This window comes from Syzygium oleosum, unplaced genomic scaffold (genome assembly GCF_021117445.2).
Source record: "Syzygium oleosum isolate NSW1041296 unplaced genomic scaffold, Sole_v2.1 Sole_v2.14, whole genome shotgun sequence".
Taxonomy (NCBI): domain Eukaryota; kingdom Viridiplantae; phylum Streptophyta; class Magnoliopsida; order Myrtales; family Myrtaceae; genus Syzygium; species Syzygium oleosum.
This window is the reverse complement of record NW_026607498.1, coordinates 4,510,173-4,789,327: the sequence shown is the minus strand read 5'-3', so window position 1 is coordinate 4,789,327 and position 279,155 is coordinate 4,510,173. Positions and strand designations below refer to the sequence as shown.

The 279,155-nt window shown below is 40.9% G+C and overlaps 27 protein-coding genes and 2 non-coding genes across 46 annotated transcripts in view; 15 read left to right on the top strand and 14 right to left on the bottom strand.

Moving 5' to 3' along the window:
• The window catches only part of LOC115689184 (proteasome subunit beta type-1), a 4,363-nt gene extending 3,207 nt beyond the window's left edge, over positions 1–1,156 (top strand). The window contains exons 5-7 of the mRNA XM_030615175.2: positions 1–109; positions 187–273; positions 795–1,156. The exon at positions 1–109 is cut by the window's left edge and continues 34 nt beyond it. Of these exons, the coding sequence (XP_030471035.1) occupies positions 1–109; positions 187–273; positions 795–869 (271 nt within the window). The 3' untranslated portion in view covers positions 870–1,156. The remainder of the gene's footprint in view (positions 110–186; positions 274–794) is intronic.
• Positions 1,157–2,028: 872 nt separating this feature from the next.
• Positions 2,029–4,634, bottom strand: LOC115689153 (uncharacterized). The gene is made up of 7 exons (XM_030615141.2): positions 4,399–4,634; positions 4,242–4,298; positions 3,716–3,841; positions 2,836–2,914; positions 2,629–2,721; positions 2,429–2,542; positions 2,029–2,337 (listed from the first exon to the last, which is right to left on the bottom strand). Exons 1-7 carry the CDS (start codon positions 4,575–4,577, stop codon positions 2,284–2,286), a joined length of 702 nt encoding a protein of 233 aa, XP_030471001.2. The 5' UTR covers positions 4,578–4,634; the 3' UTR covers positions 2,029–2,283.
• Positions 4,635–6,368: 1,734 nt separating this feature from the next.
• LOC115689170 (ATP-dependent DNA helicase 2 subunit KU80) lies at positions 6,369–14,024 on the top strand. Of its 2 annotated transcripts, none has more exons than XM_030615165.2 (12): positions 6,369–6,505; positions 8,579–8,671; positions 8,949–9,000; positions 9,266–9,397; positions 9,818–10,221; positions 10,644–10,930; positions 11,037–11,232; positions 11,334–11,540; positions 12,373–12,540; positions 12,625–12,942; positions 13,506–13,636; positions 13,735–14,024. In XM_030615165.2, the coding sequence occupies exons 1-12, from the start codon at positions 6,491–6,493 to the stop codon at positions 13,793–13,795; spliced, it is 2,064 nt and encodes a 687-aa protein (XP_030471025.2). In that variant the 5' UTR covers positions 6,369–6,490; the 3' UTR covers positions 13,796–14,024. The 2 variants fall into 2 exon arrangements, with proteins under 2 accessions (XP_030471025.2, XP_056174032.1); XM_056318057.1 differs by having other exon boundaries at positions 6,466–6,505; positions 8,583–8,671.
• A 683-nt stretch (positions 14,025–14,707) lies between these two features.
• Positions 14,708–18,552, top strand: LOC115689193 (tyrosine--tRNA ligase 1, cytoplasmic). Its single transcript, XM_030615185.2, has 10 exons — positions 14,708–14,941; positions 15,071–15,218; positions 16,106–16,395; positions 16,477–16,573; positions 17,045–17,150; positions 17,239–17,321; positions 17,420–17,565; positions 17,684–17,789; positions 18,065–18,124; positions 18,265–18,552. Exons 1-10 carry the CDS (start codon positions 14,835–14,837, stop codon positions 18,283–18,285), a joined length of 1,164 nt encoding a protein of 387 aa, XP_030471045.1. The 5' UTR covers positions 14,708–14,834; the 3' UTR covers positions 18,286–18,552.
• Positions 18,553–19,949: 1,397 nt separating this feature from the next.
• On the top strand, positions 19,950–22,616 carry LOC115689204 (GTP-binding protein At2g22870). Its single transcript, XM_030615197.2, has 4 exons — positions 19,950–20,514; positions 20,837–20,906; positions 21,807–21,969; positions 22,081–22,616. Exons 1-4 carry the CDS (start codon positions 20,004–20,006, stop codon positions 22,297–22,299), a joined length of 963 nt encoding a protein of 320 aa, XP_030471057.1. The 5' UTR covers positions 19,950–20,003; the 3' UTR covers positions 22,300–22,616.
• A 1,154-nt stretch (positions 22,617–23,770) lies between these two features.
• Positions 23,771–29,405, bottom strand: LOC115689146 (peptidyl-prolyl cis-trans isomerase FKBP43-like). Of its 2 annotated transcripts, none has more exons than XM_030615134.2 (12): positions 29,284–29,405; positions 28,910–28,986; positions 28,446–28,678; positions 28,050–28,189; positions 26,283–26,541; positions 25,888–26,034; positions 25,579–25,737; positions 24,816–25,095; positions 24,612–24,699; positions 24,432–24,473; positions 24,285–24,333; positions 23,771–24,203 (listed from the first exon to the last, which is right to left on the bottom strand). In XM_030615134.2, the coding sequence occupies exons 1-12, from the start codon at positions 29,294–29,296 to the stop codon at positions 24,122–24,124; spliced, it is 1,569 nt and encodes a 522-aa protein (XP_030470994.1). In that variant the 5' UTR covers positions 29,297–29,405; the 3' UTR covers positions 23,771–24,121. The 2 variants fall into 2 exon arrangements, with proteins under 2 accessions (XP_030470994.1, XP_030470995.1); XM_030615135.2 differs by having other exon boundaries at positions 25,579–25,734.
• Positions 29,406–30,744: 1,339 nt separating this feature from the next.
• LOC115689192 (protein transport Sec1a-like) lies at positions 30,745–42,173 on the bottom strand. Of its 4 annotated transcripts, none has more exons than XM_056317603.1 (23): positions 42,076–42,173; positions 41,888–42,033; positions 41,629–41,687; positions 41,019–41,100; positions 40,633–40,711; positions 39,545–39,595; positions 39,319–39,415; positions 39,202–39,234; positions 38,504–38,632; positions 37,409–37,588; positions 37,253–37,336; positions 37,068–37,166; positions 36,899–36,975; positions 36,230–36,326; positions 35,839–35,964; positions 35,633–35,728; positions 33,963–34,079; positions 33,772–33,849; positions 32,451–32,674; positions 32,046–32,136; positions 31,838–31,927; positions 31,319–31,417; positions 30,745–31,219 (listed from the first exon to the last, which is right to left on the bottom strand). In XM_056317603.1, the coding sequence occupies exons 2-22, from the start codon at positions 41,958–41,960 to the stop codon at positions 31,361–31,363; spliced, it is 2,019 nt and encodes a 672-aa protein (XP_056173578.1). In that variant the 5' UTR covers positions 41,961–42,033; positions 42,076–42,173; the 3' UTR covers positions 30,745–31,219; positions 31,319–31,360. The 4 variants fall into 4 exon arrangements, with proteins under 4 accessions (XP_056173578.1, XP_056173581.1, XP_056173580.1 ...); XM_056317606.1 differs by lacking the exon at positions 42,076–42,173 and adding an exon at positions 41,317–41,485 and having other exon boundaries at positions 41,888–41,968; XM_056317605.1 differs by lacking the exon at positions 42,076–42,173 and adding an exon at positions 41,317–41,527 and having other exon boundaries at positions 41,619–41,687; positions 41,888–41,960.
• Positions 42,174–47,490: 5,317 nt separating this feature from the next.
• On the bottom strand, positions 47,491–59,996 carry LOC115689188 (vestitone reductase-like). 3 transcript variants are annotated; one of them, XM_056318003.1, is made up of 4 exons: positions 59,578–59,980; positions 48,420–48,905; positions 47,852–48,047; positions 47,491–47,762 (listed from the first exon to the last, which is right to left on the bottom strand). In XM_056318003.1, the coding sequence occupies exons 1-4, from the start codon at positions 59,696–59,698 to the stop codon at positions 47,621–47,623; spliced, it is 945 nt and encodes a 314-aa protein (XP_056173978.1). In that variant the 5' UTR covers positions 59,699–59,980; the 3' UTR covers positions 47,491–47,620. The 3 variants fall into 3 exon arrangements, with proteins under 3 accessions (XP_056173978.1, XP_030471040.1, XP_030471042.2); XM_030615180.2 differs by lacking the exon at positions 59,578–59,980 and adding an exon at positions 50,283–50,420 and having other exon boundaries at positions 48,420–48,944; XM_030615182.2 differs by lacking the exons at positions 47,491–47,762; positions 47,852–48,047; positions 48,420–48,905 and adding exons at positions 57,528–57,843; positions 57,932–58,127; positions 58,479–59,000 and having other exon boundaries at positions 59,578–59,996.
• Positions 59,997–83,566: 23,570 nt separating this feature from the next.
• Positions 83,567–101,132, bottom strand: LOC115689187 (vestitone reductase-like). 4 transcript variants are annotated; one of them, XM_056317692.1, is made up of 4 exons: positions 100,833–101,132; positions 84,702–85,226; positions 84,144–84,339; positions 83,567–84,055 (listed from the first exon to the last, which is right to left on the bottom strand). In XM_056317692.1, exons 1-4 carry the CDS (start codon positions 100,951–100,953, stop codon positions 83,914–83,916), a joined length of 984 nt encoding a protein of 327 aa, XP_056173667.1. In that variant the 5' UTR covers positions 100,954–101,132; the 3' UTR covers positions 83,567–83,913. The 4 variants fall into 4 exon arrangements, with proteins under 4 accessions (XP_056173667.1, XP_030471039.1, XP_056173668.1 ...); XM_030615179.2 differs by lacking the exon at positions 100,833–101,132 and adding an exon at positions 85,900–86,162; XM_056317693.1 differs by lacking the exons at positions 83,567–84,055; positions 84,144–84,339; positions 84,702–85,226 and adding exons at positions 98,001–98,551; positions 98,640–98,835; positions 99,682–100,167 and having other exon boundaries at positions 100,833–101,079.
• On the bottom strand, positions 92,001–93,951 carry LOC115689186 (vestitone reductase-like). Its single transcript, XM_030615178.2, has 4 exons — positions 93,713–93,951; positions 93,093–93,617; positions 92,554–92,755; positions 92,001–92,306 (listed from the first exon to the last, which is right to left on the bottom strand). The coding sequence occupies exons 1-4, from the start codon at positions 93,831–93,833 to the stop codon at positions 92,165–92,167; spliced, it is 990 nt and encodes a 329-aa protein (XP_030471038.2). The 5' UTR covers positions 93,834–93,951; the 3' UTR covers positions 92,001–92,164.
• Positions 101,133–112,507: 11,375 nt separating the features above from the next.
• LOC115689189 (probable protein S-acyltransferase 14) lies at positions 112,508–118,008 on the top strand. Its single transcript, XM_030615181.2, has 7 exons — positions 112,508–113,271; positions 113,905–114,124; positions 114,209–114,300; positions 115,401–115,524; positions 115,628–115,713; positions 116,553–116,618; positions 117,500–118,008. The coding sequence occupies exons 1-7, from the start codon at positions 113,062–113,064 to the stop codon at positions 117,623–117,625; spliced, it is 924 nt and encodes a 307-aa protein (XP_030471041.2). The 5' UTR covers positions 112,508–113,061; the 3' UTR covers positions 117,626–118,008.
• A 629-nt stretch (positions 118,009–118,637) lies between these two features.
• LOC115689197 (uncharacterized) lies at positions 118,638–123,091 on the top strand. Of its 3 annotated transcripts, none has more exons than XM_056318030.1 (7): positions 118,638–118,741; positions 120,065–120,450; positions 120,556–120,719; positions 120,806–120,886; positions 121,477–121,552; positions 121,659–121,751; positions 122,749–123,091. In XM_056318030.1, exons 2-7 carry the CDS (start codon positions 120,084–120,086, stop codon positions 122,913–122,915), a joined length of 948 nt encoding a protein of 315 aa, XP_056174005.1. In that variant the 5' UTR covers positions 118,638–118,741; positions 120,065–120,083; the 3' UTR covers positions 122,916–123,091. The 3 variants fall into 3 exon arrangements, with proteins under 3 accessions (XP_056174005.1, XP_056174006.1, XP_030471051.2); XM_056318031.1 differs by having other exon boundaries at positions 118,737–118,862; XM_030615191.2 differs by lacking the exon at positions 118,638–118,741 and having other exon boundaries at positions 119,910–120,450; positions 120,559–120,719.
• Positions 122,468–122,552, top strand: LOC115689208 (small nucleolar RNA U31b). Its single transcript, XR_004006663.2, has one exon. It is a non-coding gene; the product is annotated as a small nucleolar RNA U31b (small nucleolar RNA).
• A 1,436-nt stretch (positions 123,092–124,527) lies between the features above and the next one.
• LOC115689202 (uncharacterized) lies at positions 124,528–129,917 on the bottom strand. The gene is made up of 5 exons (XM_056318107.1): positions 129,539–129,917; positions 128,526–128,637; positions 127,567–127,659; positions 126,205–126,405; positions 124,528–124,851 (listed from the first exon to the last, which is right to left on the bottom strand). The coding sequence occupies exons 1-5, from the start codon at positions 129,874–129,876 to the stop codon at positions 124,618–124,620; spliced, it is 978 nt and encodes a 325-aa protein (XP_056174082.1). The 5' UTR covers positions 129,877–129,917; the 3' UTR covers positions 124,528–124,617.
• A 4,779-nt stretch (positions 129,918–134,696) lies between these two features.
• On the top strand, positions 134,697–135,706 carry LOC115689169 (uncharacterized). Its single transcript, XM_030615163.2, has 2 exons — positions 134,697–134,817; positions 134,947–135,706. Exons 1-2 carry the CDS (start codon positions 134,761–134,763, stop codon positions 135,556–135,558), a joined length of 669 nt encoding a protein of 222 aa, XP_030471023.2. The 5' UTR covers positions 134,697–134,760; the 3' UTR covers positions 135,559–135,706.
• A 410-nt stretch (positions 135,707–136,116) lies between these two features.
• LOC115689168 (probable LRR receptor-like serine/threonine-protein kinase At4g36180) lies at positions 136,117–138,843 on the bottom strand. Its single transcript, XM_030615162.2, has 4 exons — positions 138,263–138,843; positions 137,744–138,004; positions 136,773–137,636; positions 136,117–136,687 (listed from the first exon to the last, which is right to left on the bottom strand). Exons 1-4 carry the CDS (start codon positions 138,696–138,698, stop codon positions 136,206–136,208), a joined length of 2,043 nt encoding a protein of 680 aa, XP_030471022.1. The 5' UTR covers positions 138,699–138,843; the 3' UTR covers positions 136,117–136,205.
• Positions 138,844–149,982: 11,139 nt separating this feature from the next.
• LOC115689196 (uncharacterized) lies at positions 149,983–156,008 on the bottom strand. Of its 2 annotated transcripts, none has more exons than XM_030615188.2 (7): positions 155,697–156,008; positions 155,457–155,579; positions 154,179–154,393; positions 152,053–152,196; positions 151,545–151,756; positions 150,740–150,998; positions 149,983–150,585 (listed from the first exon to the last, which is right to left on the bottom strand). In XM_030615188.2, exons 1-7 carry the CDS (start codon positions 155,785–155,787, stop codon positions 150,457–150,459), a joined length of 1,173 nt encoding a protein of 390 aa, XP_030471048.1. In that variant the 5' UTR covers positions 155,788–156,008; the 3' UTR covers positions 149,983–150,456. The 2 variants fall into 2 exon arrangements, with proteins under 2 accessions (XP_030471048.1, XP_056174088.1); XM_056318113.1 differs by lacking the exon at positions 155,697–156,008 and adding an exon at positions 155,243–155,362 and having other exon boundaries at positions 155,457–155,580.
• A 503-nt stretch (positions 156,009–156,511) lies between these two features.
• On the top strand, positions 156,512–161,542 carry LOC115689194 (uncharacterized protein ycf20). 2 transcript variants are annotated; one of them, XM_030615186.2, is made up of 3 exons: positions 156,512–156,663; positions 159,257–159,464; positions 160,511–161,542. In XM_030615186.2, exons 2-3 carry the CDS (start codon positions 159,268–159,270, stop codon positions 160,914–160,916), a joined length of 603 nt encoding a protein of 200 aa, XP_030471046.1. In that variant the 5' UTR covers positions 156,512–156,663; positions 159,257–159,267; the 3' UTR covers positions 160,917–161,542. The 2 variants fall into 2 exon arrangements, with proteins under 2 accessions (XP_030471046.1, XP_056174089.1); XM_056318114.1 differs by lacking the exon at positions 156,512–156,663 and having other exon boundaries at positions 159,226–159,464.
• A 2,643-nt stretch (positions 161,543–164,185) lies between these two features.
• LOC115689167 (arginase 1, mitochondrial) lies at positions 164,186–169,940 on the top strand. 2 transcript variants are annotated; one of them, XM_030615161.2, is made up of 7 exons: positions 164,186–164,344; positions 165,101–165,243; positions 165,471–165,630; positions 166,040–166,173; positions 167,476–167,685; positions 168,789–168,899; positions 169,493–169,940. In XM_030615161.2, exons 2-7 carry the CDS (start codon positions 165,103–165,105, stop codon positions 169,751–169,753), a joined length of 1,017 nt encoding a protein of 338 aa, XP_030471021.1. In that variant the 5' UTR covers positions 164,186–164,344; positions 165,101–165,102; the 3' UTR covers positions 169,754–169,940. The 2 variants fall into 2 exon arrangements, with proteins under 2 accessions (XP_030471021.1, XP_030471020.1); XM_030615160.2 differs by having other exon boundaries at positions 164,198–164,344; positions 165,086–165,243.
• Positions 169,941–171,062: 1,122 nt separating this feature from the next.
• LOC115689183 (probable tRNA N6-adenosine threonylcarbamoyltransferase, mitochondrial) lies at positions 171,063–180,304 on the top strand. Of its 2 annotated transcripts, XM_030615173.2 has the most exons (13): positions 171,063–171,414; positions 171,516–171,560; positions 172,526–172,600; positions 172,820–172,916; positions 173,548–173,638; positions 173,904–173,953; positions 175,326–175,516; positions 175,648–175,733; positions 176,553–176,628; positions 176,727–176,810; positions 176,916–177,030; positions 177,433–177,521; positions 179,864–180,304. In XM_030615173.2, exons 1-13 carry the CDS (start codon positions 171,094–171,096, stop codon positions 179,996–179,998), a joined length of 1,455 nt encoding a protein of 484 aa, XP_030471033.2. In that variant the 5' UTR covers positions 171,063–171,093; the 3' UTR covers positions 179,999–180,304. The 2 variants fall into 2 exon arrangements, with proteins under 2 accessions (XP_030471033.2, XP_030471034.2); XM_030615174.2 differs by lacking the exon at positions 177,433–177,521 and having other exon boundaries at positions 179,864–180,003.
• A 273-nt stretch (positions 180,305–180,577) lies between these two features.
• Positions 180,578–180,650, top strand: TRNAE-CUC (transfer RNA glutamic acid (anticodon CUC)). Its single transcript has one exon. It is a non-coding gene; the product is annotated as a tRNA-Glu (tRNA).
• Positions 180,651–180,741: 91 nt separating this feature from the next.
• Positions 180,742–193,417, top strand: LOC115689148 (tubulin-folding cofactor D). The gene is made up of 17 exons (XM_030615137.2): positions 180,742–181,067; positions 182,134–182,678; positions 183,006–183,108; positions 183,424–183,600; positions 184,819–184,995; positions 186,900–187,016; positions 187,209–187,313; positions 188,174–188,344; positions 188,454–188,669; positions 189,582–189,780; positions 190,187–190,392; positions 190,491–190,706; positions 190,807–191,370; positions 191,458–191,727; positions 191,845–191,889; positions 192,519–192,704; positions 192,857–193,417. The coding sequence occupies exons 1-17, from the start codon at positions 180,849–180,851 to the stop codon at positions 193,145–193,147; spliced, it is 3,807 nt and encodes a 1,268-aa protein (XP_030470997.1). The 5' UTR covers positions 180,742–180,848; the 3' UTR covers positions 193,148–193,417.
• Positions 193,418–194,033: 616 nt separating this feature from the next.
• Positions 194,034–204,256, bottom strand: LOC115689149 (methionine aminopeptidase 1A). 2 transcript variants are annotated; one of them, XM_030615138.2, is made up of 17 exons: positions 204,091–204,256; positions 203,874–203,978; positions 202,385–202,435; positions 200,754–200,918; positions 199,702–199,777; positions 199,337–199,384; positions 199,148–199,192; positions 198,667–198,766; positions 197,787–197,838; positions 197,663–197,704; positions 196,084–196,145; positions 195,907–196,005; positions 195,658–195,731; positions 195,479–195,548; positions 195,270–195,335; positions 195,080–195,168; positions 194,034–194,447 (listed from the first exon to the last, which is right to left on the bottom strand). In XM_030615138.2, exons 2-17 carry the CDS (start codon positions 203,942–203,944, stop codon positions 194,370–194,372), a joined length of 1,188 nt encoding a protein of 395 aa, XP_030470998.1. In that variant the 5' UTR covers positions 203,945–203,978; positions 204,091–204,256; the 3' UTR covers positions 194,034–194,369. The 2 variants fall into 2 exon arrangements, with proteins under 2 accessions (XP_030470998.1, XP_056174083.1); XM_056318108.1 differs by lacking the exon at positions 199,337–199,384.
• Positions 204,257–219,633: 15,377 nt separating this feature from the next.
• LOC115667701 (probable pectinesterase/pectinesterase inhibitor 36) lies at positions 219,634–222,990 on the bottom strand. Its single transcript, XM_056317962.1, is given in 7 exon segments — positions 219,634–220,019; positions 220,022–220,072; positions 220,075–220,323; positions 220,410–220,507; positions 221,742–221,973; positions 222,539–222,600; positions 222,602–222,990. Coding segments are annotated over 7 exon segments (1,467 nt in total).
• Positions 222,991–238,413: 15,423 nt separating this feature from the next.
• LOC115689206 (pectinesterase 2-like) lies at positions 238,414–240,855 on the bottom strand. Its single transcript, XM_030615199.2, has 2 exons — positions 239,898–240,855; positions 238,414–239,305 (listed from the first exon to the last, which is right to left on the bottom strand). The coding sequence occupies exons 1-2, from the start codon at positions 240,754–240,756 to the stop codon at positions 238,617–238,619; spliced, it is 1,548 nt and encodes a 515-aa protein (XP_030471059.2). The 5' UTR covers positions 240,757–240,855; the 3' UTR covers positions 238,414–238,616.
• Positions 240,856–244,860: 4,005 nt separating this feature from the next.
• Positions 244,861–246,326, bottom strand: LOC130139947 (pectinesterase 2-like). Its single transcript, XM_056317961.1, has 2 exons — positions 246,323–246,326; positions 244,861–245,549 (listed from the first exon to the last, which is right to left on the bottom strand). The coding sequence occupies exons 1-2, from the start codon at positions 246,324–246,326 to the stop codon at positions 244,861–244,863; spliced, it is 693 nt and encodes a 230-aa protein (XP_056173936.1).
• A 266-nt stretch (positions 246,327–246,592) lies between these two features.
• Positions 246,593–248,803, bottom strand: LOC115689205 (pectinesterase 2-like). The gene is made up of 2 exons (XM_030615198.2): positions 247,866–248,803; positions 246,593–247,555 (listed from the first exon to the last, which is right to left on the bottom strand). The coding sequence occupies exons 1-2, from the start codon at positions 248,722–248,724 to the stop codon at positions 246,867–246,869; spliced, it is 1,548 nt and encodes a 515-aa protein (XP_030471058.2). The 5' UTR covers positions 248,725–248,803; the 3' UTR covers positions 246,593–246,866.
• An 8,381-nt stretch (positions 248,804–257,184) lies between these two features.
• On the top strand, positions 257,185–261,193 carry LOC115689160 (pectinesterase 2-like). Its single transcript, XM_030615148.2, has 2 exons — positions 257,185–258,292; positions 260,210–261,193. The coding sequence occupies exons 1-2, from the start codon at positions 257,314–257,316 to the stop codon at positions 260,896–260,898; spliced, it is 1,668 nt and encodes a 555-aa protein (XP_030471008.2). The 5' UTR covers positions 257,185–257,313; the 3' UTR covers positions 260,899–261,193.
• Positions 261,194–263,654: 2,461 nt separating this feature from the next.
• On the top strand, positions 263,655–264,284 carry LOC115689179 (putative invertase inhibitor). The gene has a single exon (XM_030615172.2). The coding sequence runs from the start codon at positions 263,688–263,690 to the stop codon at positions 264,231–264,233; it is 546 nt and encodes a 181-aa protein (XP_030471032.2). The 5' UTR covers positions 263,655–263,687; the 3' UTR covers positions 264,234–264,284.
• The last annotated feature ends 14,871 nt before the right edge of the window (positions 264,285–279,155 follow it).

Genomic DNA, 279,155 nt, shown 5'->3' with positions numbered 1-279,155 from the left:
TTCCTATGAGAGGGTCGGCTACGGTGCACAGGGATCTGGTTCAACTCTAATAATGCCTTTTCTAGATAACCAACTGAAGTCTCCTAGCCCGCTCTTATTGCCTGCACAGGCAAGAACTATTTACTTAATCTTCTGAAGTTTGGCTTTTCTCTGCATTTTATCTTACTCATTATCTTATTCTTACAGGATGCCGTTACTCCACTTTCAGAATTAGAAGCTGTTGAGTTGGTCAGGACTGTTTTTGTGTCTGCAACTGAAAGGGATATATATACTGTAAGTCTCCTGTTTTCTTTGAATCTTCAACTCCCTATGTTTGGTTTATTGTAGAATCCGAAGATTGTTCTCATATGTAGAGTATGAAATTTGTCTCATAACAAGTGAGTTGAAATTGGTGCCCAATCTCATAAAAAAAAAATCCAGGATAGCTTACCACTAATGTTGAGAGACAGAGAGAGATGTGTACTTGTTGGTGGACTTTTAATTACTTAGCTGCACCCTTCTTTTCGCCCGGGCAAACCTCGGCAAAAGCCAAAAGTAATCGAAAAATACTTTTGGGCCTGACATGAAAAAGCATATGTCAGATTGTTGAATATTCCTAGTTACCGCAATAGAATTACTTGTAGGCCACCCACAGTGTAGTTTAGCTGGTTTTCCTTGGAGTTGGTTTGCTGGTGGGGGAAGTGGAAAGGTATAGCGGGTTAAACAGGTGTTAAGATATTGCCCAAACAGAAGTTTGCTGGTGTATAGCTTTAGCTGGTTCATATATTTTTGCTTATCTTTATGATGTTCTGCAGGGAGACAAGGTGGAAATTGTCATCTTGAATGCCGAGGGTCTCCGTCGGGAATTTATGGATCTGAGGAAGGATTGAAACTGTGGTCCTTGTAACTGGTTTGCTGAAGATAGAAGGCTTCCGATGCAAGCATTGGTCATTACCGTCCTTGGTGATTGTCGTAGGCTTCTTTTGGCATGCACCCTGGAGTTAATCTGGTCTTCCGGTGGCTTTAATTGATGTTTTAGCCTCTTTATGGACATTATTGCGATTGTGATGCCTGTGCGAGAGATGAATATCATTGTCAGACGGTGCTTTATTTGCGGTAAACAAACTTCATGGTAGTCTTATGGAAAGGATACGAAGTTTCATTCTGTGTTTGAACATCCTATGGTGGTTTTCTTTCGTTTGGCAACGATGCGCCCGTCAATGATTTCTCTAGTTTGTCGTTGACAGTCTTACTAAATGAGCTAGCGATTGGTACCCTTTAAATCAACCACCTTGTTCACAAATGACCTCTTGAATACTCGACCGAGCATGCCACTTGTCGATAATAAAGGTCGTTCGACTTTTGGTGTAAACACATGCTTTGCTAATCCATTGTATAATGTCAATGAGAGCGCGGCCTCTATATGGTTCAAGAGGAGCCTTGGAATCAGCCGAGTAGACTCGTTGCGTTGCGTTTATTTGAAGCTCGAATCATAGCTGTCGCTAGGCGTAAGAAATAGAGATTGCTGATGATGGGAGGGTGCGGAGTGTGACCGAGAATTCGGCGGTCACGTTGTTGGCCTCAACCTTCATAATATATCACGGATAATAGCGGGGACTTGCAATTTAGTAAATACACAATATGGACATTAAATAGATCATAAATAGGTCTGCAACTTATTTACACCCAATCCACGATTCTCTTTTCATTTTCTCTCGCCCTCGCACGATCTTACGTTCACTAACCTCAATTTAGGTATGAATTTTCCTATATTGGATTAAATATAAAAGTGTTGGGTTTATTAGGAATGGCTTGGGTATGGATCACTAAATTTACATTGCATGAAAACGAGTTAAAACAAGTTAACTGGGTCAATTTAGATTGAACTATTTTCGACTCGATTCACCCGTTTGATGGATCTAGCAGTCAGCAAACTTCATGGTAGTTTTATGGAAAGAAACAAATTTAGTTGAAACAAACTTAGATGTCTTGAGAAACTTGTACTGCAGGTGAAGTTCATTAGCACATAAGAGAGACTAGAGACTAAAATTAGTAGGAAATATATCATTATTTACTTATACATGCTGATATTCAAAAGCTGAAAGGATTCGCAGATACAATGTGGTTTTGAAGCCGAAGCAAGAGATTAGGCTACAGGGTTGGTAATCTTGGAAACCCCTCGAAGAATAAGAGATAGTCATTCGAATTAGCTTCCAATTCCCGCTCGAAGTTGTGACCGAGAATGGCGGCCGACTTTTCCTGGGTATGTTAGTCGAAAGCCAATGCAAGAAACGAATGTCCTCTTCAGAAGCTGTCTTGCGATGCCCATCCCTTCTTCTCCAGCTCTAAACGTAAAGCCTGTGATACAAGCGACCCGACCGTCAAACAGGTGTTTTCGCGCTAGTTAAAGAAGGATTAGCCCAGGTAGCGACGAATAAAAAGTACTCACCTTAATTCTCTTTCTATTGATATCAAAGTCAAAGTTTCCCCGTCTTGATGCCGATCGGTACTCTACAATTGAGTTCTTTCCCGGTGGGAACCAAAACTCGACGTCATCTACAAACTGTTAAACAACCAAATGTCAGCTCTTTTCAATCAATTGATGGAGAGAACTTGATCTCCAGAATGCTTCAAGTTTGAGAGACGTACCCCGAGTATTGGGCTTTCATATTCCACTCGAAGGTAGTCGTCCTTGTTTTCGACTATCCGCGGCGTAAACTTATCCGGCTTTAATGATTTTATCTGCGTGGCATGTGAGGAATTCGTGATTCAGCCAAATGAGTAAGAAAACTATGCAAATGGTGCATGGAAATGGTTTACGGAAATTGTATAATTCGAGTCTGTCCAAGTTTTTACCACTTCTATAAGTTCCTCTTTGGCCACTTCTCTACTCACAGGGTTTTTCCGGCCGCGACCTCCTTCGGGGTTGTAGTTCCTGCCATGGTAAGGGAGAAACTAGCAAAGATTAGTGGACATGGTAGTGGGCACCTTAAAACTGAATGCACGTTTTGCATGTCGTGTCTGCCACAGAGTGTGATATGTCAGTACCAGAGTGATGTTACAGTGTCAAGCATTCAAAACCACTAAAGGTTCCTACTTGTCTTCTGTGATGTCAAAGTCTAGGAATGTGATAGCTGTTCACAAAGAGTTGAAATCATATTGGGACTTGAATGTTAGGTCCCTTTCCTCCTTCCGAAATAAGAGCCACAGAACATGACTGTACAATACCAGCAATCATGCGTTTCGCTTTCAAATTGCTTTTGTGAAGTTGGTTTTGCTTTCGAAGATACGACCTATGGGGTCGAAGCTTACGCACTCCACCCTATCATGCAGATTCGCCATGTAAAACAAGGAATCAATTTAACTTTTCCGTAACTTCAATGGCGATATCATTATGGTGGAATTAAGTCACGATCTTCCGATCTCCCAACATTGGGATTCTTCCTTCATTTGCAGCTCAAATTTTCCAATTTCTAACTCACATGTCCAGAACAGAAAGAGGAGGAACCCAAAGAAGATCACTTTCTTTCCCCATTTCAATCTTCCTCTGTTTTTTACCTTACACCCAAACAAGGAAGTGCCCTTTCGAACTAATCAATCACAAGCTACTTGGCCGCATCTCTAGATAACCTTACTAGTCATCACGAAGCTACACCATTATGCACACACTAGTTTCGCATCTGGTTCTCCACCGAGTAAACATTAAGAAGAATACAAGAAGATGTCAGAAGCTTACCAAGGCGGGGCGTAGTGGTTGAGATCGGCGATGTTCTCGGAAGTGGAAAGGCAGTTCTTGGTGGCCGGACACAGAGCCAGACCCGGCATGCTCTTCTGCACTCCCAGATACTCCGGCTTCTTCCCACTACATTGAATTGAGCAACCACATTCATCCCAAAATTTCAACATAATCAATCTCCAAACATCATCATCAGTTCATACAATGCCAATTCTACCCACTAGAGCATCCGAATCACCGTGAAAAATGTTTGCTTGATGAGGAATCAAGCTTCAGAAGCCACGGGAAATGGGTGGAAATTCAAACACGTTCAACAAAACTCATCGGGTCGAATTGCGTTGCTAGGAGACGTGCGATGCTCAAACAAGCAACGATCTTGATGCCGCTCTCAGCAGGCGAAAACCCAGCACGCAACTAAAACTTTATTTTGTCCCTCTTCGATTCGACCCGCGATTCAGACGCTCGTCCTGAAACCTCGCAATTCAAACGATACGATCGACGAGAAGGAGGATGATGAGGGAGGCACCTGAACTGGAACACGGCTCCGACCACCGCCAATTCGCTGCTCCTCAGTATGATTTCCCTGGCCAAAAAAACAAACCGAAAAAAAAAAGAGGCAAAAAATCACCTCACGCTTTCCACAATCCGGAGCAATTGCGAGCGCACAGAGAGAGAGAGAGAACCTGCGAGGGAGGGGCGGGGGCGGCGGCGTCGCTGGTTCGTCGTCCTGGCCGTGAGAGAGAGCGATGCGGGGGAAGGACGCCCTGCTGCTGCTGCGGCGGCGGAGGTCGGTTCCGGCGAGGCGGCTCGGGTGCCGGTAGCGGCAGGAGGTGGTGGTCGGCGGCGCCATTGAAGCGGCCATTGTTGAACTCCAAAGCTCTCGCGCTCTCTCTCTCTCTCTCGCTGGCTCTTAATGGGGGGATTCCGATGAGGGAGGGTCTACCGTTCGAGCACCATCGAACCATCAAGATCAAGGAAGATGAAAAGAGCGTGCTCCGCGGGTCAACGCGCCTCCTCAATCCCAACACGCAAAAAACAGAAAAAAAACATCATCGGCGTGGAACACGTGCGCTTGCATTCGGCAACCGTGTAGTCGAGTCGAGTCGAGTTGAGTTCGAAACTAGAGGTGAGCAAAAGGAGTCGCTTGGACTACAATAGACTGGTCGGTCAAGATGGTTCCGAGGGGCATTCGTCAAATTTCCAATTTCATAAAATTAGAACGAGTGAATTTCGGTTTGATTCCTGATGTCAGATGTGGATTCGCCTACCTATCGGACCGATTTTTTTTTATAATTATTTCTTTAAAATTTGTAAAAAAAAATCATAATTTATATCCCATTTCACAAATGATGGCTTTTCAAGGTTGGAGCGACTACGTTTAGATGACAAGAACAAATCAAAACACAATAGTAATTGTTTATTCCAACCAAATTTTGCCACGAATTAGAAAAATCTCTTTTAAACCTAAAATGTTACGCATAACTCACTGACTGTAGAAACGCCTCAATTATTAAGACTATCTTCAATTCCATCTTGAACATTAATGATAAATAAAAAAAAATGGAATATGCAATTGGTTCTATTAGCTCACTCAAGGACTGGACTGGACCGGTTCCCGACTCATGGGCGGGAATCGGACCGCCCATGAACCGATCACCCCAATTCAAGACCCACATTTCTCTCGGTCTTCATATAAGGCTTTAGTCATGCGACCACTCGATTTCTTCTTTAGTCGGAACTCAATCCCACAGTAGGTTGAATGAGCTCAAAACTCAACTCGGTCGGTGCAATTTCTAGAAATCGGAGTGATTGAAATTCGATGGTGTACGAGGTTGCAATGGATTTAGCTCCCTCGAGTTCGTGTCAATCAATTATAATGGGATCGTTTCTTGATACGTGATGGTTGGTATTCTCATGAACTGGACTAATCTAAAAAAAAGTTATATGGTATGCAGTATGTGTATTTTTTTTTTCGTAATTCACTTTCATCGCCATTAATTAGACAGTTATAATTTGAAAAATCAATCAATACCATAGTACACGGTCGCTAAATACTTAAAATTTTTCCTTTAAAAAAATGAGCTTTGAGCTTTCATCTTTCTGAAAATTTCCCACCTTCACTGCTCAACCAAGATCAATTCGATGAGGTTTTTTAATGTGGAAGGCGGATTAACAAAATGAATTATTGATGACTATCTTAGTATGTGTTTAGACCCGTTTGCTTTGAATAGTTTACTTTCCATTTCTTTGTTAATCTAAGCTAGAATTATCTTATCATCATATATAATGTAACAAGCCATCAGCCAGCCCAAAAACGGCCGGTTTTGGAACTCGGCCCGCTAGTCTTGATCGGACCTTCCGGAAGACTAGAAGATCTATTCTCGGTCATCAGTTAGGTTCGACAATTCTTGACACGATCCATTCGCGTGACACAGAACAAAATGAAAATCGACGGGTCTAGATATAGTATACACATCCCGTTTATAACCCGGCAAAATTTGTGTCTTAGCAAATCGAACCGCCTTAGCCCATCCACGATTCGACATAACTAGTTTCAGAAGACTCTTTTACCCTCAAAATTTGTCAACTAAAAAATCATAATGACGTGTTAATTTTCACTTAAAATTTTCTTTTTGAACAAAACAAAGAAGCGCTAAAATTGACAACACGTCTCTCCGCTCGGCCTTCCTTCTTCTTCTTCTTCTCGTCCAAAGAGGCTCGAGCTTCCCTGACAAGCTGATACATTTCTTCTCTCTCTCTCTCTCTCTTCTTCCAATGGCTCGGAACAAGGTACTTTCGCGTCTCTTGCTCAACTTCCATCAATCTCGGACCGTGTTCGTTCTTGCTTGCTCGCGCTCTGTCTCTCTCTCCTTTGTTCTTTCTTGTTCCTGTTGTGTGAATGTCGCTTCTCTGGTCGTTTCGGTTCGGTTGCTTCCGCTTGTTTTATGTTTAAGGTTCGAATTCGGTGATGCCCACATCGTGTGCCGGTGAAAGGCGACGGCTTTTTGTCGCGACTGTTGTGTTTCCGAGGTTTATGGTTTTGGGTTTTTTTTACGGCGATCAGATGTCTATTGTGTTTAAAGCAAAAGAGAAAAGATTGCTGTTAATTGAACAAGAACGGCTTCTTTGATGCTTGGTGAGGATATTGTTACTTTTTATATGATCATCCTCGCGCGAAGACGCCGAATGGGTTCTATCTGCAAGTAGTGAATTGACCGATTTCGGTGTTTCGTTGTAGTGGTGTTTTGGTCGTCGGATCATAAAAGACTACTGCAATTCGATTGGAATGTGATTGACAAAGAGGACATAATTCGGCCCCGCCAAGTATATCGGCATGCAATCGGTGTTGCATAAGTATCTGGTTTCGACATTCCAGCTTATTAGTTAAATGCCGAGAACTTGATACTTTTGCCCACCAATTGCTTGCCCAAAGTACTCAGTTGTTTTCCGTTACTTATCCAGCCAACATTTGCATTTGGATTTTGAAACTCTCCCTTCTGATTAGCCGGTTTCTTCATGTGTCATCGCCACATGGCATGAGTGTCGCACAATATACTTTCACGGCTAGCTGAGATGCTTCCTCTTGTTTCTTGATGTCGTGATCCTACTGTGAGACTTTCTTAATCGGTTTAATGGGACAAGCTGCTTCTTCTGAAAGGCCCTTAAATGTGCTCGGTACTGAACGGTTGTTCGTCTGATAGAGTGCAATCTGTTGATAAATCACTTGCCTTTATCACATTCCGGTTATGAAAGGGCATTCTTTACAAGTGGCACACACCCTGCAGTCAGCTACTTCTAGGCTCGCGAGTTATCTTTTGTTAAAATGAAAAAGCTCTCCATAGATAATAAATCGTGCAATTCCTTAAATCCTGATATTCGGACAGGTGGGTTATGCATTCTACTCTAACAAGAGGAGTAAAGTAGGTGCTACGAAACAAAAGTACATGCAGTGAATGGTGTTCAACTTGGGCGAAATCATAGTTGGTTTAATCACCTTAACTTGTTCTACACGAAGTTAATTATGAGATATACCTTAGATGGTATGGTCCATGGACTCAATGGAGACTAAAATTTTAGCAGGAAATCAAAGTTCTTATCAATTGTATGCTATGCAGGGGGAAAACCCTGCGTAGTTTTTCCAGGTTCATTGTTAATCATTCAAGTTTTACTTGGACTCACCGTATGTTTAACTTTGGTTTTATCAAAGGAAATGGTAAATGTTGGACGGCTTATTTTCTGTATGATCTTTCTTGTCTTATCATGTGGCCACAAAGAATACTTTCATTTGCATATTTATTACTATAATGATCATGTTTTGTGTTGTTGTTTTTATAATATTTGGTTCCTATAAGAGTTCCAATGGTGTAAAAGGAAGTCTTTTGTTCGCATAAAGAAACTATTTCAGTGATCCATGTATGTAATCTCAAGCAACGTCATCCTTTTGTGACTCAAAAGTTAGCCCCTACAACTACGAACCTGTTTGGTACACCTTTTCCCCCAGCACTTATGGCAATGAAAAGGGCGTTGTAGCTTTTATAAGGTGTTTGGAGAACTCCTAATAACTACAGAACCCTCACAGTTGTAGTAGCTTGTAGCATCTTCTTTAAAGCTGCCTCATCCAACTTTGGAGAGCTTCAACTTTAAAAACTATGTCATCAAAAACACATGTTACAAGATTTCACAGCACAGCTACAGTATAACACAACCAACTTTAGCGCGGCTATAGCTATGCCAATCATACACTAAGCCATACCCTTGTTAATTTGCATATCCATGTTCATTCAGCCAGTCAATTTTCTTCTACCTTGGCATTTCTAGTTGTCCCTGCACGCATGTATGATGATATTGAATCTTTGGTGTCAGGAAGCTTTGGTGTTGTTGCTTGATGTAGGACCATCAATGCACCATCTTCTCCCTGAGGTTGAAAAAATCTGCTCAATGATAGTACAGAAGAAGGTACGGGCACATCAGTTTTTAAACTTCAGTCTGTATGCTTGTCTGTCTATCCCTTCTGTAAAGGCAGAGAATGTTCTTGCTCCTCGGCAGAGGAGGAAGGAAGCCAATGAAAGTCTGAAATTTTGTGACTCCTTTCATTACTAAATACTAATAAACTGTTCTTCCTCCTGTATTGTGTCCAGTCAATCCGACTTTCTCCAATGTTAGGATAATAAAAGAACACGGTGATTTGTTTTTCTCTCCGAAGGAGCTAATATTCCTTCAAATAACTGTGCAGTTAGTTTACAGCAAGTATGATGAAGTTGGAGTTGTCCTGTTTGGAACTGAAGGTATTATACCTATTTCTGTGCTGTCTGATTCATTCTTTAATTCGTAGACAGAAAGAGATGAAATAGTTTCAAATCATATCTTTTATAGTGCGTTTCTTGACTATTTCCACCCTTGGTTACTGCTTAGTGCATATTTCACTCTGGAAAAGTTCATATCATTTTATGCTTGAAGAGATATATGAACTGAATTTCTTAATACTTTCAAAATGGAGGTTCTCTAATTGTAAGATTGAGAATTACTAACGTTGAACTCTATTTTTCTTAGAGACTGAAAATGAGTTGACAATGGAAGTGGGTGGCTATGAACATGTCGTTGTTCTACAAAATATTAAAGTTGTCGATGGAGATCTTGTTGAAGCTTTGAGGCAAATTCCTCGAGGGACTGTTCCTGGTGATTGTATCCAAACTTTTATAAGTATTTGTTCTTGTAGAACGCTATTTTAGTTTTGCTGTTTACTTTGAGAATTTACTATCCTTAGTTCTTTGGTTCAATGACAAATATTCTGGATTATTACCTGTCACAGCTTTCACAGACGTGCTTTCTTCATTTCTAGAAGACACAATGTTCAAAAAAAATTATGGCCAGACTATTTTGCTATAAATTATCTGTAACATCAAAAGAATCTTAGCTCTGAACGGATCAATATTTTTCTCAGGATACATATCCTGTAACAGTGATATGTCTTTTACAGCAATTGAAAGAACCTCCTAGTATCATTTGCAGGACGAAATACACCAGGACTTGTATAATGTCTTTATTAGCTGTGTTTGATGTTGTTGGTTACCCTCCATTGTTGGTGCCTTGACTGCTCTGTAGTTCTTGATGCAATTGTGGTTGGGATGGATATGCTGATAAAGAAATATAGTTCGACAAACAAGGGGAAGAAACGAATGTGTATAATAACTAACGGTTTATCTCCAATCAAGGATCCATATGAGGGAAGTAAAGAAGACCAGGTCAATGCCATTGCCGAGCAAATGACTTCACATGGCATGAAATTGGAATGCGTAGTTGTGAGGGAAAGTGTAGTCCTTGGTGAAAATGTATCTGTGATGGAGGAAAATGATCGGCTATTGAATCTGTTTCCAAAGAAAACCCGTGCAAAGACAGTCTTCGTTGAGAGCTCTACCTCTTTACTGGGTGCACTTAAAACTCGAAGTATATCCCCTGTTACAATATTTAGAGGGGATCTTGAAATCAGCCCCAAACTCAAGATAAAGGTGAGCATTTTCTGATCTTAATGGAAAAAGTACTATTATATAACAGGTGAAATTTTATGTACATTTTCTACTTATGGAAGCTGCACAACTGCTGGCTGCTTATTTCCAGTTGTAAGATCACAAGTTTATGACATTTGAGAAGGCACAATGAGGATGATTTGTCCTCAATGTTCCTACTTAGGCCTATTTCCAAGATGACAGCTAAAATTTTGACAATGTGACTTAGATTTTTTAATTTTCTGATTGCTGCTATGTAATTGCTATTTTTCGTTGTTGAAGGGGCAATTTGTGTCACAGCTTGTTGACACCACTGGTGTAATGATTCATCGTCTGCATTTGGTTTTGTTAAGCTTTTACATTTGCGCTACTCCCTAGGAAATAAGAGAATTTATGATGGGGTTTTGAACTTGAAATGTAATCAGGTATGGGTTTACAAGAAAACATCAGAGGAGAAGTTTCCAACTTTGAAGAAATATTCAGATAAAGCACCTTCAACTGATAAATTTGCCTCTCATGAAGTCAAGGTAGATTATGAGTACAAGAGTGTTGAAGATGCTAATAAAGTTGTTCCCCCAGAACAAAGGATTAAAGGTTATCGATATGGACCTCAAGTAGTCCCAATATCTGCTGATGAATGGGATGCTGTGAAATTCAAGCCTGACAAGAGTGTGAAGCTTTTGGGATTTACAGATTCTTCAAATATCATGAGGTACAATATAGCTGCCTTTCTTATATGTTTATTTTGGTTTGAAAAGATGATTAGTCACAAGTCTCATATATTCCCTTTTTGATCGATTATTCTGTAAACGTATTAGGCACCATTACATGAAGGATGTGAACATTTTCATCGCTGATCCTGGTGACCAGAATGCGATTGTTGCAGTTTCTGCTTTAGCTAGAGCAATGAAGGAAATGCATAAAGTAGCCATTCTACGATGTGTGTGGAGACAAGGGCAAGGGAATGTTGTCGTGGGGATTTTGACTCCAAATGTTTCTGACAATGATCACATAGTATGTTTCAATATAGAGTTGTTTATTTATAGTTCTTTGATCTTCTCCCCCTTTGTTTGTGTGAGGCTTCATCTAACGTGCGCATACTTTTTTATGTGCAGCCTGATTCATTTTATTTCAATATACTTCCTTTTGCTGAGGATGTTCGGGAATTTCAATTCCCCTCTTTCAGCAATCTTCCAGCCTCATTACTGCCAGATGAAGAGCAACAGGAGGCTGCAGATAACTTCGTGAAAATGCTGGATCTTGCACCTTCTGATAAAGAGGAAATGTTGCAGCCTGATTTTACACCGAATCCTGTTTTGGAGGTGAGGTGATCGCTTGTCTAGTTTTTTCGTACGGTACTTTAAATGGGTATAAGCTTTAGCTAAATTACAGTTTACTTTACCTCCTCCAGATAGGCTCCATTCCATACCATTTATCTTGCTTTCAAATGAATTGATTACCTGCTTGCAATTTACAAACATCAGTTTGACTTACGGTAATTTCGCAGTTGTGGGTTTCCACGAGCCTATCTTAACAATTCCAAATGCTTCCAAATAGCTTAATATGTTTCTAGATTTGGCTTACAAACTTCTGTCTATTAGAAGTATGTGTTAATGTGAACAGTCACTGGTGGTTCTCTATGACATTTGTATTCAAGGGGTATGAAGATTCAACTTTTCCCACTTTTGTGATAAACCTTTCAGTAGCTTATATTAAACCTGATGGACTACTTAAGAATCCACATGGCCTTCGGAGGTGGTTGGACTGGTCAATTTTCCCGAGCAAAAGTAAGAATGCGAAGTCATTTCTTTCTTCAGAATTTGGCTTTCCGAACGAGTGTTTACTTACATCTCTTAAAGACTGGGTCTAAATGTAATATCCGGCAGCAGTGTAGTAGTGTCTTAATGCCTGACCTTGTCTTGTAAAATGGAGGTTAAGTGGTTACAATTCGGATGTATATTTGGTTATATTGCGATGAGTGAATCGTGAATGCAGGAGTGATAATTATTTTCACTATTATCTCAGAGTACCCAATGGGTGCTCTATTTCAATTCACTAGCTGTTGCTAACTTATCTTGAACTGTATGCTTTGTTGGGTTTCTGGGTTATAACTTCTTTCTTTTAAGCTATTTCCCCTTGTCCACATGTTGTCAGCGTTTCTACAATTATCTTGAGTTGAAGTCTAAGCACCCGGATGCAGCTGTTCCGCCACTTGATAAAACTCTCAAGAGAATAACTGAACCTGATCCAGAACTTCTTGCCAAAAAAAAATCTGCCATCGATTCACTTCTTAGGCATTTTGAAGTGAAGGAAAAACCCAAGGTTAGTTTTATTATATCTCCTCTGAAACAGAAATTTCCAATTTTGCCTTATATATATTTTGGTGATATCTTTCCTGGTTTGTAGCTGAAGAAATCGACGAGGCGAATGCGAGAGAAGCTGTCTGGTTCTGACGATGAAGACAACTACAGACGCATTTCCAGCAAAACTGAAGCTGATCTCACTAAAAATGGTGACAAAGTTGAGAAAATCGGAGATTTGACGCCAGTCCAAGATTTTGAATCGATGATGTCACGCAGAGACAACCCTGAATGGGTCAATAGAGCTATAACGGAAATGAAAAACAAAATACATGACCTGATCGAGGACTCCTATGAAGGAGATAATTATCCTAAAGCGCTGGATTTGCTGGTTGCGCTTCGCAAGGGTTGCATCCTTGAGCAAGTACTAACTCTCTCTCTCTCTCTCTCTCTCTTCTGTAGTTGTTTGACATGCGACTATTTTTCATTTTAACTCCCTTTGTTTTGATTTTGAGTAAAATAAGGAAAACTATGTTCTTGGTAATTTGTGCTCCCTTTTCACATATAGAGACCATTTGACCTTTCTTTTTCTCAACGTTATGAGAACAATTGTGCACTTCACTATCTCTAAAATTGCTCGTGGGACCCCAAGAGTTCCATTTTTGCGTCCCTTTCTCTCTTCATAGCTTTAGAATCTGACCATTTTGTCAAATGGTGTGTCAGCTGGCTTTTCCATATATTTTGGGGGAACTTTTCGGTGCTAACTTAAATATGCCTCGTGTCAATCTGGGCTTGTTACATTCGCTCACACTCTCACCCACATGACTCGCCGTGCATGCCATAATACATCGTGGACGATCTTTGTTCGTTTCACCTTTGTTATTATGCATGTATGGTCGGAAGAATTTGAACCATCGGCTATCTGGCTGGTTGTGGCATCAATGGTTGATGATTGCTGCTCTGACTTACGATGCGTCTTCTCTGCAGGAACCGAAACAGTTCAATGATTTCTTGCACCAGCTCTGCAAATTCTGCCTGGAGAACGATCTTCGGAGTTTCTGCGATTTCCTTGCCTCCAAAGGAATCACATTGATCTCCAAAACCGAGGCCATAGACAGGTATCAGATCTTCCCGCCTCATCCTCCTCTCTTTATCCTCCTCCCTCTCGGTTTGGCTGGTACGCAATGCTCATGTATCGTTCTCTTTACGCGAGCAGCGACGTCACGGAGGAAGAGGCCGGAAGCTTTTTGGTGAAAAGGGAACCGCAGCCGGAATGAGAATTTAGCGTCGTCTCTTCGATGGCCATGACCAGTAGTTTCAATCCCGGGATCACGTCGACCATTTTGTACGTCGGGCGATGATACTGTAAATAGACGGCGACGAGATTATATCTAGCTGCATGATGCTCAGCTGTTTGTACAGTTTGTTCTGCTTGTGTTAAATCTCAAGGATGATGGTGGTGTCTGATGTGCTTAAATTGTGTAATCAAGTTGAACGTCTCTTTCAGCTCCCTAAATCTTTTCTGCCCTCCCGTTGCTTGTTGGGTTTTTGGTTTGACTTCTCGTTGCAGTCCTAGCGCATCCGAATCATGTGAATATATACTAGTGTTCGTTCACGCACGCGCTACCCGGCCGCGTTATTATTAATTTACACCCTCCTAAATCAATAAATTCTAAGCAAATTGATAGCGTGGATTCCACGGATTGAGCATGGATAGCGTGGATTCCACGCATAATTAATAATCCGCCATAAATCGTATGGATATATACGATAATGACACGATAATGATCCGTGAATTTTATCTGAATTTTTCATTTGTTCAATGTGATTTTTAAACTTTAGCTCAATGTATAACATTGTTCCTTAACTTTTAATTGCTCAGTTGATCTTTAAATTGTCAGTAAATATTCAATCTAGTCCATAAATTATTATATCCACGGATTCAATCTGGTCTATGGATTATCTAGTTCAGGGATTAAATTGAACACGTACCAAAAGCTCTGAAACTATATTGAATAAATCAAAAGTTCGGGAATCATGTTACATATTTGATTAAAATTCAAAAATTACGTTGAAAAAATTAAAAAGTTCAAGGATCATTTTACTTATTGGAACAAAATTAAGAGACTATTCGAATCATTTTTCCATATGTTATATATAATATATATCAGCCAACCCTAAATTATATGTGTATCGGCCAATCCTAAATCAATCTCTCTCTCTCTCTCTCGCTCGCTCAAACCCTACTACATTACATCGGCCTCACGAAGCCACCGACGCCGTCCCCCCCTCTTTGCCGAAGACTTCATCATCTCAATGGAAAACCAAGCTGATCAGGAACCCTCTCTCGATGAAATGGAATCTCTCTCCATCAATGCTCCGGCGGAAGGGGGCGCCTCCTCGAGTTCCCCTGCGGTCACCCAGTAAGCTCTTCGAATTCCACCTCGTCACGGTTTGGAAATTTGCACGAAAAGGATCATATGTATATGTATGTATTGGTTTTGCGGAATCTGTTGGGAGTTTCGTTGATGGGTCCTGTGTGTTTTGGTCAGGATGAGCCCGGAGGAGAGGTTTCGGATCGTGAGGAGCGTCGGGGAGGAGTGCATCCAGGAAGACGAGCTGCTGAACCTCCTGACCAAGAAGCCCGTACCCATTTGCTATGATGGGTTCGAACCATCCGGCAGGATGCACATTGCTCAGGTCTTGTTTTTCCCTGTGTTGGGTTGACTCACTCAATTTGGCCCATTATGGTTTGATAGTATATTCTTATGTAGTTTGACTTGATTTCTCGTGGCATTGGCGATGATGTTATGCTTTGGCTAGATTGGTTAGTTGATGTAGCATCAACAACTCTTGTTTCTCGCCTGGTACCTGCCTTTTGTTTGGGAATTATGTGCACTTGGAAATTTCTAACGCCCGTCAAGGGCTAAGTGGCCCAGTTTTTGTCACCAAACTGTTTAGCCAGTCGAGTGTGAAAGTTTGAGACAAAACGGTCCTGTTATACAACAATGCTGTTTGTAGTTTTTTGTCCATGGGGTATCATTTAGAAATGTCCAAACACCCTTGATCATTTTATAAAGTTAGTCTCAAAGTAATGACAGATTTGCAATCCTTTTTCTGCGCCATAAAACTCGAAAGATGCTCGGTTTCCTAATCTAGCGAAATAGGAGAGAAAATGCACACGATGCAAGTTGAGGCTGATTTAATGTATTCTGATTTGTGGTTAAATGTAATAAGCTTGCTTATTGCCATTCCATTGATTTGTTTGCCTAGCATTGCCTATTGTGTGCGTCAACACCATCTCTCTCTGCTTTTATTGTAGCTTGTGCCTTACTATTATTCTTTGCCTTTTTTTCCAAGGAGAAAAAATATCTTGGTGTGAAGGACTTATCTGCTAACTCATTCAGAGGACTGATTTTAGTTCCAGAGATATTTTGTTACTTAGTGCACTGTTTTCTGCTGTTTTGCTTGCACTTCTAAAGAAAGCTTGCTTTTCAATTTTAAGCTGGGGATCATTGCCAAAATTTTGTTGGGACTGTATTTTTATTAGTTTTGAAGTTCGTATTTCATTTTCCTTTTGAGCGCAGGGAGTCATGAAGACGATTAATGTGAACAAAATGACTTCTGCCGGATGCAAAGTGAAGATATGGATTGCTGATTGGTTTGCTCAGTTGAACAACAAAATGGGTGGAGACTTGAAGAAAATCCAAACAGTTGGACGCTACTTGATTGAGATATGGAAAGCTGTCGGCATGGATCTCACAGATAATAAAGTGGAATTTCTGTGGTCGTCAGAAGAAATTAACTCCAGGGCACATGAATACTGGCCACTGGTTATGGACATTGCCCGCCGAAACAAGCTCCCTAGGATAATCAGGTATATGACTAAGGCCTGCACTTGTTATGTTGATCATGACTGATATAATAGATCACGGCTCATTGATTTTCTTGTTTCTAGGTGCTCAACGATAATGGGTCGTAGCGAACAGGATGAACTCACCGCGGCCCAAATTCTCTACCCATGCATGCAATGTGCTGACATATTTTTCTTGAAGGTACTTATAGTATTTTGTCATCAGACATTATTGAAATACTTGTTTTCTGTCAATTCTTATGTTAGTTGGTCTATGACTTCCTAGAGAAACAATCTTGGCTTTTATCTTCACTCATGATAATATGCTTAGCAGTTTATTCTATATTTGGATGACAACTTGTAAAAACTGCAAGCGCAATGCTGTATGCATGAGTTCATATATCTTTTTGTTGGATAATGTGGGGTATCCGAACCTTTGGTTCCGCTCTTCCCCACAAATACATGCAAATTATAAGTGCTATTTGTGATCTCCAGTACCATAAATGACTGTTTGCAAAATGTGTGTGCTGAGTTGTACTTGATAGTGCAGTGAATCGTGATTGAGACAACTGGACAGTATTCCGGTAGCCTTGCTTTCTGTGTATACTAAAGTTTGTGCTGTATCTGTTTGTCACTATTAAAATGTCTTTCCAAAATGCTTTTATTTGAACAGGCTGACATTTGTCAACTGGGAATGGATCAACGGAAGGTGAATGTACTTGCTAGAGAGTACTGTGATGACATAAAGAGAAAGAATAAGCCTATTATTTTGTCTCATCGTATGGTTCGACTCTCTTTCTTCTCATAGATTCAGTCGTGTTTCTAAGTTTGAAATGGCTATTTGGTCTTGATTGTTTTGGGATACAGATATGCTTCCTGGTCTGCAGCAAGGCCAAGAAAAAATGTCAAAAAGTGATCCGTCCTCATCTATCTTCATGGAAGATGACGAGGTAAAATTTTTTGACAGAGCTGCATATCCTTGTGTAATAGTGACGAACCGCCTTTTTATTTTGTCTTCTGAATAATAAATTTCTTATGGCATATGTAGGCTGAGGTGAACGTGAAGATAAAAAAAGCATACTGTCCACCTCAGATTGTTGAAGGCAACCCTTGTTTGGAGTACATAAAATATATGATATTGCCGTGGTTTGATGAGTTCAAAGTCGAGCGATCTGCAGATCACGGCGGTGACAAGTGAGCTGTCTATGATGTTGAAATGTTGTTGCTTTTTCACCTACAACTTTCTCGTGCTAATTGAATATTATTGTATTTTGATTACTGTGTTTCTCTTTCTTGCTATCTTGCGGTGTAGGACCTTTAAAAGCTTTGATGAACTTGTTGTCGACTACGAAAGTGGAGATTTGCATCCTGGCGATCTGAAACCAGCCCTTTCAAAGTCTTTGAATAAGATACTTCAGGTAAGCTCTCTGCCGATCCTCATGAGCATCTTTTATGCCGGCACAAACGGTTGAGAACCCCGAACGACCAATTGGTCTCATCAAATATGAGGAGCCAAGCTACATGATATTCTGCTAGTATGAAAGACAGCATGAGAATTTCCACGCACGAATGTTAGGAGTACACACTTATTTTGCAATTATAGCAACAGAAACCCTTGTAGACTTCTCTAGGGGTGACACGGGTCTATCTATAGCTCCTTGGCGAAAGTCATAACTCATTTTTACCTATGCAGCCTGTACGTGATCATTTCATCAAAGATGCCAATGCGAAGGATCTGCTAAAGAGAGTTAAGGTACGCATTTTTCTGTGTCCATCCAAATTACATATTAATTAGGTTCCAGTTTCTAAGGCTCCTTATATGTTATCTGAGATCAACATGCACCCGGTGATCTTTCCCAAATTGAGGTGTGATTTTGTGCTCTGTCAATGTAGGGATACAGGGTCACCCGATAATGTGGCTCATGGTCGCTAAAGGACGTGACAACCGGTTGATTACTATTGCAGTCGTTTTGACGAAAATATACTTTTAGGTTTGGACCTCAGAGAATGTTTTTTGTCCTCGTGTTATGAGCACGCCAAGTACTTAATTTGCAAGCTACTGGTTACTTGCACTAATTTACGTGACATCTTCGTTGAATCAACACAGGATTTTCTTGTAAATTGCAGTGGTGGTTAAGAATTTGGTCAACAGTTTACCTGGTATTGATTTGCATTATTCAACTTAAGAGTTTGCATTTTATCAGTAGAAGGAATTGGCTCTGCATTTTTGCTATTTTCCTTTTGCGTCGGCTTTTCCGAATGTAGCGGCGCAGGCATTTGGGGAGGCATGCTTAACGAAAAAAGTTTTCGAGTTTAAGGGCACTTGTTTCCATCATAAAACCTTGATTATACGCATCACACGGTAGAGCTTGTGACTTTGAAAATTGGATAATTCATGTAATGTTGATGGCTAATTGGTTGATCCAAGATCTAAGCCAAAACAGATAAGGAATAGAAGGTTGACAGGGAGATGTATGCTGACATAAGTTTGTCGAGATTTACAACTAAAAGATGACTTGATTAAAATATTTGTTGCATTGACATTGAATCAAAACTCATACATCATTGACGTCTCTTTTGACAAAGAAAAGATGCATTGCTTCGAGCAAAAGCATTATGTCCCGTTAGGTTTTCTTCCCCCAACTTGATCAGGATTTATCAAATTCGAGCAAATTCGGGGATTCTCGACGCTGGTTGTGATGTGCATGGCGGTGGTGCGGATTGTCATGGGGCTTGAACACTATTTGTTGGGTTTCCATTTCCCGTCTTACATGTCAGCGTTTCTACAATGGTTGGTATCTTTAGCATGTGTCTGCACGATGAATTGAAAAGGTCGCATTCATTGTATTGGATCAAATTTGTACTCATTAAAGTCAGCTTAATGTGGAAATTTGGAAGAGCAAATCTAGCAAATATCGTCATTGTAAAAATAATTTTTCTATGAGCGACATTTATCCGCTCTTGATTTGATGGTTAGTGGGAGATTTGATGGTTAATATCTAAAAACAAGGGTGAATTAGAACAGCCTGCATAAAATTTTCTTTGCATTAATAATTATGGGTGAGCAAAAGGAATTGCCCAACTAAACCAAACCAAATCGATCGTTCGGGCCGTCGGTTCCCAAACATTGGAACCGATGAATATCGATCCGGTTCCAAGTGTGGACCCACCCATTTGGGCCAGACCGATCTTTGTCCTAGACATGTATGTATATTGACCTTCATTTGATGTATATAGTAGAGATAACGACGCAAATGGTCATTTAATTTTGGCCCTTTGAATTTTTAATTTATTGAATGTGGTCCCTGAACTTTGATTCAATATGTAATGTCGTCCTTAAAATTTTAATTTATTCAATGTACTCTCTAAACATTTTATACACGTCCATGAAAATATTCAATATTTTCCTTTTATCAATTTAAGTTCAGAGATGAAAATAATAACATTGAACAAATTAAAAGTTCAGAAACGATATTATACATCGGCTATAAAATTCAGGAATTATATTAAAAAAATTTAAAAATTCAGGGACTAGGTTGGATTAAGGACCATTTATCTCGTTTTGTTCCTTAAGAGGAGAGAGAGTGGAGAGAAGAGAGAGAGAGAGTGAGAGCTGAAGCCTGAGCTCAAGAATGGTGGCGGTGCAGTCTCTTCTTCCCCGGCTCCTCCACCTCCCCATCTTCCTCCCCAAGCCCACCATCCCTCTCTTCTTCCTCAACCCATCAAGCGCTAAGCCCCCCTTCAACCCTTCTTCGTCGCGGCCCTTCGCCGCCCTCCTCCGGTCCGCCCTCGTGGCCCCGCCTCCGTCTCTCGAAGACGCCGGCGACGACCTCCCCCTCGCCGCCGCCGCCCCTCAGATACCCGCCGACCGCCTCTTCGTCCCCCCGGAGACCGACGTACCCTCCGCCGGCGGCGACCTGAGCGCAAGGGTCTTGAAGGGGTCGAACATCGTGCTGAGCAAGTACGCGAGGGACGCGCAGGTGGTGCAGGCCGAGTTCGTCAAGAGCAGCGTGACGACGGAGGACTGCCCGTCCGACGGGCTGCCCGAGTTCGCGCTCGTCGGGCGGTCCAACGTCGGGAAGTCGGCGCTGCTCAACTCGCTCGTCCGGAGGAAGCGGCTGGCGCTCATTTCGAAGAAGCCCGGTGAGTGCGGCTTACGTGTTTGTGTTATTTCCTATGCGAGGGAAGAAGAGAAATGCTGGTACTTTTGCAAGAGATTCGCCTGGTTTGTTGAATTTGTGTGCGAGTTTATCCATTTCTTGAATTGTTTTTTTGGCGGAGCAGGACCTTTTCTTTTGAGAGCGAGAAAATTCTCATGCTTTATCAGTTCTTTTCTTGTATTAAGAAATTTGAGTTACTCAAGATGAGCGAGAAATTGCAGCTGTGTGTACTTTATGTTTTTTGAGGTTCATTTAGAAGATATTGTGTTGATTTTTTTGAGTGTTCTGTTGCTATGTTAATGTAGGGAAGACACAATGCATTAACCATTTCCGGATCAATGATAGCTGGTATTTGGTGGATTTGCCTGGATATGGGTATGGCTCAGAAACTGTTCTCTTCATTACTTTTATTTTCATTAACAGATTGCTATTTTTGATATATAGCTCGCGACAAATCGAGTGCCGTTGGAGTAATTTGCTAATGCTTGTCGTAAATCTGAGGTTTTGGGACCTCAAATTCAGATCTTGTGGTCGTAATTAGGTCTAGATTTCATACTCAGTGTCGCATCCTTGTTTCCTCAATTTCCAATTAGAGATGTTGTCTGTCCAACTAACTTCTCTTTCAGGATGATCTGTTGAAGTTTTTGTTGACTGATTCTACTCCTAGTTTCTAGTATATCCAACCTGAGATGGAATGCTCTGGCAACCTCTTTGCTGCTTTCGATTTTCTTCCTTAACATATTCTCTTGACTGAACTATCTAAATCATCAATGTGTTTGATTGAACTTGCTGGTAATGCTTACTTGATGTGACTGTCCATGCTGTACTTGTTTGCAGTCACCCTCACATTGTTGTGTCTCGTTTCTTCTCTTCAGTGGCTTTCTTCTAAGTAATGTCACATGGACCTTCAACTTAAAATGCAATTTCTTATGCCAAATTAGGTGGCCAAATGTAAAATATATAGTTGGAGATTTATATGCTCAACAATATTCTTCAGAAGCTGTCTGGGTAATCATAATGTTTGCTTTAACTTTGGACACTCCCTTTTAATTTGAAACTTGAGGGCTGAAGCTATAGTTCCAAATGTTCTTTCTTTAGCTAGGTTGTGAACCTTGTGATAATTATGGGAGGTTGTTTTCTTTCATGCTTTGTTTAGCCTGTTGTGAAACTTATGTTACTCTGGTAATGTGTGTACATATGAGTTGTTTGATTTTTTCTCTAATCTATGAAATTTTAGGTTTTATAGTTTCTTGCGTAATTGTGTATTCTAAATAGGTATGCTGCTGCACCTCAAGAACTGAGAACAGATTGGAACAAATTTACCAAAAACTATTTCCTAAATCGCTCCACACTAGTTGGAGTTTTCCTTCTCATAGATGCCAGCATTCCTGCAAAGAAAATTGACCTCGAATATGCAAGCTGGTTGGGTCAAAATCAGGTAAATAATTGTTTCATAGATGGTGGGAGAAGGCGCTTCTTGTAAAAACATGTCAGACAGCTTTATATTGAATGCAGTGTATGTATAAATTTTTATTTGCTTCTTCTTTAGGTACCTATGACATTAGTCTTCACCAAATGCGATAAGAGGAAGAAGAAAAAGAATGGAGGGAAGAGACCTGAAGAAAATGTTCAGGATTTCCAGGAGTTGATACGAGGTTTCTTTGACACAGCTCCTCCGTGGATTATGACCAGCAGCGTTACAAACCTGGGTCGAGATGAGGTATTGCTGCACATGGCACAGCTGCGGAACTATTGGCTAAAGCACTAGTCAAGTAAACGTAGCGCTTTTTCCGCCCATCTCCACCGTGTCCATTATTTACCGATTAAACCAATGATACCCAAGTTAGGAAGTCTCTGCATTGCAGCCTGGTGGAGAGGGGAATCCAGATCCTGAGGTTTAAACGCTGAAAGTTCACTTTGTGTAGAGTAGAGAAGCCTTGTTGGACGCGGATCTCTTTTAACATTTATAAGAATCTGTAAAATGGTCTGATTGTATAACTCTTGTATATAGTTCAAAACTATTGTTTCTGTGTAAACTGCAACATAAGGAAGCAAAGCCAAAGGAGTGATGATCATGTCAGTGTATCATGCTCATGTTCTGCCTATGCTGGACTTAGGCATAAAACATAGAAGAAGCTTTCGATGATCGGAAATATTAATCGTTCGGCACCGAACGATTGTTAAGTTCACCAAGCCAACTAATCTCGGCGTCGGTCCAGTTAAGTTTTGTGGCCATGTTCTGCGACGCTCGGGAGAAAGAGGAGGATAATCACTAAGCTGATGTCGTCTGACATCATCTGATGTTTCCTAGTTTTCCAAACGTATTGGTTCTTTCAAATGGGTATCTTTCTGACTTTGGTAGCCAACGATTCTCTTATATTTCTTGTTGTTTACCTTTCGTAAGAGATAGCAAAACACTTGAAAGATCGAGGAGTACATTCCAATCTGCAGGTCAATTGATAGACCTTCAATTGAAAGGAAACCGGGGGGCCATGTTGGGCCTTGACAGCTCTGGCCTGTTATCCTTCCACTGCCGGGAGCGGGAGGTTGTCGCTGCTCTGTGAAGCCAGCCTGCGCAGTCCCCACCTCTCTAAGGCCCACGAAGCCCAAACCTTCCTCCGGGCCCCATGGGCCAAACTCAACGGACAGGGCCAGTGGATAGCCACATCCGGCCCGGCCCAGATGACCAGGCCAACGTCCCACCACCTTTGGTGCCCCCACTTGGGTCACAAGCCCTCGTGAGGGAGCTCGGCGATGTCTTGGTCGTTTTCTTTCTGAACATTGTACTAGAATGGCAGCAATGTTGGACATTAGTGCGAGGGGGTATTACTGTTGTGGTCGGCGGTCGTTTTCGAGGTACTGTGTCTGGGTTTTTGGACGACGAGGGCACCGATGATGCTCCGGGGTATCATGCTGATCTTTGGTGGGTTAATCTGAATCGTGGGAAGCCGTGTTTTACCAAACTTCCAAGCAACTGCTTAGTGTAGGCATGGCATGGATGAGAATAGCTATAGCGGAAGGCAATCTGTTCCTCGCCTCCATTGTATATCCCTTGCCGGACCAGAAAAGGAACCCAAAGCCGGAGTCACTTTGATGAAGCTGAAAACGATGGTTATATCTTCTTGACTAAAATTTCATGGCCATCAGTTGGCCTCTTGTAACTTCTACTTAAGTTGCTATACTTGGTAGACAATTGACAGAATGCTGCACTCGCCTAGCGTTCCTGACTATCTCGAGAATTAAAAGAGAAACTGAATTCATCGTACAAATCTCATTAGGTACGTTCAAGTCTCGAACATCTAATTTGCATGTAAGAAAATACAGTATTTTCAAACTTTGAATGTGATAGAAGCCGTCGCAGTGTGTACACAAAAATGCACAATGGCATTATAACATCATCCTGTTTTCAACAGTAGTGCTCTATGCCATTGCAAAACGATGCTCTTCCATAGAACTATCAGCAGATGCTTGCCACAAAATTCCCGTGACAATGGGGTATCATACGACCAGCAAGCATCTACTATTCTGGCGCAAAAGAATTAGTGTGTAATTACAGATTGCCAAATATCCAGGACAAAAAGTGGACTCCTCTACCGGACACGAACCACTTCAATGTCATAGACCAACCATGAATCCGAAGGAACTTTATGATTGCTTCCTTTATTCGCATAGCTGCATCAGATCAGACAGTTACATCGAGGCAATTATAACGTTACACTGGAAACATATACCGTTCGAAGATACAATAAGTACCTCAGAGATGGTGGTATAGTAAGCCTTCTTTTGCCACCAATTCGCATGCCTGAGAAACAAAAATCATCCAAGCATATGATACAAACTAGCAATGACTTACATCACCAATGATAAACGAAGAAACAGATTTATGACTAGAAGTGATACCATCAAGGCCTTCATCCCAACCCTTCATAACTTCACCAGAACCTGAATGGAGCAACAAACTTGTAAGACAAGAGGAAGATTTGAAAAGTTGCACTATTACTCTTAAGAGTAAGACCATTCCAGATAATAAATTTAAGGTACATTAATCAAAAAAATATTGCCATCCCATGAAAGACGTACCTAGGCGGAATTTTAAGGGTTTCCCACTGGTATTTGAATCGAATACCAGCCCATTCTCCATAAACTTGCCAACATAGTGAACACTAATCTGAACCCAAGTACAAATTGATCTAAATATCACTGCTTTAACTATTATTGTGCGTAAAACGATTAAAGAAACAAAATTCCTGTCGGATCAACTCCAGTAAATATTTCACAGCTTACCTTTTTACCAGGAGCAACAACTTTACCATCAGGATTTCCTTTGTCAAGCTGCTCAATTGTTAGCCCATTCGGCAGCTTCCTAACTCGGCAGTCATCATCAGCATCCCCCTCTTTCATCTTGGAGTCCAATTTGACCTTTCTGTCTGCCAGTAAAACATTCTCTTCGTTCATTATGTCCACCTCACTATGCTGGTCTCTATGCTTCTTTTTCTTCTTTTTTATGTCTTTCTTCTCAGAATCTTCTCCATCATTAACTTGCTGAGCTTCAGGAGCCAAATTCCTATACATCATGCACATAAACTATTGCTTTATGCATATCAAACAGTTATAAAGCATGACTTTTCGAGGCTACTACAAAAGAACTGTTCAAATAAAAACATTAGAGGTCCTACTAGCGGAAAAATGGGGTTTAAAAAGAATCCCATAGATGGAAATGTTTTGCAGATGGAAAACTGAGATTTACTCTTTTCTTTACAGATTCATCATTAGAGTTTGTAAGTCGTAATTATGTGCCACAATAGTTCTGATTCTAAAAACACATTAGTTCAAATTCCAAAAGCATTTCTAAATCATTATAGTACCTTTGTGCCAAGATAAGTTCAGGCTTCTCTCATAATTTCAAACTCATTTCAAGTCCAATTATCACCTGATGAATATTGCACGTGGCATCACATTTCATGCACCTGGCAAATATTATACTATAGCTGCATGCTCATGAATTCAGCGGGTTTGGCAAAGGCCTAAAGAATGAAGAAGTACTCACTCTGTGACAACTGGGTTTACATTGTTCTCAACGATGTCTTCTTCTTCTTGTTGGGCCTTCTCCCCTTTCCCACGTTTCTTCTTTTTCTTTTTCAAACAATTTTCATTGGCAGCTTCATGAGATGTCGGGAACAAACCATTGACTTGTCCAGCTTCTCTGCTTGATTAATAGATTACCAGGACCAGTTCAACCCCCCAAAACTATGTATTAAGCATCATGCAGGATTCAAAGTGAACATGGCACAGAAAATTCTCGGAGGCTCAGATAATGTACATATATATATTGCACAAAGCATAAAAATAGACGTACTTATCAGCAGCCGCGATGACCTGACCTTGCCGGGCCAGATTCTCATTGAGCTTATCATGGTTATTAGCTTTATCAACTTCAATAGGGCACTCTATAAATTCTTCTTTTCTCTTCCTCTTCAAATTTGTGCCAACTTCAGGGAGTCCACTGGAGAAGGTATCAAGGTGTCAAATGTACAGACATAACGGTACTCATAATACATAGGCATTTTGCATTCCAGAAGGGACTAAAAGAAAGATATCTGTCTTTCTAGGAGACGAGATAGAAAGTCATTATGATACACAGGGACAGCTGAATAATGGACAAAGAACCTCCTACTTCAAAAGACAAATTATAATTTATTCAAGATTTTAAAAATCTAGCATGACACATAATTAATTCTCCACACCAGTCACCTTTGCTGTTTCTCTGGATACATTTCTGGGCCATCTATCTTGGACTCTTTCACTGCAGACTTTTTCTTTAAAAAGGAGGATATAAAGAAGGCCTCTTCAGCTTCACTTTCTGATGCCTGTGCCTTGGTCTTGCCATCAACTATGTTATGTTGTTGAAAACTACCTTCCTTATCAGATTCAACGGTATGGTGCTTCTTTCTAAGTCTTCTTTGCCTGCCTTTCCTCTCCCTAGGTTTTCCACTATCTGAATCATCATGTACTGTAATCACAATATCATAAGACAAACACCTTAGAACAAAAATACCATGAATGGAAGATACTGCTACATCATGCAAATAGTACAAAAGATAGGATGGGACAGCTAAAAAAAAGATAAGGATTAGGTAAACAGCAACCCATTAAACTTTAGCACATGAACAAATAGATCCCCTCATCTTCAAGTATAAGATTCCAAATCCCTCGACTAGTCATTTTATTTTCTCACATCCTCAAAATATTTTCTGTTAATTCACCAATTATACTAGAATGGAGCGAAGGCATCAATAGAAAACCCTCCAACATTCCATCATGCTCCTATTTCTGTTCAGAAGGCCAAAGGAGAACAAACGTCATCGTCATTAGCATCTCAACCTTCCACCGTCATTCTTACCCAAGATGGAAACCCGAGGTTTGAAGAACATGAATAATGCTTCTAAGAGGTTTTGCCTAGTGCAGTAACACCCATTCTCACGGTTAAATAATCTTAACTTACGAGTTCCATTTGTAGCAGCATAGCCAGAATGAAATGAAAATTCATCCCAATTGATGGGGTAATTTCACAATTCAGGATGAAGGGTAAGATTTCTCAACCTTGAAAACCTTGCATGGAACAATATACAGGTTGCAATTTCACACTATTTGCTAAGAATGCATATTTGCGATCTTGTGATCACTAAGTTTGATGTATTTGTAATAACATGGCGAACAAAATCTCAGATCATTATTAAGAGGAAGGCAGGAGAAAATTTTTTGTTTCATCTGCCCTTTCTAAATGTTGTTGCAAAACTCAGTCAACTAAAGTTGACATGCAGAAGCAAAAATCAATTCAAGCTCAGAGTTGGAAACAGCTATTGACATATGGATCTTCCAATTGCCGCAGATTCTTGGCAGCTATTCCAGCTTTTGATCACTCAGTTTTTAAGAATTCGATGACAACATTCCTAACTTCTTTTTTCCTTTTTTTTCCAAATGCTTAAAATTATACTAACGCAACATGCTCTTCTCAATCAACCAAAACTAATAACTGGAAGGTGATTAATTGGCAATATTGTCCAGGTGTTGAAAAATCCCAGTTGAGGGGGGTCTCTGTGTATCTAACCCTGAAAAGGAGTACACATGCAACCAAGCAAAATAGCATCAAGGAGAAGCAAACTGTATTTTATATGTCATATGAAATGCTATAAGCTACAACTATATAATCCTGCATGTGAGATGAAATGGGATAATCCAAGGACACCAATTGATCAGTTAAAAAGTTGCTGGATACAATTTGACACATCTAAGTAGTCTTTTCTCTAACAGTGTCTTGAATTAGTACTAAAATATAGGATCATAATTAAGGAAGATAACTACCAAACCCTTATTAGACGTAGGCCACAAGGTGAAATCAGCGAAAGTTAGAATGTGCTTTGCACTGAAATACATAACGTGTATCATTCTGATTGAGAAACTAATGAGTCCCTCAAAGTTCAGTGTAAATAAAGAAGAAACAGGAAAATGTTGAAGTACCGGCATCATTTAGCGACGGAGAAGGAGAAGGTGAAAATACTTCTGGATCATCATCATCATCAATGAAACTATCCTCATACTCATCTTCATCATTGGATCTCTCTGTATCGGTCCCTGCAATGTCTTCACCGTGCGATTCTCTAACGATCATTGTAAAGGAGGAAGACCTCAGGAGTAATAATAAATGGGATGAAACAACATTCTAATCCATTTCTTCTATGTAATTAAAAAAACACGAAAATATATCCTCTTCATCAACTAAAACAACTCATCTGAACCAAATGAAATTTCTTCCGTGTTCATTTTAGTTATTAAAAAAAAATCTCATTGGAAGATGATTCAAGAAGAATACATTAGGATATGGAATGAAACCTAAAGGGCTTAATAAAAGGATACGACTCATCATCTCCGGCGTAATGTCGACCGCTTCCCAGGTAGAAACCAGAGAGGTGCACGCTCCGAGGGCCCACAACAGAAAAGATGACTTCCTCAGCTTCCTCAAATTCCAAGTTCAGCTGGGATGATTCTGCCCGGTCGGGAAACAAAGAGCACAGGAAAACAGGGCTCTTGTTCCCCACATTACACTGAACTACACTTTTGTTCGTGGCGGAACCGATCCCCAGCGTCGCCTGTCCGAAATGATGTCACTTTACCGACTAAAAACAATCAAAAGGTACAAAAAAATAATCAACTTACGTTCTTCCCTCAGCTGTCGACACCGGGCACACAACTGGGTTCGATAAAGCACGCAGTAAAGCATCAAAAGCGGCGCCGCGAAGTCACTCGACACCCGATTAAACAAAACAAAAAAAAAACAAGAAAACAGAGCAAACGAACAAAGATTCTCAGCAATTCATTACCTGCGAGATATGGAGCCTCGTTCTCGCCCCGTTCGACGACGGATGAACGAAGGGCTTGCCGGGTTTCACTTCGACACCTGAACAGCCAAGGACGTTACGCTCGCTCATCCAGCACGGGCTAATGAACAGCTTCGCTCGCGACATGCGAGCTCAACTACAGACTATCCATTTGAAATTTCCACAGTTCAAATCAAGGGGAAACCCAATTTGGTAAAAGGAAGAGAGCAAAGAAATCCCCCCGTTTCCACTCCCCGCGCTTTCTCTCTCGCGCGCAGGGGAAGCAAATGAAATCAAGAAGAAAGGCGCGGAAAAAGAATAGACAAGGAAGAAAAGAAGAAAGCGAAAGTTGCGGAGAAGAAAAGGAAGCTACGAACCCCAGAAAGCCATTGCCGCGCGAGATGGAAGCGCCGGCGGAGGGCGGCGGCACAACCCTAGAGGAGGAGATGGGCGGAGGCGAAGCTGATCGGCGATTGCGCAGCTGAGGATCCTCTCCTTCTCCTTCGAGAGGGTGGGTGTTGGAAGGAGAAGGGGGTGTGTGTTTTGTTTTTGGCAATTAGGGCTTGAGGTTTGGCGGGACGAGACGATGACGTCATCTGATCAAGGCGCGCAAAAGGGGTCGAATTTTTTTTTTCTTATTTTCCTTTTTTCTTTCTTTTGTTGATCCGAGTTCTCTTTTTTTTTTTATAGAAAATATAGCTATAGACTTTCTTTGATAATGTTATCTAACTGCCTTCAAAACTTTTGCTTATTAATGGTAGGATATTTTCTGATACATGGTGAAACGAGCCTCGAGCCTTGTTAATTTATAAATTAATTAAATGAATTTTTCGGCCAGTTCGATCTCAAACATTCGAAGAAAATTTTGTATCAGACTCGTGGATGCATTTAGAATATCATACGAGCAAATTGAAACTATTGATGGACAAAAATAATAATTTGCGATAATCAAGACGATTATTGTCGGGTGTTCCTTAATTTGCTCAAATTTTAGCTTAATATTTTCATTAATTCTCTTCGAACACGAAGCTTGTGCTCTTTTTACTAGCTCATAGAAATACTAATATCGTGGTATCAATCGTTATGCCTTTTCTTGCGGGATACATGCTATAAAACGTGTACATTCTTTTGAATTTGCTTATTTTAGTTGTAAAGGGCAAGAAATTTAGCGGAAGGAATAGCTTTTACACTTGATTTTTTTTAATTCTTTCTAGACCTTAGCCCATATCAAAACGTAAATTTTCGAACAATATCTTCATGATTTTTTAAATTTGAGTAATATTTAAAATGTTGGTGGGAAAGTAAATAAAAAAAAAAGTCGTTACTTGAACGGGGGGAAGTGATTTCTTGAAATTAATCTCTGATAGAATCATTGTAACTTCCTCTGAATCAAAGCAATGAAGAGCTGCAGACCATGTCACGTGAAGCATGATAGTTGAGACGATGGAAAAAGGCATTGCACCAGGAAACAATTCGCATCCATCTGTCCGATGTCCAGCATTAAGAATCATGCTCGAAGCTTTTGGAGCCGGAGCCGGAGCCGGAGACATGAATATAGCACTGAGGAGAGTGCTATTATAAACACATCCCGTGGTTGAATAGATGGGAATTCGACAGAGATAATCACCCTGCAACTGTACGATTCACGGGAGAGTAAAGCATTGGATTGCGGTATTGCTTTTCCGTCCCTAATAAACATATTCACGACGATAAATTGCTTGAAAATTTGAAGCACGCTTTCAAGCTATCATGTATCAAAGGAGGACCGCTTAGGCATGATCAAGTACTGGCCACTGCCAAAGAACCTGCAATGGCAATTATATCATGCAAAGCCTATGTTAAAAATGGTCAGAATAATGTTATAGGTTTAGTGAATCCGGTATATACATCCTCATACACTTCAGATGAGGGAACAGTTTCGGAGAAATATGGTCGGCTTGCGTGAGACTTCATAAGCAAAATGGTAGAGGCAACATTCCCGACGCTAATGATAAACTTCTGCTGATTGATTTTGGCTTAAACCCTAAGTGAGTTCGGTATGCAGCATCTGATGGACTAAATATAACCCACAACAAGATGCATGACGACCTGATCTTATGTGCTCTTCAATGCGTACGATGAGTCGATCAACTCTCAGTTGGTGAAAACAACTTCACCGGATCCATTGAGGAAAGGGTTATTTTCCAATCAGAAAGGATGGCATGATCGTCATACTTGCATCCAACCATATTCAGTCACATCCCAGATGAAGCCTAGCTGCATCGATCCCCGAGTTTTGATTCCTTGCGAACTGTACCTAATGTCTTTTACAGGCTGGACAGAAAAAAATGGAGCACGTAATTCACGAGACCTCATTTTCGAAACACTAACACATGTCTGAACAAGTGAAGCAAATCATTAAGAATTACCAACCTGCTGGCATGAACAAGAAAGGACTAATGTCAGGATTCAACATTACATGATTCTGACACCTTCTAATGAGAGATCACTTTCAGATAGTAGCTTCAGTTTCTGTAAGACCAAGACATCATGAGAAGCAGCATAGGCTTTTCAGACTGATTAATAACTAAACATTTTTGCTCTTAATATTCATCCGAAACTTCATATCTGGATCTGCTAAAACTACCATCACGCACAAGCCGCTGTCCTCAAAACAATAGTTGTCTTCATCATCCTATATCTTTCAAAGTTCTTATGGTGGATCAATCAAATTATAAGCACTGCTTATCAGATGACAACTTTGAGAGAACTTATGATGAGCTTAAGAAGTTTTCATCTGATTCCACACTAGTCACGAAGAATTAGAACTTCGCATTGCATTTTCAGATTTTTCTGTGGATGTATTCTCTACAAGAAAAGCATGAAGGAAATTGCCATGTCACAAATGTCTGAAAATGGTTCGATAATAAAAAGAGAAGCAGATAATATTACCGTCAGATACTGCGGGGGATCATCAAGACTAGTAGAACCTAAGATGACTTCCCTCCTTAGTTTTGTAGTTAGCTTATGACAAGCTCTTAGCTGAAAATTTGACCATCAAAAGCTCATAAGATAATAAACCACTTACTGGCAGACCATTCCCCCAGCAAAGATTTGCATTGAAACCCCAAATGAAAATCATGTCGGAATGAAAATTTACCTCAGATCGAGTTGCCCCACCTATGATAAACACAAAAATGCGTTGCCCCATCTTCCTGAAATCTGAAGAAGCATGCTTCAAGACTGAGTCACTGCAGAGAAGTAAAAGAGATGGTTACAATACCGATATACATCAAATTCAAAGTCTTTGACCAAACAAAAAAATTTCAAAATCCAAAAAAAGTTGCTTTGTCGTGTAGGATGTTAAATGAACTACGAGGTTTCCTTTGCATTTCAGCATGTCTCGGACAATACCTGGAGACTGGAGTGAAGATATAGCTACAACTGGTTTAACATAATAATATACATCTGCAGCTTATATACTTATCGTCTCGTGCTTGTCAAATGAGTGCTTGACTGAACAGAAGAAAACCCTATCCATATGCAAATAAAGAGGTGAGACAACCTTGAATATCCATCATCAGAATGTTGAGATCGTGCCCATGTGGCAGTGCGTCTGGATCTCATTGACTGAGCAGGAGCCTTCTTTTCTGCCTGCGGAGCAGGAGCTTGACTTTTTCGTACTGATTTAGTGTTACTACTAGGGACCCCTTGATTAGCTTGTGGATCGTTCATACAAGCATACTCACGCTTTGGTAATTCACCTTTGCTTAGGTTCTCGACAAGCTCCTGAAGCATAGATAATATCAGATAAAGCAATTTTTCTTATTCCTTTTCTGGAGAAGCCGTAGCAAATAAACAATTGGGCATAGAATTACAATGAAAGAAATGTATAATCTAAGAATTTGATGTTGGAAAAAGACGCTCTTGCCATTGTCTTTCTTCACATAATGGCCTCTTTTCGCCCCATTCATGTTTGGAAGGAAAAAGTACAGGTGAAACGGGCATTAACAGAAACCAAATGATCTTCAAAGCATCTCACTTTTCCACCCACTCAAATTTTTCTGCAGTCTTATGTGTGAATGGGACTGCACACAGACGCATGTATGTGCACGTGCATGAGAGAGAGAGAGAGAGAGAGAGAGAGAGAGAGAGAGAGAGAGAGAGAGAGAGAGAGAGAGAGAAGAAATGCATGTTTTTTACCTCAATGCTTGTTCTCTTCAAAAGTTTGGTCGATGCTGTCCTTTAGTCATCCATGTTACTATCTCCCATACACACAGATTTTATAGTAGAATTAGCTTGCTGTATGAACACATACATACGTAAATTTCACACAATAGTTTCTCAATTTTCTGATGTTGCAATTATCTGTCTCCCAATTTTATGCTGCCATCTGGCATTTGTCCTCGAGTACTCATGTTATATCGATAGAAACAGCAACCCCTGTCAACGGTACCAAATGTATACCAGATATCTACCCTAAAAGTGCTGATATATAATCTAATGTGGTCTCCATAGCTGTTAGGTTTATCTTGAGATTAAGATAATTAAGGACCGGGATCAAGATCAAGCTTCTAGTCATGTAGATTCACAAGAAGGGTGTTTCTATCCTTCCATAAAAAAGTGCTATGTAATGTTCCAATGCTAGGTATCAAGCTGAATGAATTATACTAAAACCAATCTCAACCAGGTATACTATATCAGCAATTTAATGTGCCTTAGAGAGCTAGCATTGTCAACAATACTCCACCAGAGTTGGGCAGGAAGCACGGTGACTTACTCTAGAAATATTTATAACACAATAGATAATGTCAACAATAATCTGGTACAGTAGAAGATAATCTATGATCCTAACAACCTAAGACTTCTTGATATTCTGGCCATACCTCTATCATGGGGTAAAATCGTGAAAGTTGCCATGTCTCCTCCTCACCAGTTCGGTCCTTTCTTGCTGCATTTTTGGTCTATTTATCAAAAGATGTTCATCAAAACTTGGAACTTGTTTAGTTGCTCTGCTGTGATAAAGTAAAGTTCTAGATAATTTAACCAGAAGTGTCTCAACATTTTAAGTGATTACCTTTTGGCCATCAAATTTGAGTGAAAAACTGCCGCTCGAGCTTTTACTTTCGGAGGATCCAACAAGCAATTTCATGTTACTAATGACCTTCATATCCACAGGCGATAATTTAGCCAACTGATTTCATGAACAAAAGCAATTTTTGATTAGTCACTGCAGAACAGTTTGTTTGAGCCTTTTTGATTTTCTGCAGCTCTTAAAGATAAATAGAGGCGAAGACTACAAAAACACTACAACAATCATTAAAATCAAATAATGGTAAAAATAAAGTTGATGCAGAAGAATAATTAAGAGTATCATCTAAAGCAAGGGAAAACAGAAGATGATGACACTGGAGTATCAGAAATTCTCTTTGAAATAAATAAGTTTTTGAATGCCAAAAATGTTGCATAGAGCTTTCTGTACAAATGATCATTATCACCTAATCAAATAATTCCATGTTTCGACCAAAAAAAAATACTTGTACGGTCTTACTCAGTTAAAGACACAGTGGAAATAATCAATCACAGTTGAGAAACCATGTAGGGTGTGTGCCTTACTGCATAAGATGTAATATAGTCTAGGTATCATTTGTGAAATGTCATTGATCCAGTCAACGACGTTACTAGTAAACTAATACCGTTCAAGTTACTGGGCACCAAACATCTGCATTATTTGTTTTGTCTTATCCTCATCATCTCACATTTCTGATAAGAGAACTTCATGCATCAAGGATGATATTTTTCCCAATAAGGTGAAACTAACAAATCTGACAGAACATTTCCCCTAACCAGCAAAGGAATAAAGAGCACTGACTTATCACCAAAGGATCAAGATCCTAGCTGTAAAAGAAATGTTTATTCCTACGTCCTTCCCATAGATTTGCGTTAAAAAAAAATCTATTTAAATTAGGTAAACTATAGGATTGAAGATGAGTAGGAAAACATGAAACAAAAAAGACAATGGCCAATTGTTTTCAAAATTACCAGAACCAACTGCCAAAAATGAACAATGAGTCAATGATAATATTTTACAATATAGTTGCTGTTTTGAAATTGCGATGTTTTGCACAACCTCAGAAAGTCCTCCATACACGAGAAATTTAGAAACAGAAACACAATCTCAGCAGAAAATAAGCTCTGGGATGACTAAATGAAGCCCATCCTTTCCATAGTAACAAGGTAGATGAAGAATTAAGTAAAGGGATCTGGGATCATACAACCAGTCACAAGTATCTACATGGAAGTTAGCAGCTTGTGAATAACTTCTCTCTCCACAATCAGGATCTATTCAGAAAGACCACTCTTGCAAAATGGGATCATCAAACAACTCCATAAAGCTAAACACCCGTGGCTGAAGAAATCCTTCTCCCATTGGTATTACCGTATCCAAATCTGCGTAATAAATATTCTCTTGTCTATGTGAAGTAATCATCCAAGGTTGGGAAAACAAATCTAGAGGAGGCTACGCATCGAATACATATTGCTAGATTCTCTTTTATACTTCCCTTCTAAGGTAATGCCTTGTTAGAAGCGATGTTGCTATTTGTCTTCATATCTTGTTTCTTGATAGCTTAAGCATTTAAGAAAAGCAGTTGTCAAGCATGGTATTAAATCGAAGGTTTCCCTTCTTTGGATTTCCTGCAAAGGTTGAGATAATAAAAGGTTAATAGAACTTTGGGTTCCAATCACCTGCATAAGCTTTGAAGCTTTATCACCCTCAAACCTCTCAGGATATACAGTTGCAAATATCATCATCAAACGCAATTTATTTTCTGGAGTTGCATCCTGCATATTTAACAAAAGCTTCTCAAAGAAAGAAAATACACAAATGACATGTTACGCATAAGCACTAAGCCACAAAAAAATCCATCTAATTAAGGTTAGCATGAAATAACCTGCTTTGTCCTCAGAAAACTGATAACATCCTTCGCACCAGCATCTCCAAATACAAGATCCTGCTCCAATTGCCCAAGTTCCCTTAAACCTATTTCCCTGATAATTTTGTTGATTTTCCCAGCAATCTATATAATGACAGTTACAAACGTAATCAGCACAAAATCAAAACCAGAAATGATCCGTGCAAAGGCCGCCCCATCAGAAATGCAAGAGCATAGAAGCTATATCAGCAAAATCATGACATAAGAGATCTATTCAGAGAAAAAGGGTAAAAGACTGAGATCTAACGGCTGTATAATTGCAAAAACCAAAAGAAATGGTCAACGCACTCTCCCAAAAAACTACACTACAACGCTTCCATTATTTCTCTAGAAGTGAATATAAACAAACCTCTACATGGAGGGAAAGCTTGTCAACTTGTTCGCCATATTGAGGAAGTGCTTGAACAATTTTCTGCAGATCTCGTGTAGTCAACTCACTCCCATCTCTGCATAAAGATGAGTCTTAGTATAAGAAGTCCATGCAGCTGGAATCCTTTCAGACACCTCTCTTACTTCTATTTCTATCACAGTTTCTAGTGATAAAACAAGTAAAACTTTACAATTTATTTGGCCACATTGAAACTGAATTAAGCCATGGAAATATTGGAATGTACTTTTTTCCCCTCATCAAAGTAGGTTATAACTCAGCAGCAATATCACCGTTAAAAACTAAGAGCAGTAGTATGATATGATATGTAAGCTGCAATCTCGTTACTTCTATGTTTCCAAGACCAAATGCTGATGCTGTGTTAGTGCCACATTGGTGATTATACAATAATATATACCAGGTAACCAGGTAAAAAATAATTTTTGATGATAGAACAGCAATTAAAGACTTTTCCACTGACATAGTTATCATCATCCCTTGGAAAATGTTCCATACAAGCAATAGGAGCAAATCATAATGCTACGCTGTAAAAACCATAAACAATAAATAAAAGAATAAAGGAAAAACTCGATACCTGAGAATGCAATTAAAGGGGGTGTTTGAGCTTAAAAAAAGGATATGGAAACCAACCTTGAGCTCCTTTGGGCTTGTGCAGCTTTATTCTTGTTTACAAAGTTTGTCATCTTCTCATGTAATCTTTCACTAGCCTGATAAGATTCATTATTGGATTTGCATTGGTGATTAGAAATGGATTCGATGAAGCGATGCGTATGCCCAGCAAAGAAATGTATAGGCATACATCTGCTATGTGCGAATGGCGGAGCTCTAGCCAGATTGGATCTTGATTCTCAAGAAGGGCCTCCTTCTTTTCAGGTTGACCTCCACTTTGGCTAGGAACCTGAAGTATATGTTATGTTTTCCAAATGTAAAATTAGTTGGAAGTGACATCAGATAAAACAATTTGTCAAGATGAGCAACAAGTACCTCGTACACATATTTGTTCCCATCCATATCTAGTAAATCGTGGCACATAGCATCATAAGTCCATTCATGTATGACAGGAGCAATCTGAAATTGGCTCATATCTGATTAAAGAAAAAGAAGAAAGAAACAAGTAGCCAACTATTGTAGAGAAAGTACCAGATCAACAGATCTATTCAGGATGAGCAAGTCACATGTTTCCTTCTGTGGAAAATTGGGAATGGATTTGTATTTCATGAGACAGCTTGAAATGGCAGTGGCAAGCTTTGAAGGAACTAAATCACGAGCTTGTGGTGAATCTTTTGCTTTACCAGCATGATACCAAACATTTGGTAGCTCCTGAACAGACAAATGAAACAAAATTTTAAAGAAAATGTGAATTCCTCTCCGAACAATTTATTGTCATGCATCACAAAGGTAGTTCAAAACAAGACTAGCTATTCCTGCTCTTTCAGCATAATGCTCGTTGTGTCTCTTAACAAACAGCTGTCATGAATTATATGACTCTCAAAATTGACATCTCCATCTTTAAGCATAATAGTGACTCCTAACTACTGAGAAGGCAAGCACAACCTATATTAGGCCCAAACAACCAAAGAAAATTCATTTTGATTAAAAGGCAGTTTCTAGCAATATGCAAATTCCTTTTGATACAGACGAGCCCATGATTGATCACGTGAGGATCATTTGGTTCAGGAAAACCAGAAACACCAGAACAAACTTGTGATCTCTTTGAGAAAAATTTAGATTTAAAAGTTTATTTTTTGCTAAAGGACCATGGAGAATTTTCATTGCTCAAACTTCAAAAACCAAAAGCGCAATAATAAGTTGGTAAAATCATTTGGTTCTGGATAACCAGAAACACCAGAACAAACTTGTGATCTCTTTGAGAAAAATGTAGATTTAAAAGTTTATTTTTTGCTAAAGGACCATAGAGAATTTTCGTTGCTCAAACTTCAAAAACCGAAAGCACAATAATAAGTCGGTAAAATCCTGAGCAGAACTTTAGATGCAAAAGTTTATGGGTCTAGAAGCAGAATATTTGGGAATTGCTTAATCTCCGTGACAGGTGGTAATGATAAAATGGAGGCCCTATCTTGATTCTTCTTCTTATTCTCCTTGTGATCTCTGTAATATTATTTTCTTATTAACTGAAAGGCAGAAACCCAAACTGAAGATAGAAGCTAAAATGCGATGATCACGCCACGGTTGCTAGACAATAACTGTCTGGACATAACATAGTTTATATCTTACATTTAAAGAAGCAAAGACTGTAGATATTCGAGTCGCCATTGTGTTTAAACAAGCATCAAATGTCCGTGAATTCTCAACATTGTGCCCAAACAATTCTTCTAGTGCTCTTTCATGATCTGTGACAAAACCCTGCTCATTTCACATAGGAGGAGAAAAACAATGTCAACAGGATCTCCAGTAGCATGGACAAAGGACTGCAATATATGTAGCAGCCTGGGGAATAGTATTATGATGTCGATTTCCGAAAATGATGACGACACTGTGCAAGAGAAAGACTAGACAATTGATAGGGAATATCCATTGTGTCAAGTCAATAAAAAACAATAGAAGAGAGCATCAAAATCTTGCATAATGAAAGAAAAAAAAGACAGAGAGGATAATGCAACCAGTAGTTACTTTACATGTACTTCAAACAAGATCAAAATTCATGGAAATTTTCTTAGCATCATCAATCAACAAAAAAGGACGAGGGAAATAAAAAAAAATCAAGCCAGATCACTGATGACAATTGAAGATGGACTGGCTGTTAAAAAGAAATGTTGATACTCAAAACAAATCCTTGACAATACTTTCTGGTAAAAAGCAAAAATGTATAGGATCGAAGAAAACAAAGCATCCTACATTTGAAAAGTGATCGATATACCTAAGATATCACCAATACGTTTGAAAGGAACCAAAAGATGTAAGACATTAGGTACCTGACTGTCTATGGGAAAGTACTCCAAGTTCACCTGCAGATTCATGACCAAACCAATAAATTATACATAGATGTGTTATACATAGCAAGTGCTCTCTGTAGTGGTAACATAAAATACCTCTCTCAATGCACCTATTCTTGGAAGCACACTAGTATCACACTTTATGTGATTAATCAACTCCTTAGGGACAGGTGAACTGAAAAACAGATATGCCCTGAAAGAAAGGGAAAGGCATTACGGAATAATAAGAATATGGCTAGGCTGAGTTTCCAGCTTTAGGGTTAAAAAGAGGATAATATTTTATTAAGGCAGTATTTAACATGGAAAGGAAATGGTCACGTACTTCTTATAGAGGGGCACCCTTCCAGACATGTCTGACAAGAACATAATTACACTGCAGCTAGCAAAAGATAATGTTAAAAAAGTGGTACTCAACCTGATGAGCAATATAACAAATGACCGGGAAAGGGAAAGATAAGAAAAACAAGGGCTCTACCAGATATAAGGGTAAAGTTACAATTACACGGTTGAAGTCACCATTGATTGAAACACCACAAAAGCTTGAAAGGTCTCAATGACAATGCTAAATTAAAAATTTTATGTTAGATATTTGCTAAAATATCCTACATTGCTTAATTTTTTACAGGGCTTGTCTGGACCGCATATACATGCCGTTCCCATCTACAAATATTCTGGGCTTTTGCCACTTGTCTAGGCTGTAAATATACGTAGTCTCCCTAAACCTTTAAATTGGACTACATTGTAAATAATGGCAAATTGACACTTGATTCCTAATGAATTAGAAATAAACGATATATAGAGAACTATTTTTATTTTCACCATACTGAAGGTACACGTAAGATTTCAAGTTGCATAGGGTGGATAATCTTCTGGCGTTAATGAACATAACTAAAGCTAAAGACTAGTGAATAGTGATCAAATTGTGATTATTTCACTCACCAGTTAGTAAACATCAGTGCACAAACCAAGATCTCATTGTGTCAAAAATATACAAATTGACAGTTGAGACAGTAATTGTTAGAATTTCAGAATATAACTAGGTCAGTCGCGACAAGCTTCAAGATTTCGGATTATGACAGGTTAACAGCCAGATAAGAAGATTCATGTTTTAGCTGAAACAATTTGAACATGTCTCCAGTCCCTTTGAAGGGGCAGATAATTTCCTGGATGTAAAGTGAAATGCTAAGCTCTTTAAAGAGTGGGGCATCAGTTCATCCTAATCTGTCACGTATTTTTCATGAACTTCTCATCAAGTAGAGATCAATAGTAGAATTCACAAAGGCACAATCCTAAGAGAGGATAATCGAAAATGATGTAGATATAACAGCACATTCGTTCGCACTTCAAGCAATGCATCTGCATGTTATGATGGATGGACGGAATTTATAAGCCAAAAAAAGGAGAAATTACTTCTCTTTTGATGGCTGGACGAAGTAAATAGCATCCATGGATGGCAACGGTTGTCTTCTGCGAAAGAGATCTTCCACCACTGGAGGAAGCCGGAATTTGCACACTTTAATAAATTGTGATGGAGGCACTAATAATTGTTGACAGGAGGAAATACATGTACTTTAAACAGCCATTGACTCTGACAAAAAAAAAAAAAAAAACAGCCATTGACTCCATCTTTAGCATTCTGGTCAAAATCAATTACAGTTGTGGAGAAAAGTTGATGTCTTGGACTCTCATTTACCTAATTCAGGCCAATGTGCACCATCCGAAAAAAAAGCAAAAGGTGTAATTGGAGAGTAAAGCACTGAGAAAGTAAAGCAAGCGATATTTCGCTTTGTGCTTACAGGAAACGCCTTGATCTGTGATGTCCGCCATTTTACATGAAGATGACATCACTTTGAGTGTAACTTTGTCCATGATGAGCACCTGTAAAAGGTCGCTCGAAGTTGACAAAAATAATCCACAAAAAGGAAGAACTTCGGAACACCAAGCAGTTTTATAGCGATAAAACAGAAAAGGCGTGAAGCACATTGATCAAGGCCGAGAGACGGGAAGCAAGTAATTAATTTTTAGAGGAATCTAATTGGCAGCGTAACGACCGATCCGAGACAACAATTCATCAGAAAATGGTCAGTAACAAACTTGGCTACTGCGATCTAAATCCCGAAAAAACAATTGCTAATTCTCTACACGCATAAGCATGAATTTTGAGTCTATGAAAGTTGTGGTCTTCACAGCTTTCTCTCTCCCCTTGATTTGGCAGGATCTTTCAATGCTCATGCATTCCAGGCATTTCCTTCCTACTTAAGCGCTAAGGACCATAGTCAAGTCGCCAAATCCATACAAAAAAACACTCGATCAACCAGATTTACATGCTTCGACCAAAAAAAAAAACCTGATTTACATGGAAATGGCTGGCATCGATCTGTATAACAAACTTCTACATTAACGTACCTTCCAAGTCGATTTCGAATCCCCTGTTTTCGCAGTCCCGAGCATTTCATTGAGCAGACCTAAAAACGTACGCAAAAAAAAAAAAAAAAAACCAAACAGCGATGCTTAAAAATTCCAAACGCAAATGAGCCACTGATTCGGAAACATCGGCCAGAATACAGCTCGAACACAAGAGGCGATCGAAAAATCTTCCCGAGTTCTTCCGCTCGATTTCGTCCTATCCTACCGATGAAGAGAGAGAGAGAGAGAGAGAGCTCACGGTCGCGGCTGATCTGGCCGAAGGTCTTGTAATCTCCGCCGTGAGAGGAGAGGTCGGAATCGGAGAAGGACATCGCCGGCGTGCGCCGCGAGCTCGGAGCCCGCACATCCAACGGCGACAACGGATGGAGAGAGAGAGAGAGAGAGAGAGAGAGAGAGAGAGAGAGAGAGAGAGAGAGAGAGAGAGAGCTCTGCAGAGGAGAGCGATGGAGGAGGAGACGGAGGAGGAGGTGTTGGCCGTTATGGCCGAGACGCGCGAGTTTCGCTCGCCTTTTTCGAACGAGGAGGAACATATAGATCGGCGATTCCGCCTTAAAATAAACAAGTTTTTAAATTAAAAATAATAAGAAAGAGTAATAATAAAGAAAGGGAAAATAAAATGGGGCACCTGTCCATGTGATGAGGGAAAATTACCTCAAATTTTCGATTATAAATCTCACAAAATGCCCCATGCTAAAAAAAAATAAATTGCTCAACAAAAGACGAAATAATAATAAATAAAAAAAATGCAAACGAATTATCATGTCGTACCGTAATGTCGATTCTGATTTTAAGTAACGTTTCTTTATCGTGGAAAAATTTAAATCTATTTCCGAAAACAGATCAAATCATGCCCTGCCTTTCCTCCGTTATAAATTATCTTCGTAGTTTCTCGCGGACCTTGATTATAGAGGTGATGTGATAAGGGATTTTAGTTTAACAGTGCGGTGTTCGGCTATGCGGCTATGCCTTCCTTTATGCTAAGCTGGCCAAACTCACGAGAAGAAAATTTCAACCGTTTACTTTCTCCGGCACATAATCTTCCTTTCTACTTGCTTTTCAATCATCACCTCTCACGGCTTGAATGGACCAAACACCTCGCTTTTGTGTGTAAGAAGACAAATCCAGACTTTCCTCAAAACGTCATTAATAAAGCACAATATATACCCGGCACCTCCCTATACGGAACTTGAAAAGGGCTCCCATAAGTCTGAGTGTATGCAGTGTACAATCTCCGAGGCATGTTGGACTGCTCCATTGAACTTTACTATGTGCTGACTACTCTTGTCGCATGTGAACATAAGTTCATCTTCTCAATTCGGTGACCTCTTAGTGGACTCCTCTAACTTAGAATTATCATCTCTCTCACTCATATGTCCGAGTCTCATGTGCCACAACCGTATAATGTCCTCACTTGAGGAGATACAAAGAGCACACCTCGAGATACCTTCAAAACTCCACCTTCAGCGGAGATTTGGTATCCAAACCCGTCAAAGGCACTCAACGAGATAAAGTTCTTTTGCGGCTCAGATACATGGCTTATATTAGTCAATATTAGGGGTGTCAAAACCAAACACAATATCCGAACCGAAATACGAACCGACCCGACCCGAACACGAAATTTTCTTATTGGGTCGGGTTAAGCCTCAACTTGTTTGGGTAACAATAAAAACAATTGGGTATTGTTTGGATTTATTGGGCTTGGGTACCCGAGCCCAACTCAAACAATAAACCCAAACAATGAAACCCTAAGACCTCTTTTCCACTTTTCTCTCTCACTCTCTCGCCTCTTCTGTGTTTTCTGTCCTCCATCCAGTTCGAGTCCGACGGCAACCGCACCAAGGCCGTCGGCATGATCGGCCCCAGCGGCACCGCGGTGCAGGGGAGCGGCCGCACCGGCGGGGGGAACAAGGGCGGGGGTTACGGTGGCAGGGGAAGGGGGCGGGGCTATGGTGGCAGGTCCTCATCGGAGGAGGAGGAGCTGAGGAACGACACCCAGAAGCAGCAGCCCCGCTTGGCGAAGGCAGCGTCCGCGGCATCGGCGCTGGGCTCGCGGTCCCACTAAGGGGAGACCTCGAGGGAATGCTAGGCGGACATGAGATCCCGGGATCGCCGAATATCAGGGGAATGGATCAGGGGCTCCTTGGATGGCGGGATCTGCAGAGCTACGGTGGCGGACGGGAGACAGTTCCGATCTTCTTCCTCCTCCTCCTTCTTCCTCCACCACCATCGCCATTTGAGCCTCTCGCCGTCTCCGAAGAAGGAAAGGACAAAAATGGCAGCTGATTTTAAGATCACATGAGTGAATGGAATGGAATGGAAGGGAATTGAATCGATCATTAAATGCTCATCCCGTTCTCAAATTCGCGATTCGCCACTTCCCTCGCAGGAAACAACGAAGAAGAAGAAGAAACGAGGACGCCCTACTGAAAACAGAAGGTCGGAAGACGAAGCAATGTAACGCAGGAAGGAGGAGGCTCGCGAGGCATGGATTCACTAACACGTCGCCGCCGCCGCCGCCGTCGGGATGGTTGCCTGCGCTGTGATTGGTGGGAGGAGGACTGGGAGGCCGGGCATGGCGGACCGCCTTGAACGACATCGCGAGAGGCGAGGCGCGGAGGGGGGGAGGGAGAGAGATGGTCTTCTGGCGATGGTGGTGGAGGAAGGGGGAGGAAGAGGAGGATGATGGGACTCGGTGATGCAAGAAGACGAGCGCGTGGGAAAAGTTGAAGAGACTTGACTAAAGTAGAATCTATGATTCATTGTTTGAAACACGGCCCGACCCGACCTAGCCCAGCCCGATCGTGCGATGATATCTTGTTCGGGTCTTGTTTCGGGCCGGGTCGAACACACATATTCAATATTTCAGGTCGGGTCGGGTATCATGAAAACCCGACCCGACCCGACCCGACCCATTGACATCCCTAGTCAACATTCTCACCACTCCATTGTACATCTTAAGCAGCTTACCACTCTACAAGCACTGATAGGTAGTAAACAAATCCCTCTAAGAAGTCACATAATAAGAACATCTAGAGTTAAGCACCCAATCATCACTTGATGAACTCATGGTAACCGCTAACACATCATCGGCATCACTGGAACTGTTATCCATTGAGATTACCATCACCTGCAGACTCCACCTTATTTCCTTTACCCTTGCACCTTGGACAATTTCTCATGTAATGTCCTCGCTCATCGCAATGATAGCATTGACAGAACATAGGACCTTGATTTGGAACATCTCTTCAATTTGCTATTTCCAGACACTCTGCAATCGCCTCTTCCTTGGATAATCAAACCGTATACCATTTCTTGTGCTAAGTTATATTCTCATAACTTTTTTTTTCTACTCTTTAGAAAACAATGTGAATTTACTTCTTTCAAGGTAATTGTAGTGCGACTCTGTAGTGGCAAATCGGTAAAGTGCTCAATAGGATCTAGTTGAGATGCTAATAATATCATGCCATGTTTCTCATTAAGTCCATCATGAGTTTATTAAGGGTAGTCATGGCCACGGGTCGGTTTTGGCCCGGAACCGGCCTGGTCAAACCCGGGCCCGGCCCATTGGCCGAGCCCGCGGTTCGGAACCGAAACCGGCCCGGTTCCGGTTCCAACAATTTTGGAACCGGCCCGGAACCGCTGGTTCCGGTTCCAGTTCCAAATTATTTTTTTTAAAAAAATAATAATGAAATTTTAAAAAAAATTCATTATTTAATTTTTTTTATAAAACAATTTGAACTCTGATTGCCATGCATTATAAGTGCATTGATTTCTAATTACAATGCTTGGCTTGGGTGTATTGAATTCTAATTACAAGGCTTGGCTTGGGTTTTATACATAATGATTCTAATACCTCTTCGTTCCCATTCGATGTGGGACTCTCGGCTTGCCTTGAACACCTTCAATGTGAGACTCTTGGCTTGTCTTCATGCAAATGCCAAGAGTCCCACATCGAATGGGAATGAAGAGACCATCAAAGGAGTTGTGTATAAAACCCAAGTCAAGCCATGAGCATGTGAAGTTGTATGCCTTTTGTGGCTACGATCCTTTGCTAGTTAAGAGCAAAGGGTTCCATTGGACCGCCTAGAACCGGACCGGGCCAATGCGGTTCCCGGTTCTATGATTTGTCGGTCCGATTCCTAGTTCTAAAATTAAGGGACCGGTCTTACCGGTCCGGTTACCGGGAACCAATCACCCCTACAATTTACATTTTGATTACAATTTATATTGAATAATTCATTATTTCATAATTTTATAATTTATTATTTTTTTATTTCATAATTTATTTTTAAAATTTTTAAATTACGAATCGGAACCGGCCGGTTCAAAATCGGAACTGGAACCGGCTGGTTCCGGTTCACACATGGCCACGAACCGGAACCGGCCGGTTCCGAACCGTGGCCATGACTAATTAAAGGTGCGTTTGGAAATCATTCTGTTCTCGGAAACAATTTCTAAGCCTTTGAAGGCGTTTAGTAATTGCCCAAAATTTTTATTCCTGGAATAGAAAAAGAACCGAAATGTGTTTGGTAATTGCACAAAATTTCTTTTTATTAATAATATTTTAATATTTCTTTCTTTTTTTCTTCTTCTCCTTCCCTAGCTTGTGGCCGATCACTGGCCATAGGCGAAGGCGAGGGCGAGGGCGAGGGCTGGACCCTCGCGGCCTGGGTGAGGGCCGCCCTCGCCGGATTTGGCGAGGGCTGGACCCTCGTAGCCTGGGTGAGGGTCCGGTGAGGGCGGCTCGTGGCTTGGGCGAGGTTCCGGCGAGGCCAACCCTCACCTAGGCCGCGAGGGTCTAGCCCTCACCTTTATCCGGCGAGGGCGACCCTCGCCCAAGCCGTGAGGGTCTAGCCCTCGCCCTCGCCGGCCTTGGCCTGTGGCCGATCGCCGACCACCGACCACAGGCCAGGAAAGAAGAAGAAGCAAAAAAAAAAATTCTTTTCCATTTCTGATTCTTGTTTCCTTTAATTCTTGATTCTGTTCCAAAACTATCTCTAGGAACAAATTTGTTTCCGAGAACAAAAAATTTTACAAATGAATTTCTGTTCTTTTTTTGTTCCCAGGAATAAAAGAATAGAATCAGGCACTGTTTGGCCGATTACCAAACAGGCCCTAGGCCCATCTAAATGAGCTCTAATAGATGTACCTTAAACCATATGGAATTGAAACATCCTTTTCAACGGTACAAAGATTGTTCAAATCCTTCATTAGATAAAATGACTGAAGTTTTGTCCACATCACGCCACTTCAATCAATACCTCATCCAATAAATTCAATTAGACTATGCTTTTCGCCTTCTCCATCAACTCTATTTTATTGGCCTCTTTCATTATTTCTGGCAATTTATTTTTGCCATCTAGCACGTTCGGTTGTTAAGATGGCACACATCTTAATTCTTCGCAGCCCAAAGTTGTACCTCTCGTTGAATTTCTCAATTTCTGCTTTTACTTCGGATATAATTTACAACAAAAGAATTTCCAAATAGTGACCAGACAAGCAAAAACCTCAAATTAACTCTAGAAACCCTAATTTTAGCTTTGACACCAATTGTTGTGAAAATAACGCCGTCTAGATATATAATGTTCATATCCAAAATAAAGGAAACCTACTCAAACTAGAAAATCTACTCAAACTCAAGACATGATCTCAATAGAACCAAATGTGCACAAACTCTCAGTACTACCATATCAAATAGAAAAGAACAGAAACATATAGTACCAAAATCATTCACACCGTTTCATATCTCGCACAGAGTCCCCCGAAATATCAGCTTTCACGGGCCATGCTAGATTCACCGTATGATTTTTCTCGACATGTTTCTTTATTCTTTCCGCGTTTTGATTAGAGGACTAGATGAACATGACCCCTGCTCAGATCATAACAAAAGTAGGTCACACTACACGGCCTGTTGCCCGTTCTAGTATTTTGAACATTTACTATGTTCGGCCCGCATGGAACGGCGGTTGATCTAGAGATACCCCTTTTCCTTGCAGCTTTGGATGGCTCCGTCGAACATGTCCTCGATCCCGTACTTATACTCGAAACCAGCATCCAACAGCTTCCTCGACGAAAGGCCGCTGAACCTAGGGCCTTTCACTTCCTTTAAGGAACTACAAAGAATTGAAAAACTTTGCTCTCAGTCCAAGAACACCAAATATTAGATCTGTTAGATCATGAAGTGGGATATGACAGGAGTTACTCTGATGAGGGTATCTGAAATTCCGGGTATCTTTCAGAGAGAAACTTAGACATCTCTTCGATGGTCATCGTGGCCGAGGAACATATGTGCCGCCCCTTGGCATCGGGGTGCTCGAAGAGGAAGATGTGTGCTCTCGCCACGTCGTCCACATGCACGAAAGATACATTGAGAAGAACATAGTACTCATTCTCGTTCCCTGTTAATTTCGAACCCGAGTCAAATTAAGATTTTAGATTGTATGTATCATCGAAATGAAGATAAACATATGAATGAATAGATTATAATCTTGTCTTCCTTTGTCATGTACTTGACATTGAACAGAGAAATGTCGTCAAATTATGGTATTTATTTATCATTTTGGTGACCAAAACAGTCAAATTGGTCATGAATTTGACTACAGTATGAAAGGTGTATCACAAAAAGTTCATGCAGGATCTATAGATTATCGGATTACTAACTTATGAACCACTATTTGTCTCTCTGTGATCTTAGGTGATCAACGGTCCAGCTAGACTTAGCTTACATGATTTAGATGGATCATCTAATTTTTTTTTCGTGCATCACATACCTAATACCAAAGCCAGCGAAGTCCGGACGGATGCAGCGAACTTGGGACAAATGAAGGGTCCGTGGACGAATGAGGGAATCACTGTCACCACTTCCAGCCCGTGCCTCTCTCCGAACTCGAGAACTGCCTTCTCAGTCAATGTCTTCGAGATTGCGTACGACGCTCCAAATGTCGTGATTTCTCTGATGGAGCCGACATCGCTCCAGGAGTCCTCATCCAGTATGTGGGTGCTAGAGTTGTTGAGTTGAACAGCGGATGCACTCGAAGTGTATACGACCCGCTTCACGGTCTTGGAGTTCAGGCAGGCCCTCAGGATGCCTAACGCTCCTTCGATGGATCTTTTGGTGACGACTGGCTCTGGCTCTCTGTCCTCAAAGTCCACTGGGGTGGCGACATGAAAGACTCCAACACAGCCTTCGATGGCTGGGCCGAAACTCTGGGGGTCGCGGAGGTCGGCAGTGAAGATTCGGAGCCTTTCTGATGCTCCTGGTAGGTTTGTCAAGAAGCTGCTCTCTCTTCTGCCGTCTGATTGGAACAAATCCGTCAATTGCGTTGTGAATAAAACCTAAAACATTTAATTGGACATGGATGTGTCTGGTTATTGAGAGAAACCAGTCCAGGATAAATCAACTAATACAGCATGTCTCATTAATGAAGTATTCTGAATGACACCATATGCCTTAGCAATATGGACTGCAAGAAAAGCGGTTTCAAGGGAGCCTCCGTTAGTTTTTATGTAGAACAAGAGCAAGAGATTCCATTTTAGCCACCTCGGCATATGGTAAATGTACGGCAAAAGGACACTATAAGTGCCATAACTTGTGTACGGAGATCACTTTGGTGCCATAACTTTTTTTCGGATCACTTTGGTGCCAAGTCGGAGGAAAAACGATCACTTAAGTGTCATAAGTTTTTTTTGGATCACTTCAGTGCTAAAATTTTTTAAAAACGATCATTTAAGTGCTAAATTTTTTGAAAAACGATCACTTAAGTGCCAATCTCAGGCGAGCCACGTCAGCTTCAGAAATTAATAAAAAAAATGCCACGTCGGATTTCCGGCGAAAAATTGTGTGGCGCACCGGAGTTGGCACTTAAGTGATCGTTTTTCAAAAATTTTAGCACTTAAGTGATCGTTTTTCAAAAATTTTAGCACTAAAGTGATCCAAAAAAAACTTATGGCATCAAAGTGAGCGCCGTACACAAGTTATGGCACTTGTAGTGTTCTTTTGCCGTAAATGTACGCATAAATCATATAAGAGAAATAAGATCAATTATTAACCGAGTCTATTGCCATTATTTAGTTCATCTTATGCTTTCTCATGCTTGAAAAGGCAGCAAAAAGGGGTTCCTTTTCTTGTAGTTTATTGTCTAATGATAATCCCGACCCAGAATCGATCCTCAGACGCCCGAATCGGACAAAATATATAAAAATTACTGCATTGGTGAACGCCGCAACTTGCTGTATATATTTCTCCACACACACAGACCATTTGAAACACTTGCGTAGTCAAGTACACTTAAATCTATACAAAATATCACAATCGATCCTCAGACGCCCGAATTGGACAAAATATATAAAAATTTCGGCGTTGGTTAACACCCCAACTTTCTGCATTTGTTACTCCACACAGACAGACCATTGCATAGTCAAATACATTTAATCTATACAAAATATACAGGTATCCTCGATCAAGAACGCTAACCCTAGTATTGCCTATAAATGTGCATGCACAAACAGATCAGAGCATGTTGGACTGTCTTCAACATGCACAGCACAAAACATCAATCTAAGACTACACTTGATCAGAACTCATTGCGAGAATGAGTCTCCATGTTCAAGCAGGAAAAAAAGGAAAGACTTACACAGGTCGGGTATGACAGTGGTCCGGACCGAGTAACCATGTTCAAGGAGCCTCTTGATCATCCATGAAGCTATGAAGCCATCACCACCTGTTACACACACCGTGCCTTTATTGCTTGCCATCAACGTCTCTCTCTCTCTCTCTCTCTCTCTCTCTCTCTCTCTCTCTCTCTCTCTCTCTCCCTGCAGAACTGGTTCGTGATGGAAATGATGCTTCTGTATACTATTAGAGAGAGCTGGCTGTGGAACCTGTATGCATATAATAGTTGTTGCTGATAGCCAGGGAAGGAAGAAAAGCATAGATAAATGGATCGTACATCGTGGGTCTTCTTTTATTGATTTTAGCTTCTTGTTTCACCCGTTACCAATACCTTGGCGTCCACGTGCTGACACATCGTGCCTCGTGTGCTAATCTTACAAATATTGGAAAATAGTTTTTATGATCCTTGCAAGCTGACTTTTTGCACCCTCGTGAATTTGCATCTCCACTTTTAATAACGATTTACGTCATACGTTCTTGCACTAGACTTCGGATTTCATCTGTCATCCATGACTTCTGTTATTTCCTTCCCAAAATGTTACGCAAGATGGCTGAAGCTTGGACAAATGCAAATGAACGAGCGTGCTGTAGGTTTCAAAAGTCAAAGTTCGAGTTTCTATGTGTCTTAAATGCATTTTCTAATTCTTAGGACATTATTGTGTTTTCTAGTCCCAATGTCTTTATTAGTCGGGTAGTTTTCAAGTCTTTAATGCTTAGTTTATTCCCCATGTAATGGTTCTTATGAAAAATAAGGCGAATTCTCAAATATAAGGCGGAGTTGATGAATATTGATTGTTATAGCTAGCAAGTATCACCTAGGGGGGGTGAATAGGTGATTCGAGTGATTTTTATGAATTTAAAGCGGAAACGATTTATAAACAGTAAAGTCTGAACAATGTTTAGATTCTGAATGTGATAGTGTGTAATGTAAACAATATAATGAGAGATTAGGGATAAAGAGAACTGCACACAAGAAGTTATAGTGGTTCGGCTTAGATCAAGCCTACGTCCACTCTCCCACGCTGACAACCTACTGGCTGGATTCCACTATGTGATCAAAAGAATTACAACATGTAACAGCCCGAATTTCGATGTAATTCCGGGATCAATAAAATTGACATTATTTCGCATTTCAATTTTAGTAAGTCTCGCCCAGAGCTGATCACTCTCGGAATACTAACCAATAGGGTATGGCTAATTAGGAAACGGTACGTGGATCAGGGATCCGATCGCGAATCGGATACCGATCACGAGAAATGATGAGAGAATATTATGAACCAATGTGGACCGATCTTAGGAAAGGTAACGGATTTGGTTTGGCCAAGGCCAATGACGTACAATCGGATCGCAGGTGATTCTGCACGACCGAGAGTGCACGTGGCCAACCAGTTCTGAACTTAAACCGAACGATCGTAACCTCTGGGACTAGTGATAATTTCTCATTCTCTCAATGATTGGACCGTTATGACTCGGATAACCCTAGGTCGATACGCGTAACCTTAAACAGCCACTCGTTAGTGAGAGACCCTGAAATTAGAAATCGAGCGAGTTTTGATCACGAAATTGGGCCCGGATTTCGATGTTGATTTTCGATGGCTTAAGAGACTATTTTTGGGAATCTGACGTCAGATTAGTCTGGCCACGCATATTTTGAGTTAGTACGGTTGAAAATTGGAATTTCGGTCCGGAAGTCAAAAATTACGATTTTGCCCCTCGGGACCCCGACGTTGATTCTGAGGCTGTCTGAGGTTATTTTTCGCAGCCGATGTCATTTTAGGGTGGCCACGCGCATTTAGAGTTGTTTCGGTCAAAAATTGAAATTTTGGCTCGGAAGTGAAAAATAATATTATTTTATTCCCAGGACTTTGCAGTCGATTTTCGAGGGCTTAAGAGGCTATTTTCGCGATTCTGACGCCATATTATGTTGGTCACACCCATTTGGGGTTGATATAGCCAAAAATTGGAATTTCGCCCCGGGACCGGAAAAATGACCGTTTTGCTCCTGGGCCGTTTTCGGGTCCGAATTTTTGGGAAATTATTTGGGATAATTATTAAGGGTCTTCAGCTGCATTATTGGCCCTATTTACCTTTTTTCCCCTCAATTATTTGGATAGGATCAACCGAGACCGTTGGATTAAGGGTATTTTGGTCAAAACCGTTGGATCGGCGACACGTGGCGCCCTTGGCCCACCCTATTTGACCAGATTGACTCCCTCTCTCTCTCCTCCTCCCCTCATTCGGCCAGACCCCCCACCGATCAGCCCTCCTCCTCCGTTTTCTCTCTCTCTCTCTCTCTCTCTCTAGGCCATTCTCGCCGGAGCTCGCCGGACCGCCGCCGTGCCGCCGCCATCCGCCGTTGCTGCTGCTCCGCCTGACCTCACCTCGCCACCCTCACCCTCATCCCGCCGTTCTCTCTCTCCCTCGTCCCCGTTTTCTCTCTCTCTCTCTCTTTCCGTCCGGCCAAAGGACCGCCGGAGCAAGCCGTCGCCGCGCCGGAGCTCAATCGGCCGAGCTGCTGCCGCCGTGACCTCCAGCCCGTCCGTACGTCGCTGTCCGTACAGTGTCCGTACGGTGTTCGCCGGGAACGCCGCCGCCGATTTCACTGTTCATCGGTGATCGGCCGCCGTTCCTCGTCGTCGTGGCCTAGAATTTAAGTGAGTGTATTTCCTAAACCCGGATTAGGACTGATAGTGCATTTTCTAGACTGGGTTGAGTATTGTCGGTGTATATTGGGAAAAATTAGAGCACCATTTGATGAGGTATATTACTAGAATAATATTGGTGATTTATTGGACGAACATGGATTAGTTGAGGATTAAGTGACTGGACTGCCGGGTATGCCCGGGCTGACTGACTTGTTGATTGTTGTGCCCATTTATTGGGGAATTGAATAATGCCATGTCGTGTGCTCGTGTGGCCGACTCGTGCGGAGTGTGATCGGCCATTTGATGGCTTGAGTGGGTTATGGAATTACACATTGTGAATTTGGGCCGCACGGTATTAATAGGCCAAGTAAGCACGTGGCTTGTGAATTAGGCACTGTGGAATGACTTTGATTAAACTGTGTGCCTGTGCCTATGTTATGTGGATGCTCATGTTGCATTTCATGGCACGCGTTATGAATGCCGAGAATGAGGCTTGTGATGAAATTGGGTGAGACTGCGTGCCTGTCATGAGCATGTGATCACCTAAAATACCCTAATGCGTGTTACGCGGGGTTCAGATAATAACTGGATGTGTATATGTGTGATCACAATTCGCCCTGATGCGTGCTACGCGGGGTATGCCGTCCTCATGCACTTTGAAGCAGGACGATGCCCGGCTCGTCCGGAAGACGACCATCCTGATGCGTTTTACGCGGGCTCTGGTTCGTGAGGAGAACAGTGTTGCGCCTCATGCATTTTGAAGCAGGCTAGAGACACTGGGCCAGATCGGTGTTGCGCCTCATGCACTTTGAAGCAGGCTAGACACACCGGGCCGGGAATGGTGTTGACTCGAGTCGTAATAAATATTAATAATTGAGACAGTGTGCAGTGTGAATCGAATCGGGAGCATGGCATAACATTGACATCACATGCATAGAATGCGTGCCCCGGCATGCGAGATGAACACTGTGAACATGAACATGTGTGTGGCGCACGTGTGACCATTGTATTCGCGCTCGTATCTTGAAAATTTTAATGAACTGCCTAACCTGCAGGGTAATTCTTATGTTCTATTTGGGCCCGAGGGTCCAGGTTATGGTTTACATATTATGTTGTTTTGCCTGTCAGGAGATTGCATGTTAGCCTAGCCTAGGTTTAAGGGTTATACTCATTGAGATTCGTCTCACGGTTATAATAACCCACCTTTTCAGACCCCCAGCCGTAAGGATGCCGAATCCACCGCTTTTTGGAATACCTATACAGATACATCAGTATACAAGTACATACCCCGTAGGAAATGGGGAATCGTATGTAAGATATCGATCCATGGTGTTTGTAAACGTGGGTGAATATTTTCATCAGACTCAGGAGTATGTGGCTTGGTGCTTGAGGGATGCCGATGGAAACCTAGGGCAACCCCTTAGGACTTTTGATGCGCCAGTTGGTCTGGATGGATGGATGGAACCCATATATGCGGATGGCGAGGTGATCAATCCTCAGGATGTCTACGATGTAGATGGCGTTGATGAGCTTATGGATGGGGAGCCACAGGAGCCACAGGTGATAGCTGAAGACCTAAACCAAGCTGCCGAGGAAGAAGACGAACTGGAGGATATGGATCTAGATTCTGATGAAGACCATGGGGAAGTAGCAGAGGTAGGATCGGATGTAGAGATAGGACCCGATGATGAGTTAGGGCTTTATCTTGACCCAGAGCTTGAACCGGATACTGAAGACGAAGAGGCAGCAGCAACGGATATGGATTCCGAAGAGTCCGAGCCTCAAGAGGAACAAGTAGGGGAGTTCTCAGAATCGTCGGATCCGGATTGGGAGCCCTAGCTTAGGTCCCAATTCGTTTTAGGGAAGCTAGTACCTTTTTGACTGCGATCTTCCCTGTAGTTGACCCCACCTTTCCTCAGCCATAGTACCTTTTTGATCTGGTGGCTGCTAGAAGTTGTTGTTTTCGTTTAAATCTTTTGATCTGTATAAAGTACGTTGTAAAAAGGGGTTTTCAGTGAGTAATGAAATGTACATTCCTGTTTGTATGATGTTTTATCTGTGGTCTCACGTGTTTATCTGTACGGGTGTATATATATATATATATATATATATATATATATATATATATATATATATATATATATATATATTTATATTTATATTTATATACGTGGTTTCCGCTTGTGTCTGTTCTCTGATTGGGTTTTGGTCGACGACGCATCCTGGGAGCGTTGCACCATAACCGGCCAAGGTAGGGATGTTGCGTGCCGTGGGGTTCGGGGCGTGACACAAGATCTGAGTGATATTACTCGGTGAATGATAGAACTCTCTATCTCACACAATCATTTTTACAGAGTATCCCTCAAAATCTCAGTATTTAGCTCAGGAAAGACAATTAATAGAATCGGAATAAGCTCAGACTTTGGACTTGTTGATTCTTGATTTCGTTCTATACCTTTTGCTTCTCATTGGTCTCATTTTATACTCCTCCACTTCCAAACTAGCCGTTGGACAGTCTTCAGAGGATCATCTTCCAATCTTCACCTTGGACAGATTTGTATAAAATGGATTGAGTAGCCGTTGGTTGACAAAATCCGAATCTCACTGAATCTGATCGTCCATACAACCAGAATCTTGATTTTCATAAGTAGAGTTTTATCCGTTGTGATATATATACTTGTCATAATGTTTGATTGTCAATCAATTAGGCTTAGATTGAATCAATCAAAACTTTCCTTTTTGTGAAATCCACGCCAGATCACTAGCTGTTATGTTTCGTTCTGAATAAATTCTGAGTCTGAAGAATTTTTTATTCTTGCTTTATATTCAGAACCTGAGTCAGCGTAGGTCTTCGGTAAAGTCTAAGTTCTTCAAAATAAGAGTCTGAAGGTCTCTGACATTTTAAGAAAAAGACTGAGTGTCTATTTCAGTAGAGTCTGAACTTCTCGTTTCGAACCTTGTAGAGTCTGAAGATTTCCTTCTGAACCTCGTAAAGTCTGAACGTCCAGAAAGTTAAATTCTCTTGAAGTATTAAAGTTGCTACTTCCAGAGTATATATACCTGGATCAAAATACTTCAAAGTACATATCAGATTTATAATATTAACATGGATAGTTTTGTCAACTTCAAAATCTGTTTAGGAAATTTACTCAATATTGAGAATATATATGAAATTTGTCTCTATGTGAGCAAAACCTATCCTTGGTTTCTGTATCATTGGAAAGTGGATTCTTCATTGGTAGTGAGCCAAGAAGCCCTGTATCCTCGGTTGGTGGTATTACTGTAGGCCTTGGTAGTGAGCTTCTTTTATCTCGAAGTCCTGTATCTTGGTAGGTGGTTTTTCTGTAAGTTTTGGTGTTGAATCTCGTCAATTCCGATCTTGACTCGGCTGGTGGCATGTCGTATGTGCTTGATTCTGATCGTATTCTATCCTTCATTTGCATTCATCTATCAGCATTCATTCCCATACATCCTGATATATTCATACTTTCTTTGACATCACTCAAAACACTAATCGTCCGCCCCCACAACTGCATTAAATTGGTATAAGAGCTATCCACATCCATCACACATCATCGATAACCACTCAAAACAACAGTCGCCCATCCCCCACAACGACATCAATAGGGGAGAGATGGACGAGATGTTCGATTATAAGCAAAGATTACAATCGCTTGCAACACACTATTCTCAAGTGCTTTTCAGTATCCAGATAATCTCACTACTACTAATGAAAAAGATGCATAGTGTTTACTTCCTGCAATCTCACTCTTTGACGGTTCTTGAGATCTATATCTCTTGGAATTTGTTCTGATTGATATAAGCAGTCCTTCCCCTTCCATTGACGTACCTATATAAGTACATGCCTATGTATCATAGGACCAAAAAAGCTAATTCAAACAAGTTGGGCACCTTCAGATGTACCCATTTTCTTTGCATCTCCGAATTGAACATGTCCTCAAGTCCATGCTCGAACTTGAAACTAGGGATAGTCGGTTTTCGAGATCAGACCGGACAGGGTCGGTTCCCAATTTGTGGAACTGGGAACCGACCCTGTCCGCTTGGGAGCTGGACTGGACCAGACTGAACTGGTTCTCGGGACGTGGTGTCCCTTTGCGTTCCTCCAGAACTTCAGAGGCAAAAGAAGCGATCACAGACGTGATAACAACAGTGAAAGCGACGGGCACAAAATGGACATAGTTTGGTTTGATTTTAAGAAAGCAGGACATATCAAATTCGAGCATCCTGCTTACGAGAGAAGAAGGTCTAAATCAAAGAATACAAGGCCAATGAAAGCAACTTGGAGTGAGCTCGATATCTCCGGTGAAGAAGAGAGAAACAAGATGCAAACAAGCGAAACAAATGCTATGGAAGAGGTAAATGATTCTCTTGATTGTGATGCTTTTCTATGATGATTCTGATTCTGCGTTTAACGAAATGTATGTGGAAAAGACTTTCGAAGATGAACGTTGTATCGAATAAGGCAAATGGTTCTTTAAAGGAAAAGAATACTGTTTTGAAGAAAGAGTACAACACCAAATACAAAAGAACAGAAGCATACAGTCTCAAGATTATTCATGCGGTTTATTAGAGGACTATAGGACAATGAACCCAGATGAGATCAGAGCAGAATAGGTCACACAATTGTCCGGTGGGATGCCTGTTTCAGCACTTGGAACAGTACTACATTCGGCCTGGGTACCGAATTCTGTTATATGCATGGAGCGGCGATTGATCTAGAGATAACCCTTTTCTTTGCAGCACTGGATGGCTCCGTCAAACATGTCCTTGATGCCGTACTTATACTCGAAACCGGCATCCAACAGCTTACCCGACGAAAGACCGCCTGACCTAGGGCCTTTCACTTTCTCCAGGGACCTACAAATATTTGAAAAACTTTGCTCTCAGTTCAAGAAAAGCAATAGTAGATATGTTAGATTATGAAATGGGATATAACGGGACTTACTCTGGTGAAGGTATCTGAAATTCTGGGTATCTTTCAGAGAGAAACTTGGACATCTCTTCAATTGTCGTCGTGGCCGACGAACATATGTACCGTCCCTTGGCGTTGGGGTGCTCGAAGAGGAAGATGAATGCTCTCGCCACATCGTCCACATGCACGAGACAGATTTTGAGGAGAATAGGGTACTCATTCTCATTCCCTGATAATTTCCAACGGGATTTATAGAAAGGGTGTATCATTGAAAAGAACATGAACATATGCATGGACATCAGATCATAATCTTGTCTGCCTTTGGCTTATATTTGACATTGAACAGAGAAACATTGTCAAATTATGGAATTGATGCATCCGTTTGATGACCAAATCAATCAAATTCGTCATGAATTTGACTATAGTATGGTACGTGTATCACGATAAGCTAATGCAAAGTTTATATATCATGTAAATTAATATTATCTAATTATGAGAGTTCTACCGTGGATCTCACATTATCAATGGTCCAAATAGACTTGGCTTAAGGATGATGTGATATGTTTTGTGCATCACATACCTAATATCAAAGCCAGCGAAATCTGTACGGATCCGGGTAATTTGGGACAAATGAAGGGTCCATGGACAAACGTGGGAACCACCGTCACCACTTCCAGTCCGTGCCTCTCTCCGAACTCAAGAACTGCCTTCTCAGTCGATGTCTTCGAGATTGCGTACGCTCCAAACCTCGGTACTTGTCTGAGGGACTCGACATCGCTCCAGGAGTCCTCATCCAGTATATCAGCGCTGCAGTTGTTATATTGAACCGCGGACGTACTTGAAGTGTACACGACCCGCTTCACGGTCTTGGAGTTCAGGCAGACCCTCAGGATGCCTAACGCTCCATCGATGGATCTTTTGGTGACGACTGGCTCTGGCTCTCTGTCCTCTATGTCTATCGGGCTGGCGACGTGGAACACTCCGACACAGCCTTCGATGGCTGGGCTGAAACTCTGGGGCTCGCTGAGGTCAGCAGTGAAGATTCGGAGCCTTTCTGATGCTCCCGGTAGATTTTTCAAGAAGCTGATATCTCTGCCACCATCTGATCGGAACAAATCCGGCAATCGCGTCACAAATAAAAGCTCAAACATTTAATTGGTCGTCAATGTGTCAGGTTAATGGGAGAAACTGGTACAGGAAAAATCAACTAACACAGCACGACTTATTCAGGAAATACCCTGAATTGCACCATAAAACTTAGGAACATGGACCGCAAGAAAAGCTAAATCAAGAGAGAGTGAGTGAGTTTATCTGTGGAACAAGAGCAAGAGATTCTATCTTAGCCACCTCGGCATATGGTAAGTGTACAACTCAATCATACAAGAGAAACCAGATCATCATTAATCGATTCTATTGCCATTAATTTAACCCATATTTTGTTCATCTTATGCTTTCTCACGTTTGAAAAGGCAGCAGAAAGGGGTTGCTTTTCTTATTGTTCTATGTCTGATGATAACACCCATCAAAGTTGATCCTCAAACTCCCAAAGAGGACAAAATACATGAGCATTGTGCGTTGGTAAACACCCCAACTTTTTCTGCACTTATTTCTCCACATACACAGACCATTTGAACCACACTGATGGTCCCATGTTCAAGCAGGAAAAAGGAGAGACTTACCCGGGTCGGGTCTGACGGTGGTCTGGACCGAGTAACCATACTCAAGGAGCCTCATGATGAGCCATGAACCTATGAAGCCAGTACCACCCGTCACACACACTGTGCCTTTGTTGCCTTCCATAGCTCAGAGAAGGTGAGGAACTGAAGTTTCAGAAAGCAGCAAACTTTTTTCGAGTGCAACCCTGATGGTTTGGCTAGCAGAGCGTGCGAGATTGCGGCCGTGCAGTTATTAAGCTTCCTTCGAACCGTTCGCTCCTCACCACAGTCTCTTACACTCAACCTTCCCCTCCCCCTATCGCTCTTTCGCCTCACCCCAGATCCACAACTAGTTGGCCCTGGAAATGATGCTTTTCGTACTAGTAGTGAGAGGTGTCTATGGAATCTGTATGCATGTAACAGTTGATGTCGATAGCCAGGGAGGCAAGAAGAGAATATATAATAGATAGACAACCCCTACAATACGATCTAACCCTTCCTATTTTCTAGGACTCACTTGGCAGATGCGCACATCACGGGTCTTCTTTTATTGATTTAAGCTTTTGAAGCAGCATCGTATCCGTTACTTCTTGTCGGACCCATTACCAATCTGTTGGCGTGCACATGCCAATACATAGTTACGCGTGCGGTGTTAAAATATTGCGAAAAGTTTCATAATCCCGTGCATCCCGACTTTTTGTCACTCGTGTCAATTTGCATTCTCACTTTTTAACAATAGTGATCTACTTCCGCAGTTCGAGCACTAGACTTCGAATTGCATCTGCCATCCAATACTATTTTTGTCCAATCTATCTACCAAATTATCATTTTCTTTCCAAGATATGACGAAAGACGAGGGAAGCTTGGAGGCACGCAAACAATTGAGCGGGAGATAATCGCGGAAAACGAACCTGATACATATGATTTATGTGAGTCAGCTGGGCATGCCCACTCTACAGGGAGAGATGGACGAGATGTTTGACTATGATCAACAATAGCATATTACAATAACTCGAAACAAGCAAGTTTTCTGACCCTAATTACACGGGTATAGCCCGCAAATTCCAATGAAAGAGATACAAAAGTGCTTACTTTGCGCACTCCCTAAGCTCTCTCTTGAGTTGGGCTTTTCATTCTAAGCAAAATAGCTCGACAACAGGACTTGAACTCAATCCCATGCGTGTTCGGATGTTTCAATGTCCAGAATGTTGGTAACTACTATTATAGTCCTAAATCTATTATATAGATTCCAATTCAGTCTTAAACCTTTAATTCATTCAATGTATTCCTAGAGGGAAAGAAAAGGCTGCATGAGGGTCTTGTTGTTGTGCAATTGGAAAGACAACGAATTTGTATGTCAGTATAGCGGGGCGTCGTGGCCCACTTCAGTTGACCTCATACATATAGAAATCTAGAATTGAGACTTCTGATAAACAAAAATTCACTCAGATCACATGTTTATCTTGCCGTGGAACACTTTCACTGGTCTAATGTAGCAAGTGCGTAATTGTCCGTGAAATTGCAATTAAGTTCTCCCAGCAAAGACTCGAATGGAATAGCTCGTGTGGCAGTTCATCTCGGCCGTCCGATGTCGCACAGCCGACAATTTAACATGCATCAGTATACTCAAGACGATGCCATCTTGCTTAATTTCCTAAATTTCTAAACTTACGTTGTCTTCTTCTTTTAGCAGATTGTCTTCAACCTTAGGTTGATCCAAAAAACAATTGATTTTTTTTCCTTCTTTTCTCCTCCTTCCTTATGGTCGGGTTCGTGGGTTACTTGAGGCTCATAGATGGGCCTTTTGACGCTGTGCCTCGCAGCCCCATAGAGATCAAAGTCCTTAGGAGCGATAGAGGCACAGAATACAACTCAAGAGAGTTTAATAAATTCTGTGAAGATGAACGAGTTCATCATCGACTAACTGTTGGCTGCACCCCAAAGCAAAATGGAGTAATGGAAAGGAAGAATAGAACCTTCATGGAGATGGCAAGGTTTATGCTAGAGGAGAAAGGCCTTCTCAACACGTTCTAGATAGAAGCAGTCTATACAACAGTATACATCTTGTATAGGGGGAAAAGTGTCAAAAAAGTCTTAAACCTTTTGCATTTGTGCCAATTTAGTCCTAGACCTTTTTTTGGTGCCAATTAAGCCATAAACTTTTTGTCTTTGTGCCAATGTAGTCTTTTGGCTAATTTTGACCGGATTTTGCTAACGTGGATGCTAGACAACCTACGTGGCACTGCCGGTACTAACGTGGACAATTTTTAATACTTTTTGAATTTTTAATTATTTTTCTAATATTTTTTTCCTTTTTTTTTCCTCTTCACCCTCCTTACTCCAACTGGTCACCAGACCGGCAATAGGACAGAGGCCGGCGAAGTCGACCTCGCCGAATGGCCGCGAGGGCGGCCTCGCGCTAGGCTGGCGAGGGTTAAGCCTCACCACTGCCCTCACCAGCGACGGCGAAGGCAAGCCTCGCCCTACTATTGGTGAGGCTCGAGCCCTCACCAGAGGCCGCGAGGTCGAAGGATGCGGCCTTTGGTAAGGCCCGACCTCTTCAGATCTAGCGAGGTCGAGCCTTGCCATGGCTGGGCGAGGTGCAAGGCCGCCCTCGCGACGATCCGGCGAGGGTGAGCCTCACCAATGGCTGGCGTGGCTTCGCCGGTCCCTAGCCTATGGTCGGTTGCCGGTCCGACTATCAGCTGGAGTAAGGAGGGAGAATAGGAAAAAAATAAAAAGAAAGAAAAAAGAATTAAAAGAATTCAAAAAAATATTAAAATATTATTAAAAATTGTTCACGTCAATGTCGGCCCTACCACGTAGGCTGGCTGGCGTCCACGTCAATAAAATCTAGCCAAAATTAGTTAAAAAGACTGAATTGACATAAAGACAAAAGGTTTCAGATTCAATTGGCATAAAAAAAATTTATAACTAAATTTGTATCAATGCAAAATGTTTAGGACTTTTCTAACACTTTTCTCTTATATAGGTGTCCAACTAAAATAGTCCAAAATAAAACTCCAGTTGAAGTCTGGAGTGGATGGATGCTTTCAGCAAAGCATCTCAAGGTGTTCGGTTGCATGTGCTACCTCCACATTCCTGCTCAAAAGAATAGATAAATGGATCGTACATCGCGGGTCTTCTCTTATTGATTGAAGCTTCTTCTTTTACCCATTACCGAAACAATGGCGTCCATGTGGTGATACATCGTACCTCGTGTGCGATCTTAAAATATTGGGAAATAATTTTTATAATCCATGCATCGCGTCTCTTTGCACGCACGCCAATTTTTGCATCCTCCCTTTTTAATAATAATTTACGTCATAAGTTCTTGTACTAGACTTCGAATTTCTTCAGCCATCCCATTACTTATTTTGTTCGACTTTTTTGCCAAATGGTTATTTTCTTACCAAAAATGTTACACAAGACGGCGGAAGCTTGGACAAAGGCAAATAAACTGAGGGAGAAACAAATGCGGAAAATGACCTAGGATTTGTGGTTCGATTGGGTATACCTACTCTACAGGGAGAGATGGACGAGTTGTTCGACTATAAACAAAGATTACAATAACTTGAAGCACACTACTCTCAATTGTTTTTCAGACCTTAATTATATCATAATAATCTCACAAATTCAAATAAAAAAAATGCAAAGTGTTTCCTTCACACAACCTCACTCTTTGACGGTTCCTAAGATCTCTCTTGGAGTTTGTTCTGATTGATATATATAGGCAGTCCTTGCCCTTCCACTGACGTACCTAAGTAAGTACTAGAAAAGCTGATCCAAACAAGTTGGGCACCCTTCATATGTACCCATTGTTGACAACTATTTTTTATTTGCCCAAAATTAATTACACAAAATTTAGGAATTAATTTTCTTTAATTCCTAAAACAAAAAATATTTCTATTTAAATGCATTGCATATAGAAATTAGGTACATTTGCACTAATAGAGTCTATTATGGAGTTAAAAAAAAAAAATTCGAGTCGGGCCGGGTCGGAGCTGGGCCGACCTGGCCCATTTCTTTTTCCCTTTCCCCCCGGGCCCAGGCCCTTTTCCTTTTCTTTTTTCCTTCGCGCGGCCCGGCCCGCTTTCCTTTCTTTCTTCTTCCCCCCCCACAATGGGCCCGGCCCGCCCCACTTCTTCTCCTTCCTTCTCCCCGTCGCTCTCGCTGCCCTGTTCGCCTCTGCTCACCGACGGCAACGTGATGCACGGCGGCGCCGCTCCTTGGCGTCCCTATCCGACCAGAGTAGGGCCGAAGAGGCACGCCGACGGGACTGGCATTAATTGCCAGTCCCGTCCTCCCCGTTTTCCCGGCCTCCCTTATCCCCTCCGCCCTCTCTTCTCCCCTGTTCCTCTCTCGCGCCACCGGAATCGACCCTCGCCCGCACCGGCCTAAATGGCCGCGAAAGTCGCGCGCCGTAGTAGGGCCGGTGCAGCACCGTCGTCATTGCAGACGTAACGGAGCAGGGGGGCACCATCGTCGCCGGCTATAAATAGCCAGAGAGAGAGAGAGAGGCCGGTCGGCCAATTTGAAGAGAAACAGAGAGAGAAAGAGAGAAAATAGAGAGAGAAAGAGAGGAGAGTTGGTTTTTACAGTTTCCCAGCCGCGTCGCCGTCGCCCCCGATCAACCGGAAACCCCCCAGATGCGTCGTCGACGGTGAGCTCTCCCTCCGGCCCGAACCGCTCTGTTTTCCCCTGTTTTTGCTCCCGGCTTGGCCGGGACCCGCGCCGGCCGTTTCACGCGAGTTCCGGCCCATACCGCCGTCCCCCGCCATCCGTGCGTCGTCGCCAAAGGTAAGAACGGGTGTCCCGAGGATGGCGAGGCCTCGAAACAGGTCGGGATTCCCCTTTTTTGCGCTCGCTCACCGTCCTGTTTGATAAAATGCCTCAAAGAGGCCGTTTTTTAATTACTCGCCCGGCGGCGAGCTGACTTTGCCTGACGGCAACCCAGTGGCCGGCAAGGCTTGGCAGTGCTCCCAGAAGTCGATTCGAGGGGCGGCGTCGGTTTGGGTAGGCCGGCGAGCGGCCGATTTCTAGTTTCTCCGAAGTCCGCGACCGTTTCGGATCGGCTCCGACCATCTTGCTCAGCTTGACCCGACCCACTAACGCCCCGGCCGGATCTCGTTGACTCAGTCCGTTCGACCGACCCTGGCTCATCCGATCCGACCCAGTCAACGCTCCGGGTCGGATCCGTTGACCCGGGGTCAGTCCAGCCGACCCGGTTCAGCCGATCCGACCCGGGTCAATGCCCCGGGTCGGGTCCGTTGACCCGGGTCGGATCCGACCGACCCGGTCCCTTTTTATTTTATTTTTATATTATTTTTTTTATTTTTAAAAAAATATATTTTAAAATTTTTAAAAAAAGATTATCTTTTCTTTTTTTTCTTTTTCCTTCCCTTTTTTTTATTATTTTTATTAAAAAAAAGAGGTTTCGAATTTATTTTATTTTATTTTAAAAAAAAATTAAAAAAAATTTGATTTTTTTTATTTTTTTAATGTGATATATTTGTTGATTTAATTTGTTGTGATATTATTATGTAAGTTTTTGTTTTGTTTAAATTAAAACAAACCTAAGTTTACGTGGTAGTATTTTGCGTGTTTTTATTATTATTACCGTTGTATTGTTATGCATGCTTTTTAATACAATCGCATGAGTTGTTGTGTTTTGAATGTCATCTGACTTAGTTAAGGTTAGAACCTTAGGCTGCATGAATTGTTGTGTTTTTGACTGCTAATCGTTTCTGATTGTGCACTCGCTTGATCACCTCACATGTTAGGAGAAAGGTCCTAAAATCAATTCAAACTGCTTGACAAATATTTTCAGAAATGAACAGGGTAAAAAGGTACCGAAAGGGCATTAGTTATCTAACTAGTGTAACCAAGTCCCCGAACTCGGTTAATCTCTGGTTCGCAGGAATAGGGTGATTCTCCCATCACCCTATTTGGGTTTCTAATCGGCCCACCCCAAATCGATTAGTGGCGACTCCTTGATATAAATCACTTGCATGTTAACAACTTAAACCCTAAGTCACGATATGGTATGGGCTTGGGAGAGCCCGAGTTAAGTCCCAAACCTAGACTTAGCATGTACCAGGCGAAACCCTCTGTTTGACGAAAAAGAGCGCGCGGAGGTCGGTCACGACAGACTGGCGACTCCACTGGGGACTTGCATTTTTTGAAAGTGGACTTAGGCCAAAAAAATTTTATCCTGTTCAAAATGATTTTTGTTTGGCAGCAAGGACTCCAGGTATGAACCTGACATTAAGGTGTTATTTGTTCTTGCATGTTCAAATTGATTGTTTGTAAATTGTTGTGCATGCCTTAATGATTTAGCACTACACTGTTGCACACACAACCACGCTGCCGGACCTGGGCCACAATAGGGCATTTTAGGATGGTGTTAAGAAAGATACGACCTCGAACGCGAGCCCGCGATGTAGAGGTTGCCTTTCTTTTCTCCGAAATTTATTTCTAAAAAATCGTAAAGAAATATCTTTAGCCGCTATTCGCGTGACTTTAAGATATTCCTTTCGATTTGGCCGAGGTTAAAAGGACTTGACACCAACGCGAGGCTGCGACGGTCAGGTACCCTTTTAATTTCATTTTGCTGAACCAGTCTAAATAGAAATCGAACCTCACTCCTCATATGCATGTCGTTGTGATTGCCATGGTTCAAGGAAAGGTATATATTCTGTCCATTTTCATTTTATTATGCAGCCTACTTATTCATTTGATTTTTTTTTTCGTCAAACAGGGGGTTTCGCCTGGTACGTGCTAAGTCTAGGTTTGGGACTTAACTCGGGCTCTCCCAAGCCCATACCATATCGTGACTTAGAGTTTAAGTTTTTAACATGCAAGTGAATTATATCAAGGAGTTGCCACTAATCGATTTGGGGTGGGCCGATTAGAAACCCAAATAGGGTGATGGGAGAATCACCCTATTCCTGCGAACCAGAGATTAACCAAGTTCGGGGACTTGGTTACACTAGTTAGATAACTAATGCCCTTTCGGTACCTTTTTACCCTGTTCATTTCTGAAAATATTTGTCAAGCAGTTTGAATTGATTTTAGGACCTTTCTTCTAACATGTGAGGTGATCAAGCGAGTGCATAATCAGAAACGATTAGCAGTAAAAAACACAACAATTCATGCAGCCTAAGGTTCTAATCTTAACTAAGTCAGATGACATTCAAAACACAACAACTCATGCGATTGTATTAAAAAGCATGCATTACCCTGTTCATTTCTGAAAATATTTGTCAAGCAGTTTGAATTGATTTTAGGACCTTTCTCCTAACATGTGAGGTGATCAAGCGAGTGCATAATCAGAAACGATTAGCAGTAAAAAACACAACAATTCATGCAGCCTAAGGTTCTAACCTTAACTAAGTCAGATGACATTCAAAACACAACAACTCATGCGATTGTATTAAAAAGCATGCATTACCCTGTTCATTTCTGAAAATATTTGTCAAGCAATTTGAATTGATTTTAGGACCTTTCTCCTAACATGTGAGGTGATCAAGCGAGTGCATAATCAGAAACGATTAGCAGTAAAAAACACAACAATTCATGCAGCCTAAGGTTCTAACCTTAACTAAGTCAGATGACATTCAAAACACAACAACTCATGCGATTGTATTAAAAAGCATGCATTACCCTGTTCATTTCTGAAAATATTTGTCAAGCAGTTTGAATTGATTTTAGGACCTTTCTCCTAACATGTGAGGTGATCAAGCGAGTGCATAATCAGAAACGATTAGCAGTAAAAAACACAACAATTCATGCAGCCTAAGGTTCTAACCTTAACTAAGTCAGATGACATTCAAAACACAACAACTCATGCGATTGTATTAAAAAGCATGCATTACCCTGTTCATTTCTGAAAATATTTGTCAAGCAATTTGAATTGATTTTAGGACCTTTCTCCTAACATGTGAGGTGATCAAGCGAGTGCATAATCAGAAACGATTAGCAGTAAAAAACACAACAATTCATGCAGCCTAAGGTTCTAACCTTAACTAAGTCAGATGACATTCAAAACACAACAACTCATGCGATTGTATTAAAAAGCATGCATTACCCTGTTCATTTCTGAAAATATTTGTCAAGCAGTTTGAATTGATTTTAGGACCTTTCTCCTAACATGTGAGGTGATCAAGCGAGTGCATAATCAGAAACGATTAGCAGTAAAAAACACAACAATTCATGCAGCCTAAGGTTCTAACCTTAACTAAGTCAGATGACATTCAAATAACAACTCATGCGATTGTATTAAAAAGCATGCATTACCCTGTTCATTTCTGAAAATATTTGTCAAGCAGTTTGAATTGATTTTAGGACCTTTCTCCTAACATGTGAGGTGATCAAGCGAGTGCATAATCAGAAATGATTAGCAGTAAAAAACACAACAATTCATGCAGCCTAAGGTTCTAACCTTAACTAAGTCAGATGACATTCAAAACACAACAACTCATGCGATTGTATTAAAAAGCATGCATAACAATACAACGGTAATAATAATAAAAACACGCAAAATACTACCACGTAACCTTAGGTTTGTTTTAAGTTAAACAAAACAAAAACTTACATAATAATATCACAACAAATTAAATCAACAAATATATCACATTAAAAAAATAAAAAAAATCAAAATTTTTTTAAATTTTTTTAAAAATAAAATAAATTCGAAACCTCTTTTTTTTAATAAAAATAATAATAAAAAAAGGGAAGGAAAAAGAAAAAAAAAGAAAAGATAATCTTTTTTTTAAATTTTTTTTTAAAAATTTTAAAATATATATTTTTAAAAATAAAAAAATAAAATAAAATAAAATAAAAAGGGACCGGGTCGGTCGGATCCGACCCGGGTCAACGGACCTCCGCGCGCGGAGCATGCAAGATGAGCGAAAAAGTTAATACTATGCATGTTTTTAATTAAAATATAATTGCATGAGTTGTTGTGTTTTGAATGTCATCTGACTTAGTTAAGGTTAGAACCCTAGGCTTAGGCTGCATGAATTGTTATGTTCCTGACTGCTGATCGTTTCTGATTATGCACTCGCTTGATCACCTCACATGTTAGGAGAAAGGTCCTAAAATCAATCCAAATTGCCTGATAAATATTTTCAAAAAAATGAACAGGGTAAAAAGGTATCGAAAGGGCATTAGTTATCCAACTAGTGTAACCAAGTCCTCGAATTCAGTTAATCTCTGGTTCGCAAGAATAGGGTGATTCTCCTATCACCTTATTTGGGTTTCTAATCGACCCATCCCAAATCGATTAGTGGCGACTCCTTGGCATAAACTACTTGCATCTTAAATATTTAAACCCTAAGTCGCGATATTGTATGGGCTTGGGAGAGCCAGAGTTAAGTCTCGAACTTGAGGTGATCAAGCGAGTGCATAATCAGAAACGATTAGCAGTCAAAAACACAACAATTCATGCAGCCTAAGGTTCTAACCTTAACTAAGTCAGATGGCATTCAAAACACAACAATTCATGCGATTGTATTAAAAAGCATGCATAACAATACAACGGTAATAATAATAAAAACACGCAAAATACTATCACGCAACCTTGGGTTTGTTTTAATTTAAACAAAAAAAAAACTTACATAAAAATATCACAACAAATTAAATCAACAAATATATCACATTAAAAAAATAAAAAAAATCAAATTTTTTTAATTTTTTTTAAAAATAAAATAAAATAAAATAAAATAAAATAAAATAAAATAAATTCTAAACCTCTTTTTTTAATAAAAATAATAATAAAAAAGGGGAGGAAAAAAAAAGAAAAGATAATCTTTTTTTAAATTTTTTTTAATATTTTAAAATATATTTTTTTAAAAATAAAAAAAAATAAAATAAAAAGGGACCGGGTCGGTCGGATCCGACCCGGTTCAACGGACCCGACCCGGCATCGACATTGGACCTGATCGGATCAAATGGCAACCGGCCGGCCGGATCGACTCCGGTCAACAGATTCGACCGGCGTTGACCTGGTCGGATCGATGAACTGGGTCGGTCGGACCGACCCGAGTCAACAGATCCGACCCCGGGCGTTGACCGGGTCGGGTCAACTGAACCGGGTCAGGACGATCCGACGGTAGCGGACGCCGGAGAAACCAGAAATCGGCCGCTCGCTGGCCTACCCAAACTGACGCCGCCCCTCGACCTAGAGCGTTGAACAAGGGCATTAGTTATCTAACTAGTGTAACCAAGTCCCCGAACTCGGTTAATCTCTGGTTCGCAGGAATAGGGTGATTCTCCCATCACCTTATTTGGGTTTCTAATCGACCCATCCCAAATCGATTAGTGGCGACTCCTTGGCATAAACCACTTGCATGTTAAATTTTTAAACCCTAAGTCGCGATATGGTATGGGCTTGGGAGAGCCAGAGTTAAGTCTCGAACCTAGACTTAGCACGTACCAATCGCGACTTAGGGTTTAAATATTTAACATGCAAGTGGTTTATGCCAAGGAGTCGCCACTAATCGATTTGGGATGGGTCGATTAGAAACCCAAATAAGGTGATGGGAGAATCACCCTATTCCTGCGAACCAGAGATTAACTGAATTCGGGGACTTGGTTACACTAGTTGGATAACTAATGTCCTTTCGGTACCTTTTTACCCTGTTCATTTTTTTGAAAATATTTATCAGGCAATTTGGATTGATTTTAGGACCTTTCTCCTAACATGTGAGGTGATCAAGCGAGTGCATAATCAGAAACGATCAGCAGTCAGGAACATAACAATTCATGCAGCCTAAGCCTAAGGTTCTAACCTTAACTAAGTCAGATGACATTCAAAACACAACAACTCATGCAATTATATTTTAATTAAAAACATGCATAGTATTAACACGACGGTAATAAAAATAACATGCAGAATACTTGCATGTTATCTAACTAGTCAAGGCGACCGAAGAAAGGTTCGGGTCCTAGACAAATGAAATCCAGTCAAGGCGACCGAAGATAGGTTCGGGTCCTAGGCAAGCGATTTCCCCCAGTCAAGGCGACCGAAGAAAAGTTCAGGTCCGAGACAAATGAAATCCAGTCAAGGCGACCGAAGATAGGTTCGGGTCCTGTGCGAGTGATTTCCTCAGTCAAGGCGACCGAAGATAGGTTCCGGTCCTAGACAAACCATTTTTCCCGTCAAGGCGACCGAAGACAGGTTCGGGTCCTCGACACATAATATCAACTATCTGGAATTACTCTACCCTTCGGCAAGGTAAGTAGCCCCAGGTATGTTTTTATTTGCTTTAGCGTGCATCATCTTATATCGCATCATAAAAATGGGACTCCGGTTTCGCAAAAAATAGCATACATTGAGCATGCATGGGCCAAATTTAGGTGTCATTTTATCTTTGAATGTAACCTCTACAAGCTCAACCTCTGTGAGCTCACCTTCAAAGAGGGGCAGCTGTTGACACCTATTTTTTATTTGCCCAAAATTAATTACACAAAATTTAGAAATTAATTTTCTTTAATTCCTAAAACAAAAAATATTTCTATTTAAATGCATTGCATATAGAAATTAGGTACATTTGCACTAATAGAGTCTATTATGGAGTTAAAAAAAAAATTCGAGTCGGGCCGGGTCGGAGCTGGGCCGACCCGGCCCATTTCTTTTTCCCTTTCCCCCTGGCCCGGGCCCTTTTCCTTTTCTTTTTTCCCCTTCGCGCGGGCCCGTATCCGCTTTCCTTTCTTTTCTTCTTCCCCCAAGCGCAATGGGCCCCGGCTACCACAGCCCTCTTCCTTCCTTCTCCCCCGTCGCTCCGCTGCCCCTGTTCGCCTACGCTCACCGACGGCAGCGTGATGCACGGCGGCAGCTGCCTCTTGGCGTCCCTATCCGCCGAGCCGAGTGGGCCAAAGAGGCACGCCGACGGACCGGCATTAATTGCCGGCCCCGTCCTCCCCGTTTTCCCCCGGCCTCCCTTATCCTCCTCCGCCTCTCTTCTCCCTCGTTCCTCTCTGCGCCTCACTGAATCGACCTCGCCCGCACCGGCCTAAAATGGCCGCGAAAGTCGCGCGCCGAGTAGGCCGGTGCAGGCCGTCGTCATTGCAGACGTAACGGAGCAGGGAGGGCACCGTCGTCGCCGGCTATAAATAGCCACAGAGAGAGAGAGAGACCGGTCGGCCAATTTGAAGAGAAACAGAGAGAGAAAGAGAGAAAATAGAGAGAGAAAGAGAGGAGAGTTGGTTTTTACAGTTTCCCAGCCGCGTCGCCGTCGCCCCCCGATCAACCGGAAACCCCCCAGACGCGCCGTCGATGGTGAGCTCTCCCCCCGGCCCGAACCACTATGTTTTCCCCTGTTTTTGCTCCCGGCTTGGCCGGGATCCGCACCGGCCGTTTCACGCGAGTTCCGGCCCATACTGCCGTCCCCCGCCGTCCGTGCGTCGTCGCCAAAGGTAAGAACGGGTGTCCTGAGGACGGCGAGGCCTCGAAACAGGTCGGGATTCCCCTTTTTTTGCGCTACTCACCGTCTGTTTGATAAAATGCCTCAAAGTGGCCGTTTTTTAATTACATCGCCGGCCGGCGAGCGATGGTCGGACGGCAACCCAGGTGGCCGGCGAGGCTTGGCAGTGCTCCCAGAAGTCGATTCGAGGGGGGGCGTCGGTTTGGGTAGGCCGGCGAGCGGCCGATTTCTGGTTTCTCCAGCGTCCGCGACCGTCGGATCGGCCTGACCCGGTTCAGTTGACCCGACCCAGTCAACGCCCCGTGTCAGATCTGTTGACTCGGGTCGGTCCGACCGACCCGGTTCATCCGATTCGACCCAGGTCAACGCCCTGGGTCGGATCCGTTGACCCGGGTCAGTCCAGCCGACCCGGTTCAGCCGATCTGAGTTGTTGTGTTTTGAATGTCATCTGACTTAGTTAAGGTTAGAACCTTAGGCTTAGGCTGCATGAATTATTATGTTCCTGACTGCTTATCGTTTCTGATTATGCACTCGCTTGATCACCTTACATGTTAGGAGAAAGGTCCTAAAATCAATCTAAATTGCATGATAAATATTTTCAAAAAAATGAACAGGGTAAAAAGGTACCGAAAGGGCATTAGTTATCCAACTAGTGTAACCAAGTCCCCGAATTCAGTTAATCTCTGGTTCGTAGGAATAGGGTGATTCTCCCATCACCTTATTTGGGTTTCTAATCGACCCATCCCAAATCGATTAGTGGCGACTCCTTGGCATAAACCACTTGCATGTTAAATATTTAAACCCTAAGTCGCGATATGGTATGGGCTTAGGAGAGCCAGAGTTAAGTCTCGAACCTAGACTTAGCACGTACCAGGCGAAACCCCCTTTTTGACGAAAAAAGTGGGAGGTCGGTCGCGACAGACTGCATGAATTGAACAAGGCCTTGACCCGGTTCAGTTGATCGTTTACATCAACCAGAGAGTGAGTGGAAAGTCCTTTCTGACTGAAGGTGCCTCGTTCAGCATCTCGAGAAGTCCAGCCAGCGAGCAAAAATTGTCTTGATTGCCTTCAGTGGCTGTTTGGCGATGCAAACATGGCAAAATCATCATGCATGAACTTTCAAATACACATTCTGGAATAGCCTGGCTTGTCTATCCTTGATGGATGCATGCATGTTTGCGCTAATCATCTTTGACAGCTCATAGTTTTTAATCCCCAGTGATAGAACACGAAAATTCAGGCGCCGGAGAAGCCCTCATTATCATCCCAAGAGAGATGCCCCGAAAAAGGTCAGGTATGCAGCAGATGATGCATTAAACCTCCGGGTAAGAAATCCCAAGTATTTCATCAGATTTCTTTTCAAAGTACCCAAAAGGTAAACAGGGTGTTTCTTTGAAAAAGAAAAGCATCTTGACTAGCTGGTCAAGATATTTCATACGATATTCAAGAATAGCCTCAGTTGTCTATTTCTCTGATGAATACATATATCTTTGCACAAAAAAAAAAAAACTTGTCTGACAGGGAAGTCTAGGTTTGGGACTTAACTCGGGCTCTCCCAAGCCCATACCATATCGCGACTTAGGGTTTAAGTTTTTAACATGCAAGTGATTTATATCAAGGAGTCACCACTAATCGATTTGGGGTGGGCCAATTAGAAACCCAAATACGGTGATGGCAGAATCACCCTATTCCTGCGAACCAGAGATTAACCGAGTTCGGGGACTTGGTTACACTAGTTAGATAACTAATGCCCTTTCGGTACCTTTTTACCCTGTTCATTTCTGAAAATATTTGTCAAGCAGTTTGAATTGATTTTAGGACCTTTCTCCTAACATGTGAGGTGATCAAGCGAGTGCATAATCAGAAACGATTAGCAGTAAAAAACACAACAATTCATGCAGCCTAAGGTTCTAATCTTAACTAAGTCAGATGACATTCAAAACATAACAACTCATGCGATTGTATTAAAAAGCATGCATAGCAATACAACGGTAATAATAATAAAAACACACAAAATACTACTACGTAACCTTAGGTTTGTTTTAATTTAAACAAAACAAAAACTTACATAATAATATCACAACAAATTAAATCAACAAATATATCATATTAAAAAAATCAAATTTTTTTTAAATTTTTTTTTAAAAAATAAAATAAATTAAAATAAATTCGAAACCTCTTTTTTTTAATAAAAATAGTAATAATAAAAAAAAGGGAAGGAAAAAGAAAAAAAAAAAGAAAAGATAATCTTTTTTTTAATCTTTTTTTAATTTTTTTAAAAAAATAAAATAAAAAGGGACCGGGTCGGTCGGATCCGACCCGGGTCAACAGATCCGATCCGGGGCGATGACCTGGGTCGGATCGGATGAACCGGGTCGGTCGGACCGACCCGAGTCAACAGATCCGACCCGGGACGTTGATCGGGTCGGGTCAACTGAACCGGGTCAGGCCGATCCGACGGTCGCGGACGCCGGAGAAACCAGTAATCGGCCGCTCGCCGGCCTACCCAAACCGACGCCGCCCCTCGAATCGACTTCTGGGAGCACTGCCAAGCCTCGCCGGCCACCTGGGTTGCCGTCCGACCGTCGCTCGCCGGCCGGCGAGGTAATTAAAAAACGGCCTCTTTGAGGCATTTTATCAAACAGACGGTGAGCAGCGCAAAAAAAGGGGAATCCCAGGTCGGATCTGTTGACTCGGGTCGGTCTGACCGACCCGAGTCAACAGATCCGACCCGGGGCGTTGACCGGGTCGGGTCAACTGAACCGGGTCAGGCCGATTCGACGGTCGCGGACGCCGGAGAAACCAGAAATCGGCCGCTCGCCGGCCTACCCAAACCGACGCCGCCCCTCGCATCGACTTCTGGGAGCACTGCCAAGCCTCGCTGGCCACCTGGGTTGCCATCCGATCGTCGCTCGCCGGCCGGCGAGGCAATTAAAAAACGGCCTCTTTGAGGCATTTTATCAAACAGACGGTGAGCAGCGTAAAAAAAGGGGAATCCCGACTTGTTTCGAGGCCTCGCCGTCCTCGGAACACCCGTTCTTACCTTTGGCGACGACGCACGGACGGCGGGGGACGGCGGTATGGGCCGGAACTGGCGTGAAACGGCCGGCGCGGGTCCCGGCCAAGCCGAGATCAAAAACAGGGGAAAACAGAGCGGTTTGGGCCGGGGGGAGAGCTCACCGTCGACTGCGCATCTGGGGGGTTTCCGGTTGATCGGGGGGTGACGGCGACGCGGCTGGGAAACTGTAAAAACCAACTCTCCTCTCTTTCTCTCTCTATTTTCTCTCTTTCTCTCTCTGCTTTTCTCTCTCTGTTTCTCTTCAAATTGGCCGACCGGCCTCTCTCTCTCTCTCTCTCTCTCTCTGGCTATTTATAGCTGGCGATGACGGTGCCCTCCTGCTCTGTTACGTCTGCAATGACGACGGCCTGCACCGGCCTACTCTGGCGCGCGACTTTCGCAGCCATTTAAGCCGGTGCAGAGCAGGGGGGTCAGTTCAGTGAGGCGCAGAGAGGAACAGGGAGAAGATAGGGCGGAGGGGATAAGGGAGGCCGGGAAAACGGGGAGGACGGGACTGGCAATTAATGCCAGTCCCGTCGGCGTGCCTCTTCGGCCCTGCTCTGGCCGGATAGGGACGCCGTGCGTCACGCTGCCGTCGGTGAGCAGAGGCGAACAGGGCAGCGAGAGCGGCGACGGGGGAGAAGGAAGGAGAAGGGCTGGGCCGGGCCAGGCCCAGCTGCAGAGGGGGGGAAAAAAGAAAAGAAAAGGAAAGCGGGCCGGACCCGCGCGAAGGGGAAAAAAGAAAAGGAAAATGGCCCGGGCCCGGGGGGAAAGTGAAAAAGAAATGGGCCAGGTCGGCCCAGCTCCGACCCGGCCCGACTCGAATTTTTTTTTTTTAACTCCATAATAGACTCTATTAGTGCAAATGTACCTAATTTCTATATGCAATGCATTTAAATAGAAATATTTTTTGTTTTAGGAATTAAAGAAAATTAATTCCTAAATTTTGTGCAATTAATTTTGGGTAAATAAAAAATAGGTGTCAACAGCTGCCCCTCTTTGAAGGTGAGCTCGCAGAGGTTGAGCTTGTAGAGGTTACATTCAAAGATAAAATGACACCTAAATTTGGCCCATGCATGCTCAATGTATGTTATTTTTTACAAGACCGGAGTCCCATTTTTATGATGCGATATAAGATGATGCATGCTAAAGCAAATAAAAACATACCTGGGGCTACTTACCTTGTCGAAGGGTAGAGTAATTCCAGATAGTTGATATTATGTGTCGAGGACCCGAACCTGTCTTCGGTCGCCTTGACGGGAAAAATGGTTTGTCTAGGACCCGAACCTATCTTCGGTCGCCTTGACTGAGGAAATCACTCGCACAGGACCCGAACCTATCTTCGGTCGCCTTGACTAAATTTCATTTGTCTCGGATCCGAACTTTTCTTCGGTCGCCTTGACTGGGGGAAATCGCTTGCCTAGGACCCGAACCTATATTCGGTCGCCTTGACTGGATTTCATTTGTCTAGGACCCGAACCTTTCTTCGGTCGCCTTGACTGGGGAAATCGCTTGCCTAGGACCCGAACCTATCTTCGGTCGCCTTGACTGGATTTCATTTGTCTTGGACCCAAATCTACCTTCGGTTGCCTCGACTGGGGAAATCACTCGCACAGGACCCCCGTCAAGGCGACCGAAGACAGGTTCAGGTCCTCGACACACAATATCAACTATCTGGAATTACTCTACCCTTCGGCAAAGTAAGTAGCCCCAGGTATGTTTTTATTTGCTTTAGCATGCATCATCTTATATCGCGTCATAAAAATGGGACTCCGGTATCGCAAAAAATAACATACATTGAGCATGCATGGGCCAAATTTAGGTGTCATTTTATCTTTGAATGTAACATCTACAAGCTCAACCTCTGCGAGCTCACCTTCAAAGAGGGGAAGCTGTTGACACCTATTTTTGATTCGCCCAAAATTAATTACACAAAATTTAGGAATTAATTTTCTTTAATTCCTAAAACAAAAAATATTTCTATTTAAATGCATTGCATATAGAAATTAGGTACATTTGCACTAATAGAGTCTATTGTGGAGTTAAAAAAAAAAATTCCAGTCGGGCCGGGTCGGAGCTGGGCCGACCCGGCCCATTTCTTTTTCCCCTTCCCCCGGCCCGGCCCTTTTCCTTTTCTTTTTTCCTTCATAGCGGCCCACTCCCGCTTTCCTTTCTTTTCTTCTTTCCCCCCCGTAGCCGGGCCCGGCCCGCCCACTCCTTCTCCTTCCTTCTCCCCCGTCGCTCTGCCGGCCCCCGTGTTTCGCCTCGCTCACCGACGGCAACGTGACGCATGGCGGCGCCGCTCCTTGGCGTCGTTATCCGGCTAGAGCAGGGCCGAATGAGCACGCCGACGGGACTGGCATTAATTGCCAGTCCCGTCCTCCCCGTTTTCCTGGCTTCCCCTTATCTCCTCCTCCCTCTCGGCTTCCTGTTCCTTCCTACCCGTCTCAGACCTGCTCCGCCCCTGCTCTGCACCGACCTACAATGGCCACGAAAGCCATGGGGTGGCGTAGACCGGTGCAGGCCGTCGTCACGCCGACGCAGAGGAGCAGAGAGGCACCGTCATCGCCGGCTATAAATAGCCAAAGAGAGAGAGAGAGAGGCCGGTCGGCCATTTTGGAGAAAAACAGAGAGAGAGAACAGAGACAGAAGAGAGAGAATAGAGAGAGAGAGAGAAAGAGAGGAAAACCGAGAGTTCGCCGGAGCAAGAAGGAGAACCAGCAGCGTCGCCGTCGCCCACGAAGCAGCCGGGAGGCCACCCAGATGCGCCGTTGACCGGTGAGCCCTCATGGCCGAGAAGCTCCTCTGTTTTGCCCTGTTTTTGTGCTCGGTTTGGCCGGGACCTGCGCCGGCCGTTTCGCGCGAGTCCCGGCCCGTACTGTCGTCCCCCATCGTGCATACGTCGTCACCAAAGGTAAGCTAGGCCGTCGGAGCAGACCAGGTCGGAATCCTCCGTTTTTGTTTGTGCATGCCATGTGTTTGACAAAACGCCTCAAAGAGGCCGGTTTTAATTCGGTCGCCGGCCGGCAAGCAGGCGGCCAGACGGCGACCTAGGCGGGTGGCGAAGATCGGCGGTGATCCCAGGAGCCTGATTTGGGGTGGCGCTGGTCTAGGTCGGCCGGCGGAAGTCCAATTTTGGCTCCGCCGGCGTCCCCGTGTGTCTGTGCACACGGGTTCGACCCGACCCGGGTCAACGCCCTGGGTCGGATCTGTTGACCCGGGTCGGTTCCGACTGACCCGGATCAGCTGATCCGACCCGGGTCAACGCCCTGGGTCGGATTCGTTGACCCGGGTCGGTTCCGACCGACCCGGATCAGCTGATCCGGCCCGGGTCAATGCCCTGGGTCGGTCCGTTGACCCGGGTAGGATCCGACCCGGTTAATATTATATTATTATTTTATTTTATTTAAAAAAAAGAAAATTACAAAAAATTACAAAAAATTTTAAAAAAAATTAAATTTTTTTTCTTTCTTCTTCTGTATTATTATTATTTTTTTTTCGAAAAAAAAAATCAAAAAAAATCAAAAAAAAAAATTTTTTTAAAAGAAAAGATCTTTTTGTTTTTTTGGATTATGTGGTACATCCGAATATTTTAATTTATTGCGGAAGTATTCTGCATGTTATTTTTATTACCGTCGTGTTAATACTATGCATGTTTTTAATTAAAATATAATTGCATGAGTTGTTGTGTTTTGAATGTCATCTGACTTAGTTAAGGTTAGAACCTTAGGCTTAGGCTGCATGAATTGTTATGTTCCTGACTGCTGATCGTTTCTGATTATGCACTCGCTTGATCACCTCACATGTTAGGAGAAAGGTCCTAAAATCAATCCAAATTGCCTGATAAATATTTTCAAAAAAATGAACAGGGTAAAAAGGTACCGAAAGGGCATTAGTTATCCAACTAGTGTAACCAAGTCCCCGAATTCAGTTAATCTCTGGTTCGCAGGAATAGGGTGATTCTCCCACCACCTTATTTGGGTTTCTAATCGACCCATCCCAAATCGATTAGTGGCGACTCCTTGGCATAAACCACTTGCATGTTAAATATTTAAACCCTAAGTCGCGATATGGTATGGGCTTGGGAGAGCCAGAGTTAAGTCTCAAACCTAGACTTAGCACGTACCAGGCGAAATCCCCTTTTTGACAAAAAAAAAGTGGGATTTCCCCAGCGAAGTCGCCAGTCTATCGCGACCGACCTCCGCGCCCTCTTTCTCGTCAAAAAGGGAGTTTTGCCTGGTATGTCCTAAGTCTAAGTTTGGGACTTAACTCGGGCTCTCCCAAGCCCGTACCATATCGCGACTTAGGGTTTAAGTTTTTAACATGCAAGTGATTTATATCAAGGAGTTGCCACTAATCGATTTGGGGTGGGCCGATTAGAAATCCAAATAGGGTGATGGGAGAATCACTCTATTCCTGCGAACCAGAGATTAACCGAGTTCGGAGACTTGGTTACACTAGTTAGATAACTAATGCCCTTTCGGTACGTTTTTACCCTGTTCATTTCTGAAAATATTTGTCAAGCAGTTTGAATTGATTTTAGGACCTTTCTCCTAACATGTGAGGTGATCAAGTGAGTGCATAATCAGAAACGATTAGCAGTAAAAAACACAACAATTCATGCAGCCTAAGGTTCTAACCTTAACTAAGTCAGATGACATTCAAAACACAACAACTCATACGATTGTATTAAAAAGCATGCATAACAATACAACGGTAATAATAATAAAAACACACAAAATACTACCACGTAACCTTAGGTTAGTTTTAATTTAAACAAAACAAAAACTTACATAATAATATCACAACAAATTAAATCAACAAATATATCACATTAAAAAAAATTTAATTAAAAATACTACCTAAATTTAGGTGTCCTTTTCTTTTTTCCCCTTCGCGCAGGCCCGGCCCGCTTTCCTTTTCTTTTCTTCTTTCCCCCCCTCCGCAGCTAGGCCTGGCCCGGCTCAGCCCTTCTCCTTCCTTCTCCCCCGTCGCTCTCGCTGCCCTGTTCGCCTCTGCTCACCGACGGCAGCGTGACGCACGGCGGCGCCGCTCCTTGGCGTCCCTATCCGGCCAGAGCAGGGCCGAAGAGGCACGCCGACGGGACTGGCATTAATTGCCAGTCCCGTCCTCCCCGTTTTCCCGGCCTCCCTTATCCCCTCCGCCTTCTCTTCACCCTGTTCCTCTCTGCGCCTCATTGAACTGACCCCTCTGCTCTGCATCGGCCTAAATGGCCGCGAAAGTCGCGCGCCAGAGTAGGCCGGTGCAGGCCGTCGTCATTGCAGACGTAACGGAGCAAGGGGGCACCGTCGTCGCCGGCTATAAATAGCCAGAGAGAGAGAGAGGCCGGTCGGCCAATTTGAAGAGAAACAGAGAGAGAAAAACAGAGAGAGAAAGAGAGAAAATAGAGAGAGAAAGAGAGAAGAGTTGGTTTTTACAGTTTCCCAGCCGCGTCGCCGTCGCCCCCTGATCAACCGGAAACCCCCCAGACGCGCCGTCGACAGTGAGCTCTCCCCCCGGCCCGAACCGCTCTGTTTTCCCCTGTTTTTGCTCCCGGCTTGGCCGGGACCCGCGCCGGCCGTTTCACGCGAGTTCTGGCCCATACTGCCGTCCCCCGCCGTTCGTGCGTCGTTGCCAAAGGTAAGAACGGGTGTCCCGAGGACGGCGAGGCCTCGAAACAGGTCGGGATTCCCCTTTTTTTGCGCTGCTCACCGTCTGTTTGATAAAATGCCTCAAAGTGGCCGTTTTTTGATTACCTCGCCGGCCGGCGAGCGACGGTTGGACGGCAACCCAGGTGGCTGGCGAGGCTTGGCAGTGCTCCCAGAAGTCGATTCGAGGGGCGGCGTCGGTTTGGGTAGGCCGGCGAGCGGCCGATTTCTGGTTTCTCCGGCGTCCGTGACCGTTAGATCGGCCTGACCCGGTTTAGTTGACCCGACCCGGTCAACGCCCCGGGTCGGATCTGTTGACTCGGGTCGGTCCGACCGACCCGGTTCATCCGATACGACTCAGGTCAACGCCCCGGATCGGATCCGTTGACCCGGGTCAGTCCAACCGACCCGGTTCAGTCGATCCGATCCGGGTCAATGCCCCGGGTCGGGTCCGTTGACCTGGGTCGGATCCGACTGACCCGATCCCTTTTTATTTTATTTTTATTTTAATTTTTTTTATTTTTAAGAAAATGTATTTTAAAATTTTTAAAAAAAAATTTAAAAATTTAAAAAAAAGATTATCTTTTCTTTTTTTTTCTTCTTCCTTCCCTTTTTTTAATTATTTTTATTTTTATTTAAAAAAAAGAGGTTTCGAATTTATTTTATTTTTATTTTATTTTATTTTTAAAAAAATTAAAAAAAATTGATTTTTTTTTATTTTTTTAATGTGATATATTTGTTTATTTAATTTGTTGTGATATTATTATGTAAGTTTTTGTTTTTTTTAAATTAAAATAAACCTAAGGTTACGTGGTAGTATTTTGCGTGTTTTTATTATTATTACCGTTGTATTGTTATGCATGCTTTTTAATACAATCGCATGAGTTGTTGTGTTTTGAATGTCATCTGACTTAGTTAAGGTTAGAACCTTAGGCTGCATGAATTGTTGTGTTTTTGACTGCTAATCGTTTCTGATTATGCACTCGCTTGATCACCTCACATGTTAGGAGAAAGGTCCTAAAATCAATTCAAACTGCTTGACAAATATTTTCAGAAATGAACAGGGTAAAAAGGTACCGAAAGGGCATTAGTTATCTAACTAGTATAACCAAGTCCCCGAACTCGGTTAATCTCTGGTTCGCAGGAATAGGGTGATTCTCCCGTCACCCTATTTGGGTTTCTAATCGGCCCACCCCAAATCGATTAGTGGCGACTCCTTGATATAAATCACTTGCATGTTAAAAACTTAAACCCTAAGTCGCGATATGGTATGGGCTTGGGAGAGCCCGAGTTAAGTCACAAACCTAGACTTAGCACGTACCAGGCGAAACCCCCTGTTTGACGAAAAAGAGCGCGCGGAGGTCGGTCGCGACACCCATTTTCTTTTGCAGCTCCGAATTGCTCCATCGAACATGTCCTCGGGGCCATGCTTGAACTCGAAACCGATGTCCAAGAGCTTCTTTGATGAAAAGCCAGGCATCTTGCGACCTCTTATTCGCTCTAGAGCATTTTTCCTTCTTGAAAGAAAAGGCCCTCGTGATTAGTTCATGAGCAATAGCTTCGAAAACGAGTCTTTACTCGGTCCACCATCGACATAAAAGCGCAAACTTTGAACACCAGGTGCTAATGCATCGGTCATTCCCGCACAATGGGAATACTGATCACTAGATAAACAGATTTCCACCTCACGCATGATCAGATCATTACACCAATCGCGAAAACGGATTAGTTTCTCCTGTTTTCTTAAAAAGTGCATTATCTTTTTGAGTTGAAAGATCATTTGGCAACTATGTTTGGTACTCACTTGAATGAAGGTCAGTCTATTGCTCGACCTCCACTTTGTGATGGCTCTAATTTATATTATAGGAGATGCGGAAGAGAGATGCACATCAAATCTACGGAATGAAGCATGGGAAGTGATTGAAAATGCACCAGAAGTTGCACCAAGCGAAGAGAAAGATGATATTGATGAGAAGAAACTACCACAAACTTCATAGCTATGCATAGGCTCTACTGCGCTCTAACACCAACAGATGTAAACAGAATATCAACGTGCAAAGGGGCAAAGGAGATTTGGGCTATATTGGTGGTGACCCATATGGAAACCAATGAACTGAAGAAGAGAAAAATTATCTCTCTCGCAACTAATTAGGAGAGGTTCAAGAACTATGGGTGAAATGATCAATCGTTTTACTAACATCGCGAACAACAATGAGAGCAACCGGGACAAAAAGGACGCAATTTGCTTTGATTGTGAGAAAGTGAGACGTAACTAGCTCGACATTATCCTGCTAACAAGAGAGTGGCCGATGCCAATGCTATAGAAGAGGTAAGTGATTCTGTGGATTGTGATGCTTTTCTATGACGATTTTGATTCTACGTTTAAAGAAGTGTATGTTGAGTGGAAATAAGCTTCCGAGCGATTGTATTGAATAAGGAAAATGGTTCTTTAAATGAGCAAAGTAGTGTTTTGAAGAAAGATAGTGTGTATTATGCAATATTCCCAATAAGATAAGGGAAAGTTAATTGATATAGCATGGATTAAAAAAGACGGGAGAGATTGTTATTATTTGTGGTATTCTCCAGAAATGTACTATCCATTACTAACATTAGAACTTTAAATTGATTTGACAAATTATTTCCGGATATTAATTGTTATTGAGTATTGAAAATGACCCGCTTGCAATTTGTTATCTCGTTCTGTAATCCAGACTTCGAGTTCATGTTAACATGAAATGGTGCAGCGTTAAGCTTCAAAAACAGAAATTGTAAACGATATTCATCAAGAGCAAAACGTGCATATATGACGATGTACGATATAAGTGCATATATTCACAGCAATATCAAATACAAAGTTAAGAATAATGCGGAAAATAAGATATGGGAAATTCCTGGATATTTCGATATATCGAAAAGAGTACATGGAGAGTCTAATTATAGGCTTAGATAGAGGAAATCAAATGAAATCAAATCGGATATGCATAATCAAAATAGATATAGAAAATCATAGGAAATATCCTAAATATCTTTAAGAGATGTTCTTGGACATGTTCCTCTATTTTTGTCTGCATTTTTCTTTCAGGACTATATGAGTATGAACCCAGGACATATCAGAATAGAAATAGGTCACACAATTTAATGGCATGATGCCAGTTTATTACATTGAACATTACTATGTTCGGCTTGATATATCGAATTCTGTCATATGCATGGAACAGCAATTGATCTAGAGATAGCCCTTTTCCTTGCAGCATTTGATGGCTCCATCGAACATGTCCTCGATCCCATACTTAAACTCGAAACCAGCGTCCAACAACTTCCTCGACGAAAGGCTGGCGAATCTGGGGCCTTTCACTTCCTTCAAGGACCTACAAAGATTTAAAAAACTTTGCTCTCAGTTCAAGAACAGCTACAGTAGATCTGTTAGATCATGAAATGGGATATGACAGGACTTACTCCGGTGAGGGTATCTGAAACTCCGGGTATCTCTCGGAGAGAAACTTGGACATCTCTTCGATGGTAATCATGGCCGAGGAACATATGTACCGCCCCTTGGCGTCGGGGTGCTCGAAGAGGAAGATGTGTGCTCTCACCACGTCGTCCACATGCACAAGACACATTCTGAGGAGAAACCAGTACTGGTTCTCGTTCCCTGTTTTCGAACGGGATTTTCCGCAGTCAAATTAAGACTTAAGAAAGTGTGTATCATTGAAATGAACATGAACATATGAGTGGACGGCTAATAGTCTTGTCTTCCTTTGTCATATATTTAACGTTGAACGGAGAAACAATGTCAAATTATGGAAATTCTGTATCTTTCGGGTGACCAAATCAATCAAACTGGTCATGAATTTGACTATAGGATGTAAGTTGTGTCACGGCAAGTTATTGCAAAGTTTATATATCATATTGACCAATATTATTCGAACCACTAATTATATGAGTCTCACATGATCAACGGTCTAGATATATTTAATTTATAGATCATGTTATGTTTTTTCGTGCATCACATACCTAATACCATAGCCAGACAATTCTGGACGGATGCGGCGAACTTGGGACAGATGAACGGCCCGTGGACGAACGGGGGAACAACACTCACGACTTCCAGTCCATGTCTCTCTCCGAACTCGAGAACTGCCTTCTCCGTCAACGTCTTCGAGATTGCGTACGAAGCCCCCGGCATCCTCATTCCTCTGAGGGACTCGACATCGCTCCAAGAGTCCTCATCCTGTATATCGGCGTTGGAGTTGTTGAGCAACACCGCCGACGCACTCGAGGTGTACACGACCCGCTTCACGGTCTTGGAGTTCAGGCAGGCCCTCAGGATGCCTAGCGTTCCCTCGATGCATCTTTTGGTGACGACTGGCTCTGGCTCTCGGTCCTCGAAGTCCACGGGGGTGGCGACGTGGAAGACTCCGACACAGCCAGCGATGGCTGGACCGAAACTCTCGGGGTCGCCGAGGTCGGCAGTGAAGATTCGGAGCCTTTCTGATGCTCCCGGTAAATTTTTCAAGAAGCTGATGTCTCTGCTGCCATCTGATCATAACAAATCCGTCAATCGCATCCCGAATGAAAGCTCAAATATTTAATTGGACATGGATGTGTCGTGTTAATCAGTGAAACCGGTCCGGAGAAAAATCAACTGATACAACACGACTCATTCAGGAAATAATCTGAATACAACATAAAACTTAGCAATATGGACTGCAAGAAAAGCTGATTCAAGAGAGAGTGAGTGAGTTCATATGTAGTCGAACAAGAGCGAGAGATTTTGTCCTAGTCACCTCGGCATACGGAAAATGTATTGATCATATAAGAGAAATCTGATCATCATTAACCGAGTCTATTGCCGTTAATCCAACCCATATTTAGTTCATGCTATGCTTTCTCATGCTTGAAAAGCAGCAGAGAGGGTTGCTTTTCTGATAGTTCTATGCCTAATCGTAATTCCAATCGAAAATCGTTCCTCAACGCCTGAATCAGACAAAGTATAAAAACTTTCTGCTATAGTTAACGCCCCAACCTTTTCTGCATTTATTTCTCCACAAACACAGACCATTTGAAACGCATACGTATTGTGCATACACACAAACAGATCAGAGCATGTATGGACAGCACAAAACATGAGTCAAAGACTTCACACTCGATCAGAACTCAGGGCAAAAGAATGAATCTCCATGTTCAAGCAGGAAAAAAAGGAGAGCCGTACCCGGGTCGTGTCTGACGGTGGTCCGGACCGAGTAACCACGTTCAAGGAGCCTCATGATGAGCCATGAAGCTATGAAGCCGGTACCACCTGTCACACACACTGCGCCTTTGTTGCCCTCCATGGCTTGGAGAAGTGAAAGAGCTTCAAGTTTCAGATAGCAGCAAACTTTTCTAGTGTTTCCTTTGATGTTTTGGCCAGCAGGCTGTGCGCACGTGTCTCCCTTAAAACGGGCGCCGCATTGGAAAAGTCGGAGTGACCAATTCCGCTTTCTGCCCGCCGAGTAATTTGGAAATGTCCGATTTGAATCATATCTGCTCCGTCTACTTCTCTTCAATCTGTCACCGTAGCCTTACACCAAGGTGTCAGATGAAAATAAATCTTCCAACGCGAGGTCAAAATAAGACACTAGCTAGCCCGAGATTCACTCACGTAGCTTGAATTTATGACCTTGTTGAAGATAAGGTGATCCCTCTGCCAGTAGGCTATCACACCTGGTGGTACAACGCCGTGTTTTGTCTATGTCAGGTGATACGTTTTATATACATCGTCCGCTCGTATTCTAATAATTTAAAATTTTCGAAAATAAAAATGCCAATTGTTTAACTTGGTAGCAGAGCACAAATCACGAGCTCGAATCCCCGCGCTCCCTCCCGTATTTTGCATGTCTTCCGGTTGTCTATTATTCGTCTGATGTGGTTATATGCATATCCCTTATATTAAACGTTGACTCCGGTTGACACGCAAAGGGAGATCGTTTGGTAATATGGTATAAACATAATGTTACCATGCAATTCAACAACTCAAACTTCTGGAGGAAAAAAACAGTTTATCTTACAATGTAGAAATTAATTTTGCTTTATTAACAACGGACTAAATAATGACTCGATATATTGAAATGCTTTGATGATATAGAATCGTGGGTATCAAAGATGTCGTGGCACTATATTACACTGGAAATGAAGGTGATATGATCATTCACGTTAAAGGAAAGAGAATGTCCTAATATGAGCAACCCTATACAAATCTTTTTATAGCCTAATTCATCATTTAAATCAAAGAAATAACCAAGTCCACGATATTAATCATGAACTTATATGATTTCACAGATATTGAGTTGCAAAGAAGGACCACCGTCATGCCTTACGATGCGAGTGGAGGAAATATCTCTTTCGTTGTCCAACACACGAAGGAGTTTGCATAGTTAAACCCTACTTTTCAACTTCTTTGAACTTTCTTAACTTGGACTTTTGCTAAATGACTTGTGCTAATCGTTGTTGTCTGACAGGTGTCGATCATTCACACGATCTTTTCCTCACCCAGATGTGGTTGTAAGACGCTAGAACTGTATATTCGTGCATGTTGGCTCTGTCCACAATTGCCGGATGAACCCTAGCAACGTCGCCTCGGAAGTCTTGGAGTAGCGTCTGTGAATAGCCATTGAAGCATCGGTGTTGTGCTCCTCCGACCACCCACCCACCCAAACATGAGCACTGTGGTTGCGGATCTGACTCCGGTCGCTGTCGGTGGAAGTGGATTGGGCCAGACCGAGTCTGGCTCCGTCCTCGACGGACTTAGCCTCGGCTAGCTCATGGGTCCGAGAGAGGAGGGTCTCTACGAAGTAACAATTGGCTTTATCGTGCTCGATACCTAAGTTCGTACTATGTTTAAGTACCCATACATAGGTATTATTGCTGGAAAAGAAAAGCTGTGATTCGAACGAGTCCCGCACCTTCAGATATAACCGTTTTCTTCGCAGCTCCAAATCGCGCCATCAAACACGTCCTCGGCGCCGTACTTGAACTCGAAACCAATGCCCAAGAGCTTCTCTGACGAAAGGCGCGGCATCTTACAACCTCACGGAGGAAAAAACAGTTTATCTTACAATGTAGAAATTAATTTTGCTTTATTAACAAACGGACTAAATAATGACTCGATATATTGAAATGCTTTGATGATATAGAATCGTGGGTATCAAACATTTTGTCGTGGCACTATATTACACTGGAAATGAAGTTGATATGATCATTCACGTTAAAGGAAAGAGAATGTCCTAATATGAGCAACCCTATACAAATCTTTTTATAGCCTAATTCATCATTTAAATCAAAGAAATAACCAAGTCCACGATATTAATCATGAACTTATATGATTTCACAGATATTGAGTTGCAAAGAAGGACCACCGACAGCCAAAGATCACGATGCGAGTGGAGGAAATATCTCTTTCGTTGTCCAACACACGAGGAAATATCGCCCAGCCGTTGGCGAGGCTCGAGCCCTCGCTGGAGGCCGGGCCTCGCCCAGCCATGGCGAGGCTCGCCTTCCCCACCCTCGCCTAGTGCAAGGCCTCCCTCGCCAGTGGTCGGCGAGGCCTCTGGCCGGTCGCCAGTCCGACGACTGGCTAGAGGAAGGAGGGAGGGGAGGGAAAAAAAAAAAGAAAAGAAATAAATAAATAAAAATTCAAAAAAATACTAAAATATTATTAAAGTTATCCACGTCAGCGCCGGTGACTGGCCGTCGGCCGGTCGGCGTCCACGTCAGCAAAATCCGGCCAAAATTGTCCGAAAGGACTGAATTGGCATAAAAACAAAAGGTTTAAGACTGAATTGACACCAATAGAAAAAGTTTAGGACTGAATTGGCACCATAAAAAGGTTTAGGACTGAATTGGCACAAAGACAAAAGGTTTAGGACTGAATTGGCACCAAAAAAATTTTATGACTAAATTGGCACCAATGCAAAAGGTATAAGACTTTTTTGGCACTTTTCCCAAGAAATAATCATAGGTAGTCCATGATATTAATATGTTGACACCTAAATTTTACCAATACGTAATTGCATCGTCAAAGTTTAGGGATCAAATTCGTCAATATCAACTAAATTTGAAACCTAGTAAAAATAAGTTGTTTTGCACAATCTTGCATCCACTTTTGTTATTGCATGCCTTTTGCATATGGAAACTAGAGAGTAAAAATTATCAAAAGAGTTCTAAATATATTGTAATTGTATTAATTCAGGTCTAAACCTTTTGCATAGTACCAATTCAGTCCATCCGTTCAATTTTGGCCAGCCGGCGCTAATGTGGCACGGCCGGCACTGACGTGACGTGGACAATTATTAATAATATTTTAATATTTTTTGAATTATTTTCTTTCTTTTCTTTCTCTTTCTTTTTTTTTCCTTCCTTTTTCCTCTGGCCAACGAGGTCAACCTTGCCGGCCCTCGCCTCAATCCAGTGACCGGCCAGAGAAAGAAGGAAGGATAAAAAAAGAGAAAGAAAAGAAAAGAAAATAATTCAAAAAATATTAAAATATTATTAAAATTTATCTACGTCAGCGCCAGCCTATCAAAATTGGCCGGATGGACTAAATTGACATAAATGCAAAAGGTTTAGTATTCAATTGGCACAAAAAAAAAGATTTATAACTGAGTTGGCATAATTACAATATGTTTAAGACTTTTTTGATAATTTTCCCAAACCAAAGAGATTATGGTTTCATTGCATAAAGGCTACTCATGCATTCCATGGGGACTATGGATCGAGTTGGCCGATGATGGTGCAATTTGACTCCTAATTAAAGACAGAATCATTGCAACATCGCGCGTCCTTATTTCTTTCTTTGCACCCTAGCATCTAGGAATTAGACATCTTGCAGTTTCAAGATCTCGGACTTTGCACCGAGAAAGTAGGCATCATTCTAGCATCTCATCCAGCTTAAGGGTCAAATTCGCCGATAATGTCGAAATTCGACCCTAATAAAAAAACATCGTCATTTCGTCACCCTATATTCAATTTTTGCGCAAAGTTCCTTCTGACCTTTTAAACTAGGGAAAATATGGTGTCATGACCTCGGACCCAACAACCCAAATCTCGATCGACGGAGGCTCGGGAGTCTGCCCGAGCCTCTGGTGCACCCCGGTTTCTACGGTAAAGCCTGGTTGGGCTTTTTAGCCCAATCCAAGCCCATTAAGCCCAATCTCTTGGCCCACCAACCTCTCTGACCCGACCTAGGCCCAACTTAGGATAAAATAAAAAGCCCAAAGAGAGCTTGGGCCCAACTTTGCCTTTACGTCGGTTGCCGAGGATTTCGGGCCCGGGTAGTCATCGAAAGTCGAGGTATCGTGGTTCGCTTCACTTCCGTGGGCGATGCGAACCCTTTATCTCAATCAAGGATCGATTGGCCTGGATGGGGCGCTCAGTGTGCTTTATTGCATCTTGGCGTAAGTTGGAAATATTTTTGTGCTAGAACCAATCCTTGCTCCTACCTAAACCGAGAGCTCTAAGGAGTTGTCCTGGTCTATTTCACTCTTGTTTGCTTATGTTAAAGTCACACCTTGCGTTAGATTAAAGTGCATTGTTCGTTATCTCGTGTTAAATTGCTTCTATGGTCATAGGGGTCCTGTTCCGAGGTTTCCTAACGAAAACCATGTAATATTCTTTACTCGATCCGTATCGGATTTTATTTATCGCAATTTTTACCCCCTTATTATTATCGTGATTTATTTGTTGTTATGTCATAATTATTCTCGCGATTGCCGATATTTAAAGCCTACTGTATGTGTCGGGAGAAAAGTGTAAAAAAAGTCATAAATCTTTTACATTTGTGCCAATTTAGTTCTAAACCTTTTGCATTGGTGTCAATTTAGTCCTAAACCTTTTTTTGGTGCCAATTTAGTTCTAAACCTTTTGCATTGGTGCCAATTCAGTCCTTCCGACTAATAGCTATTCACGTGTTGAAGGACTGAATTGGCACCAATGCAAAAGGTTTAGAACTAAATTGGCACAAATACAAAATATTTAGGATTAAATTGGCACAAATGAAAAAGGTTTAGGACTAAATTGACACCAAAAAAAGATTTAAGACTGAATTGGTACAAATGCAAAAGGTTTAGGACTGAATTGGCACTAAAAAAAGGTTTAGGACTTTTTTTATGACTTTTTTAACACTTTTCTCTATGTGGTGGTGATGCTCGGTCTCTTAGATATGCGTGCTTAGGAATGTTTAAAATAGGAAGGATCGCGTGAAATGTTATCAGATAAAGAGAAAAGTCCCGATTACACAAATATATGGCGTAATCCAGTCCCTGAGCTTGAACCTATGGTTCGTTGGAAGTAAAACGACCACTAACTTACCTCTAAAATGATAACAGTGACTCCTTAAAATTAAAATTAATTTTCATAACTAATCCAATCAAACCAGGCGCGATCGATAGAATTCAGAAGAACTCGAGCTAAGTACTAGCGCCATCTCGCCAGAGGGATCAGGTGCGCTCGGTTCACACAGGGAGAGTCGCGCGGTAATCATGAGCTCGCGCCAGCAAAATTATTTGAGGAAGAGATTTCTGCGATTCTAGAGATATTGCCCTGCCAAAAGAGGGTCGACCATCATGGCTTTCAATGTGAGTGGGAGGTTCCAAAATTTCTCTGTCACGGTCATGGTCAAATGTCAGTGGTGTCGGTGCTCAGTATCAATCCAGCACACAAGGGGCCATGCATAGTGAAACCCTACTTTTCACCCTTTTGGAGCTTTTCATCTGGACTTTTGCTGCGCCCATGAATGGCGCATAAGAAGGTTTCTCAATTGGACTTAGCGTCAACGCTCGATAGGGCCACTGGCACATGGGGTCCAAGAGAGCAAGAGAGCGGACCGACCACCGAGAGCCGGAGGTAGAGAGATCGATCCGCACGAACGAAGTGCGAAAGGCATTTTCCGCTGTTGCATCGGCGGAGGCACAGGCGCGATGGTGATCTGTGCTTCGGTTATGTAGCCTAGCCTAGGGTCTTCTCATTTTGTGTAGTTTTTGTGCTACATTCATACCCACCCATCCGGGCGGCAGCACTAAATTTCCCACCCGGCAGCAGCAGGAAGGTCTCCGTTTGGACTATCGGATCTAGAAGACAAACTCCCTTTTAGTCTCTCTCGACACAGATATCGCACTCGTGTTTAGCCCTACAATGGCCGCATCAGGACATCTCATCGACAACCGAAAGATGCGATGGATGTATAAGCAAGCCTCTTCAAACTTCAACCCAAGAATCTGTATACTTCTTATGATAAAACTAGCATGGGACATAGAAGAATAGCCAAAGGGAAGAGAAGGCTTGAAAAGATCAAAAGCACCGTTATTTAACAAGATTTCTCGCATTTGTCAAAAGTACTATCATACTCTAGTTAAGAGAACTCGCAATACCCGACGCTTTCTCTCAAATTTTACACAAGTACTTTTGGCTTAGAAAAGCTATGATTCGAGCAAGTTGGGCACCCTTCAAAGGTAACCATTTTCTTTGCAGCTCCGAATTGCTCCATCGAACATGTCCTCGAGGCCATGCTTGAACTCGAAACCGATGTCCAAGAGCTTCTTCGACGAAAGGCATGGCATCGGATAACCTTTAATTTCCTTAAGAGCACTGAAAAATAAGCAGCAGTAAATCATAAATACCTGAAATTTTCATAATATATATACACACGCATTATTAATTCGTAGATCTGCATACAAATTTTGACTTCGCGCGTAATCGGATCATACCATCCCCTTGGAAAATGATGCTTTATTTTATTTTTGTTTTGTGTTTTTCATGGTTGACGACTTCGACATAAAGAAAACATAAATTTAAGAATTCTTGAAGAGAATATGAAAATCGAAAAAAACGTTACCTTGACGAAGGCAATGGAAGCTCCGGCAACTTTAGAGAGAGAAGCTCCGCCGTCTCTTCGACGGTGATCACGTCGGAAGAACAAATGAACCTGCCTTTGGCTTGAGGGTGTTCGAAGAGGTAGATGTGCGCCCTCACCACGTCATCCGGATGCACCATCGATGTCTTGGATAAGCACACATTCTTATATGGGTTTGTGTCTCCTGCACTATTAAGGTAAATCAAAATTCTAATCCCTAATTCCGCAAGCTTAACTCGATGAATAATCGAAATCAGGTCGTGCTCGACACCAGGCCGAGGCTCTTTCACCACCCGACTAATTCCCATCGTTGCGACAATTCCTCGTCACGCACACCAAGAAATGAGCTAGGAGTGAACCGAAGAGAGTGTGCAAGTGTGGTGCGATTCGCTCATCAGATCCATTTCATCCATCCGTTTTCACGCCCCGGACGTTATTCCTGTGCAACCAAACTCAAAGGACACTAGGATTCTTCTTTTTCCTCATAAATCTCACACTAACTAGGGGGTTTTGGAACATACCCAGGACCATAGCCAGTGCTATGCCAATCGAAGCCGGAAGCTTGGGGCAAAGGAATGGCCCAATCATGAAGGACGGAACCACCACCACCACGTCCAAGCCCATCCTCGCCCCGAAATCGAGAACCGCCTTCTCGGCCAGCGTCTTGGAGACCATGTACGGCCCTTCGGGCGTCTTCAACCCCCTGATCATCTCGACATCGGTCCAGAAGCCCTCGTCCATGGTCTCCGCCCCGGTGGTGTTCCCGTGCACGGCGGCGGAGCTCGACGTGTACACCACCCGCCTCACCGTCCCCGAGCTCGAGCACGCCTTGAGGATGCCGATCGCCCCGCGCACGGCCCTCTCCGCGACGACGTCCTCCGGCTCTCGTCCATGGAAGTCAATGGCGGCGGCCATGTGGAAGACGCCGACGCAGCCCTGGATGGCGGGGACGAAGCTCTCCGGGTCGCCGAGATCGGCGTGGAAGATTTGGAGGCTTTGTGGCGCTTTCGCAAGGTTTGTGAGGAAGCTAATGTCCCTCTTGCCATCTATATGCACACACAATTCATAGAAAGAATTAAGCAAATGATCTTGAACATACCCATGTATTTAAGCCTGATCGTATCGTGATGTATGTTCTTACCCGGGTCGGGACGGACGGTGGCCCGGACGGAGTAGCCCTGCTCAAGGAGCCTCGTGATCATCCATAAAGCCAAGTACCCAGTTCCACCTGTTACACACACCGTGCCTTTGTCGGTCTCCATCAACGTCTCTCTCTCTCTCTCTCTCCACAACTAGTTTGTGGTGGAAATGATGCTCTTTTGTACTATTAGAGAGAGGTGGCCATGGAACATGTGATACTATTAGAGCTTGGACATCCGCAAGACGGTCGATAATCGAGCAACAAATAAATGCATAAAATGAACCCGACACACATGATTTACGTAGTTCGTTTGGATATATCCTACACCCCAGGTAGAGATGGACGCGATGTTTGGCTATAATCAACCGGAGGAGATTACATGCTCGAAACACATACTCTCGGCTGCTTTTCAGACCCCATGTATACCCGAATAATCTCACAAATTCTACTATAAAGATACGAAGTATTAACTTCACATAACCTCACCTTTTGACAGTTCCCTGAGTGCTCTCTCGAGTTAGGCTTTTTATACCGAGCAAAATAGAAGGAAAACCGGACTCGAAAATCGACTGTTTATACTTGGTCCACCGTCGACGTCTAAACACCAATTGAGAGAATGATTAACTTTTCCTTGTGTTTTATAGAAAGTGCATTAGTTTTTGAGTTAGAGATCATTTGGCAGCTATGTTGTACTCGCTTAAATGAAGGTCAGTCTGTTACTGGGCCTCCACTTTGTCGTGGCTAATTTTGTTTATAGGAGATGCAAAATAGAGACGTTCATCAAATAAACGGATTTTGCAGCATGAAAAGTGATTGAAACTGGACAGAGTGTTGCACCAAGCAAGGGCAAAGATGATATCGACGAGAAAAAACTAACACAAACTACAAAGCTATGCATATGCTCCGTTGTGCTCTACCAATGGTGATCTGAACGAGTCGCACCTACACCCTAGTGCATGTCCATCGATGCCGAGGTCATCCCCCAAGAGCAGGGGATTTCGTGACATTTATGATTGGCTCTCTTGTGTTTCTAATAAGTTGCTTAATAGTTGGCATGTTGAATCGTATACATAATAAATGGGTTGATTGAGAAAAAAGAGACAATCTCAAATAGTATATCAGCGTGCAAAACAAAGGAGATTTGGGATAAATCGGCGGTAACCCATATGAAAGAAAACCAACAAAATGAAGAAGAGCAAAATTATCTCTCCAGTTATGGAGATGTTCAAGATGGATGAGAACCAGACTATTGGCGAAATGTATACTCCGTTTCACTGATATTGTGAACTAACATCGCTTGGCAAATTCTTTTGAAAACGTAGAATTGCATCAGAAGCTGTTGAAGAGTCTTCGAGATTCATGGCAATCTAAGGGAGACGCAATTGATGAGCCGAAAGGATCTCGATGCAATGCCAACAGAAGAATCAACTGGATCGGTGATGATGACGAAGCCGAAAAAAGACAGTTCCAGTGGAAACACCAAGAAGAAGAAATCAATTGCTCTTAAGGCTAATGTTCATGGCTCGAACTGAGTATACCGACGCTTCAGGAACTGGTGATGATATTGATGTACCGACCGTATAAGTACGACCGTTTTCTCCACAACTTCAGGGGCAAAAGAAACGATCACGGCAGTGATGACAACAACGAAACATAATTTGCTTAAGAAAGCAGGACATATCAAGTTCTGAGTATCCTGCTAGCAAGAAAAGGAGTGATCTCAACATCTCTAGTATAGAGGAGAGAAAGAAAAGGCAAAGTTATGCTTAATGGCCGACACCAATGCTGTAGAAGTGGTCAATGATTTTTCTTGATTGTCATGCTTTTCGATTATGATTTTGCTTTTGTGTTGGAAGATATGTATGTTGAGTGAAAAAAGCTTTCGACAAACAATGTTGTGCCGACTACGGAAAATGGGGGAAAAGCATCAAAAAAGTCCTAAACCTTTGTATTAGTGCCAATTCAGTCATAAACTTTTTTCCGATACCAATTCAGTCTTAAACCTTTTGTTCTTGTGCCAATTCAATCCTTTCAGCTAATTTTGGCTAGATTTTGCTGACATGGACACTGGCCGGCCTACATGGCACAGCCAGCGATGACGTGGACAACTTTTAATAATATTTTAATTTTTTTCGATTTTTTAATTACTTTTTCTTTTCTTTTTTTTCCTTTCTTCTTCCTGGCGACCGGTTGGAGGCCAGGGGACCTCTGGCGAGCCACGCCGGCCACCCTCGCCGGATGCCCGCGAAGGTGGCCCTGCGCTGGGCTGGGCGAGGCACGACCTCGTCGGATCTAGCGAAGGCGGGCCTCACCCATGGCCAGCGAGGCTCGACCCTTGCCCCTCGCCGAATCCGGCAAGGCTCGACCCTTGCCAGATCCGGCGAGGGTGAGCCTCTCGCAGGCCAGCACGAGGGTCGAGCCCTAGCGAGGGCTCGCCCTCTCGCAGTCCCTCTTGCAGGCGAGGGTCGGCCTCGCCCAGGCCAGATCTAGCGAGGCCACCGCGGCCTAGGCGAGGGCCGGCCTCACCAAATCTGGCTAGGGGAGCCCTCGCCGGGGCTTGCCCAACCTAGCCGGGGCTCACCTAGGCCATGCCGGGCCTCGCTTGGCATGGCTAGGTGACGGCGACCCTCGCCCGGCCATGGCCTGTGGCCAGTCACCAGCAAAGGGAGGAAGGGAGGAAGAAAGAAAAAAAAATTAGAAAAAATAATTAAAATATCAAAAAAATATTATTAAAAGTTGTCCACATTATCGCCGGTCGCCGGCGATGCCACGTAAGCCGGCCGGCGTCCACGTAAGCAAAATCCGGCCAAAAATAGTCGGAAGAACTGAATTGGCACAAAAACAAAAGGTTTAGGACTGAATTTGCACCAAGAAAAGGTTTATGACTAAATTGGCACAAATACAAAAGGTTTAAGACTTTTTTGACACTTTTTCCTCAGAAAATGGTTCTTTTAAGGAACAAAATAGTGTTTTGAAGAATGAAAGCGTGTTCTATGCAACATCCCTAGTAAGATGGGGAGTTACTTGATATAGCATGGTTTTAAAAAGACGGGAGATTGTTATCATTTGGGGATGATTTTTCAAAAGGTTGCGTTTTTTCCATTCCTCCTTATGCTAATACACTCATTATCCCACTCTTTCCACATCCTCCGTTACTATTCCACCTAATTGTTCCACATTTTTTCTCTTTTTATCAAATATGATGTCCCATTTAGTTTCTTCCTTTTCTTTCCTTACGGGTCCCACCTTCCACCTTCTTCTTGAATTTCTCTGTTCTCTCTTGTGGAGGTAATTCGAGCCCTCTATGATTTCTCTTAATTAAATCTGATCATGGTTCAAGCGTTGGTGGTACTTCATCAATTATGTGGAAATGAAGAGAACGCCCTCTCATCTCGATTTTGCTCCCAAAAAGATTCACATTTTCCAATTAGCCAAGAAGACGGCAAGAAAGGGAAAAAAAAAGAAGAAGCTTCAAAATCAAGATTTTGTTTTTCTCGCTCTCATCGGAAGCAGTCGGAGACATTCTGTTGCTAGGTTTGATCTTTTTCAGCTTCCTTGTTTGCTTCATCAACTACTGAATTATGACCATGGACAACAAGACAACTAACACAGTCATCATCAACTGAATTATGACCATGAACAACAAGACCACCAACATCGTAGTCCTCCTATGCCTCCTCTCACTCTGCTTTTGATCTCTCCATTTCTTCTTCCTCTTCTTCTTCACCGTAACAGTCATATTCAGTGACCTCTGCTTCAGATGACCACTCCAGACTCTCTCTCCCACAGTCTCACCATCAGCATACCATTTCTTCTCTTGCATCTCTCCCAATTTCAGTCTCTCTTATCCACACAAACTATCCTTTTAACCTTAGCACAGATCACCTCGATAAACTCTTCCGGTACTTGAATAGATACAGAGAGAGAGAGAGCCCAATTAGGGGGATATCAATCAATGGCGTCGCCTAACCACATGGCGAGTGTTAACTCGTGGATCTTTTCTCGTCCGAGCTTCATACACACCTACTTCATTGAGGCCTACTCTTGCGACACCGAGACCCTTACCAAAGCCCTCCAGAAATCCATCTCCTCCGCTGCCGCTACCACCTCCTCCAACAACTTCGAGTCTGCGCGCCGCCGACGCTCCCTTGGGGTCCGACCAGGAGGCCACGGCGTTGAAGCACAGCGAGTCTCCGTTCCTGGTGTATCCAGGAAGGTCCCGAAGCAGAAAATGGAAGCTACTTGCGAATATTACTAATTGAAAATCTAAATTGATTTGGTAAACTACTTGCGAATATTAATTTTTATTATTATAAGTGACCCACTTACAGTTCGTCATCTCATTCTATAATCCAGTCTGAGAGTACATGGCAATACAGATGGCGCATTAAGCTTCAGAAACCCAAACGCGCATATATGGCGATCTATGCTATAAAGTGCTTATGTTCTCAATACTGCAATACCAAATACAAAAGAACAGAAACATACAGTACCAAGATTATTCATGCGGTTTAATATCTCGTACATGGCCCTCGGAGAAATCAGTTTTCACTAGCCGTGCTAGATACACGGTACGCATTTTCTCAACATGTTTATCTGTTCTTTCTGCATTTTGCTTAGTTTTAGTACTTTGAACATTACAACGTTCGGCCTGATGTACCGAATTCTGTCATATGCATGGAACAGCTTCAATTGATCTAGAGATACCCCTTTTCTTTGCAGCATTGGATGGCTCCGTCAAACATGTCCTCGATCCCATACTTATACTCGAATCCGGCGTCCAACAGCTTCCTCGACGAAAGGCTGGTGAATCTGGTGCCTTTCACTTCCTTCAAGGACCTACAGAGAATTGAAAAACTTTGCTCTCAGTCCAAGAACAGAAATAAAAGATCTGTCAGATCATGAACTGGGATACAACAGGACTTACTCAGGTGAGGGTATCTGAAATTCCGGGTATCTTTGGGAGAGAAACTTGGACATCTCTTCGATTGTCATCATGGCCGACGAACATATGTATCGCCCCTTGGCGTCGGGGTGCTCGAAGAGGAAGATGTGTGCTCTCGCCACGTCGTCCACATGGACGAGAGATACTTTGAGAAGAAGACAGTACTCATTCTCGTTCCCTGTTAATTTCGAACCCCAGTCAATCTAAGATTTAAGATTGTTTACATCATCGAAATGAAGATAAGCATATGAATGGACAGATTATAGTCTTGTCTTCCTTTGTCCATATACTTGGACATTGAACAGAGAAACGTTGTCAAATTATGGAATGTATGTATCATTTTGGTGACCAAAACAATCAAATTGGTCTTGAATTTGACTATAGTACGGAAGGTGTATCTCGAAGATGAAGAGTCAAAGATGATGAGTTCAACAATGAGTTCGTCTTCAATGGTGTCGAGGGCGAAGAGTCCTCACTAGCCACAAGCGAGGGATCACGGCCCTTGCCTGTTGCCAGGCTGTGAACCCCTAGGCCAACCGGGAGTGAAGGCGTCGCGATCCTTGCTCCGTGACCGGTGAGGCCCTCGCCCATATCCGGCGATGGTCGGCCAGCGAGGTTGCCGGCCAGAGGAGTAGAAAAAAAGAAAAGAAAAAAAAAAGAACTAATAAAAAATTATTAATAATATTTTAATATTTTTTCAATTTTTTATTTTTCTCTTCATTTTCTTTTCTTTTCTTTTCTTTTTTTTACACCTTTAGCCAGCAAGGTAGCCGGCCGACCGGATGAACTTAATTAACAAAACGTGAAAAGGTTTATGACTTAATTGACAAAATTAAATGATTTAAGACTAAATTTGGTAGGTTTATGACATTTTGGAAAATTTTCCCGATCATGTAGATCAATATTATCTAAACCATAGCTTATATGAGTTCCTCTTTGAATCTCACGTAATCAACGGTCCAAATAGACTTGACTTACACGATCTATATTGATCATGTGATATTTTTTTCGTGCATCACATTACCTAATACCAAAGCCAGTGAAATTCGGACGGATCCGGCGAACTTGGGGCAAATGAAGGGCCCGTGGACAATCGAGGGAACCACCGTCACCACTTCCAGTCCGTGCTGCTCTCCGAACTCAAGAACCGCCTTCTCGGTCAACGTCTTCGAGATCGCGTACGAAGCTCCGAACATCGTCGTTTTTCGGAGGGACTCGGCATCGCTCCAGGAGTCCTCATCCAGTATATCGGCCCCGGAGTTGTTGAGTTGAACTGCGGACGCGCTCGAAGTGTACACGACCCGCTTCACGGTCTTGGAGTTCAGGCAGGCCCTCAGGATGCCTAGCGCTCCATCGATGGATCTTTTGGTGACGACTGGCTCTGGCTCTCTGTCCTCGAAGTCCACTGGGGTGGCGACGTGGAAGACTCCGACACAGCCTTCGATGGCCGGGCCGAAACTCTCGGGGTCACCAAGGTCGGCGGTGATGATTTGGAGCCTTTCTGATGCGCCTGGTAGATTTTTCAAGAAGCTGATATCTCTTCTGCCATCTGATCTAAACAAATCGGTCAATCGCGTTCCGAACAAAAGCTCAAACATTCAATGGGAAATTGATGTGTGAGGTCAATCGGAGAAAGCAGTCCAGAATAAATTAACTAACATGACTCATTCAGGAATTACTCTGAATTACACCCTCAAACTTAGCAACATGTACTGCAAGAAAAGCTGACTCGAGAGGGAGTGAGTGAGTTTATATGTAGAACAAGAGCAAGAGACTTCATTTTGGCCACCTCGGCATATGGTAAACGTGCATCTCAATCATATAAGAGAAACCAGATCATCATTGACCGATTCAATTGCCATCAATTCTAACCCATCTTTAGTTCATCTTACGCTTTCTCATGCTTGAAAAGGCAGCAAAAAGGGGTTGTTTTTCACTTACACAGACTGGTCGAAACACATAAGCAGTCCCATACACTTAATCTATATGACAAATCTTCGATCAAGAAAGCTAAGCTTAGTATTGCCAATAAATGTGCAGGCACCAAAAGATTAGAGCATATTGGACTGTCGACAACATAGACAGTTCAAAACATCAATCTCAGACTATACACTTGATCAGAACTCATGGCAAGAATGAATTTCCATGTTCAAGCAGGAAAAAACAGGCGCTTACCCGGGTCGGGTCTGACAGTGGTCCGGACAGAGTAACCATGTTCAAGGAGCCTCATGATGAGCCATGAAGCTATGAAGCCAGTACCACCGGTCACACACACTGTGCCTTTGTTGCCCTCCATAGCTTGGAGAAGTGAGAAGCTTCCAGTTGCAGAAAGCAGCAAACTTTTTTGAGTGACCTTTGATGTTTTGGGTAGCACAGTGTGTGCTCTTCTCGCTTAAAACTGATGCAACGCCACCTACTTCACTGTTGTTTTCTTTTTCAAAAGGGTAAAAAAAATAAGTGGTAACCAAAGCATCTTCCTCGCTGAAAGTTATCTTCGATTTGTGTAATAAGTACTCAATCTACTTCTCTACCATCCGTCACCGCAGTCCTACAGACAAGAGTCTCTCAACATGAGGTTACGAATCCGTAAGATACAAGTTGGCCCGAGATTCGCAATAACTCTAATATGTATACATTGTTCGTTCGTATTCTAACATCTTAAACTCTTTGGCAAAAAAAAAAAACTACTTGTTTAACATGATATCGGGGCACAAGTCATGAAGTTGAATGCCTGGACCCCCTCCCATATTTTGTATGTTTTTTGGTTGTCAATTGTTCGTCTGATGTGATTATGTGCATATCTCGACATCTCGTATTTCAAATGTAAGTCCCAATTCACACGCAAGAGAGGGTGTTAAATAACAGGGTATATTTATGATGTTGGCATCCATCTAAATAACTTAAACTTTTTGGAAGAAAAAATGGTTTGTGCGACAATGTTTATCTTTTAACTTCATACAATTCAATGAAATCTTCATTTTATTCAAGTTTTTACTCTATCATCCATCAATAGTTGAACGAAGTGTTACAATTTGGCCACAAATACCGTGATTATTTTTTTCTACAGAATGTCGGGATCATAACAAATACACGGCAAGATCATAATATTTCTTTGTGAAAATCAATTTGTCGATCATCGATAAACGGAATAATAACCCAATACATTAAAATGCTTTAATGATATAGAATCGTGGCCATAGAAGATGTCGCAATACTATATAATACCAATAATGCCATTCATTTTCTGGAATGTGTTCACCCAATTAAGCGATATAACCATTCATGTCAAAGAAGAGAATATCCTAATAAACTTGTTACCAAGACAATATGAACTACTCCATATATATATATATAAAATGTATAACCCTAGAAATTCTCGATTTGAATCAAAGAAATAAGGGTTAATACCACGAAAAACCCAAAATTTGTACGCCTGTGACAATTTTACCAAAAACTAATTTTTTGACCATCAAAAACCTCAAACTGATAGTCTTATAACAATTTTACCCTGCGTTAGTTTCCGTTAAATTTTACTGTTAAATTATTTTGTTAAATGACACGCGGTAGTTAACGGATATACCAATTTTGGGTTTTACCCTCCATTTATCATAGGTGTACTAGTTTGTGATTTTTTTTTTTTGCATTAATTCAATTTAATGGAAACTAACGGAGGGTAAATTGGTCACAAATGTACCAGTTTAGGATTTTTTGTGGTAAAAAAATTAGTTTGGGGTAAAATTGTCACAAGTGTACCAGTTTAGGGTTCTTGATAGTCAAAAAATTAATTTGGGGTAAATTTATTATAAGTGTACCTGTTGAGATTTTTCTTAGTATTAACCCAAAAAATAACCAAGTCCATAATATTAACCATGAATTCACGCTAACAAGATTATTTATGATTTGCTACATATCGCACATTGAGTGGACTTGTACATAACTTACGTGACATAACTTTTATATGGGCAAAAGAACACTACAAGTGTCATAATTTGTGTAGGGCGCTCACTTTGGTGCCATAAGTTTTTTTTGGATCACTTTAGTGCTAAAATTTTTGAAAAACGATCACTTAAGTGCCAACTCCGGTGCCGTACACAATTTTTTCGCCGGAAATCCGACGTGGCATTTTTTATTAATTTCTGAAGCGACGTGGCTCGCGGAGATTGGCACTTAAGTTATCGTTTTTCAACAATTTTAGCACTTAAATGATCGTTTTTAAAAATTTTAGCACTTAAATGATCGTTTTCAAAAATTTTAAGCGAAGTGATCCAAAAAAACTTATGACACTTAAGTGATCGTTTTTCCTCCAACTTGGCACCAAAGTGATCCAAAAAAGTTATGACACTAAAATGATTTTCGTACACAAGTTATGACACTTATAGTATCATTTTGCTCTTTTATATGTAATATTTTCTGGTAGGATTTTGTTCTTATTGCGTCCCCGAAGAGGACGACCTGTCGTCGTGGTGCCTTTCGATGTGAGTGGAGGTTTCCACATTTCTCTGTCAGGGTCCTTATCGAATATTGGTGGGGTTGGTAATCAGTATCAATCCGACGAAAGGGACCGTGCACGATGAAACCCTACTTCTCAACTTCTTTGAATTTTCTATCTGGACTATGCGTGACAGGTTTCGATCGTTTACCCGATCTTATCCTCACCCGGCTGCGGTTGTAAGACTCGAAAACTGTATTGCATCCAATAGGCATCATTAGGTTAATTAATGCATGTTGACTCTCCTTCCTGTGATCTGATGGAGCAAAGCTACTTCTGCTTTGTCTCTTTTGTGCTGTCGTCCTTTCGTTTTCACCCATAATTGCCATTTGATCTGCATACTGGTTCGCTTCCTCTGAAGATTTGGGTGATTCTACACTGACCCAACATCCCTGCAATCAGCGATGAGCATTTGTACGTCCCTATTAAAAAAAAACTCACATAGCATCTGTTTCTACTTCAAGTAACTAAGGGTGCGAATGGTAACATTCTGCTCCGAAATCAAATTCTTGCTTGAAATTGATTTACGGAATTCTTCAAATTAATTTACGGAGGAGAAATCTGTTTGGTAAAACATGATTAATTACGCTCCGAATTGATTTCTGAACATAAATCTATTTTGATTTGTTGATTTTTTACACCTAAAAAATTTAAATTTTACTCAAAATGGGTGGCCACATGTATTATAAGTCATTCGCAAAGTTTTGAAATTTTTGATTTTTTTAATTTTTTGGACACCTAAAAAATTTAAATTTCACTCAAAGTGGGTGGCCACAGGTATTCTAAGCCATTTTGTGAAGTTTTGAATTTTTTATTTTTTTAATTTTTGGGCACCTCAAAAATTTAAATTTTACTCAAAGTGGGTGGTACGGATATTCTAAGCCATTCTCGTGAAGTTTTGAAATTTTTTATTTTGTTTATTTTTTTGGGCATCTCAAAAAATTTAAATTTCACTCAAAGTGGGTAGCGCGGGTATTTTAAGACATTTTGTGAAGTTTTTGAAAATTTTTATTTTTTATTATTTTTATTTTTTTGGCGCACTCAAAAATTTAAATTTCACTCAAAGTAGGTGGCCACATATTTTAAGCCATTTTGAAATTTTGAAAATTTTTTATTTTTTTGGGCACCTCAAAAATTTAAATTTCACTCAAAGTGGGTGGCCACATGTGTTTTATGCTATTTTGTGAAGTTTTGAAATTTTTGATTTTTTTATTTTTTAAAAAATATTCACTAAATTTCATATTTTCCCAAATCTGACTTTTTTATTTTCTAGAAATTTTTATGAATTTTTCTAGAATTTTTCAATTTTTATGCATTTTCTAAAAAAATTTGTGAGAAAATAGGGAGAATGCATTCGAATCAGAAGCTATAAAAAGTAGCTTCTTTTCTTGCTAAAACTCATTCCGGAATCAAAATGCATTCGGAATTCTGGAATCAAGTATTTTTAACAAACGCATTTTTATTCCGAATCAAAATCGCTCCGTAACGATTCGGAAATTTTTTAACAAACGTCATTCTTTTGGAATGCATTCCGAACAGAATTTTTATTCGGAATGCGTTAATCAGCACCCTAGGGTGCGAATGATATACCATACTCAAAATCAAATTCTTGCGGAAATTGATTTCGGAATTCTTACCAGAATTAATTTACGGAGGAGAAATCTGTTTGGTAAAACATGACTAATTCTCGCTCCAGAAATTGATTTCAGAAACAATCTATTTTGATTTGTTGATTTTTTTGCACCTAAAAAATTTAAATTTTACTTAAAGTGGGTGGCCACATGTATTATAAGCCATTCTGTAAAGTTTTGAAATTTTTTATTTTTTAATTTTTTGGGCACCTAAAAAATTTAAATTTCACTCAAAGTGGGTGACAGGTATTCTAAGCCATTTTGTGAAGTTTTGAATTTTTTTTTTTTGGGCACCTCAAAAATTTAAATTTTACTCAAAGTGGTGGCTTCTGACGATATTCTAAGCCATTCATTGAAGTTTTGAATTTTTTATTTTTTTATTTTTTTGGGCACCTCAAAAATTTTAAATTTCACTCAAAGTGGGTGGCCGGTATTTTAAGCCATTTTGTGAAGTTTCGAAAGTTTTTATTTTTTTATTATTTTTCTTTTTTTTTTGGCACCTAAAAAAATTTAAATTTCACTCAAAGTAGGTGGCCACATGGTATTTTAAGCCATTTTGTGAAGTTTTGAAATTTTGATTTTTTTGGCACCTCAAAAAATTTAAATTTCACTCAAAGTGGGTGGCCACGTGTGTTTTAAGCTATTCTGTGAAGCTTTGAAATTTATGATTTTTTTTAATTTTTTTAAAAAAATTCACCAAATTTCATATTTTCCCGAAATCTGACTTTTTTATTTTCTGGAAATTTTTATGAATTTTTCTAGAATTTTCAATTTTTATGCATTTTCGAAAAAAATTTGTGAGAAAATAGGGAGAACGCATTCGAATCAAAAAGCTACAAAAGTAGCTTCTCTTTTTTCTTGCCAAAAACTCGTTCCGAATCAAGAATGCGTTACGGAATCAAGTATTTTTAATAAACGCTTTTTATTCCGAATGCAAAAATCGCTCCAGAATGCATTCGAAAATTTTTAACAAACGCATTACTTCGGAATGCATTCCGAACAATTTTTATTCGGAATGCATTCCATGCGCACCCTAAGGTAGCGAATGATAACCATTCATTCTCAGAATGAGTTCAAAACAGAAATAGATTTTTCTATTTCGGTTCGAGATGAGTTTACGAGAAAAGAAATCCGTTTGATAATGACCAAAAATTTCTATTTCTAGAACGAAACCCGTTTGATAACAACAAAATTTTTATTTCCTAAAACAAAACCCTTTTGATAAACAACACAAAATTCTATTTCCAGAACAAAAATCCATTTTTTTAGAAATGGAATAAAAATAATTAGAAAATCCAAAAATTCCTAAAAATCTCAAAAAATTCAAAAAATCCAAAAAAATTGAAAAATTCTAGAAAAATTCATCACAATTTCCAAAAATAAAAAATTTCAGATTTCGGGAAAATAGGAAATTTGTTGAATTTTTTCAAAAAATCAAAAAATCAAAAATTTCAAAACTTCATAGAATGGCTTAAAATACCATGGCCACCCACTTTTAGTGAAATTTAAATTTTTTAGGTACCCAAAAAAATCAAAACATAAAAATTTCAAAACTTCACAGAATAGTTTAGAATACATGTGGCCACCCACTTTGAATGAAATTTAAATTTTTAGGTGCTTAAAAAAATTCAAAAACTCAAAAATTTCAAAACTTCACGAATAGCTTAGAATACCTGTGTCCACCCACTTTGAGTGAAATTTTAATTTTTGAGGTGAAAAAAAGTAAAAATCAAAAATTTCAAAACTTCACAGAATGACTTAGAATATCTGTGGCCACCATTTGAATTTAGTTTTTTTAAATTTTTAAAAAAAAATAAAAACATAAAAAAATAAAAAATTTTAAAACTTCACATAATGACTTAGAATGCCTTTAGCCACCCACTTTGAGTGAAATTTAATTTTTAGGTGCCCAAATGGTATTTTTGATTTTTTGATTTTTAATTTTTTTTCGGCACCTAAAAAGAAAATTAAATTTCACTCAAAGTGGATGGCCACATGTATTCTAAGCCATTCGTGAAGTTTTGAAATTTTAATTTTTGCTTTTTTTCTTTTTTCGGCAACTAAAAAATAAAATTTCATTTAAAGTTGGTGGCAGGTATTCTAAGCCGATTCTGAAGTTTTGAAATTTTTTTCTTTTTGCTTATTTTATTTTTTTCGGCATCTAAAAAATATTAAATTTCGCTCAAAGTGGGTGGCCACATGTATTCTAAGCAATTCTGTGAAGTTTTGAAATTTTTTATTTTTTTCGGCACCTAAAAAAATTTAAATTTCACTCAAAGTGGATAGCCACATGTATTTTAAGCCATTCTGTGAAGTTTTAAAATTTTTGATTTTTTTTCTTTTTTTTTATATTTTGTTAGGCACCTAAAAAAATAAAATTTCGCTCAAAATGGGTGGCCACAGGTATTTTAAGCCATTCTGTAAAGTTTTGAAATTTTTTATTTTTTTTTTCGGCACCTAAAAAAATTTAAATTTCGCTCAAAGTAGATGGCCATAGGTATTCTAAGCCATTCTGTGAAGTTTTGAAATTTTTTATTTTTTTCTTTTTTAAATTTTTTTGGGCACCTAAAAAAAATTAAATTTCGCTCAAATTGGGTGGCCACAGGTATTCTAAGACATTTTGTGAAATTTTTAAATTTTAGATTTTATTTTTTATTTTTTATTTTTTTTGGCATCTAAAAAAAATTAAATTTCGCTCAAAGTGGGTGGCCATAGGTATTCTAAGCCATTTTGTGAAATTTTGAAATTTTTGATTTTTTTATTTTTTTATTTTTTCGGCACCTAAAAAAATTTCAATTTCGTTCAAAGTGGGTAGCCACAGATTTTAAACCATTTTGTGAAGTTTTGAAATTTTTGATTTTTTGCTTTTTTTTCCAACCTTAAAGATCGTAACTTCCATATGAACATGTGTTTTGAAGAAAGAGTTCTCTCAGAAATGATTCTCATTTTTTGTCTAGAAATAGAAAACCTACTCTTTTTTGTTCGATTACGGTTCAAAATCGGATTTGCGGACGAAAAATTGTTCAGAAAATAGAAAAATGGAATTGCGTTCAAAATGGGTTTGCAGTCAAAGCATTGCAGGAGCAGACAGGTTAAGACAATAGGAATGGTTATCATGCTAGCTAAAGACCCGAGGCTGAAACTTCACCGGCAACTGCTGAAGCGTGGTGTACAAAGCAAGGAAAGCCCGCTACGGCGCTACCTAGGGTACTTGATCATCATGCAATGCGCTTCCCGCACGTGGTGCACCTATTGATCCTACGACCGCACCATCAGCATCGAGCTTGTGGCAACCTTTGTGGAGGTCGATTCCAATGATGAACAGCTCTGTTCCTATGCTCCTAACGCTCCCCTACTCTTTTGGGCAGACGCGTAACCAACCTGTGTCCTGATATTAGCGCCGGTCCAGTTTCTCAAACTTAGATCATAACATTGGTGAAGGGGAGGAGGAGCGCCGATGTAAGCCCAAAATTCTTTCGCTCTGTCACACACTCCAACCACATGCTCAGGTGTCTCCTCCTCTCTATTACATTGAGGACAGATAGTGCTTAACATTCATGTCTCTTCTCGCCAAAGTGGATCTCGTGGCAACGCTATCATGTGACATTCACCAACTGAAAAACCGAATGCGAGGAACAGCATCCACTTTCCACGCCCAAGTCCAATCTTCTTCCAGCTTTCTCCAAGGATCCAAACCTACAGCCAAATGATAAGCATCCTTCAAAGCAAAGCGCCCGTCCCTAGAGAAACTCCAACTGAATTCAGAATGCATCCCTTGCCCCTCTTCCAATTGGGACTGCCCGTTTCACATTCAGAATCTCGTTAGGAAAGGGATAAGAGAGTCTGGCAAAGTCCCATACTCCCGTAGAAATCCAACAAGTCCTCACTTTCGACTTCAGATCGCTAACACGCCAAGGCCCAACTACTAGATCCCCTAAAGAACCAAACTCTGGTCAGTTGTCAGGTGCAGCTTTACCTTTAGGAAATAAAATACCTACTTTCCAACTGGTGAGTTTAATCCGAGCCTTTTCAATGATGAACCTGAAACGACGAGCACTACCACCATCTGTATGGAAAGGAAATCCTAAGTAGCAATAACAAGACAAACCAAGCCTTCTGCCGAGATTGTCATAAGCAGCAATACCGAGAATACCAGAAAGTCCATCACAATCATCAAAGTTCAATTCTCCGGCAAAGAAGACTTTGGATTTACCAAAAATTTTGCCTTTTGCCCAGAATCCTCACAGAAAGACTTAAAGGGCGTCCACTACCAATTGACAACCGGCCTCAGTAGCCTCACCAAACAGAAACATGTCGTCTGTAAAGAATAAATGCGAGAAAGCCAAGCCCCCCTGTTAAGACCTTCACGGGTTGCAACGTTCCTCTTCAATCAGATAACTAAATATTTTCATACAATGGATAAACAGCGAAGGGTAAACGGGATCACCTTGCTTTATGTCACACACCTAAATATGGGTAATGACATGGCCATCGTTCTCTCTACCTGAAGGACATAACCTCAAACTAAAATCAACATATCAGAGTTCCTAAACCCAATAAAGTATGTATACATTTCCGACGCATACCCAAAATTCAATACCAAATGCTGCTCGCCATAAGCGCTCGTCCTACTTGATGCTAACTGAGGGATCTGGAAAACATGATAAGAAGAATGGAATGAGCAATCACAGCCCAATGACTAATGCATTTCTTTTAATTTGATCAAGCATCCAATATGCACATTTATAAATCGACATCATAACTCTTTACATATCATATTAATAATGAATAATAACAAATCAACCAATAAAGATCCATTCCAATGATTAATCTCTATCAAATCAAATGTCAATAGTCCATTTGACTAATCTAATACTCAATATTTAACTATGGCTACACTTAATGCCCGTGATGAAGGCGGCCAAGTTTACCCATTGCCTAGTCTCCACCTATATCAGCCGGGAGTTTGGCCCAAAAGGATGTTATGAAACAGTATGCATACTTACCTCTCAATGGGTGTCTAAATATAGAGACATGAGCATAATCCACCAACCTCAATCTCCAATAACTCGCAACCCAAATTAGAAATCATTTCAAAACTCAAGTTTACCAATCAACTCATATAACTTGTCACGATTCAATACACACACATATATCAAAGTACCTTTCATAAAGCATGTTCATAAATCGTGAACTTTCCGTGATTCTTTCGTAAAAGGTTTCATAAACTATTTACAGGCAATCAACTTAAATTGTTATTAACAATAACTTTTCCATTTCAAATAGACAAAATGGTAGTAAATGCTCAATCTGGATTCTATGCAATAAAAATGATATTTCATAACTCATACTATATCTAATCCATATCGTTTTCGTAATATGAGTTCACAAACTCAATTAAGATATAGCACCACTCACTTAGAAAAGCCTAAAATCAACTTATGAAGGTTACTCGAGTCGACGCACTTGTATTCCTATCAATTAATCAAAAAACGATATCAAAATCTGAGTAATACACTACTCTGACGAACAACTCGACTAACTACGTTTAATCATCACTAAAACGACTTCTACATGCTAACGAAGAAATTCGTTTATAACAAATGTTCATTTTTGTCTCTCTTGTGTATTGTCCATTACGTGTAACTCGCACGCAAAACTTTAGAAGTTTGTTATGCTCAAACCGTACTTCAGAATAAATTTTCGTCAAACCCTAAAGCTCCACAATGCTTTAAACCATCATTTCCATATGAATCTACAAATTAGTAACTCCAAAATCGGATTTCGTAGCTCAAAATTTACAGAAATCCAAATTTATGACCTAACTTCAAAATTACTCCGATTAGACAAATAATAGGCTCGAATACTTTGCAATTTGGCTTGTCAGGACGTCCGAAATAGCTACATGCGAAAATTTCTCTCTCTCTCCTCTCTTTCCCCTTTACGGGATTCACATATGAGCCCTTCTTCAATTTCCTTGTTTTGTCCGCTCATTCCTCTTATTTCTTTGTCATTCACGAAGCTTGCTTGGAGGAAGGAGAAGACTCTCTTAATTTACACGGGCTAAGGCTAACAAATAATGGGCTTCGGCTTCTAAATGGGCTGAGTTTATGGGCCCATATGTTACACTTTAATCCGATACTCGGCGAGGTAGGATATAGCATGCCACCATTCCCAACGATAGTGGTAGAAGCAGTGGTGGTGCAATTCATTTGTGATTCAAGATCGATTTTAGCAGCAAAAGAACCTTTCTTCGCTTTGTTGTGTTGCATCGTATGAATAACTTCTATCACAACATTATCGTGCGTTCACCTACCGGGAATGAAGCTAGCCTGCCAAGGACTTCTAAAGAAATAAGCAAGCGCTCTTGGTTTTCTAGTTCTTTTCCTTTAAATGGTAAAAAAATAAATTTTAAAGTTTGGATTTTTTTTCATATAGTACGGCCGAAAATTTAACATGTAACAAGAAAAATGAACAAAGTTTGTTTTTGTTTTTTTTCCAAGTCAATGTTCATGTATCAACCTGTAATTGGACCCGAGTATATAAATGAGTGCCGCATCATGTGGCGCTATGAAATCGATGAATATTTTCTTCACCTATATTCGAAATGCATCTCTCTCTGTCTCCATGCATATGTGCACGAGTATGTGCAGAGGCTTCATCATCACGACAACTCTTGTCCATGATCAAGACGCCTCCAAATCTTCGCGCCAGGCCTGAAGGTGACCCAATTTTATAAAGATGCCTCCATGGCAAGAGGGATTTTTCCATCGAGATCTAGATGAGCATTGTACACATATCTTAATGGTAAGATCTGATGCCGTCATTCCATCGACGAGGGCCAATGCGCAGAGAATGAGAGAGAAGAAGGCAACGATAGTCGTTGATCAAAGAAGAAAGGGAGTGAGAGAGGCAAAGTTAGCTAAAGCTTGGCAAAAGGAGTGGTGTAATTTTTTCTCTTTATGCAAAATTTTGAAATGCAATTGTCACATGGTAATTTGGGGAAATGATATAGTGTCAAACTTTCGTCCAATGTCATCATTAAATATTTAATTCGTTTAACGTGGTCATTGAATTATCCCTAAATGTTATATATAATCTCTAAATTTTCAATTTTTATAATTTAGTCCATCAACTTTCCACAAATCCAAAACCGATCATTTAATACTATTCACAAGTTTTCATAATTACAATACTACTCAGATTTTAGAATTTCTTTTCATTTCAATACTTTTTATTTTTACTTTTTGACCAAAAAAAAAACAAAAAAAAAATACTTTTTATAAATTTTTTTTTTTAAAATATGATATTTTGAAGTTATTTAATTACATTTTTGGTCTTATAAATATTACGATAACTCCATTTAAATAAAATTTAACTATGATATCTATAATGGTATAATTATAATCTCATTTAGACTTGTATCATATCGATATTCCTATTATTTTACATGTAAGTGCTTTCATAATGAGATTTAGCAACGATATTAATTTATCTACAGATGTCTGTATTTATCCTAATCAAGGAACAAGATTTCGATTATTGAGAATTTTACTAATTTAACATAAAGGAACTATCTTCTAGAAAGTGAATGGAGGGAAAAATGTGAAATCTATCATTATGAAGTTACTAACCCAACTAAAAATGTGAAAGCTATCATGGTGATATCACAGAAAAATACCAAACATATCCTATTTCCTTTGTTGTAATCATGTGCTCCTCCTGTAGGAGAGATGTGGATGGCGAGAGGAATAACACCCTTCTAGATTGAAGACCGACGAAACGAATGAGCCTTCCCCAGTAAACTCCACCATTAGTGCCAATTATCAAACACAGCTATCCCTCCGGACCTTCCTGGGTTAGAAATCTCCAAGCCCCATTGACTTTAGATCTTCACTAATCTATCTTAATCTCAACTATGCAGTGTCTGATATGATTCTGTAGCGAAGGAGAAAAGAACATTCCCCTGGTTTTTTGTTTTTTCCAACTTGAGGAGAGAAGAAGTGCAAACTGCAAACCCCATTTCTCTCCTGTGTAGCTGGCCTCTGTCTCTCTCTCTCTTTCTCTTGCAAAATCCCCACCTAAAAACCCCCCAAGACTGAAGCACAAAAGGACCCATCTGTTTCTTTTTCATTCCCTTTTCACCATTGTCACTGCTTGTCCTTCTTTCGCTGTGGTTAGCTTGTTGGAGCTCGGAAGCAGAGGAAAGAGGGGATTTTTTTCTTTTGGGTTTCCCTCAAGTCTTGATTTTGTTGTTTGCCAATCTTTGTGTGGGAGCGGTAGTATGTACAGATCCGGTGCTGTGATGGCTTGGAACGTGTTCAAATTCTGCACGGCGCTCCGCGGTCTCGGCTCGATCATGATCCTGCTCGTCTTGGGGGTCGTCGGCGTCACCTACTATGCCGTCGTCTTGACCAATTACGGTCCGAGCTTGTACGAGGGCGGGCTCGACTCCTTCGTTGCTCTTGGTGTCCTGATCTTGTTTCACTGCCTGGTTAGTTAGCTAGCTCCTTACTATGTGTCACTCAGCTAAACTTTATCTGAAATTTGCAAAATTTGGACCCTGTTTCTGTCATTTCATTTTTTTTTCTTGTTCTTTTTTGTTGTTCTGTTTCGGTTGATGGGTCGGTAGAAACTTTTGGGTTTTTTTGAGTTTTGGTTGATGGGTTGATAATTATGATGCTTGTGAGATCATGGGAATTAGTGGGTGCCCTCATGTTGTGGCTTTTTGGTTGATGGAGACAATTTCTGATACCTGTCTTCAATGCTGTGGAAAATAACGTGTCATGAGAGCATGTTTGCTTATTTTGTTTCAGCCCATTCATTAAATGATAGGGATATGGCTAATGCCCGTCAGGAATTCTAGTATCTACTCTGAGAAAACCATTTGGCTTTTCTTTGGACATCTGCTATTATAGGCATGCGCAGCTTGGAAAGCATGGTTTCCTACAATAGGTAGATGCATTTCTATTCTAGCCATCACTTGTTTGACTGAATAATAGGAGCTGTTGGATCTTTTTTAAGAATCTTTTGAGCTGTGGGTTTGAGTTTCATGGTGAGTTAATATGATGGGTAACTGGACCCAAAGAAATACATACTCAGAATGGTAAGGCTTTGCGTTGTACAGTTGGTGATGCTGCTCTGGAGTTACTTTTCAGTCGTGTTGACGGACCCCGGGAGTGTGCCACCCAATTGGAGGCCTTCTGTTGATGAGGAGAGAGGAGAGAGCGACCCATTGAATGGTTCGGACTTCAGCATTTTGCAGTCTGATCTATCTCACACGAGAATACGCTTCTGTCGGAAGTGCAACCAGCCAAAACCGCCAAGATGCCATCACTGTTCTGTTTGTCAGTGTTTCCACATCATCCAATATTTTTTTCTATTTCGAGCAAGCTTTCCCCGTGGAAAACTTAAGCTGTGGTTTTTTGTAGGTGGAAGGTGTGTACTTAAGATGGATCATCACTGCGTGTGGGTGGTTAACTGTGTTGGTGCTTTGAATTATAAATACTTTCTGCTTTTCTTGGTAAGTTACTGCCTCTTTGATGGCCTGGCTGTCCGATTATTTTTTGAGAAACGAAGTTGCCTTTTCCATCATATCACGATATCCATGTTCTTCTACATTCTGCCTTTCCTGTTTCTTTTTTTGCATTCTTCTGGAATGCAGACCAAGACACAGAGTATGTCGGTATGAAAGCTTATATCTGGCCTTATAATACTTTAGCTGAATCCGTTGAATTGGGGGTTCGAAGACACTTAAATATATATTTCAGTTAAATCAGCTGTTAAACTAGTTGCCTTTGCACTTGTTACTAAATATATTTGTTTGTATTATACTAAGCTCCTCTAGTCAAAGCAGATATTAGAATAGGAAGCCAACATAAAATAAAAACCTTGCATGTTCTTCTAATCAACAAAGCTTTAACTCTCAATGATTCGACTGTGTCTTCCAGGAGACCATTTCACTGTGGTATTCTTTTTATCCTCAGCACTAACGGATTTCTCTTTGCTGTTGTTTGCTTTAAAACAAACACCTAGGTCATTGTGGTTGGTATTTTGCACAGCATCTGCATTTATCCTCACAAATATGAATCATTGTAGATGAATCAAACGCGATCACCCCGATACATCAGATTACTTTTTCTATGCCAATCATGAACTTGTTCACTCCGCTTTTATGTCATTTATTTTCCTAGAACCCGCAAAATGTGAGTTCTTGCCATTGTCCATGTCTTTGATGTTTTAATTGTAGACATCCGTGCTACTTCATAGTCTAGGTTGATAATGCTTATAGGCGAGGACAATATACATTATTTATCTTTTAGAGTTTGTCGAAGCAAAAACGTATGATGAGTTGTGTACATCAGCCAATTGAATGCATGGATGTTCTGTTTACTCAAAAATCTTGGGAAGCATATGAGATGATGAAATGCACTGTTGTGGTTGTTTAGATATCTTGATGAACTTACCTATCCTTATGCTGGCCAAGTGTGGTCATGATGGCCGTTAGCATTTGTCCATAGGATGCTTACTATAGCATGTAGGATGATATTGTTTCTCAATATAGTTCTCTATTTTCGCTAATTTCTGCTTTACATATGAAAATGGAAAATGTCTTTAATGCAGTTCTATACATTTCTGGAGACAAGTGTAGTTACTTTATCATTACTCCCGCACTTTATTGCATTCTTTAGTGATGGAGAGATACCTGGAACACCTGGAACACTTGCAACAACTTTTCTTGCCTTCGGTAAGGTTTAAATAATCTATTTCAGTTTCTGATGTTTTATCTTCAGTATCGCATAAACAAGGTAGTTATTTAATGTTGGTGCAATTTGCGTGCTTTTTTATAGTCCTCAATTTGGCTTTCGCATTGAGTGTCCTGGGGTTCCTGGTCATGCACATTTCCTTGGTTGCTGCTAACACGACGACAATAGAGGTCTGCTCTTTTGCTTAAGCCTATCTTCTGGTCAAAAAACTTACGCAGCTGCATTAGATGGTTTCATTGGTTACTTTTCGTAGAACCTGAGTTTATGTGATTTTAGAATTATCACGCCAATTTTTCTTTTTCTGGTGATTCTATTTAGTTAGAGTACACGCTGCCTAAAACGGTTGAAAACAATAAGTTGGAAATCTGAGGTTCCTTCTTAGGGGTGAGCATGGTCCGGGTGGGCGGTTCCCATCCTCGAACCGGGAACCGCCCACTAGGGACCGGTTCCGAAAAATTGGAACCAGGAACCAGTCCCACCAGCCAAGGACGGAGAGTCGGAGACGGTAAGGTGAGCATCGACTGAGAAGAGTGAGAGAGTGAGAGTGAGCGTGAGGCGAAAGCGAAAGAAGGTGTTTCTCGGCTCAGTGTGAGGTTATGAGCGTCAAGTGAGTTAGGTTTAGTTTAGGGATTTAGGATTTTTTTTAATTAAAAATTAAATAAATATAATATATTATATTATATGTTATTATTATATTACCGGTCCGGTCCGGGTGGGCGGGTGGGCGGTTCCACACCTGGAACCAGGAACCGGACCGGGTCCGGTCCGGTTTCGGGCGGTCCGAGCGGTTCCCGGTTCTTTTTAACACCCGTAATCCTTCTTGGTTTGTCGAACATTGTCCCCTATCACTTGCAAGATTTTGATCCACTGTCCCATTTTGCATTACAACAGAAAGTAAGGTTGGCAGTCTACTTCCCTATTTGCATGGCCTTTTTTCTTGAGTAGAGATACTGTTGGTGGTAAATGAGGATCTTTCTTCTGCTTGTTAATTGTATTTGCCTGTGGTCAGGCATATGAAAAGAAGACCACTCCAAAATGGCGTTATGATCTTGGACAGAGAAAGAATTTTGAACAGGTATTACACTTCAGTTAGTGTCATTGTAATACTTGCTCTTCTTGAACCTGTTGCTTAAGACTGGTAGTGGAGTGTGATCTTCCAAACTGGAAATTACCAGGATTCTTAGTTTTATAGTATTATTAGAGTGCGTCTCTTTGTTTTCTCTGCTTATGATATTGATGAGAGCTAAAAGTCGCATATTCGGGGAAGAGAAATCCAAGTTACGTTTGAAAACTATGCGGCTATTAGCTAGAAAACTGTTAGGGGCTTGGTCGCTGACCAATAAGAAACTGATCTGTGGCTTTTATTTGTGGCCTCTACATGTTAGTCGTCCCTCCTCATGGTGTCTGGATTCTTCCCAGCCTAACATGTTTTGCTAATATTTATGGGCATGTTTGCTCAACCTTTGACGGCATTCGTGAGTCATGCATTTATTGGATCTGGTGTTGGGGGTTGCTCTATGTTCATTTTTAGGAGCTTGACTGGTAAATTGATCCTTCTGTTTTGAGCAGTCTAAGATAGTCAATAAAGGGCATTTCGTTGCCCGGTTTCTTTTGGGCATCGACATAATGGATTATTACTGCTTTCCGCCAATAAATGACCTAAATTAGCAAAGATTTACCTATCCATCCCAAAGCCAGATAATGGCGGGATATGGATCCTAGTTCTTGATATCTCCGTTGAAGGACTTGTTAAGTTAGCTGGCGCCTTAAAGCTCAGAACTATTTAAAGTGTCGTTTTTTTTTTTTTTTGAATCTTCGACCCTGATAAAAGACAGCTCTGTCTTTGATAACAAAAGATAATGGACTTACTGGAAGAATTTGTGCCCCTGTTGAAACTTCTTGATCTTTTTCGAGGCTTTCCTTAACTGAACTTTACTTGTGCTTTTGGTGCTTTAGGTATTCGGGACGCATAGACTCTACTGGTTCATTCCATCTTATTCAGAAGAGGACATAAGGCGGATACAGGCGCTTCAGGGTCTTGAATATCCGTCGTGGCCCGGTTTCGACAGCGAAGAGTTCTGAGGAGAACTCGCTGCGCGTTCTCAGGGAGGTTGACCTATTGACCCGATATACACGGAGGCCCCGCCACTAACTGTTTGTTATTTACTGATGCACCTTACTCAGGGCTTCCTTTGTGCTGATACCACCGTGGCTCTCCTTGTAGAAATAGCTCTGTGAGAGAGAGAGAGAGATTCAACAAAGGGATCGCCGATCTCCGAGTTCTGTTTCCATGGTCTTGGGCTGCGATGTAACATATGCATTATTTTAACTTAGGCAAGTGTAATATCGGATATTGTGAAACTTTGCCCTCGATCAATTTTTAACACATTCATCTTTGAAGTTGAATGTACCTGTATGCTGCGGATGTAGATAACAGTTTACATGTCCAGAATTTGTGGAAGTCACATTTTGATTCCCGGTTTCTTGTCCTTCCTTTCTTCCTACTTGGTAAGAACAATGGCAAGAAATTAGCCGGTCGAGAGACAATATCGGGTTTTCCATAGATCAAAAGCTTGTCGAGGCAAGCAGTATGCAGTGTGCCGTCCCCTCGTCTAGCAGCATTGCAACATCGAAATTTCCCGCCCGAAATAGGACCTTCTCTTTCCTGGATAGCGAGTTCTTCGTTTCGCTCTACGGTCATCGATCAAGCTTTAAGTTCCTGTCACTTTCTTGATCCATCTCAGCAGCCTGCACATAACATGGAGGCAGTAAACAATTGAAGTCTTGTCATTCTCGAACTTTTGTCGCCGGTTTTCTGCTGGACGACGGAGGTCGCCGGAATCCGGCGACGGAGTACACCGGACTTCACTGAAATTCGAAAACCCTTTTGGCAAACGGTACCAAATTTCGCGACAAGACTAAGAATTTTCCTACAATTCGCAGGAAAAACAGTAATCGAACCGTTGAAAAATGAGATGTTTACGGTTTGCGAGGAGTCTCTATTCATTTGTATAGTTATTATTATTATTATTAATATATATAAAATATTAAGGAAATTGAGGAAACCAGAAGGTTCTCTAGCTTTCACGAGAGAACGTACGTATATATATAAACCCCACCTTCAAATGTCTCCACCATCAGACTATTCAGTGGCTCTCGCTCTCGAAGAAGAAGAAGGAGAAGAGGAAGGAGGAGAAGGTAACGACCGATCGATCGATCCTCGGTTCTTCGTCGCCTGCTCTCTCTCTCGATCGCCGGAATGGCTTCCGTCTCCGCCCGTTGCGGCGGCGATCGACGAGCGGGCGCCGCGGTCTGAACGGTGCTCGAAGCTCGTCAACTTTGTCTGTGGTTTTCTTTCTTCTTGTTTTCTTGGCGGAAAGATTCGAGATGTCTGTGAAGTTTTCGCGTGCTTATTGCTGCAGACCGAACGAGGGATGTTTAAGGAGTTTCCTTTGACTTAGGTGAAGTTTCGCGCGGGTGTAGCCGATTGTTTTTTGCTTGGGATTGCGTGGGCAGTCGTGGGTCGGTGTGTGTTCGTGTTCTTTTTTCTCTTGCGGTAATGGCATGCAACTGCGTGGGGTATGTCTGGAGATCAATACTAGATAGCTGCGGGGCAGACGAACGTGTCTCGTGGGTAAATTGAAAGAGGAATTGGGTGGCTACGCTCTGTTATTTTGTGTGGTAGTATGGTGTTCAGCAAAGAGTATTTTGTGGAGTTTGTATCGACGGATCGTCGTCTTGGCTGAGTTTATGGAGTTTTGCTTTTGTCTCCTCAATATGTGAGCACTAGGGAGGGTTTCTTTCCACTCAAAACCTTTTAAGTGCAATTTTCTGGTCGTGCACAAGAGGTAGAGTACGCATATTCATGGTTGATTCGTGTTGCTGTTGTCGGCTGTCTTTACTCTGGAGAAGGCTTCGCGCGTCAAACTGTCTAGAGCCAATTATCAATATGATGTATTCTTTCTTCTATTTTGGTCCAAAAGAAGTTCTAGTGGGAGTCGGCTTTTTGCGCTTTACTGTATTCTTCTTTAGATTGCTGCAAGAATATGAAGGGACTAGAGAAAAGCAGAAACACCCCCTCATTTGTTGTAGTGTGGAAAGCCCAAGTAGCAAGGAGTGCGTTTGATTGTTGGAGTTTGTCAAATGTCGTGAGCTGCCATATGGAAAAAATATGTCCGTTGGAAACTGCCTGAGTGTGAGAATTCTTGTTAAAAGAAGATTCATGCATTTTCTATATGATGATTTGTCTTCCTCGCTTACTCCTGCTATTCTTCTGCTGTTCTTCTCTGTTCCACTTACATACTGAGTTTTTCTTTGTGATGTAATATGTTATCTTTAAGTCAACTCATACCCATGATTTTTTTATTTTGTGTTCCCTGGACAAAATACTTGAACAATCAGTACTTCTTGTTGAACTTACATTCAAGAGCTAATTTCTCATTGTTTCTTAGCTCCATACTTTTAGGTCTATGCCGAAGATCAATGATGTTCACCAAAATGAAATTTGTTTGTTTCTTCTAGGAGATTCTGCATCTTGATAATGCAGAGGGGAAGACAGGGAAGGGAAGATTTCTTCAACATGGGTGACCCTTTTAGCAGTTACCGGGGGTTTGGCAGTTTTCCTACCCTTTTTGGTGGAAGAGATCCATTTGCCGATCCATTTTTCACACGTCCTTTTGCTAGCATGCTCAATACTGGTGTGTTTGGTCCTGGCTATCCAATTGATGATACTCCATCCTCCAATAATTCTAAGGGGCTTGTCATTGAAGAACTGAACTCTGATGATGAAGGAGGTGCTGAAAATAAAGAAGATACAAATCACGAGACAAATGGTAATGATGGGCATCAAAGGCATGATGCATCTATCAGAGCACCGTCTGTTGAGCACCCAGATGATGATGCTCATGGTACAAGAATAATATCTCTGCTATATATGAACAGTTTTATTCTGGGTATCATTAAACATGTTTGTTCGAGTTAATCACTGTTTCCCTATAATATGGTTTGGGTAGCAGAGAACAGGAGCAATGTTATTTACAGGAGTGACAGGAGCAGGGTTGGTGAGAAGAATAATCGGGGTCGAAGTTTCAGTGTAGAGAGTTGCAAAGTCACCTATGGTGGTGTGGATGGAGCATACTACACTTCCGCAAGAACTCGAAGAACTGACAATGATGGGGTAATGAATGAATGCATTGGTACCTGTGCTCTCCTAGTCTCACAGTAGAAATGTTTCGTCATTTCGGTACTGTGCTCATGCATCAGGTTGTGCTTGAGGAAAGTAAAGAAGCAGATGCAACAACCGGTCAAGCAACACATAGGATTTCTCGTGGTATTCATGATAAGGTCTGTGCTCTGTCATCTTTCCACTACTTCGTTGAGAAAATTATGGAGGACATCATTTTGCTCTTTGCAATTTCAATGTTTTTATGCTTGCCTAATTGATCATTTGCATCTTATCATCCATTATACTCTGGTTTGAAGAGGCAAAGAGGAACAAACTTAGAATAGATAGAAATTAGGCATTATGCTTTAAAAAAGAATTTGTAGAGGATCATTCTTATTTGTTTCTCCTGTACGGCCTCATATATACTGCCAGGGCTCCAGTGTATAGCCGTGTCTGGGTACTTGTTATTCCTTTGGTAACAGAAGCTGCAGAGGCAGACATAGGCAGCAACAGATGGCAAAACATTATTACCATCTGCGGTGATAGTGCCAACCCGACACTTAGTGGGATAAGGCATGGATGGTGCTGGTTGTTCTGGTGGTAATAGCAGTCTATATGAAAAGAGTTTGATTATATAGTTTTTGACATGATTTACCATTCTCTGTAATGATTTCTGAGCTGTTAAGAACAGAGTAAGGAAATTGTTCCTTAGGAGGCTAACGGTGAATTTTCTCTCTCTCATTCTTGGCGGTAATTGATGATACTATAGGGTCATTCGGTCACAAGGAAGCTTGGCTCAGATGGCAAGGTGGACACAGTGCAAACCTTGCACAATCTGAATAAAGGTTAGTGTGATCATCCTTTGGTACTTCGCTTGGATCTGATTAATCCTTTTGTGTGAATATTGTCATGTGATGGACGTGAGTACGACTAATAGAAGGAATGTATCAGATGAACTTGCTGGTTTTGAAGAAGCATGGAAAGGTAGTGGTAATGGGCCATCACCTGAAGGGAGCCATGATTATGATTTGCAGCAGAAAGCGGGTAAGCTTTAATTGGCTGGAAACCATGGATTATTTCAAGAATCTCTAGATGTTGGGCATTTTATGTAGGCTTTCGTTCAATTACACAAGATGTTATACTTTTTACTATCTTAACCTATGTCAATGAAGGTGTGTACTTGCTCCCTGATGACGGGTCGGTAAGCATGTATGAAGTTAAGAACTTTCTAGCAACTTTTCGGTGACAGTACAAAGTAAAGAACTTTGTTCGGCAATTTCCAGTGTCCAGTGATATGCTTTCTTGGGGTCACTTTTAGTGGTTGCGTTCAGTTATATATTTTCTTGCGAGTGGTTTAATGTAAAGTATCGAGTTGCCAGGAGGTGTCACGTGTCGGCTCTCAGTTGGGTTTCTGACATGGCTTCTCGATTATTGAGTACATTGATGACTTATAAACTTTTGGTATAAAGAATTTCTCCTTACCCATATGACATGTCCCTCAGTTTGTCATTAAGTTGATAATGAAATGAACAGCTATTACCCAAAGCACAAGATATTAGTTGATTTCTAGATTTACATTCTTAAAATAGGAGAACTGGCAAATAAGTTAATTTCGGTGGCATCATAGAAGCTGTCGAGTTCTTTATCATTTCTTCCTGTTCGATGTGTGTCTGTACACAGCTGTTGTATGTATGATTGGATTCATCATCTTTACGTTATACTTGGGGCAATTTTTCATGGCAACTGGATTTCTACATTTGGGAGATGATGATATAATTTGACACCCAGGCTTACTTGTATCCTTTGATGCAAGATGGTGATGTCGATCGACCTTTTATCTGATCCCCTTTAGTTAGATGGAGCTACCTCCTCAGTCATGAATTTAATTTCGAATCCCCTTTTTACTTTGTGGTTGACAATTAATTGATTGGATCACAGTGTTACGGCAACGGTATAAGGAGCTATAGGCATGTGCTTTTGTAATATTCTTTCTATATTCACAGACTCATTCCGTATTAATGCATGTGGGTTTCTGATGTAGGTCGTGGCAGTGATGCACAGAAAGGGAGCTCAAGCTCTGGAGGGTGGGCGCTTCCATCTGCAGATCAGATAATGAGGCCTGGCGGAATGGTGCCCCATTATGCAGCAAGATCTGCGCCTTCTTCTAATGAGAGGACTAAAAAGGTGGTTAGGATCAATATAGACTAGATTACAAGATCAATTTTTGTTTCTTGTGAGATTTGTCGTATCTGATCGATTGTATGTCGAAGCGAAGAACTTATAGCTTCTTGTCATGATATTTCTCCGTATGCTAATCAGCATTGTAGCACTTACTATTTGTACATGTCAAACAAATTTGAAAATCCTTGCATGTGTTTGATCTCCTTCAATTGTCAGGGGAGATCTGCTTCTCCACTGCCAGGCACTTTTCTGGTTTTGGAGGAAAGTAGTGCCAATTTTACCTTGGCAGGTCGTGTCTCACTTTGTGGGTAATTTCTGGGGATCATGAATGTGAGAAAATACTTGGTAGTGGTGCTGAATATAGGGACGGCCTTTGAAGAATCCAATGGAAACTTGGAAACTTACTTGTTTACCGGATAGCAGGATGTTTAACTTATATGAAAATCCTGATCACCCAAAGCTCTCTATCGGGTCGGCTCACGTGCGACCTACTGCAGTGTGAGCGCTTAATTTACCATGTCAAAGTACGGAAAAGAGTTGGTACTTTAAAGATGGTAATTCAGGGAAGATTTCTAACCGTCACTTAGCTGACGGTGTTCTCCAGTCGAGAGCCTCGTAGGAAATAAGAAGTCGTGATCTTAGGTAGTTAGTTATTGTCATGATTGAATGCGTTTCCTTTAGTTTTTCTCTTTTACCTCTTTTGGTATCTTCCGTCAATCGTCTATTGCCGATCTTGGCGCCTCTTACCTTCTCCTGCAAGACTTGTTCTTCGGGGTCGAAGTGGTCCTCATGGATATCACACAATCACTATAATTGACTTATCATACCACGTCAAGTACGCAATCATTATGCAATATTTTCTCCAGAAGAGTGAAGGAGAATTCCAAAAGAGTAGGAGAGTGGAAAGGAGTTCTACTCCGAATCTTCAGCATGAAAAACCGAGTCTTCAGAAACGACAGTTTAAGAATTAACTCTATCAACATCCATGATGGTGTATGAACCAAATGGTCTATGTCAAGAATTAGTCGGCCGGACCCGAATGGTCTATGTCGAGAATTATTCGGCTGGATTTCCAAGTGGAATCTTTCTTTCACGAAACTGTACTATTGACGTTGAAACCAAGGAAGTCTTTGGAGCAAAGGCTGTCGAATCTTTTGTTGTAGGTTGAAGCGACTCCGCAAGCTTGACGATCCTTGATTTGGCTTCAATTCCTGAAGATGCGCTACTCTCTGACCTTTTCTTCTTTTCTTCTAGTAATCTCCCTAGCTGATCAAACAAAAACTTCTTCTTTGTTTCTTTTGGCACTTCAGAAAGATAGATCAATGTTTGTATCGATTATTCTTAGTTCTCTTGAATTTGGAATTCAACCGACGGAACCTGCGGCACATATCCAGCGTGCATTCTGACCATTCTTATGGGTCGACTCATCTACTCTCCTTACTGCTCTAATTTCAAGAATTCATTCAAGTTGGTTAATTAACGGAGGCAGTTTCATCCTGTCGAGATGTAGCTAGCTGCTTGTTCGAAGAAACCTCTCTCGGATCAGATGTGCATAGCTGCAAGGCTTACATTATTTAAAACATCGGAGTGTCGCAATTTCCATCGCATACGAAAAGAGATCCATAACAGTAAAAAGGGATAACAGTAACAGCTCCATCTTTCAATTTGCAAGTCTCTTCCAATAATTAGTAGCGGTCGATGGTGACCGGCTTCCATTCAAGAATCAGGATCAAGACCAGGGCCATTTTGCATCCCTCCAAACAAAACATCGATCAACGCAACTTTTGCCAGATGAACTATCCGAATTGGTTCCAGTAGGTGGTGAATCTTTCATTCCATCCGGATGAAATGCCTCGCAACATCGAAGTCCTCGATCACGTTCCGCTGCTTCCTCTCTGTACATGGGGTTTGTATAGCGTGGGTGCTGGATGAACGACACATTTTTCCACCAGAGCTTAAAAGCCTGAAAAAGGAGAGAGAAAGACAGTGAACAGACAAATGGTGTCGAATAGCTCACAATCTTGAGGACATTAGGGATCGACTTACAGATGTCGTCTAAAAACATGAGAGAATACTAGCAAAAGATTACATCCTCAGTTCAGGTGACTACGCAATTTCAACTGTTCATCTACATTTGTCAGTTTGACCTTCATTGACCACCTTGGCAGACTCAGCATCTCAAAGCGGTGACAAGACTCTGAGTCAATCGTATCCTCCAAATAACATGTACAGAACTAATTCCAACTGGTTAAATGTGGACAATGTAACGTGCAAATTAGGATAGGTAAAGAGATGAAAGTGGAAGGGCCCAAATCCCAATCAAACAGCTTTATCCATCTTAATCGGTGATGATGATCCAACTTTGTTGTCAAGGGAAAATATCCAAGGCATCCACCTTGGTTATTGTAAGAAAGAACAATAGGTTCAGTACCCCAGTTAGCATATATTGGTTCAAGATTCCAGACAGCAATCTTAAATAGTCGTAATTTTGTCCATGCTCCCACTAGTCTTGTAGAACTAATCTAGGGGCGGAGAGAATTATAATTCTATTCAAGCCACCAACAACAAACGAACCATGCATGTTTAGTCATTGACAGGCCTTCAGCTATAAACAATCCTTGCATCACACTCACACAAAGCACTGTATGTCAGAGTTGTCTATTCATAGACTGAACCAGAGGTGGGTGGAACTATTGCATATGGGACTTAAAACCATGATCATGAATTAAAACAGAACATGGTAAAACTCAAACCAGTAAAATGACTTATCTAGGGACAAATTCTTTCAGTTTTGGCACAACGGTAAGTTGGTCAGAACAAGGTCAAAGAAGCAAGCCAAATATAGAAGCAAACAATGAGAATTTCGTTTTTATAACGTAGCTAAGAAATTCACTTGACGGTGTTGTATGTAATTAATCCTTGTGAAACTCAATCAGAGTTCTAAAAGCCCATTTGGAAGCATTCCCAACCTTCACAAACTCCTGAGGAATGACCTTTCTCACGGATTTCACCCCCGACTACTTTGTTGGGTACTAAATCTATATGAGATATGGTCTGCCCTAACCAAAAACATTATCGTACCTAAATTTGTCAGGCATCTCTCCTCTTAATAACTTCACCTGTAAGATATTTGATCTTCCATAGGTTTACCCACAACAAAGCTGACAACGGGATAATAAAGGCCTAATTCAATCCTGGCATGACTTCAGGAAAGGAAAGTTAAAAAAGAAATACCCAAAAAAAAGGAAAATAAAGGGTTTTACTGTCTAAGCTGATAAGCAAAGCTACAGAGATTGTAAAAGACAGTTGCACTCACATGCCAGTATATCCATAATGCCACCTTATGAGGCATCAACCAGAAGAATGTTGCATGATTCGACAGGGTTGACGAGGAAACTCTTTTGGCTTTCAGGGTAGCTGTGAAGTAGTTACCAAGCTTGGGATGCTGAACTGAAATGGCCACATATAGATTGTCCCTGGGAGCATTTGCTTTTATAGTCCAATTCCCAAGCATGTCCTGCAATTACTTTAAGCAGAATAAAGTGTAATAAGTTATTCTTCCTAAAAGATTCGAAAGATAAGCAAAGAGACTGAACAAAAAACTACATGCTATTTTTCAAGGAAAAGGTTTGTGTACTGTGCAGATTTCTGATACCTCTTGATAAACTTCTGCTATGTTATGATAGAGAAACGAACTATTGCAATGATAATGATAAGCAAAGTATTGCAGACACTTTGTTCACGATTTAAATTGAATTGCCTATTTTCAAGTTTAAGTGAGTGAGAACATTCATATAATGGGAGATAGCAATATTATCAGAAGTTGGAAAACCTTAGATGAATTTTTGCATGGGTAGGTCTTCCATAAAGTTTTAAAATATTTTCAGCTAACAAAGAGTGAGGTTATATCTGGCAAGTCAGCAATTCAACAGGAGTCCAGCTGGAGTGCAAAACATCCAAAAGTGGAGGTGCACAAAACTTTTCTCATCTGCTATATTAAACTTGACATGGTAGTAGGGAGGCACATGACAGGCTTAGGAGACCACAATTTTAAGAGAAGGGACATCATTTTCACTCTCCAAGGTACGTTGAAGCTTCTCTCTTAGGTCATCCATCACTTGGTCTACGTATTCTAAAGTAATCAATTTCAAGTTCTACACCATGCGCATAAAATTTGAACTTTGACACTGTTCTCTAAGATGTTTTATGCTTTTCCTATATTGACTTGGCAATGATATACACAAATCAATTTGATAGTTGGTACTGACATGTTAAGATCCAATCACTAGTCACAGGTACAAAGGGAAAGCATCACTTGCCTCTTGTGAAAAACAATTATTGCTGAGTGAATAAAATTCACATCTACATAGTTAAGCCAACTTGTAAATGTCAAAGTAATCAGGCATACATAATAAATATCATAATTATGGGACAGCTAAGGACAAAAAGTGCAAGGGCAAAGTAAGAACTTTAACGTCCTGGTGGCACAGATGCTCTAGTTTTTGCAAACTGTCTAGTGGATGCCGTTATTTAAGCATATATGGATAAGGCACTCCATCGATACAATGAAGATGGGACCCTCATGGATTGCCCAAACCTTCTAAAATAATCTTTTTGTCGCGCAAAGAACTAAAAGCAGAGAAAAGAGAACTACGTGAGCCAACAGAATTGTACATACCATGAATGGACTGACATGCAGAGGCTTCGCAACCAAATCAGAATTTGGATTGAAAACAAACAAGACCCTCTCACCCCATGGTGTATTAGTTACCTATACCAACAACAGTCCATCAACTAACTGCAAATGCTAAAATAAATGTAAACATCTTCACAAAAAACACGATGTCAAATCATAAATATAATTGCCAGTTGATATAGAGAACAGTTTTAACCTTGGATGGTTGAAGTCGGCAGCCGTAACAACAACGGCACAAACACCAAGCAAGAAAGATACTTCAAATGCATTTACACGAGAATTGGATGAGAATATATGGGATAAGATGGTCGGCAATATATTCCCGTGACTTTACTGTAATACATATAATAAAAGTGGTGGCACTAAATTTGACATTTCCATTCAAGTCCCTTACACCCCTGCATCATGCAGATTTCATACTAACAATCCTACGTTTCCGAATTTATAGTTTCACCTATTAATGCTTTAAATACATGCACTAATCATGTGCGGATCACTATTTAATCAATCCAAATGAGCCAAAAGACTGGATGGAGTCATAATTAGCAGATTGTCCAGTATCCACAACTGTATAATCCATATGATATACGTTTGGCTGGCTGGTATACATTTCCGGAACAGGCGAGTCTCTAGTTTGATGTCCAATAATACCCTAATAAATAAAGCACACCAACAGCCCCTCTACATAAACCAAATTCCCAGGATGCTCATAGCACTAACTGCAGTCAGTCGCCTAGGTCTTAAATTCCGCACATTTCCATAGGACTAAAGGGTATCAATGGGTTTGAATCATACTTCAGTGTTGATGCTACAAGACAGTCAAAAGCGGTTCTCCAGATTTCGAGAAAAACAGGTTTGTGAGCATTTTGAACAAGCCAAAATATGTGTCCCTACAATCCATGGAAAGCTTTTAAGCAGATGAACTGGAAGACTCATTATACCTCAGCAATGCACTTGTGCAAATGTTGAGTGGCACCTTTTAGATCGTAGCAATAGTACAAGCTCAATGGGTTCTGTTCATACCCCACACTAGGAGGTATTGTCAAGAGAAATCTGCAAAAGAAAAATGAATACATTAGCTTCCAGAACACTGCACCTTAATAACTAGAGCTTAGTAAAAGATAAATTGAACCAAACAAGAAGAGAAAAGATTACAGAAGTCACACATTGAAAATATAGCAAACCAAGGAACTAAATCATAGTTGTGGTTGCTGTGGGTGTTGCCGACGTTACGTAATGGGTCGTGGCCGTGTGAACTTTTTTGTTAAAGTTGCACAATATGTTTTAAAAGGGAAAACCTCTTACGACTTCACTTACCAAATCCACTACTCTGCTAATTTTTTCGACATTTGATCGATTCTATGTAACAACATACAAGACTCTAACCTTATCACTACTTTGTTTAACTCTCCTATCTCAACATTAGATAGTGTCATACATAAGAAAAACTTGGTTTTGATTTGTAGAAAGAGGATTTCTATCGATCAGTTTCATGCTAACTAATGATATGAACCATTCAAACAACAAATCAGAAAAGTTTTTTAAAAAAAAATATGGCCAGTGAAGTGATAAGAGTAGGACTTGTTTGGCACAGAAAAATTCTGGGACTTCCATTTGAATACAAGAAAAGCTTAAGCAAGCCCAAGCGAAGCCGATGACTGTACTATTTTCAAGGGAATTGGTCAATTACTCAGCCCCTAACTCGTTCTTTCTTTGAAAAGCAGCAACTTTCATCTCTCTCTCTCTCTCTCTCTCTCTCTCTCTCTCTCTCTCTCTCTCTCTAGTAGTCAGAACCAGACATTTGTTTCTTTAAAAGAGAAGATCTTGCTTGCTCGAATGCTGGAAGCCTGGAATCGAGGTTTCATTTCGCAACCACATTCTTGAAATTACTTCACGAAGCACGGCGCGACAGAATCAAACTACACGCAAAAAGAGAAAGAGCAGAAATTCTTACATGGGTCCGTTTGTACCAGCGAACCGCCGCGCCTCGTCGGCGGAGAGGTGGCCGGCCGCCGCACCGGGCGGCGCGCCGTCGAGGTCGACGAGCGCGTACCTCACGGCGTACCGGAACGAGTGGCGGACGGGGCGGCGGCGCTCGTGCCAGACGGTGCCCTCGTAGAGAGCCGCCGCCCCGCAGCCGCCGCCGCCGCAACCGATCCGGGAGGAAAGGGCGGCGGCGGCGCGCGGGGGGAGCAGCCGCCGGAGGAGGGCGTGGACGGGCAGGAGGAGGGAGAGGGCGAGGGAGGTAAAGCACGTGGAGACGATGGAGCACAGCAGAAACAGAGCCTCCATCGCTGGATCATGTGGCTGTGGAAACGGCCATGTCGGAGGCTCTTTTCTTAGCTTCTTCGTCGCGTCCTCAACCGTCGGATCAATCGATGGCCCGATCGTGTCCGTCCGTTTTCTTGACTTCCGCGAAGTTGACCGCTTCACCCCCCAGGTCAACCTCGGGGTGTAATCCGGACCGTTCGATTTCCACAGCAAAACCATCGGCGCTATGATAGAACAGACCGTGAGATTGACAAGAGGAGAAGATGAGTTCCGGCCATCGGCACGGTCGCCGACGGCGGCGGTCGCCCCGGCTATGCGGGGGCTCTAGATTTTATGGTGCGCACGATCGCATTTTTCCTATTAACAGTTGGCATTATCTATAATTAAGGTTGCGTTTATTTCACGTAAACTCAATATTTAGAAAATATTTTTCAAAAAATGATTCGTTATATAACATAGAAAAATTAATCCACGAAAAATGTTTTTATTTTTAATAACAATTTATACCTAATTATTTTCGTGGTGATGAAAATATTTTTCATTTATTTATTTTCGTAAGAGATACATGCAATTATTTTTCGAAATATATTTTCCAAAATTTAAGTTTTTCGTGAAACAAATGCACCCTATAAAAACATTAATTTCTCTTACCATAATTTGTAGATTGATTTCAGTATGATGGTACTTACGCAATTTGTCTAAATTCATGAATAGTTATGCAATGAGATCAAGGAAGTAGAAAGTTATTGGAGATATGCTTTTCTTTTCTTTTTTACCAGAAATGGGAAATGTGTTAAATACGTCCCCTTTTTTTCTCTTTCTATTAGTTTTTTTTTTTTGGTCTGATTTCTATTAGTTTATGTATAGGTAATTTTGGAAGTGAGACGAATGCTATTTTTGACTTAAATATAAAGATGTATAATTCATTCGTATCTTTTAATCAAGTTAATATTAGGGTGGAGCTATTTTTACCTCATATATGACTGAATCCATCTCATTTTCATCAAAGAGACAAAATTATCTTTAATCATTCAATTAAAAGTTAAAGTGGCGGACCTCAAATCTAATCGCTTTCCTTTTTTTTAGTTTTTTTATATTTTTATACAAGATCTAGTTGTCATGATTAAAAATATAACATGTATATTTAAAATTTAAGTGGCTATTTATTACAAGCACAAAAACACTATTTTTTTATTTTTAGATTTTACCTATTTAAATATTACCTTTGTCAAAAATTTCTAAGAAACACAATATGTTTCACTTTATCAAGCAAATTCATGGATTAGTTGTCAAGTAAAATGTAGAAAAATTTGAACATGAACAACTTTTTTAAGACGGTAAAATATTATATAAAGTTTTATCTTTTTTTGCATGCATATCACCACCAAACTCTTTCTTATTAATTATCTTTTTGCTTGCATATTACTACCAAACCTCTTTTAGATTTTTTCAAAATAAATGACAATTACATCCCCCTATGCGAAATGTAAAAGATGAAATTAAGCAAAGCTATGCATAAATAAGGAAAAATTAAAATGAATTTAAATTTCTTTTATTTTTTATTGTCAAGAGTGAATGTTATTCATGAAGAGTTTGCAAAAAAATATCAAGGTGCCTCAATCTTCATAACTTAAAGCAATTACAAGGACATCATATGGGGGCTATTTACTTATATTTTTGCTCACGTCTCTTAAATAAGTGGTCAATGTCAAGTGCAATTTTCTCAACAAAGATTACTTTAAAATTTGACAATCTAATAAATGATTTCTTAATGTCATAGTAATTATGATTCTAATTATAATTTGAAATAAGGGTCTGTTTATTTCATGAAAAATGAATGATTTGAAAAATAATTTTCTAGAAATAATCGCTTATATTACTTGAAATAATTAGTCAATGAATTATTTTTTATTTTCAACAGCAATTTATATTTAAACATTTTCATGGCCAATGAAAATATATTTCGATCATTCATTTTTGCAAGAAATACAAACGATCAATTTTAGAAAAAAAAATTTGAAATCATTCATTTGCCACGAAATAAACGCATTCTAAATAACACCCCACTTTCATCTTCCCTTCTCTTCTGAAACTAGTTTTTCTACTTTTAACCATTGAGACAAGCAAAGAGGAATGGGAGAAACATGTCAGAAAAATGACAAAAGTCCCATGAAAATTGTCTTCTTCTTTTTTTTTCTTTTTTTTTTCTTTTGCCATGCCATGGAAATTTTCTTGGATTATGAAAAATTACCGGCCTTTTCTTTTTGGCCAAATAAAAAAAATTTATGGTCGGCTGTTACTATCAATGCAAGCGACATGATCGCACTTAGATTCATGTACTTGTTAATTATACATGTTTTGGTTTGGACATTGACCACGCCAAAATATAATAACTATATAATCACTCGATTATTTGTCTTGAAAGGAAATTATAATTTGTACAGATGTTATATTTCTGGTGCAACTCCAGTATTCCTTTTTTTTTTTTCTTGTTTCAATTTTAAGAGGGAGAGAGGTCTGTATGAGGTGAATAATAATGATGATTATAATTAAGTCTATCTCTACCAATTTTTGTCAACCAAAAGTATATTTTATTTTTCAGTGATATTTCTTTTTAATCACTTAAGTAATCAGTTTTAATTCGTTATATCTAGAAGGAACAATGTCTCAGCAACAAGAAAGTGCAACCCATGCTTCACGAGCAAACTGCTTACCATGTCCTCCTTGTCTCTTGCAAAATTGATGCAAATTGTTCCTATTTAAACGAATTAAATATTATATTGTGTTACATATAAAGGAACATGACAGCTAGCTGTGAAATATGTTGGGGAGTGTGCAAAAGATGATGAGCAGAAAATATAAATAAACCATTTTTCCAAGATTCAGAGAAATCCATCTGAAAATCTAAAAATGACAACTGAGGAAATTAATTAAAGAAAATTTTGTAATTTTTTCAAGTCTTTGTTGTCTAGCCAACATGTGGGAGACTCGCAGTCGACATGTTGGAGACGTACATGCCCTTTATTTCACATTAAAAAAAAAGAGGGAAAATTTTAAAAATAGAATAAAAATAAATAGACTTGATTGCAGTTGTGACCTAGAAAATATATGGTCTAGGGCAAGCAATAATGTAGAGAGAAACGAATAAACTCGGAACAAGTACGTGTAGGCCAATGCATGCATGTGCATGGCAAAAACAATGGAGAGAAATGGCACCGGCCATGGACTTGCTAAGATTAAATTATGTTTGGTCTAATCAAGTACTCTGTCTATCCATAATTGAGAAATTCTAAGTCTCGGGACTCGACCCTGCACGGGCGACGGAAACTACCAAGTTAGGGTACGGTAATGGCAAAAGGAATTTACGATGAATAAATAGACTCCAAATTGTGGGCGTTCAGGTGAGCAGGTAATTTTTAGCTTAACAAGTTTGTCCGTAGAAGATTAAGCAAAAGCAAAAGTTACACGACCTTTTCGGATTATTATTTTCCGTTAGATAAACATGTCCTAAGCCTGTTGACAGCGAAAAGAATTATAAATATCGTAAATCAAGAAATACATGTATAACATTTGAGCTACTGTGCGTTCGATGATCCTATGTAAAAGGTTCTTTTGGAGGGAGTGGATCTAATGAAGGTTCCACGAGTACATATATCATGAGGATATCAATCCAATTAGATCCAAAATGTAGCTCAAGCCATAGAGATAATCTAGGTTCCAAACAAAACAATAATACATCGTTATACAAAATATATGCACCATAGACATATAGCCATTCACATGGTAACAAAATTTGGTTTAGACCTCTAATTTCACTTTTCATAACCCAAACATGAATTTTCACACAAGATCTCCCATTTGCTAAGTCTAAATCTTAGTAAATAATACAATTTTTGGAGTGAAACCGTGTGACATGTGTCGGCCCAATTCCATAAAAAACCCCAAACTTTAACTTTTGTCCCAATTATATCCCAAATTTTTTTTGTCTCATAAAAAACTCCAAACTTTTACTTTTGTCCCAAATATACCCGTTTACTATTCATCCAATTTTTAATATTATTTTTCAATTTTTTCTTTTCTTTTTTTTTCACCTTCAACCTCCTGGCGGAGGTCGGCCCACCGGTCTTGGCGTGGTGAGCCTTGGGCTACGGCGAGGCTCGGCCTCGCCCGCAGCACGGCGAGCCGACCTCGCCCGGCCTTGTGGGCCGAGCTCGGCAGTATGGCGAGGCTCGGCCTCGCCCGGCTAGCAGCGGCCGAGCCTCGCCGGTGGCGCGGGGCCGACCTCGCCGGCCGGAGGTTGAGGGTGAAAAAGAAAAAAAAGAAAAGAAAAAAATTCGAAAAAATAATATTAAAAAATGGATGAATAGTAAGCGGTAGATAGGACAAAAGTAAAGTTTGGTTTTATGGACAAAAAATTTGAGATATAATTGGGACAAAGTCTAAAGTTAGGGTTTTTTAGGGAATTGGGCGGACATGTGTCCCCGTTACTTGTTTGATTTTCACTAGTGCCTCACATGTCTCTCTCTCTCTCTCTCTCTCTCTCTCTCCAGTGATTTCACATCACATCACTCTCTCAACAAAATTACAAATCATTCCAAGAAAAACAATAAAAATAACAGATAAAAAATAAAATATTAATGCCTGCTCCAACCAATCAATTGTCTGACCATAGTCCCCTCAACCACGAACCTTCCCTCAGATATTCCCATACAGGCGTACAGATTAATAAATAAATAAAATCAATTCCTCCCAAAAAATATATATAATTAATTTCTCTAATTTCACATCCTATGTATATATAAATTATTAAATATAGGGCTAGTCACTTTCCAACTTCACTCCCAAGAAGCAACCTAAGTTCCTGTCATCTCTTTCAAAAGAAACCTGTTCCCAAGGAAACTCAGAATGGCTTGCTGGTCATCCGAAAACGCCACAAAAGCATACCTCAGGGCCTTGAAAATGGTAAGCAGAAGAGTTCTTTCATTTTTGCGAAGTTCAGTTTTATCAAGATCGGATCAGGGCAGGCGTTAAATGCTGCATGAAATGAAACCGAGTAAGGTCCAACGCGAGCCGTGATCGTTTTTTGTGCAGGGGAAGAGAGGGAAAGAGCCTGATTCGGCAGAGTTCATATCTGCGCTCGCGGCGGGAAACAATGCGCGGCTCATGGTGATGGTGCCGTCTCCCCACGGCGCCGTCGAGGATGCCTCCATGACGCTGGCGCTTGTCGCAGCCGCGCACCAGACGGGCGGGCGGGTCGTCCACGTCTCGCCCGGGCTGGACGAGTCGAGGGCCTCTAGGGACGCGCTCGGGCCTCACGCCCGGCGCGTCGAGTTCTTGGTGGGGAAACCGAGGACCCTTTTGTTGGACGAGCTCAGAGGCGCGGATTTCGTGCTCCTGGATTGCAGAGGCGACGACCCGCGCGGGGTGTTCGAGGCGGCGCGGGAAGGCGGAGAGGGCGATGGCGGAGGGATCATTGTGGGGTACAATGCCCTTCACAAGGGCACATTGTGGAGAGGATTGAGAGCTCACTTTTTGCCAATAGGGGAGGGACTTATGTTGACTAGGATTGTGAAAGATGCTAATATCGGCGGCGGTAGCGGGTGCAGGAAGAAGAGCAGGTGGGTAGTCACGGTGGACGACTGCACCGGCGAAGAGCATGTTTTCAGGATCGTTTCGCCGCAGAGGAAAGTGATTGAAGCTTGAGGACGAGATTCATTTGGTTTTGGGATCTGCCAAAGAAACAGAGAGGACCAAGACTTCTACTGGATCTGTATCTGGTCATCCACACTTAACTCCTAAAATTTTGCGAATGTAAATAGCGATTAATTGTATACGTAATGACAATCTACGGTTTTTTTCTTTTCTTTTCTATATGCAAGTTGTGTTTTCTGCAGAGTTTGCCTCTTTTTCACCCTCGAAGTGTGAGGGGGGAAAGAAACTTTTGAGAACATACTGACATTTCGGCACAATCTAAAGCGGGGACTTAAACGTTCGATTTCACCAAAGCAAATTGCGGTTCGCCAAACACGTCATCAAATCGGAACACGATCAGTCTTTTTTTTAGCATTCTTATGAGTATAATGCATAGAACACCCTCTAACTATCGAGAGTCCTGAACACAACGCATACCGGTTACATGCTTTGATGCATTACAAGCTTACTCATGCCCTTACTTTCCCCTAACAACTATTACGAAGGCTGATGCTTAAGAGAGAAATTCGTTGACCTCTAGAGAGGATGCCGTTGCCGATACGTCAGGGATTCCGTGATTAACCCAGCAGTTAATTGGAATTGTCATAGTCTCGCCTCTCGGCGACTGAAAATCGCGGTAACAAGTGATAGTGCAACTGTCAAGAAATGCCAATCAGAGTATTAAGTTCCTGCACCACAGTTCTCATCGATGGCCTGTCGGTAGGAGAGTCCCGGGTGCAAAGAAGAGCAATCCAAGCGAGTTGGGTCGCCTCGGTCTCCGTGAAGTTCCCTTCAAGGTTCTCATCGACAAATTCCTCAAAACAACATGCTTCCACTCCGTGCCGGATCGCTGGAGTGATCACAGCCTTCCCCGACAGGATCTGGAGCACCAGAACACCAAAGGCGTACACGTCGCTTTTCTCGGTGAAGTAGCCAGTGCTTGTGTACTCCGGAGCGAGGTAGCCCATGGCAGCGCTGGCCTTGAGCATGGCGAAGACTACATCGTCTGCGAGGAGGTGGTGCAGACCCGAGTCCGACAGCAGCGGGTTGTTCCAGTGATCGATGAGAACTTTCTCGGCCGATATTGACTGGTGGACTAGCCTGGGTTTGTCTCCTTTATCTTCATGGATGTAGCTGATACCTGTAAAAAAGAAGAGGAATGGAAGAAACTGAGGGGCATCGCAGTGTCCCAAATTGATGAATTGAAGCAACGGATTAACATTTACCTTGAGCGACGCCAACTATGATAGCAACTCGGGTAGGCCATTCGAGAACCTTCCCGCTTCCAGGCTTCGTGTCAAGATACTGCAGCAAATTCCCGTTTGGCACAAACTCATAGATCAGGAAGCACTCGCCTCGCCCTTTCGAGCAGCAAAATCCCCTTAGCCTGACGAGCTTTTCGTGCTTTATTTTGGTTAGGAGCTTCAAGCCCTTGAGGACTTCAGCCTCGTCGGACTTGCAGCTCATCTTGGCATAGCGCTTTACCGTGACAGCTGACCCGTCCCTGAGAATTCCCCTGTGAACAGAAGAGAAGCTGGTCTTCTCCAACAAATTGCTCTCCAGGAAAGACTGGGTCGCGCGCTCCACGTCCTCCAAGTTGAACATGAAGCTCTCGAAAACCTCCTGGGAGAAGGCGCTCCCTCCCCCGCCATTGGCCAGCGGGTCCCACCCGTTCGAGTACTCGAGACTGATGAGAGGAGAGGCGCTCTTCGCATAATTCTCAATGACTTGATCGGTACTGACCGGCTTATCCGAAACGTCTAAAGAGCTTGAAGTTCTCTGTTTTCTACGTTGGTGCCATGAGAAGGTGAGAAATCCAGTGACCGTGAACCCGATAACAGCTATGACAGCAACCACCCCTAACACAACACTGGCTTTTCGGCCACTTAATCTGTTCGGACAGTGGGCTTTCCCGCAGCTAGACTTCAAATCAGCCGACTCGGGAATATCCTTCTTCGAAAGAGCATCGGGTCCAAGTGGCTCTGGCCGGTCCAGGTAAACCGTCGGACAGGGTCGCAGGTTGGGGAAACCGACTCCACAAAGGTCAGGGTTGTTTTCATATTGGAAACCATCATCGAGCCTCTTCAAGCCTAAGAAAATTGAAAATAAGCCGAAGTCCGTTAAACAAGTCCTTTTTCAATTGAACGGAAAAACGAAGAAACCGCGACATCGAAATCCGAGCAGACTAAAAATTTACCTGTAGGGACAAAGCCCGATAGGGTATTGTTGCGCACGTCCAGGACTTCGAGATTAGAAGCATTGGCCAATCTTGCCGGGATTGAGCCGAAGAAAGAGTTGTAGCTCAGGTCCAACCTCTTTAGGCTCGCCAAGTCCCCCAAGCTCGCGGGGATCGCGCCGGTGAGGAGATTATATTGCAAGGCGAGGACGCTCAGCTTCTGCAGGGACCCTAGCTGTCGAGGAATGCTTCCGGAGAACCGGTTGTAACACAGCTGCAAAACTGCAGAGCCCACAAGATGAGAACCAGGTTCAAGCTCAATTAGACGAACATTATTAACCGAGGTCATGTGAGTTCCGAGCCTAGAAGTTCAATTTGCTTAGACTAGGAAAACCGGAAAGTCTTGGAGTTGGCCGGAAACAAGATGCGACTAGCAAGCCCGTCGGCCTAACTCGCGAAATTCGAAACACTCTGCTCACAAATGAAAGAAAGCTAACAGAACAGAAAACGAAAAAGAGAGCAACCAACCAACCAACCAACCTTGAAGATTAGTCAAGTTGGCAATATCAGGAGGAATCTCCCCAGAGAAGCCATTGACGTCCAAGTACAAGTCGGTCAGCATCCTCAGACCCCCAATCTCCTTGGGTATCTCCCCGCCCAGGGCGTTGAAGTGCAGGTACAGCCCGCTCAGGCTCTCGAGCCCGCCGATCTCGGGCGGGATCCTCCCGCTCAGGCCCTTCCCCTGCAGCGATATGTTCGCGACGCGGCCGCGCCCGTCGCACGCCACCCCGTCGAAGGACCCGCCGGCGCACGGGTCGGAGCCCCGGGCCCACGACGTCAGGACCTGGCCGTCCGGGTCCAGGGAGGCCTTGAGGGCCATGAGAGCATCGAGCTCCGAGAGGGGCGACGAGCGGACATGGGGATGGCGGTGGACGAAGGAGAGGGAGAAGAGGAGAGAGAGGAGCAGAGAGAGCATGATGCTTGGTTAGAGATAGAGAGAGAGAGAGAGAGAACGCAAATGAAGGGTGCGTCCCACTCTTCTCACAATGTGAGCTTCGTTTCAAGAAAATGGTGGGTCTTGTGGGTTCGATCTTTCTCAGCTACGGCACCGCGAAGCCCGGAGAAAGAGAGAGACAGGAGGATAGAAGATGGTGGGGAGGAGGGTCCGTCTGTGCTCAAGACGCGAGCTCCTTATTTCAAGAAAATGGTGGGTGGGGCTGAGGCTGGGGCTTGTCCGGGCTCGATCTTTCTCAGCTATGGCAATGCGGAGCGCGGAGACAGGGAGAGGGAGGGACAGAGAATAGAAGATGGGGTCGCGTTTGACGTTGCAGTCCTGCAGATTGACAGAGGAAGGAGGAAGGAGGAAGGAGAGGCCGGAGGACTCGTGCATGAACAGCGTCGTCTGATGTTGTTTTTTTGTGTTTCCGTGTCGTCGCGGGAGGGACTCAGGGAGGACCCGAGCTAGCGGAGCGGGGCGAGTGTCAGATCGATCGAGAGTGTAGTTTGGCGGTAGCGCGAGCCGAAGCCAAAAGCTTGTATTATATATATCGAAGACGGGAGAAGGAGAAGGGCGAGTGGGGGCCCCGCGGGTCAATGATTGGGGCTCTTTTCGTGAGGGGAGAAAAAGTAGCGAGTGGGTCCCAGCACGGGGAAAGCAGGCTCGATGAGTTGGCGGCCGTCCGATCAGTTTCTTCTTCACGTGAAGTATATGGACAAAATTACCAAAAAAGGTCCTAAAGATATTACAATTGTGGTAATTTATTCATAATTTTTTTTGGGAAAATTTCAAATAAATATCTAAAGGGGGTTTTTTTTTTCTCAAAATAGGGTCCAAAGTGGACATAGTATCAAATAAGGGCTTGAAATACCCAATCAATCTCAAATAAGGACCCGAAGTGCCCAATTAGGTGCTGCATGAAAACCATTCAGTTACGTCCAGGAATGGTTTTTGTTCCGAAATCGGTTTTGACTGAAACTCGTTTGGTAACGTAATTTCATTTTTCTATTTCCTACAAGTTTCTTCGATTACAAACCGGAAATGAGAACAAAAAAAAAAGTTGGTTTTTCATTTCGGAACAAAAGTGAGAACCATTTCGAGGAATTCATTTTCTTCAACACACATATTCATATGGAAGTCACGTCTTTGAGGTGAAAAAAAAGCAAAAATCAAAAATTTCAAAACTTAATGAGAATGGTTTAGAATCATGATTTACCCACTTTCAGTGAAATTTAAATTTTTTAGGTACCGAAAAAAATAAATATAAATAAATATAAATAAAAAATTTCAAAATTTCACAAAATGGCTTAGAAAACCTATGGCCACCCACTTTGAAAGCAAAATTTAATTTTTTAGTTGCCAAAAAAATAAAAAATTATAAAATTTAAAAACTTCATAGAATATCTTAGAATCACTGTGTGCCACCCATTTGAGCGAAATTTTATTTTTTTAGGTGCCGAAAAAAAAAAAAAAAGTAAAAAATCAAAAATTTCAAAACTTCCGAGAATGGCTTAGAATACTTGTGCCATCCACGTTGAGTGAAATCTAAATTTTTTAGGTGCCGAAAAAAATAAAAAAAATAAAAAATTTCAAAACTTCATGAGAATAGCAAAAAATACCGTGGCTACCCACTTTAAGTGAAATTTAAATTTTTTATATGCAAAAAAAAATAAAAATAAGCAAAAAAGTAAAAATTTCAAAACTTTACAGTGAGTGCTTAAAATACTAGTACCACCCACTTTGAGCGAAATTTTATTTTTTAGGTGCAAAAAAAATTAAAAAAAAAAAAAAAGAAAAATTTCAAAACTTCACAAAATGGCTTAGAATACTGTGGCATCCACTTTAAGCGAAATTTATTTTTTTTTAGGTGCCGAAAAAATAAAAAAAATAAAAAATAAAAAACTTCACATAATTGTTTAGAATATTGTGCCACCCACTTTGAGTGAAATTTAATTTTTTTAGGTGTCGAAAAAAAAATAAAAATAAGCAAAAAGAAAAATTTTCAAAACTTCACAGAGTGGCTTAGAATACATGTGGCCATCCACTTTGAGTGAAATTTAATTTTCTTTAGGAACCAAAAAAATAAAAAAATAAAAATACCATTTGGGCATTTAAAAAAATTTAATTTTACTCAAAGTGGGTGGCTAAAGGTATTGTAAGTCATTCTGTGAAGTTTTGAAGTTTTTGATTTTTTATGTTTTTTTTCACCTAAAAAATTTAAATTTCACTCAAAGTGGATGGCCACGTATTCTAAGTCATTCCTGTGAACTTTTGAAATTTTTGATTTTGCTTTTTTTTCACCTCCAAAAATTAAAATTTCACTTAAAGTGGGTGGCGCAGGGTATTCTAAGCCATTCCGTAAAGTTTTGAAATTTTGAGTTTTTGAATTTTTTTGGGCACCTTAAAAATTTAAATTTCACTCAAAGTGGATGGCCACACGTATTCTAATCTATTCTCGTGAAGTTTTGAAATTTTGATTTTTTGATTTTTTTTGGGCACCTAAAAATTTAAATTTCACTAAAAGTGGGTGGCGCACGGTATTCTAAGCAATTCTGTGAAGTTTTGAAATTTTTGATTTCTTGATTTTTTTTGAAAAAATTCAAAAAATCTCCTATTTTCCAGAAATCTAAATTTTTTTTATTTTCTCGACATTTTGATGATTTTTTCTGGAATTTTTCAATTTTTTGGGATTTTCTGAATTTTTTTAAAGATTTTTATGAATTTTTCGAATTTTTATTATTTTTATTCCATTTCTAAAAAATGGATTTTTATTCCTGAAATAGAATTTTCTGTTGTTTATCAAACGGGTTTTTATTTCGGAAATATAAATTTTGTGCTGTTATCAAACGGGTTTCTATTCTAGAAATAGAAATTTTTTGTCATTATCAAACGGGTTTTTTTTCTCAAAAACTCATCCAGGAACCAGAAATAGAAAAATCTATTTCTGGTTCAGGAACTCATTCCGAAACAGAATGGTTATCATTTGCTACCTTAGTCTTAAGTAAGGGCCTGAGTTTGCTGGCCGATCAAATGCTCATTGGCCAGCAAGCACGTTACTGTTCCAGCGATCGGGACAAGAACAATTTCATCTTTTATTTTTTAAATTTTTTTCTTTCTTTGTCTTTTTTTTGTTTTCCTTTTCCTTTTCTTTTGTTTTTTCCTCTCTTCCCTCTACCGGCCATAGCTAGGGCCGGCGACCTTCGCCGGCCTTACGCGGAGTTTGCCCTCATCGGTGTCGGGCGAGGGCCGCCCTCGCTTGGGCTGGGCGGGCGAGGGTGGCCCTTGACTAGGTTGGGCGGGCGCCGGCGAGGGTTGCCTCGTCGAGGCCAGATCAATGCGAGATTCGATGGAAACCTGTCTCTTGCTTGCGTGCAAGAAGATCGCATCTCCATGAATGATGAGGGATGAGGATGACCCATCTCTTGGTATCGCTTGTTGGCTCGGATAAAGAGCATCCCGAGTCGAGATCGAGCAAGAACCATGCAACCCACCTCATCTTTCCGGGAAAATTATCCGCGCATGGCCAAGAGCCCCGCCCAGATTTTCCCGAGAAAAGTTACAGAGAGAACAATTCCTCATTTATCACGAATTCGTGTGCACAATCTCTATCTTCGACCTGGGGGGTCGTGAATTTTTTCCAGATGATCAAGAATAACGAATCTATAGAACAAAAAGATGGAAAAAGGAACGAATGAGCGTGTAAAGAATGATTCATGACCTGTGATTTTGCTATTGTTGCTGCTTCTTCTTCTTCGTCTTCGTCTTCGTCTTCTTCTTGAAGACGACCTCAGTGTTGAGGTCGAACCTCGCCCGCCCAGCCCAGGCAAGGGCGGCCCTCGCCCGACGCCAGCGAGGGCGACCCTCGCCAGCCTAGGCGAGGGCAGCCTCCACCCGCCCTGGCTATGGCTGGCGGAGGGAAGAGAGAGAAAAAAAAAAGGAAAAGGAAACGAAAAAAACATAAAAAGGAAAAAGAAAAACAAATTTTAAAAGTAAAAGACGAAATTGCCATTGTTCCGATTGCCGAAACAATAGCGTGCTTGCCGGCCGGTGAACATTTGACCGATCGGCGAACCCAGGTCCTTACTTGAGACTAATTGGACACTTCGAGCCCTTATTTGAGAGTAATTGGGCACTTCGGGCCCTTATTTGAGACTGATTGGGCACTTCAGGCCCTTATTTGACACTATGTCCACCCTATTTTAAGAAAAAGACCCCACTTTGGGTACCTATTTGAAATTTTTCCTTTTTTTTTTGCCAATTGAATCTGAAGTCTTTTATATTCGTGTCAATTCAGTCCATTCGGCCAATTTTGACCAGCCGATAACAAATATGGACGTTGACCGTCTTACATGGGGCAACCGGCGTTGACGTAGATAATTTTAATAATATTTTTATATTGCTGAGCGAGGCTCCACCTCGCCCACGATAGCGAAGGTGAGTGAGTGACTAGGGGAAGAAGGAAAGAAAAAAAAAGATATAATAAATTCGAAAAAAATATTAAAATATTATTAAAAATTATCCACGTCAGCACCGGTGGTACCACGTAGAATGCCTGGCATTCATGTCAGCGCCGACTGGCTAAAATTGGCCAAATAGACTGAATTGACATAATTGCAATAGATTTAAGATTTTTGTGATAATTTTCCCGTAATGACGTGATGTTTTCAAAGCAAATCTTGCCGAACTGAAGTCCATGACTCATATGGTAAATAGTTTTCTGGTAAATAGAAGAATTATACATTATGGTTCATATTAATGTACATAGCAATATGTATTCTTTTGGGAAAAAGAATATTAAAAGTGTCATAATTTAAGTACAGTGTTCGCTGAAGTGCCAAATTTTTTGAGAAATCACTTGAGTGCTACTCTTGTAAAAAAAATGATCATTCTTATGTCATCGCCGATTTGTCTAGCCGGAAAATTCGACGTGCAATTTTTTTTTATTAGCCATTCAATGTGACTTACCGACAAAGTGAAGTTAGCATTACTAAACCTAAACGACGTTGATTGGCCATCTATTTGCCCCAAATTTAATGAATTGGGGGCAAAATACAGTATGAACCATAACCCTAATTCTTCAAATCAGGACAACTTACGTTCTGAAAACAATGTTTAGTTCTTGATTTCTTCCTCTTTGATCTTTTTAGCAAAACGAATTTCAATGTCATTGCAGCCGGGCTTCTTCGAAGCAGAATTTCGTTGTGAACCGTCTCCGACCCTCGTGGAATGAGGACTACACACTATCGAAATCACGGTGACCATAGAGATAATCCACCAGTCTTGTCGAAGCTCTATTATTCTCAATTGTAGATTCATGAAATATGCGCCGCGGCTTCACTAAGAGAGAGAATATAATAAAATTATTTTTTTTCCTTTTTCAAATTTGTTTAGTGTTGTTGGTCGCCTTGGGACTAGACGTGATTAAGCAAATCATTGGAGAAAAAAAGAAGAAGAAAAATGTAAAATTACTGGCTGAAGATGAAGATGTATGAAGAAGTTGGGAGATGTGGACGAACATGAAGAAGAAGAAGGAGGAGGGGTATAGCAAGTTTCAACAAGTATTTGATCAGGGATTTGTTCAATTCGGACTTCAAATTTTTTTACAAACGCCACGTCGGACGTGAAAATTTAATCAAAAAAGCCATGTAGAAAGAATTGTCCGAATTTATTGCCGAAGGCATTTAAGTGATTGTTTTTTTCACCGCCACGGCAACTCGAGTTATAATACTTTCAATGCCTTTTTACCTATTCTTCTTGTTCAACATAATCCAACGAATACTATTTTTCATTAATTATCGCATTTCATACATTTTTCCCTTTTTCGCCCCCCCGTGGTGGTATTAACCCTTTAAAGTACTTCTTTCCTCTCGATAATTCACCCAAATCGACACACTTCAATCTGTGTTCAAAATTTCAAAAATTCCGCCCCTAAATTGTTCTCATCCTAAATGACCAAACACTACACGCTCGCCCTGATTTTACTCACATTTCCATGGAAATGAAAAAGGGAGGGTTTAAAAAGAAAAGGGTTCGTTTCACTTCTTGTATAATAATTAATTTAATTTAATTTAATGTGGCTAAGACGGATTTACCTTGTTCACTCACATTGACGACAAGTAAAAGAGAAGATTTTTCACTTGTCGATACTCCGAGGTTTTTAAAAAAATCTGGCATTTAGCAGGTGTAATCATTTGATTGCTTAATTAATTACTTTTGCTATCGCCAAACGGTAGCTGACAAGGGTTATTCACGTTATTTTCTTGGGAGCGAACGAAAATTGGAAAAAAAAGCAAAATATTTTTTTCAAGATTTGAACGGGGAAGGCCCGTTGGAGAGCGGGCGTGGATATTAGCAAAAATGATGGAATTTTTGCACGAGACGAATCAAAAGATAATGAATGGTTTGATTTTCGAAACGTGAGGTTGCATTGGGGACAGGGCAGGGCAATTCTTGCTCAGATCTATAGGTGGTATGTGAAATTATTTTTTTTTTGATTTTTGTGAAAGTTCCAAATAGATAAAAGGGATGGTGAAATTCGGATCGTGCATGAACCCACGAAAGCGAGGTTTCAAGAGCCGTGCAAAAGAGAAAAAAACAACAGAAAAATGATATATATATATGCGCGCGCACGCAAAAATGTTCAAAAAAGAGAGGAAAAGAGCTGAGACTGGTGACAAAAAGACTAGCTGCCCATTGTCCTTAGATCACGCGTATCTTACTACGTAGTATTTGTCGATAATTCGGTGATATGTGCAAAAAAACCGAGGTGGTTATCGATAAGAAGGATGTGGATTTGCTTGCATGAGAGGGGTAAAGGTGCGTTCTCCATTTACCCTTTTAGGAGAACGATGCATCGACCCCCGTCTATACTTGCGTGAACAAAGAACCCTAGAACTGAGGTGGTTATCGATAAGAAGGATGTGGATCCGCTTTCATGAGAGGGGTAAATGTGCGCTCTCCATTTACCCTTTTAGGAGAACAATGAATCAACCCCGTCAATACTCGTGTGTACAAAGAACCCTAACATGAGGATGACTCGCCGGAACTCCGTCCGTCCCTCCTTCTCCGGCCAACCATTGTCCCTGTCAGAATGTCCGAAAATTTAAAGCAGAATCAAGCTCTAATACAATTTTAGAACGTCCGGCAGCTTATAGATGGACGGAGACTGCATGCATAGAAAAAGCATATAAATCTCGCAACTAAGCTGCGTGAGATACTTTAATAATCCCTAACCCCAATTACCACTTTGCATTGCCCCTCCACCTTCAGCCATCGGTACCGCCGACGCCACAGAAACAACTGAAGACAAGTTCGACGACCACTTAAGACCGAAAGGGTGAGATGCTGAAAGGATATCTTCTGGTCCTTATTAATTATTAGCTCTACTTGTTTTGACGAGACGTCCTCTTAGAAAATAGTGAATTGAAGACATCAATTGACCTCCTAAGCTAAAAAGGATCCCATCCTAACAGGAATTACAAACTCCTGAGGAACATTTCTACACATGAACATCATCCTCGATAGATGAGCCACATAAACAGCACACACAAATCCCAAGTATACGAGCTTCTGAGCTGGTTTTTTGGCATGCCTATACAGGACAGGAAGTCCTCGATTTCTTTCTTACTTCTGTCATGAGGATTCCACCACGTGATCAAGGAGAGTCCACATCAAGATAAGAGAGCTGGACCCCAAAGGACATTGATAGTTGTGGTGAGGGTCGCACTTTCAAGGAGCAAAGATGGAGATACAGCTCCTTATGGTAGACCCTTTGGCAATCAAAACTTTTAAGGGTATAAATTGATAATAGCGTGTCAATATGCTCGATCTACCAGCTAAAGAAAAACCAGTTCTTGATAAATTTTTGGTGGAGGCTGGAAATAACATGTATGTATAGTAAATCGGGATAAATCTAGTTAAAAAGGAGGTATGATATGACAATCTAAATCGATCTATGTTGGTGAATCTCCTCCGCTTATAGCACTAACATGCAGGTTCGAGGGGTAGTGCTTGTGGTATTGGGTAGGCTAAATATAACCTCGCCCTCGCCAGAGGCCGCGACGTCGCGTCCTTCGCTCTTGTGGCCTTTGGCGAGGGTTGGGGCCTCACCGGCGGCTGGGCGAGGCACGACCTCGCTGGATCTAATGAGGTTGAGCCTCGCCTGGCCCTCGCCAGAGGCCACAAGGTCGCAGCCTTCACCCTCGTGGCCTCTAGCCAAGGCTGGAGCCTCGCCAGTTGCTGAGTGAGGCACAACCTCGCCCATGGCTGGCAAGGCTTGACCCTCATCGGATCTGGCGAGGGCGAACCTCGCCAACCCAATACGAAGCCGCCCTCGCGGCCATCTGGCGAGGGTGAGCCTCGCTAGTGGCCGGCGTGGCTCGCCAGAGGCCGGCGAGGTTGACCTTGCCGGCCTCTGGCCAACCTCGCCGGCCTCTGGCCGGTCGCCAGTCCGGCGATCGGCCGGAGGAAGAGGGAGGGGAGGGAAAAAAAAAGAAAAAGAAAAGAAAAAGTAAAAAAATCAAAAAAATATTATTAAAAGTTATACACGTTAGCGCTAGCTGCCGGCCGGCGTCCACATAAGCAAAATCCGGCTAAAATTAGCCGGAAGGATTGAATTGGCACAAAAATAAAAGGTTTAAGACTCAATTGGCATAAAAAAAAAAGATTTATGACTCAATTGACATAAACGCAAAATGTTGAGGACTTTTCTGACACTTCTCCCCAAAAGTTCACCATGTGACAACGTACTGCACCTAAAAAAAGCTTGGTTGGAATCACACAAATTCCCTACGAAAGAGACCTCAACATGTACCTAAGAATCACAACAAAAATGCCTCGGGATGATCCTAGAAACGTGTGGTCACTATACACAATCTGTCTATTCACTCCAGGACCCACCCTTAGGATCTCACGTGAACTTTGCATGTCCTTTTTTATCGTCCATCTTTCAACCTAACCATTCGAGGTCCTCCACAAGAAGAGGACCTACCAATTCTTGACAGGTCTACATCTTTGGCTAGGCTACATTCTGAGCTCAACTTTGGCAGATCATCATTAGTACATATGGCGAAAAGGGGGAAAAATCTCAAACTTTGGTCCGACTAGGAATGGCAAATATGGGGGATGGAGTTGGCTTTAAGTCGAGTTGGGTAGTTTACCTCACAAGTACCTTGGACTTGTTTCCATATCCGCGATAACGTAACTCAAAGTACTTATGAAGAGCAAAAAAGTCGCTAGTACATGTGTGTAATACGCCATCTGTCATATGAGACTTGGATGAGTAATTTCTTTTTTATTTCTTTAGAAGAAAAGGGATTTGGACGGAGTTGAGATTTACCTAACCCACCACCGAGATGTTTGGTTTAAGGCACCAATGAAGCACCAACTGCTAATTGGGCAAGCACATCACTACAACCCCAATAGGTGCGAGTGGGGACTCAAAAAAGGCAAGACACCTAAACCTAAGTCTACCCTCCAAAGACTAACAAAGGTTTTATGAGATTATGGTAGATTGGGGAATAGAACTTGTGACACTCGACTTGCAAACCAAATATTGAACCATTCGGTTAGGGTAGTTTGGTAACGTGCTTACAAATAGTGAAAATTTCTGTTCTTTTGTTCCGAAATAGTTTGGGAACGTAAATGCGTTGGTAAACTTTTTGTTCCTCGGCACATTTTTGCAAAAATTTGTGCCAGAAACAGTTTGGAAGAGAAACAAGAGTAAAAAAAGTTACTTCTTGTTTCTCGGCCTATTTTGAGAATCGGTTTTTTTCTTTTCTTATTTTGTGGTGTTGTTCTTGGTAGTTGGCCGACCCGGCGACCAGGGCCGGCCCGCCACCGGCACCGGCCACGACCGTGCCGGCGAGGCGTCACGGCCCCTCGCCGGCCGCCGCGCTGAGGCGAGGGTCGCCCTCGCCGCGAGGGCGAGGCCGGACCCTCGCCGCCTGGGCGAGGCGGCCTCGCCCGGATCGAGCGAGGCCGAGGCCTCGCCGTCGGTCGCGACGGCGAGGTCGGCCTCGCCCGGTCTGCAGGCGAGGCCAGCCTCGCAGATCTCACAGCGAGCCGCCTCGCCCGGGCGGCGAGGTCCACCCTCGCCCTTGCTAGCGAGGCGACCCTCGCCTCCGCCGCGCCGGCGAGGTCCGTGACGCCCTCGCCGGCCACAGAGGCGTGGCCGTCGCCGCGGCCGGCGGCCGGCCATGGCCAAAGAAGAAAGTAAAAAGAAAAAAAAATTTAAACAATTCAAAATATTATTAAAATATTATTTGGGAACAAATTTTGTGTAGTTACCAAACACATTCTTTTTTTCTACTCTAGGAATAGAAATTTTGGACATTTATCAAACGCCTCAAATACTTCGGAAATTGTTTAGAGCACGGAATAAAAAAAAATCGTTTACGTTCGGAAATAGCGGGCACGAGAATGGTATTCATGCGCATACTTAGTCTCAAATGGGTAATCTAAACACGTCTTCATGTGTTGAAGATGTTAACATATATGAGCAGATTTATAACTTCTATTTCCTTTTTCGATAATCCAAGGTAACGTAAGTGAAGACCCCTACTACATGGAGACCTACGGAACACCCTGTAAACCTCATGAATCAATTAAGCTCGAACCTTTAGGCCGTACAAGTGGACATGACTCAGAGCACTTCGCATGTAGTTGATGGAATACGTAATGAAAAAAGTAATAAATTTCAGCTTCAAGATATGAAATTTAGTATACCAAAACATAGGAGCTGTGAATCATAATCATACACCGCCCAAAATGCCTAGTGTAGTATCTTTTCCTTGTCCAAACCATCGAAATCTGAAATTTCGCATGCAAATCAAAGTTAATTTTGGGCTGTGGGCACCTGATCTAAGGGTTTTATAATTTAGGCCACACGAAAGGTCAGTGTAGGTCGAATTATAGACTAGCACCGACCCACGTACACATACTGAAAGGACCAAGTAGTGATGACTAGGAGTAGATACTAATTAAGGAATCAAGTAATTTGAGGATCTCTCTTCCGACAAAAGAACAAGGTACAGAAATCATATGACAGTGCGCCAGTTCATTTTGCATGTCTTATAGTGCACCGGAAATCTAGATAGGTCGGGACTAATAATGCTCGACAAGATCACACGAAACTCTTGTTTTTAGTTTCCTAATTGAACACTAATTATGTTCTCCATGCAAATAGTGCGCGTTCGTGACTGAACAGAAGCCCCCTTTTGTGTTGGATGTATTCAAAATAGCTCTATTGCTCATCATAACAACAGAAGAAAAAAGTGGCACCTGTTCGCAATATGATTAACTCGATTCTCTGTTGTTTCTTCATCAAAGTGAAAGCGGTTCAAAAGGCTAAAACGAGAGAAGAAACCCTACTTGTCAAGTACAGGAATAAATGCAAAAGAATACCACTGCCCATGTACCCAACAGTACTATCTTTCCTATGGGTGGAAGAATCGATACAAGAGACAATCGAACACAATCGCAGCGGGATCTAAAATTCCAGGAGAAAAGTTGAAATGCATCTCCCTTCATCTCCTAAACTGCAGCATCCGTAATATGAACATCGGTACAGCAAGCTTCGGCTGGTGACTACTCATCACGTGAACAATTGTGCTTCGCCAAAAAAATGATCTCACTGCTAAATAATGCGTCGGCATGAATGATGCAGAGGATGAATGAACTTGGTTCCTCGTAAGTGTGCTCTTACTCTTTGCTATATTTGCTGAATGAAGTAGGCATATCAAAAGTCATATTTTGTCCTACCACTACTCAAGATGAGGCATAGCATATCGGCTATGTCAGAAGAGGAGCTGAAAAAATTCCAGGACTCGAGCATTAACCGTTTCCTTGATCCTTTGAAATGAACAACCTGTGACCAGCAAACTTTGGGCATCAGAATCGAGTGTTATTCTAACGATTAATGGCATCACACACTTTTTTTTTTTTTGATTTCCCTCGTTAAACGCACTGATCAAGCCCCTAGTCACCTTGACATCAATATAAGTTACTTATGCTCAAGATACCTTAACGTCCAAGGGCATGCCATGGAATTGACCAGCACCTTCAGGTGGTGTCCAGTTGTACATAGCACATGGCAGAAACAGCACAGAGGCACCCTTGATCTCTTTTAAAAAAGATTGCGCTTTGGCAAATCTTTTGGCATCAAAAGAAGCGTCGGATGATACAACCCAAGCAAGAGCCAGTTGGTCACCTAGCATTCGTGAAGCACTGGTATACTTGGAAATGTAGACTTCAAGTATTTGCTGTAGAAAAACCTTTGCCCTGCATTATCATGTGCATCAAAGTTACATGCCATTCTAGTTACGATGCAATAATTAAAAGGAATATCTCCCAATAGCTGCACTCCAAAGAGCAAAGACAAAAAGAGACACGTGGTCCCATTATTATCATCAAGAAATGCTGCAGATGTACGGATAGCGCGTCATAAGTGAGGTATGGAAGTCAATTCCAGGATGTAAGAAATGACAAATCGGTTCATGTCCATCACCTCTCTCTTTTCAAGAGATGTCAGCATGTGTCCACAAGCTTTTTAGCAAAGCCTATAATCTGATGCAAGTTTCTTGATCGTTCTGCTAAAAAATTAAGCTTTAATGCAAGAAGCCCAACGATGTACTCAAATATGTTTCTTACGAGGCAAAAAAGCAATTATCAGCAAAAAAAGGCTATAGGTGATGTACGTTCTAATGAAACAGGAATGGGAGCAAGTCCCTTGATGATGAGTCAGAATTACAATTGACATGGAAGTTGTGAATGCAAGTGACGTAATAAATGCATAGCATAGCAAACATATACATGCTTGTTGCCTACCTACTCATTCCGTCATAGGTACCCCTCACTGCTATAAATCCCGAATTAAGAGGTTGTTGTTTGTTGTTCCGAAAAGTCAGGGCCAGGTGAAAATTTGGGTAATCACGAAATACTTGGCCAAGATCATCAACAACCGCCATGTCTGAATCAACGAATATGTAATTATGCATATGATCCTGCGAATGGTCCTCAAGCTTTCTTTCTAGGAAGGCCTGACAAAAGAAACAAGAGAAAACGTCACTTCTAAAACATTCTTCGCCATCTGATCAAATTACAAACTGGTGCAGAACTCTATGATCAAGGATGTCCAGAAAATGGCAAAAGGTTGGATATAAGTCAAAGTGCCTACCTCCTAATAGATGATTCAACAGGTCAGCATACAAGAGAGGTGCTCCACTTTAACATTAGAAAAAAACAGTTCTACCAATCCCTATTGGGGTATTTATCTTACATTAATAGAGAAGAAAAATAATACTACTGCATGCTATCTGATTCAAAATGCTCTTACAATGTAAGACCTGATTCTTTGAAGCATCAACTTGTCTCGGGAATATTCACCTTGAATAGGATAGATAGAAACCTTGTCTCTGTTTATTGAGAGGTCAGATGCAGGATCTGTAAGAATGATTACATTACTCTGGGGCATAGCCACCTGGAACAAAAGTGAAATAAGCAAGCTCAGATTCCATTAATGGATGCAACAGGGCTATAAGGCTCTTTTGCAGAAATATTCAAGTTCCATTGTTATCCTTATGCATCAAATGGAATTAGCTCAAAAAAAACTTTACATTGCTGAATTGGTGATTATCTTCTATCAGCCAAATGACCTTTCCATCAAAGATAGACAATACAGAAACAGTTTACAAGTAGTACAAGGAAAAGAAAATGAAGCTTCATTCCATTAAAACTCCTGAAGATGACTAAATGAGACTGATGAGTAACTCAAACAATAACTGCTTTCTATTTCGCTGCGGTTCTGCAATCTCTCTAACTTAAGGTTATTTTAAGTTCTCAGAACTCTACATCCTGGAGATACATACTTGTTGGATCTCAAGTAATATGCCCCACAAATGAATTTCCCCACATATGGATCAGCCAAGTTTGTCAAATTAGATGTCAGGGAATTCAGTCCATTCTTTTGCCTTCAAGATTTTGCCACTGAAATAAGATCTGAAAACTAGAGAGTGTAATATCTGAAAAGCAAGAGTGCTCCGTGATAGAATTTCTAAGAAAAGTACACTAGAACTCTTAAACTAATTGTATGGAACACATATCAGTCCTATTACTGTTTGATGATCATTTAAGTCCTAAAACATTTTGAAACGGTTCGATCCAGTATATTTAGCATTTTATGAGAAAACAAACAAAGGTTCTTTTAATCCAAAATTTACACTCCATGGCTGCTGGCGATGTTGGGACCTCACCAACATGTCAAACAATGTTGTTGAGCTTCACTTCTTTAACTAAATTGATATGTATCAGAAACCTCATTCCCTAATTGCGTAGAAAATCCATAATATGCAATTTCCAGCTCAAACCTTTCTCTTGGATCAACAAACTCGACCACGAGCACCTCACAAGCCTAAAAACTTCCACTGCATTCTGTACCCTTATCGATGATGACCACGAAATCAACAAAGCCGTTTTTACCAAAATACCAGTAATATTACCACTACCACTACCACCATCAACAACAACAATACAGCCACTAAAGCTCCATCTAAACATAAAAACCTCAATTGCTAAAACTTACAAAGCTTTGTAGACTACGAAGAAATCAGCCTCCTTCTCCTAATAACCCTTTTCTCTTATCCTCTTCATCTTCTTGCCACAAAATAACTTGCCTAAAGGACCATCAATCATTGACATTTTGATGATCTGAACCAACTTGGAGCAAAATAAGTTCTGAATTGGGATAATCAAGTCAAAGATCTATAGGGATAAGGTTTCTGTGGGTTTGTGTATGAATCGAATTATAAACTTATTTCTTGATTTGGGGGAATATTGAAACCAAACAGCGGTGATTATTTTGGTCAAATTGGGGAAAGATTCCTCCAACAACCACATATGACAATTCATATAGAATATGTAAGGGAATGTTTGAGAATTTTTGGGACTGATATACCCCAAAAATAGTTTTAGAACTTATACTGTACGTTTCTGCTGAATTTCCACTATGGCCGAAAACATGTGATGGAAGAGGGATTAAATTGCATGTTTTTCCTTTCACTTGGAAAGTACATGCACATTTTGTTGTTTTCTTTTATCTTCTGTGTTTTTGTTGTTCTTTCTGACAAGTACAGCCTACAGTTACACATCATTCAGTATGTAAAACATAAGAAAACAATTTAACAGGTACAAGGAAAATATCGAAGATAAGAGAATATAATACAGAGTCCAGTTCACATTTAATGAAATTATGAGGTATTGCTCAGATATAAAGAAAATTTCAATCATTTATGGTGACTGGAAACAATTTAGAATAATTTACACTTTTTTTTTTGGTTGAAAGAATAATTTACACTTATACACATCTATTGATGCTTTAAATATACTAAACAGAGTTAATATTCGATAAAACATACGGAGTGATTCATGTATGAATAAAATATCCTCTGTCACTCAAAATATTACCTGAATAAAGTTGATGAATACATTCAAGATGGCTATTGATCTCTCCACCTTATTATATGAGGAATTTCCAACAGTTGTCACATCTGATGATCCACTAGTCTTTGACATGTCGGAGGAGTTATAAACCGTAAAGACAGTGACAAAAGCTATGCTTTCCTTGACATTGCTTTTGCTGGATGAGGCAGAAAAATGTGTCTTGTTGAGAGCTTTTACACCTAAAAGACACATAAGTAGGAAGAAGAAAAAGCAGACTGCATTAGCGTAAGGATACCTCATTATTCACAGCAGAATCTACAATTACAGTTGGAATATCATCAGGTTCCACATCAAAGGAGATCAGAAGATGACCATGACATAGATCAGTTGATTTGGTGCTATGTTGTTCTATATATACATGTTTATTCAGAAGTTAAGTGACAGCTACTGCAAAGAGATTGCCAAACACTAAAAGGCTTGTCATGCTCGTTCCTTTTCTTCCCTTTACGGAGCCCTTTCCAATGAAGCAGTCCTGAATGTTGCTATCTAATATGTACCCGTAAGTTTTCTCTAAGGAAGCTACACTGTGCAAACTCGGTTATAGGTGTGATTGCAGGTAAACGTCTAGGTGTTCGAACCATCTAGTATCTAGCGATGCAAAACATGGATTCAGTACACAACCATATAAAACTTGTATATTCAGACTTGGATGTGTAAAGTATGAATTTCTCTTAGAATGCAACATGCGCGTAAATGACTTCATGGTTTTTTTGAGACACCATTGTCCTTCTTCATGTTTTATGATACAATGGTTTAGTATTCTACCAATTAAACACGTTTGACTTTGAGATGAAGTGTCCTTGTATCCACATGCAGCCATGTCATACATGTTAACATGACTAACTGATCCCGACAGACGATCCAGAGTATTACGGCAAATTACTTTCAATATACTGTTTATGATTACCAGAGAAGAAGCAAAACAGTATAGCACTATTGTGCCAATACAACTCCACAACATATTCACCAGTATATATATATGTGTGTGTGTGTGTGTGTGTGTGTGTGTTTGTCCATGTTAGACCCACCTCCATCCAGTTGGGACATGGGTTGCTTTGGAATGCAGAGAATTCATGAGCTACAAAAGTCCATTTAACAAAGTACATATCAAATTCATATTCCTCAGTTCTCTCTTTTTCTCATGCTCTCTGCTAAAAACTGAATTTAGCAACAAATCATATCCAGACACGGAAAATTTGTTCAGACACTGAAGTTTCCAAGCCTTAAAAACAAAAATCCAACCTCGGCATTGCAACCGGTCACGCAAGCCTCGACCCGCCGCAGGCCCGAGAACCAAATGATCGAACTTGCTTCTCCCTCCCTTGTGCCGATCTTCCGCTCTCGGTTCTTGATGCAATTCCATCACTGAAAACAGGGAGCCGAAAAATTTACACGCCGTCCTCGTCCGAAACAAGGGTCGGTCAAAAAGAACAAAACCGAACGCGGGGGGAAACAGGGACAGCAAGCAAAAACTCGCCCCACCCGAGAACAGATGAGGCAAGAAGAAGACGAGCGGGAGGCAGAACACCAGCCGCCGCCACCGCCACCGCCCGCCGCCGCCGCACAATCTCATGGCTCCCCCAGATCGCTTCCCCAAAGCTGGTAGTTCAAGCAGCTTCGACGCCCGAACGGACGGGAACCCCCCCGACACGACACGGCAGTTCGAGGGAGAGGATCAATGCAGCACCTTGGGATGAGGAGCAGATCTCTGGTTCTCCTCCGCACGAGCGAGACACAGACAGAGAGAGAGAGAGTTGGGCCGAGATGCACTCGCGAACGGTGACGATGGAAACGGGGTTTTGCTCGCTCGTGGATCGAACCCGTCAATTTTCATATAACGTCTATCAATTTTTTTTATTAATATTTTTTAAAAAATTAATATCACGAAAACCCCAAATTAATATGTCTGTTATAAATTTACCTTCAATTAATTTTTATTAAATTTTAATAATAAATTTCTGAGTTGGATGACACGTGTTAGTTAATAGATATATCAATTTGGGATTTTACTTTCCGTTTGTCATAAATGTATAAATTTATGATTTTTCGTGATATTAATTTAATTTAATAAAAAAAATTATCATAAATATAATAATTTTGAGATTTTAATGGTGAAAAAACTAATTTGAAATAACTTAGTCGGGCTGCTTTCCGATTTCACAAAAGGACAATGATTCGCCCGGTCCAATTTCAGGTTTCAAGTCGGGAATCGACCCGCCATCCTATGGACAACAAGGACAATCTAGGCAGCATCAGCTGAGCAGCTGAACTTGGCCCCAAATGAAAAGCGTGTCCACCTTCACACGCACACTCTTGTCTCTCTTTCTTTCACTTCCGTCGAGCTCATTACAATCACAGCCTGTGATCAGTCCGAGCTGACAACCCGCCGCGAAAGGACCCGACCGCCGTCGTCTCGCCGTCCGGACTTTTTCGCGACAACCAAGTTCGGGTAAGTTCGTTCCCCCTTCCAATCCTCGGTTTCTTCGAGCTACGACGCCACCGTCTGCCTGCAATTCTCCTCCCTCTCCTCCTCCTCCTCCCTCTCCGGCTTCGCTTCTGGGTAGTTTAGATTTTGGATGGTCGGTGCGATTTTGACTTGGAATGGGGCTCGGAAGCTCGAAGGCGCTCTCGTGTGCGGTGGGATTAGAGTTGCTTGCGCCTTTTTGGCGTTGCGAATGAGAAGAGCGGTGCGAGAAGAAGGGTTCGGTGAAATTTTGAAATTTTGAACTGTTCTTGCGAACCTGGAACGAGAGAGCTTTGGGAGTCTGAGAGACGTTTGTGCGAATTGATCTTGGGCTTCCTTGCTCTTCATGGATGCTTTAAGTGTACTTAATGGCTTAGCTCAAAAGCTTTAGGCATGATCACTGAAGCGAAAGCCTACAAAATGTCATCTTTCTTTGTGGACATCGTGCAAGCACATCCGAATTCTTTCATTCGGATTTTCTGAATCCTGTATCATGATCCCTTTTTAGTATTTGGGTCCTCGACAATTAACATTTGGAGTTCGACGAGATAATTGCGGTTACTTTTTCACAAAAGACAGTAGCTATGTGTGGCTAAAGCTTTCCCTGTACTGTCATTTGACAGCTGATAGGCGAGTCTCCTGACTGTGATGATAACGCTTTGAATCTGGACCTTATGATTTGTTTCTCCCTTTAATAAGTCCTCTTGCCTTTTGTATTTAGTGAGGAGATCTGGCTTCTTGTGCGCACCATTGTCCTACATGAGTTTCAGCACTTACAACAGCTACATTTTGGATCATAATCCCGTAAAGCTAGAGAAAAGGAAATTAGTTCAGCTGTATGAGGAGCCGTTCTTGATAGTTGATACAGAGTATAAGAAGTTTTTGTGCCCTAGATAAACAACCTATTGGAACCAAAGGCTCTAGCGTCGATGAGGCAACAGATGAAAGCATAATTAGAAGAGCAATACATGCCGTATTCTCTTGTAATAGTGTATGAAAGAGTTTTATACTTCAAGAAAAGGGCAAGATATTTGTCCTGGTAAATGTGGGTGGTGCTTGAAGCTAGTGAACTATCTTCTGCTCTAAAATTTAGGTACCATATCCAACCATGGAAAAAATCTCTTTTCTAGAAAACCTCATCTTAACCTTTGTCAAATTTGATAAAATTCTTCCTAGTTCAAGAAAATTGCACCAAAAGTCTTAAACTTTATGTACAGGGTTCAATCAAATCTTAAACCTTTTAATCAATGTAATTAAGTCTTAAACCTTTACTAGAAATAAAAAAAAATGATTTGGATTTAGCGTATCTCGTGTTGAAACTACAACATTGCCCATTTATGTTAACCTCAAGTGCCGCGCCCTCCAACTTGAGGGTGGAACTAGGGGCGGTAATTTCTAACACGACATGATAACATGATTCGAACACGACATGAGTTAGCAAATTCGGGTTGAGGCTAATTGTAGATAGGTCAACGTGAGACATGATTCATTATTGTGTTGTGCTCATGTCTGACCCGTCAGATAAGAAGTTGACTCGTTTAACCCGTTTAAATTAATGGGTTCGTACCGATGCAACCTGTATTTGAACCCTTTAGATATGATTAGGTTATTTTGTTGATTTTAAACTTGTTTTTTAATTTGATTTGATGATATTTTGTTGATGGGTATTACAATTTGTAAATAGATTTTATGAAAAATTGAGGATTTCGTGTCGAGTTAGTGTAGGTGGGTTGCATTTGTGTCGACGGGTTAATTTCGTGTCATGGAGGGTCATACAATCGTGTCTACCCGTCAACTCGCTATTTAATTGAGTTACACGGGTAGTGTCATGTCAATTTGTTAACTTTCCGTTTGGGAAGGATCATTTCAAGTAGGTTGACATGATTAACTAATTGCAGTGTGTTCGGGTTGACATGTTTATTAGCGTAACCTTTTGTCGACACAAGCTGCAAACGCGAATGCCACCTCTAGGTGGAGCCTTGCTAGGTGCATGTGGCCGGGGCAGTTTGCATTTATCTGTGGGGATTAGTCAAGCCGCAATGTTCGAATACCTCGTGTCATAAATAAAATGCAATGGAATTCTAGAAGTTTCAATTGGGGCAATCATAGCCATTATTAAAGAGTGCAACCAAGTCATAAATCTATATCAAAAAGTTCAAATCAAGGTTGCTGCGTATGAAATTAGAATGCCACGTAGACAAGTATTGATACTTTTTATTGAAAAAAATTGATTGTTTTTTTTTCTTTTTTTGAGAAAGATTTAGGAATTGGTTGCAAATATCGAATAGTTTAGGACTTGATTTCATCCCACACACAAAGTTCGGACTTCTGGACCATGTTTCCGTCCGAATAAGCTAAAGTCACTTTTGTTGGTAGTGTTTAGAGCATTACAATAAACAAAATTGTGGTTTCCACAATTCGCTTTTATTGGTTTGATTTCAATGTTAAATGTCAACCTTGATGGACTTTTGGCTCTTGCCCTGGCTATGTCTATTTATTTATGGGGTGTATATACTTGAATTGTGCCCTAAGCGGCCATGTTTTCAAACTTCATTGATTGCGATGTCTGCACATGCAGGTCTTTGCTTGATGATGGCAGCTACTGCAATATCGCCCCATATTCCAGCCAACATTAAATCGTCATCTTTAAAATATCCGTGGTCAGGAGTTGCAGTTGTTGGCCTTGCAGGATGCTTTCATACAGCTGCCTATGCATTTGGCCAGAAACTTTGTTCCCAGTTCTACTCCTTCCATGTAACCCGGCCTTCATTGGTGAATGATTTCAAGTAATTATATGGCAATGTGTATTAGCGCAAGTAAATGTGATAGTGTCTCTTCTAGATAAGTTGAGGAGTCTTTGATATGGCTGCATCTGATCACTTATGAGCAAATGATGTTGCATGATTACGCTGTCACGCCATAGTTAATTTTCAAGACTGGGAGATGGTTGACTATACATTTCTGTTGTTGCACATCGGGACGTTATCTTAGGCAATCTGTCAGTTAGAACCCAGTATCTTATGCTTCAGGACCTAGCCTTGGGTTGTTTTTAGCACAACCCCATGTGCACAGGAGAAGTCTGGAGAGTGGTGGACTTCTGAATTTCCAGTAGACCTTGTTAAAAAAATTGCACATCTGAGAGTTCTCTATTTGGCTACGTTTTTATTTGAAGTTTGTATTTCTTGTTTTTACCATAATGGCAAAGCACAACATTTTTCTTTTTTTTTTTTTTTGTTCTGTTTTAACATGATGTCATCTTTTGTGAAATAAATTTGTGGACAGGAAGTTAAGAGCACAGTTGCATGATTTGATTAGGTTGCAAATGGTTCAGTAAAGTTTTTCATTAGTGGACTAAATGTAATCTTCAAAGAGATTCAATTTGCTCTCCTGTTGGGGAAGCTTGTTTGCATCTTTCTTCTCCCACGAGAAGAGTTTGCCCCGTTGTAGGTATTTATTTTCTTGGGTACCCACATACAGCACTGTGTTTAAGATTAATAAAGTGAAGCATATTATGTTGACGAGACCCTATGTTATGATATTAAAATGTCTTTTGAAAAGAGAGAGAACTCAGTGACCCATATATCCGTAGCACACGAAATAGGTTTTAATTTCAATCAATGATGTGTTAGATTTTGAGCTAGTGATGGGGGTTATCTGCTCCAATATAGTAATTTTCAAGGTGACTTTACATGTAGTAGCATTCTCTTAAACGTTCGGAAAAGTTACACGCATGTTTCCCGGTTATTGTGGTCACAAGCAAAGTAGAAGCATGTCTCAATATTGTTTGAGTCTTGACGTTGAGTGTGCTCTAATTTTCAGTTAAACTGTGCAGAAAGATGACCTGGTCCATTCGGAGTAGTGCGGATGGCAGAGGATTGGATTTCGATCCTTCTGCAGACAGCACAAATGGCACGACCCGATTGATAAGGGCAATTCGAGACTTTCAAAATAAACTTGGTGCCAAAGTCCAAGAGATCAGGAAAAATTTCCCTATGAAGTTGTTCTTTTTCTTGGTGGGCTTTTACTGTGCAACAGCCTTCGCAACTGTCATCGGGCAAACAGGGGACTGGGACATTCTATCTGCTGCCTTAGCTGTAGTGGTTGTCGAGGGAATTGGAGCTCTTATGTACAGGGCTTCTCTTCCTGTATTCAGCCGTGCTCGAAGCCTTATTTCCATGTTTAATTACTGGAAAGCTGGGCTTTCCCTTGGCCTCTTCTTGGATTCGTTTAAGTACTGAAAGGACGACGCAATTGGGTTCCACGCGGCCCTTCATATTACATATGGATCTGGTTCTTGAGTTCCAGTTGCGGAGATGCAAAGATTTCTGCTAGCCGGATGCATGAGGCACCAGAGCAGGTTGGGAAGTATATTCATTCAGAGCAATTCACCTCTTGAATGACGTTCTTCCAAACGAGAAACTGAGAGAACAAGAACTTTAAATTGGCTGGCAAAAAAGTCCAGAGAGTTTTAGCTTTACGTTGGAGAATAGAAGAGCATGCAATTTGACTTGAATCACCATTCCCCAGCAGATTCTAGGTGGATTGAATCTCCTGGTGGTGGGTGCCTCCCGAATCTCTCTGAAATGAAGAAATTCGCTTTTTCAAGTGTTCGAGGATGGAAATAACCACCTCGCGATTATTTTGCAGCTGGGGCTTCATACATGAAAAGTGAGGAATTTTTTACTGAAATGGCTGTGGTTATCTAACTTTGTTACTGAATACTGATCACGTGTTTCCAGTTCATATTCCCCATACTGAAACATCCTGATATAGTTACTAAACCTTTCCTATTGCTTTCTCACAGCAAATGTAGAGGCTGAAAGAGATGACAATTGCACTGATGAAGTATTGTTTTTTTATTTTTTTTATTTTTTGGTCTCACTCCGTTCTCTCACTGTGCTACTGTGCATGTTTCACTGGGCTCGTTCCCCAGTTGTCGTCTTGACCCCGACCCTCTACCACCAGGCCGCGTGCTCGGCTGCAAAGTATGTTGTTTTCAAGCATTTGAGTTCGTCGCACTTATAACAGGGCAAGACAGTTGCTGGCTTGGGTTGAGATCACTGTAAAACTATGTAGCTTGCCTAGTTGCTTATGTCTGCTTACACGATCTATTGCATCTGTATGCCGACGGATCCGAACCAAGTAGAAGCTCTACATATCCGTCACCCGAACTACAGACTAAGTTGGATCATGGACTCCAGTGTTCGAGACTGGTAAATTGCCATAGACGATGATAATCTCTCGGAAGTGTCGGTGAATTTGGTGGTAGTAACTTTAGTTATTGTGTTGGTAACTTCCCCGAATGAAAGTTTCCGAGATGGGTTGGTTCCTACTGGGGCCGTCAAAAATGCCCGGACCAACTCGGCCCGGACCGGACCAGACGGATTCGAAATCTTCGGGTGTTTTCAGGCCGGGTCTCCTTCCCAGGAGCGCTTGACGCGCCGAAAACGGCACGATTGCAGAGCTTAACCAAAACGCTTCATACGTACAGAAGTTCCCATTATCACTCTCCCACCCGAAACGGCGTGACGTCGGTTTCCATTCCCACCCACTTAGAGCATCAAAAGGTCCACATCATTTTTGCACTCCCCACTTTCCAAACCAGAGATCATCGTACCATACATAATAATAATAATTCAAATGTAAATCAAACCCTAACACAAAACATCATGAAGAGGGCTCGCGCTCTTCCGGTCGACGTCGACGTCGTTGCCGCCGCTGCGGAGAGGGAACAATTGGAAGGTTTGTGAGTCCTCCTCGCACTCTCGGCCGCCGCCTTTGGCCAGATTGGACGAAGGAGCTCCTGAGGTTATGAGCCTTGATGAACTTTGTCAGGGTCCATCTTTTAGCATTTGCTGACTCGGCATTTCACTTCGCAACGTCACCGTTCGCTCCAGCTCTCGTCACCCAATTCACATTCTTTAAAGAGGGATTCATGCATGAACCAGCCCGTATCGACCAGATTAAATTTAGTACTTGCAAAGTCTAACGTCAGTAATTGACCATAGTGCGTAATATGGATCCGAGCCTAGACAAGAATTTATTGTTCTTAGAATGCCAAGTGTCAACATCTAGTATGCTAATCATGGCGTGTTTCGTGTTATGAACTCTGTTAGTTTGCTCAACACAAGCTATTTCGTAATTGTTGTGATAAATTATTGAGCATGCAATGTTCCAACAGGTCAAATGGTCCCTGAACTTTTCCAATTATTTGTGTAATATTATTCTTGAATTTTTTTGGTTTGCAATGAATTGAAAAATCAAATGAATATGCTGATGAGCTCGTGAAATGGATGTTAATTGTCTCATTGGGATTCTATGTGGTGCATCAAACTTAGAAAAAAATAAATACAAAATATTATTATTTATGATTTGTTTTATGGATAAAGCAAATTTGAAAAAGAAAATCTCTCGAGACGAGGAGACACGTGGCATAAGTGACTTGGAGTCGCAAGGGCGGCGAAGGGTGGTGGTGGCGGCACTACCCAGCCACCAGCAAGGGTGGTCGAATCCTCGCTAGCCTAAGGTGACGAGACCGCCGAGCCCAACACATGAACAAACACACCTGGGAGAGAGAAAGAGATTGGATGATGGACAGGTAGGTGAAGGTTGCGGCAGCCTCGCCACGAGTCGGCAAGGAGTGTTGAGTTGATCCTGCCGCTCACAATGGCGAGGGCGGCGGCCCTTGCCACAATCGCCCGGCCCAGACCTACACCAAGGGTCAAGACTCTTAGCCTCAAATCTACGACAAGGGGGGTTGCAGATTCGCCTCCACGCGACGGTGAGGTCTATCCAGCCTCGTCCAAATATCTGTCCCTCCTCCTCCTCCTCTCAATTCGAGTAATGGGTTCGTGGGTGATCATAGGCCGCGGCGGCGATCCCCTTCCAGCCGCCGGCAAGTGTCGCTAGATCGGCGGCTTGGCGACATTACTATTGCCGCCATCCCCCCACCCTTCTTCTACACCTCTCTCTATCTTCCTTATCTTTTTATGTTTGGTGTTTTCTTATCCATCGACCTTAGTCTGCCCTAGCAATAATTCGAAAGGGGGGATAGCGCCAATGCGGCACGGAGATGGACGTCATCTCGGCATTTTCTGTCCAAGTCTCCGGCGGATGCGGACAAACAATACGAATTTCAAGGACCCAAATTGCACACAAAAAAAAAGAAAAAAAACCAAAGACGGCGTAATTATTTTTTTACTGCTAGAAAATCCGAAAAGCGAAAAATGGATAGAGATGCTGACTCCATTTCCATAAAAGAGAAAATACAATAGAATAAAATAGAATAAAATAAAAGTAATTAATTTTTTTTTAGCGCGTCTTTATCGTGTAATCGCGGGATACACGAACGGACATTCCCTCCCCAAACCCCACCCGATAATCATATTTTAATTAGGCTTAATTATAAAATCATTCTATTAACAACACCGTTTTGTTTTTTAATTTTTCGATTTTCTTTTTTCTCGCGTCTCGGCAACTTGTTTTAACTTCGCTGCCTTCTTCTTCATCAGTAGCTGCATGGCGTCTCCTATAAAACCCAGAAACCGTCGCTTCTCCTTCTGCGCTCCTTCTTCCGTCGCCGGCGCGTCCGTACGTTCTTCTTCTTCTTCTTCTTCTTCTTCGCTCGCTCGCTCGCGGCTTCCGCTCTCCGCCGTCCGGCCCTGAGGTACGGAGCTCTCTCTGTCTCTCTCTCGCCGTCTTTTGCCTTCGTGTTGTGAGCTGCTGCTGCTGCTGCTGCTCCTCGGTTTTCCGCCGCTTGGTCGGAATTTCGCGGCGGCGGCGAGGTTCGCCGGGAAAATCTGGGAGCTCGTTTATCCAATCTGTGTTGTGGAATGAGGAGAAGAGTACGGAGAGGTTAGCTCGCTTCTGATCGATTAACAGAGAGAGAGAGAGAGTAGTTTTTGTGTCTGTCTATAAATATGGAATTGGTCGCTTCAGATTATTGTCCCTGCGTGAGATTGGGACGCTGAAATGGTGGAGTTGGTATAAGCGACTCGAGGAAGTGAGATTTGTTGATCTTACTTTTCAAAACGATTCGACGGTTTTCACAGTGTCCGACCGAGCTATGAGGTGCGCTTTAGCTATATACTGGCGATTCCCGTCTTATAAGCGGCTGTGCTGTTGCTATTACGGTGTTGTCGTCGTGCCCTTGCCTGTTCTTTTGTGTTGAAATCCTTGGATTTTAGTGAATGAAAGCGTATATTAGAAGTCCATATCCTTTATTGGGTCAAAGAGGATCTTGTTTGTAGCGGACGACAGGGGCGTAAATTAATTTTCCCTCCTTTCTGTAAACTTTTGTGGTATTGTGAAAAAAAACAATGTGCAAAAATGCCGAATTTGCGGCTCCTGGCTATTCAATTTGTAGGTGTACAACTCTTTGTTGCCGAGCAGGTGACTGTATCTTCAGTTTTGGGTATTTCAGATATGTCGACTATAGCGCGAAGAGGAGTTCATTACTTGCATAAGCTCAATGCTGCAAATGTTCCCGCTGATTTGATCGAGAAAGGCCAAAATCGTGTGATAGATGCTTCCCTTACGCTTATTCAAGAGAGGGCGAAGTTAAAGGTATATGTTCTACATTGTTCATTTCTAACTGTTAGCTCTTGAAACATGCTTTTTTTATAAGTTACATTCAGACTGGTAGTGACAATGGTGATAGTGCTTGTTAATGTTTTCATTTGTTCGTGAGGTGACTTTGTCAATGAGACCTGCTGCTATGGGAAGTGTCAAATATGAGTTTTCTAGTGTGCAAGAAAACATATTGTTCTAAACTTAAAATAATTTTTCTGTAGGGAGAGCTCGTGCGAGCTTTAGGAGGTGCAAAAGCTTCAGCATCTCTACTGGGAGTTCCTTTGGGTCATAACTCGTCATTTCTTCAGGGGCCTGCATTTGCACCACCGCGTATAAGGGAAGCCATTTGGTGTGGTAGCACGAACTCGGCAACAGAAGAAGGTTATCATTATTGTTTTTGTTGGATATGGGCAATGAAATGACTCCATGATTTTTGTAATTGGTGCTCATGAAATTCAGAAAGCTCTTCCTATAATTGAAACAGCCACGAACACACACTGCCTTATATTGATCCTGGCATCAGTATAGGAGTATCTGATGACGAAAAATTGTGGACTGTAGCAAAGAACATTTCTTCCATTCATCAATAGCGTGAAATAAGACTTATCTCAGTTATTATTAGCAGCAAGTGATGTCTAGTCTTATAAAAACAAGAAGATAATTTTAATCTGATTGTGCACTTGTATCATCTAATCATAGGAAAAAACCCTTATCAAACTTAATCTGATACATAGTAACGCTTGGGTGTAAACACCTTACCACTGTTGCTGAGATTGTTCTGCTATTTCAGGGAAAGAACTGACTGATCCAAGGGTGTTAACTGATGTTGGTGACGTTCCAGTTCAAGAAATTCGGGATTGTGGAGTAGATGATGATAGATTGATGAATGTCATCAGTGAGTCGGTCAAATCAGTGATGGAAGAGGTAAGTGATTTTGTGTCCCTTGAAGTTGTCTGGACTATTCTCTGTAGGGACCTTTTTATTCACTCCGTTGCACTTGCATTATGCAGTTACTCTTGTGGACACTTGCTTTCTCTAAGTTGGATGTTGTCTCTTCACTTGACTCATAAAATAGCATTTTAGGGTTGCCAAGCTCGTGCTGTTCCGTATGAGTAGAGATCTATAGCTTCTGATTGTCCTACTTTCAGTGTTAGCTCTTGTTAACTTGCGATGCTGGAAAGCAACATGATAGAATATCAAAATATACTAAGAGTGATTTTATCATATAAGCCTTTGATGAAATTGCGATGGCTAAAAAAATTAGATTGTGAAATCTATCTTAAACCTTTGTTTCCATTTTATTTGAGTTCACATGCCACAGACTTGGATTAATTGCCTCTTATGTCAAATTTCACTCAAGTGCGGATTTGATTTTCTGAAACTTTATTTTTCTTGATGGAAGCAATTTTATTTCACACTCTCCAGCTATAGCCAATTTTCGTACATTTCACTTTCAAATTGCAATCATAATATTTTTCTGTAAGCTCATCCTGAATTTATGAACCTATGTATTGTAAACTTAAAATCCCCTACTTTTGTACCGCAAGATGGCTCTGTTTGGATGCCGATCTCTACTACAGAGCAAATTGAGCTTTGTGGAAGATCCTCGACCTTCTAATTGGTCCAGGTTACCGTAGAATTTTGGTGGTGCATCTAATTTTCCTCAACTAAGTTTATATATTGTTTGGCATCTTTCGTTTCTTTGCAGATTATTGTAGCCCTTAACTAGATTATTAGTCGTGTTAGTCATCTTTCACTTCTTTGTAGATAATTGATTGAGCAGTCTTGAGGTCATTAGCGACGGGCAATGAACTTCAAGATAGCATTTTCTGACCTATGCGTTAAATCCTCTGTAATGGGCTAGTTGGGTTGGTAAATTCCTGCTCTTTTTAGACTTGCTGGAATAATATTATGAAATACTTGGTTTCTAGTTTATTTTCCATAATTGTGGATGCCTACTTCTTGTGTAATGAGTTCTTTAGTGTGTATGCTTGGAGAATTTGGAATTTGCTTATTTGTCTGTTTAAAGGATACCCTTTCTCCTTTGTCGATGGAACACGCTCACTGAGGTGAAATTTTGACCGTATTATTTTCCCTTTTCAACATAATCATGGCCATAATGAAAAATTCAATTGGCTTGGCAGTTTAGGGTTTTATCACGAGATAATACTTTAGGTAGTTATGATAACATTACTGATCTGACTTCTTCTGCTCCTGATATGTCAGGATCCACTGAGGCCGTTAGTTTTAGGCGGTGACCACTCAATATCATATCCGGTTGTCCGAGCAGTTTCTGAGAAGCTTGGGGGACCTGTGGACATTTTACATTTGGATGCCCATCCTGATATTTACCATGCTTTTGAAGGAAATAAATACTCACATGCGTCTTCTTTTGCGCGAATTATGGAGGGTGGTTATGCACGACGTCTTTTGCAGGTATTTACTTATTTGTCTGTTTAAAGTTGTTTAATGTCCAGCCTGTGCCCAGTGGATAAAAAAAACCTGGTGCTGGCTAGTATTATGTACTACAAATACAGAATAAACTTCAGCTGCCTGTGGTCAGAGTCATGGCATACATTTCTACAAAATTTATCATTTTTGTAGCGGGTTTGGGTACTTTACTTCAATAGTTGCATCTAAGCAATTTGAGGAACTGCATCTGTAATAATTTACTTCAGTAGTTTTGCGGTGTAGTTTATTTTGTCTTCCAGGGGTTGAAATCAGTTTACGTTTTTGGCTTTGATAGAGGAGAGTTTGGTAATGCCATTCTCATTGGACATTGGTTGTACCTACCTCTTGTACTTGTACTTTCATTTCATCCACTGAAAAGTTTGTAGCAAAACTAGAGAAGTCTTTTAAAATTGGATTCTCTAAAATTTAGAAACATCCTTTTGAAAGTAGGATTTCCAGTCTCCTTTATATGGTAAAGGGGCATGTCTGAGAATTGTTATTATATTTCGGGCTTATTTATTGACATTGTGTGCAACCTAATTACGCAGATTAATTTGCTGAGAGAACATAGATTTGGTAATTGATAGAAGTAAATTGGTTATGCTCCTTTATTGCATTTAATTGGCAGGGAGAATGCTATGTACGGTCATAGTCATTGAACATTCCGATTTATGCTGAAAGGATGTTCATCTGTTGTAGCCTTCAAATGTTCCTTTTGATTTGCTGCTGAACGCACAAGTTTGCTGCTGATTAATAACATAATTATAAATGATAATAATGTGTACAAGACGATTGTTATCTTTAGTTTCATTTAGTAGCAAATAGTTTATTAAGATTTTTATAGGACATATATGCTCATGTACTTCTTCATTTATAATGGCAAGACATCCTATACTTGTTCGTTAAATTTGATGCCACTTGACCTACTTAAGTGAATCAGGTTTCACTATACATGTTCTGGAAGTGTTTGAAAGGAGTACACTTTTCTACGTTTATGATTTAAGTGCTTATTTCACAAGTTTTAGTTGCTTTAAGTTGCTCCATGATGTCAACTGCTGACAATAATGCACTTTTATGCTGACAATCAGGTTGGCATCAGGTCAATAACAAGTGAAGGGCGTGAGCAAGGGAAAAGATTCGGTGTCGAGCAGTTCGAAATGAGAACATTCTCAAGAGACCGCAATTTTCTGGAAAACCTGGTCTGTCTCTGTCTCTGTCTCTGTCTCTCTCGCTCGTCTTCATCTAGCTCATGGATGTTATTTTCCTACTTTTGGTTTATATATTTATCAAACTGCAAAGTGCACTCCCTGCTTTGGAATATACTGTAGGAACAGTTTGACTTGGGGAACTCTTTGGCAAGTGATTTTTTGTTGAAAACTGAAGGCTCTTCGGAGGCTCATCCTCTTATCTTCTGCATTGTCAAACTGCATGGGGGCAGAGGAGCGTGTTTCCATTAATTACCCTCTGGATGCATTTACCATGGCCCATGGGTGAAGACGACTTTTCTAGCTATCAGCATTCTTCTCTGCAACTGACATATACATAATATGTTGCTATAAAGGAACTCTAGATTGTTGATTGGTTAGTTTAGAATATAGTTTGAGTCTCAATTTTCTTGATCTAAGCAAGGTGCATGACTGTGCTCTTGTAACCTTCACGAATCATATAATCTCTAAATTTCTATACCTGCTCCAATGATTAACAGTGAAATATTTTACTGAGAGACGGTCCCCGAACTTGTGCATGTTTTGGATTCGTGAATGACGCATCCTCGTATTTTTTTGTCTGACAGAAACTTGGAGAAGGTGTCAAGGGTGTATACATATCTATAGATGTGGATTGCCTTGATCCTGCCTTCGCTCCAGGTGTGTCTCATATCGAGCCTGGAGGTCTCTCCTTCCGTGACGTGATGAACATCCTCCACAATCTTCAAGCAGATGTAGTTGCTGCCGATGTGGTCGAGTTCAACCCCCAGCGCGACACTGTCGATGGGATGACGGCAATGGTTGCTGCTAAGCTAGTAAGAGAATTGACTGCAAAAATATCGAAATGAGTACTTTCTCCTCGTCTTGTGGTCAAACATCTGATTGTGGTACGAGAGGAAAGCTTCTAAATTGATTGCTCCAAAGAATATTACTAGTTCCCATTTCTTTTTGTCCAATTTTACTGGCAAATGATTATGTGCATTGCCATCTGCGATGATAACAGGTATAGAATCTGTTGCTTCATTTTTGTGTTAATCTTTCGCGGTACCATCCTATTTTTTCATCTGAAGATGACATAGAGAAGTATCCAATTTTTATTTACGCTTAATCAATCATGTACCTTTTCTTTTACCGTCGCGGCTGTCTGGTAGTCCTGGCGAATTTACTGCTCTGTTTTTCAACGTCTACTCTGCTCATGCCCTAGAATTTGTTGAATATATCAAAGTCACGTTACCATTTCCGTTGCCGGGAAAGCTCATTCTATCAATTTAGGGCAATCAGTAGTGACAAGAAACCAAATCACTTGTGGCAACTGTTCATGTGCTCTCTTTGTGTGGATCCTTACTGTTGATGTTCATGAACTTTTTTTTGGTCTTTAACATTTCTAAACGCTCAAAATGGTATTGATGTCCTAATACCTCCATCTCATGAGCACACTTTAATTTCATTCCACTTAAATTCAAACTAAGGTTTTGATGGCAGAATCATCAACTAGGTGTATTTTCCACGAAACCTTTACCGAAGTTCAGCTACCCCATCAGTCCCATCTCTCTTCTCCATCACTATGCTCTTGCATCGCTTCACATACATGGCGAAAACTGATAAAATCGCCAGAGGTGACATGGCAGATAGAAAGAAAAACCTATCCAAATGACCGTCGTGACGAGTTTTAGGATTTGATTACATTCATTTAAAATTTTCGGATTCAATTACACTTTCTTGATAAGTTTTAGAATTTCCAATGTACTTATGCAATAAAAGATATCATTGCTTTCTTGCATTATAAGTTTGGAAATACATAAACGACTTTGAAAATATCACTGAAGTAACATAGGATTGACATATTCAACTTCCGGCACAAATGCGATTATCATATTTCCCGACTCATTCATTTTACATGGAAAAACTTAACAGATGCATGCAATCTCAAATATTAGTTAATAAAGTCTCGACATATATATTTTCGACAAACACGATTAACATAAAAATACATCACAATTATTATTTTCTTGAGTTAATGAATATTAAATGCGTGAAAATTTATTCATTTTTAAACAAATGCATATATAATGATGAAGAAAAAAAAATACATTTGAAAACAAAAAAAAAAGGTAGGAAAAATCGAAATACAGAGTTGGAGCGGATGAAGTTGGAGTTCAGTGTTCAGTGAACACACACTCTCTCTAAAATGGTGTCGTCGTCGCTCCTTTCCCTCTCTGCAACGTTTTCGCGCCTTCACTTCATCCCGAAGCTCTCGCTCCCGCCGGCGCTGAGCTCCGTCAGGGGATCCGCCCGCCGCGATCAGCGACGAGCGCGGCTCCCTCCATCGTCGCCGCCGCCGCCGCCGCCGCCGCCTTCCGGTCCTCCGTTGGGTTCTCCTTCCTTTAGCTTCTCGACCTCGAGAACCTCCAGTTCCTCGGTTTCGTGCGGCGGAACGGCGAGCACGGACGGCGATGATTTGGTCGTCCTCGGCATCGAAACGAGCTGCGACGACACCGCGGCCGCCGTCGTGAGCTCTCTCTCGAAATGTTTTTGCTACGGAGGGGGTAGTTTTGCGGCGATTATTGGTTTTCTGATCGGTCCTTTTTTTTATTTTATTTTTGCGTTCAGGTGAGGGGCGATGGACAAATTCTAAGTCAAGTCGTGTCATCTCAGGTACATGGCTTCGTTCTGGTAGTGTCTGCTGTCTGTGGCTTCCATTATGTGTTAAGGATCCTATGATACCTGTGGAAAAATTCCTTACTTTTATCTTATTTCGTTTGTTTGATGTTGGTTTGGTTCTCGCGTTTGGGCGCTGTTAGCTTATCTCCTCTTTTCTGTTCTGCTTTGAATATAGGCAGATCATTTGCGTGCCTTAGAATGACAGTTTAAGACGAGTGTTTTGGTCGATGGTTATACAGAAGTCCAATCATCAATGAAGAATCGCAGAATTGCTCTAGATACCCAAGGGCTGCGCAAAATGGGATTATACAGTAGGTTATCTGCTGCATTTACTCAACCATCCGGCAATGACATAATATTTGAACTTCCGCACCTCTTCTTCGTTCCTTTTTTAGTGTTTTTTTATTTTTTGGGTGGGGAGGTTGGGGAAACTGAGGCACAAAAACATTTGTTGCTTGGTTTGGAGTCATTACAGTTAATGACGTTGTGACAGGGAAGTCCAAATAAATTATATCCGTCAACTGTATAACTAATGGAAGAGCTTAATAGTTTGCATCTTAATCATTGAAAAAACAGGTTTTTCATTTTCTTTTTCTGTCTCATGTACTTTTGTGGGTTGGAAATTAGGTTATCTTATTCGCGATCCAAATGTAGCTTTTCTTTTGTAATTGGCAACTAGAGCAGTGATCCGTTGCATAATGCCCAGTGCTGCTGCTTTCAAGATAGCTGGCTGTCCACCCAATGTTTTGCTGTTTACCTTATGTATGATGAAGCCTTTCTTGATTTGAGGAGTATCAGTCTTGTGTAGTGCAAATTCCTCTATGAACTTTTGTTTTCTCATGTGGACGAGTTCCTTCTCATATTAATGATATTGCTCCATAAGTGCCTGAAGTTTGGCAGAAGGATTGTTTTTTATATATTGCAAGCAATTACCTAAATGCGTACCTTCATATATCAAGGCAGATCTGCTCGTTTTATATGGAGGTGTTGCTCCCAAAATGGCGGAAGCTGCTCATGCCGAAGCTATTGACCCGGTAACTTTTTCTCATTTTGTTCTTTCTTTAACGTTTAGCATCAAAGCAATTGTCTGTTATTTGCGTTAGTTATTGCGCCCTTCTATTATAACTGTTTTAAGAGCTCCCGTAAGTTTTTTGGCCATCCCTTTCTCCTACTGATGAGCCAACAAGGTCTTATGGGCATTATATGCATTGGGAACTTCTTTTCATGTTTAAAGTTCCATTACTTCAATGCAGGTTGTTGAGAAAGCACTGAGTGAGGCTAATCTGACAGCCAGAGATTTATCTGCAGTTGCTGTTACTATCGGTCCTGGTTTAAGCCTTTGCCTTCGCGGTAATCTGATGTTTCGATTGTTAATCGTTTACTTCTACTTCACGAAGCAGAGTATCTAGTTCACTTCAGGGTTATGTAGTCCATATCTGTTATTAAGAAGCAATAGAAAATTCTGTCTGGTCTGTGCTCTCTTTTCTTTGTCTCTTTCCGTGAATCTTGGGCTGGTTTGAATTTGAAAGTATCTGCTGGTCACATTACTTTGAAACCTAAAGTGGGTCTCTGGCCGAAAATGTCTGAAGTAGAGCGTGTTAACTAGTTGGCTAAGTTTTGACTGTGGAATTGAAATTCCCTTGGTTGAGTATGATGTCCTTTTTCAAGAACACGTGGTTTGCTGATGTACACTAGCTTGAGCCTGTGGTTTTTTTGATGGTTAAATTACATATTTATGTCTTGCTTTTCTTGCATGCACCGGTCTGCAAACATAAATAGCAGCAGCTTTATGAACTGAGTTGAGGAGCTTTTGTTGTTATATTTTGACGGATTGCCAGGAAACAATTTGTAGTTCAAGGAGGTTTTGGTCAAGGAAATTATATTTTCTCTCACTGAAATCTGCATCATGCATTCCTGTTCAATGCATCATATTACGTGGTATATAGCTGCATGCTCTTTTCTTATTCTTTTCGTGGTGCAGTTGGCGTGCGAAAAGCTCGAAATATTGCTGGGCTCTTCAGCAAGCCTATTGTTGGTGTCCACCACATGGAGGCCCATGCTTTAGTTGCAAGGTAAAAAAAGAAGAGGTAACTGTTTATACTAAGTTAGGAATTTTATGTAGTTGGCAGAAACATGCATATTAGACATGTTGAAGGACAACTCAAATGTTTTCTCTTTTTCAAAGTCTACTGAATTAGTGACAGCATGCATATAGGACCATTTGAACGTTTTCTCTTCTCTGCTTTGGGGTTATGATGTTTCTTTTATTCAAGTGCACTCAAAGAAATTAAGGAGGATATGCTTAGCCATAATTAATATACTTCGCTCCTGCTGCAGGTTAGTCCAACAAGATTTGCAGTTTCCTTTCTTGGCCCTTCTCATTTCTGGTAATATCTTATTACTTTTTGTAATGTTCTTGGCATTGTACTATTGCTTTCACTTCAGTTGGGATTAAGAAAAGCTTTCTTGAATTTCGTCTAGCATGTCCCTCAAACTGTGATATAGGCATCTTGAATGGATGATTTACTTGTACCAGATATGAATTTATATTTTCTGAATGCGTAATTGATTAATATTTTATATTATCCCTGGTTTCTCTTTCTGCAAAGCTGTAACTGTGAGACTTTTTGTCTTTATACCAAAAAATGTATAGTCTACGTGGGAGATATGTGTTGCAGCCTAAATATCTCATCACTCAACCTTTTTTCTAATTGCTGGCATCAGTGGTGCGCGGGAGTTTATCATGACTGCAAATGCTCATGTTCATTGACAATGTCTTAGTTCTAAATTTCATTTATTATTTAATAGATTACGACATTGAACTTTATGTATCTACTTATCAGTGTACAGATGGCAATTTTGTAGTGTGTTTCATATTTCAATCTTTTCCTGAGTTTTAACTAAAAATGTCAAACTTCAGGGAGCAAATCAAACAATATCAACCATATCAGTTTGGTTTGGTCATGTTTCTTTTGTGCTGAACTTGTGTTTCTAATTCCTATTGTGTTGGTGTCTGGGGTGTTGGTGTTGTGCTGTCGGTAAAATTATCCAACTTTGAATTATGCATGTTCGTGTTTATTTAGTCTTTATATCCTCTATGCTGTATGGCGTTTGTACCTATAGCTGTTATAATGTAAAAGACATTCCTTGAAATACTATAGACACGTGAGCAACCAACCACTTATTTAGATATATGAGAAAACCAACCTCTTCTTTGGTGCTTTAACTAAAAGTTTTTCTGTATTTTAACTGGTCACCTGTATAAGCCCTTGTTCCAAGCTAAGATGGTTGGAGCGATTTTGTTGGAGGAAACAGTGGAAGTATGAGTCTTTTTGGTAGTACCATCTCTGTATAGTCCAGTAATATGTGGGTTCTTTTTGTCCTTTTAGATAAGAACTGTTGTTTTGTCTGTGCTTCAACATAAGCATGATGCATGAGTATGGTTATGTCATGTAACGTTGGAGTTCTGCTACAGTCGGTCATGGTTGGCCCAAAACAATCCAAAAATGAGATTGTAAAGTTTCAATCACTTGTATAATTTTTTATTCAAAGTTTTACTGCTCAAGTAGTAACATTGTGTAGCACAGCATGAAATTAAAAGTTTTAGCTTTGATTGCCTCTTGACTCCCTGTTATTTATCTCAAGCATATATAGTTCATGACTGAGTTAGAATTTGACTTCTTAATGCATTCGCTTCTATTAGCCATAACTTTAAAGAGGAAAACTGCAACTATGGTTTGTTCTTTCTATGTTATGTAGGTGGACACAATCTACTTATCCTTGCTCGGAGTGTTGGTCAATATGTGCAACTTGGCACCACAATAGATGATGCAATAGGCGAGGCATATGATAAGACAGCAAAGTGGCTAGGTCTGGATATGAGGAGGAGTGGTGGACCAGCTATAGAGCAGCTTGCCCTGGAGGGTGATGCAGACTCAGTCAAATTCTCAGTTAATATGATTTCAGCTACTGTGTATCTTCTTAGGATTGTCCTGCAATAGGGTTTCCATATACTCAATCACTTTTTTCTCTATATTTTATCTAGTTTTTCTTTTATCTTACCTTGCTGCTACTACTTTAGACGCCGATGAAGCAGCATAAAGATTGCAATTTCTCCTATGCTGGCTTGAAAACCCAAGTGAGGCTGGCAATTGAATCCAGAAAAATGTAAGTAGAACAGGTGTAAGTCTAAAATCCAGTATCTGCTATTCCATTATGGTGTGAATAAGCTTGAAGTGCTGGATTTTTCACTGCTGATATTATGTCAAAATGCGATTATGATCTACTAAAGATCAATGGTCAGAAGTATGACGATCAACTGTTGTAGATTTTAGACAACTTCAATGATTGGGATTCAGGCCTGCATGTTTGGCCTTCCTTTTTGTATCAAACTCAATGAACTTAGGGGTCAAAACAGCTAAGTTAAGATTACTTTGTTTGTACTTCTCTTATTTCTACTAAATTATTTTTAATGAGTCGAAATGAAATAAACTGTGTATCCATGAAAAAAAATGTACTATGAGAGTGGTTTTAACATACTCATTCCTTTTATTCCTTCGCCCTTCTCCCTACATGTTGGGCATTTTACGAAAACTTTGGAATGAATGGGCACCAATGGGTAATTTACTAGCTTGATGCATTATGTACGGATGGAATAGCTGATTCCAGAAATTGTGTGTGTATGTCAAGTTTTGCTTATCTTTGGAAATAACAGAAGAAAAAAGCTCTGGAGAATTGGTACTTCTGATAAAGTTCCTCTGACTGTACATCATGGATTTGAAACAGATGATGCTAGTGTACTTTATTGTTAAAGACTTCTGAAAGCAGTTTAAACAATATTGACAATGTGTGTCCTTATGTCTGTCTGCTTGATAAGAGTTACTTCAGTTAATCGACTAGTTTCTTGGATGAAGCAATAGAAACTGTGTAACTCTTTTTGTGTTCCTCTTATGGCCTTCTGGTTGATGTTTTGTGTACCATATGCAGAAATGCTCAGATTCCTATTTCTTCAGCAACTACTCAAGATAGAAGTGACCGAGCGGACATTGCTGCCTCTTTTCAGGTGACTAAAACCTGTGAGCTGCAGGGTGTTAGTTAACAAACAACCTTGTATGTATGCTTGAAATTATTTGGAATTTAAAAAACGATTGTTACATGCAGAGAGTTGCAGTTTTACACTTAGAGGAGAGGTGTGAACGTGCAATTGACTGGGCAATGGAAATGGAGCCTTCATTGAAGTATCTGGTGAAATTACTAACTTAACTTTGCATTTCTTGACTCCTCAGAGTATTTACATAAGCTTTCTGGCATTTTTTATTTGATGCATGATGTCCTATATGCCTTGTATAGGTTATTTCGGGAGGGGTTGCATCGAATAAGTATGTCAGGTCTCGGCTTGATCAGGTAGTGAAGAGAAGGAGCCTGGAACTTGTGTGTCCTCCGCCTAGCCTTTGCACTGACAATGGTAAGTCATATATTCGGGGTGGTAAGCAGCTCTTCAATGACATTCTTTTGGGTCAAAGGAGAGTGCATGTGTTAACTTGAATTATGGATAAAATATATGGCCTGTTCTTCGTTTGCACATGTATGGAGAATCTAGCTCCCTTTTGGGTTTCTATTAGGTCGCTACTTATATATATGTACGTGTGTGTGTTCTTTTGATATTGTACTTTTTGATAGGTTTTGCTTATAGCATAGGTTCATCAAAGCTTATGAATCTAATCCAAAGAAGCATGAACAAAAAGTTGATCTAGATGTTGTAAACCAGTCGAAATTGTCCGTAGACATAGTTGGCACTATCATTTGTTTATTAGGTTGGTACATAGCCCCTTGCAGGGGCCTGAAGACAATTATCTTATATGACTAGGTGTGATGATAGCTTGGACTGGCATTGAGCACTTCCGGATGGGTAGATTTGATCCTCCACCGCCAGCGGATGAACCTGATGATGCCATGGTTAGTTCGATTTTCATGTCCTCTGTTTGTTATCACTAAGCACAACTCTTTCTAGCCTGCTGGAACTTGGACTGAAAACCATGAACCACAATAGAATATAGCTGGGTGGCTTAGAAAAATATTAAAATTATGAATGTTTTGGTTAATTCTCTCCACAAGAGTTTTACCAATTTGATGAACTCTGCCCATTCCAGAAAGCTTTGGCAGCACATGTCCCTTAGTCCATCAGATAGATTGTGAAAAATCATACATTTAGATTAGACTAATATGGAAGTTGCGAAAACTGCAAATCGTTGATGTCTCTTAGTTAAACATGTATAAAGAACTTAATTCAAGTGAAATGGAGGTCATAATTCATGCGTCCTATGTCAAGAAATTTAACAAGATCATGATTGTGATAAGATATGCTTTTTTTAGTTTTATTCTATATCAAAAGACTTCTAGTACCTGACGACCAGACTTGTGAAATGGGTCTTAAAACCCATATATGACCCATTTAAAAAATAAATGGATCATAAATGGGTCAATATAACTTTGAAGAGCCCATCTTAAATGGGTCTTAAAGTTTTAAGCCTATCATAAATGGGTCTTAATGGGTTGAGTGTGGAACCCATTTCCAACCCACTCATTAAGCCCACCCCTTTTTATAAAAATATATTTTTTTAAAAATCGAATTTTTTGTATTTTTATTTTTTCTTTTCTTTTCTTTCTTTTTCTTTTTTTTTCTTTTATTTTTTTTCTCTTTCTCTTTTCAGCCGGTGGCCAGCCGCGGCAACGGCCGGCGACAGGCCACCGGCCACAGGGGAGGAACGACCTCGCCACAGGTCGGCGAGGCCTCGGGCTCGCCGGAATCAGGCGAGCTTGGCCTCGCCGGAATCGGGCTTGCTGGCCTGTGGCGAGGCTCCGGCCTTGCCAATCGGGCTTGCTGGCCTGTGGCGAGGCTCCGGCCTTGCCAATCAGGCGAGCTCGACCTCGCGAGGCCGGCGATGCCTCAACCTCATCAGATCAGCGAGCTCAAGCTTTGCCAGCCTCCGGCGAGCTCGTCCTCGCCCGTGGCCAGTGGCCGGACACCAGCTGTCGTTGTGGCTGGCCACCGGCCAAAAATAAAGGAAAAATTAAAAATTGGATTTTAAAAAAATAAAAAATATTAAAATTAATAAAATAAAAAAATAATTAAAAATTGTATTGTATGAAAATGTTTTAGTAGTATAATTTTTAAAAAAAGTCATAAGAAATAAGTTTTCCTATATTGAGTTAAATATAGAAGTGTTTTAGCAATATGGGCCGAGTTCGATATGGGTCAGGTATGGGTCGGGTCGGGTATGGGTCGGGATATTTACATTACAAATAAATGGGTCATAAACGGGTTAATGGGTCAATTTGGGTCGGACCATTTATGACCCGACCTTACTTACTCGTTTAACAGGTCTATTGACGACAAATGATAGAGCGCTTGCACTAGAAGAAACTATTCGGTCAATGGATAATTGCATGATGATGTCTGCATCTTATGTATTCAAAATATTGACAAGGAGTGATATTGTGGAGATTCATGCTTTACAGGAAAATTGACCTTGCAAAAGCACCTTCTAAATTTTCTCAATCACATAAATGAATTAGTCCCACATTTTCCTTTTAATAGATGATATATAGCAGGCTTGGTGGTTATGTCTTCCTATACTTGATTATACATAACCAAGTGGGATATTAAGAGTAGAATGTCATTGATGAGTTAGACCAGTGAATGTGCTGAGGCCCTTTGGTCCATACTGGCTTGCATGTCCCTGTGCTTGGGTTAAGGAGGAACCCCTAACTAGGCGGTAACCACTGTGGTTGGGCTAGCCAAAAAATAATTTGAAAGAGGGATATATTGTGTTAAAAGGTCACTCATTTTGTTTCAGTCGATTAAGATAATGCTGAACAGGTCATGTAACGGGGCTTCTACATGACATTGTTTATTAGATTTGGAAAGTTGACATTGGTCTCATTTTCGGTTATCAGCACTTATCACATTTGTTATTGTTTATGGTAAGATCTTTAGAATTGGAGGATGATGGACTGATGTATCCTTGTAGCAGACTTGATGTGCTTTACTTTTCGTGAATAAAATCTGCTTGTTTTACCAGCCCAATAGAAGTTATTTCTTATGAGTGTGTGCGCATGTCTATGTTCTATTTCCTCTACATTCCATCGCTGTGGAATCAAGTTGCGATGCTTCATTTCCATGCATTTCAGATATATATGCGCCTGAATGTTGTAAATCGTCCCGTATCACATTTAGATGCGCCAATCCCTTGTAGTTGCAGCCTAAGAAAGCTGATATTTATTGGTTTGTGCCACAGTATGATTTGCGACCTCGGTGGCCATTGGGGGAGGAACATGTTAAAGGAAGAAGCGAAGCTCGTTCTTTGAGAACGGCCCGGATTCATCCGTCGCTAACATCAATCATCCAAGAATCTCTACAGAAGCAGTCCTGACTTGTCTCTCCTATGATCATTTCTTCATAGCCTGGAGCTCAGTCTAGGGAATTATTGTGGTGGAGCTGCTGCCGGATGTCCGTCGTGTCGGAGAAGCATAGAGTGATACAGAGATCTAATGTTATCAGCAGCCGGAAAGAGAACTTTGTGTAGATGGGGAGAGATTAGTTGTTTCATCGGTTGGTCTGTAAAGTGTACCACAGTAAATGAAACTCGGCGCGAGTTCGATTTGCTTGATGAGTATTCCAAATGTGACTACGTTCCATTCTTTTCTCGGGTTAGTGAAACAAGTCGAGCTTTACTGCAGTCATATGTTCGCGACCATGCGAAGTCTAGCACCTTCTTTCCCTGATCCCGAATCCTTAGCTGAATTGAGAAGACCGATTGAAACTCTACGCACCGTGGCTCAAGTTTGGTTGTGTGTTCTCCTTTTCTTTTCTTTTCCCCGAAGCTAGACGCACAAAAATTTCAACATTCTATACACGTATAATCAAAACTCGGAATGGATAGGTTGTGCTTTAAAGTTTACAAGCTCGAAATTTGAGAACTTATAAAATAAGTTTCTTATCATTTCCATGATCCGTTGTAGTCTAGTTGGTTAGGATACTCGGCTCTCACCCGAGAGACCCGGGTTCAAGTCCCGGCAACGGAAATTTTTCCTTTTGCCGTTTTCTCTTTTTTTTTTTTTCGACATTATTTTTTAAATTCTTTTCCCAAAAATATATTTCTGCTTTCGCTCGTCTTCTTCGTCGTTCGCGTTCCCTCTCTTACTCCCCTCTGCGAAGGCCAGTCCCCTAGAATCATCTACTCCTACTACCAGCATCGCTCTCTCTCTCTCTCTCTCTCTCTCATGGCGACGGCGGTCGAAGCGAAGGCGAAGGAAGAAGATTCAGCCGCTCCGCCCATCGACGGCGACGGCGACGGCGACGACGACGAGCACGGCTCCAAGGAGCGGGTGCTCCAGAAGTACTTCCTCCAGGAATGGCAGCTCGTCAAGTCCCTCCTCGACGGCATCGTCTCCCGCGGCCGCGTCTCCGATTCCTCCTCCGTCCACAGGATCCGATCCATCGTAACTTCCTCTCTCCCTCTCTCTCTCTCTCTCTGCGCTCTTTTCCTGTTCGTGCTAGTTTCGGCTACCGCGCGCCGGTGTGGAGCGTTTTCCTTTCTGTGTGGCGAATGTGCGGTCCTGATTCGCATTTCGGTTTTGAGCGGATCCTCGCTTGTTCTAATCGAGAAGCAAAAGTAGAAGATGAGACTGATCTAAATCGAAGATGAGTGAGGAAGGATTTTTACTGTAGTTTGAGTCTCAATAGCAAATGCTGGCCATGAGATCGTTTAGTGAATGCTTGGGAGTCGAGTCTGTACCGAACTGCATCCTGCGGAAATGTGCTCGGAAGAAGTAGGAGAAAAGCGCAAGACCTCGTCCTTTAGGAGTCTGAATGGGTTCTCCGCTGTTCTCCACCCTGTTCCGCTAATCGTGGACTTCTATGGGTGCATTCTTTGTTTGCTAATTGTGTTATTCTGGAAGAAAAATGTAACCTTTTTGGGCGCATGAAAATGGAGTAACCTCTTTAAGAAAGTTTTTCTGTCCTCTTTACCATGGTTTTGTGGTCATGGGAGTTGGGACTTCTGATTGCGTCGTGAGCAAAATTAGTCTGATAGATGGTTGGTGCTGCCGACATTCCTTTCAAGCATTTAATGATGCTTTTTTCGCACCCTAAAATTGTCTGAAAGATCTGTTGTCGCCTACTTTTGTTTAATCTTCTAACAGTGCACATAAGTCAAAGAATTGTCAAAATATTAGATCATCATAGTCTGATAAGTTGCTCTTTCTGGCTGGTCTCTTGGTGGAGGATAAAGAAAATAACTAGGGAAGTTACGTGTGCAGATGCATGAATATATCAGAACCTCTACTGTGCTGTACATTGAAATAGTACCTTTCTTCCTGTAACATGTGTGACTGCTCAAGCTTTTGACTTCTCTGGTTTTTCTTATCTGCTGGATCTTTTGCACTCTGGTTTTAGTGTTCAAGTACAAGCTTTTGCATTTGTCTCAGCATATTCTCGTTAGGAATGCCTTGCCTTGTTGGAAGGATATGTTTTGAAATATGGTAAACTTTAATCTTATGCATGCAGATGGACAAGTATCAAGAACAGGGTCAGCTTATAGAACCTTATTTGGAGAGCATTATTTCACCCCTGATGTTCATTATTCGCTCCAGAACAATTGAATTAGGAGCATCTGATGAAATTCTCGATATAATCAGGCCCATATGCATAATCATATATTCCCTTGTCACTGTATGTGGTTACAAGGCTGTGATCAAGTTCTTCCCACATCAAGTTTCTGATTTGGAACTTGCGGTATCTCTTTTGGAGAAGTGCCATGACACAAACTCGGTAACCTCACTGCGACTCGAAAGTACTGGTGAAATGGAAGCAAAATGTGTGATTCTTTTGTGGCTGTCTATTCTTGTCTTGGTTCCCTTCGACATTGCTTCTGTTGACTCAAGTGTTGCCTGCAATAATGAGCTGGGAGAGCTTGAGCCTGCCCCTTTGGTGTCAAGAGTACTGGGATTCTGTAAGGACTACCTTTCAAGTGCTGGTCCCATGCGAACCATATCTGGATTGCTGCTATCAAGACTTCTAACACGTCCAGACATGCCAAAAGCATTTAGCAGGTTACTCTCTTCATGGTAGTTCTGTTATGTTGCTGAATCAGGAATAGAAGGAACAGAAAACTCCAAAATTGCCCTACTTCCTAAGTGATTTTTTGTTTTACCTTTTTTCCTTATTGTTCTTTTGCAAAGTTTTCTGGAAGGGGAATTGCTTGAGAAAGTCTCTTCCGAGGTACTTCCGTTTGAAATTGTCTCAATGTTCATTGAATCGTCCAACTTCAATTTTTTAATGTGACTTGGCTCAAAGATATCTTGTTTTTCTATTTTGTTTTATCTGTGTCTGTCAGTTTATATGCCCCTAGTTATTTTTATTTCCATATTCATCTTCAGATTTATTGACTGGACACATGAAGTGCTCTCTTCCAGTAAAGATGATGGGATGGGTCACTTCCAGTTACTGGGAGTAGTGGAAGCTCTGGCAGCCCTTTTCAAGGTACTTTTGTCACATCAATTCGACGTGTTGGTTAATAAGTTTTTGACTCACAGTGTACTTGTTCATTCCTGGAGCCTCTCTCTCTCTGTGGATTACCATGATAAAGTTACTGTTTATTTATATGATCCGTTCTTCTGGTTTATCGATATATTGGTGAGATTTTTTGCACATTAGCTGGTTATCTCTGACTTTGGGATACAATATCATTGACGAGGCATGACCTTTACTTTTGCCGTCTAGATGCTCCTCTTCCCTTTAATAATTCTCTTATGCCTTTGTTTTCTTTTATTTTTTCTCATGTCCCATTTTGGCCAGGCAGGTAGTCGGAATCTCTTACTTGATATAGTCCCTAGCATGTGGAATGACATCTCAAGATTAGGCAAATCTGGCACTGCTGCCCAGAGTCCTTTACTTCGTAAATTTTTGGTGAAGTTGAGTCAGCGGATTGGCCTCACTTGTCTTCCTTTTCGATTACCATCATGGCGGTATATGGTTAGTACATGAAGGCTTTCATATGTCTATTTTACAAACTTATTCCCAAGATCATATACCAAGTTTCCAATGTACCTTTGCCCTGTGTGCTTAATGTAGTGCTAATGCTAATGCAAACATCATCCAAGAAAACTGCTTGACTGATCTCAACCCAAGTGTATGCTTTGTGCCATGTAGTACGTGTATTGGGCGTCTTTTTAAAAGTGGGGTCAGTAACTGTTTAGAACGAATTTCTTTTTTTGTATAAAAAATTCGTACTGTTGCACCGAAAATTCAAGGTTATTCTCAGGTGATGTCCTTGTGTAGATTACACTTGTAGGCATTTATCAGAGATCTTTTGTTCTCTTCGCACATACTTTGTTCTTGTATTTTCTAATTGCAATTTTAGTTGAAAATGCACAGTTGCATCGTACATTGGACATATTGGCTTGGTTTAATCTTTGCTAACATTTATCAGATTTGCTAGAGCACTTGCCTCTGTAGAATAATTCTGATTTCTGATACAACATGCAGATTGGCAGGAGATGACAGTATAATTTTGCGTTAATGATGGTAGATTTCTTGCTAGGCTTACAACTTAGCATCTTAATAACTTGACCCCAATATTATTTGAATAAGGTTTGATTAGGTATGTGCAGAAGTCAAACTACGGTAAGGTTGTGCATCACATAAGGTGTTATTAGATACTTTCAATAGTTGGTTCAGGTCTCTGTGTTCTTCTAGTGACCTGTTATTTGGATGGCTTATTTAATGACAGAAAACAATGAGGTAAGATTCTATGCGTTTGTGCTGTTATCCCAATATGCTTAATGGGTTATATCTCAAAAGTTCGAAGTGCTTTTGTTACCCAGAGCTTTTTGTGGACATTTGAATTTCTTGGTTGGATTTTCTGTGGATAACTTTGTATTTAGTTTGAGAAAGTACAAAAAATATTTTTCATAAAGCTCTGCAAGTCATGAGGGTTAAATATGAATTTGTATACTTTTTCTGACTTAAATTTCTACGTATTCCATTTGGTTACACTACTTATTTGACTAGTTAGTAGTGAAATTTTGATGATGTTGTTTGTACTGCGGTCGAACTAAACTTTCTCATGTTGTTTTTAGATTACAGTTACTAAAAGTAGGTTTGCTGTCTTTTTCTAGGTCATCAGACTGACCAATTTTTCAAAAAGCTTATCTAATAGCTATTTTTCTGCCTCTTCCCTATGCCTAGCAGAGTAGAACAAGGTCACTTGGGGAAAATGTCTCAAGTGCCTCCCAGAAGTTGGACCAACCTGATGCGGATTGTGCAACCTCAGGAGTTAATTCGCAGTGCATGCAGGATGATGAGGTGGATGTCCCAGAAATCATAGAAGAGATCTTAGAAGTTTTGCTTTCTAGGTTGAGAGATACGGTATGTCTGATGGGCAGACTTCTTTTGCACATAATAAGATGCACAGCTGAAGAGATTAGATTTTACCTTATCAAAAGACTAAATATGAGAATCACTGTTCTAAATTTAGATTTCCACTTGTGCCAAGGAAAAGAATCATTTGTATTATTTACCAAAAACCCTGATGAGGTTTGCATAGTAATTTGAGTAGAAAAATGTATGAGCAAAAATCCAGTCATTGCTATAAATCGTTTAGTGTGATAATCTATCTGGTATTATATTACTGTCCATTATGGCCAATAATCCATTGGATAGTTAGCTTATTCCCTTGTGTCCGTTAATTTCTTTTCCATGGCTTCCCCAGTCACGTGGCCAACTTTTTCCTTTAGGAAATCAATTATTCTTCTTCTACCATAAGCAATCACAAAGCTTGGTTGTTGATTTTCACGAAACATAAAATAAATATGAATAGTTAGTAGCTTCTTAAAAGATTCAACTAACTCATCTGACCCTTTCTCTTCAACATTTTCCTTTGAAAACAAATACAAGGTCTGTGGTGTTACCATGTCCACACTATGTGATGTGGGATGATAAGTCCCACATAGTGAGCCCAATCAATTGAGAATTTGAATAGAAATTCCAATGAATGCTTACTCAAAACGAGTAAATTCTTTAGGAATAACACCCTAAGCTTCCTAAGCATCACACCTGAGAGAAAAATTCCATCACTTAGTCCCAAAACAAATACTTGCAAAATCCAATAATTCATGAACTTTATTGAAAAGAAAGAATTACGATGATATTTATAGAATCTTCCAAAAATGTTATTCCTAAACATAATTGAAAAGGAAACATAAGATCCTGAAATAGAAACATAGTTAAATCCTAATGATCCTCAAATCCTAGTTGATACTAATTAAATTGAAAGAAAAATCTTGATCCTTCTAGGACTCTTATATGAGTTGCAAAGTCCATCTTCATTGAACTTGGTAGAAAAGTCAATATTTGAACAAATATCATCTTGCCTGATTGTGTTGGCTGTGTTGCTGTGAAGTTTATACCGCCTCACAGACATTCATGACAGCAATACCAGATGCCTTTCCTTTTTATAAATTTTACTTTTTTCTGTAGTAGTGTCCCAGAGGGTACTTCTGGCGTGAAGTGGCTCTGTCTAGTTTGATAAGAGGCAGAAAATGTGGAGGTCATTAAGCCAGCACTGTGTTGTCAAATTTTATCCTTCAAATTTATGATCTTTGAATTTTATGGTCAAAGTTCTGGTTCTGCCACTGATTTACCTGTTTCTAATTTTGTCATTAACATTGGCGCTTGGAATCCCATGGTTTAAATTGTTTATACCTGGGTCCATATGTATAATGGTGCTGAACCTGTGTCAGGAATTCATTTTTGTTGTCTATGAGCTAGAGCCACATTGTTGTCATCGTCATCCTTCTCGAAAGTGGGCTGGGAATGGCTGCCTCAACAGATATGGAACTTTGGGTTTCAAATGAGCTCACCTAGATCAGACGAAACCGGTCTTGTTGATGTCTCCTCACTGATTAGATTTGGTAGAGATAAAAATATAAGAATATTTTAGGAACAGGGAGTTGGCACTCGTCTTAGTAGAGATAAGTTGATTCATTTCATTAGGGAGACAATGGTGGTCATTTTGTAAATAGAACAGTTGCAATGCAAGACATTCTTGACCATGATTGTTAAAGGGTTGCAGCCTTTGGTGCCTATCAATAACTTTCCTTTGCTTAACAAGAATAATTACAGTGCTCGGAGTTTGAGATGAAGAATCAATCAAATGTTTGGGTGGTGGCAGTTTATCTAATTCAGCTTCATACAATTTGCTTCCTTTTCACAGTATCGTAATCTACATTTATGGAAATATATATCTGATGTCCAGATTATCACTGATCCAGGATACCGTCGTGCGCTGGTCTGCTGCTAAAGGTATTGGCCGCATAACTTCCCGTTTAACTTCTATTCTTGCAGAAGAGGTCCTGGCGTCCGTCCTTGAGTTGTTTTCACCTGGAGAGGTATCCCATGTAGTTTCTCTCACTTTATTTTCGTTTCACGTTTTTGATAATAATATTACGAGTTTACCAGGTTGTAGTTTTTCTGATTATTCCTATGATTTTTGTCTATCTTCAATAGTAGCAATTTTAGCTGTGTTACTTACAATAAAAAGCAATTTTGTGTTTTTATTTTGACCTGCCATGGTGTTCTAGGGAGATGGTTCCTGGCATGGGGGATGCTTAGCACTGGCCGAACTAGCAAGAAGAGGACTATTGCTGCCAAATAGTCTATCCAAAGTAGTTCCAGTGGTTGTCAAGGTTGGGGCCCAATTTAGTTCCTCCAATATAATATCATCGTAGGCCCCAAATTTTGTTTCAGTATTCTTCTGTTGGATGATATTTGATGGTTTCTACAATCTACTAGTTATCTCGGAATTTCCTTCTACACTATATATACTTAGTCAATGTCTCAGTGGGTCCTAACTTAAGTAAAAACTTCAACAATAGATAAATAAATAAGTGGACTCATGATTAATTTTTCATGGGCAAGAAAGACAAGGTCATCACTATAGTTTTCCATTTCAGTACAATAATTGCAAGTGAAATTCATGCGTTCAACTAGTTGGGTTCTATGATAAGGTTGGTTTTCTTGAGGCAATGCCATTTCTTGCCTGTTCTATGACAATAATAGAAAGAAAACCAATGGGAATCTGTTCTATTGCAAAGACCAGAAGAAGATAAGATGATACTGTTTGTTTGCATGTGCAGTGCGTCAGGAGAGAATTAGACCTTTGAGCTTGTACAGTTTTTTTGGCATAGTCATGCATTTTTTGCAGTTGTGCTATTTTTTCTTTGGAGGATGCAAGCACCAGTTTTTTTGTCTTTGGTGGTGTGGCGGGGGTAGGTCAGAAGCTATCCCTGCTCGTGCTCATACAGTCATTTTTCTTGACTTCTCTTCTTTAATTGGATGAGCATCTAAATGGTACTATGACTTTCTTACATGGTTTTTACAAAGCATACGGCTGAATATCCTGCTTATAGGCGTTATTAATATAAAAGTCATTCCTGTGGATTGTTTCTGCCTTGAGAAGAAAAGAAGAGGAGGGGCGTTTGGGGGGTGGGGAAGGGGCCATGTTACTCCACAGATTGTGCTGATTGTTATTGAAATTGCATTATAGGCTCTGCATTATGATATCCGGAGAGGTCCCCATAGTGTTGGATCTCATGTACGTGATGCTGCTGCCTATGTTTGCTGGGCTTTTGGACGTGCATATTATCACGCGGATATGAGAAACATATTGGATCAGTTGGCTCCTCATCTTTTAACAGTGGCTTGCTATGATCGTGAGGTGTGAAACACAGCAGTTCTCAGGATACTATCTACTATTCGAATTTCTCCTTATTCATCGGAAAGGTATTACGTTATTCTGTTCTATTGATTTTAACGTATCTTCTTAGGTGAACTGTAGGAGAGCTTCTGCAGCGGCTTTTCAAGAGAATGTTGGAAGACAAGGAAGTTACCCTCATGGCATTGACATAGTAAATGCAGCAGATTATTTTTCTCTCTCATCGCGAGTGAACTCTTACCTCCATGTTGCTGTTTGTATAGCACAATATGAGGGGTATCTTCATCCATTTGCAGAAGAGCTGCTGAACAGCAAAATTTGTCACTGGGTAAGTATTTCTTTTAAGGATCTAAAATCACCGTAAAGTATATATAACTTTGTCCAAGATTCTGCTTCTGGTTGCTGAAGTTGGAATATTGAATTGGACTGCATCTGCCTAGTTTCTTCTGGATATTTTTGTGAAAGGATCTAGATTATGCAACTGAATTAAGTAGCTTGACTAGTTGTTTGCTTTAATTTTGGATATTTTCCATTTTCTTTTACTCTGGCTTTTTTCTTGTATCAACTTCGGCAGCTCTTTTCTAGTTTCTTCTAGTTTGGTGTGTTTTTATTTCTCTTTGACTTAGTGAATGACACCTATGCCAATGTCCAAATTATGTTCTTATTAAGGTAAAAGTTGTTGGCCATGATGAATCTCTAATGGTCTAAAACTTTGAATATTTCCTAAGATTATTTGTGATACTCATAGTTTCATTAGGATTTGGTGACTGAAAGGCACGAGTGAAATATGGGTTTGGACTGGTCAAATGACGACTTTGATAAAGCTGGTGGATGGAAGAGGGGTAGTTGCATTTTATTGAGCACTTTATTTAAAGTTATGCAATTAGCTTACGGTAAATGAAGCATTTGGAGTGCTAACTCTGTTCAAATTTATTATAACACGGTTGGAGCATTCATTAGTCTATAGATTCTTTGTTAGTTCTTGATTCATGCAATTGCATTTAATCAGCTTCGCTTGGTTTATCTTGTCCATCTGTAGCAAACACTAGTTAGATCTTGAACGATAGTGGGTTAAGCATATATTACCAAGATGTTTACCTATTCTTTCATTTCGCCTGCTCATGCTAATTTTGAGAAGACATGTCGGCTTAAAATCAGAATTATATCATTGTATCTACCTACTTTTATCTTTGCTTGTATCTCTAAGAGCTCGTCAGCTCCTTACCTTTGATCTCTTCAGGATAAAAGCTTGAGGGAACTTGCTGCAGAAGCACTTTCTGCTCTTGTCAAATATGATCCTGAATATTTTGCAAATTATATTCTGGAGAAGTTGATTCCTTGCACTCTATCATCAGATTTGTGCATGCGCCATGGTGCGACTTTAGCAGCTGCAGAACTTGTTTTGTCTTTGTATCAATGTCATTATCCTCTTCCAGATGGTTAGTGCCCTTTTATTTTTTGTCAATCGGGAAAATACCTCAGTCTTGTTCTTGGATTCTTTAGAGTTCTCAGGCTGTGTAGAGATTGATTTGCTTTGAAATGATTAGTGTATTGGAACTTTTACTGATGGAAACAGACTAATGATTAGAGTGAATATGAATAGTTATAGCTATATCTATTAAGTGTTTTAACCCTACAGCTGTTTACGTCACTCGGAAATCTATCCATTTTACCTGGTAGAAGTGTAAAATTCCCAAAGGAGAACAGCTTCACCAAATGTCCTTATTCTTGAGTGATTGCGTTGTACGCTATTAATAAGCAATCAACATTCTTACTATGTTTTGCTTTTAGCTACTAGATGCAAATCCGGTATACTAGTCTTTAATGGCATGTCCCTATGTACAGATAAGCAGAGAAAAGTTGCTGGTATAGTTCCTGCAATAGAGAAAGCACGGCTCTACCGAGGGAAAGGTGGCGAGATAATGCGAGCAGCTGTGTCCCGATTTATTGAGTGCATCTCATTGTCGCACTTGTTAGTACCTAAGAAGATAATTCGGAGTTTACTTGATACCCTCAGTGAGAACTTGAGACATCCTAATTCTCAGATACAGGTGAACGTTTCCTGGAAAAGAATTTCAGGAAACTAGCTTTTGCTTTTATTTTTATGATTTTCTCAGTCATTTTAATTTTATACTCGTTTGCTAAACAGAATGCTGCTGTTAGAGCCTTGAAACATTTTACTGTTGCGTATTTTGGTGATGGGGGTCAATCTGATGCAACGTCAACGTATCTTGATCAATTAAGCAATCAAAATGTGGCAGTGCGGAGAGGATCTGCATTGGCATTAGGTGTTTTACCATATCAGTTTTTGGCCACCAAATGGAAAGATGTCATAATGAAGCTTTGTGGTGCTTGTGCAATAGAGGTGAGCTTGGTGGAAGAATTTTGTCGCAGTTGTCTTTTCTGTGTTCTACCATGAAAGAAAGTATTTGACGAGCTTATACTTTATTGGAACTTATGCGCAGGATAACCCTGAAGATAGAGATGCTGAAGCACGAGTAAATGCTGTCAAAGGACTTGTATCAGTTTGTGAGACCCTAACTCAAGAAAGGGAGCAGGCTCCTGCTCTTGCCGAGGAGGATGTCATGTCTCTGTACCTTCTGATGAAGAAGGAAGTTATGATGAGCTTATTTAATGCTCTTGATGACTACTCGGTTGATAACCGCGGTGATGTTGGTTCGTGGATACGGGAGGCTGCCATGGATGGCCTTGAAAGATGTACATACATACTTTGTAAGAGAGATAGCTTGAGTTCCTCTGCGAGGCCGCTTGGGGTTGAACATTTACCAAACCTGTCGAATGACGCATTAGTTGAGAATGACAGGAGTTTGCTTTTTGATACCAATCTTGCCACCACTTTAGTTGCAGGAATTGTTAAACAGGCTGTAGAGAAAATGGATAAATTAAGAGAAGCAGCTTCCACTGTTCTGCAAAGGGTTTTGTACAACAGGGAAATTTTCGTCCCCTTTATACCTCACAGGGAGAAGCTGGAAGAAATCATTCCTAATAAAAAGGGCCTAAAATGGGCGGTATGTACAGATGACTTCTTTTTCATCATTTATGTTGTTACCATAGAATGAATTTTTTTCCCCGTGTCTTTTTGTAATTTCTTGCAGGTACCCACCTTCTCATATCCACGTTTTGTACAGTTACTTAAAGTAAGTTGTTATAGTAGGTCTCTAGTGTCTGGATTAGTTATCTCCATTGGAGGTTTGCAAGATTCCTTGAGGAAGGCATCTACTTCAGCTTTGTTGGAGTATCTTCAAGGTGAAGACCATGAAAATCATGATAGAAGGAAGTCCAGAGAGTATATTCTTAGCTGCGACGTTCTTTGGGTTCTTGAACAGAACAGGAAATGTGACAGAGTTATCACACCTACTCTGAAGGTACTGCTATAATGTGCTTATGGGGGTCATCGTTTTCCCTGCACAAGAGTAACTCATGTAGTCCGAGTTTCTAATCATTGAAACCATGACGGATTTGAAGATGTTTCTTTTTTGCAGACGATTGAAATCCTTTACAGCAAGAGAATTTTTTTGAATATGGAGGTCAGTTAAATGTTTCTTGCCCTTGTGTGTTCCTTATGTGGCTATGCTGTTGACCGCTATGGCATCTTGTTTATTTTGGTCGAGGGTGGGGGAGCTTCATGTCTGCTTGGTCATTATTAGCACAGCTAATTTTCTGTTACTTGTAAACATAGTAGCAGGCCACAGGTGAATGCAGTTAGTTAAACAGCATCTTTCAAGAATAGCAAGATTTTCGGGTGCCCCACCACATTGGGGGGGTTGAGGGGATTAAAATAATTTGATTGCTACAGATTTTGCAAGCACACAAATACACTATCCGGTTTTTCAGATCCAAAAAGGGGACCTGAATCGACACAATGTTTTAAAGCTGAACCGGACCGGCTACTCATGTCATGTGACTTGTGTCCTCTCTGATTGTATCCACTAAAGAGAGGCAAAATGGAAGAATATATATATATATATATATAGAGCTTGCCAGCTGCTTGATTGATGATAGTTGGACCTATAAAGCAGTCTCACACCTTTGTTCATCAGCCAATTGCTGGAGTTTTGATCAGATTACTTGTGATAGGAATGAAGAAAGTATGTTTTCTTTAATCTAGTTTGACGCTGAATTATTGGTATGACCCTATCTTATGATATCAATGCAGGCTCATACATCAACGTTTTGCAATGGCCTTCTAGATTCCCTGGCCATTGAATTGAAAGGGTCAAAGGACTTCACTAAGTTATATTCAGGCATTGCTATACTCGGGTTTATAGCTTCAGTTTCAGAGCCAGTGAACTCTCGAGCCTTCTCTCATCTGCTGACCTTTCTTGGACATCGATACCCGAAGGTACGTTCTTCTCAAGCAATTTCCTAATTTAGTTTCCTTTAGCTGTACTTTCAACCCAAGTAATGGAAGTTCCAGTTTCTGGGCATGCCTAGTTTGTTAGTGGGTTTGACTGGACTCATTCCTTGTATGCTCATCGATATTTTCCTCTGCAGATCCGTAAAACTTCAGCTGAACAGGTTTATCTTGTACTTCTGCAAGGCGGGGATCTTGTGTCGGAGGACAAGATGGAGAAAGCGCTTGAAATTATTTCGGAAACTTGCTGGGAAGGTGACCTTGAAACTGCAAAGCAGCAGAGGTTACAGCTGTTTGAGATAGCTGGGCTCGAGATGGCAATTAATCTCAAGACTAAGACGGTCCCATCCAGAAATGGAGGCCAGAAGCGGCCTACTTCAATGGATGAGAATGCTTCGTATTCTTCACTTGTCGAGTCTTCTGGATTTTGAGTGATTTACATCAATTGGTTCATTCTTTTTTATTAGCATAGGTTTGTGCCTGGCTAGGGAGAAGTTCATTTGTGCACCCAAATCAACTTTCATTCTCCTGCGGAACTCAGGAATGTAGAAGAGATGGTGCGCGGCAGGATCATGTACTTTCCTTAGCAGTCTGAGCCAGTGTTTGACGGACAGCAGTAGAGCTATTACTTGTGTTTCGTTTGTCAGACGGCTTCGAGTCGCATCATGATAGGCAAAATATCCGAAGTATTGTGTATCGCATTCTGTATGATGCATGAAATGACTTCGACGGCATTCATCATTTCTGCCTTGGCTTGCCACATCAATGATGGTCGGCGTCCCTCTGGTGACTGCCGGTTGCCTTTAATTACCCATGGTAGATGGCTCTTTCCCAACCTCGTGAACTGGACAGAGCTAGGCCATCGTTACACGAATACATACTATGAAAATAGGGACTGCCTACATGTACATAAGTAATTAATACCTAGTAAGCTACGGAACTCAGTTTCTCTGATTAATTGGCGTAAATCAATGATTAAGTAGTCAGCCGTTAATCATTAGGTCTTTAAGCAATCGACAAATATACAGTCCTCGAATATCGATTGATCGACTACATCCAATTCTTTTAAAGTGTGCTGCTGACATGAGAAAGTTAATCATTTCAGGTGGTCATCATAGATTCGAATATCCACTTTTTAAAGGGATTCAAAACTAAGTCAAACTAATACTAATCTCAGAAAATTAAATAATCCACAATTTAATATGTACATCTACCTTGTATTGTTTTCAAAGAGTTATGAATCAAGTTAGAATGAAGCAGACTTCATTTACCTTGACAATGCAGACGCTTGTTATGAATAAAATCAGGAGAAATGGATGTCCAAACTCATCCGGATACTTGGCATGATCATTGCCATGAAAGTTTTCCACAGTGAAGTCAATAAAACATGCAGAAAACGAAAACCGACATTCCTTCTTTGTGATTTTGCAAGCAAGCTTCTTGATGGATCAAAATTCCATCGAAGACCCTTTTACCACAATCCAGGAATCGAGATCAAAATTGCGAAAGAAAAAATAAAAAAGTGCAGTGAGTTGTCAAGATGTCCTCTGATAAAGCAAGTGCCACTCTCGATCTGGCTCTGACGCTTCGCATTAAAAATCTTTGACTGCAAAACTTTGTAGTTGATGGCAATTGTCATTCACCTCCAGTAAGTCATGGCTTGAGCCAGGGAAACACATCAGGGGACGAGGGCAACCTTGCCGTGAGCACCTCTACTCCACTCTCAGTAACCTAAACAGGCGACGCCGAAAAGTGGATGATCATTCAAAGCAATGAAATATTGGCAGCTATCAATTTGTTGGTACAGTAACTGACTTAAGGGTAAATTAAATGAAATTTCTTAGTTGTGGAATCAGAGACCATGAGTACTAATATTCAAATCGTACTGTTCATCTTTTGATTCGAGCATGGTAGGTATGTCCTATGCTCTTACTAGACAAAAAACAAAAACAAAGAATAGCATATGATTGGCTAAACCATACATGCACGAAGATATTCTACAAGCAGAAACCAAATTCCCCCCATTTGCTTGGCTGACTCTAGCGTGTATGGACCTTTCTCATCACATTGAGGCAAAACATTCAAACGAATTTCCGGGTTTAAATGAATGGATTTGGTGACAGAACAGTGACGTTGTTGTGGTATTATAGGATATAATGTAAATTTGTTGAGATTGCTTTACAAGCATAATGCAACCATCTAATAAAAGAGAGATATGCCTGGGTAATACGAAAATCAGCAGGTTACTCCTGCCATGCCACCCTAATAAAGTTCCCATGAACTCAAAACTCAGCATTTTTCTCTATTTGATCATAGCCTTTCTTTTCTACCATTTTTAAGCAAGTAAAATGCAATGTTATTACCAAGAGAGTATGCTCAAACTGGGCGCTTCGTTTGCCATCGGCTGTAACTGCAGTCCATCCGTCAGGCCACATTCTATCACGGCAAACTCCTGTTAGCCAATTATCGAACGAGTGAATTACGAGATAAATAATTCAGTGAAAGAAAATATAACTCGAGAGAAGACCGCAAACAAATTATCCGAAAGAATACCTGCATTAATCATCGGTTCGATAGTAAATGTCTGTCCAGCTTTCATCACCCCAACAGCTTTATTTCCTGCATATTTTAAGGAACACAGAGGAGCATAACGATTGATAGCAATTACCGGTAAACTAATTCTGTCCCATATCCATTTATTGTCGAGAAAGCTAAATGCGAAGTACATATGTTGAGTCAAAGAGCAGCCACAAGAAGCATACTTCCATAATGAGGAATATTTGGCGCACAATGAAAGAGCTCTCCAATACCATGACCACAATAAGATTTCACCTATTTTCACATGAAAAAACGGATAATTAATCGTACTTGAACACTACATATATCTGTATGAGGGAAGCAGAGAATCGCAACACGGATACGCATGAGAGTTGTATATTACCACAGAGAAACCTGACATAGAGGAATGACGATTGATGACTTCTCCAATTTCACGAAAACGAACACCAGGTTTCACTGCATTAAGATATAGCAAAATCAGAATTCAAATTTCACGTTTAGAACAATGATCAAACGGTAAATCAGTAACTCAGGCTTCACAGCTACGATCAAGTTACAACGGCACAGAACACAGTAGCAAGTAATCAACAGCGTCAGTAAAATGCCCAAGGAGAGGAAAAGGGAAGCACACCTATGGATATTGCTTTTTGCAGGCATTCGTAAGTACATTGCACAAGCTGTTTGGATGTTTCATCAACGTTTCCCACGAAGAATGTTTCATTTAGATCACCTGCTCTTATCAGTCGATACAGGGGTCAAAGATGAACTATGCACTACTTTAAGAAAATGCTATGGAAGGGATTCCTACCATGGACACCTTTGTAATACACGCTGATATCAATATTCACAATATCACCGTCCTCGAGTTTCCTGAAGTAATTAGAATGTAAGAATGAGTAATGTCAAAACAAGAAAGGCATAGAAAAATGTGGCCGAAGCAATATAGGAAGACTCGAGGCACTGAGAAGAAAACCTTCACCATTTACACAGCTGAAACATGCAAGAGAACGATGCATGAACAGCAAAAAATCCCATGTCTCTTACTTAATCAATCAGCATGAGTCCACATACAAGCGAAAGAGTAGATTGAATATTAAAACAAATAGAGAATTGACCGCAATTAGACAGCAATCTAATTCCGGTACATTTTTTTATCAAAAAAAATAAAAATAAAATTCCAGTACATTTCATAGTACTTCTGAATGTTGGCAAATTAGTCTAACAACTTGATGATGATCTGACTCAATTGAACATTAGCATTCTCTCATCAAGCCGTTCGTCTTTGATTGAAAGATGTTCATTGAACTAGACTTCATTTATCTGAATCTAAGGAGGACAAACATGCAGTCTTCTCATACCAAATTCTGCACTAGCTCTCATGCCATCCCAATGACAACCCAGAGAAAAATAACTATGTGCGTACACAAGTATTATGTGATTATATCATAGTCACATTCACACAAATGTATGCTTGTCCACACATTAATGCACTAAGTTTTTATGCCTGCACACTTATTGTGCATTAATGCCCACAGTCAAATCACAAGTGCACAAACCGAAAAAACATCGTTGCCATAGGTAAACTATGGCTGATATAAGTAACTGCTGAAAAGATGAAGCAACCAAAAAATTTCAACGAAGTCCTACTATCGGGTAACCTAGAAGCAAGCACATTATGGCATTAACCCTAATGACGTGAATGATAAAGAATGCATGGCTGAAATTTCCAAAGAAACTGGTGTCTACCTATGATGTATTTTTTACAGTGAAATCAATCAAAGATTTTCAGTTTTCAAGTAAAATTGCAAAATCACCATGCAAAACCAAAGTTTCACAATGCTAATAGTCGTAAAGCAAGTGACATCTACTCAACACAACTCACAAAAAGCTCTGTCCGACTAAGCTACAAAGCTCTTCCAGAGTTAGCAGCTTTTGGTAATGCAATGTCTCTACTAAGCATAGAGAAGGCATATATGCCTTTTATAGTATAGAGTAGTTCTGTTTTGGCTATTCCTTTGATGTGCCTTTTTCCAGTAGAGCCAGTTATTCCATATGATGCCTCTGTAAATTGTTTTTGCAAGTAGCTATTTATTAATTGTCCACCATTCAGCCCAATGGGACATAGCATGTCATCTAGACAGCAAATATATGCTATTGTCTTATTCATAAAAAGGATACCAAAAACTATATAATTTGACTTACCAAAAAAAAAACTATATAATTTGTATATTCACAACACAGAAAGATGCCCAAACCACCTCAATTGAACAAGTAAAACAGAAAAAAGGAAGAAGGCACTGGCATGTTCACACACATGAACAGACTCAATAACATAATTTAAACAGGACAGACCAGAAAATGTATATATCTGATTGTAGAGAGAATACCTGGCATCTGGAATTCCATGGCAAATTATTTCATTCACGGACCTACAGGAACAAAGACATTGAAGCAGTTTGATCCATCTTTTATTATTCAGACAGTGAGAAATGAAAAAAGAGGAGTACCTACATGCAGCATGACTTTGGAAAGAAGTGATAATTTAGAGGAGATGGATATGCTCCTGTAATCATGTGAAACTAAAGTTAGCAGCATAAAAATTTTTGACGAGGCTCTAGGGGAAATGAAATGCAATTTAAGGAACATCAGGATAGAAGATGAGGGGAAAATGGAAAGCATGTTTCACATTATAGGAAGAACAAGTCAACAAGGATAACATTAAAGTTGTTTTCAAACTGTCTAAAAACTCTTATCGTTCCTCGTTTGAGTTCTGCACAATGACCTTGGTCGACCTTCAAATAAAACCTTAGGCAAGCCATGTTATATGCCGTCAAATTTCCATAATGAACATATAACCTTTTTGAAGCATCATGTATCACTGCAGTAAGCCTTGTTCAAGTAGCTCTTAAAGTTGATAGACATCTAGATATCAGCTTTAACATGGCAGAAGTAGGTTCAGATAAAAGGGAGGGTGATCATGTCCTGCCCTTTATTTATGTCAAATGTCCTAGGCTAATAATAATAGCTAGACAAAAACTGTAGTTAGATAAGCAGAACGGAAAAGGGGAATAGATATGTTAAATTTGACCATCTAGGAGAGAAAATAAATCACTGAATGTTGCCTTCACATATTCTCAAAGACTGACTTATTGAAAATGGAAACGTATTGCTCAAATAATCACACAAATAAAGGCTTAATTGGTTCCAGCAGAAGATCAGAAGGTAAATAGACATGATTAATAAATATTAAAAACGAAAAGAAAAATGAAAATCATCAAGATAATTGGAGGTGATTACAAACTCCACCATCCTTGCAGAAAAGAAAAGCAGGAAGATCAAAAGCAGCTGCAGTCACAAACATAATAGCGAATAAAAAATTCCATCATCATACCTGCACTGATAGTTGCTTCATGGACAACTCGATCAATTTCATCTGTCGTAACACCAGGTCTAACAACGCGAGCAGCTGCATCTAAAACCTCCCTGGCAATCTGAAGAACAAATTGTTGAAGACAGGAGTACCCCTCCAAAAACATACTCCAATTCATGCACAGTGACTAAGAATTTAATATAACAAAAAGTACTTAGTAGAAATCAGCAATGAATTATTAGAAAGCTAGGAACTTGAAAGACCAAACTATTACAAGATTTGCCCAAATAAAAATAAATAAATAAAGAACATTCTCATGCTATTCCTGATCAACTAGACCACCAAGTATGTGGACTATGCAGCGCATCAGGCTTCAGAAATTTTTAGAACATCTTGAAGATATCTGCCAGTAGACTGTCCACCCGATAAAAATGCAATGCCCGTGACACATAAGAAGACGGTGGTGCAATAAAACTTGGCAGACCAGAGAAGATTCACTTACTCGACAAGTCTCTCTCATCCGCTCAATCTGCTCAGGACTTTTGATCTGTCAAAGAATACAAATATTAGATGCATACTTAAAGGGAAATAACCTTGGATACCACTCAACTGAAGGTCATCTCACAAAGGGTAAATCTTATATCTCATTCTTCAAAACAAAAATATTCTAATCTCTCATATGCAATGTTACCTCAACAACGTGCTGAAGGTCACTGTTGGGCTCAATTTTAGGGATACCCTACAGAGATAAAAACAAACAAAAAAGAACAGCTAAAAGAAGTTAGCAAACAACAAAAAAAAACTCTCCGACCAAAAAAAAAAAAAAAACACTCGTATACTGGGGTTTGCTGTTGCATGTGTATGCAGCATGCCAGCATTTTGGTGTGTGCGCCCACATGATCACATGCAACAATTTGCAGAATGACCATGGTCACATTAATAATGGACCAGCTCAACATATCAAAAGATTTCAGCAAAACTGAGAAATTAGGGAAAAAGAGAAGACACGGTAGCAAAATATCTATAACATACAAACGCCCTAATCACGCAACTTACATCAATTGCCCAGTCAGGTTGATCGATATGAGAAGGTACAGTACGCATGCTAGATATGGGGTATGGCCTTAGTGTCCTGCCAGAAAAAAATGAAACAAATATGTTCAATGAGAAATGCTAAGCGTGTACTGAAAGAAAATGGAAAATAGAAAGTCAAGGTGTAAACAAATATATTCACATCTGCAGCACCTCAGACTAAGATCTTCAATGGCGAAAATCTTTATTAATAACAAAAATTTTTATAAATAAAAATGGTAAGGACCCAGACCTTCAACAGCATTATATTAAATGTAAGCAGTGTTGCTCAAAAGTAAGCTGGACCCTTTTATTTGCTTAATTTAAGGAAACTGCAGAACTTAATGGAAGCTATGGATGTTGTATGTGTAGATGTCATTATCCACTCAAGTAGTTTTCTTGACCTCTAAACTCAAATCATATTCTTATTGTTCCATTGTTGACAAGTAAAAACAACCTTGCTTAGTCTCATCTTCACTGCTAGAGTCTGTAAGAGTTTGAGCAGGGAAAGCCTTCATATTTGGATAATCTTTAAAATTATATGCTTTAATGTTCGAAACCATAAGACCTCAAAAATAACATGAAAAATGATCATAGATTCATATTGTGATTCCAGGAGAGTATAAAAGCAGTCCCTCTTGTGGCCGTGCTGCTAGAGTTTCTGGAGAAGTAAAAATAGGAGAGGTTCCATTGTGAAATAAACTCAAGATCTTAGCTGCTTTCACACTAGTAACTCGTAAAATAAGCACTTCTGGTCACTGCTAAGTTGCAAATCTAACTTAAGTTGCACTGATTTTATGTTCTCAATCTCACACAATGTGCCCACTTTTACCGCAACCTCCAATACCATACATGTCCTGAAGAGAGATCAGGGTGCCATGCATGAATTAATTTATGCAGACAGTTATCAGACAAAGGTTGATAGACAAAATCTCCCTATCTGACTCTGCATACATGCGCTCCAGACAGCACAGACAAGAATATTATCACAAATTCAGGTACAAAGATTACAATGAAACAGTACCCAAGGGACATACCCCGTCCAATCAAAATGGGGAAGTTTTGGTGTCCGACCCTGTCCTTTCTTTAGACAATATAGCCAACCATCACCAAGGGTTTCGGCTGTCCCGAGGGTACACAACTTTGCCTTCAAATGAACTGATTTGTGTGAACTCCACGATGCTTTGAAGCACTCTTGAGTGCTGTTACCAAATGAGTTTAATATTATAAAGCTTGCCAAGAGAAGGTGCTAGTTTACGGATAAAGCTAAACAAAATACAGTATACTAGCTAAATATGCGTAAACTCAAATTCTCATAAATTTCTTGATGAATGTGACTCTGCCTCTGGAAAAAAATGCAGGGTCCAACAAGAAGCTACAGAAAATACGAAATAGATTATAAGAGGCAGCCTAACATATGGAAAACCTTCCACAGCCAAAAGGATATGAGTGGATCCACAACTAGGAACCCAACCAAGCATTAGAAGATATCACGACATAATAACAAGCACGAGTCAACAAGAGGCTATATTAATCTGATATTGTCCCACATATCCAGATAGTTCTTAAACATGTTGTCACTGATGCATGTATAAACTTCTCGCATGTAAAAGTAGTGACAAGTTTGTAACCGAGAGTCATCAGAGAACCTGTAACAATTTTTGGAGTCTCAAGTGGCTTTAGTTTGTAGATTCTCCGCAGGTTTTTTTTATATGCTGGAATATTGGGTGGACATAATGTTTCCCACGGCTTGTGGTAGAACACTCCCCCAGGAAGTTGTTTTTGAACAAGCTAACTTACTTATTTTGAAAAGAAAAGAAAAGAAAAACATGGATATTGTCAAATAGCTTATGCCTTTAGTGAACTGATACAAACAAGAATGTATATGAATATTATAAATTTTAACATCGCACTTCAGAGAGAGAAACAGGAGGGATGTAATTCAAATAGGATGTCAACGTGCAATACAAACAGTCTATCCGAGCATGCACAGACTGCTAAACCAAGAAACAGTCAGAGCATTCTCGAACTGTATAATTAAAATACCCGAGATTAGTATCTGGGCAATCTACCACCAGTCTACCATAAAAGTTTGTACTATGCTTCCATTGGGATGAAACGAAAGAAGAGACAGGTCAAAGCTATCAACTCAGATATTCCTAAAGGGTTGCAATGCTCCTTTCTCATAAGAAAAAAAGAGGTCAAAACAACAAAACCATCAGGTTGGAATCATATTAGCACAACTTAGAAAGTCTAATAGCTCATGGAAACTTCCCTATTAAATTTTTATTTCCGTAAATTCAACCCCACATAGAAATTTGCACAAATGGCACAATTCCATACACTGTCAGTATACGATTTGGTTCCAACCAGAAGATGGAAGAATCATATAACTATGAGAAAGTTTCATGCTCGGAGAATTTGTATAACTAGGACTTTCACTAGCCAAGAATCATAAGAAAATCGGAAATAGTAATAAAAAGCCTTAGACAGTTACCATTTGTGCAACTATCTTTATTTCGTAAACATGTAGTCGTCATTTTGTTGAACTAGAAGAAGGAGAAAGTAGAGAGCAATATTTTTCTTATTAAAATTTTTCCCAGTCTACTCTTATATCAAATTATTGTTGGAACAAAAGCAAGAATAAAAAGGAGATAGAGATCATCACCAGAATGCAGCGTCTTCACGAGGAAGCTTTAAGTCCACACATTTCGGACACCTGTAAAAAGAATTTTAAAAAAGGTGAAACTGAGACCAGAGTATTCTAATTCAATCTTTCCAAGCAAGCAAACATGATAACTGCAAAGCTCACTAGCTAGATTTTTTTTAATAATATTGATTCTGTAGATCCAAGATTAATTGGCAATCAGCAAAATAAAAGTGATAAATGACATAGGAGAGCTCAGAAAGAAATTGCTACTTAGCAAACTTGAACTACACTGTTCAACCATAACTAAATATCATGTTACAGCTGTTAAGAATGCGATTAGTGGACACTTTCACTCGACAATGGTTGTGGGCGATGCAGAATCTTATTCTCTAAAGTTGCAAGAATTGGCCAGATCACGCATGCTATCTCAAAATCAATCCGATAATCAATCAAGCGCAAACTAAGTAATCTATAGAAGGAACTTAAAGATGACAAGACTGTTCAATTTGACTTATCTCTAGTTATGCAAGTTCAAGCCTTGAGCTAGTGAAGAGTCGTAATAATATATATAATGGCATGACAAAACCATGAATTGACTAAATCAGAACATGAAGCACAAGAATTAGAAGACAAACATAGCTAGTGCTATTATGCAAAGAATACTAGGGAAAAAATCCGCTGAAAATGAAACAAGTGGTTCGCTCATGACAAAATAAGCGCATTGTAGGGAGAGCTACCGTTTGTAAACAAAGCAAGAAACCGACAGAGAGATCTAAAATGAAAATCAACTTCAACGGAGCAATGCATTGGCAATTCAAGAATGGCTACATTCTTGGTTGAAGTTACATATGCCTGTAAATACAAGTTAACACTCTGTAAGTTTCTAGTACAAGCCTAGACTTTCAAATGAACATCACCCCGCAAGTTTGATTTTTCTGCAACATCAATCACTGTTTAACTAAACCATTATTACTAGCAAGATGTTCTATCCATAAGCCGAGACTACAAAATACGGAAAGCAATCCCCCAGAATACACCACAAGCAGAATCCACTGGGAGAGTTATTGGTCCAACAAGAAGAGGGTACAGTCATCCACAATTACAGAACATGATTCATACATAACTCATTTTTTTTCCTCTCAAATGAATTAGTCCAGCTAGAAACCAAAAATGAACATGATGACCCTAACAGCTGAGAAACCATTTACACCCGACAGAAAAACAAGCGCAAACATACAAAAGATGGAAGAAAACATTGATGCCTAAAGCAATAAACATCACCCATCTTCCACCATTACTAGAATTCTAAGCTAAGCTTAAAAAGACGAAACTTTTATCAATAATGGGGAAGCAGACGCCGAGACCTCAGCGCGACCAATTAGCTCCAGGACAGACAAGGATCGAGCCGCTATGAACCAAGAACAGAACCCCAACGAATCACCCATCATCAAACCAAACCAGAAATCAATAAACAAATACAGACGCAGCGCAGAAACAAGATACGCACTGAAGATGCGCCGGTTTGCCGCATAGAGCACAAGATAGCGCGGCCTCGGCCACATCTGATCCGCCGGCCATCGTCACCTCAAAAGCTCAATCTCCCAACTCGACCCTGCAGCGGAATACCATCGGCATCGTTCATAGGCACCCAAAAAAGCTCGCACCTTTATCCCCCAAAACCAAGAAAAGCCACCAGAGTTCAAAGCACGAGATGAAGCAAGGACCTTATGGTTGCGCAAGAGGGGAGCATAAAAATCCTAACTTGACCCTCGCTGGGTACTGGGTTCGCAGTTACAGAGCCCTAGGAATGGAGGAGAGCGAGAAGAAGAGGGAAAGCAGGAGGGAATATATGCATATAGATACGTGAGTTTGTAGAGAGAGAAAGGGAGAGTAGCCGACGGAGGAGGAGGAGTCCATGATGTTTACTGTAGCAGCAGCAGCAGTCAGCGGTCAAGGGGGACATCTTGTCCACGTGTGACAATTTCACTGGACCCGTTTTATTTTTTATTTTTTTATTTTATTTTTCGTTTTGTTCATCTGGTTTTTTGGACCCTTTGGTTGAGAAATTTCCATGTTTGGGGGGCGGGGGAAGGTTCGAATAGGAAATTTTCTAACCAGTTCTCTTACGAAAGCGGAAAAATTCGAGGATCATCCTCGCAAAGTATTGACTAATGATTGCGGCGCGGTGATTTCACAAGAAAGTATTTTCGTTCACGTCTCTTGTGACGTGAATCATCGTGCCTACAGTAATCTAATCGAAAGAAATATAAATACGTGAGTTTTAATTTGTCCATATTAGTACTTTCCCTTTGGAGACGACAGGAGATGAAAACCAGAGAAGATAGAACAATCGATTTGGACATTCTCTGGACATGTAGTGAAGAGGGAATCGTGGAACTTTGTCCTGCTCATTGTAGTTCCAAACTATTTTTATTAAAGGGTTACTATTGGCCTTTTTCCACCTAAACCAAAGGAAAAAGGAAAGGGGGAGGAGAGGGGGCAGCCCCCAGAGGGTTTTTTCTTCATTAAAAAATGGTCAACTCGCGGTAGGTTTTCTTCCGTTTTCGAACTTGCAAAAAAATTTCAGGTTTCTAAAGCTAAAACACTAGCTGCCAAACAACCCTCCGTTCTGCCTTCGCCGGTGGTGCTCTGGTGGAACTCCGGCGGCTCCCGTGGCATGAACGTATACTTTGCATAACAGACAAGTGATACTTGATTTAGATGCGTCGTTTGAAAGTTGGGAGTCTTTCGGTTCCCCAAAGCTAGCTAGTCGGACTAGTCTAACACGTAATTTTCTCCTGAAAATTTGACCCTTTTACATTAGTTTTAGGGTCTATCCTTATTATGGATTGTAGTGTTACACGACATCTTTCCAATGACGCCAAAATCAAATGATTTGATGTTTTGTAGACAGAGGAAGACTACATGAAATAGGAATAAAGAACTCGGAAATTGACATGGTCCTGAGCTATTCCCATTCAACTCCGGATCCAGTCCAAACGGGCCTTGCGAGTTTGGTTCAAGGTCAGTTCCCTGAAGAAGGTTCATGGGTCGAAAATCTGGGAGCCAATTAGGTTTGGTTCGGTTTCCAAGATTGAGCCTTGAACTCGCCTGTTTTACGTGAGAACCGAATCGACTTGGCCGGTTCAAAAGTAGAACCAGTTTGAATCCCGTGACTCGGTAATTAGTCCTTGAATTTTGAAGGAATACACAAATAGATTAAGAACCGGTTTCGTTATCCATGTTTTTTGAAAGTGTTGTAACTCGTCTAACAACTTAAATATAGTAAAAAGGTCCACAAAGACATGCAATTGCGCACGGTCACCCACACAGCCAGCCTTAAGCCCAGATCCGTCGCTTTCTAATCAAATCAAAACTTTACAATTACAAAATTAGAAATCTCGCGGTCTCCCCCTCTGGGTCTCTTATTTGGTCATAGTCTGGCGGTTGTGGCTCTTCAAGATAGGTTGGTTCTTAGGATTACTAGTTACAACATAAATTGTGAACTACAAGTAAAATTTACACAGAAAAATTGCATAGAACAAACAAAAAGAAAAATAAGGGGGTTGATTCTCAATCTCGACACCTTGTCGATTTCGGATCTAGGCCGATTCTACGGAAGCGCCGGTTCAGTGTCCACTTCCAAATTCTTTCTGGAACCGGCCCCATGGTTAAGCTCCCCATTTTAGCTATGGAATAGAATCATCCGGAGCATGCTCACTCCCCACGTGGTTCGCACGCGTGGCCACTTCCGACGAGCCGTGCGATCCACCTTGACATCGAACTGCGATGCCGTTTTCTCTGTCGAATCCAACACCGAGTGATTGTGGAGTGAGGAGTGACGATGTGTATCTTCGAGATGGGACTAGTTTGGTGTTGGATGAAGATGAGTTGTGTTTTGCTTGGAGATTTGTTGTGCGTAGGGTTCACAGTGGTCTGGAAGAGCATTTGGTATGATGAACAAAGGGCGAGACCCTCTCAACCCTTTGTTCTGAAGAGCATATGGATACCGGATGATCTGCTAATTATGACTCCATGTAGTCTTTTTGGCTTATTGGGACTGTTTGAAAAGTGATCAGCACATGATTAGTGCATGTTTTTTAAGCATTAGTAGGTGAAACTATAGATTCGAAAAAGTACTATAGTCAGCATGAAATCTGCATAATGCAGGGGTGTAAGGGTCTTGTATGGAAATGTCGAATTTAGTGCCAACACTATTTATTATGTGTAATACGGTAAAGTCCCAGGAATATATTGCCGACATTCTTATATCATATATTCTCCTCCCATTCTCGTGTAAATGCATCTGAAGCATAGTTCTTGCTCGGTGTTTGTGCGGTTGTTGTTACAGCCGCCGACTTCAAGCTTCCGATGTTAAAACTGTTCTCTATGTCAACTGGCAATTACATTATGATTTGACATCTTGTGTTTTTTGTGAAGATGTTTACATTTATTGTAGCATTTGCAGTTAGTTGATGGACTTTTGTTTGTGTAGGTAACTGATACACCATGGGGGTGAGAGGACGGTCTTGTTTGTTTTCGATCCAAATTCTGATTTGGTCGCGAAGCCTCTGCATGTCAGTCCATTCATGGAATGTACAATTCTGTTGGCTCACGTAGTTCTCTTTTCTCTGCTTTTAGTTTTTCGCGCGACAAATGGATTATTTTGGAAGGTTTGGGCAATCCATAAGGGTCCCATCTTCATAGTGTCAATGGAGTGCCTTATCCGTATATGCTTAAATAACAACATCGACTAGACACTTTGCAAAAATAACAAACGAGAGCATCAGTGCCACCAGGACATAGAAGTTCTTTACCTTTGCACTTTTTGTCCTTTTGCTGTCCCATAATTCTGATATTTACTATGTATGCCTGATTACTTTGACATCATTATTTAGTACATGAATATTGCTTTCTCAGTTATCCTATGACAAGTTGGCTTAACTATGTAGATGCGAATTTTATTTATTCAGCAATAATTGTTTTTCGCAAGAGGCAAGTGATGCTTTCCCTCCGTACCTGTAACTAGTGACTGGATCTTAACATGTCAGTATCAACTATCCAATTTTTTTGTGCATATCATTTCCAATTCAATATAGTAAAAGCCTAAAGCATCTTAGAGAACAGCGTCAAAGTTCAAATTGTATGCGCATGGCGTAGAACTTGAAATTGATTTCATTAGAAAACGTAGACCAAGTGATGGATGACTTAAGAGAGAAGGTCCAACGCACCTTGAAGAGTGAAAATGATGTCCCCTTCTCATAAAATTGTGGTCTCCAAAGCCTGTCACGTGCCTCCCTACTACCATGTCAAGTAAAATTTAGCAGATGAGAAAAGTTTTGAGCACCTCCGCTTATGGTTGTTTTGCATTCCAGCTTGATGCCTGTTGAATTGCTGAATTGTTGAATTGCCAGATATAACCTCTCGCTTTGTTAGCTGGAAATATTTTAAAACTTTATGGAAGACCTACCCATGCCAACATTTATATAAGGATTTCCAACTTCTGATAATGGATCAGATTGCTATCTCCCATTATATGAATGTTTTTTTTTTGTTTTTTTTTTTCTGATAACCGAGGTGTCAGCGCGGCCGGCGAGCTAGGGCTCAAACCAGCGGTGATGCCCGACTAGTCCTCGAGGGGGGCTAGCGCAGCATCCCACCGCCACGACCCCCCACTTAAATCACCGATGGGCGAGTTTTGAACCCACCATTATATGAATGTTCTCACTCACTTAAATCTTTAAAATGGTCAATTCAATTTAAATCTTGAACATAGTGTCTACAATACTTTGCTCAATATTGTTGTTGCAATGGTTCGTTTCTCTATCATAACATAGCAGGAGGTTTACCAAGAGGTAACAGAAATCTGCACAGTACACAAACCTTTTCCTTGAAAAATAGCATGTAGTTTCTCATTCAGTCTCTTTGCTTATCTTTCGAATCTTTTAGGAAGAATAACTTATTACACTTTATTCTGCTTAAAGTAATTGCAGGACATGCTTGGGAATTGGAGTATAAAAGCAAATGTTCCCGGGGACAATCTATTTGTGGCCATTTCATTTCAGCATCCCAAGCTTGGTAACTACTTCACAGCTACCCTGAAAGCCAAAAGAGTTTCCTCGTCAACCCCGTCGAATCATGCAACATTCTTCTGGTTGATGCCTCATAAGGTGGCATTATGGATATACTGGCATGTGAGTGAAACTGTCTTTACAATCTGTCTGTAGCTTTGTTAATCAGCTTAGACAGTAAAACCCTTTATTTTCCTCTTTTTTGGGTATTTCTTTTTTAACTTCCCTTTCCTGAAGTCATTCCAGGATTGAATTAGGCCTTTATCATCCAGTTGTCAGCTTTGCTGGGGGTAAACCTATGGAAGATCAAATATCTTACAGGTGAAGTTATTAAGAGGAGAGATGCCCGACAAATTTAGGTACGATAATGTTTTTGGTTAGGGCAGACCATATCTCGTATAGATTTAGTACCCAACAAAGTAGCCAAGGGTCAAATTCGTGAGAAAGGTCATTCCTCAGGAGTTTGTGAAGGTTGGGAATGCTTCCTAAGGGCTTTCAGAATTCTGATTGAGTTTCACAAGGATTAATTACATACAACACCTTCAAGTGAATTTCTTAGCTACATTATAAAAACGAAATTCTCATTGTTTGCTTCTATCTTTTAGTCTCATAGGCTTGCTTCTTTGATCTTGCTCTGACCAACTTACCATTGTGCCAAAACTGAAAGAATATGTCCCTAGATAAGTCATTTTACTACTTTGAGTTCTATCGTGTTCTGTTTTAATTCACGATCATGGTTTTAAGACTGCGCATGACAACGATTCTGTGCCCGGGAACAGATTCTGCTCAGAAATGATTCTTTTTGATTCTGTGCCCGGAATTGATTCTGAGCATTTTAAGGCGTTTGTTAACGGCCCAAAATTCCATCCCTGGAATAGAAAAAGAACAGAAATGCGTTTGGTAACGCCACAAAATTTCTTTTTATTAATAATATTTTTAAATATTTTAATATTTCTTTCTTTTTTTTCTTTTCTTTTTTTCTTTTCCTCCTTCTTGGTCATAGCCTGCTCGCCGGCCATGACCGATAAAATATTTTTTTATTAATAATATTTTTATTAAAAGTATTTTTTCTTTTTTTTGGCCATGGCCTGGTCGCCGGCCATGATCGGTAAAATATTTTTTTATTAATAATATTTTTTATTAAAAATATATATTTTTATTTTTTTTGGCCATGGCCGGTAAAATATTTTTTTTTATTAATATTTTTTTATTAAAAATATACATTTTTATTTTTTTGGGCCATGGCCTGGTCGCCGGCCATGACTGGTAAAATATTTTTTTATTAATAATATTTTTTATTAAAATATTTTCATTAAAAATATATATTTTTATTTTTTTTGGCCATGGCCTGGTCGCCGGCCATGGCTAGTAAAATAATTTTTTTATTAAAAATATATATTTTTATTTTTTTTGGCCATGGCATGATCGCCGGCCATGGCCTGTAAAATATTTTTTTTATTAATATTTTTTTATTAAAAATATACATTTTTATTTTTTTTTGCCATGGCCTGGTCGCTGGCCATGGCCGGTAAAATATTTTTTTATTAATAATATTTTTTTATTAAAAATATATATTTTTTCTTTTTTTGCCATGGCCTGGTCACCGGCCATGGCAGGTAAAATATTTTTTTTATTAATAATTTTTTTAATTAAAATATTTTTATTAAAAATATATATTTTTCTTTTTTATGGCCATGGCCTGGTCGCCGGCCATGGCCGGTAAAATATTTTTTAGGCCGGTAAAATATTTTTTATTAATAATATTTTTATTAAAATATTTTATTCTCGTCAGATCCGACGAGGGCGGTCCTCGGGCCGGACATTAGAAGCTAAATTAAAAACCAAGAAAAGGAAGAAGAAAAAAAAATTGATTCTCAAAATTGTTCCCAGAATCAAGAAGCTACTTTTTTTTGATTCTTGATTCTGCTCCAAAATTGATTCTAGGAACAATTTTTGACAAAATTGTGCTCAGAATCAAAAAATTAAACAAACGCATTTCTGTTCCCAAACTGATTCTGGGAACAAAAGAACAGAATCAAATACTGTTTGGCAAGTTGTCATGTGCAGCCTAAGTCCCATATGCAATAGTTCCACCCACCTCTTGTTCAGTCTATGAATTGACAACTCTGACATACAGTGCTTTATGCGAGTGTGATGCATTGATTGTTTATAGCTGAAGTCCTGCAATGACTAAACATGCACGGTTCATTTGTTGTTGGTGGCTTGAGTTGGGTAATAATTCTCTCCGCTCCGAGATTAGTTCCACAAGACTAGTGGGAGCGTGGACACAATTGCGACTGTTTAAGATTGCTGTTTGGAATCTCGAACCAATATATGATGAATGGGGTACTGAACCGATTAAATAGTCTTTTTATTTCTCCTGTTTCAAAAGTGCCAACAAGCTATGCCACTTCAAGTGATAGCCACCTGTGAAGATCATAGGTAAAAAATTCCTAATGAGCCGAAAGGATATTCTTTTATGAATTTTGCCTATTAGCTTGTTGGCACTTTTGGAATTGGAGAATTAAAAAAACTTTTTAAACGGACTTCACTCTGCGAGACACTCCTGTGAGCCTGATCTTGGGATATGTCAAGATTATCTTTTCGGCTCATATGGCACAAAAGAGACTGTCTCCCCATAAGGATGAAAGAGAGAAGTATGTGGGTTGGATAGCCCCTGCCCCTAGTTGGATCAAGCTCAACATCGACGAGGCCTCTAAAGGCAACTTGGGTCCATCTTCAGTAGGTGGATTTCTCCACAACGACTTAGGCAACTAGTTTGCTAGTATGTAGGAGTGTTCATTAAAAGCCGAACTTTGGGGCTATCCTTTTGGGCATCAAACTGGCAATCTCTCTAGACATTCCCAAAATTATTGTGGAGGTGGACTCGCAAGAGGCAATTGCGCTGCTTTAGAAACCAACTATCTTTCGTGGCTTTGGTGACAGCCTCATCTTTCGAATTCGGAAATTGTCAAAGTACTTCTAATGAGTTAAAAAACTCTTCATACTTTTAGGGAAGGACATTCATGTCTAAATTTGTCAGCTAATTGAATCATTCGGTCCTACGATTGAAATGCCAATCCAACATTAAATAGGCCTCCAATAGGTTTAGTTCCCCTACGGATGGGAGATCAATTTGGTTCAAGCTTTGTTAGTCAAGTGTTAATGTAATGCTTGGGCTTTGCCCATTTTCTTAATAAAAAAAAAATCGTGTAATCTCTCCTATAAATCGTATTCATGCACTCATCTATATAGGTATCTCTCAAGATTTGTCGATGCCAATGAAGAGAGCAGAAAAAAAGTTTCATAAGAGTTTCAACAACTAAGAGTTTTGACGAAGATACCGTGCTTGTATTGATCCACACATTCAATCTCAAGCTACACAGAAACCAAATTAGGAAAATTTCGATAACAACCGAGTATAACAGATTTGATGCTGGGTTGCTTTTGTCTTGATCTAATTGTGTAACCTAAGTTGTTCGAGTTGTTTTTAGATTCTGCTTGTTAAAAGAACAATGGGACTATATATGTGTAACCTCTACCAATGACATGGTATCAAATGGAAAATCTACAAATACTCTCTTGTTCATATTTATCTCTAACTTGTTGGCATCAAAGAATCACAAAACACGAACAAGACGATATAGTCCTAATCGCTCACTAACATATTGGTGTTTGAGACTGGCGGCATTTAAGCAGGTTTAAGTGTCATAATTGAGACTAATAGGGTTTAGGGCCACTTTGAGATTTGTTTTTCTTTCAAGCCACTTCAAGGGATGTTTTGGCAGCACTTGTGAAAAGTGAATAGTGAATTAAGCGCGCCCCCCATACACATTAATCAAATCACAGAAGCGAGAATGTTGGTGGAGCTGAAAAGACCAGTCAGAATTTAACAAAAATTGTATAACTCTTCCTCTCTTTCGGTCATCTTTCATGACTAATCATGAGGCTAATCAAAATCTTGTGAGAAAAGCCAGATTTGGCCGTGAGGAGGGAATCGCGTAGGCCAAAAAGCACTGTATTATTCACTCTTTTTATGGGAAGACATGGAGGATTTGATGTTCTAAAATGATTACACCCAATAATGCGTCCGAGGCATCTTCAACTCACCAAAAGCCCTTCTGTCTTCTTATATGAAGTTTTCTTACACGAATATACTTGGGGACTTGAGAGAAAAAGTGACGTGCTCTAAAGTTTTCATCTATAATTTGGATTGAATCAAATGAGACTATAATTTCTGCAAAAAATCCTACAAAATGATGCACAAGATTTCTACCAGTTTTTCTCTCTCTTCCTGTCCCCCAATGAAACGTGAACTGCTTTTGAAATAGGGATGTTCATTTGGCCCAATTCAATCTAGAAATAGGATCGAACCGACTTGAACTAACTGGTTCAAGACCATTATCAAGGAAATCGGTTCCTTTCACGTTTCCAAGGCCAGAACTCGTGGTTCTACCTGAGAATTGGTTCAAACCGGTTCAATTCCCAGATTGAAACAGCTTCAAACTAGTTTTGAAGCCTCTTTTAGGAAAGAAAAAAACTAATGCACCCATTGAAAATTAAAACACGATCTTCATTATGAATAAACAATAACATAACGAATTTGATCAAACTATGTAATTGTCTTAAGTATGGGCATGTGCAATTTATTGGCCCAAACTTCAAAATACGGACCTTTTGGCCCACCAAGTACCAACCCATCATGTTCTATCTCAGATAGTTGAGTTAGAACTCATGCAGTTAATCTGTAATTTGTTGTTTGATCGAATCACATGAACTATATACATATACAAATTTGAGAATATTATCCATTAGTTAATCTAGTTTAAACGACAACAATGTAAAAATTCTTTAATTTTATGGCTAGGGATTGAACTTAGGATCTCATGCCCTCTCTCCTTCAAATCCGAAATATCGAGCAGTTTTGTTTTGCGTCCAACATAAACACCAAAATCAATTCCGCACAAATATCAACTCTCAATGACTAATTCAATTAGAATTGATTCATTATGCATCTATTAGCATTCATGATATTTAACTAAAATAGCAAATATACGACACAAATAAGTAGGCATTGGTTATTTAAGTTGAGATGAAGGTAGGCGTTGGATGTAAGCGATAATGTAATCTTTTCATGTGGAAAAATTCTGAAATCTAGATCTTAAATCTTCATGATTTTTCATAATAAGAGGGGTGAAGACATACCTTTATCCATAGTAATACCGTTGAAGATAATTGTTGCAGAAACAGAAGAAATGTAAAATTCTGATTTCTCTCTCTTAACCCACTTTTCTCTTAACATATTTTATCTGATGGAGGATTGAATACAACCATTCGTTGTTTTGGGTGGAGAAAGGACCGGAATCAATTTATACGAGCTATCAATTAATGCCTTCCATCGAAGCACATTCCATTTCATAATAATTGCACCTCTTCATAAAAACTGTAATTTCTCGATAGAGTTGTACCTTTTCATCTTTTTCTTAGCTAATACGTTTTAGCACTTAAATAGTTATTAAACCATCAATAACATCATGTGGGCCACAATTATTTATACATTGGATATTCAAGTTGGTTTTGATTTAAGGAAATCAGTTTCCTTCCAAAAGTTGTGATTTGTCTACGGGTAAAGGATCTCCATCCATAAGAATCCATTTGCAAGAAATAGAGCTCACATGGAAAAATAGACCTGTCAAAATGGGTCATAAACCAATTTCTTAACCCATATATCAGTAAATATGTCATAAATGGGTTAGTTATATTCACTAAATAGGTCATAAATGGGTATAAACATAATATGAATGTTATATGGGTCATAACTCATCTCTCTTGCCCTCACTCAATCTCGCGTTCACTCACTCCACACTTTCATTTCAGTTTGGGTACGAGTTTTCCTAAATTTAGTTAGATATGAAAGTATTTTAGTTTTATGGGTCAGGTCGGGTATGGGCCGGGCAGGGTATGGGTCATTAGAATTACATTACATGGAAATGGGTCTATCTGGGTCGGATCATTTTCGACCCGACCTAAACCCAACCTGACCGATCCATTTGACGGGCCTAGGGAAAAAAAAAAGCTTAGATTGCCATGGAGATTCATAGACCATACATTTATTTATTGGCAAACATGCATTTCATTATATCCCTTATGCTCTCCCTCACAAAATAGCCATGATACCAAGTACTATGGCGGACAATTGATAAACGTTAGCATTACGCTTTGTCAAAGGTGGAACCATGCCTCCCTTCCTCGAATCTCGAGTGTCGCACGTCTCTTTGCTAGTCATCATCGCAGACACCCAAATATTCACATTGGCATAACGCTTTGCCTTGTAATATGGGATTAGGTCTTTGTGTTTAGCAGAGATGTAAACATCCAAGCAAACCGAGAGTGCTTTGAGTAGGTGCGGTTCCAATTTTTGCTTTAGTAGTTGCTTAGGCTGCGCATGACAACCATTCTGTGCCCGGGAACAGATTCTGGTCAGAAATGATTCTTTTTGATTCTGTGCCCGGAATTGATTCTGAGCATTTTAAGGCGTTTGTTAACGGCCCAAAATTCCATCCCTGGAATAGAAAAAGAACAGAAATGCGTTTGGTAACGCCACAAAATTTCTTTTTATTAATAATATTTTTAAATATTTTAATATTTCTTTCTTTTTTTTCTTTTCTTTTCTTCTTTTCCTTCTTCTTGGCCATAGCATGCTCGCCGGCCATGACTGGAAATTTTTTTTTTATTAATAATATTTTTATTAAAAGTATTTTTTCTTTTTTTTGGCCATGGCCTGGTCGCCGGCCATGACCGGTAAAATATTTTTTTTATTAATAATATTTTTTATTAAAATATTTTGATTAAAAATATATATTTTTATTTTTTTTTGCCATGGCCTGGTTGCCGGCCATGGCCGGTAAAATATTTTTTTATTAATAATATTTTTTATTAAAATATTTTTATTAAAAATATACATTTTTATTTTTTGGGCCATGGCACGTCGCCGCCCCATGGCCGGTAAAATATTTTTTTTATTAAAATATTTTTATTAAAAAAATATATTTTTATTTTTTTTTTGCCATGGCCTGGTCACCGGACATGGCTGGTAAAATATTTTTTTATTAAAATATTTTTATTAAAAATATATTTTTTTCTTTTTTTTTGCCATGGCCTGATCGCCGGCCATGGCCTGTAAAATATTTTTTTTATTAATATTTTTTTATTAAAAATATACATTTTTATTTTTTTTAGCTATGGCCTGGTCGCTGGCCATGGCCGGTAAAATATTTTTTTTATTAATAATATTTTTTATTAAAAATATATATTTTTTCTTTTTTTGCCATGGCCTGGTCACCGGCCATGGCAGGTAAAATATTTTTTTTATTAATAATATTTTTTATTAAAATTTTTTATTAAAAATATACATTTTTATTTTTTTTAGCTATGGCCTGGTCGCTGGCCATGGCCGGTAAAATATTTTTTTTATTAATAATATTTTTTATTAAAAATATATATTTTTTCTTTTTTTGCCATGGCCTGGTCACCGGCCATGGCAGGTAAAATATTTTTTTTATTAATAATATTTTTTATTAAATTTTTTTATTAAAAATATACATTTTTATTTTTTTTTAGCTATGGCCTGGTCGCTGGCCATGACCGGTAAAATATTTTTTTTATTAATAATATTTTTTTATTAAAAATATATATTTTTTCTTTTTTTGCCATGACCTGGTCACCAGCCATGGCAGGTAAAATATTTTTTTTATTAATAATATTTTTTATTAAAAATATATATTTTTCTTTTTTATGGCCATGGCCTGGTCGCTGGCCATGGCCGGTAAAATATTTTTTATTAATAATATTTTTTATTAAAATATTTTATTCTCGTCAGATCCGGCGAGGGCGGTCCTCGGGCCGGACATTAGAAGCTAAATTAAAAACCAAGAAAAGGAAGAAGAAAAAAAATTGATTCTCAAAATTGTTCCCAGAATCAAGAAGCTACTTTTTTTTGATTCTTGATTCTGCTCCAAAACTGATTCTGGGAACAATTTTTGACAAAATTGTGCCCAGAATCAAAAAATTAAACAAACGCATTTCTGTTCCCAAACTGATTCTGCGAACAAAAGAACAGAATCAAACATTGTTTGGCAAGTTGTCATGCGCAGCCTTAATGTACTCTATCGTGCCTGTAAAGTTGGCTTGTAACAGCGTAAGCCCGATCAACCCTAGTCCCTCGAGATCCGCCTCATGGCTGTCTGAGTCTGACCCAAGAGACTTCACACAGAAGTCGAACTTCAACTTTGGGTCATTGGCTGCAAGCTTCTTGCAGGTGTCCTGAACGATATCATTTGTGGATTGGACCCAATGGAAGTTCAAGAGGAAAAGGATTAGGATTAGGGAAGAGATTAAGAATGCACGACTCATTTTTCTTATCACGGAAATGGAGATTTTCACGTAATTTTCTTATGAAGACAACGTATACTGAAATGACCGGTCATGTTATATATTGACACAATTTCATATATGGTATTATGCCAACCTAAATTTATTATTAGATAGCGTATAAGGAAAGATATCTTAGAAGAGGTAGGTCGGTTAGGCACTAATAAGATTGCCTAATTGACTTGCCTGTAGCCATAATTATCAGAAATCCAACTCATGTCCTAATTAATACTGAGATTCTCTAGTAAGATTTCCAAATCAACCTGCTCTTCAAGAATATTTATTATTCTACACTGTTTAAAAATAAATTATATATATAGGTATATATTCTTCTGAATTACCGCCAAATGTGCAGTTATAATTGTTTAAATAAATCAGAAGACCGTTGAGCTCTCACTTAAAATTCAAAATGCAACATAACTTTCAGGAATGAAATCGTCTTGCCGATTGGCTCGCTAATCTTGAATTGATAAACCCTTGGACACTAGATTATTTTCGTTGCCTCCTAGAGAATTATTTCATGTTTTGTTATGTGATAAAGTAGAGATGTTAGATTCACGACGCTAAATTTTTTGTATTCGATTTTAGCCCCTTCTTCATGAAAAAAATCTGGATTGTCTGAAAAAATTGCCTAATCGAAAATGTTTATACTTATATATATATATATATATATATATATATATATATATATGTACATGTAAAGCAACTTTTGAAAATTACATGATATATGGAAATAAGAAATCTCATCCTTCTTCACGATCTTAAAGGATTTATGTTCTCTCCATCTAAAGGTAAATTCGAATCATCAATTTACTCGTTTAAATGGATGCCAAAATTAGCAAAGTAAAACATCCGATGGCTCAAAATGAAACACGCCACTAAATTGCCCTTTACTCGTATGATACCAAGTTGACTAGTTTGGTGTTACTTGTAGCATGTAGGGATGGGAATGACGCGAGGATTCGCCGCGAGCCGGGAATCCCCCACCTGTGTCGGGGATTCGGGGGCAATCTCATCTATAGAGGTGACAATCCTATGGTGAAACGAGAACCCTAAGATTCCGTTTATTTCACTAAAAATAAATAATTAGGAAAAATATTTTTTGTTTCCTATATTTATTACAAAAATGAATTCATTTGAATAAGCCCTTTTGATGAACAATATTGAAGAACAATGCCTGCTTGGCATTTGAATTGCCTACGTGACAACTTTAAATTTTGCTCTTATTAGAAAAGGGTTAAGATTTAAGCAAGAAAATTAGAAGGTTTTGTACTCGTTTGCATATTTCGATAAAATTTAAGATCCAATGGCACATAATGAGAGGTTTAAGATTGGATTGCATCTCATAAATCATAAAATCTAGAGCTTTCGAGGAAATTTTTTGGTCCATTTGAGAGCGCAGGATGTTTCTATCCTATCTAGGCCTTATGAGCGATAACCATTGCTCCCATAAGGAATTTATTAGTGGGCCAAAGTACAATAGAAGCCCTCGTATATGAAGCAACGAAATGTTTTGGCATGTCGGATAGATTTTTTGTAAAAAGAGTCTATCTAAGATTATGAGATGAGTGACTAAGATTGTGAGACGAGTGACTCTAAGATAGTGAGATCTATTAAGATTGAGTGTTATCACTCTTATCTATAACCTCTGATTGATTCACTAGTGAAATCCAGCTAGTAAGCTGCGTGAAGTGTGGACGAATGATAATAGCACTACAGATTCTATATTCACATGATTGTCAAGATTGGTTACAAACATCTATTCACCCCTTCTAGGTAATAGTGCTAGCTACTTCACAATAGATATAGGGTGTCCATCCCTCATGTCGACCCTAACATGCATGTACTTCTTTCTTTGATAACCTACAAGCATGGACATTCATTTGCATTGATTAATAATAATAATAATAATAATAATAATAATAATAATAATAATAATAATAATAATTATTATTATTATTATTATTATCATCACTTCTGCTGCTTGTACTACTACTATTAATCTTTCAAATGATTATGCCCTTTGTTATGTATTCTATTAAAAATAATTAAGAAAAAACAATCTCTCTTCCAAAAATTAGCACTACGAGCAGACAACTAAGACCAAGAAAGCAAAAAGCAAATAAATTACCCCTCCACCCCTTTCTCTTGCATACAAAGCCAATGCATGGCCAAGTGAGCGAGTGAAGTTAACCATAAAAAACTTTGGCATCCAAAGCGGCATGACCCTCCTCCCCCAAGCCATCCAAACAAGTCCAGTGGTTCTCTGACACGCTCAGCCATGTCCGATCGTCCTCGGCCATGTAAGCCTCCCTATCCAGCAACCGTGTGAGCCGAGACTCACTGTTCTCGTAGAGCTTAGAGCAATCACTCAGAGTCAAACTATGCCTCATCATGTTGTTGTAGTTGAGAAATAATAAAGCGGAAGAGAGAATTGTGGAGTTTTTGTATATCTTGATGTATTTATTAATAAAGAATATATCAGGCTATTTATAGGCTTTATTAGATAACAATTCTATGATAATATCTCAACGAAGATATGTTAAACAAAGGGAGATATACGGGCAATATATGTGCAATTCACGTGCAACATATGTGTAATCTTGATTGAGCTGTGATTTTCACCCCTTTTATTTACCATTTTAAGTTTCGAAAATGAGGAAGCTTAATCGAATGCATGTGGAGAGTGATCCATAGCGGCATGGGACTTTATTATAACTATCTCAATAAAGTTTATTAAATTCAATTTATGAGTTCCATTATTTTTCAAATATCAAGTGAAAATGGTACCCCAGTCTTAGGAATCCATAATTCTCCTTGTATGAATCTTCTCACCAAAAATGGCCTGACCTCCTGAGGACTCTTGAGGACATGGAAACCTGGCCAATTCACCCTCCTCTCCATCAATGCGCCGTGGCCCAAGTTCATGTACTCTCCATAAAACAAGGTCTTGAGGGCGAAATCGCCACTCTACTCGTTCCATCCCTTTGGGTCTGTCAACCGGTTGAGATTTGTCTTCATGATTACTGTCCTCGAGTACTTCTTCCACGGCCGTCCCAGGTAGCTCTTGAAGGAGCTCTTGACTGGTGCGAAGTTGGGGGCGGGGGCAATCCGCGACCCGTGGATTGAAATCCCTGTGTTCTCGTTTGCGTGTCTCGACCTTGAGCGGTCACCATGTTGGCCTGGTGGTCCATTGGCCTCCGACGAAGATGTTGCAGTTTTGGAAGACGACGGTCACGTTGCCGAAGATGAAGTCAATGGTGCTGTAGACGTGGCAGTAGCGGTAAAACTGTCGCAAGGAGTGCGTGAAGAGCGTGTCCTGGTAAGCCTTGAAGTTGCACTGGTAGAAGATGGATAGGTCCGAGCTGACCATTAGCGTGACGGCTTGGTGCTTCTGGGGGCCCGCTGTGTTCTCGAATGTCATGTCCCTTGCCCAAAAGCCATCCCCAGAGACAGCTGCATAGATTTTGAGGGATCAGTTCAAGAGCTAATCCATTGATGAACTACTCATAGACTAACGTTTTGAGGGCTTAATTTCCTACCAAATGTAGCTGAAGTCAAAGTGGTGGAACCGTCTGGAACATTTCTGCTCTCGATGACGACGGTCTGATCCATGCCGTCGCCGACGAACATCACGTTTAGAGGTGTCAAAATGGGTCTTAAACCCATATATGACCCATTTAAAAATAAATGGGTCACTTAATTTTAAAGAGTCAACCTTAAATGGGTTTTAAATTTTAAAGCTTAAAGATAAATGGGTCTAAATGGGTTGAGTTTGGAACCCATGTCCAACCCACCCACTAGACCCATCCACACACTCTCTTCTTCTTTATAAAGATGTTTAAAAAAAATCGAAATTTAATTATTTTTATTTTTTCTCTTTTTCTTTTCTCTTCTTTCTTTTTCTTTTTTTTTTTTTTTTTTTATTCCGGCCGGTGGTCGGCCACGGCGACCGGCCACCGGGGCGGGACGACCTCACTGGAGGCCGGCGAAGCTCGAGCTCGCCGGCCTCCGGCGAGGCTCGAACCTCGAGCTCGCCCGATTCCGGCGACTTCAAGGCTCGCTGATCCGGCGAGGCTCCAGCCTCGCGATCTCGGGCGAGACTCGAGCTCGCCGGCCTCGGGCGAGCTCTACCTCGCCGGATCTGGCGAGGTGGAGCCTCGCCGAGGCCGACGAGGCTCAAGCTCGCCGGCCTCGGCCGAGGCTCCACCTCGCCAGATCCGGCGAGGTAGAGCTCGCCCGAGGCCGGCGAGCTCGAGTCTCGCCAGATCGGCGAGGCTGGAGCCTCGCCAGATCGGCGAGAACGAGCTTCACCGGCCTCCGACGAGCTTGTCCTCGCCGGATCGGCGAGAACGAGCTTCGCCGGCCTCCGGCGAGCTTGTCCTTGCCTGTGGTCAGTCGCCGGTCACGGCGGCCGGCGATCGGCCAAAAATAAAGGAAAAAGAAAAAAATAAAAATAAAAATAAAATAATTAAAAATTCGATTTAAAAAATAAAAAAATATTAATTTTTTTTTATTTTCTTGGATAATGACTTTATGAAAAATATTTTCTAGAAATGTCGCATTTTTCGTAAAACAAACAGAACCTCAATTTTAAAAAAAATTATAAAAATTTTTCACTAGCTTTGTATTGCATAAAATGTTTTAGCAGTATAATTTTTAAAAAAAAATCATAAGAAACAAGTATTCCTAGATTAGGTAAAATATAAAAGTGTTTTAGCAATATGGGTCGGGTCGGGTATGGTTCGGGTCGGGTATGGGTCGAGATATTTACACTATGAATAAATTGGTCATAAACGGGTTAATGGGTCAATTTGGGTCGGACCATTTATGACCCGACCCGACCCACCCGTTTAATAGGTCTAATCACGTTCTTCGTGTCCCTTCCGATCTCGACTTTCTCGTTATAGACTCCCGATTTCACATGGATCACCACTCTCTCCGGCCGACTCTTGCCCATTCTAGCGAGCGTGGCCATGGCCTCGGTGATCGTCCTGTGAGTGCTGGAACCGTCCTTTGCCATGGCGAAATCGACCTTGGACGTTGCTGTATTCCATGATGCTAAAAGCCCGCCATTCGGGTCCGGTCCAAACCTTGGCGGTGTTCCTTTAAACGGGGGATAACCATATGATTTTATCAAAAAATGGTGCCGTAGACGTAAAATCGATTAGTTTTTTTTTTTTTTAAACAGTTGAATAATGCAAGCCCTTGTATGGGTATACGCTCCTAGTTTCAATGATAAACGTGAAATGCACATTATCCTCTCCAAACAATTTACATGCACCTATTATGTTTTTCTTTAAGATGAACCAAGTATAGAATATGTTAACTAGCATAGCAATCCGAGATCTATACTCTTTGTATTTATAGTGAGCCCATCTTTTTTACATATATCTTACTCAGTATTCTCAATCCATTTCTACATGATAAAAGCACATTTCCATCGACAGTATATAATGAAAACTGCATATATATATATAAGGTTTCCATCCCTGGTGTCAACCCTAGCATGCATGTACTATTTTTACTTTTCGATAACCCACATGCATATACATTTCATTTTCATTGGTAGATTATTATTGGTATTATTATTAGACTAGTACAACTAATCTTTCCAAAAATTAGCACTCCAAGAAGACAACTAATACCGAGAAAGTTACCCTCCTAACACTTCTTTCTCTTCCATACAAAGCCAAGGCATGGCCAAGAGAGCGAGTCAAGTTAACTATCAAAAGCATGACCCTCCTCCCCCAAGCCATCCAAACAAGTCCAGTGGTTTGCCGACATGCCGCTCAGCCACGCCCAAGCATCCTCGGCTGTGTAATCCTCCCCTTCCAGCAACTGCGTGAGCCGAGACTCGCTGTCCCCGTATTGCTTAGAGCAATCACTCAGACCCAAACTATGTCTCATCACGTTGTTCTTGTTACCGATCTCTTCATCATTGTTATGGTCAAGGAACATGAAATTGTGGTCAATCCAGGTTTTGGCCTGCGAGATCATTGATTTGGTTGCTCGAAGGGCCTCGTGTTCTCCAGTGCTAGATGTGGTGGGGGCAGTGATGAAGACGGTGGTGCTGGTGGCGATGAGGAGGAGGAAGGTGGCGGTGAGAGTACGGGTAGACATTTTGGTTGGTTTTTGGTGATGTGTGTCAAGTCGAGACAAAGTGAAAATTTAGCATTTCCAATGGAGGAATTGTGAAGGGATGAGGTTCATTTATAGTAATAGCTCGTGGAAGGAGACACCTGGACCGTGGTCATGCCTATGTATCATCGAATGGAGATGGTATTAACCTTAGTGTACCGGCACCAAGATCCCAGGGCAACAATCTAAGTGTCAGAACTAATACACAAGTCAACCCATGATTGTAAAGAAGCTATTATTATACTATCACTGTGAATCTTTTCGTCAGCTTCGCTTCTCAAGGGCTAGAAACCATGCGGGTCAACGCCAAAAAACAAAAAAGAAAAGCATTGAGGCTAATGTTTGTCGCGACCTCCCCTAACCGGCCTCGTCGCCTAAGGGGTTTGGCTAATGAATTATTAAGTTAAACCTAGTTCGAGCTCTCCTAAGCCCATACCAATTCGCGACTTAGGTTTAAGTTATTAACATGCAAATCAATTTCATCAAGGAGTCGCCACTAATCAGTTTTTGATGGGTCGATTAGACCCAAGTAAAGCATGGGAGAAATGCTTCACTTCTACGAACCATAGATTCAATAGGTACGGAGACTTGATTAATCTAATTGACCAATTAGTGCCATTTCGGTACCTAACCTTGTTCAATTACCGCCTAACGTGTTCACACTAATCGGGAATCTCAAAATTCGATTCCTAACCAAGCTAAGGGAAGCAACAATTAACACATGAACATAGCATGCATAATCAACCACGTGCAATGTTAAATTAAACGTGCAATTCAAGGTGTGTGAACTAAGTAACGTGCAATCAAATATGACACTAATCACACAATAAGGTAAGAAAAATCAATTCCAAAGTCCAAATAATATTTTTTTGATTTTCGAAAATTTTTCAATTTTTTAATTAAATTTTTTACAATAATTTTTAAATAATTTTTTATAATATTAGAATAATAATATAATATTAAAATAATATAAAAACAGACCCGGGTCGGATCTCCACATCCGACCCGGATCGAGACTAACCTGGGCACGCCGGCCCAAGTCCACAACCGGACCGAACTCATTCATTGAGCCCGGTCTGGCAAATTAAAAAAAGAAAGAAAAGGGCCCAGTTCGAATTTTTTTAAAAAAAAACAAAAGCCCATTGCACAATAAGAAAATAAAACCCCAAAAGCCCTAAATACACTGGTCCACAACTTATCTCGGCCCATTCAAAACGAAACTCTATAGCCAACCCTACCTGGTCTCGATCGACCTGGTTTGCGGTTGCCGAACCGACCCGCGCAAAACCCTAGCACCCGTGACCCGAATGCCGGCTGCCGCTCCGCCTTTGCCGGCCGGCCCGAATGCCGGCTCCTCCGAGCCCCGGCCTCCATGGCCGAGCTCATGCTCGGCCACCGCCTGCCGAGCCTTGGCCTCCGCGGCCAGGGTTTTCAGTCTGGCAGCCGAGCCCATGCTTGACCGCCACACACCGAGCCCCGGCCTTAGTGGTCGGGAAACTCAGCCCTACGACCAAGCCCGTGCCTGGCCGCCGCCCGCCAACCTGACTTGCCGGACCAGCTGCGTCACTGCCACGACGACTGACCGGGACCGTCCAAGCCCTAACGAGGGACTGGCCGGTCACGGACCAGCCAGATCCCGACGAGGGACTGGCTTTCCATTTCCTCTCGTGGTCATGCTCGGACTGCTGCCCAAACAGCGAGCCTCCTCACCCCGCGTCACACACCACCGCGCCTACCTTGGTCGGCCCTAGTGCCAACGACCCCGAACGCCGGCCACAGGATAACCACACAAGTCAGTCGGTCCAGAAATGCAACCAGACAAAAACGAACTCGAGAAACTCGGTTCAGACATAACGTTGAATAGTTGGAGCACGCGACGAAAATGAGAGATTTTAGGTTCGATCGAGGCTCAAAACGGATCGAAATCATCGACACGAGACACACGGAGAAGCAGGAGCAAGCACGAGGCTTCACGAGCCGGAACTCGTGCGAGCCGGATGACCGCGAGCTCCGGCCAATGAGCCCGAGAAACAGGGGAAGGAACAGAAGTAGGGGAAGGAGGGGGCGGCCGCTTACGGCACTCCCTATTCGGCTCGGCGGCGGCGAATGGAGGCGAACGTGATAGATCGGACTACGTCCGGTCGCCTCGCACACCTCCGAGCCGGAATCCTTGGGAAATCGACCCCGAATCAAGTAAAATGAAACCCGACGAGAGCTCGAGCCGGGACCTACCGAGAGGAAAGGGGCGCGTCGGAGCTTCGCAGGCCACGGTTGAGGCGTGGCGGTCACCGACAGGAGACTGTTCACCCTCGGATCTCGCTCTCCAATGCTCTCAACCTCACTCTCTCCCTGGGATCTCTCTCGGTTCTCTCGCAGTTCTCCCTCGGGAACTCTGTGATTTAAGGCCGGCCGGCAGGCAGGCGCGCATGACCCCTGCCACCGCCAGTCTGCCGCGGCCGGCCGATCTCTCGACCAGCAGATCACGCTGCTACCCCCGCGCCTCTAGCTTCTGCTCCCTTTGCTCCGTTCTGGCTTCTGTTCTGCTTTTGTTCGTCCTCTCCCCCATACCAGCGACGTTGGGGGGGGGGGGGAGGAGGGGGGAGAAGGTGAACAGTCGCGGGCCGGGCCAAGGGGGAAAGGGGCCGGCCCGCGTGGGAAAATAAGAAAAAGAAAATGAAGAATGGGCCAACTGACCTGGTTCGTTCGAACCGGGTTAAACCGGCTCGAAAATCTTTTTTTGTCTTTTTAATTTTCCAAATTTAATTTAGTTTAATTTATATTATATTTATATATACTTTTTACAAATACGTTCTAATAGACCCTATTAATGCAAATGCACCTAACGCCTATATGCCGTGCAATTTAACGAAAATATTTTTTGTTTAAGGGTTAAAAAATTAAACCCTAATTTTTTATGTAATTAAATCCTAAATGATTAGGCAAAATTTAGGTGTCAACAATGTTTATGGTAGAGAGTGCTTGAAGATGTGAACATATCTACCCTCCTCAGTCTCTCACTTATAGCAGCTCAATACCTTTTGAGTCATAGTAAGCTACATCATAAACCTTAATGACATGTTCATTCATCCTACCACAGTTACAGAAGCGGAAAAGCTATGGACGAAAGCGCTCGGACAAAGAGAAGACACATCATGCAAAACAATGAAGGTTAATTTCTCGAAACCCTAGTTTCATGCAGCGATCTATCTACATATATCTATCGAGTACTCTAATGAATGAACTTGGCAAGAACCGGTTGGCGTGCCAAACGGGGGGAACCAGGTGATAGTGATTTGGCACGGCCATCGCATACGTGTTGCCCTACCTGCTGGGGTCAATATAGAGATGGAAACTTACAGCACCGCCAGAGATGTGTACAAGCAGGTGACGAGGGACTCCTTCGAACACGATACCATTCTTGCTAGTTTGTTGAGCTATGGGACAAAGTGCTGATGCTGTGTTTTTTTTTGGGTCCTTCATGCCTTATGTGGTGGATGTGGATGGAGCAACCAAGTGGATAGTCGTTCGAGCACGTGTGAGGCGATTAGTCCGAGTCGTTCACTCACCCCATCAAAGGCATTCAGATGAGCGATGAGATGTCTTGTTTAAGTGTGTTCCCACGTTTGCTGGGTTTTGATCGGGTCTAGAGGTGATCAACGGGCGGCCGGTTCAGGCTTGAGAGATTAACGGGTAGGTTTGGGCGGTTCTTTTACGCAGGAGATCCAACCCGCCCAAAAATTGCTATACAAATTTTATTTGGTGGGCGGATTCGAGCAATACATTAGCTAGGCCCGACCTTTAAGACCTGCTTAGCTTGAGCCCACCGAATGATCATCTCTAATTGAGCCCTTGTACACGTGCGACTTCCCTGCACCTAGTTGCGGACTAAGCTTTTGGTTGGACTTTTAAGCGTAACATCGGAGTCGAATTTTTGCATTCTCGTGCTCCAAATTTATTTCGCACACACGAGGCTTTGCCTCTAAAGTGGATACACAGAACTTTAGATAGCTAGAAACCCCTTCTCCCCATGGCAAGAATTGGATTTTGCTGAATCCTTCACAAAGAAGGCTCCACCTAAGCAAGTATTCTACGCTACCGAGCATCAAGATTTGTCTTCGATTGTTTGATTTGAGTTAATGCTCCGGGTCAATGTCTTTTTTTTTTTGGGAGTTAATGCTTTGTTTCAATTACTGTCAGTTGCAAATACCCAAGTTCTTCATCATTCCATCATTTCCTCATAAGTATATTTTATTGACTCTTTCATGGAAAGCAATGCAATTGATGGATATTTTGCTCCTCGGTTTGTTTCTTGCTAAATCTGTTTCTTTTACAAATAGTCAATCTATCGAATTTGGCAATTTATTATTAACTTAGATCTTAAACCTTTTGTTTCTGCATTAGCTTTCTTCTCCTTTCATTGTTTCCAGAGTTCATCATGTTATACATTTTGTCAATACCCCTAGAGGAGGGCTCTTTCCTACTTGCTTGAGGGATAGCCGATTCATGTTACTTACTTGCATTATGGTTGGATTGGGCGCTTGGTGGTAAGAGCCCCTACTTGAAAAGATATCGATGCATTTTCGGTGATGGTAGAGCCTTTTTATTTTAATAGCAATTGCTCGCAAGTGAGGTTTGAGTCCCTAGCTAGCCCATTTTTTTTTGTAAGAGGTGGTAGACATCCAAGGGTTCGGATCGCTCCCGATCGTAAAATAATTTGCTTTCATTGTCGGAGAGATCGATTCATGGTGGTTTGACCAAATATCATTCAATCGGAAGCATCCGGTAATTATTAACACTATTTTTTTATTAACATACTTTAACTCCATGACCGTGAGTAAACTGTACGTTGCGCTATTACTTGGATTTAAACCAAGGAGAAGAGACCCCAGTATGCCAATACAGCAAAATGATATATATAGGCAGAAAAAACGTGTTAAAATCACCATAAAAGTGCAATCTCGAAAGATTAACAAAGTACAATCTGTTGAGCGTTAGAGGCGCGGCAACAATATTGATTTGATGAAAGGAATTTTTGAAGGTGAAACAATCGCAATTCGCGTCTTTCTATTGCATGTCTCAATTACAAGAGAAATATACTATATATAGACCATAGTTTGATTCAAAATAGGAAACCTCTTTCTAGGAAACCTATTCTAATTAGGAAATCTAATTGACTTAGGAAACTTTCCTAAAATATAACTAGAAACAATATCTCACAATATTTATCAAAATATGGAAATACGAACAGACTCAAAAAGGAAACAAGTACTAACAAATTTGGTTTAATTTCTAACACTCCCCCCTAAACCAAATTCTATTCCATCAATCATTCCGAGTAGGCTCTTGAACTTTCGAAAAGCATCGATCTTGAGAGGTTTAGTAAAAATATCTGCTACTTGATCTCCGGTCTTCACATACAATACTTCAACTTCATTCTCTTTAACCTGTTCTCGGATGAAGTGATATCGAACATCGATATGTTTACTTTGTTCATGAAAAACTGAATTTTTCGCCAAAGCAATAGCAGAAACATTATCAACAAAAATCTCCGTTGCTTTCTTCTGCTCCATAAGAATATCTTTGAGTAGTCTTCTTAACCATATTGCATGACAAATGCATGAAGATGCAGCTACATATTCAGCTTCATATGTCGACAGAGTAACACTTGATTGCTTCTTTGATGACCACGTGAAAGCAGTGTCGCACAAGAAAAATACAAATCCCGTGGTGCTTTTTCGATCGTCGATATCTCCACCATAATCACTATCCGAATAAGCTCTAAGTTTGAAAGATTCAGAGCAATAATAGTGTAAACCATGAGAAATAGTACCTTTGATGTACCGAAGTATTCTCTTTGCAGCTTTAAGATGAGATGATTTCGGCTTCTCCATGTATCGACTAACAATTCCAACACTATACATAATATTCGGTCTTGTGCATGTCAAGTATCTCAAACTTCCAATCAAGCTTCTATAATATGTCGAATCAACATCGGCACCATCATCAAACTTCGAAAGCTTGGTTCCACACTCCATTGGTGTATTGACCGGCATACAGTTCTTCATGTTGAATTTTTCAAGGATATTTTCTGCATATCCTTTTTGGGAAATAAAAATCCCATCGGCACTTTGCTTCACTTCGATACCAAGGAAATAATTCATGAGACCATTATCGGTCATCTCAAATTCTTTCACCATCGATGCCTTAAAAGCATCAATCATCGCCGAATTATTTCCTGTAAAAACAAGATCAACATATAAACATGCGAGTAGAATATCACCTTTTTCTTGCTTCAAATAGAGTGCATGCTCGTATGGACATTGAGAGAATCCATTCGCCTTGAAATATGCATCAATTCTGGAATTCCATGCTCTCGGTGCTTGTTTAAGCTCATATAGAGCTTTCTTCAACCTTAGCACTTTGTCTTCATAACCTTTCACAACAAACCCCTCGGGTTGTTCGACATAAATTTCTTCTTCAAGGATGCCATTCAAGAATGCTGATTTGATATCCATTTGATAAATCCGCCAATTATTTTGAGCAGCAATGGAAATAATCAATCTAATCGTTTCCATGCGGATGACAGGGGCAAAAACTTCATCATAGTCGATTCCGGCTTTTTGCTTGTACCCCTTCGCGACTAATCTAGCTTTGTACCTTGTTACTTCACATTTCTCATTCTTTTTGGCCTTGTACACCCATTTAACACCAATTGATTTCTTGTCCTTCGGAAGATTAGCAAGCTCCCATGTTTGATTTTTCTCGATGGCTTCAATTTCTTCGTTCATGGCTTTCCTCCACTTTTCTTCTTTGGCCGCATCATCATAAGCAAGTGGTTCATAATATGCAAGAAGACATATAAGATGAAGCTCTTCGGTAGCTTCGTAAATTTCAGACAATCTTCTTGATCTTGGCACTAGCGGTTCATCGACACTATTTGAAGAGGATGGTGTTGATGAACTTGAATAAGATGTTGGAGAAGAAGGTAAAGGTTGATCTTTCAACTCCGTTTGATCGGAATCATCACGAACATTCGCTTCTTCTTTTAGATTTTCTTCCCACATTCCATCTTCATCAAACTTGACATCTCTACTTACGTACACTTTCAAAGTGTTAGGGTCAAATAATCGATAGGCTTTGGATGATGAGTCATACCCGATAAAGATGAGCTTTTTGCTATTGTCTTCAAGTTTCGATCTTTTTTGATCCAGGACATGATCATATGCAATGCTCCCAAAAATTCTCAAGTGCGAAACACTTGGTGTTCTCCAGGTCCATGCCTCTTGTGGAGTTACGCCTTCAAGTCCATATGTTGGACATCTATTTTGAAGATAGACGGCACACGAAACAGCTTCTGCCCAAAGTTCCTTGGATAAATTTTTGTTCTTTAACATGCTTCGAACCATATCAAGAATGGTTCTATTTTTCCGTTCAGCCACACCGTTTTGTTGAGGAGAATACGGGGCCGTTAAGAAACGCCGAATACCATGATTTTCACAGAATTTGTTGAATATGGCTGATGTGAATTCTCCACCACGATCAGTCCTCAAAGCCTTGATAAAATAGCCGCTTTCCTTTTCAGCCAGGTTCTTGAATTGTTTGAAAATATCAAACACTTATGTCTTTTCTTTCAAAAAATACACCCAAGTTTTCCGAGTAAAATCATCAATAAAAGTAACAAAATATCGATGATTACCATATGAGTGAGGATTGATCGGGCCACACAAATCAGAATGAATCAACTCAAGCGGCTTCTTCGCTCGATAAGTCGCCTCCTTCGGAAAGCTAGTTCTGGAATGCTTGCCGATAACACACCCTTCACATAATTGATCGGGATGATCAATATGTGGTAAGCCATAAACCATCTTCTTGCGAGAAAGCAAATTGAATCCGCCAAAATTGAGATGGCCAAACCTCAAATGCCACAACCATGAAGGATTATCTATGCACGTCTTTAGACATCGAGACATCTCACTCTTTATATTAAGAATAAACATCCTGTTCTTCGATATCTTCACATTTGCAATCAATTTATTATTCCGATCTCTCAACATAAGATTAAGATCTCTCATATGAACAGTATAACCTTTCTCCAGAAGTTGTCCCAAACTCAAGATATTGCTTGACATTTTTGGAACATAATAAATATTAGTAATAAATTGACGTGCACCATTCTTTAATCGAATCAAAATTGTACCTTTCCCTTCAACAAGAATTTTAGAGTTATCACCGAATGAGACATTCCCTTTAATTGTCTCATCTAACTCGGCAAACATCTCCTTTCTCCCACACATGTGATTACTTGCGCCGGTATCCAAATACCACGTATCGCTTTGACCTTCTTCATCTTCTTTGAATGCCAATAAGAGAACTTGATCATCATTATTTACCAAGTTCGCCTTTTCGTCTGGTCTGCTACTTTCTTTATTCCAGCAGTTAGAAGCATAATGGCCAAGTTTATTGCAATGATAACATCGGATTTTAGATTTATCATACCATTGGCTTGTCGAGCTCTTTCCTCTTCCACGAACACCTCTTTGGTACTGGTATCCTCCATCACTTCGAGCAGGATCTCCTCTGCTTCGTCCGCGACCTCTTCCTCGAAAGTGACCTCGGCCACAACCTCGATCACGATCTTGATTTGTCCCGCGATTTTGTACGGGATCTCTTCTTTGCTCCTTTTCATCTCGTATGGTCAACTGCGTTTGGAGAACTTCCTCCACCGGTTCAATCTTTTTCTTTCTAAACCTTTCTTCATGGGCTTGTAATGAACCCATAAGTTCATCGACTGTCATGGCATCCAAGTCTTTGGATTCTTCGATTGCAACCGCAATATAATCATACTTCTTGTCTAAGGACCGAAGTATTTTCTCAACAACACGAATATCGGAAACTTCTTCTCCGTTTCTTTTCATCTGATTAACAATTGCCAAAATTCTCGTGAAATAATCAGCAATCGATTCAGATTCTTTCATACGAATTACCTCGAATTCGCCTCTCAAGGTTTGAAGGCGAATCTTCTGAACTTTCTGAACTCCTTGATGTGTGTTTTCAAGAATCTCCCATGCCTCTTTAGCGGTAGTGGCGTTCGAAACTTTTTCGAACATGGAATCATCTAACGCTTGATAGATGATCGACAGGGCATATTGATCTTTCGTTCGAGCCTTCTCCAAGGCATTCCTTTGATTCTGGTTCAACGTGGCTTCATCCTCTGGCTCATCATAGCCAGTGTTAACAAATTCCCACACACCGTAGGCGCCGAGTAGAGCTTTCATTCTAACAGCCCAGTTACCATAATTTTCTTTGATAAGACGAGGGTATTGAAGAGGAAGCTGATTGTTCGTTGAGGCCATGATTACGAACCGTAAGCTCTGATACCAATTTGTTGAGCGTTAAAGGCGCGGCAACAATATTGATTTGATGAAAGGAATTTTTGAAGGTGAAACAATCGCAATTCGCGTCTTTCTATTGCATGTCTCAATTACAAGAGAAATAGACTATATATAGACCATAGTTTGATTCGAAATAGGAAACCTCTTTCTAGGAAACCTATTCTAATTGACTTAGGAAACTTTCCTAAAATATAACTAGAAACAATATCTCACAATATCTATCAAAATATGGAAATACGAACAGACTCAAAAAGGAAACAAGTACTAAGAAATTTGGTTTAATTTCTAACACAATCATGAAAGACCTTGCCGGCCACTGGCGAGGCTCGCTCGGCCCTCGCCAGCCCAGCGCGAGGCTTGCCCTCGCCGGCGACGGCGAAGGCGAGCCTCGCGAGCCTCGCCATGGCTGGGCGAGGCGGGACCTCGCCAGATTCGGTGAGGTCGGGCCTCGCCCAGTCGCCGGCGAGGCTCGCCCGGCCCTCACCAGAGGTTGCGAGGTCGAGGGCCGGGTGAGCCTCGCCGGCGGCTGGGCGAGGCCCAACCTCGCCGGATTTGGCGAGGTCAACCCTCGCCTGGCCATGGCGAGGGCAGAGCGAGCCTCGCCAGCCCAGCGCGAGGCTTGCCCGAGACCGGCGAGGTTGGGTGAGGTTGAGCCTCGCCCAGCCATGGCGAGGCTCGCCCGAGGCCGGCGAGGTCGACCTCGCTGGCCTCTGGCCTCTGGCCGGTCGCCGCTCTGGCGACCGGTGGAAGGAAGAGGGAGAAGAAAAAAAATTCAAAAAAAATTAAAATATTATTAAATTTTGTCCACGTCAGCATCGGTGACCGGTCGCCGGTCGGTGACGTCCACGTTAGCAAAATTCAGCCAAAAGGACTGAATTGGCACTATATCAAAAGGTTTAAGACTCAATTGGCATCAAAAATAGGTTTATGACTAAATTGACACCACCCCAAAAGGTTTAGGACTTATTCAGCACTTTTCCCCTTGCATAGATGTTGCAGTTTTGGAATACAACAGCCGCATTCCCAAAGATGAAGTTGACGGTGCCATAGATGTCACACTCTCTGTAGAATTGGTGCTCCGAATGAACATAAAGAGTGTCTTGATTGTTGAGACTACAGGAAAGAAAGAAGAAGTGGAAAGCTGAAGAAAGCTCAAGTCTTCTATACGCATCAATAATGTTCTGCGTAACTGATTTCTGTTCTTAGAGCTAAGGAAAAACAGAGTAGTTGACATTCTGTTAGTTCAGTTGTACAGATTTGTTTCTTCTGTTAGTTTAGTTATTCAGTTATATTTTCTGGTATATGAGCTGTAAACTCGAGCATTATTTTAGCTGTATGTACTTTATAAACAGTAAGATACACAAGAGAGAGGTCAAGCTCTCAGATGAAGTTCTGTCTGAAGATTCTCTGCATAAACTGATGAATAGAAGTTCAAATTCTTCAACTATAGATTTCCTTTCTCCTTTCTTCCATTTCTCAAGCTTTTCACATTGATAACCCTCAAAGCTACATCTATAAAACACCGAGAGATCAGAGCTAGAGTGCAAAGCAACGGCTTGGTGATTTGCTGCACTAGTAGTGTTGCGGAAAGTGATATCTTGTGCGATGAATCCATCACCAAGGACAGCTGAAATTCGAGATAAGAAAGATTATTAGAAATCCAATCTATATAGACCAGCCACCAGCCGATTATAATTTGTAGATGAAGTGTGGTCTCGGATACTACAGATATGATGCAAAATCCTTGATGTTGTCTATTTCTTGAAGACATGCGAAACTAATGTACGTCTCCTTCGTGATCATAGTCAATGCTTGACCTGGTTAAAGTCAAAAACCATGATTGAATTATAGGCTTGTTTTGTACGGCTGTCAAAATCTAGGTTAGGCTAGTCAAGGTCTTTTTCTTTTATCAAAACAGTGCACAGCAAAATACTCTAAAAAGCTTAAGTTAATCGGATATACTTCCAAATAAGCTGATATATACATAACCCTTTTTTTCTTAATTTCAGTATTTATTCACAATAAAATAAAGAGGATCAGAAGTAGCTTAGATGATACTAACTTACCAACAGTCGCTGAATTGAAGGCAGTAGAGCCTCTGCCAACGCTTTTGCTTCCGGTAATTATGGTCTTCCCGATACCATCACCGACAAACATAATGTTCTCCAACTTCGATCCAACTTCAACTTTTTCATTACAAGTACCAGCCTTGATATAGATGATGTACCTAGCAGTGCCCGAATTCTTTGATGCCGCGGTTATGTCTTCACTAATCTTCTTGTAGTTCCCCGAACCATCTTGGGACACGATGATATTGTCCTTAGACACTGCGGACGAAGACTGCAAGAGCTTTCTGTCACCAGGCCTCACCCAGGTGGGAAATTTCTTCGTGTAGTTACATGTAGTGTAGGGTGCATAGTTTAGGGCCAAAGTGTTGCTTATCAACTTGGAAACATTGTTTGACATCAAAGGTAGTACATTGTTGGAGACCCCTAATTTGACGAACCAAACTTGACATGTCTCGAGATTTGTCAAGGCCGTGCTAAGCCACGTTTGCACCTCATCCCGGGTGCAATTGTGGACAATACTTTTGTTCAGACGAAGAATAGTGTGCTCGTACAGCTGGAGGCAGTCGGCCCAAGCAACCTTCTTGCGCTCGTTGTTGCACTTCGGCCCCAACGAGTAGGCGTTGCTATGGGCCAGCTGAGCTCTCTCAAGTGCGAGTTACATCGAGACCTTGAGGAAATCGGATTTTTGCTTGATGGGAGCTTGCATGGAGTCTTGGGTCAAGAAGTACTCACAAGGTTGTGGATAAGGAATTTTGCTACTCCAGGGTTTCACATCGCTGGAGGAATAGCCAGAAATGGTTGGAGATAGCAATGGAGGCAAGAAGAGAAGGATCATGAACTTTCGATGAAAACCCATACTGGTTTTGTGTTGCTAATGGTATTCGACACACCGAAGCAACGAGGAGTCTTGAGATTGTGATAAAACTCTTGAGTTTGGTTATTGAATGCCTTGAATCATTCCCCTTTATGTAGGAGTGGATCGGAAGAGACGATGTAGCCATAATGTGCATGCATGCGCCATGCAACTTCGCTCTTTGCCACGTGATTTTCCCGGTTTGGGGCTTCCCGTTAGCTTATACCAAGGAAGACTCAAAATAGGACAAATTGGTCAATTTTTAACGAGAATGAGAAGAAAAGAAAGGTAACGCATGTTATCCAGCAAATCTCTCGGCTACCATTGTTTGGGTTAGGGTTTGAAAGAATGTGTATTTTGACTTTTCTTGTGGGGTCGATACTTGTAAGCAAATTGTTCGCAATCCATGCCCTAGTGGAATATGATTAGGTGACCAACTCCTCGATCTCAACGCTAAGGGACGAACGCAAGAGTGTGTCTTAGCCGGTTTAAATGACCCACGACCCATTGGAATTGGAACGATCCAGCTCAAAGGCTGGTGCCTCTTGAGCATCTAACTTTCAACAAGTCTTTAAAAGACTGCCCGCCATGACAGGAGTCCTTACTATTTCTGGAATTTTTTTTTTGCCTTTTCCTCCAAGGGGACCAAAAGCAAACTTTAGAGTACAAGATAATGGGAGTTGCATAATTGCATAATTGTTATAGTATCCTTCCATTTGCATAATGCATCCACAATCGGCACATGTAGTTTGCAATTTGCTGCGGTTGATAAATGTAATGATGATACAGCCAAAACACTAGCAAGTAATACAGGTGTATATGCATATCCGATATGCATTTACTTGGAAAGTCCAAATGTTATAGTGCGTAACTATTCATAATATAAATCTATGAGGAGTACGAAAACCAAAGGTATACCGGATATGAAAATTTTACTCACGTCTCACCTAATTCGCCAATGACTTAGCTAAATTGGACTTTCTCACCATTCAAATATCATAAAATAATTAAGATATATAGACTATATTATTCACCGTTCTTGAGTAATTTTAGGTATGTCTGTACTATTAATTTGGTATCATTCAATTATTCCAAATTTTAAAAAAATTTGGGCCAAGCCGGAGCCAATTCAAATCAAACCAAATTAGTTTTTTTGGCTAGAAAACTTTGGGTGGGCCTTATATTGAGCTGTTAGACATTGGATATGTCTCTCATTTCACATCGTCCATGTCTAAGCTGTTGCACTTTTGATAAGCCTCACCATCTCAAATTAGCATCATATGTAGTAAAGCCATTGGGACACGGGGTAAACGTGATCATGGGCCTGGCGGCCTATGGGAACCCACCCAGGACTAGTCAATCCCAATTATTTACAAGGCCAGATGGATGGGTCTTGGCAAGCAATTCTCCTCTTAAGCCTGGCCTGCCGAGCTTGCCCGGGCCTAATTAATTAATTATTTTTTAAATTCAATAGATTTGTTTACATTAATCGCATACTGGCGATCTTTGTGCATGGATTTTTGGTTTCATGGGATCATCTTGATTTGCAGATGTCGTAAACAACAGGAACTTCCTTTTGGTCAAAGGTGCCACGTCAAACATCTACGAGAAACCGTCGCCATCGCCCGTAGATGTGGTGGGAGAAAGTCAAAACCGGAAGTCAAAGTCTCTTGTTGTTGTTTCATTAGTTCATGAGTTGGTCAAAAGGACAGAGATTCGCAGACAAAGTGATGATGGTCTGTGCATGCGAATCTCGCATGTGCCCGTTTCGGGGAACCCTTTCGAAGCTATCGTTGAACTATTTGTGGAATAAACTTCTTGGTTAAATAATGTATTCATTTCGTATTTGAGCAATACAATAGAGTTAAGTTTTTGAGATAAATTGCTTGTTTAACATGATATCAGTAAAAATGTCTCTCAATTGTATCGTGGTTGCAGGAGATGACGATAATTATCACAAGATGATATCTATTTTATGCCGGAAAATCCTAGGCAACCCTGAACAATAAGAGAAATAATTAGTGATTGGGTAACATGCTCAGAGTCCGGGTTTTGGACGCAGGCATCACATTTGATTAGGGGTTTCAATTAATTGATGGAACCGGGGGGAAATATAGAACTCTATCTCATATCTATTCATCCCCAACATCCTCAACAACTGATCTCTTGCTTGATATCTTTGGTAGTTGGGAATCTGTAAAATTATGTTCATAATGAGTTCATCGTGTGTCTACATTGATGTAGGGTAAACTCCACAAGTCGGTTCGGCACGAACCCCACAGACCCATTGATTCAAGATTTTCTTTTAGCACGTTTTGCACCCACGATTAGAGTATAATCACAAAAAGGGACTACATCCACGTCCGACATTGTCCAATATGGTATCAAGCAACTCCAAATTTTAAATTTTTCAGCTAAGCCTGAACCAAGCTAAGTCCGAGCGAGTTTTGGGGCCAAGAAAGACCGTCTCGGAAACATCGAGTGTGTTCAATAGCTAAGCAACTCCTTGGTCGTTGGCTCAAGCACTTGGGTCGACCCAAAGCAATTTCAAGCCATAGTTCTTGATACTTAAATTATTTAATGAGTCATATAATTGGGGCTTAGGCAATTATTGTTACATTTCCTTGAATTTTTCTCTCCGTGTCTATATGTAAATGTCTAAGAACAAAATTGCCTCCAAAGTTGATATAATAATGAAAGCTTTTTCTGTTTTTAAATGGTGTTATCACAATAATTATTCACTATTCAGTCTCTCAAAACGCAGGTCGATTAGATTGTTCAATCTATTGACTTAGATTTCTTTAAATCGTCGAATATTATCCTTCATTGTCGGAGTCATCGATTCGTGGTGGTTTGACCAAAACTCGTTCAATCGAGGCATCTGATAATTATCAAAACTATTCTTGATATTAACAGTTGGTCTATCGAATTAGAGTACACTATCTTTTAACTTCATGATCATGAATAAACTGTTGTTTGCGCAACTATATTGGATTTAAGCCAAGGAGAAGAAACCCCAATATGCCAATACTGAAAATGAGAAACATGTAGTCAGAAAAAAACGGGTGAAAATCACCATAAAAGTACAATCTCGAAAGAATAACAAATTATAATCATAAAAGAATGACAACTTGATCACTTGATGACATCAGAAATCTTTAATTAACGAATGGGACATATATAAGAAAGAATTTTTTGCTGCTGCATATGATATAACACTGGTGTTCCTTGTGGACCGCCTTGTACTCTTGTAAGGCTTGCATTCCACCCCTGATTTTTCCATCTTTAAAGAGCTTAAAGGCCGGTTGTGTACGGCACGCCGGTGGAAGGCAACCAAGAGCCGCCGGCAATGAAGCTCCCAACAGTGAACTTAGAAGCCTCGGTCGCGCTTGTGATGACATGGTAACCCACCCATGTGACCCTATTAGCAGTTGATGACCCGGGGCCGGTGTTCATATACTCTCCATAGTACAGAGTGTCGAGGGCAAAGTCGCCATCCCACTCCATCCAACCGGCCGAGTTAATCAAGCTATCAAGATAAGTCATCATGAAAATTGTCCTGGAATATTCTTGCCATGGCCTACCAAGGTATGTCTTCACGGAGCTTTGAACCGACTTTAGGTCTGAAGCTGCAGTGACCTTGCAATTGTGGATGGAGATGCCGGTGTTCTGGTTCGGGTCGGTTCGGCCCTGTGCAGTCACTGTGTTGACCTTGTTAGGAGGGTTTCTGGCATATATGTTGCAGTTCTGGAAAACAACAGCTGCATTCCCAAAGATGAAGTCGACAGTGCCATAGATGTCACACTCTCTGTAGAATTGACGCTCTGAATGAACATAGAGAGTGTCTTGGTAACCCTCAAAGCCACATCTATAGAACACCGAGAGATCAGAGCCAGAGCGCAAAGCTACAGCTTGGTGATTTGCTGCACCAGCGGTGTTGCGGAAAGTGATATCTTGTGCGATGAATCCATCACCAACGACGGCTGAAATTCGAGATGAGAAAGATTATTAGAAATACAATCTATATAGACGGGCCACAAGCCAATTAGAATTTGTGGATGGAGTGTGGTCTTGCATATTATAGACATGATAGAAGGTCGTGGATGTTGTCTATTTCGTGAAGACATGCGAAACTATGTATATTCATAGCCAATGTTTGACCTGATTAATGTCAAAAAGTATGATTGAATCATAGGCTTAGTTTTGCACAGCTGTCAAAATCCTAATTCGTCCGCAATATGTATTTTATATGTAACCATACCCTCTTATTTTGTAATTTTCTTTGCACTGTTCCAACTATCTTATTCTCATGAAAATTGACACATGCAGGCTTAACTAGCTCATACGTACTTGGCTAAATTTCGAATTAAGAGGTCTTTAGTTCGTTAAATAATCAATCTTGTTTTTATATTAGGCTATTCAAGTGTTCTTCTATCAAAACAGCGCACAACAAGATACTCTAAAGAGCTTAAGTCCATCGGATATGTTTCCTAATAAGTTTATATGTAGAGAACTCTTTTTAGTTTCGGTGTTCATTGTGAATAATCATAAGTAGTTCAAATGATATTGACTTACCGACAGTCGCCGAATTGAAGGTGGTAGAGCCTCCACCAACGCTTTTGCTTCCAGTGACTATGGTCTTCCCAATGCCATCACCGACGAACATAATGTTCTCCAATTTTGATCCGACTTCAACGTTCTCATTATAAGTACCGGTCTTTATATAGATTGTGTACCTTGCAGTGCCAGACCGCTTTGATGCCACATTTATGGCTTCACTGATCGTCTTGTAGTCCCCTGAACCGTCTTGAGCCACCACAATATTGGCCTTAGACACTGCGGACGAAGATTGCAAGAGCTTTCGGTCGCCGGGCCTCACCCAAGTGGGAAATTTCTTCGTGTAGTTGGGCATAGTGTAGGGTGCATAGTTGAGGGCCAAAGTGTTGCTTATCAACAGGGAAACATTATTTGACATCAAAGGCAATACATTGTTAGAGATGCCTAGTTCAACAAACCCAGCTCGGCATGTCTCGAGATTGGTCAAGGCCGTGCTGAGCCACGTTTGTGCCTCATCCTGGGTGCACTCGTGGACGATGGTTCTATTCAAACGAAGAACAGTGTGCTCATACAGCTGGAGGCAGTCGGCCCAAGCAGCCTTCTCACGCTCGTTACTGCACTTTGACCCCAATGAATGCGTGTGGTCGTGGGCTAGTTGAGCTCTGTCGAGAGCCAATTGCATCGAGACCTTGAGGAAATCGGATTTTTGCTTGATGGGAGCTTGCTTGGGGTCGTGGGTCAAGAAGTACTCACAAGGTTGTGGATAAGGCATTTTGCCGCACCAAGATTTTACATCGCTAGAGGAATAGCCAGAAATGGTTTGAGAGAGCAATAGAGGCAAGAAGAGAAGGATCATGAACTTTTGATGAAAAGCCATTTTGGTTTTTTTTGTTGCTGATGGTATTCGACGCACCGAAGCAATGAGGTGTTTGGAGATTGTGATAAAACTCTGAGTTTGGTGATTGAATGCCTTCAATCGTGCTCCTTTATATAGACGACAGATGTAGCCCACCAATGTGCTTGCATGCACCATGCAACTTCGCTTTTCGCCACGAGATTATTCTCGCTTTGGGCTCTCCTTTCGCTCTTATACCAATCAACATTCAAAAAACAACAAATTGGTCAATTTTGAACGAGAACGAGAAAAAAAGACAAAGATACACTGGTCAACCATCAAATCTCTCGGCTACCCTTAGTTTGGGTTAGGGTTTGAAAGAATGTGTATCTTTGACTTTTCTTGTGGGGTTGACACCTGCGCTATACAAATCAAAAAGTAAAAATCATCACAACGCGTGAGCAAATTGTTCGCAATCCATGCCTCTTAGTGGAATATTATTAGGTGACAACTATTCGATCTCCACGTCGAGGAGCGAACCCAGAAAAGTGTGTCGTTAGCAGTTTTTGATGACTCGTGACCAATTTGTAATTGGAACGATTCAGCTCGACGGCTCCTGCCTTTTGAGCCTCTCTCTAAATTTTTAACAAGTCTTTGAAAGAGTGTCATCCATCGGAGTCCTTGCTATTTGTGGAATTTCCTTGTCCTTTATCTTCCCAGGGGACCAAAAGCTAGTTTTTATATTGAGAACGAGCCCTACCGCACATGAGTACAAGATAATGGGGTTACATATTTGTATTATTGTCATACATTTTTTTGTATTTTTCTGCAGTTGATGAATGTAATGATAATACAGCCAAAACACCAGCAAGTATAATGTGTATATCCGCATTTACTTGGAAAGTGCAAACATTATAGTGTGTAACTGTTCATGACATATAGCTCCGAAGAGTACGAAAATTAAGGAAATATCAAATACGGAATTTTAGTCGCTCTGACTTGATATAAAAAAAACAGTTAGTGTATTTCAAAGATTTCCGGTTGACCTATATGAATTGGATTTTCTCGTCATCCAAATAACATAAACGAAAATTAAGATATACACCGTATTATTCTCTGTTCTTGAGTAACTTTAGGTATGTCCGCACCATTTAATACGGTATCACCCAATTACTCCAAATTTTAATAAATTTCAGCCAAGCCGGAACCAACTCAAATCACACCGTATAATTTGGTCCGGGTTAGTTTTCTGGCCCAAAAAGACGTGGCTAGAAAACTTCGGGTGGGGCCTATATTTGGGTTGCTGCACATCAGATATATCTCTCATTGCAAATCGTCCTTGTCTGGGTTATCGTGCTCGTAGATTAGTCTCGCGACATGAAACTAGCACGATATTTATTGACGCCATTCCGGCATGGGGGTAAAGGTCATCATGGGCCTAGCGGCCGATCGGGGCTCACCCAACACAAGTCAATTACGGTTATTTAGCGCGAACGATAACCTTTCTGCTTTCTATTTTTTTATTTTTCTGCTTTCAAGAATGCGTTTGAACATAAATCTGTTTGATAACGCAATTTCATTTTTCTATTTTTGAAATAAATTTTTACTCTATAAATAGGTTTGGAACATAAATCAGAAGTAAAAAAAATCTACTATTCTATTTCTGGAACAAAAATAATAAATAAACCCTTCTCATTGCATGCCCTTGCTACTAGCCGATTGCTCACCCACCGCCCACCGTCGCCGCCGGTCACCTCCCTCTGCCACTGGCCGCCTCCCACCACCGTCGTCCGTTGCCGCTCGTCGCCGTCCTCTGCCGTCGGCTGCGTCCCACCGCCTCCCAACGCCGTCCACCACCACCCACCGGCGGCCATCCACCGCTCCCTGCCATCTGCCGTCCTCGACCACTGCCTGACGCCGTTCGTCTCCCACCATTGGCGAGGTGCCGTCCACCGCTAGTTCACCACCACCCGCCGGCCACCTTGCCGTTTCTCTTCGCTGAGTCCGCTCCTTTCGTCCTTCGACGCACCGTTCTACCGCTCGGCCACCGCTACCGAAATCAGCCTCGCCATTGCCGGTCGCTTCATCTCGGGCCATCGCCTGTTGCTCGTCGGGCCAATCCTCACCACCGTCCTCCGCCGTCGACCGCTGTCTATAGTATTTTGCCGTTGCGCGACGCGGACCACCTCCCATTGTCGGCCGCCGGTTGCCTCCCGCCACCGTCCTCCGCCGCTGGTTGCCGTCTGTAGTCCTCCGCTGTTGTGCGACGCCGGCCACCTCCCACCATCGGCTGCCGCCCTCCCGCCACCGTCCTCCGCCGCCGACCATGCTCGTCCGTCGCCACCTGACACCGGCCACCTCCTGCCACCGTTGGCAGCCTCCGGCCACCATCCGCCAGCCGCTGGGGAGGAAGAAATTTTGTGTCGTTATCAAACGAATTCTATTTTAGGGATAAGAATTTTGTGTCATTATCAAACGGGTATTTTGGCAAAGAAACTTGTTCATGGAATAGAAATAAAAAAATTGATTTCTGGTCAGAAATTGATTTCTTAAATAGAATGATTATCATTCGCGCCCTTAAAAGGCCAAATAGATGGTCTGGGCAAGTGATTTCGCCTCGCAAGCCTGACCCACCAAGCTCGTCCAGACCTAATGGATTTTATAATAATTCGATAAATTTCTATATTGATCGTATGCTTTGAACTGCAAGGGTGCCGGTAACAGTCGTGCATGGATTTTGGTTCCCACACGTCGCAAGCGAAAGGAACCTTCTTTACGACAAGGGTGCCACGTCAGACACGTACGAGGACACGTCGCCGTCTTCTCTAGATGTTGGAGATATTCAAAACCGAAAGTCAAAGTCTCTTGTTGTTTTCATTAGTTCATGAGTGGGTCGAAAAGGACAGAGATTCGCACGTAGTACCGTTCACACACGAACACAAAAGTCCCCTCTGGTTAACCTTTTCGAAGCCATTGTTGAATTATCTATCTGTTGAATTAGCTTCGTGGATGAATCGGCGTAAGGAAATTCAATCTTCGAAGCACGTTAACTGTATGTTGCAAATAAAGTAATGAGATTAACAGTTTAAGCTTCTGGGATGAACTGTTTGTTCAACATGATATTGATAAAAAGACTCTTAAATTTTATATCGAATAAAGATGACAACAGTCGTTACGACTTGTTCGATCTAATAGCTATTTTATATTGGATAATTGGTGGCAACCATGGAAAAGAAATATTATGAGTGGTTGGGTAACACGCTCGTAATCTAGGTTTTGGACCGGTGATGTTGCATTTGATTATGAGATTGAATTAAGTGATGGATCTTGGGGTTTATCTTATATCTAAATTTATCACCAATATCCCCCAGCAACAACTTATCGCTTGCTTGATACCTTGGTTATTGGAAATGCAAGCATAAATATGTATACTTACATCAAAATTCGTGCACAAGTGAGGGTGTGAGAGAAAAAGCCATCCTAGAGCGTTGTTTAGCCTGCTTCTATGCAACGACACAATGCTAATAAATAGCTATTACTGACTCTTTTATGTAAGCTAATAATGAAAGCTTTTTTTTTTTTTTGAATGGTGTTATCACAATAAGTATTCACTATTCAGTCTCTCGAAACATAGGTCAGCTATTTTGTTCAATCTATTGACTTAGATTTGTATCTTTGCTTCGTGGAAATGCTTAATTCATTAAATAATTTGCTTCTTTGTCTGGGCGATCGATTCATGGAGGTTTGAACTAATTCCATTAAATTGGAGCATCCGGTGATTATTAATACTTTTCTTGATATTAACAGTAGGTATAAACTGTTGTTTGAGCTATGATATTTGATTTAAGCCGTGAGAGGAAACCACAATATGCCAATGCTGAAAATGTGATATATAGGCAGAAAAAACGTATGAAAATCACCGTAAAAGTACAATCTTGAAAGAACAACAAATTATAATCACGAAAGAATGAAAACTTGATCACTTTATTACAGAGGATATCTATAACGAATGGGAACTCTTTAAGAAAGAATTTTTGCTTATTATCTATGTGCTGCATTGTGACAGAACGCAAGCTTTCCTTGTGAGCCGCGTTGTACTCTTGTAGGACCAGCATTCCACTTCTGATTTCCTATGTTTAAAAAAGCTTAAAGGCCGGATGTGTACGGCACGCTGGTGGCGGGCAACCAAGAGCCGCCGGCAATGAAGCTCCCAACGGTGAACTTAGAAGCCTCGGTCGCGCTTTTGATGACATGGTAACCTTTCCATGTGACCCTATTAGCAGTCGATGACCCCGGACCTGTGTTCAGATACTCTCCATAGTACAGAGTGTTGAGGGCAAAGTTACCATCCCACTCCATCCAACCAGCAGAGTTAACCAAGCTATCAAGATAAGTCTTCATGAAAACCGTCCTGGAATATTCTTTCCACGGCCTACCGAGGTATGTCTTAACGGAGCTTTGAACCGATTTTAGGTCTGAAGCTGCGGTGACTTTGCAATTGTGGATAGAGATGCCGGTGTTCTGGTTCGGGTCGGTTCGGCCTTGTGCGGTGATAGTATTAGTTTTGTTGGGAGGGTTTCGGGGGTAGATATTGCAATTCTGGAAAACAACAGCCGCATTCCCAAAGATGAAGTCGACGGTACCATAGATGTCACACTCTCTGTAGAATTGGCGCTCCGAATGAACATAGAGAGTGTCTTGATAACCCTCAAAACCACATTTATAAAACACCGAGAGATCAGAGCCAGAGCGCAAGGCAACAGCTTGGTGATTTGCTGCACCAGCAGTGTTGCGGAAAGTGATACCTTGTGCGATGAATCCATCACCAACTACAGCTGAAATTTGAAATGAGAAAGATTATTAGAAATACAATATATATAGACCGGCCACTAGCCAATTAGAATTTGTGGATGGAGCGTGCTTAGTTCTGTTAAATAATCAATTTTGCTGCTAGGTTAGGCTACTCAAGTGATTTTTTTTCTCAAAACAAAGGCATAACAAAATACGGGATCTAAATTTATCACCAATATCCCCCAGCAACAACTTATCGCTTGCTTGATACCTTGGTTATTGGAAATGCAAGCATAAATATGTATACTTATGTAGATTCGGGATTCGGGGTTTTCTCTTGTCATTTCCTTGTATTTGGTGATTCAGAAAAGTAATACAAACTCTTACCTTTACCAAAAAAAAAAAAATATGTATACTTACATCAAAATTCGTGCACAAGTGAGGGTGTGAGAGAAAAAGCCATCCTAGAGCGTTGTTTAGCCTGCTTCTATGCAACGACACAATGCTAATAAATAGCTATTACTGACTCTTTTATGTAAGCTAATAATGAAAGCTTTTTTTTTTTTTGAATGGTGTTATCACAATAAGTATTCACTATTCAGTCTCTCGAAACATAGGTCAGCTATTTTGTTCAATCTATTGACTTAGATTTGTATCTTTGCTTCGTGGAAATGCTTAATTCATTAAATAATTTGCTTCTTTGTCTGGGCGATCGATTCATGGAGGTTTGAACTAATTCCATTAAATTGGAGCATCCGGTGATTATTAATACTTTTCTTGATATTAACAGTAGGTATAAACTGTTGTTTGAACCCACCCATGGGTGAGCTCGGTTAGTTAGGGCGTCTTGGGATTGTGTGGTTAGAGCGCATGGCCTAGGTTCAGATTCCCGATTGAGCGAAACTTGTGTTTAAGTGGGGGCCATGGCGGTGGGTCGCTCTTGTCTTAGTCTCCCCGGGATAGTCGAGTGCGCGCAGCAAGGTTGCCGGACACCTCGGTTACTAAAAAAAAAAAAAAAAAAAAAAAAAATAAACTGTTGTTTGAGCTATGATATTTGATTTAAGCCGTGAGAGGAAACCACAATATGCCAATGCTGAAAATGTGATATATAGGCAGAAAAAACGTATGAAAATCACCGTAAAAGTACAATCTTGAAAGAACAACAAATTATAATCACGAAAGAATGAAAACTTGATCACTTTATTACAGAGGATATCTATAACGAATGGGAACTCTTTAAGAAAGAATTTTTGCTTATTATCTATGTGCTGCATTGTGACAGAACGCAAGCTTTCCTTGTGAGCCGCGTTGTACTCTTGTAGGACCAGCATTCCACTTCTGATTTCCTATGTTTAAAAAGCTTAAAGGCCGGATGTGTACGGCACGCTGGTGGCGGGCAACCAAGAGCCGCTGGCAATGAAGCTCCCAACGGTGAACTTAGAAGCCTCGGTCGCGCTTTTGATGACATGGTAACCTTTCCATGTGACCCTATTAGCAGTCGATGACCCCGGACCTGTGTTCAGATACTCTCCATAGTACAGAGTGTTGAGGGCAAAGTTGCCATCCCACTCCATCCAACCAGCAGAGTTAACCAAGCTATCAAGATAAGTCTTCATGAAAACCGTCCTGGAATATTCTTTCCACGGCCTACCGAGGTATGTCTTAACGGAGCTTTGAACCGATTTTAGGTGCGAAGCTGCGGTGACTTTGCAATTGTGGATAGAGATGCCGGTGTTCTGGTTCGGGTCGGTTCGGCCTTGTGCGGTGATAGTATTAGTTTTGTTGGGAGGGTTTCGGGGGTAGATATTGCAATTCTGGAAAACAACAGCCGCATTCCCAAAGATGAAGTCGACGGTACCATAGATGTCACACTCTCTGTAGAATTGGCGCTCCGAATGAACATAGAGAGTGTCTTGATAACCCTCAAAACCACATTTATAAAACACCGAGAGATCAGAGCCAGAGCGCAAGGCAACAGCTTGGTGATTTGCTGCACCAGCAGTGTTGCGGAAAGTGATACCTTGTGCGATGAATCCATCACCAACTACAGCTGAAATTTGAAATGAGAAAGATTATTAGAAATACAATATATATAGACCGGCCACTAGCCAATTAGAATTTGTGGATGGAGCGTGCTTAGTTCGTTAAATAATCAATTTTGCTGCTAGGTTAGGCTACTCAAGTGATTTTTTTTTTCTCAAAACAGTGCATAACAAAAATACTCTAACCGCATAAGTTCAACGGATATATTTCCTAATAAATTGATATCTATATAGAACCTTTTTTTTTTTTTAAATTTTCGGTATTTATTTAGAATATAGTAAATATTATCGTAAGTAGCTTAGATGATATTAACTTACCAACAGTTGCCGAATTGAAAGTGGTAGAGCCTCCGCCGACGCTTTTGCTTCCCGTGATAATGGTCTTCCCAATACCATCACCGATGAACATAATGTTCTCCAATTTCGATCCTACTTCGACGTTCTCTTTATACGTACCGGCCTTGATGTAGATGATGTACCTCGCAGTGCCAGACCGCTTTGATGCCGCGGTTATGGCTTCACTAATCGTCTTGTAGTTCCCTGAACCGTCCTGGGCGACCACGATATTGGCCTTAGACGCCGTGGAGGAAGACTGCAAGAGCTTTCGGTCGCCGGGCCTCACCCAAGTGGGAAATTTCGTCGGGTAGTTTGGCGTAGTGTAGGGTGCATAGTTGAGGGACAAAGTGTTGCTTATCAACTTGGTAACATTATTCGACATCAAAGGCAGAACATTGTCTGGGACGCCTAATTCAACGAACCCGGTTCGGCACGTCTCGAGATTGGTCAAGGCCGTGCTGAGCCACGTCTGCGCCTCATCCTGGGTGCACTCGTGGACAATAGTTCGGTTCAGACGAAGGATTGTGTTCCCATACAGCTGGAGGCAGTCGGCCCAAGCAGCCTTCTCGCGCTCGTTGCTGCACTTTGACCCCAGCGAGTGCGTGTTGCTATGGGCCAGTTCAGCTCTCTCGAGTGCGAGTTGCATCGAGACCTTGAGGAAATCGGACTTTTGCTTGATGGGAGCCTGCTTGGGGTGGTGGGTCAAGAAGTACTCACAAGGCTGTGGATAAGGCATTTTGCTACACCAAGATTTCACATCGCTAGAGGAATAGGCAGAAATGGTTTGAGATAGCAATAGAGGCAAGCAGAGAAGGATCATGAACTTTTGATGAAAACCCATGTTGGTTTTTGTGTTGCTAATGGCATTCGACACACCGAAGCAATGAGGAGTCTTGAGAGATTGTGATAAAACTCTTGAGTTTGGTGATTTGAATGCCTCGAATCGTTCCCCTTTATATAGAAGTGAGATGTAGCCACCAATGTGCATGCATGCACCATGCAACTTCGCTTTTCGCCACGAGATTATTCTCGCTTTGCTATCTCCTTTAGCTTATAGCAATGAAGATTCAAACTACGACAAATTGGCAAAGTTTGAACAAGAACGAGAAGGAAGAAAAGGTACACTTGTCACCCAGCTAATTCCTCGGCTACCCTAGTTTGGATTGAGGTTTGATAGAATGCGTATTTTGACTTTTCCCGTAAGGTTGACAATTGAACTATATAAATCGAAAAGTAAAATAAAGGCGAACAAAAGGAAGGAAAAATGAAACGCGCTGTTGACACACTTGTGAGCATAGTGTTCGCAATCTACACATTAGTAGAATATTATTAGGCGACAAATCAGAATTGGAATGATTCAGCTTGACGGCTTGTGCCCTTCGAGCCTCTGAACTTTTAACAAAAGCTAATATTATATTCAGAACGACCCCTACCACATGTAGGTACAAGATCATGGGAGTTACGTATTGCATTGTTGTCATAGTATCCTTACATTTGCATAATGCATCCACATCGGCACCTGTATTTTGCATTCTTCTGCAGTAAATAAATGTAATGATGATACAGCCAAAACACCAGCAACTAGTTCAACGGTATTATATACATTGATATGCATTTAATTGGAAAGTGCAAATACCAGATTGTGTCACTGTTCATAATATATATATCTCCCATGTGATTTCGCTCGTGTCTTACCTGATCTATAAAGTCAATGGAGTATTTCAAAGATTTTTGGTTATTCTATATGGATTCGACTTTCTCGCCATCAAAATAACTTGAGAAAATTTGAAATATAAACTAAATTATTCTGCGTTCTTGAGTATAATGTCCACATTATTTACTATGGTATCGCCCAATTACTCCAAATTTTAAAAAATTTCGGCTGAACCGGAACCAACTCAAACCAAACATGATAAATTGGTTCGGGTTAGTTTTCTGGCCCAAAAAGATGTGGCTAGATAACTTCGAGTTGGGCCTATATAGGGTTGTTGGATGTCGGGAAAATTACCCAATCAATTATAAACGTATTGTAATGATACCAGTTCAATCATAAGACTTTCCAATTTTACCAATTGAGTCTTAAACCTTTGCGTAGAATTTCAATATAGTCCTTCCGACCAATTTTCGTTGTAAATCGCTAACTTGTAAGTCCATTCGGCGATGATTGGACCATCACATCAGTGATTTCCGACAAAAATTGATTAGAAGGACTTTATTGGAATCCTGTGCAAAGGTTTATGATTCAATTGATAAAATAAAAAAGTTTATGACCAAATTAGTATCCGTACAAAAAGTTTACATGTTTCCCTTGTGATATTAGATATGTCACTCGATCCACATGGTCTATGTCTGGGCTGGTGCGCTTGTGGATAAGTGTCACGACCTCAAATTACTACGATATGGATTAAAGCCCTTCGGACGAGCGGTAAAGGCGATCACGGGCTTGGCGTCTGAACGGGGCTCAGCCAAGACCAGTCAATCCCGGTTATATAGAAGGCCAAATAGTCGGGTCTCGGCATGACATTCATCCATTAAGCTTGGCCCGCCGAGCTCGCTCAGACCTAATCAATTCTATATCACAATATTTAATAAATTCGTCTACAGCGATACGCATGTTCGAACATCAAAATTGATTGGCGTCGAGAAGCTTAGCTTTGTGGCTAAGCTTCCTCTTGATTTTCAACACACCCCTAATTTTCATCCGAAGAACGAAGACTTTGTAAAACTAAACCTAACATATCTAAAGACACCAGAGACGAGATGAATCAGCGTTACCAGTAAAGATAACGACGGCGTGGGACCCCCCGAGTGGGTCCGACATTTGACCGGCGACCGTCGTGCACGGTTTCCGGTTACGGTGGGCTTTTCGTGGTTCACGGACGCCGTAAAGTCAAAAGGAACCTTCTTCCCAACGAGGGCACCACGTCAGACATGTACGGAGAAACCGCCGTCGCCTCTAGATGTCGGAGAAATTCGAAACCGGAGGTGAAAGTCTCTTGTTGTTTTTCGTTGGTTCACGAGTTGGTCCAAGGAGGACAGAGATTCGCATGTGGCACCGTTCACACGCGAACGCACGCAAAAGTCCTCTGGTTTAGTGCGGCCGCATTTCGCACGAGCTGTCACGTGAACCTTTTTCGAAGCCACTGCTGAACTTATCCATCTGTTGAATAAGCTTCGCAGGTAGGTTTCTTTCTTGTTCTTCGTAGCGTGATGAACGGTTTAAGCTCATGGGGCAAACTGTTTGTTTAACCTGATATCAGTGAAAAAGTCTCTTGACTATTGATATAGCTAACAAGGATCGTTTAGAGAGGGGTGAATAGGTGATCTAAAACTTTTGATTAATTTTTAAAGCGGAAACAAATAATTAAGATTAAAGTCTGAAAGACATTCAGATCCTAAGTAGACTTTATAGATAATGTGTAAGTGTGCAGTATAAAAGATAGAATAAGAGTTTAGGGATAGAGAAACTGCATACAAGAAATTATAATGGTTCAGCTTAGATCAAATCTACGTCCACTCTCCCACGCTGATAACCTACTGACTGGATTCCACTAATCAAATCAATGAGAAGTTACAGCAAGTTGTGCCGCTTAAACCCAAGCATTTCTCCCCGAAGCTGATGCTGCTTATACCAAGCCGATAGATCATACTAGCTCACACCTAAGCACACACTTATGATATTGTCTACAATTCTCAATTGATTACACGTTTAAGCTCATGAAAGACAAGTGTAAAGATTGAAGATCGCTCAGACTTTGAAATTCTAAATTCTGGATCTTTTCTCTTACTTCTGCTCCTCGGCACGTTGGTCTCCTTTTATACTCCTTCACTTCCAAACTACCGTAGGACAGTTTTCAGAGGATCGTTTTCCAATCTACTCGTTGGACATAACGTATCAAGAAGATTGCGTAGCCGTTGAGAGATAAAATCCAAATCTCCGCTGAATCTGGTCGTCCATATAACCAAAATCTTGGTTTCTCTAAGTAGAGCTTCTTCGCTTGGAAAGTGACTTGTCTTGAGATTAATTGCCAATCAATCAAGATGTTTTGCATATTAAACCGTTGCAAAACAATCTTCAAGATTGAGTCAATCAATTTATTTTAAGTGTGAAATCCAAGCCAGATTACTAACCGTTATGTATGTTCTGAATACGTGTCACTTTCTCTAAATTTTACATTCTAGACATATGTTCTGGACTTTCTGTTTTGAACTTGTGTCCGAAGTTCATCTCTGGTGTAAAGTTTAAACCTCTTTGAGTATAAAGTCTAAACATTTTCGTCTGAAGTATGAAGTCTGAACATCTTGAAGTAATTTCACAATCTGAACATTATTGCCACATCTTCTCTTCCAAGAATAATTTCCTAAATCAAAATACTTCAATTTATCAGACTTACAAAACACACATAGATAATTTTGTCAACTTCAAAATATATTAGGAGGTTTTCCTAACAACTATATCTTGAATAGAGATGATAACAGCTGTTGCCGTTCGATATAATCGAGTTATGCCATAAAATCCTAGGCCCCTGAACAGCAAGAAATATAAAAAAGAAAGATCTAAAGTACGAAGATAAATGTGCTAAATCTAGAAAAGCAGTCCGGGCCAATGAAATTGAAGGATTTTCAGGTTGAAAATGACCTCGAAGGGATACTCGAGCTTGTCCTCGATATAGCACTTCCAGCGAGATTTCTAGAAATTTGAAGTTCAATTAAATATATGTGGCAAAGTTTTAGTCAAATTCAAGTAGTTCATCGTGTTTATTCATTCTCATGACTTGACACCCTTGCCTAGCACTCCTAAGTGAGTTATGCTGATTTATTTCGTTTTCCATTTCTTCTATATCAAAAAGGTCAATTAACAGACCATGTACATTGTACACATTCTATGCACGGCAAGGGCATAATTGAGAAATGAGGTGCAACTTAAATAGTTAAGATGAGAAAATGAAAACTTGTTTAAGGCATCAAAATTCTTATGATTTGACGTCACGGTTCTGAATGCCCCACGCCATTGTCGCTCTTAAAAAAAAATGATTTACGAATTATTTAGATCAAGCCCATCCCAACATCATGTGGTCCTTAAGGTGAAACTAACATTATTAATGGTTGAGATTGTATTGATCCATATGTTATGAGAAATTCATATGACCACGCGCTCTTGGATGATATACTCCACAAGATCATGGCATCGATAGTCCTTAAATTTTATTGATGGCATTATACAATTAAGAGACTTTTGGACCAATATAGTCCACGTTGCCATCTCAATTGGATAATGCCATGAGTAGTCTCTGAACTTTTCCACAATATTTATTTATCATTTTGAATTTTCTTTGATCAATTCAGTCCCTGAACAATTCAAATTCGGCATAATACAATTCTTCCGTGAGATGCAGTGCCAAATCACGTGCTTTTTTGCTTACATGGACCGCTAACACGAATATCTTATGGGCCAGCTCACCCTGTGGGCCCTTTTAATGATCGGAGACGTCAATTGCTACCTTGGACATGTAACGAACAGTTAACGATAGTGGACACCACATCGGCAATTTCCGTTAGTCTACTTGATAGAAGGACGGCATTGAACCCAATCATAAATTTGAATCATGAATTTGTCATGTCATGCAACATGTGAATATTGTCATGTTATGCCATCTTTGCGTTATTTTCTTACCATATGTCATGCCACATGTGATTATTGTTATGCCATTGCATTTTCTCATCACGTTTTAAATTCAAAATTGTCATGTTATGTTGCATGCAATTATTTTCATGTCATATCATCTTTTCATCATGTTCTGAAACACAAATTTGCCATGTCATGTCTTTTTCTCATCGTGTTTGAATTTCAAAGTTGTCATATCATGTGATTTTCTCGAATCATGATTTTATGTTGAATCTGAATTGACATTTACACATACACTTTCACACATAAAGGGAGTTGCGCCACTACTTAAGGAAAAAAATGGCCTTGTTACAATGACATCGAATAGGTGTTTTAACAACATTTCAAAATTTTAAAATAAAGCATCAAGCATGCTTAGGAAATTAAATATAGGATAACTAGAACTTACCATTCGGGTAATATTTCCAAAGGAGTTGCAAATGGAAAAAATAGGGCGGTGGTACCGAAAGGGTGTATCTTGATTTCGTATAACTAGTTCCTTCGCAAAAGCACTTAGGTAGCTAACTTTTCCATCATTACCTGAGCCTCTATGTGTCCAACCGATCTAGTTTTTTCTGAAATGATAGGTGACAACTCTAGTTCAGTATTTAAGTTCATGATCATTTTTGCATCTCATAAGTTACCCTAAATTAGGATTTGGGAAGATCCTAAGAATCAAGGCGCTACTAACCGGTGACACAAGATTTGCAAAACTTGAGGTTTTACAGCCACCGTTTGCCCTCCTCATCCGCTAGTACGCGAGAGGCTAATTGTCGATCCCAAATGATCCCTTTGCACAAATCAGTGCATAAAGATATATATGCCAATTGCCAATTCTAGACGGCCTTCTTAATTTGGAACAAATAGTTCTTACTTCATCAAAGTCACGATCACAATCCATGCGTCTAGATCACACGACCTATGGTATCCCAGGAAAAAAAAAAAAAGACAACCCCATAAACTATGAATTCTCACTTTCAAGTTTCAAGGTTGCAAGATGCACGTCTTTATGGAAACGTCGTCGTTCTTTCCCACTTACCCTTCTTCCTCCACCCTTCTTCATTTGGAATTTTCTCAAATTACACGAAGTTTGCAGTACTCTCTCCATACCATTTACGTAGGACGCACGCTTAAATCATCAGTAGAATGAACGCTCAGTAATTGTTGATTTATTAAAAAACTAGGGTTCACTTTGCATAAGAGGCATCAAATCATCTATTAGCCATAGAAGAGTGATAATCTATATGCCTAGATAGTTCCAAGCCTGGAAAGGACAAAGGCGCCACTAGTTCTCGAACTTCTGTCAAAATGTTTAATCGGATCTCTAAGTCTCCTCTAAACTATAATATTTCTTATTCATATGGATCATATATAGTTTTTGGGGTTTTTGGGTCCTTGTATGGATTAGCTTAGGTCCGAAGACCTTTGCCATGCTAAGACAAGATCAATAATTGCCTCTATCGCGGGGGTTGGGGAAAAGTGCCAAAAAAGTCCTAAACCTTTTGCATTAGTGCCAATTTAGTCTTAAACCTTTTTTTGATGCCAATTCAGTCCTAAACCTTTTGCATTAGTGCCAATTTAGTCCTAAACCTTTTTTTGGTGCCAATTCAGTCCTAAACCTTTTAAATTGGTGTCAATTCAGTCCTAAACCTTTTGTTTTTGTGCCAATTTAGTCATTTCGGCTAATTTTGACCGGAATTTGCCGATGTGGACGCCTACCGGCCGGCGGCCGGTCACTGGCGCCGACGTGGACAACTTTAATAATATTTTAATATTTTTTTGAATTATTGTTTTTTTTTCCTTTTTTTTCTTTTTTTTTTTCCACTTTGTTTTTTGGTCTTCCCTCCTTCCTCTGGCCGGTTGTCGGTCCGGCGACCGGCTAGAGGCCGGCGAACTCGACCTCGCCAGCCACTGGCGAGGGCGGCCTCGCCCAGATCCGGCGAGGCTCGGGCCTCGCCCGACCATGGCGAGGCTCGAGCCCTCGCCGGAGGCGCGGCGAGGGCTCGAGCCTCGCCGGGCGAGGCCGACCTCGCCCGGTGGCCGGTGAGGTCGAGCTCGCCGGATCTGGCGAGCTCGGGCCTCGCCCGACCAAGGCGAGGCTCGCCCTCGCCGGGCGAGGCCGCCCTCGCCATTGGCCAACGAGGGCGAGCCTCGCCCGACCAAGGTGAGGCTCGCCCTTGCTAGTGGCCGGCGAGGTCGAGCTCGTCGGCCTTTGGCCTCTGGCCGGTCGCCGGACCGGCGACCGGCCAGAGGAAGGAGGGAAGACCAAAAAAAAAAGTGGAAAAAAAATGAAAATTCAAAAAAATATTAAAATATTATTAAAGTTGTCCGCGTCGGCGCCACGTCGGCGCCGGTGATCGGCCGCCGGCCGGCAGGCATCCACGTCGGCAAATTCCGATCAAAATTGGCCGGAAGGACTAAATTGGCACAAAAACAAAAGGTTTAGGACTGAATTGGCACCAAAAAAAGGTTTAGGACTAAATTGACACCAATGCAAAATGTTTAGGACTGAATTGGCACAAAAAAAAGGTTTAGGACTAAATTGACACTAATGCAAAAGGTTTAGGACTTTTTTGGCACTTTTCCCTGGGGGGTTGCACTTCGCCACCATGCTCGGAACATGCCCTTGCCATAGTGTTCCGTGAGGGGGTGGCAATCCTTATCGAGATTATAGTACCTCTCTCTCTCTCTCTCTCTCTCTCTCTCTCTCTCTCTCTCTCTCTCTCTCTCTCTCTCTCTCCCCACGAGGTGGCTGCCCTCGTCTGAGCATTGTGAGAGTGACCAAACTGTAGGCTAAGTCCGGCGAGATTCCAACAACCCTTCCGATACCTAATTGAAAATTCGAAGAAGTTAGAGCACTATCGATGCCTTCATCCCTCTCTGGAACGCAATTAATTGAAGCAAGCTCGTTATTTAACTGTTAAGCCAACCTCATAAAATCACCTCATTAAAGTAGCCATACAAGAGAAATGATCAATATATGTAGATTAGTGCATATATGGCTACTACAAGGCAATTCCCCGCAATCATGTCCATACATAACATTAATGTTGTAGTTCTCATTTGTGATTCTGTTTGCTACAATTATCGTTGTTTCTTCGTGTTTCATTTGAAGAAAATTAACATCCGTTTATGTAGCATAGTTCAACGGTATAAAAAATATTCTTTATAAGCGGTCTTATTCACCCTTTGACATTATAATTGACGAGCGAGAGCAAGTTACGATCACCAAATCAAATGATAAAAGAAGGTCCCTCGGAGAAATTTTCTCCCCGGGATCATTATCTGCCGCGTGAAAAAGGACTCTCATGCGAGGCCGGCTATAGAAGACTTGGTGAAAAGCTCATGAGCAAACCGTGAGCCAATCAATTTGACTCGCAATTCCATTCGGGCTAGTCAATACGTTAATAGCTGGGTGTGGGTTCTTTCCATTGTCGGTATGACTTAATCGTTGCCCAATGCTAGTCCACATCTGTTAGAGTACAAGTAACACATACGACCTTGTCAACAACGCGTTATCAATCTCTCTCTACCTCTTTATTGTTTCGTCATGAATCCATGAGTCCACTCTCCACGTATAAGAAAAGCCGAATACACTATATATTCAATTTCCAACATTTGCACAACGTACATTCTTCAAAAAAATAACATATCCAAAGGATTTTGCTAGTTGGCAGGTATGCCTTTTGTTCTTCTTTATTCATATTCCTACTTCTTTTTTCTTTTTGTTCTGTAGACCAAAACACGAAAGAGGAAAGATGGTGCATGCCCACTATTCCTGCGACCTTTTGTTCACTTCTATATAAGGAAACCATATCAAGGCAAAGAACAAACCTCATACATTCACCGACTTCATCAAATCTATCTATCATCAGTACAATAATGATGGATCTTCTTCAAAAGTTTATAGCCTTTGTCTTCCTTTCTCTCTTGATCTCTCCTTCCATTTCTGGCTTCTCAATAGGTGATGCCAAATCTTGGTGTAGCAAGATGCCTTACCCACAACCATGTGAGTACTTCTTGACCCACAACCCTAAGAACATCCCCATTAAGCAAAAATCCGACTTCCTCAAGGTCTCGATGCAACTCGCACTCGAGCGATCCCTGCAAGCCCAGAGCAACACGTACTCGCTGGGCTCCAAGTGTCGTAACGAGCACGAGAAGGCCGCATGGGCCGACTGCCTTGAGCTCTATGAGCAGACCATTCTCCGCCTCAACCAAACCGTTGACCTCAAGTGCACCCAAGAAGATGCACAGACGTGGCTCAGCACAGCCCTGACCAACCTTGAGACCTGTCGGACTGGGTTCGTCGAACTCGGTGTCTCGGACTACGTGTTGCCTTTGATGTCAAATAATGTTACAAAATTGATAAGCAACACTTTGTCCCTAAACTATGTGCCATACAAACCGCCAAGCTACACAAATGGGTTCCCCACTTGGGTGAGACCTGGTGATCGGAAGCTCTTGCAATCCTCATCCCCAGCATCTAAAGCCAACATAGTGGTGGCCAAGGATGGTTCTGGGAAGTACAAGACCATTAAAGAGGCCATAACCGCAGCATCGAAACGGTCCGGAACCTCGAGGTATGTGATCTATATCAAGGCTGGGACATATAAGGAGAACATTGAAGTTGGTAGCAAATTGAAGAACATTATGTTTGTGGGAGATGGTATTGGGAAGACCATTATCACCGGAAGCAAAAGCGTGGGTGGAGGATCTACCACCTTCAAATCAGCCACTGTTGGTAAGTACTATAAGTTCGATATTAACCTTTTGAATCTTTCTTAAAGATTAGCATGCAGTAAGAAATCAATAATTGATTGTCTATTTAGATTGCCACCTAGACCTTGGTATTCAAAGAATTCACGAAAACCTATTAAGTTTAATTCGAGGAAAATATTCTCTGTTAAGTTGGAATTATAATATAAACCGAAGGAATTACGGACTCAATAAATTGAATAGGTCCCTTGACCACTTTGCTCCTAGAAAAGAAAAGAAAGAACAATACATATACAAAAACAATTATTGATGCCGCAATTTTCAAAGATGAGGTGCTTGAAATACATGCCAGTCATCCGGAGTTAAATAAATTCATGCTAATTACTATAGATCACATCGACTTATGCATTCCACGTAAAATATTGACTTGTATTCGATATATTAGTTGAAAAGAGCTAATATTCTAAAAATAATGTCCGAAATAGTAGTTAGTAAATGAATTCATTGACGAATATTAGGATCTAGCAGCTGCTAAATATAATTAATTAAGCCTAAACTAGGGAAGAATTATGGTCTTTGACTTTAGCCCGGTCTAGCATTGACTTCACGAAGGAGACGTACCCATCTATTGCATGCCATCATCATCAAGGAAAGAGACAACATCCAAGGACATTTTAACGCGTCTATTCATGGAAACCACACAAATTTTTCTGTGGCTGGTCCTTGCCTCCAAATGCCGGTCAATAGGTGCTGTTAATTGCTCTCATTCATTCTGGATGAAAAGTCCATACATTTTCTAGATTTCTAGATTGCTTAGAGAGAAGGCAATCGTGTTAATTAAATGCTTGGACCATGGCCCTCTTTGAATAAGTGGATGTAATTCAGAAATAATTGTATAGACGTAATAGATACTAAGTCTAGATCATGAATGCCATATTGATAAATGATGGGACAAAGCATAATAATGCTTCTCAAATCTTATGTGATCGGATGGTTTGTCCTTTTGGAAATCTTAGTCGTAAAAGGGTCAGTGTCTAGAACAACTTTGAACTATTGATACACATGTACAAGTACATGTTTTGAACTTACGTTTCCTTTGTTTTTTTCTAGTCAATTCGTAGCTAGCTTTTTGAATGTCTATTAATAGATGATCACGATATGTTTGACAATGAAGCAAAACTAGAACGTGAAAGGGATTATTGACATCAGCCTATGGGGGGGAGAAGTGTCAAAAAGTCCTAAACCTTTTACATTGGTACCAATTTAGTCCTAAACCTTTTTTTTTTGTGCCAATTCAGTCCTAAACCTTTTGCATTTGTGCCAATTGAGTCCTAAACCTTTTGCATTGGTGCCAATTCAGTCCTAAACCTTTTTTTGGTGCCAATTGAGTCCTAAACCTTTTGCATTGATGCAAATTCAGTCCTAAACCTTTTGTATTTGTGTCAATTCAGTCCTTTCGATTAATTTAGCTCAAAAATATTTAGGACTGAATTGGCACAAATGCAAAAGGTTTAGGACTGAATTGGCACCAATGCAAAAAGTTTAAGACTCAATTGACACAAAAAAAAAGTTTAGGACTCAATTGGCACTAATGCAAAAGGTTTAGGACTGAATTGGCACCAATGCAAAAGGTTTAGGACTGAATTGGTATAAAAAAAAGGTTTAGGACTAAATTGGCATAAATGTAAAAGATTTAGGACTAAATTGGCATAAATGTAAAAGGTTTAGGACTAAATTGGCACCAAAAAAAGGTTTAGGACTAAATTGGCACCAATGCAAAAGGTTTAGGACTTTTTTGACACTTTTCCCCCTATGGGGACATACAAGATCGCGACTTCTTTTGATGTGAAAATTCACATATCTTTGCCTGTTATGATGAAAAATGTTGCTTATTCATATACTTTGACCTCGCCTTGTGGTCTAATCTTTATTGTCTTTTCAGCTGTCGTTGGTGACGGGTTCGTAGCCCGGGACATTACTTTCCGCAACACCGCCGGCGCGGCCAAGCACCAAGCAGTTGCCCTACGGTCTGGCTCTGATCTCTCCATCTTCTACAAATGCAGCTTTGAAGGCTATCAAGACACCCTCTATGTCCACTCCGAGCGACAATTTTATAAAGAATGCGACATCTATGGGACGGTGGACTTCATCTTTGGAAACGCCGCTGTTGTTTTACAGAATTGCAACATCTACCCCCGAAACCCTCCCAACAAAACTAACACTATCACCGCACAAGGTCGAACTGATCTGAATCAAAACACCGGCATCTCCATCCACAATTGCCGGGTCACTGCAGCTTCAGATCTAAAACCGGTCCAAAGCTCCGTTAAGACTTACCTCGGTAGACCGTGGAAAGAATATTCCAGAACCGTCTTCATGAAGACTTATCTTGATAGCTTGATTCAACCTGCTGGTTGGATGGAGTGGAATGACAACTTTGCTCTCAAGACCTTGTACTATGGTGAGTATATGAATACCGGACCCGGGTCATCAACTAAGAACAGAGTGAAATGGGGTGGTTACCGGGTCATCACTAGCGCGTCCGAGGCGTCAAAGTTCACCGTCGGGAACTTCATCGCCGGCAACTCTTGGTTGCCGGCGACAAGCGTGCCTTTCACTTCCGGTCTCTAAACTAGGAGGGCGCAAAATTGGAGTGCAAATTGGTTCATTCTATTTCAAAAACCTCAAGCTGCAAAAGTAAGGTGAAAAGGAATCACAAATCAAGGAAAGCACGACATCAACAGTCATTTTCTTCGTTGACAATAAGTACAGCCGTACATTGATCGTGAAGATCTCCTGCATGTGGGGTTTTCCATTCTTTAATCATCAGCTCGTCGTAATATGACAAGCATTTGTAATTCTTTAACATACAAATCTATAATGCGACCACCAAAAGTGGTTTATATTCATATTATATGTTCCCCCATTTGACTATTCTCATGTTGGTCATCATTGCTCGATCTTTCATTCTATTTGAAGATTGTTTAACAGGATTAATTAAGCTATAAAAGTATAATTTGAATCATACTAAAATTTCCAAATTTTAAATAAATGGTTACGCACATAAATCTATGTTAGTATTAGAGTTAATTATGGTAAGTTTATGAGTATAATATGCATCGTATGCTAACGGTTTAAGCTTATGAAGTAGATGATTGCACAGTTAAATTGCCTTTGAGTTCATCTTCGAAATAAGTTACTCATTGAGTTCATAGAAAAGTTATGACTTGGTAAGCAAAATTAAATTCTAACCCTTTTGTACGGACACGTTGGACAGCATGACCAACTCAATGAAGTCAACAACTTTGAATGAATATTTAATACGATTGAGTTCATCGCTTTGTAATTGCGACAATGCCATAGTTAAAGGCCAATAATTTCAATTTATTATAATAAAACGACAGTTGCGTGGTGGGCTTTTATTCCAATTGCTTTAATTTTCTTTCAATTGCACTACGGGGGTTAGCCATTGCACTTGATTTAGACTAATTGGCTGAATTGGGCTTTGGCCCAAGTAACCGAATCAGGTCGGGTCAATCGGGTTGACCTGGATTGATCCCATTGGTCCCGGTTGATCATTTTTAGCTAAGTTATGCCGAATTACCTTGATTTAGCCAAAATTGATAATGAAATATTGAGTTGATTTGGCTTAATCGGATTCAAATTAGGCTAATTGGCACTATTTATGAAGGACCGACTGGGGACCCAAATTGACGCTCAAAAATTGGCTGACCCATTTCAAGCTTGATTTCTTAAAATTGACTTGAAATGTTATTGCTTTATGACCCCTAGATCAAATGTCGAGACAGAAGAAAACCTAAAAAATGACTAGAAATCAATATATTTTGAAATTTCGCAATCAAGAGTCTAGATTGTTAGTTTGCTCAAAAAGTCGATTCTCGATCATTTTTTGTAAAATTTAAGAATTCAAAGTCCAATTAAGCTTGAAAATTTTAACTTAACGAATCATTTTATTTTCAAATTTTCAAAATGATGACAAAAGTTTGACTTTAGGGTTGACCAAAAAGTCAACTCTAAAGACATACTTGGGTTATTGGAAAAATCAATGTCTAAAGTTTAAACAGAATGTGATGGAACTGAAATAAATTTGAAAAACATTGAATCCATAATCTTGAGTTTTTACCTTCGTTAGACTTGTTGACTAAAATTAAGTATTAACAGCTGTCTCTCTTAGAGCCTTTCAAAGACTAATGATACATGAATTTTAGTCGGCTGACTTAACATAATGCAAGAAAACGAATGGGAAGACGACATTTGATCGCGGACGAACCTTGGAAGTTTACTTGAGCCTTTGTGTCGTTTGCGGCGCATTCACTCATTAATGCTTTTACTCTCTCCACTCTTTTCTCTACCGAACCCTATTTCTGGGTTAAAAATGTTTTTTTTATGAGATCTATAAAGAAAAGAGGTATTTACCTGAAATTGCTTAAAAGGAAGAATTTTGGCGGAATTTGTTGATGAAAAGGACTCCGGGTTGCGAAAGTTCACTATGCCATGCTAAAGAGAGACGTCGAGCTACAGAAGCTCATTGTGTCATGATGAAGAGAGACTCCAGACTGCAGAAGCTTGCCATATCGTGATGAAGAGGTTTTTCAGGCTACAAAAGGTCGCTGGGCCTACAAATCATCATTAGAAGTAATTTCTGAGATGTTACATTGACATTTGACGGAAAGAAGACACGCCAAGCTGCAAAAGCTTGTCATGTCTATATTTGAAGTACTCCGGGCTGCGGAAACTTGCCTTGTCATGATGAAAAAGATAGCTTCAATGAGGAAGTTTGCCATGTATAAATTGTTCCAAGCTACAAAAGCTCGTTGTACCATATGTATTTTCAGAAAGGGGAGTCATCCGAGGCTATAGGTTGTGATCACTTGCGGAAGGTGAAAGCTTTGAGGCTAAAAAGTGTATATTTGGAAAGACTATTAAATCACCGTATCCAAAATTACAGGCTACGATCACTTATAGTCTAGAAGAATATATACATATATATAGTTCATTTTTAGACAATGTCTAAGGATAAATATTCTCGAAGAGGCATGTCAATTTGGCAATCTTATAGGAGAATCTGGCTTTAATTAGGACATGATTTGGATTTCTGGTAATTATGGCTGCAAGCAAGTCAATTTGGAAATCTTATTGGAGAATCTCAGTATTTATTAGGATATGATTTGGATTTCTATAATTATGGCTACAAGCAGGTTAATTAGGCAATCTTATTAAACTCCAATGAGATTGCCTAACCAACCTACCTCTTCTAAGATATCTATCCTTATACACTGTTTAATAATAAATTTGGTTTGGCATTATACCATGTATATAACATGACCAGTCCTTTCAGTATAGATATGTTGTCTTCATAAGAAAATTTCGTGAAAATCTCCATCTCCGTGATAAGAAAAATGAATCGTGCACTCTCAATCTCTTCCCTAATCCTGATCCTTTTCCTTATGATCTTCCATTGTGTCCAATCCGCCAATGATATTGTTCAGGACACTTGCAAGAAGATGGCAACCGATGTCCCAGACTTGAACTTTGACTTCTGCGTGAAGTCTCTTGGGTCAGAGTCGGAGAGCCATGAGGCGGATCTCGAGGGACTAGGGCTGATTGGGCTCAAGCTGTTAAAAGCCAACTTGACAGGCACGATTGAGTATATTAAGCAACTAATGAAGCAAAAACCGGAACCTCACCTGCTCGAAGGTCTCTCGCTTTGCTTGGATGTTTACGACTCCCTTGAACTCAAAGACCTAATACCATATTACAAGGCAAAGCGTTACGACGATGTTAGAAGTTGGGTGTCTTCAATGATGACTAGTGAAGATACGTGCGACACTCAAGAATCGAGTAAGAGAGGCATGGTTCCACCTTTGACAAAGCGTAATGTTGACATTTTTCAATTGACCGCCATAGGACTTGGTATTTTGGCTATTTTGTTAGGGAGAGTATGAGGGATGTAATGAAGTGTGTGTTAGCCAATAAATTAATGCATGGTCTATGAATCTCCATGGTAATCTGAGTCCTCTTTTTTTTTTTTTCCCTATATTCTCTATTTCTTGCAAATGGATCTTTATGGATGGAGATCTTTTATCCGTAGACAAATGTCAATTATTGAAATGGAACTGATTTTCGTAAATCAAAATCAACGTCTGATGATTTCATTGTGTCAAAGAGAAAGCCCCATGGCAGCCCGAGAATATGTCAACTTGAATCTCCTTCGCCTACCTTCATGTCAACTTGAATATCCAAAGCCTGCGTGTTTGTGCCATTTATTTGTTATTTTAGATAAAATATTCACGGCCAGTTCTGACTTAATTCTCTCACAAGATTACTTCGATTTAGCCTCATCATTACTCATGAAATTACTGAAAGAAAAGAAGGGTAATTCAATTTTTGTTCAAGGTTAAAAGCCATAAAAAATCTCAAACTATGCCCATTTTAACACATTTAGCCTAAACTTTCTTTTTTGTGACACTAAAAACATCAAACTTATACTTGTGTTACACCAAAAATCCCAAATTTTTTTTGTGGTACAAAAACCTCACACTTGTATCCTTATGGCACGTTTATTCCAAACTTATTTTTTATGACATTAAAAATCATAAACTTAGATCCGTGCTGCACATTTATCCTCCATCAAGATTTTTTTTTTCCTTTTTTTTTGTCCTTCCTCCTTCCTCTTTACATCGCCCTTGCCACCATTGTTCCTACCCCATCACTTGCCTCACCGTTGCTAAACCAAGGAAGAAAATGAAGGAGGAAGTTAAAAAAAGGAAAAAGAAAACAAGAAACGAAAAACATACAACAAGTTTTGGAGAGGGCTGTTAGGGGTTGGACGAGGCTTAACCCTTGCTAGATTCGGCGAGGGCAAACCCCGCCAACCCAGCCCCGGCGAGGTCGCCGACCAATGAAAAAGCAAAAAAAAAAGGAAAAAAAGAGAAAAAAATAAAATAAAAAAAATTCATAAAATTTTTAAAAAATTACAAAAATTGTCTATGTCAGCAATTTCTAGATGGACTGATTGGCACAAATGCATTATGTTTAGGACTTAATTGGCAAAAAAAATATTTAAAATTGAATTTGCACAATTGTAATAAGTTTATGACTTTTTTGATAATTTTTCTGAGAGAAAAGCCATCCTAGAGCGTGTTTCTATGCAAAGACACAATGCTCTCGGGCAGTTGGATGTGGATGCAGTCTTTTTATGTGATTATACCGTGACTGTGGATGCAAAACGCTAGGAAAAGAAAATCTCGAATCAACCATGTTCATAAATCAAGCTCATTATCATTTATGAATGTAAATTTACATATGCGCTTCCTTCAATTAAGATATTTATTATAAAATTAGCTTGCGTTTGAATGAGTGACAGAAAATGGAGAGCTGTTTCTATTATGCTTCATGTGCGCGCTTGTGTGTGCGTTGAGAGTTGCAACTCGTGCTTGCACATCTCGATTTAGGTTATTCCCGTTTCCACTGCATCATAAAGTTTCATCGCGTCACACCTGGTCTACAAAATCAATATAATATATCAAAGGGAGGATTACCTACCTCAATCGGACTCTCTCGTCATCTGAATAAATTAAAAAGATACAAAATACATTTTGTTCGGATCTCGAGTAATTTTAGGTATGTATTTATTCCCATTGCTCAATATGGTATCAAGCAACTCCAAATTTTAAAATTTTCAGATGAATCCTGGATGGAGCTAAGTTTGAGCTAGTTTTAGGGCCAATAAAGATAGTGGTTCGAAATCTTTGGGTGGGTCCTTGTCGCGACCTTTCCAGAGGTGAATCACCAATGGAAAGCTAATAGATTACTAAGCAAATACTTAGCGTAGACTCTCCCAATCCCATACCAATTGCAACTTTGGGGTTTTAATTTAATTATTTAAACATGCAATTTTAATTCATTTTGGAGTTGCCATTAATTTATTATGGATCGATTAGAAACCAAAGTAAAATGTGAGAAAACATTTTACTTTTGTGGACTAGAGATTTAGACTTGATTACCTTTCGGTATCTTTTCTCTCTATTTCAAAAATATTTTGAAAGCAGTCTTGGTCAATTTAATTCTGAATCACTAACATGGAAGAGATAATCATGCGGTGTGCGATCATGAATTTAACACTCAATAAATCAAAATAATAAAGTAAAAGAAAGTATCAAACCTCAATGCTTTAAGTAACCCTAGTCAAAATCATGACGAGGTTCCTACAAATCACTAATACAAATGTGAATGCGACATGATGCGCATAAATTAATTATTAATATGAAACCCATGTTAACATTTTTTTTTGTATTTTTCTAACATGATATTACTTAAAATTTCCTAAGACATGAATGCAATGTAATCAGATTATATGATTACGTGAATTCTAATTTAACATGCATAAATTACTAAACTAATGACTTGTGACATGGATCAATTAAATACCATCTATACATGAGCTAATCCTAATGATGGGCAAAGAGTTATGACTAATCTAGTGTGACATGCAACTTTTATATGACCATAAGCTTGTGATTACTTAATGCGGATATTATGAAATTAATTAATTATACATGAGATATGCATGCAATATTTTTGTGATTTTCTTTAAAAGCTAATATAGAAAACTGCCTACTTTATATGATGACCTAATTTAAACTAGAAATTAATTTATATTAAGCTCTAATCAAAATTAGGAAATTCCTTAATTACTACATTGTTTCTCAGATATGTCATCCCACATTATCCATGTCTGAGTTGTCGCACGTGCCTTCTAAGTACACCAGAGACTCCTTATTGCAAGAATTGGATTTGTTGCACTACTCACAAAGAAGGCTGCCACCTAGTCAAGTATTCTATACTATTGAGCATCAAGATTTGTCTTCGATTGTTTTATTTGAGTTAATGCTATGGGTCAATGATTTTTGTTTAAGTCAATGCTCTGTTTCAATCACTGTAAGTTGCAAATATACAATTTTCTTCATCTTTCCATCATTTCCTCGTGAAATAGCTATTATTGACTCTTTTATGTAAGCTAATAAGGAAAGCTTTTTTTGTTTTTGTTTTTAAATGGTGTTATCACAATTAGTATTCCCTATTCAGTCATTCAAAACATATAGGTCGGCTATTTTGTTCAATCTATTGACTTGGATTTGTATCTTTGCTTCGTGGAAAGGCTTAAACTGTTAAATAATTTGCTTCTTCGTCCGAGTGATCGATCGATTCATGGTGGTTTGAACAAATACCACTCAATTGGAGCATCCGGTGATTATTAATGCTTTTCTTGATATCAACAGTTGGTATAAACTGTTGTTTGCGCTATGATATTGGATTTAAGCCAAGGAGAGGAAATCCCAATATGCCAATACTGAGAATCAGATACATAGGCAGAAAAAACGTGCGAAGATCACCACAAAAGTACAATCTTGAAAGAATAACAAATTGTTTTTCTCGTTTTGGGCTCTCCTTTACCTTATAGCAACTAAGATTCAAAATATGACAGATTGGTCAATTTCGAACAAGAGTGAGAAGAAAGAAAAAGGTACACTTGTCACACGGTTAATGTCTCGGCCACCCTAGTTGGGATTAAGGTTTGATAGAATGTGTATTTTGACTTTTCCTGTAAGGTTGACAATTGAACTATGTAAACCAAAAGGTAAAACAAAGGGCAACAAAAGGGAAGAGGAAATGAAAAAGCGCTGTTGACACACGTGAGAGCAAATTGTTCTCAATCTATAACATTAGTAGAATATTATTAGGCGACAAATCAGAATTGGAACGATTCAGCTTGACGGCTCATGCCTTTTCAGCCTCTTAACTTTTAACAAAGCCTAGTTTTATATTCGGAACGAGCCCTACAGCCCTACCACATATCGGTACAAGATCATGCGAGCTACATATTTGCATTAATGTTGTAGTATCCTTACATTTGCATAATGCATCTCCATCGGCACATGTATTTTGCCTTTTTCTGCAGTTAGTAAATGTAATGATGATACGGCCAAAACACCAGCAAGTAGCTCAACGGTATTATATAGGGAAAATTACCAAAAGAGTCCTAAATCTATTGCAATTGCCCCAATTCAGTCATAAACATTTTTTTTTGGCTAATTCAATTCGAAACTTTTTGCATTTGTACCAATTCAGTCTATTCGGTCGGCGCGCCGACATGGACGCCGGCTGTCTGGCCGACGTTGGCGAGGGCGAGCCTCGAGCTCTTTGTCGTGGGTGAGGTTGGCCATGGGGAGGTCGACGACCTCGCCGTTGCTGGGTGAGGTCGAGCTTGCCCAACTATGGCGAGGCTAGCCCTCGCCCACAACCAAGGCGAGGCTCAACCTCGCCAGATCTGGGCGAGGGCGAGCTTGCCTAGCAATGGCTAGGTCGTCGCCCTCGCCATGGCCGACCCCGCCTGCAACAGCGAGGTCAAGGCTCGCCCTCGCCAGTGCTGACGAGGGCGAGCCTCACCAATGGCCGACTAGGTCACCTCGTTGCCCCTAGCCCTTGGTTGGTCTGGCAACCGGCCAGGGGAAGAAGGAAAGCAAAAATAAATAAAAAAGAAAGAGAAAGGGAAAAAAATAAAAAAATTCTAAATTTTTTTTAAAAATTGCCACATCAACGTCACCTAGCCGGCCAGCGTCCATGTCACCATTGATCGGATGGACTGAATTGACATAAATGCAAAAAGTTTAGAACTGAATTGGCACAATTGCAATAAGTTTAGGACTGTTTTGGTAATTTTCCTGTATTATATACATTGATCTGCATTTACTTGGTAAGTGCAAATACCATATAGCGTAAATGTTCATAACATATATCTCGGGATAATGACATCACAAGCGTTGTAACTTTCGGACACCACTCAGTTGAGGATCATAACTTTTTTTTTTACCACATAGATGTCATGATTAGGCGTAAAATTGGAGTGCATATTTGTCTTATCGATTAGATTGATAAGCAACACTTTGGCCACTTAGATGTCACAATTAGGAGGGCACAAAATTGGGGTGCATATTGGTTCATTCTATTTCAATAACCTCTTCGAAAGAAAAAAAAAACTCCATTTGCAAAAGTAGGGTGAAAAAATCACAAATTAAGGAAAGCACCACATCAATAGTCATTTTCTACGTTGACAATAAGTACAACTATACATTTATATTTTTGTCTATCATACTCTAACTGTCAACTCACTATTAGACTTTTGTCCTGTTTTTTTGCAAAGCGTGGGAATCGAAACCTATATTTGAAACAAAACGTCTTCACCTCTAGTCCTTGTTGACACCTATTTTTAATTTGCCAAAAATTAATTACACAAAATTTAGGAATTAATTTTCTTTAATTCCTAAAACAAACAAATATTTCTATTTAAATGCATTGCATATAGACATTAGGCATATGTGCATTAATAGGGCCTATTAGAGCATATTTTCTTAAATTTTAAACAAAAATTAAAAAAAAAAAAACGAAATCGATTCGGGCCGGGTCGGGGCTGGGCCGACCCGGCCCTTTTCTTCCTTTTTCTTTTTTTTCTTTTTCCTCCTGCGCGGGCCCAGCCCGTTTCCTTTTTTTCCTCCGCGCGGACTGGGCTTGGCCCGGCCCAACCCCTTCCTCTCTTCCTTCTCCCTCGCCGGTCGCTCTCTCCTCCCCTGTTCTCCCCTGTGCGCAACCGAAGCGTGACGCACGGCGGCGCCGCTCCTCATCGTCGTCATCCCGGTCCGAGGAGGCCCGGAGCGAGCACGCCACGTGGACCGGCCATTAAGGCCGCGTCCCGTCTTCCCTGCTTTCCTGAGCTTTCTCTCCCTCTTCGCCTCGTCTCTCTGCACCCTCTCTGCACCGGCCCCCCCTTCTGCTCTGCTCTGCACCGGCCTGCCATGGCCGCGAAAGTCGCGGGGCAGATAGGCCGGTGCAGGCCGTCGTCATTGCAGATGTAACGAAGCCGGGGGACGCCGTCGTTCGCCTATAAAATCGAGAGAGAGAGAGAGAGCCAGGGTCGGCGGTTTCAAAAAGACAGAGAGAAAGAGAGACTGAGCAAGATAGAGAGACCGAGAGCTCTTCCGGCGACCGCCGTACTCGCACCGCGCCTCAGCCATCCATCCCCGCCGCCGAGCCAACGGTGGCGACACAGTGAAAGAGAGAGAGCCCCCGGTCGGCGAAACACAGAGAGAGACTGAGAGAGACAAAAGAGAGAATAGAGGGAGAGAGAGGGAGCCGAGAACCAGCCGGAGCTAAAGAAGAACCAGCAACGGTCGTCGACGCCGCCAGACTAGCCGGAAGCCGCCCAGACGCGCCGTCGACCGCCGCTGGAGTCGACCGGATCGCCGGAGGAGATCGGAATCCCCCGTTTTTCCACGCACCTGCCAGGAGTTCGACGAAATGCCTCAACCACGCTGGTTTTTGTTTCATCGCCGGCCGGCGAACGGTGGTCCGACGGCGGCTCAGGTGAGTGGCACAGCCCACGAGCAGTCCTAGTCGGGCGATTTGGGGGCGGCGCTGGCCTGGGTCAGCCGGCGGACGGCCAATTTTGGCCTCTCCGGCGCCCCCCTCCCCGCGGGTCTGTTTGTTCGGGTCGGATTCGACCCGAATCAACAGATCCGACCCGGGTCAATGCCCGGGTCGGATCCGTTGACTCGGGTCGGTTCCGACCGACCCGGATTAACAGTTCCGACCCGGGTCGGATCCGTTGACCCGGGTCGGATCCGACCCGACCCAGTTAATATTATATTTTTATTTTATTTTATTTTAAAAAAATTTTAAAAATTTTTTTTTAAAAAAAAAATTAATTTTTTTTTCTGTATTATTATTATTTTTTTCTTTTCGAAAAAAAAAATTTAAAAATTAAATTTTTTTTAAATTATGTTATATCTAAGTTTTTAATCTAATGTGATATTATTTTGTAAGTTTTTGTCTTATTTAAATTAGACAAGCCTGAGGTTGCGCGGTAGTATTTTGCATGTTAGTTTTTATTACCGTTGTATTGTTATGTATGTTTTTAATACAATTGCATGAGTGTTGTGTTTTTGAATGTCATCTGACTTAGTTAAGGTTAGAACCTTAGGCTGCATGAATTGTTGTGTTCCTGACTGCTAATCGTTTCTGATTATGCACTCGCTTGATTACCTCACATGTTAGGAGAAAGGTCCTAAAATCAATCCAAATTGCCTGACAAATGTTTTCAGAAATGAACAGGGTAAAAAGGTACCGAAAGGGCATTAGTTATCCAACTAGTGTAACCAAGTCCCCGAATTCAGTTAATCTCTGGTTCGCAGGAATAGGGTGATTCTCCCATCACCCTATTTGGGTTTCTAATCGGCCCACCCCAAATCGATTAGTGGCGACTCCTCGATATAAATCACCTGCATGTTAAGAAACTTAAACCCTAAGTCGCGATATGGTACGGGCTTGGGAGAGCCCGAGTTAAGTCCCAAACCTAGACTTAACACGTACCAGGCGAGCCCCCCTTTTTTGCATGTTCGATAAAAAGGGCTCGGGAGTTCGGTCGCGACAGACTGGCGACTCCGCTGGGGACTTGCATTTTTTTCAAAGTGGACTTAAGCCAAAAATTTTTATCTTGTTCAAAATAATTTTTGTTTGGCAGCAAGGACTCCAGGTATGATTCTGACATTAAGGTGTTATTTGTCTTGCAGGTTCGAATTGATTGTTTATAATTTGTTGTGCATGCTTTAATGATTTAGCACTACACTGTTGCACACACAACCACGCTGCCGGACCTGGGCTGTAATAGGGCATTTTAGGATGGTGTTAAGAAAGATACGACCTCGAACGCGAGCCCGCGATGTAGAGGTTGCCTTTCTTTTCCCCGAAATTTATTTCTAAAAATCGTAAAGAAGTATCTTTAGCCGCTATTCGCGTGACTTTAAGATATTTCTTTCGATTTGGCCGAGGTTAAAAGGACTTGACACCAACGCGAGACTGCGACGGTCAGGCACCCTTTTAATTTCATTTTGCTGAACCAGTCTAAATAGAAATCGAACCTCACTCCTCATACGCATGTCTCTGTGATTGCCATGGTTCCTGGTAAAGTAAGTTTTCTATTCATGTACTTTGCAATTTATTTATTTTTATATATCCCGGTCGGTCCATGATTAGTCTAGGTTAGTTGTGGATTTAATACCGTAATCGTTTTGGAAGAAATAGTTACTAAAATTTTTTTTTAGAATACTTACTTCCAATTCGTACCTTTATTTTTATAAGTACATTACAAATCACTGTTCTCCCATACGTTTTCTTGTCATTTTCAAAAGGGAGAAAATTTGTTATAAATATTTGTTTTGCGCTTTAATGACACCACCGTGGCCTTCGGCCCAGTGGTATCCGGGATGAGCAAAGCGGTCCGAGGCGACCGGGGTTCGAACCCCGGGGACGCCGTTTGTAATGTTAATATAAATAAAAACCTTTTTTGCTTCCCTTATTTTTTTTGCAAATAAAGAAAATACGTGATAGACAGATGCAATACTAGACTCAGTTATGGACTGATCATTTATGAGATTTTATACTCATTCGTTGCCATTTTTTTTAACAGGTAGTTACGAATTATACCAACCCGCCAAGTAAAAATGGCTGAAAAAGATATGACAACTCGTGTGGCGGACATGGAGACCGAAATGAAGCAAGTCTTCGCCTTTCTTCGACAACTCTCAAAACAAGTGGAACATCTGTCAGTCCGCTTAGACCAACTCACCATGACTCCGCTTTGCTATCCAAGACCAGGGATAATTCAAATGGAGCCCTCCAGTGTCAACCAAAAGGGTAAAGACGTCATAGCTGACAATGTCCACGAGTCCCCTGATCCTAAGGAATTGAGCACTCTATGCCCAAAGTTCATGCAACATGAACAATACAAACCCAGTATCCCTCCATCACAAAAGCGAAACAACCGGAGACAGTTCACTCCCCTCCCAGGACCTCCGTCTCAGATGCTGGCAATACTCCGGAAGTAAGGGCTGCTCTCCACTGAACCAAAGCGACCTAATCCTGAGAGCTTTTCAAACTACAATCCGTCTAAAAAATGTGATTATCACATGGGCGAGGTGGGACATTCAACTGATGGGTGCTATACTCTTAAACACCGAATTCAAAACCTGCTGGATACCAAGACTTTCTCATTCGAGACCAGTGAAGGGAATGGGCGCAAGCTCGCTTGAGTAGAACTCCTCTCATCCTTTTGCATGAATCCCTGGAAAAGGGGCTATCCTTGTGTTTTGTTTTTTGTCATCATTTCTGCCGGAAGAAATGTCTTTTTGAACTTCTCTTCTTTTGAGGTTGTAAATCTATGTATTGTAAATAAATAATGTTTTGAGGGCCTGAGGAAGTATCCCAAACCGGCCCGTTGATGATATCCAGCCACGAAAAGGAAAGTGTTCTGAGGCCCGGGCTTCCTCATGTTTCCTCGTTTCTAAGCTTTTGAAAATAAAACAAACGTTTTATCATTTTTCAAAAATAACGGTGGTGGAAAAGCATGTATGCTCATAGCCCTGTTTGTTTTTCTAACTCGCTCACTTCGTGTCTCAGAGCATACTCCTTTTTGATTTGTTATTACAAAGGGGACATTTGAAAATGACACAAACTGAAGAGCACATCAGACCCTGATGATGCTAGCGGACCAACTCATCTGATAGGGGCAGTCCGAGCGAAGATCATCCAATCTTCAAATGAAACATGGGGCAAATCTCACTACTACCAGTAGGTGATATCAACCCTAGAAAGTCAAAGAGAATGCTGACCATTCCTTGACCCCATGATGAGCGAAACATCATTTCGTACAAAAGTCGGGGGCAGATCAAGAAAAGATTACCCCTTTTGAAAGAAAAGGTATGTCTTATTCCTTAACAAATTTTGGAAATGACATTCCATCCCTTTTCTTTTGCAGATAATGAACTGGGGAACATGCTAGACTCTGACGTGCTAGCGAGCCGGATAGAGCACCAATGTTGGGACCTCTCGAATGAAACATGACAAAGAAGTGCTTAATTGGAAGAGCAGACTATGGGGCATGCAATCCCCCAGTCTATCAAAAAGGGTGTATTTCGTTCCTAAAGTTCATCCACTTTAGCATAGAAATGACACATTCTTTCCTTTTATGTAGGACAAATTTGAGTAAAGATCCTGTGCAAGCAGCTGGAAAAGACTTCGCACATGACAAAATGGCGTCAAGGCCGATCCTGACAATCATGAAAGTCTCGATGTTAGTCATGCCCACATCAGTCAAAGACCTTTAAAGTAGAGATTAGCTTTGCTGCGAAGATCCCCATGCAAGCAATTGCACATGCCCTATGCATGTCAGGAATCATATGATTCCCGAGAAACTCCCCGACGTACCGAAGCCGCATTGACATAGCATCCGCTAACAATAGAATCCTCTATTCGGGAGCACCCCTAATTATAGAGTATTTCATTCGAGCTTCGAGACCGAGAATATGGAGGAACAGACTGAAACAGAGAAGGCTGAACAAAGTAAAGAGGAGAAAAGACTCTGCTAGCTTTGAAGGCAAAATGGAAGAAGGGTAATTTGTATCGTTCTCAATTTACCCTCAATCCTCTCATTTCTAACATAAGCTCCTATTTTTGTCAGAAGGGAATTATCAACATCTGAGAAAATTCAAAGAGTTGTCAGTTTGATCTCAAATGAAGGGAATCACGAAGGGTAAAGTTGTATCGTTCCTAATTCCTATTCCCTCAAAAAGCCGTTCATTAACACGGTCTTTCTTATTGCCTTACAGGTTTGCCCTACTGTTGCAGCATAGGTAAGTATTTCTTTCCCTTAAAACTTTAAGAGTTGAAAGAATCAAAAGAAAGAGGAAACATGTTAAAGCAGATGAATGCTTAACCCTCCTCCAAGTGCATCACATGTCTTTTGGAAAGAATTTCGCATGGTAATTTTACCTGTTTAATTCACCAATTCCTTGTGAAAATCTTGACAATTCGACGAATGGTGTCGAACTGCTCCGATGTATTGAACGAGGTGTGTCAGGATGATGAGAGGCAATCCTTAGCCTAAACACATTCTCAAGTATCAAACCCTTGCAAGATGAGCGAAAAGGTTTCACTTCTACAAGGTAAAGAGATTTCTCGCATAAGGTACGGTAGCCAAAATGACGAGAGGCAGTTCATTTCTCTGCCTCATACACTACCATTAATCCTTTGCTTGACCATTTGAGCCCATACACTTGGAGGTTCTTTTTAAATCACCCCTGTCAAGAACCACCCCACATTGGGGCAGCTTGAGTTAAATCGGCATCACAGGGAGGATTCCAATGCAGAGGAAGCAAGAAGAGCATCCCTCCCTTTCAATCACCGCTCCCGTGGCTTCGGCCTCGTCGTCTTCACGGGTCCGGCGGTCCTCGACGGTGTCTTCCAAGACAAGCACACCATCGACGGCCGGACAGTCGAGGCTAAGAGGGCTTTGTCAAGAGAGAAGCAGCAAACTAAAGCTTGTCCAAAATGCCAACATCTTATTGATAACAGTGATGAGCAAGACAAGAAGGATGAGGAGTTTGTAATATCTAAAATTTTCTATGATCATCAGCTGCAATAGCTCGCACAAGATGAAAAGATGAATAGAAATTTTCCTGCTCTCACTTGCATTAATCTTTGAGTGTTTTTATTGCAGATGAACTCTCACGATAATTTGAGTGCCCCAGGATGACGAAGAGCGGTTCTTCTTCTATCCCATACACTCATATCCCTTGCTAGCCCAATTGAGCCGGCGATTTCATTTCGTACCAACCCAGTTGGTGATCATCCCCTACACCGGGGGAAGGCAAAAATCACCACAGCTTGAGCATCAGGGTCCAAAGTACCGAATCAAGATGAAGACTCCAAGAGCCTAATAACATTGTTCTGCTCAAACTTGTTTAGGCTAGTCCTGACAACACCAAAAGAGCAGCAATAAAATACTGAAAATTAGGGGCATGAAAAAGCAGTGTGCCTGGTAAAAGCAAGGCCAATGCCCATGAATAAAAAACAAAGAAAAAGAAAAAGGAGAAGAAGAAAAACGATGAAAAGACGACCCCAAAGGGTTAAACTTGAGTTCTTCTTCGATACAAATTCCTACTTTAGGAACTCTGTCTTGACAAAGATCTGTCCCATAAGCCTATTCTTGATAAACCAATTGGAACAGAGATAGAATGGTATCCAGGAAAATGCTGGACGCAGAAGCTTCTCAAGAAAAAGTTGTCAAAGAAGCTAAAATATGGGATTACCCAGGAAGTTTTCCAAAAGAGTCCCGACGGTGGAGAAAAAGGCTGGTAACAACGCTAAGATGATCACCAATTTTCACCCTTACACACATTTTTGAGCCTAACGATCCTTTCGTTTCTCAACCCGTGAACTGAGACCACGTTACATCCCTCATGAAGTCTCTTCTGATTAGGGCACTTGATTTAACGTGGAATTTCAAATGTTTATAAACAATGCTCGAGGAAGTACGAGCAAGACTATTTCTATCTCGTTTTGCAGGGTTCTTGACTTGTAAACCCGGAGATGATTGCAGAATATTTTCTTTCATGGCCTTGACTCGGACAGTCTCCTTCGTTAAGCCATTGACCAAGCCTACATTACGACCATGAAGAAGACCTCTCAGATTGGCAGCGTCGTACCGCTTGCGAGAAAACTCAGACCCTTGTTGATGTGATGACGGTCAGATTGAGTGTTTTCGATATTCCCGCATTAATGGACAGGACAAATAGCCCTTTTCAATGAGAGCGAGTGAAAAGTCCTTTCTGACTGAGGATCCCTCGTTCAGCATCTCGAGAAGTCCACCTTGCGAGCGAATATTGTCTTGATTGATAATTGCCCTCGGTGGATGTTTGGTGATGCAAACATGGCAAAATCATCATGCATGAACTTTCAAATACACATTCTAGGATAGCCTAGCTTGTCTATCCTCGATGAATGCATGCATGTTTGCGCTAACCCTCTTTGACAGGTAAAATATCCTCAAAGACTCAAAGAACATATGACCTTTGGAGCGTCTCCAAAGATGTCACAGAAAATTTCTTCCGCTCCCCAAGTGGAATTGACACAGCATGCTTTTGCTGCTCAGAGTTCTAATCCCCAGTGATAGAACACGAAAATTCGGGCGCTGGAGAAGCCCTCATTATCATCACAGAAGAGATGCCCTGAAAAAGGTCGGGTATTCAGCAGATGATACATCAAACCTCCGGGTAAGAAATCCCAGGTATTTCATCAGATTTCTTTTCAAACTACCCAGAAGGTAAACGGGGTGTTTCTTTGAAAAAGAAAAGCATCTTGACTAGCTGGTCAAGATATTTCATACGATATTCAAGAATAGCCTCAATTGTCTATTTCTCCGATGAATACGTATGTCTTTGCACAAAAAAACTTGTCTGACAGGAGATACGCCCTTAAGAGGCAGGAACGTGCCCAGGTAAGTACATTTTACCCATGCCGGTTCCAAAAATCTAGGTACCTATGATTGTTATGGTACCCCCCTCTGAACATCGGATTGACCCCGTTGTTCACCCTCTGAACATCGGATTGACCCCGTTGTTCACCCTCCTGAGCATGTGACTGACCCTCATGTTCACATCAAATCCTCGGGCGAGGACCCCCAGGTGCTCATCGTTTGAGCCTTTTCAAGACTTGCTGGCGAGGACCCACCAGGCAAACCATCAAATCCTCGGGTAAGGACCCCCAGGTGCTCATCGTTTGAGCCTTTTCAAGACCTGCTGGCGAGGACCCACCAGGCGAACAATCAAATCCTCAGGCGAGGACCCCCAGGTGCTCATCGTTTGAGCCTTTTCAAGACCTGCTGGCGAGGACCCACCAGGCAAATCATCAAATCCTCGGGCGAGGACCCCCATGTACTTTGTCAAAACAAAATCCAGTCAGTCAAGGCGACCAAAGAAAGGTTCGGGTCCTAGGCAGACAAAATCCAGTCAGTCAAGGCGACCGAAGAAAGGTTCGGGTCCTAGGCAGACAAAATCCAGTCAAGGCGACCGAAGAAAGGTTCGGGTCCTAGACAAAAGCAATCCTCGTCAAGGCGATCGAAGAAAGGTTCGGGTCCTAGACAAAAGCAATCCCCGTCAAGGCGACCGAAGAAAGGTTCGGGTCCTAGACAAACCATTTCCCCCCCGTCAAGGCGACCGAAGACAGGTTCGGGTCCTCGACACACAATATCAATTATCTGAAATTACTCTACCCTTCGGCAAGGTAAGTAGCCCCAAGTATGTTTTTATTTGCTTTAGCACGCATCATCTTATCGCATCATAAAAAATGGGACTCCAGTCTCGCCAAAAATAACATTCATTGAACATGCATGGGCCAAATTTAGGTGCCATTTTATCTTTGAACGTAACCTCTGCGAGCTCAATCTCTGCGAGCTCACCTTCAAAGAGGGGCAGCTGTTGACACCTATTTTTAATTTGCCCAAAATTAATTACACAAAATTTAGGAATTAATTTTCTTTAATTCCTAAAACAAAAAAATATTTCTATTTAAATGCATTGCATATAGACATTAGGCATATGTGCATTAATAGGGCCTATTAGAGCATATTTTCTTAAATTTTAAACAAAAATTAAAAAAAAAAAAAAACGAAATCGATTCGGGCCGGGTCGGGGCTGGGCCGACCCGGCCCTTTTCTTCCTTTTTCTTTTTTTTCTTTTTCCTCCTGCGCGGGCCCAGCCCGTTTCCTTTTTTTCCTCCGCGCGGACTGGGCTTGGCCCGGCCCAACCCCTTCCTCTCTTCCTTCTCCCTCGCCGGTCGCTCTCTCCTCCCTTGTTCTCCCCTGTGCGCAACCGAAGCGTGACGCACGGCGGCGCCGCTCCTCATCGTCGTCATCCGGTCAGAGGAGGCCCAGGCGAGCACGCCACAGGGACTGGCCATTAAGGCCAGTCCCGTCTTCC

What these genes read in the sequence shown, in the direction of transcription:
- LOC115689153 (XM_030615141.2), bottom strand. Translation starts at nt 4,577, where the DNA reads ATGGCCGCTTCAATGGCGCCGCCGACCACCACCTCCTGCCGCTACCGG. An exon ending in AAGAGGAACTTATAGAAGTG is followed by an intron (nt 2,722 to 2,835) that starts GTAAAAACTTGG and finishes CATGCCACGCAG; the next exon opens with ATAAAATCATTAAAGCCGGA. An exon ending in TCAATAGAAAGAGAATTAAG is followed by an intron (nt 2,338 to 2,428) that starts GTGAGTACTTTT and finishes CTTGTATCACAG; the next exon opens with GCTTTACGTTTAGAGCTGGA.
- LOC115689170 (XM_030615165.2), top strand. An exon ending in AGGGACTGTTCCTGGTGATT is followed by an intron (nt 9,398 to 9,817) that starts GTATCCAAACTT and finishes ACTGCTCTGTAG; the next exon opens with TTCTTGATGCAATTGTGGTT. An exon ending in GCCCCAAACTCAAGATAAAG is followed by an intron (nt 10,222 to 10,643) that starts GTGAGCATTTTC and finishes AAATGTAATCAG; the next exon opens with GTATGGGTTTACAAGAAAAC.
- LOC115689193 (XM_030615185.2), top strand. Translation starts at nt 14,835, where the DNA reads ATGGAAAACCAAGCTGATCAGGAACCCTCTCTCGATGAAATGGAATCT. An exon ending in AAGCTCCCTAGGATAATCAG is followed by an intron (nt 16,396 to 16,476) that starts GTATATGACTAA and finishes TCTTGTTTCTAG; the next exon opens with GTGCTCAACGATAATGGGTC. An exon ending in CTTTGAATAAGATACTTCAG is followed by an intron (nt 17,790 to 18,064) that starts GTAAGCTCTCTG and finishes TTACCTATGCAG; the next exon opens with CCTGTACGTGATCATTTCAT.
- LOC115689204 (XM_030615197.2), top strand. Translation starts at nt 20,004, where the DNA reads ATGGTGGCGGTGCAGTCTCTTCTTCCCCGGCTCCTCCACCTCCCCATC. An exon ending in GCTCATTTCGAAGAAGCCCG is followed by an intron (nt 20,515 to 20,836) that starts GTGAGTGCGGCT and finishes ATGTTAATGTAG; the next exon opens with GGAAGACACAATGCATTAAC. An exon ending in GTGGATTTGCCTGGATATGG is followed by an intron (nt 20,907 to 21,806) that starts GTATGGCTCAGA and finishes TATTCTAAATAG; the next exon opens with GTATGCTGCTGCACCTCAAG.
- LOC115689146 (XM_030615134.2), bottom strand. An exon ending in GTCATCGCGGCTGCTGATAA is followed by an intron (nt 25,738 to 25,887) that starts GTACGTCTATTT and finishes CTATTAATCAAG; the next exon opens with CAGAGAAGCTGGACAAGTCA. An exon ending in ACCCTTAAAATTCCGCCTAG is followed by an intron (nt 24,474 to 24,611) that starts GTACGTCTTTCA and finishes TGCTCCATTCAG; the next exon opens with GTTCTGGTGAAGTTATGAAG.
- LOC115689192 (XM_056317603.1), bottom strand. Translation starts at nt 41,960, where the DNA reads ATGTCCTTCTCCGATTCCGACCTCTCCTCTCACGGCGGAGATTACAAG. An exon ending in CGGCCAGATCAGCCGCGACC is followed by an intron (nt 41,688 to 41,887) that starts GTGAGCTCTCTC and finishes GTACGTTTTTAG; the next exon opens with GTCTGCTCAATGAAATGCTC. An exon ending in CAAGCCCAAAGGAGCTCAAG is followed by an intron (nt 36,327 to 36,898) that starts GTTGGTTTCCAT and finishes ATCTTTATGCAG; the next exon opens with AGATGGGAGTGAGTTGACTA.
- LOC115689188 (XM_030615180.2), bottom strand. Translation starts at nt 50,403, where the DNA reads ATGGCAAGCAATAAAGGCACGGTGTGTGTAACAGGTGGTGATGGCTTC. An exon ending in TTCGCTGGCTTTGGTATTAG is followed by an intron (nt 48,048 to 48,419) that starts GTATGTGATGCA and finishes CGAAATTAACAG; the next exon opens with GGAACGAGAATGAGTACTAT. An exon ending in TTTCAGATACCCTCATCAGA is followed by an intron (nt 47,763 to 47,851) that starts GTAACTCCTGTC and finishes AATTCTTTGTAG; the next exon opens with TTCCTTAAAGGAAGTGAAAG.
- LOC115689186 (XM_030615178.2), bottom strand. Translation starts at nt 93,833, where the DNA reads ATGGAGACCGACAAAGGCACGGTGTGTGTAACAGGTGGAACTGGGTAC. An exon ending in AGCACTGGCTATGGTCCTGG is followed by an intron (nt 92,756 to 93,092) that starts GTATGTTCCAAA and finishes TTAATAGTGCAG; the next exon opens with GAGACACAAACCCATATAAG. An exon ending in CTTCCATTGCCTTCGTCAAG is followed by an intron (nt 92,307 to 92,553) that starts GTAACGTTTTTT and finishes CTTATTTTTCAG; the next exon opens with TGCTCTTAAGGAAATTAAAG.
- LOC115689187 (XM_056317692.1), bottom strand. Translation starts at nt 100,953, where the DNA reads ATGGAGGGCAACAAAGGCACAGTGTGTGTGACCGGTGGTACTGGCTTC. An exon ending in TTGTCTGGCTATGGTATTAG is followed by an intron (nt 84,340 to 84,701) that starts GTATGTGATGCA and finishes GTTCGAAAACAG; the next exon opens with GGAACGAGAACCAGTACTGG. An exon ending in TTTCAGATACCCTCACCGGA is followed by an intron (nt 84,056 to 84,143) that starts GTAAGTCCTGTC and finishes AAATCTTTGTAG; the next exon opens with GTCCTTGAAGGAAGTGAAAG.
- LOC115689189 (XM_030615181.2), top strand. Translation starts at nt 113,062, where the DNA reads ATGTACAGATCCGGTGCTGTGATGGCTTGGAACGTGTTCAAATTCTGC. An exon ending in AATACTTTCTGCTTTTCTTG is followed by an intron (nt 114,301 to 115,400) that starts GTAAGTTACTGC and finishes TCTTTAATGCAG; the next exon opens with TTCTATACATTTCTGGAGAC. An exon ending in AGAGAAAGAATTTTGAACAG is followed by an intron (nt 116,619 to 117,499) that starts GTATTACACTTC and finishes TTGGTGCTTTAG; the next exon opens with GTATTCGGGACGCATAGACT.
- LOC115689197 (XM_056318030.1), top strand. Translation starts at nt 120,084, where the DNA reads ATGCAGAGGGGAAGACAGGGAAGGGAAGATTTCTTCAACATGGGTGAC. An exon ending in GAAGAACTGACAATGATGGG is followed by an intron (nt 120,720 to 120,805) that starts GTAATGAATGAA and finishes CTCATGCATCAG; the next exon opens with GTTGTGCTTGAGGAAAGTAA. An exon ending in TGATTTGCAGCAGAAAGCGG is followed by an intron (nt 121,752 to 122,748) that starts GTAAGCTTTAAT and finishes TTTCTGATGTAG; the next exon opens with GTCGTGGCAGTGATGCACAG.
- LOC115689202 (XM_056318107.1), bottom strand. Translation starts at nt 129,876, where the DNA reads ATGGAGGCTCTGTTTCTGCTGTGCTCCATCGTCTCCACGTGCTTTACC. An exon ending in TGCACAAGTGCATTGCTGAG is followed by an intron (nt 127,660 to 128,525) that starts GTATAATGAGTC and finishes TTGTTGGTATAG; the next exon opens with GTAACTAATACACCATGGGG. An exon ending in TGCATGTCAGTCCATTCATG is followed by an intron (nt 126,406 to 127,566) that starts GTATGTACAATT and finishes AAGTAATTGCAG; the next exon opens with GACATGCTTGGGAATTGGAC.
- LOC115689169 (XM_030615163.2), top strand. Translation starts at nt 134,761, where the DNA reads ATGGCTTGCTGGTCATCCGAAAACGCCACAAAAGCATACCTCAGGGCC. An exon ending in ACCTCAGGGCCTTGAAAATG is followed by an intron (nt 134,818 to 134,946) that starts GTAAGCAGAAGA and finishes TTTTTTGTGCAG; the next exon opens with GGGAAGAGAGGGAAAGAGCC.
- LOC115689168 (XM_030615162.2), bottom strand. Translation starts at nt 138,698, where the DNA reads ATGCTCTCTCTGCTCCTCTCTCTCCTCTTCTCCCTCTCCTTCGTCCAC. An exon ending in ATCGGGCTTTGTCCCTACAG is followed by an intron (nt 137,637 to 137,743) that starts GTAAATTTTTAG and finishes CAATTTTCTTAG; the next exon opens with GCTTGAAGAGGCTCGATGAT. An exon ending in CATAGTTGGCGTCGCTCAAG is followed by an intron (nt 136,688 to 136,772) that starts GTAAATGTTAAT and finishes TCTTTTTTACAG; the next exon opens with GTATCAGCTACATCCATGAA.
- LOC115689196 (XM_030615188.2), bottom strand. Translation starts at nt 155,787, where the DNA reads ATGAGATTGTGCGGCGGCGGCGGGCGGTGGCGGTGGCGGCGGCTGGTG. An exon ending in TATTCATCAACTTTATTCAG is followed by an intron (nt 152,197 to 154,178) that starts GTAATATTTTGA and finishes CTTTTGTTCCAG; the next exon opens with GTGGCTATGCCCCAGAGTAA. An exon ending in GCATGCCCTTGGACGTTAAG is followed by an intron (nt 150,586 to 150,739) that starts GTATCTTGAGCA and finishes TGCTGGTCACAG; the next exon opens with GTTGTTCATTTCAAAGGATC.
- LOC115689194 (XM_056318114.1), top strand. Translation starts at nt 159,241, where the DNA reads ATGTCTGCACATGCAGGTCTTTGCTTGATGATGGCAGCTACTGCAATA. An exon ending in TCATTGGTGAATGATTTCAA is followed by an intron (nt 159,465 to 160,510) that starts GTAATTATATGG and finishes TAAACTGTGCAG; the next exon opens with AAAGATGACCTGGTCCATTC.
- LOC115689167 (XM_030615161.2), top strand. Translation starts at nt 165,103, where the DNA reads ATGTCGACTATAGCGCGAAGAGGAGTTCATTACTTGCATAAGCTCAAT. An exon ending in AAGAGAGGGCGAAGTTAAAG is followed by an intron (nt 165,244 to 165,470) that starts GTATATGTTCTA and finishes ATTTTTCTGTAG; the next exon opens with GGAGAGCTCGTGCGAGCTTT. An exon ending in GAACTCGGCAACAGAAGAAG is followed by an intron (nt 165,631 to 166,039) that starts GTTATCATTATT and finishes CTGCTATTTCAG; the next exon opens with GGAAAGAACTGACTGATCCA.
- LOC115689183 (XM_030615173.2), top strand. Translation starts at nt 171,094, where the DNA reads ATGGTGTCGTCGTCGCTCCTTTCCCTCTCTGCAACGTTTTCGCGCCTT. An exon ending in ATGCCGAAGCTATTGACCCG is followed by an intron (nt 172,601 to 172,819) that starts GTAACTTTTTCT and finishes ACTTCAATGCAG; the next exon opens with GTTGTTGAGAAAGCACTGAG. An exon ending in GCCCATGCTTTAGTTGCAAG is followed by an intron (nt 173,639 to 173,903) that starts GTAAAAAAAGAA and finishes CTCCTGCTGCAG; the next exon opens with GTTAGTCCAACAAGATTTGC.
- LOC115689148 (XM_030615137.2), top strand. Translation starts at nt 180,849, where the DNA reads ATGGCGACGGCGGTCGAAGCGAAGGCGAAGGAAGAAGATTCAGCCGCT. An exon ending in AGTTGTTTTCACCTGGAGAG is followed by an intron (nt 187,017 to 187,208) that starts GTATCCCATGTA and finishes ATGGTGTTCTAG; the next exon opens with GGAGATGGTTCCTGGCATGG. An exon ending in TTATCACACCTACTCTGAAG is followed by an intron (nt 191,728 to 191,844) that starts GTACTGCTATAA and finishes TCTTTTTTGCAG; the next exon opens with ACGATTGAAATCCTTTACAG.
- LOC115689149 (XM_030615138.2), bottom strand. Translation starts at nt 203,944, where the DNA reads ATGGCCGGCGGATCAGATGTGGCCGAGGCCGCGCTATCTTGTGCTCTA. An exon ending in CCCCATTTTGATTGGACGGG is followed by an intron (nt 199,778 to 200,753) that starts GTATGTCCCTTG and finishes TTTTTCTGGCAG; the next exon opens with GACACTAAGGCCATACCCCA. An exon ending in ACCTTCAGCACGTTGTTGAG is followed by an intron (nt 199,193 to 199,336) that starts GTAACATTGCAT and finishes ATTCTTTGACAG; the next exon opens with ATCAAAAGTCCTGAGCAGAT.
- LOC115689206 (XM_030615199.2), bottom strand. Translation starts at nt 240,756, where the DNA reads ATGGCTTTTCATCAAAAGTTCATGATCCTTCTCTTCTTGCCTCTATTG. An exon ending in CTTCAATTCGGCGACTGTCG is followed by an intron (nt 239,306 to 239,897) that starts GTAAGTCAATAT and finishes CTCGAATTTCAG; the next exon opens with CCGTCGTTGGTGATGGATTC.
- LOC115689205 (XM_030615198.2), bottom strand. Translation starts at nt 248,724, where the DNA reads ATGGGTTTTCATCAAAAGTTCATGATCCTTCTCTGCTTGCCTCTATTG. An exon ending in TTTCAATTCGGCAACTGTTG is followed by an intron (nt 247,556 to 247,865) that starts GTAAGTTAATAT and finishes TTCAAATTTCAG; the next exon opens with CTGTAGTTGGTGATGGATTC.
- LOC115689160 (XM_030615148.2), top strand. Translation starts at nt 257,314, where the DNA reads ATGCCCACTATTCCTGCGACCTTTTGTTCACTTCTATATAAGGAAACC. An exon ending in CTTCAAATCAGCCACTGTTG is followed by an intron (nt 258,293 to 260,209) that starts GTAAGTACTATA and finishes TTGTCTTTTCAG; the next exon opens with CTGTCGTTGGTGACGGGTTC.
- LOC115689179 (XM_030615172.2), top strand. Translation starts at nt 263,688, where the DNA reads ATGAATCGTGCACTCTCAATCTCTTCCCTAATCCTGATCCTTTTCCTT.